The sequence below is a fragment of the Musa acuminata genome, chromosome BXJ1-5, assembly GCF_036884655.1.
Source record: "Musa acuminata AAA Group cultivar baxijiao chromosome BXJ1-5, Cavendish_Baxijiao_AAA, whole genome shotgun sequence".
In the NCBI taxonomy this organism is placed as follows: Eukaryota; Viridiplantae; Streptophyta; class Magnoliopsida; order Zingiberales; family Musaceae; genus Musa; species Musa acuminata.
The window spans coordinates 46,255,392-46,458,963 of NC_088331.1; the positions used below are offsets into that span (position 1 = coordinate 46,255,392).

At 39.3% G+C, this 203,572-nt stretch overlaps 31 protein-coding genes, 1 long non-coding RNA gene and 2 other non-coding genes across 57 annotated transcripts; 14 read left to right on the forward strand and 20 right to left on the reverse strand.

Annotated features, from left to right (window-relative positions):
• The first annotated feature begins 2,665 nt into the window (after positions 1–2,665).
• On the forward strand, positions 2,666–5,859 carry LOC135674644 (lysine-specific histone demethylase 1 homolog 2-like). 2 transcript variants are annotated; one of them, XM_065184697.1, is made up of 3 exons: positions 2,666–4,524; positions 4,824–5,383; positions 5,476–5,859. In XM_065184697.1, exons 1-3 carry the CDS (start codon positions 2,976–2,978, stop codon positions 5,488–5,490), a joined length of 2,124 nt encoding a protein of 707 aa, XP_065040769.1. In that variant the 5' UTR covers positions 2,666–2,975; the 3' UTR covers positions 5,491–5,859. The 2 variants fall into 2 exon arrangements, with proteins under 2 accessions (XP_065040769.1, XP_065040768.1); XM_065184696.1 differs by having other exon boundaries at positions 4,824–5,859.
• Positions 5,860–7,570: 1,711 nt separating this feature from the next.
• LOC135674645 (uncharacterized) lies at positions 7,571–12,630 on the reverse strand. Its single transcript, XR_010513665.1, has 3 exons — positions 12,466–12,630; positions 11,648–11,718; positions 7,571–7,973 (listed from the first exon to the last, which is right to left on the reverse strand). It is a non-coding gene; the product is annotated as an uncharacterized LOC135674645 (long non-coding RNA).
• A 612-nt stretch (positions 12,631–13,242) lies between these two features.
• On the forward strand, positions 13,243–22,440 carry LOC135674646 (ADP-ribosylation factor GTPase-activating protein AGD5-like). 2 transcript variants are annotated; one of them, XM_065184698.1, is made up of 11 exons: positions 13,243–13,401; positions 14,033–14,091; positions 16,762–16,852; positions 18,319–18,373; positions 18,516–18,606; positions 18,685–18,892; positions 19,579–19,792; positions 20,052–20,197; positions 20,616–20,873; positions 20,960–21,021; positions 22,014–22,440. In XM_065184698.1, exons 1-11 carry the CDS (start codon positions 13,351–13,353, stop codon positions 22,171–22,173), a joined length of 1,395 nt encoding a protein of 464 aa, XP_065040770.1. In that variant the 5' UTR covers positions 13,243–13,350; the 3' UTR covers positions 22,174–22,440. The 2 variants fall into 2 exon arrangements, with proteins under 2 accessions (XP_065040770.1, XP_065040771.1); XM_065184699.1 differs by having other exon boundaries at positions 20,963–21,021.
• A 2,765-nt stretch (positions 22,441–25,205) lies between these two features.
• On the forward strand, positions 25,206–29,554 carry LOC135674647 (myosin-2-like). Its single transcript, XM_065184700.1, has 5 exons — positions 25,206–25,504; positions 25,700–25,952; positions 26,049–26,108; positions 28,121–28,333; positions 28,904–29,554. Exons 2-5 carry the CDS (start codon positions 25,845–25,847, stop codon positions 29,318–29,320), a joined length of 798 nt encoding a protein of 265 aa, XP_065040772.1. The 5' UTR covers positions 25,206–25,504; positions 25,700–25,844; the 3' UTR covers positions 29,321–29,554.
• A 2,206-nt stretch (positions 29,555–31,760) lies between these two features.
• On the forward strand, positions 31,761–34,861 carry LOC135674649 (F-box/LRR-repeat protein At3g26922-like). Of its 2 annotated transcripts, XM_065184703.1 has the most exons (4): positions 31,761–32,923; positions 33,019–33,183; positions 33,263–33,665; positions 34,496–34,861. In XM_065184703.1, the coding sequence occupies exons 1-3, from the start codon at positions 31,868–31,870 to the stop codon at positions 33,638–33,640; spliced, it is 1,599 nt and encodes a 532-aa protein (XP_065040775.1). In that variant the 5' UTR covers positions 31,761–31,867; the 3' UTR covers positions 33,641–33,665; positions 34,496–34,861. The 2 variants fall into 2 exon arrangements, with proteins under 2 accessions (XP_065040775.1, XP_065040774.1); XM_065184702.1 differs by lacking the exon at positions 34,496–34,861 and having other exon boundaries at positions 33,263–33,994.
• A 138-nt stretch (positions 34,862–34,999) lies between these two features.
• Positions 35,000–39,468, forward strand: LOC135674648 (cyclic nucleotide-gated ion channel 4-like). The gene is made up of 6 exons (XM_065184701.1): positions 35,000–37,138; positions 37,649–37,864; positions 37,937–38,238; positions 38,307–38,415; positions 38,485–38,808; positions 38,871–39,468. The coding sequence occupies exons 1-6, from the start codon at positions 36,668–36,670 to the stop codon at positions 39,384–39,386; spliced, it is 1,938 nt and encodes a 645-aa protein (XP_065040773.1). The 5' UTR covers positions 35,000–36,667; the 3' UTR covers positions 39,387–39,468.
• Positions 39,469–42,599: 3,131 nt separating this feature from the next.
• Positions 42,600–49,461, reverse strand: LOC135674650 (diacylglycerol kinase 1-like). 3 transcript variants are annotated; one of them, XM_065184704.1, is made up of 13 exons: positions 49,266–49,461; positions 48,232–48,445; positions 47,997–48,119; positions 47,732–47,860; positions 47,226–47,311; positions 45,871–45,994; positions 45,526–45,574; positions 44,676–44,758; positions 44,461–44,528; positions 44,156–44,230; positions 43,490–43,577; positions 43,263–43,379; positions 42,600–43,086 (listed from the first exon to the last, which is right to left on the reverse strand). In XM_065184704.1, exons 1-13 carry the CDS (start codon positions 49,388–49,390, stop codon positions 42,757–42,759), a joined length of 1,611 nt encoding a protein of 536 aa, XP_065040776.1. In that variant the 5' UTR covers positions 49,391–49,461; the 3' UTR covers positions 42,600–42,756. The 3 variants fall into 3 exon arrangements, with proteins under 3 accessions (XP_065040776.1, XP_065040778.1, XP_065040779.1); XM_065184706.1 differs by having other exon boundaries at positions 48,232–48,434; positions 49,266–49,397; XM_065184707.1 differs by lacking the exon at positions 49,266–49,461 and adding an exon at positions 48,985–49,200.
• A 2,979-nt stretch (positions 49,462–52,440) lies between these two features.
• On the reverse strand, positions 52,441–52,522 carry TRNAS-AGA (transfer RNA serine (anticodon AGA)). The gene has a single exon. It is a non-coding gene; the product is annotated as a tRNA-Ser (tRNA).
• Positions 52,523–52,693: 171 nt separating this feature from the next.
• Positions 52,694–59,265, forward strand: LOC135674652 (universal stress protein PHOS34-like). 3 transcript variants are annotated; one of them, XM_065184709.1, is made up of 3 exons: positions 52,694–53,529; positions 57,060–57,122; positions 57,222–57,421. In XM_065184709.1, the coding sequence occupies exons 1-2, from the start codon at positions 52,830–52,832 to the stop codon at positions 57,071–57,073; spliced, it is 714 nt and encodes a 237-aa protein (XP_065040781.1). In that variant the 5' UTR covers positions 52,694–52,829; the 3' UTR covers positions 57,074–57,122; positions 57,222–57,421. The 3 variants fall into 3 exon arrangements, with proteins under 3 accessions (XP_065040781.1, XP_065040783.1, XP_065040782.1); XM_065184711.1 differs by lacking the exons at positions 57,060–57,122; positions 57,222–57,421 and adding an exon at positions 57,569–59,265; XM_065184710.1 differs by lacking the exon at positions 57,060–57,122 and having other exon boundaries at positions 52,695–53,529.
• A 424-nt stretch (positions 59,266–59,689) lies between these two features.
• On the reverse strand, positions 59,690–61,173 carry LOC135674651 (zinc finger protein CONSTANS-LIKE 4-like). Its single transcript, XM_065184708.1, has 3 exons — positions 60,609–61,173; positions 59,999–60,188; positions 59,690–59,899 (listed from the first exon to the last, which is right to left on the reverse strand). The coding sequence occupies exons 1-3, from the start codon at positions 61,128–61,130 to the stop codon at positions 59,874–59,876; spliced, it is 738 nt and encodes a 245-aa protein (XP_065040780.1). The 5' UTR covers positions 61,131–61,173; the 3' UTR covers positions 59,690–59,873.
• A 1,162-nt stretch (positions 61,174–62,335) lies between these two features.
• LOC135674653 (G-type lectin S-receptor-like serine/threonine-protein kinase B120) lies at positions 62,336–67,457 on the forward strand. The gene is made up of 8 exons (XM_065184712.1): positions 62,336–62,503; positions 62,602–64,299; positions 64,449–64,556; positions 64,630–64,823; positions 65,990–66,200; positions 66,275–66,512; positions 66,635–66,785; positions 66,885–67,457. Exons 2-8 carry the CDS (start codon positions 63,027–63,029, stop codon positions 67,188–67,190), a joined length of 2,481 nt encoding a protein of 826 aa, XP_065040784.1. The 5' UTR covers positions 62,336–62,503; positions 62,602–63,026; the 3' UTR covers positions 67,191–67,457.
• An 866-nt stretch (positions 67,458–68,323) lies between these two features.
• On the reverse strand, positions 68,324–69,056 carry LOC135674656 (calcium-binding protein KIC-like). The gene has a single exon (XM_065184717.1). It carries the CDS (start codon positions 68,904–68,906, stop codon positions 68,550–68,552), a length of 357 nt encoding a protein of 118 aa, XP_065040789.1. The 5' UTR covers positions 68,907–69,056; the 3' UTR covers positions 68,324–68,549.
• Positions 69,057–70,132: 1,076 nt separating this feature from the next.
• On the forward strand, positions 70,133–75,269 carry LOC135674654 (polycomb group protein FIE1-like). Of its 2 annotated transcripts, none has more exons than XM_065184715.1 (14): positions 70,133–70,384; positions 70,547–70,612; positions 70,920–71,042; positions 71,322–71,402; positions 71,479–71,571; positions 71,700–71,775; positions 71,857–71,936; positions 72,026–72,097; positions 73,021–73,080; positions 73,238–73,334; positions 74,402–74,465; positions 74,574–74,633; positions 74,793–74,889; positions 74,958–75,269. In XM_065184715.1, exons 1-13 carry the CDS (start codon positions 70,208–70,210, stop codon positions 74,848–74,850), a joined length of 1,107 nt encoding a protein of 368 aa, XP_065040787.1. In that variant the 5' UTR covers positions 70,133–70,207; the 3' UTR covers positions 74,851–74,889; positions 74,958–75,269. The 2 variants fall into 2 exon arrangements, with proteins under 2 accessions (XP_065040787.1, XP_065040785.1); XM_065184713.1 differs by having other exon boundaries at positions 74,984–75,269.
• A 17-nt stretch (positions 75,270–75,286) lies between these two features.
• Positions 75,287–76,083, reverse strand: LOC135674655 (thioredoxin-like protein CXXS1). The gene is made up of 3 exons (XM_065184716.1): positions 75,947–76,083; positions 75,697–75,819; positions 75,287–75,597 (listed from the first exon to the last, which is right to left on the reverse strand). The coding sequence occupies exons 1-3, from the start codon at positions 76,052–76,054 to the stop codon at positions 75,439–75,441; spliced, it is 390 nt and encodes a 129-aa protein (XP_065040788.1). The 5' UTR covers positions 76,055–76,083; the 3' UTR covers positions 75,287–75,438.
• A 342-nt stretch (positions 76,084–76,425) lies between these two features.
• On the reverse strand, positions 76,426–78,449 carry LOC135674025 (cytokinin dehydrogenase 3-like). The gene is made up of 5 exons (XM_065183434.1): positions 77,882–78,449; positions 77,685–77,812; positions 77,350–77,604; positions 77,018–77,277; positions 76,426–76,905 (listed from the first exon to the last, which is right to left on the reverse strand). Exons 1-5 carry the CDS (start codon positions 78,447–78,449, stop codon positions 76,452–76,454), a joined length of 1,665 nt encoding a protein of 554 aa, XP_065039506.1. The 3' UTR covers positions 76,426–76,451.
• Positions 78,450–80,874: 2,425 nt separating this feature from the next.
• LOC135674657 (calcium/calmodulin-regulated receptor-like kinase 1) lies at positions 80,875–85,835 on the reverse strand. Of its 3 annotated transcripts, XM_065184720.1 has the most exons (8): positions 85,530–85,825; positions 84,469–84,847; positions 83,920–84,073; positions 83,715–83,841; positions 83,012–83,097; positions 82,838–82,909; positions 81,921–82,124; positions 80,875–81,455 (listed from the first exon to the last, which is right to left on the reverse strand). In XM_065184720.1, the coding sequence occupies exons 2-8, from the start codon at positions 84,789–84,791 to the stop codon at positions 81,120–81,122; spliced, it is 1,302 nt and encodes a 433-aa protein (XP_065040792.1). In that variant the 5' UTR covers positions 84,792–84,847; positions 85,530–85,825; the 3' UTR covers positions 80,875–81,119. The 3 variants fall into 3 exon arrangements, with proteins under 3 accessions (XP_065040792.1, XP_065040790.1, XP_065040791.1); XM_065184718.1 differs by having other exon boundaries at positions 82,838–83,097; positions 85,530–85,835; XM_065184719.1 differs by lacking the exon at positions 85,530–85,825 and adding an exon at positions 85,316–85,508 and having other exon boundaries at positions 82,838–83,097.
• Positions 85,836–86,554: 719 nt separating this feature from the next.
• LOC135674659 (organelle RRM domain-containing protein 2, mitochondrial-like) lies at positions 86,555–93,224 on the reverse strand. Its single transcript, XM_065184724.1, has 4 exons — positions 93,088–93,224; positions 87,416–87,484; positions 87,212–87,318; positions 86,555–86,869 (listed from the first exon to the last, which is right to left on the reverse strand). Exons 1-4 carry the CDS (start codon positions 93,200–93,202, stop codon positions 86,762–86,764), a joined length of 399 nt encoding a protein of 132 aa, XP_065040796.1. The 5' UTR covers positions 93,203–93,224; the 3' UTR covers positions 86,555–86,761.
• A 64-nt stretch (positions 93,225–93,288) lies between these two features.
• LOC135674658 (uncharacterized) lies at positions 93,289–97,481 on the reverse strand. Of its 3 annotated transcripts, XM_065184722.1 has the most exons (5): positions 97,053–97,479; positions 96,334–96,478; positions 94,516–94,609; positions 94,120–94,444; positions 93,289–93,430 (listed from the first exon to the last, which is right to left on the reverse strand). In XM_065184722.1, exons 1-4 carry the CDS (start codon positions 97,421–97,423, stop codon positions 94,128–94,130), a joined length of 927 nt encoding a protein of 308 aa, XP_065040794.1. In that variant the 5' UTR covers positions 97,424–97,479; the 3' UTR covers positions 93,289–93,430; positions 94,120–94,127. The 3 variants fall into 3 exon arrangements, with proteins under 3 accessions (XP_065040794.1, XP_065040795.1, XP_065040793.1); XM_065184723.1 differs by lacking the exon at positions 93,289–93,430 and having other exon boundaries at positions 93,905–94,441; positions 97,053–97,481; XM_065184721.1 differs by lacking the exon at positions 93,289–93,430 and having other exon boundaries at positions 93,905–94,444; positions 97,053–97,477.
• Positions 97,482–100,273: 2,792 nt separating this feature from the next.
• On the forward strand, positions 100,274–102,310 carry LOC103986334 (transcription factor bHLH123). Its single transcript, XM_009404311.3, has 7 exons — positions 100,274–100,811; positions 100,884–101,259; positions 101,330–101,440; positions 101,519–101,584; positions 101,671–101,736; positions 101,830–101,880; positions 101,973–102,310. Exons 1-7 carry the CDS (start codon positions 100,543–100,545, stop codon positions 102,108–102,110), a joined length of 1,077 nt encoding a protein of 358 aa, XP_009402586.2. The 5' UTR covers positions 100,274–100,542; the 3' UTR covers positions 102,111–102,310.
• Positions 102,311–106,912: 4,602 nt separating this feature from the next.
• LOC135674660 (NAD(P)H dehydrogenase (quinone) FQR1-like) lies at positions 106,913–109,820 on the reverse strand. Its single transcript, XM_065184725.1, has 4 exons — positions 109,672–109,820; positions 108,580–108,673; positions 107,712–107,974; positions 106,913–107,307 (listed from the first exon to the last, which is right to left on the reverse strand). Exons 1-4 carry the CDS (start codon positions 109,692–109,694, stop codon positions 107,076–107,078), a joined length of 612 nt encoding a protein of 203 aa, XP_065040797.1. The 5' UTR covers positions 109,695–109,820; the 3' UTR covers positions 106,913–107,075.
• Positions 109,821–110,831: 1,011 nt separating this feature from the next.
• Positions 110,832–114,173, forward strand: LOC135674662 (chloroplastic lipocalin-like). The gene is made up of 5 exons (XM_065184727.1): positions 110,832–111,017; positions 112,573–112,711; positions 112,846–113,091; positions 113,177–113,467; positions 113,709–114,173. Exons 1-5 carry the CDS (start codon positions 110,941–110,943, stop codon positions 113,997–113,999), a joined length of 1,044 nt encoding a protein of 347 aa, XP_065040799.1. The 5' UTR covers positions 110,832–110,940; the 3' UTR covers positions 114,000–114,173.
• Positions 114,174–116,412: 2,239 nt separating this feature from the next.
• Positions 116,413–116,521, reverse strand: LOC135675277 (small nucleolar RNA snoR97). The gene has a single exon (XR_010513855.1). It is a non-coding gene; the product is annotated as a small nucleolar RNA snoR97 (small nucleolar RNA).
• An 804-nt stretch (positions 116,522–117,325) lies between these two features.
• Positions 117,326–119,237, reverse strand: LOC135674661 (uncharacterized). Its single transcript, XM_065184726.1, has 2 exons — positions 118,730–119,237; positions 117,326–118,096 (listed from the first exon to the last, which is right to left on the reverse strand). The coding sequence occupies exons 1-2, from the start codon at positions 119,142–119,144 to the stop codon at positions 117,402–117,404; spliced, it is 1,110 nt and encodes a 369-aa protein (XP_065040798.1). The 5' UTR covers positions 119,145–119,237; the 3' UTR covers positions 117,326–117,401.
• A 637-nt stretch (positions 119,238–119,874) lies between these two features.
• LOC135674664 (probable serine/threonine-protein kinase PBL7) lies at positions 119,875–124,063 on the reverse strand. The gene is made up of 5 exons (XM_065184732.1): positions 123,210–124,063; positions 122,476–122,657; positions 122,203–122,392; positions 121,742–122,133; positions 119,875–120,408 (listed from the first exon to the last, which is right to left on the reverse strand). Exons 1-5 carry the CDS (start codon positions 123,325–123,327, stop codon positions 120,085–120,087), a joined length of 1,206 nt encoding a protein of 401 aa, XP_065040804.1. The 5' UTR covers positions 123,328–124,063; the 3' UTR covers positions 119,875–120,084.
• Positions 124,064–125,240: 1,177 nt separating this feature from the next.
• Positions 125,241–130,471, reverse strand: LOC135674663 (2-succinylbenzoate--CoA ligase, chloroplastic/peroxisomal-like). Of its 3 annotated transcripts, none has more exons than XM_065184729.1 (10): positions 130,218–130,471; positions 130,063–130,135; positions 129,592–129,763; positions 129,116–129,214; positions 127,826–127,923; positions 127,210–127,403; positions 126,966–127,093; positions 126,198–126,601; positions 125,851–126,059; positions 125,241–125,606 (listed from the first exon to the last, which is right to left on the reverse strand). In XM_065184729.1, exons 1-10 carry the CDS (start codon positions 130,415–130,417, stop codon positions 125,480–125,482), a joined length of 1,704 nt encoding a protein of 567 aa, XP_065040801.1. In that variant the 5' UTR covers positions 130,418–130,471; the 3' UTR covers positions 125,241–125,479. The 3 variants fall into 3 exon arrangements, with proteins under 3 accessions (XP_065040801.1, XP_065040800.1, XP_065040803.1); XM_065184728.1 differs by having other exon boundaries at positions 126,966–127,096; XM_065184731.1 differs by having other exon boundaries at positions 126,966–127,096; positions 129,592–129,768; positions 130,218–130,284.
• Positions 130,472–130,882: 411 nt separating this feature from the next.
• LOC135674665 (eukaryotic translation initiation factor 3 subunit A-like) lies at positions 130,883–143,375 on the forward strand. Of its 2 annotated transcripts, XM_065184734.1 has the most exons (15): positions 130,921–131,043; positions 131,399–131,475; positions 131,670–131,769; positions 132,388–132,869; positions 133,241–133,456; positions 133,562–133,930; positions 134,022–134,051; positions 137,622–137,849; positions 137,970–138,131; positions 138,779–138,997; positions 139,086–139,292; positions 139,771–139,977; positions 140,058–140,138; positions 142,124–142,325; positions 142,576–143,375. In XM_065184734.1, the coding sequence occupies exons 3-15, from the start codon at positions 131,724–131,726 to the stop codon at positions 143,007–143,009; spliced, it is 2,883 nt and encodes a 960-aa protein (XP_065040806.1). In that variant the 5' UTR covers positions 130,921–131,043; positions 131,399–131,475; positions 131,670–131,723; the 3' UTR covers positions 143,010–143,375. The 2 variants fall into 2 exon arrangements, with proteins under 2 accessions (XP_065040805.1, XP_065040806.1); XM_065184733.1 differs by lacking the exon at positions 131,399–131,475 and having other exon boundaries at positions 130,883–131,043.
• A 382-nt stretch (positions 143,376–143,757) lies between these two features.
• LOC135674667 (mediator of RNA polymerase II transcription subunit 21-like) lies at positions 143,758–146,727 on the forward strand. Its single transcript, XM_065184738.1, has 5 exons — positions 143,758–143,918; positions 144,599–144,825; positions 145,185–145,256; positions 145,396–145,447; positions 146,505–146,727. Exons 2-5 carry the CDS (start codon positions 144,613–144,615, stop codon positions 146,579–146,581), a joined length of 414 nt encoding a protein of 137 aa, XP_065040810.1. The 5' UTR covers positions 143,758–143,918; positions 144,599–144,612; the 3' UTR covers positions 146,582–146,727.
• Positions 145,185–155,661, forward strand: LOC135674666 (uncharacterized). Of its 3 annotated transcripts, XM_065184736.1 has the most exons (10): positions 145,185–145,256; positions 145,396–145,447; positions 146,986–147,260; positions 147,546–147,670; positions 147,753–148,217; positions 149,645–149,772; positions 150,106–150,275; positions 153,514–153,591; positions 154,301–154,445; positions 154,968–155,661. In XM_065184736.1, the coding sequence occupies exons 5-10, from the start codon at positions 148,109–148,111 to the stop codon at positions 155,388–155,390; spliced, it is 1,053 nt and encodes a 350-aa protein (XP_065040808.1). In that variant the 5' UTR covers positions 145,185–145,256; positions 145,396–145,447; positions 146,986–147,260; positions 147,546–147,670; positions 147,753–148,108; the 3' UTR covers positions 155,391–155,661. The 3 variants fall into 3 exon arrangements, with proteins under 3 accessions (XP_065040808.1, XP_065040809.1, XP_065040807.1); XM_065184735.1 differs by lacking the exons at positions 145,185–145,256; positions 145,396–145,447; positions 146,986–147,260 and having other exon boundaries at positions 147,514–147,670; XM_065184737.1 differs by lacking the exons at positions 145,185–145,256; positions 145,396–145,447; positions 146,986–147,260; positions 153,514–153,591 and having other exon boundaries at positions 147,511–147,670.
• Positions 155,662–159,842: 4,181 nt separating this feature from the next.
• On the reverse strand, positions 159,843–160,520 carry LOC135674026 (agamous-like MADS-box protein AGL61). Its single transcript, XM_065183435.1, has one exon. The coding sequence runs from the start codon at positions 160,518–160,520 to the stop codon at positions 159,843–159,845; it is 678 nt and encodes a 225-aa protein (XP_065039507.1).
• A 902-nt stretch (positions 160,521–161,422) lies between these two features.
• On the reverse strand, positions 161,423–163,249 carry LOC135674027 (sugar transport protein MST3-like). Its single transcript, XM_065183438.1, has 4 exons — positions 163,117–163,249; positions 162,715–163,037; positions 161,993–162,622; positions 161,423–161,896 (listed from the first exon to the last, which is right to left on the reverse strand). The coding sequence occupies exons 1-4, from the start codon at positions 163,247–163,249 to the stop codon at positions 161,423–161,425; spliced, it is 1,560 nt and encodes a 519-aa protein (XP_065039510.1).
• Positions 163,250–165,367: 2,118 nt separating this feature from the next.
• LOC135674668 (L-ascorbate oxidase homolog) lies at positions 165,368–169,534 on the reverse strand. Of its 2 annotated transcripts, XM_065184740.1 has the most exons (8): positions 169,312–169,534; positions 169,108–169,217; positions 167,792–168,062; positions 167,430–167,532; positions 166,965–167,310; positions 166,239–166,604; positions 166,091–166,169; positions 165,368–165,760 (listed from the first exon to the last, which is right to left on the reverse strand). In XM_065184740.1, the coding sequence occupies exons 1-8, from the start codon at positions 169,459–169,461 to the stop codon at positions 165,548–165,550; spliced, it is 1,638 nt and encodes a 545-aa protein (XP_065040812.1). In that variant the 5' UTR covers positions 169,462–169,534; the 3' UTR covers positions 165,368–165,547. The 2 variants fall into 2 exon arrangements, with proteins under 2 accessions (XP_065040812.1, XP_065040811.1); XM_065184739.1 differs by lacking the exons at positions 169,108–169,217; positions 169,312–169,534 and adding an exon at positions 168,130–168,525.
• Positions 169,535–173,598: 4,064 nt separating this feature from the next.
• On the reverse strand, positions 173,599–176,374 carry LOC135674669 (pentatricopeptide repeat-containing protein At1g53600, mitochondrial-like). Its single transcript, XM_065184741.1, has one exon. It carries the CDS (start codon positions 176,367–176,369, stop codon positions 174,297–174,299), a length of 2,073 nt encoding a protein of 690 aa, XP_065040813.1. The 5' UTR covers positions 176,370–176,374; the 3' UTR covers positions 173,599–174,296.
• Positions 176,375–184,706: 8,332 nt separating this feature from the next.
• On the forward strand, positions 184,707–193,599 carry LOC135674670 (auxin response factor 6-like). 6 transcript variants are annotated; one of them, XM_065184742.1, is made up of 15 exons: positions 184,707–185,142; positions 185,903–186,025; positions 187,244–187,362; positions 187,539–187,634; positions 187,717–187,773; positions 187,862–188,017; positions 188,146–188,230; positions 189,591–189,681; positions 189,760–189,924; positions 189,994–190,116; positions 190,328–190,403; positions 190,507–190,654; positions 190,790–191,949; positions 192,557–192,747; positions 193,079–193,599. In XM_065184742.1, exons 2-15 carry the CDS (start codon positions 185,983–185,985, stop codon positions 193,275–193,277), a joined length of 2,709 nt encoding a protein of 902 aa, XP_065040814.1. In that variant the 5' UTR covers positions 184,707–185,142; positions 185,903–185,982; the 3' UTR covers positions 193,278–193,599. The 6 variants fall into 6 exon arrangements, with proteins under 6 accessions (XP_065040814.1, XP_065040817.1, XP_065040816.1 ...); XM_065184745.1 differs by having other exon boundaries at positions 187,250–187,362; XM_065184744.1 differs by having other exon boundaries at positions 185,908–186,025.
• A 543-nt stretch (positions 193,600–194,142) lies between these two features.
• Positions 194,143–198,486, reverse strand: LOC135674671 (uncharacterized). Its single transcript, XM_065184749.1, has 6 exons — positions 198,332–198,486; positions 197,426–197,585; positions 196,573–197,301; positions 195,845–196,265; positions 194,946–195,027; positions 194,143–194,572 (listed from the first exon to the last, which is right to left on the reverse strand). Exons 1-6 carry the CDS (start codon positions 198,359–198,361, stop codon positions 194,366–194,368), a joined length of 1,629 nt encoding a protein of 542 aa, XP_065040821.1. The 5' UTR covers positions 198,362–198,486; the 3' UTR covers positions 194,143–194,365.
• Between the last annotated feature and the right edge of the window lie 5,086 nt (positions 198,487–203,572).

A 203,572-nucleotide genomic window follows, 5' to 3' on the forward strand; every position in this document is an offset into this window, starting at 1 on the left:
GCATGAGCTAAACCGTGCTTGACTATATGAGCTGAGTCGTGCTTGGCCATAGGGGCTGAGTCATGCTGGACCATACCTGGTCACATGGGTTGAGTTATACGTAGCCACATAGGCCGAGTCACACCCGACCATATGGGCAGGGTCGTACCTAACCACATGGGCTAGTATAACCAATCAACTTAACTAAGGTTAAACCCTAATTTGACCCCTCTTATTAAATTATATTCTAATATTTTTAGAAGTAATTTAACATATTACAAAATAACAATTAACCTCAAATCCACTTTTTCATAAATTAACTAATTTAGATTCATAATTCTAAATTTAAAACTAATTAAACCATAAAAATTAGCACATAATTTCTTGAAACATAAATATGTCTAATTAAATAAATTAAAACTATTATTAAATTAATTAATCATTCTAACATCACATTTCAATGATAATTATTTATTAATCATAAAAATTTAAAATTAAAATATTATTATGCATTATACAAATTATAATAATTCTAATATCAAAGATTTTAAAATATAAATAAAAGTTGGTAATAAAAAATAGAGGATCTCTCTCTTTGGGGAATCCTTTCCTAGGGAAGGGAAGCCCCCTTTATATAGGAGAAAATGATTTCTCTCCAAAAGATAACCAATAATTTAATTTTTATTTTCCTTTCATTACAAAGATAGAATTATAATATTTATTTCTTATGGTTCACACACAAAAATAAAATTTAAATTATTTAATTTCTAAAAATCATATCACTCATAAAAAATAAATCAATTAATAATTTAATTAATTGATAAAATTTCTAACTTGTCCACATGATTAAGAAAATCAATTTTAATCATTTCCTTAACCATACTACACAAATAAGAAAGTTAATAATTTAGTTAAAACAACATATTATTTATGATAATTTAATTTATTTTAAGGGAGAAAAAATCATCGGTGATTACAATAGTCTAATGTAATAGCCTCACCTCTCATGCCTATGTTCCAAAGAGGTTTTAAAAAATCTGATTTATGATTCTATGTTATGTCTTCATAAATATCACTATTTATTGTATTTGGTCTAACGTTATCTAACAACGTTTGTTGTATTGCCCAAAACGGTATGACATGGGCGATACATATCGGTCCAGGTGTGGGGTGATACGTAGACCACCTCGTTTTGGCATCCAGATAAATTAATAAAAAATTAAAGAAATGATGGGGCCCTATCCAAATCAGCGTTAAAATGGAAAAAAAAAAAGTTCGTGAGCCCTCTTCTCTCATAAGATGTTGTCACCTCACTATTGTTGCTTCACCACTATTGCTTCGACGCTTCCTTGTTGCTACCGCTTTGATGATGTCGTTGTCTCATTGTTGCCTTTGTTGCTTCATAGGTACACTACTGCTTCTCTTTTCTCCTCTTCTTTCTTTGTCCTTCTTTGTTCCACCACGGCCCTTTCCACTTCTCCCTCTTTTTCTTCCTTGCCAAATCACTAGTACACACCGACATACCATGTATCAATACACCAAAACAGACCGATATGGACCGTTCCGACAAATTACTGAAACGCATCAACCTGAGGTCTAATAGGTAAGCAGCAACCTGCAGTTCCTTGGCCTGTATGACAATTCAAGTATTAAATAGCATGGCAAATGCAGAACGTACATTCCTAGTTATTGGACTCTTCAATTGAATCCTTTTTTAGGTCTGTAAGTCTTCCTTTACTTTGTCATTGTTTCCTGTATTGTCTTCATTATTGTCTATGCAAGTTATACAAACATAGCATCTTTCCTGTGCAGTACTTCATTGAATACATCATAATAATACTAGTTAAAGACAAATAGCAAATAACTTTCAAATTTTAATTGGAAATTTGTTTAGTGCCTCCAAAAGAGTTACTTGCTTGCATCATGATTTCCGTCAATATTTTTAATTCGCTGCATGGCATCCCAAGTTCATTCCTAAGGAATGAAAATTATGAGCTAACCAACCTAACACAATGGCCCAGTTAATATGACTAAATAAGATACAATTTCTTATATGATCGAGCAAGAAATAGCACATTGCATTACACAATGCACCAATCTAATACAGCTAACAATATTCAACAAAGAATCTCAAGTGACTATAGTCTTTACTTTTGGTCACAACTAAAGAGAATAAATGTTCTTGAGGAAGAAATTTGAACACATGAAAGTACACATGAAAGTGGAGTATTTAACAGGGTTTCCACAAAATATGTATAAGGAGATTTCTCCATCCAAGCCCTCCTCTTCTTCTTTTCTGTGATTACGGAACCATCAGACACCTAATTGTCATAATCACATATCAAGTGAAACGACAGCAACACAAGACTGCTTCAAACATGGTCCATGTTTTCTCTAGGTGTGAGCTTAGAGGCTAACTGGTTGAGCCCAAAAACAGATCTTGTGCGCTTAGTTCCGGCAGTGATGGTCACAGTAGATCCTCGTCTCAATCAGTAAACATACGCAAACAGGACATGAAGAGAGAATAAAAGAACAAAATACGGGCCGTACTATCGAACAAAACAAACAGAAAAGCCTTGAGCAGAAGATAAGCCAAAACCCTAGAACTTCCATATCTTTGTTTCAATGACACAAATCAACAAATGTGTAGAAGTTCGAGAAATCTTTCGAGGACAAGGAACAGAACCTGTTATAAGTTCTTCGGGCAGTTCTCCTCAGAGGAAGAAGGCGGACGCTGTAAGCGGAATCCCGCGGGTTCTTCTTCCCGGCCTTCTCTGTCCCCTAAAAGAAGACGCAAGAAAGCGGCCCTTTTTATGGAGGGGTTGTAAATGCAACCTGGTTTTGCAAGAACCGGGGGGCGCACTGCGGCCTTAGGTTAACCGCAGGTGACCGCACCCAACCTCACCCCGCCTCGTTCTTCGAATGCGCCCCTCGTGCCTCGCCGCGCATACAAAGCGTCGCCAAGATCCCGCATTTTCCGATCCAAACCCTCGCCGATGGACCACCCACCGCCGCCGCCGCCGACCGACGGGCGCCGGCCGACGCGGCGCGCGGCGAAGCGCACCAACTATGACGAGTCCGTCTTCGACGCCCTTCTCCACGACCACCTCGGCGGCTCCCGCCCCCCTCGCCGGCGCAACCGTACCGCGGAGGAGCGCCAGCGCGAGACCGAGACCGAGGCCATGATTGCCCTCTCCCTGGGCTTCCCCATCGACGCCCTCCTCGACGCCGAGGCCGCCGCGGGGGTCGTCCACCCGCCCGGAGACGCCGCCGCGCGGAACGACTACATCGTCGTCCGTAACCACATCCTCGCCCGGTGGCGCGCCAACGTGCGCTCCTACCTTTCCAAGTCCGAAATCAAAGAAACAGTCAGCAGGCAGTACGACCACTTGATCTCCAGCGCTTACGACTTCCTTTTGGAGCACGGATACATCAATTTCGGCGTGTCGCCCGCCGTCAGGGCCCAGTTCCTCGATGAGCACGACAAGGGATCCGTGATCATCGTGGGCGCTGGCCTCGCGGGGCTCGCGGCGGCGAGGCAGCTGCTTAGTTTCGGCTTCAAAGTCTTGGTTTTGGAGGGCCGCGACCGGCCGGGCGGCAGAGTCTACACCACAAAGATGGGCAAACAAGGCAATTTTGCATCTGTAGACCTCGGCGGCAGCGTCATCACCGGCATTCACGCCAACCCGCTCGGCGTCTTGGCGAGGCAGCTTGGGATACCTCTTCACAAGATTAGAGATTATTGCCCTCTTTTCAGGCCGGACGGAGGCCATGTGGACCGGAGTTTGGACGTTGAGGTGGATTTGGTGTTCAACAAGCTTCTCGAGAACGCTGCTAGAGTGAGGGAGGTGTTAGGAGAGTCCGCCGACGGTATCTCGCTGGGTTCAGCCATCGAGCGTCTTCAGTTGTTGTATGGCGTGGCGAGGAAGACCGAGGAGAGGGAGCTTCTTGATTGGCACCTCGCTAATTTGGAGTACGCCAACGCTGGTTGCCTCTCGGATCTGTCGCTTGCCCATTGGGACCAGGATGATCCATATGAGATGGGTGGTGATCACTGCTTCCTCGCTGGAGGTAACTGGAGATTGATCAATGCACTCTGTGAGGATGTGCCTGTCCTGTACAAGAAAACGGTAACAAGGATTGCTTATGGAGGAGGGTTTGTGGAGGTGGTAGTTGCCGGCGGACAAGTCTTTCAGGCTGATATGGTGCTCTGCACCGTTCCACTCGGCGTGTTGAAGAGTGGGACTATCAAATTTGACCCAGAATTGCCTGCTCAGAAATTGCAGGCAATTCAAAGATTGGGATTTGGCTTGCTAAACAAGGTTGCTATGATCTTTCCTTATGTGTTTTGGGGTGAGGAGATCGACACATTTGGATGTCTCAGCAAGGATCGATCTAAGCGTGGTGAATTTTTCCTTTTCTATGGCTATCATACTGTTTCTGGAGGTGCAGTGCTCATCGCATTGGTCGCAGGAGAAGCTGCCTTAAATTTTGAACATAGCGATCCTGTAGCTTCACTTCACAGTGTTCTTGGCATTCTTAGAGGTACTGTCTTTGTAGCATAATTTTGTTTCAGTTGTGCTGACAGTATATTTTGTTGAGCTTTCATGTAAACACTAATCACCAAGTCTAAGACCAGTCATATTGTCAATGTTTTAGTGTTTTAGCAAAGTGAATCATCTGAAACTCGCTCTGACTTGATAAATGATGCTAAACTTGTGTAAATCCAATAGTGAGTTGTAGCTTAGCAATTTACCCACACATTTTTACATGCTTGTCAATATTGTTGAAGATGCTCTCGACTTTAACACCTCAAGTCTTTAACAGGTTTTTGGAAAATGCAGGTATCTATGGTCCAAAAGGAGTTTTTGTGCCTGATCCGATTCAAACAATGTGTACAAGATGGGGTAGCGACCCCCTTTGTTGTGGTTCATACTCTCATGTCCGAGTTGGGTCATCGGGTAGTGATTACAATATCCTTGCAGAGAATGTTGGGGGTCGGCTATTTTTCGCAGGGGAAGCTACAAATAGAGAACATCCAGCAACGATGCATGGTGCCTTCCTTAGCGGTCTAAGAGAAGCTTCATGCATTCTTCAGACTTGGAGGAAAAATTTTATGGGAAAATCCGATTCTAAAAAGTTGTCTCAGAAGAACTTAAGATCATACAGTGAAGTGCTTGCAGACTTATTCAAGGAGCCTGATTTAGCATTTGGAGTCTTCTCGTTTGTATTTGATCCTTCTGAAGCTGAGGACCCAAAAGCACTAGGTCTGATGAGAGTCACCTTTGGGAACTACAGCTCGAGAAAAGAACTTGATGAGCATAGGCAATCATCAGAACCACCGCTTCAAGAATTCTATCTATATGCTCTTATATCTAGAGAGCAAGCACACCAAATGAAAATGGTGAGTGACAATGACAAGGGTAGATTAGAATTGTTGTGCAAAAAGTTCGGCATAAAATTGATGGGTTATACTGATACATGTGCTCTTGGTAGTTCCTTGATTATTAGCATTTCTGGTGCACGAAGAGGCCGGAATCGGAAACTCCAAACCATGCATCAGAAAATTTGGTCTTAGTATGCTTCATCCATGTACGACACCCATTTACTAACATAGATTCCTCGGAGCACATGCCTCATCTGCGATCGTGTTCAACCGAACACACGTGGAAACTAGGTGGAGAAACCCTATGTACTCTTCTATTTTGCAATGTACACTAATCCAAGTGTTCCATTCTTTTGAACTGATGAGAACTAGATTTTTTTGCATATATGCTGGTTCAATTGTTCAGCTAGTATATTTGTAGTTACATGAAACTATGTAAATAAATCTTCTATACTCTTTCTTGCATATATTGCAATATACACCAGTCCAAGGGATCTATCTTTCTGAATTGATGAGAACTTTTTTTTGTATGTGTGCTGGTTCAGTTATTCAATTTGGCGCTCTCATATTAAGTGCAGATTACTGTAAACTTGCTGGTCACCTTTTTTTTGGATATTGCTCATGCAACAAATACTTAGACAAGTAAAATGTGATTTAGAATTTTGGAAGGAGGTCAACTATCAATAATCAATATTGGTCCAGAAATTAAAGGATATACAGAAAAGATATATAACTTAAAGAATAATATCTTCAACTTGCAAATACATGATTTGAAGTACCATATAAGGGGATCTGTTGAGTGTCAAAGTAAAAGGTGGTCCAATAGGTTATCCCTGCAAATCGAAAAATAATTTGAATATACAAACTAGAGATAGTTTATAGAGTCTGATGCTCTAAAACTATGTATAATTTGTATATTTGAAAATACAAAATAATCTATTAGAGTATGTATAATTGTGTTATCGTTTCAATAGAGAATAAGATGAGAAAAAAATCATTTAAGATGATATAAACATATGCTAAGGAGTCCTTTGATCTATAAATAAATATTAATGTTAATGGTACGAGAAAAGGTTGAGAAAGATATAAAAATATTTTTAATTAAAACTATAAATAAAGATTTAAGTATTCTGAAATTAACTAAATATATGATTTTTTTATATATCTGACAAAAGATGCACGTAACTGATCCCAAATAGTTAAAACTTATAATCTTATTATTGTTGTATAATTATGTTATATATTGATGAAATGTCAGCAAGGCCAAAATATGAAGCAAATAACTTTGATTAGCCCTTCGATTAAAGAGTATCAGTGTTGTTTATCAATTTTGGTATTTGTGCTTATAAAGGATTTATGATGTTGGCTATCAGTAGAGAATAGTTGAGAATATTAGTTTCAGGAACTCAGAGAATTACCATTTAGAAAGATTATTACTTGCCATGAGTGTTACTTTTCTTGCAAAGCAAGCTGACTATTTTATTATATGGATGAAATTTATTGAGAAAAATTATCATTTGTGCTTGTTCTTGAAGAGGGACTTGGAAATAATAAACAAAAAATTTACTATGAAACTTCAAAAAAATGTAGTTGCTTACCTGGTTTATTCTACATGGGAAGTGGATGATGGATTATGTGGTATGCAAAATTTGATGGATCTAGCAGCAGCAATTTATGCTCAAACACTGTAATTCATGTGATCAAAGGCATGTTATACTTTGAGTTATTGGATTATACATCCATTTAATGACTCTTGCAATTGAGTCATGAGATTCAACTTGTTCTTAGTTGCTGACTTGCAATTGAGTCACACTAGGACTAAGCAAACAAGTAAAAGGACAGGAAGCTCATCGTTGAAGAAATAAGTTGTAGGGAAAAGAATTGGATGATCATCATTTAAATCACAAAAACTGTTTCAAAATAAAGATAAGGCTCTTACATTTATCTTTGCCATTAACAGAAGCCTCGGATTCACATCTCTCTCCTGATCATTTAAATATTATTTTTATTTGGGAAATATAGCCATTCCAATTTGCAAATCCACAAAGAGGATGTTATTACATAAACAAATGACTCTGGAACAGAAAACTATCTCATCTTTCCCTGGAAATATTAATCAACACGGAGGGCAATATGCAAACAATTCTTGGAAGTGAGGCACAGATTGTATAACATGCAAAATGTTCATCTCTGCTTTAAAGAATCTGCTCAAATAAACATAATTGTATCACATAATTTTTGGAAACACATGCACTGTAATATTTTTGTGATTTTTCCATTTAACAGAGACATTTAATCATGAACCAAGAAAAGAGCTTTACATCAAGTACAAACCATAAGAAGGTCGAGTGCCAAAGGCAAATAATCGTTGCAACTCAATAGGATTGTGGTTATTCCGAGGATTGCAAAATCCCTCCTACATCGGCAGCCAACAAAATTACAGATGATTTATTGCAAGCCATGTCTCTCAGATTTCCCAAAGGATGAGCCATAACTTCGGATTTCTCCAAGGAAAGCCATGTCTCTCTGATGCTTTATTGCAAGCGACTTTGAATTAATGGAAAGGCTGGGCATCCTGGCAAATCTAGTGCACCATTTTTTCACCCACCTGCCAAAGAAATTTGATTCAGCTAAAATTGTAAAAGATGTAGTGAAACTTTAACCATTCAACAAGCTGATCCCATTGATTTATGAGATTGATAGTACATGTTTTGTGTGCAAATAAGAGAATAGCTATGCTTAACTAGAATATCCTTGCTCCGAAGATAGATTTTATATGCCAGTTTTATTGGAACATGCTAGTTGTTACATATGATGCCATGGCCACTCGACAGTACAATATTGAATATGTTTGTCATGAAATCTGGAAGTTGGTTCCAAGGTATTACATTGGTCTGATACTGGAATACTAAAAGACCATATTTACTGGCTTTGGTTATCTATGGTTATCCTTTGTCAACTTTATTTTGTTGCATCAATATATATATATATATATATATATATATATGCTCACATTAGTTCAATATCAAATTAGATTCGAGATTTCAGTTAATGGCTACCCTATATTGCATCAATTTGAAAGGAAATAATCTCGTAAAGATTTGTATATCTACGCCTACTCAAATCTGCTTATGGGCCATACCCTAAATTTTGCACGAATAGTAACAACACTAAAGCTTCATTCTAGATAGAAGAGAATGAGGGGATGTAATGACCGATGATTTTTTTCTCCCTTAACATAAATCAATTTATCATAAATAATGTGTTACTTTATTTAAATTACTAATTTTCTTGTTTGTATAGTGTGGTTAAGGAAATGATTAAAATTAATTTCCTTAATCATGTGGACAAGTTAGGAATTTTGTTAATCAATTAAATAATTAAATAATTAATTTTCTAATGAGTGATATGATTTTTAGAAAATGAATAGTTCAAATTCTATTTTTGTATGTGAACTATAAAAAAATAAATATTGCATTTTCATCTTTGTGTGTGAAAGCAAAATAAAAATAATTTTTATAATTTGTATGATGCATAATAATATTTTAATTTTAAAATTTTATGATTAATAAAAATAATCATTGAATTATAATATTAGAATGATTAGTTAATTTAAAGTTAATAATAGTTATAATTCATTTAAGTAATCATATTTATGTTTCAAGGAATTATGTGTGAATTTTTATGATTTAATTAGTTTTAAATTTGGAATCATGAATTTAAATTAGTTATTTTATAAAGAAGAATATATTTGAGGTTCATTGTTATTTAGTAATTTTTAAAAATACTATTAAAAATATTAAAATCTAATTTAATAAAACGATTTAGATTTGGATTTGACTCGAGTTAAGTTGATTGACTAGACCAGCCCATGTGGCCATGTATGACCTAGCACATATGGTTAGGACCCAACTCATGTGACCAAGTATGCTTTAGCCCTTATAGCTAAGTACAGTTCAGCCTACGTGACTAAGCATGACCCAGTCTATGAAACCATGTATGACGTTACCCATGTGGCCAAGCATAACCCAACTCATGTGACCACGTATGATCCAGCTCATGTGGCCAGTCACGACCTAGCCCATATGGTCAAGTATAACGCAACCTATATGGCTAGGCATGACCAACCCACAAGCGAGGCATGACCCAATTCAGTAGTAAGGCTCAGCCTAAATCGTGAGTGAGGCTTGCTCTAGCCCACGAAATTAGGCCCGCCCAACTATAAAATTGGTGCTGAACATATCGTCGTCCCTCTATCCAACCCATTGTACCTCAGCCCAACTTGCTACTTGGTACAAGCATGTGTGGCACACGTGACCCGTCCAAGGCTCGAGTAGGTCAATTTAGTCTGGGCTAGCATTATGCGACATAGTCCAATTTTCTCTCCCTTTATTAGCTTGAGATTGTTAGTTGACTAAATTAGATAGGTTTAATCGATTAAAGATGATTCAAGGTGATTCTATACTAACTCGATCGATTCAAGCCCAGTTGACCTAATTAAAATCAATTAAATCTAAATTACACCAGTTTAGGATAATTCCAAATCGATTCTATAAGGATTTGAGGTTGGTTGCAGTAGATCCTAGTTGAATTAAGTTTGGTTCAAGCTAATTAGGCTATTCCAATTAGGGTTCTGATTAATTAAGGACTATTGAAAGATTGATGCCTCATATATTTATGATTTGATGAACTTAAAAATTTTATCTGAAGATATCATTTAAAAATAATTATTTATTAATACTTATTTTTTAGATTAAATTGATGATATTGATGTGATTGTTATCATTTAGTATATGTGACTATGCTAAGTAATCTATATTGGAAGTGTAACATGTGAAATAAGCTACAGGCCCATCACAATATAGGGCCACCAATAGACATAATCTAGCAGGTCATACATAAAACATGATCCCTTTTAATATTTTATCATATTACTTCTTGGATGTATACATGAATGAATATAAATTAATAATCATAGTTGTTTATGTATCCCTGTGAAAGACAAGTAGGGTGATTCCCTTCATAGATTAGCGGGCTATTATATGTGATGATTAAACGATTCCTTCATATGCTATTGAGAGAAATGTATCCTCACTTGGATGAGTGAGGAATAACACTCCATCTGTTGTTGGAAGTACGATATGGGTTCTCCCCATTTACTGTTAAAAGAAATCTATCTCGTAGAGTATGACTCTGTTGGAAAAGTATACTATCAAGTGTGATGTACGTCTTTGTTATCTAACTGTTATGTATGTTATCGAGATGTATTATATATGACTGATGCATGATTTTATTTACTATATAAGAATTATCATTATTTTTCTAATATATGAGTTTCATAATGAATTGATATGTTATCATTTCATATATTAAATTATTATCATTTATATATGTTTTACGAATATTAAAGATTATTTGAACATACAATCTAGATATTATGTAAAATTCTTAGAATATGATAATAAAACTTGATAAAAAATTATGACAACTTTAATTTCTAGGGTCTGTCTACATCTACGTAAGTTATATGGTGCAGAATCTTTTATTCATCCCAGTATTTCTGCTCATACGAAATGGATATGATCTTTTTCAAATTTTAAAATATAAATGAAGTTTCTTTAGGTTATCCATAATACAAATTAAAGTCTAGTCACTTTCTTTCATCTAGAACGTTCTAGAATGGAACATAAAAATATTCTTTCACTTGAATGAAACCTGGAACAGTGTCATAGTTACATATAGTTATATAAGTAAACATTAGTTTCTTATTATTTCATTTCATAGAAATTGGAGGTAGATTACCTTCAAAATAATGAAGGCAAAAAGTGATGTTGTACACTGCAAAAAGCAACCCAGTATCCAATACAGCCTTCTAAATGCAAATATACCATGTATCGATTAAATATTTAAAAGCTCTTATATGCCCCCCCCAAAATCAAATATTTATGCATCAAAATCTTCAAAAAACATCCTTTTTCTTCTTTTCTAAAATGCTTCCCAAACAAAAGATATATACAAAATCTTTATGCCCCTTTTTAATTAAAACATGACACTTAAAAGCCTCTATAAGTTATAGGTGGTGTAGTTCAACTTTATATGATAATAAAGAACAATCTAAGCAAATTCGTGTAGCGGCTTACAGGAATGACTAATAAATGTAGTTAGGATAGTTAACATTGAAAATAAATCTTCATAAAGGAAATTTAACTGTAATCAATAGCTTTTCCTTGTAACCTACCACTCAAACACCTAAGAAATATAAACTATGTATATAAAACTCACATGTTCTTCCTTCCATTTAGATGGACTGAGTGGGTCTTCCCGCATGTTAACCTTAGGTGGTCCCTGATGATCTGTAAAAGAGTAAGGAAAAAAATAAGTAATCAAATAGCATAATAAAAAATAAAAGAGACATGTTATCAAAGAAATATCTTTTTCTAAGAAAAAGGAAGCAAAGGGATGTAATCAACGCATAGAATAATTTTATCATATAAGCTATGATTGAATCCAGTGTTGTAGAAACAATGGCTTGAAAAGAAAACTGGAGAAAGACTTTCTCCAGTTAAAATACATGAAAGAGAAGTGGAGAGAAATGAAAAGATGAAAGGAACCATCTTGCTCCAAACGCCTTTTTCTTTCTCTTCAAAAGTGAGGAGAAAAGGAAGATCTTTAAGTGATCATCTCTCGTCCCCTTTGTTACCGAGCAAGCGAATGAAAGTGGTGTTCTCTTCGATATTCCCTCGTTTCCTTCTCCTTTTCTTTTCCCTTGGCTTTTTCTCTATTCTCTCTCCTTCCTTATGAATTTGCTAACGAGAGTGGAAAAACCCTAATGTACGAAATAGAAAGTAGATTAAATTAAGAAAAAAGAGATAGATTACAAGCATTTCCCTTATAAGGGATAAAAACTTGGGTTTTGTACGGAAAATAAACAAATGGCGCCCAGAGTACAAACTCGCGGAAGCCCCGACGTTCTAATCAGTCGGTACCGCATAATGGAACGATTACAAATAATAAGAAATATCGAATCACAAAGGATAGGAATCAAGAACCGACGAGCGCGCGCAAGAAAGACATGGAATCGGAGCGGAGAAGAGATGTACTTCCACCACCGGCAAGGCCCCGCCGAGGCACGAGGTTCGCCGCAGCGGCGGAGGAGCATCATGAGGAGGAATCCGACGCAAGCGCCAATTGACCCGCAATGCCTCGCTGTTGGGGTCGCGACCTCCTCCGATCTTCCGGTAAAGAGCGGGCCGGCGAATGAGCTACAAAACCAGGCCATAATAATAATAATAATAATAATATATATATATATATATATATATATATATATTCCTTCAAATATTAAGACTTTCTGCATATTGTTAATATCCAATATAAATAATAATTATAAATAGTTTTAGTATATTTCGAGTAAATATCATTATACAGCTCTAATTTGTAGTAACCGAATTAAAATTTTTATTATGCCATTTAAATTTATCATATATAATTTTATCCAACTAAAAATCTTACATACGTATGCCGTATGTTTACTGTATTCAAATCTAAAGGGGCAAATAACACTATTACCAAACTTCGAAGGGTAGATATGTAAACTCAAGTTTTCATTTAGTTTAAGCGCCTCTCTCCGTTGTTCGTTCCTTCCTCGTTATCGACTCACCCACCTGACTCGGACTCGTAAAGCCGGTTCTTCCGGGACCCACAGACGCAGCAACCTCAACCGCGAGGAAGGTAAATGAAGCGGGGACGTAATGGTTGGGTTAGGGAAGCCGTTTAGGAATCAAATACCACCTCCAAACACCATCGAGTAGAGCACGTTGGTTCGCCCCCTGCAAAAGAATACCTTTCGCTATAAATCGACAGCAAAGAGGAGATTCATCGCTTCTTCTTGCTTAGTGATCCCGCCATCTCTCTCTTTCTCTCTCCCCCTTCTTCCTCGTTTGGAACCTTGGAGAGTTCCGGGAGGGAAACGGGGGAGCGACAGGATGAACGGGAAGGCCTCCGTCTCCAAGGAACTCGATGAAAAACACGGAAAGGTTTGTCATCCTCTTCGATTCCTTAACTTCTTTGTAGTTAACCTTTGCCATTCGACCGAGCTATCAGAGATTTCCGGTGCCCGTTTGTTGCTCGGTGAATCATAAGTATAACCGGTGCCCGTTTCGGCATTTAGTACTAGCGGCAAATATTTCGATCGGCCTCAAGGAGCCATTTTGAATGGTGTGAGTTTTCATCCAATGACATTGGGATAGACGGTTCGGCAGGATATGGGAAACATCCCCATATTTCTATTTTCTTGGCCACTGCCATCTTAGAGGCCTTGTGTACATTCGTCTATTGCATGCTGACTTTATGTAAAATGGTTTCCTTTTCTTTTTTTTTTTCTTTTTTTAACCGTACATTGTTGGCCGTCAGTTGAGTTGCAATTAATTCTGAACTTGAATTGTAGAGACAAACATTAGAAACTGAAGATTTTAGGTTAGACTAATACCCTGCCAGTTCCTTTTATAAATTGAACACTCATGACTCAACCTCAAGTAAGTTCAGCTGTTGGTTTCTGTTTCCACCTTGGTTCATCATTTGGCTTCGATATAGAAAACTGTGACATTTGTATATACATTAAGGTTGTTTCTACTTTTGTTACATATTCTCTGATCTTCTTATTTGCAGATATTGGAGGGGCTTCTCAAATTGCCAGAGAACAAGGAATGTGCTGATTGCAAGTCCAAGTAAGAATTTAAGCTAAAATTGTTGTTTTTGGAGTTAGCTAGATTGATCCAATCAATTTGTGCAATATTATTTTTTATGTAACCATCCGAGAAGTCTTAATCTTATAACAAAAGACTATTATTGCTTGAAGCAGTTAATTCGGTTGACACTAGTAATATTTATGCTTGTAAGGGACCTACAAACGGTTCATGGGTTTTTTCCGTTTGGTATGTGATGCTAGGGTTGCTTAAAACTATCTGTTTTTTTATATCCAGTACCTTTGTTGATTTTGCTTTCTAATTTCTATGAATTAAGGAGTCTCATGCTTTTTGTCTTCGGTCTTCAATCGAGAGAATTAACAAGTTTAAAACCCAACATTATCCAAAGATTTTGCAAAGGTGTTATCTTAACAATTTTTCATTGGACAACAGTACTAACTTATGTTGGAACTTGAAGGCAAAAAAAATCCAAATTCTCCTTCACTATATTTAAAGACTTTAATCCTACATCGACAGTTGAGGGACTTCTCCCTCAACTCTTTTACTCTCGCTTCAGAAATTTTATTAAAAATATTAAAAAATAGGATTGGCCTAAATTCATTCATATATATTTGGGTTTGATGACTTAAATTTATGTGTAGCCTTAAGATTGTCATATATTTAATTTATTTTATAAACATATTAAATAATTATAAAATTATCCATTTACCCTTACTATAGTAATGGCTGCTGCACAAGTACCACTTACATGCCACAAGTGGGCTTACGCATAGCTGGGTGCCATGCACGAGCGTGGCGTTCACGCATGTCCACCCATGTGCCGTGCGAGTGTGTGCCACATGAAAATAAATAAATAAATAAATAAATAAATCACATTGTGTCTGCATAGTGCCACATGGTACTTATTGGTTGGGATTGGCTATAAATAAACCACTTCCTAGCCAACATTGTGCATCAAAAAACACATTAAAATTCTGCCTAAATTCTGAAAAAAAAAATGGAGAAAGAGAGGAAGAAAGAAAAAAGAGAAATTTTCTCATTTTCACTCATTTTCCTCAGTTCCTCTGTTTGTTTTTCATTACTAGTGCGGAACGTCTTCAGATTCTTCACGATCATGCTCGTAGAAGAATCATCCTGATTGTATCTTAGGCAACTCATCGACGACACTTGTACAAGGTTGAGGAATACGCTTAGGACAGTGCTTGCATACCGCTGGGTTATTTTTTTAAATTTTCACTTTAATTTTTACACATTTAACCTGTTTTTACACATTTAGTATTGCTGCTCCAACACTTTTGTCTCGATTCAAGTTGTAGTACAAGCTTTCTTCACTCTATGATATGATTAAATTATATAAAATGGCAAGACCAAACTCATGAGGCTCTTGCTAATTGGGGTCTAGGAAGGATCAAATATAATGGTATTATACCATAAGCAGAGTGGTTATTATCATGACATGGTACTTTGCTTCCCTTATACTTTTGGTATATGCATTTCTCATGGATGATGAATATGGTTGTCCATCAACTTTCCTGGAAGATCAAAGTTACATCATTGCAAGCTCAGGTTCTGATTAAGAGCATGCAGGTTTTGAGCTGCAAGAAACTGATGTAATACATATCCTAAAACATGTTGCTCTTTCAATAAGAGACAATTAACAACCTAAATTTACAAGAAATTTTCATGTCTATAGCTGAAAGTCAACTTATTTTTTCAACTCTTGTTTGATGGATTCAACTATCCTGTGTGGTAATGCTGCAATGGCAAAAATGTGGAGACAACTATTATGCAACACAGGATAATTTCTCTCTGTTCTCAGGCTTTTTGATTGAACATTGTTTAGTTGCTAGAAAGAAAATAAGGCAGCAGCTTAATTTGCATTGAACTAGATGGAAATTGTCTCTTTTAGATAGTCTTTCCAGTTTCCAGTATAGGGATGTTGAATCCTAATTTACCTAAAATATATCAGCATAATGCTGGACTTGTTAATTTAAATTGGCATAATTATCTTGAAAGAATATAGACTGCTGAACTTGTAAGGATAGTTGGGGAAAAAAAAATCTATATAGAATCTCAGATTTACATATGTTGCATGTGCATGTCTTCATTATATGCCGTTGCCACTCATGGTGTCTTTACCAAACTATAATCTTCTTTTGATATGTAACTAGAAGGAAATTCATTTGAATTCTTACCTTTTACATTTGTGATTCTTTAGATTATTGGAAAAATAACATCGTGAATTTGAATCTAAGGTATGCATCATTTTACTTCACAGTAGTCAAATTTTGGCTACATAATATCATTATCTCTGTGTTTTTAGGATAAAATAATGCCCCTGTTAATTTCAACTTGCAAGGGAGCATTTCATGTAGAGTATAAATAATTTGTATACTTGATCTTTGTCAGATTCAGAATTATTTACATTTAAAGCTTTCGAGTATGTACTAGATACAACTTATAAGGTTTTTTTCAAAAGAAAATTGCTTTCTGACTGTAAAAGTACAATACTAGAACATGTTGCTTTATTCATTGGTCCTAGTTTCCTTTTCGTATGTCAGCATGCAGTATCATACCACTGTGTGCATTGTTAGGAATGCCTCATTTTCTTATGGTACAAGAAAACTTTAATTTTCAGTCCTTTGTGTTTAGATTTTTCATTGAATCTAATGTTTATTCATTATTTTGCAGAGGTCCACGGTGGGCAAGCGTGAATCTGGGAATTTTTATATGCATGCAATGTTCTGGAATCCATAGAAGCTTGGGGGTACATATATCAAAGGTCAGATTTTATTTATAGCATGGTATGCAGTACCGAATGGTACGGGCGGTATGTATCAGTCCGACGGCATACTGGTACGCAGACCGTCCGGTACCACTACAGTGCTACAGTATTACATTGTAGTAGGGCTACAGTGCTACAGTGTTATACTGTAGCAGTGCTATAGTATGAAAAATATATAAAATTATTCGGTACACCAGGGTGTACCGCTAGGTATGTCCTGGTGTACCGCTCGGTACACCGGTATCGTACCATACCGAGCCAACCTCGAAATACCGGTACGATACGATATTACATACCTTGATTTATAGTGCCACTAATGCATTTTTTATATTTATATTTGCTTGTTCTGAAGTAGAAAAGAAATTCCAAGAAAGAGTTTTTTATTTACGGATGTAACCTGCAAAACATTGTTGTTGATGACGCAGCTAGGAACATGCAATTTCTTTTTTCTGTTTATCATGTCATTCTGAACAAATCATTTAATGCGTATTCGTATTTCAACAGTCATGAATTACTTCCTAAACTTTATCATAGTTGTAGGCTTGTAGCATATTGCTCTGTCGACTATTGCAGCAATTGCTTTGGCAAAAAAAAAAAGGATGTCACATATTTCTGCCTCTTGCATCAGTATTCTCGGCAATAAGACATCTTTTTACCTGATAGGGGTTTTTAACTCACAATGTAAGTTAATTTATATTCTGGCTGGCCTTCGTTTAATTGCATAGTATATGGTGAATTAGATGTCAGTGTTGTCAATTTCTTCTTGGTTGGATTGCCAGATTCAATTGATCAACTAATTGACACTTTAGAATTTCTTGTTGTGGTCCTGAGTAAAGTCTTTCTGTAAAAAATGTGACTAATTTCTTTTTCGTAAATGGTGGTCTTCTAATACTTTTAGTTGCCCACATTTTGGATTTCGTGGTTAATAGTGTAGTTAATTGTCTGTCATGTTTGCTCATTTCTTTATTTTTTTCGTTTAAGTTATTGTCTTTATATATGTATATGTGTGTGTGTGGACGTAGTCTTCATCCCTCTCTTGGATAATTATTCTGTTCTTACATTAACATTAACAAGTATGAGAAAAAAGTAAAGTGGTAATTTGATATTATATTATGCATAAAGATTTTTTGCTTGTGGGTTGGGGTGTATGAATGGATTAGAAGTTTAAATTAAGGTGACCTGTCTATCCAACTTGATCTGATTTTTGAATGTTAAGCATAAATTGATGAATACATGAATTTTCAATTCTGTTGTTGATCTCTCAAATCTTTTACATTGAGCATTCACAAGTTTGAATAAGATTTGATGACATCCTTCACTATCACAATCTTTTACATTGACCCTTGTGCACTGGGTATGTTCTATTTTACTATTCACTACTCTTAGTCTAGCAATAATAACATGATTGAGGATGTGAGGATACAGAGTCTGTGCATGTTATTGATAGCTATTCTCTAATACAGGTAAGGTCTGCAACATTAGACACATGGCTTCCAGAGCAGGTTGCTTTCATCCAAAGTGAGAATCTTGCCATACTTTTTTCCTTTCTACATTCATTTATATTTTTTTCATCATCATTTCTGCCAAAGATTTAAGTTCTTTTTAACTATTGTATGAAAATGATTTAAGTTCTTTTTTGTGTTGGGATCTTGTTGTAAAGCGATGGGAAATGAAAGGGCAAATAGCTACTGGGAAGCAGAACTGCTCGCAAATTATGGCAGAGTTGGGATTGAGAGTTTTATCCATGCGAAGTATTGATTTCCTCAATTATAATATTTTCTGCATTCTCCATGTTTGTTAATTGTAGACAAAACTACTTCACTTTTCAGATATAAAGAAAAAAGATGGGTGCCTCGGAATAAAGGGTTCAAACTATCTTTAATGGCCAAAGAAGAAATGGCTTCCAAGAATAAGCAAAAATCCAGTGATACAGATGGAGAGGAGAATAATATTATTGTGAAGTCCTTGGACAAACAGGATAATACACTGCAAAGAACAAGGAAAGATAATAATGTGCTTCCCAAAATACCCTCCCTGGTAACTATAACCTTCTTTTTATTTGGGTCTCAAAGCTGGATTTTATCATAGGTTTCTATTGTCAATTTTTCAATTCATTGTTTGGATACTGAAGTCTGAATGAAACATCAAGTGTGTTTTGCATGAATGTCATATTGTTCTTGAATTGGCTGTGTTTTGTAACTTTGATCCTATGAAACCATATGAGCATAATCAGGGTCTACTTTTTTTCCTCATTTCTGAAGTGAACATATATCATTGGCATCTAATTAAATATTAGTAGGTGATAAACATTAGATGACATTGGCTTCTTAAGTGTGGTTGGTACCCTTAGTGCAGTAGGTAAGATTTTCTTAATTGAGATTACCAGTTTTTGAAATGTATAGTGTTGTGATTAATTTACAAATGGCTTAGGAAGCTTCATCTGTTTTTCGAGTCTCATATTTGATTATCATACAAAAAAATGTTACATTACAACCAATCGATGATTGGTATGTCAGATTTGCAAGATTTCCTCGTTTACACTTCTAAACTTGAATGCTTAATTAAATTTATTTTAAACAAATATTCTGTGTCTTTTATTCTATTCTATTCATTAATCTTTTTTTTTGTGAACTACAATTGCTGCACCTTAGTTCCTTTTCACCCCTTTCGGGATCAGTTTATTGGTTTAATGAGGTAAGAGTAAGAAAGTTTCTCATGTCCAGGTATCATCTGAATCAGTAGTAGCAACAGGGAGAACCCTGGTAGGTTCTCCAAACTCTCCAGAGCTACCGCCTGCAATAGTTAATGCCACAACAACCATGCCTTCAAAAGTTGCCCACACTGTTGATCTGTTGAACATGCTTTCTGTGGATAGTCCAAGTGAAAATGGGTCAGATTCATCTTTTGTTGATGATAATGCATGGGTAAAATTTGAGTGTAAGTCATACTGAACTGTTGCTTTAAAAAATTGGAAAGGAACTTATATCTTCCTTTTTCTCATTCATTCATAATTATTGCATAATTAAGTCCCAATTATTATGTTTACTTTAAAAAAATTAATTACTGCTCATGCTCTTCTTTTCTACTTTATCTCAACATGCATCTTTAACGCTAATTTTGTACTCATAAGTTAGAGGTAAAACACATTTGCTGATCATAGGTTTCCTGATCTGACTTCAGTGTTCTTTACTTCCAGCTGCAGAATTAACCACCGCTTCAGAGATGAATGACACTGCAAAATTTGTCAAAAGTAAGACTGAAACTACAGTGGGGTTCAAGGAGTTATTTAATGGTTCAACATCTTTGTTGCAGCCTTCAACTCAAAAAAAACTCCAGAGATATGTAAAAACTGATATCCTGTGCCTCTTTGATAAAATCCTGTTCTTTAGCAAAAACTTATATTCAGTATAATAGTTTTGATTTAATAAGTATCAAATCAATTATTATAGATTTCCAAGGTTTTAAAGTTGTCTTTATTTTTTGAGTTTTATATAGTCCTATACCCAAGTTCTATATTTAACTTTTCATGCTTCTGTTTATCGTTATAAATCAATATTTTTTTATGAACTTTTATATCTTCACTTAGTATATACTATAAAATTATATATTAATTATATTGTGAAATCTTCATAAGGATTTTTTGAGAATCTATTCATTTTTACCTTCCTAGACTGTTCATTTGTGGCAAATATCATTCTGTATCATTGTTATTTGATCTGCAATTTTATTCTGAAAATGGCTTATACATGATGGTTCACAGTCCAGTATGATATCTCCAGTTGCACTTCATCAACAACAGCAACCATTCCTTCCCCAGAAAAATGGTTTTCCCATGGCTGCTGATAAATCTGGGGATGCACATCCAGCATTTTCTACCAGAGGAATTCACCAACGAAGTGTTAGTGACTCAAGCACAATAACAGGAAACATCTCGGCACAAAGTTGGGCAAACTTCAGTTATCAGGTTCCAGGAAATGTGCCACTAGCTAGACAGCTGTATTCCAATAATTCAAGTCAGGTGATGAACTTTAACAGACTTAAAAGGGACTGGTATTTTCCCAAGGCATTGAAATCTGACTTATTTCTCTTTCTTTTTTCTTATAGCAGATGAGAAACATGAATTGCCCCCATCCTTCTGGGAGCTATGGTCCTGTTACTGCATCTAGGTACGTAATGTCACAAGCCTTCTATTAAATTTCGATTCTACTCATGTTATGATGTTGAAGTGTAACCTCAAGAGGTCTGATACTTGAGTCCTTACAGTTTCAATAACAATATGTATGCCAACTAGTCGGCATTGATTGCAGATCCTTGTGCATCTTGTTGATCTGCTGACATATCAAAAAGTTGATGAAGCAGAGAGGACGTGAGATGGATCATCAGTATTACCAATAAAAATGGGATAATGAATGGCGACACACTAATAACAATTGAGGATAAGGAAAAATCATTTAAGGTGGATTAGTACTTTGAATATTTACAGAAGTAAAACCATAAGTTTGCTAATGAGAGAATGTTAGCCAATCTTCAGTTAAATGGTGTTAGGAGCATGCAAGGATACCATTGATCAACTCCTTGAAAGGGGTAGAAATGACCTTGATATTTGTGAGGGCTATCAAAATAAAGCGAAGAGATTGTGAAGCCGAACTTTTTACTACCCTCTTTTTCGTTGATGCTTATTGACCTTTGGCAGCATTGTCGAGAATAAATGAGATGGAAAATGAGGTAATACATGGATATGTTGATAGTGATAGATATTCATAGAAATTATTACTGATCATAGATGAGTATAAGGGGAGTAATCATACTGGGAGGGGGTTCCCTAGTGTCAACTTGTTAACACAGATTTGTTTGTGAGTGTCTTGACAGTAAAATTTTCTTTTAACCGAAAAAATAACTTATTAGGAAACTTTATGATACATTTGGAAGAATTAAATGGGTTGCAGGGTAAAAGTTGCTCTCGTGATACAATCTTGTAAATGAGTTGCCTCAACTAATGGAATACTTATATTTTCATTTAAAATAACCAGAAGAATTAGCAATCTGTGGAGACTGGAGATTAATGTGCAACACTTCCCAGTCTCCCTCTCTCTTGATTGCTTGCGTTCTTTTTCATGTTCTACATTACTTTGACGAGCCTTAAATTTTCATCTTGCAGACGACGAGCACCAGGGACCTCTGCCTCTGTAAATGGAGAAACTACTGCTGATGGAGTAAACAAGCCTCATGCGTCTTTGCCCACATCTACTTATAATAACCGTTCACTTAGTGATTATGATTTCTCATCATTGACCCAAGGCATGTTCTCCAAACATTGAGCAACAGAGTGCTGATCTCAGTTTCTTTTGGTTGTCTTCTTCCAATCATTTTCTTTATTATTTGAACAAAAAAAAATCAAATTATACACAGCTGAGTTCTTTAATTAATTTCATTTTTAAACCAGTTTGGTAGTCTTTTGATGGTTTCATTTTCATGTGTAAAGATGTTAAGTAGCAAAAAAGGTTACAACTTGCTGAGGTTCAGTGATGTATTGCGAATTTGCAGTCATAAAATTTATCGATAAGAGTGAAAATGCTTATTTTTTAGTGCTTTTGTTGCAATTGGAGTGTACATGGATGCTTGCTGGGTTGATGCTCCCCCGTCGACTTTGATTGGAAAAATTAATTATCATAAATAATATATTTTTATTTAAATTATTAAATTTATTGTTTGTGTAGTATAGTTAAAAGAAGACTGAAATTGATTTTATTAATTATGTGGATAGATTAAAAATTTTGTCAATCAATTAAATTATTCATTAATTTATTTTCTAATTAGTGGTGTGAGTTTTTTGTGTGTGAATCATAAGAAATAAATATTATAATTATATATTTATGTGTAAAAGTAAATTAAAATTAAAATTAAAATTAAATTATTACTTAACGAGAGCTTATTTTCTCTTAAATAATGGGCTCTCTCTCTCTTATTCCTCATGGAGTCTGATAGTGATAGGGTCGAGAAAATAATTTTTAATTTTTTATAATCAATTTTTATTTATATTTTAAAATCTTTAATATTAAAATTATTATAATTTATATGATATATAATAATATTTTAATTTTAAAATTTTATGATTAATAAATAATAATTATTGAATCGTGATATTAGAATTATTAGTTAATTTAATAATAGTTCTAATTCATTTAATTAGATATATTTATATTTAAAGAATTTATGTGTGAATTTATATGATTTAATTAATTTTAAAATTAAAATCATAAATTTAAATTAGTTATTTTATAAAAAAAAATAGATTTGAGATTAATTATTATTATATAATATTTTAAATTACTTTTAAGAATATTGATCACACCAACCCATGAGATTACCCATGACCAAGCTCATATGATAATAGAGGTCAAATTGGTATCTGACCTAAGTTAAGTGATGGATCAAAGTAGTTATGTGGCTAGGTACAACTTAACCTACGATCAAACAAAGTCAACCCATGTGGTTGGATATGATCCAACCCTTATAGTTAGGCATGATATAACTCATATGATTAGGTATGACCCAACATATATTACTAGGTATAATCCAACTAATATGATCATGTATGACTCAACCCATATAATCAAATACAGCATAACTCGTATGGCTAAACGTAACTTAAGTCATGTGGTCAAGCTCAACCCACCCCATGTAGTCAGATATAACCTAATCTATGTAGTCAAGTATAACCCAACTTATATAGCTAACACAACCCAACTCAGTCTATTATTCTCTCAAATATAATATTTTAAATAAATTTTAAGTACCAAAATTTTGTAGAGTCTTTCATTAATATATAAATTGAAAAGTAATTACCCTTATGATTTTTTATGTCAAATATTATTATTGAAATGGAGATAAGATTTGACATGTGTAATGATGTTTTGTATAAATGAAATTATTTCTTGGTATTAATAATATATGTACTTTTGTAATTGAATAAATTTGATCATTGATATTTTGATTATACGTGTAACTAGTTTGAATGAAGTTTTGATTTAATAAGTGTCAAATCAATTATTATATACCATTTGTCTAATGAAATGATAAGATCTAACAAGGATTAAATATAATGTTAATTCTAAGTTGTTTAAATTATAAAAGAGTATATATTGAATAGTTGGATAAATATTCATCCTTTCAATTATTTTTATTTATTGAGTTGCATATGTAGCCTAAACTTATATTTTAAATCAACAATAACTAACATTTAAAATTTAAAATTTTTAACGATTTATTGGATATAGAATTTGATATGTTTGTTGTGGGCAATCTAAAATAAAATTTATTGGATGAGTTTCCTCAATTTCTTATAAAGTTTATGTTAAAAATAAACATATAAAAAAAAACCACATCTAAATATTTTTCAAGTTGATTTATATTTATGTTTTGATTTAGTATTTCAAGTGCAACTATATTGATTAATATCTCTTTTCATGTGGTTAAACTCGTGAGTGAGGCTCAGCCTAACTTGTTGTATCACTATTGCGATTAGCACTAGACACATCATCGTCCCTCTATCCAGCTTGTTATATCTCAACCCAATCTATAACCTAAGATATGTATGTGTAATGCACGTGACTCGTCTAAGACTCAAGTGGGTCAGTTCGGTATGAGCTACCACTATGTGACAGTCTAATTCCCTCTCTTTATCGGTTTGAGTTCGTTAATTAACTGAATCATGTATGTTTGATCAGTTCAAACTGATTTAGGGTGGTTTTATATCAAGTTGACTGATTCTAGATTGGTTTTATAAGGATTTGAGATTAATTTTGTTAGATTCTAATTGAATTACGTTTCGTTCTAGTCAATTAGATTATTTCAATTAGGGTTTTGATTAATTGACGACTATTAAGATATCTATGTTGCATGTCTTTATAATTAATTAATTTATTTATTTATTTATCTAAAAAAATTATTTAAAAATAATTATTTTTATTTTTTATTTTTATATTAAATTAATAATATTAATATGATTGTTATCATATAATATTTATGACTACGCTAAGTGTTCCATATTAGAACTATAGATCTATCCTAGTATAGTATAGTACGGAGCTACCAATAGATATATTCTAGCATATCATACATCAAATACGATTTCTCATAATATTTTACCTACTCTTTTTTAGATGCGAATGAATAGACAAATGAACGAGGTAAAACGATTTTATTTGAATGTAACAAGTACGTCTATAATATTTTTAAACCTCTTAGTCTCATTGGAAGAATATTTGAATTAATATTATTTTTTATTCCTATTATTTTATCGCTTTAAATAGACCATCAGTTATTAGTTTGGCCCCGAGGTTGCCGCCTCATTCCTCGAGTCGCACCAGAAGGGAGGACCGGATGATGGAGTCCGTCTCTGTTCTATTTGAGGGACGATCTCCATATTCCATCGTTGCTTCTTGTTGGGGAAGCGGTCGTGTGCTGCTTCCCGAAATTAGGTTCTTTTTCTTTGGTCTTTCTAAATCACGTGAGGTGCGCAGGATCAGGAACCCTAAGCTCCGGCAATTTCTTGGTGGGATGACGAAAATCTGCGATCTTGGTGGGGTTTTGGTGGTTTTTCTCTGAAACAATTCATCAAAGTTTCGATTTTGATGAATGTTCCTTGAGGTAAGGACAGAATCATGTTTCTGATTTGAGAAAACATGGCGCTTGTTTAAGTGACTGGGGTTCTCCGTGGAGAACGCGTTGGGATTTATAAGCTGTTGCTTGCTTTGATATGTTCTTTTGAGGTTATTTGGGGGTTGATTTGAAGGAAATGGTGCTCTGATTACGGAAATACTGTGTTTCGATTTGCTACTCCAGATTGGCGTTATGTTCCTCGTAGCATGCTAGTGGAAAGCTTGATGTGATCAAGCCGAGGGAGGAGAAATTGAGGGACATCCCACCAGCATTTCCCATCCGACTCCCATTGAGACCGTGTCTTCCTTCTTTGAGAGGCTCCCCGTCCATGAACTTTGAGATGGGGAGCAATGAGGCAGGATTTTCGTCAAAGGATTCTGATGTGATGAAAGAGAAGGCAAGGTCAGAGTCGAGGGAATTCGGTCATGGAATCAAGGTAAAAAAATAGGTTGGAAGAAGGCTTGATTTTTCTGATGCTGAAAAGTTAAAAGTGTGTATTGAAGAAGTGCCTGAAAGTTCCTTTGCTTCACAGTCATCCTTGGGAGGTCCAGTAGATGAGAAGGGTGGCCACAATGATTATGTCAAGAGGGAGGTAACGTAATGTTGATGTTCGTCGATTTATTGCTTGAAAAACCAATGTTGGTAAAAATAAACTTTACCTTGCACGAGCATTATTCGTTTTCTATTTCCAAAGTGCATAAACTTCTCCTCGATCAGTGAAGTACATTGTAATTTTTAGATGCTATGGATGTAAACATGAACCTCGTGGCTCTATACCAAGGTACTTTTATTTTTTGCATTATAGTACAGAGAGAGTCGATATGCTTCTATGTTATTTTTTGGTAGTTTGTTGCAAATTGTAGTAACAATACAAGTGTGTGTGCATTATCTCTTGCATATTCATTAGAGAATAATTTGGAAAATGCTGAGATTGATTAACTATTTTAAGGGTTGGAAATTATGTAATGAAAAATTGTTAAATGCATGACTAATAGGAGAATCTAGAACATGTTTGGCCTTTTAGTCTAGAGTAACCATGACAAGGATGTGCTCACGAAGCATGGATATCAGCATGGGAAACAATCATGACATGATTAGTGTAGGATATAAAATGTTCAAGTTACGTAAAATGTATACAACAAAACTTTCTCTAGCTTATCTATTTGGTGAGATATCATATAATGACATTGCACTGAAAACACATTTTAGAAAAATGACAATGGTAATATTGAGTTCATTGACCATCGTCTAATGATCTATAAAGAGACAATATAACATAATTGAAGTCATAGAAATTTCGATATTTGCAGATAAAGTTCTTTTAAATAAGTATGCATACAGCAAGATTCAAAATACTAGTCAAATTGATACATACCTATGGTATTTACTGGTCCGACCAATTCTTAGTATTGAAATGTATAGCATGTAACTGGTACATATATAGTTTTTTTTTTTTTATCATTTTACTAGATGATATTGGGTTAGACAAGTCGATTTATTGGTCTGGTATACCTTTTTTCTATCGGCCAAAGAGGTTACGGCAAATGGTATTGGACTGTGATGTAATCTTTAATTATTTGAAGTGTATCTTCTTTTAAAAATGTAAAAAAATGGACAGTAGTAAAGTGTCTGACATGTATTTAAGGATTACTTTATGATTACAAATATCAACATGTGCCCAATATGATATGGCAAGCATTTTGGAATATTTATGTTTTTAATGAGGTAACAGGGTTTAGCCTATGTAAGGCCTAAACACATTTGTCAATTCCATGAAAGCTTCAAATTAGTTTTAGATTTACTAATTTCGTTGAAAATGCTCTTTAATATTTCAGATGCAGTAGTAAAAATTAATGTGGATATGCTTACAAAAAATGATTCAACTCTAGCACAAAAGGAAGTAATGTCAATTTGTTTTATGTTTCGGCTATAGCTTTTATCATTTTCTACAGCTATGATGCAGTGTTTCATGGACATGAACTCAAGACATTTATAGAAGTGTCAAACTCTAGAGAGAGTGACCGCTTGAATGAGCAAGTAGAGGGGGAGAGATGAGATGATGATGTATACAAACTCAAAAAACCTTAATTCAAATAAATTGTGCCACAATAGAGAGTTCTAGATGAGAAGGAATTTGAAATTTAGAACAAAAGAAAAAAAGAAACTATCAAGGTGCTTAGTTCTTGATGAAAATGATATTAGTTATTTAACTTAAACAATAAAGTATCTGGCATGTGTCATTCTTAAGTTAAGTATCTACTTATGGGCACTGGACATGGATTCTTGGAGTTGAATGCTCAGTCAACACAGTGCTGCTTCATTGGTTATGTGATATTCTTTTCCTGTAAATTTAGGGCATTTTGATCCACATAACCATAGATGTCAACAGGTGTAACATTTCTTTATGAAACACATGCAATTTGTCTTTCAACTATTCTGAGCACAAGGCTAAACAATTTAATCTTTGTTTTGTTAACACATACATGTACATATTTCATTCTAATTAAACTTGGTGAGCTACACAGAACATATTACAAGGTCTCTTTTGTCTAAAAGAAGTAACACCATGCTAGTGCTGCACAAGTTTCATGATTATGAACGCAGGCCTTGAACAAGGACCAACATCAGGTGCATTCTTCCAGTCTGGAAGAGCTTGAGAAGCTGGTTTTAGAGATAAAAGCAGAAGTGAAACAAAAAGAGGAGGAGAATGTTGCATTGTCACAGCAAATTCAGCAGTATGAGAAAAAGTGGTCACTGTGCGAGGAGAAAATGAAGTCCATGGAGGAGATGTATAAGAAACAGATAGAGACTTTGACGGTGAGACCAATTACTCAGTTATCAAAAAGTAAAGACTTTTCTGATACAATGACACCCTTGATGACTGAATTTCTGTGTGCTGAAGTGACAACTGATTGAATATTACTATACATTAGGCCGAGGAGTTCTTTTCTCCTTTCTAAGTGATCTAAAATATGCTTCCTACTTTCATGCTTTCAACGTGCAACTAATTGTGTTAACATATTATGCAAATATAAGATCATTATTTAGAATATGTACCACAATGTAATCTTATTATGAACTCATTGGTAATTTTGGTGACTTTTTTTTGGTAACTGTCATGTTTGTTGAGGCTGTATCATTTCCTCCGAGCTTAGGAAATTAGACCAATCTTCTGTTTTGTGATTAAATGCACATCATTCTCTCTACTCCCTAAACAAGGCTGTTATAGTGGGAATATTTAGTGGAAAAAATTTTGAAGTAGTAATACCTCATTGAATCTTATCTATCCGGTGATTGCACTTTTGGATTTTCTGTAGTTTGCACATGATTCTGGATTTCAAATGGAACATTCATGTTTTATTGATCATATTTGTAATGCACAAACAGATGAACATAGCTGCAGTAGAGAAGAGCCTCGCTACTAATGGCACAAATAAGCAGCCTGGAAATTTTGATACTTCTTCATATACTCATGGTCATGACTCCAAAGGTGCTATCCCTGCCAATGCACGAACACCTGATGGAACACCACCTAAACACTTAACAAAAGAGTTTGAGCAGCAGAAACAGGTATTTCCGGAGGATGCACATGTTCCTACTGAGGTGAAATCTGGGCAATCAGGGTCTGTTGCAAAACCTATTGAAGAACTGCATAAGTTGAAGGTTGCTTATGCTGCTTGGAAGAAGGACTACAAGGCCCGTCTGCATGATACAAAAGCAGCACTTCGGAAACTTAAGAAATTGGAAGGTGAGAAGCCACGTAGAAGATGGTGGGGCAAGAAAAGAAAGAAGCATGATAAATAGAACTTTACTATGATGCCAGCTCTTTGCTTGATTGTTCACTAGATCATGGTGGTTCTCTGCATGGCCAACCCGACACATTTATTGTTATAAAGACAGAGATGCTGCTGCTACGATTGAAGTGTGCTCTTTCTTTTGTGTATCCTGTCATTGGCTTTTCCTGCTTGGGGTTCCCAAGGACATGTGTACTTCTGACATTTTGGTTACATGAGAATAACATAATAATCATATGGTTTATATGTAGGTTTATGCTTCAAATTGAGATGAATATAATGTTATTTCACTCTTACTATGGCTTTATTAGAAGCATAAACAAGCATGTTTTTTTCATCATTTCTTATATGCTAGTATACTATTTTTCAGTGAACATTATATTCTGGAATCAGGTTGTGATACCTTCAAGATCATAAGAACCAAAGTATATGTAAGCAAGTTTCTCGGACAGCCAGCCACTCAAGGCAGGTGAACCCTGATGTTTGAATGATTGTACCAGCCAGAGATGGGGAAAAACACAAAACAAAACCTAGAAGTTTGGATCTAGAATGCATTATTGGCTTAGTTTGCTGCACATCCAATTCCTTCATTTTACTGTTAATCAAACAGTGTCACTGTTTGTCATTGTGCCATATGATGTCTTGTAAGCAGCCAACAAGATATTTCCACTTTGCAATAAGGAAACTTTGTACCATCTATGTTTGCATGTGTTGATTGGTAGGTCAATTTGTTTGGTAAAACTGCAAAAGGTGCTCAAGCACTACAATAAAGCACTCAGAATCACCAGTTCTCTTTGCATATGTTGTTGCACTTTTCTTGTTTTCAGTTTGGTCTCTAATAAACTCATAGTCATAATTTTATTGACTCAGTTCTCACTCATCAGTCACTTTGTAATCATCCACTGCTGAGCTGATCATAGAAGTTATCATGCTGGATTCTTTGTTGTAATCTGCTTAGGATTTCTACACAGTTGTGTAGAACTGTCTTGCATTGACTCTTTAATTCATAAACAGAGTTCATTTTTTTGACCCACAGGTGAAACTGGATCTGAAATTGTGAACACTATATTTCTATTGCATTTTGAGTATTTTAATATCCAGACAAGGATGAAACATAGTTCCACTTCATACCCATATCTAAAAAAGGTCCAAACAATCAAATCCAGAGATGGATATTAATGTAGGTTGATAGAGACATGGACTTGGAGAGACAAAACTCCTCTCTTTCCAACTACAAGATTTTTTCTCAAAAGAAAAATAAAGGAAAGCCAGATGTTATGTTTTGTCTGTTCCAATTAATCACATCCATCCAAGTTGGTTCCAAGAACAGAATTTGGACACATCAACATTCAAGAATCTATGTTTCCACAAAAATAATAAAGCAATATGAAACATGTCCACCCATTATGGCAGTGGGAAACATCTCATTCTCATGCTTTATGTGGCTGGAGTCTGTGCCAGTAGTATAACTTGTATCTGTTATCAAAATCAATTTATCAAGAACATATATTCATCAACAGAATGTTGGATTATATTAAAATAGATAAAGACCAAAATACTTGAGCAGAAAAAGATCACTCTCAACTTTTCTCATATCTGTTGATTTTAATGTGTTAATTCTAAAAATATGGCAGCTTGAGTTCATTTCCCATTCCAAGATCACTATGTGTTCTTCATGAGCAGAAGTAGTCTAATATCTTCTATGGAAAAGGCAATAATATATTGTTCTAATCTTTTTTTGTCTGTTTAGTTTTTATTGGACTACAAGAGATTGAAGTATAAACTGAATCTTGCAATCATATGCCACTTTTGTTGGAAAAGAAGAGAAAAAAAATTAAAAGAAAAAACTCATAACATCAATAACCAAATAATATATATCAGACAATCCACCTACGTAAAATTCAACATAATTTGATAACTTTCGCTTATACAATAAATTAATTTTTTTTATCATATGAGATGAATTATGATCGTAAATTCAAACACGATTTTTCTTGTATATCCTCTCATAAATTTTAAAAAATTATTTATTTTTTTATTTTTTTAGAAATTCAAGAGTTCACACCCTGTAAATACCAAAAATGAGAAATATTTAAAATATATTACCAAAAAATTTTATAATTTTTCATGTTAGGATTCTTCCCAAAAAAAATGAAATTAAAATTTATTTGTTATTCAACGTAATATTTAAAATAAAAATGAAATTAAAAATAGGATGAAGTTCCACGTCAGTATTTTTTTGAATAGACTCGATGCGGGATACGTGTTACGCAGGCGTGGGTCCCACGTGTCAGGTTCAGCCACATCAGCCCTGGGGCGATTCGGTCATCTGGCGGTGCTTCCGGGGGAGTAAAACCCGTGAAGTGAAACCCCTGCCTACAAATCTTTACCGATTCGTTGCGGCCATTTGGTTCCCACTGCGCCTATTATATTACTTGATGGGTGGAAGCCGCGGCTCTCCTCCCATCTCCTGTCCTTACTAGAAGACCAAAGGGAGGCGAGAGAGAGACAGAGAGAGAGAGAGAGAGAGAGAGAGAGAGAGAGGCAGCGAGAGATCATGAGGCAGAGGAAGAAGTCCCGGTGGGCTGCCGACCTGTCCCTGTCCCTCCCCCCCTCCCCCTCCGCATCGGCATCCCGCTCCTCCTCCTCATCCTCATCGACATCATCATCCGCCGGCCACCAGGGGGGCGATGATCGGTTCACCGAGCTCCCCGACATCATCCGCCTCCACATCCTGTCCCTCCTCCCCCTCAAGTACGCCATCCGCACCGATGCCCTCTCGTCCCGGTGGCGCGGCCTGTGGCGCCTCCGCTGGCCCCCTCCCGCCGCCCTCGAATTCTCCCCGCCCACCGACCTAGGCGACGCCGCCGGCGATGAATTCGTCGCTGGCGTCGACCGATGCCTCTCCGCTCGCGGCCGCGGCCGCCGGATCGATTCCCTCTCCTTGGCCCTCCCCCCGAGCCGCCGCTACGACTTCGACATTAAGCGCTGGCTCGAGTACGCCGCCTCGTGCGGCGTCGAGGACCTCCGCCTCGTCGTATCGCATCCGTCGCCTGCTGCCACCTCCGCGCGCCCTGGGCGGCGCGCCCGGAGGCATGACCGCGCCGCGGTCCCCTCCGCCTTCTTCTTCTCCATCTGTGAGTGCTCTAATCTGGCCCGGATGACACTCTCGGGGCTCCACCTCTCGAGTCCTAGCTCTAACATCAAGCAGCTCTCCTCCCTCGAGGTCCTCAGCATCCACGCGGCGCATGTCACTGACGCCGCCCTGAGGCGGATTGTCGCCGCCTGCCCTTTCCTACGGTCGCTCGATCTCTCTCTCTGCCGTAAGCTCCGGCGGATTGTGATCTCGGCTGCCAGCAGTCGGCTCACCAGCCTTACCATCATCGACTGTGTAAGAGCGTTGGAGGTCACGATCTCAGCTACGAGCCTGCGGCGCTTCCGATTCAGTGGAAATTACCTCACAACCTACTCGTTCGATAGCCCCAACAGACTGGAGGATGTGTACATTAGCTCGGGCAGCCCTGTGTCAAGCCGTCCTTGGAGCAATTGGGTGAAGGCACTCACCGAGCTCTCCAACGTCAAGGTCTTGACCCTTTGCAATCTTTCACTTCAGGTAACAGTTTCCCTTCTCTTGGCAAATCAGCATTTATTTCAATTTATAGCTTCATTTTTGTAGTAAAATTTGAATCTTTGTCCCTTTTTTTCTAGTACGTCATGGCTGAAGGTACAAAAGCAATTGGGGAATTCAGGAACTTTAGAAACTTGAGAGAGTTGCAACTGCTAATGGGTATGATGACCGATGACAATCTAATGGACGTATTTGGCTTCTTTAGGCTATGTGAATGCCCAAGATTGGAGAAACTGTTCATAGAGGTTGGTTATCAATTTGAGCTGGAATAATGGGATAAACTTCTTTCTTTAATTTCCTAATTCATCGATATAATTCTTACAGCTTCCAACCAACATGCGTGATCCTTTCATTGAGAAATATTTGGTGGTATCAGAGGAGGTGCCTCCGGATGTTGATTTTGAGTACCTTAAGATAATAAAGCTCAATAGCTTCAAGGGTCACAGCAATGAGATGCGGTTGGTGAGATTTTTACTGGAGAAGGCTGGTTCTCTAGAGTCTTTAGTGGTGGTTGCTCCCAATGAGCTTATGGGAGAGGAATACAATAAAAATATAATGGATGGTTGTCCTAGTTTTCTGCACTTCTTCCAATTGCAGTTGTCAAGATTTACAAAGGCATCCGGTAGTGCACAGATAACTTTGAGTGAGCATGATGATCACAAGTTTCGCCCTACTCACTGGGAAGTCTATTCTAAAGTCTAACTCACCACAAGGAGAGTTATAATAGGTTGGTTCTGGAAATTGCTTGGTTAGTTTATCTAAATACACTGATTATACTTACTCAAGCAATACATTGTCATAGTTCTGAAATTAATGATAGTGAAATTATCCAATGCCCTGTTTAGTTGTCCTCAAAGTTGAAGTTAATATTGTTCGCAATATATAGTTATATTGTAACACTTTTTGGATTGGTTTTTTGCAAACTCCACACCATAGATCTTGGATGTATTATGGGGATGACAAAAGCATTATTGCACATATTTTTCTGTATAATTAAATTGCTAACTGATGTTTTGTAGTAGTTAAATGAAATATCATTTGTGTGCCTGCTTGATATGATGCTACTTTGCTAATAAACAAGTTTCATTAAAGAGAAAATTGCTTATTATATAAAAAAAAATCTGTCATCTGTTGTTGGAGATAGTTTCGGATGGCAATATAAAATATGTGATGGCTTTGAACTTAAGCATGATAAATATCAAGGGATAAAGCTTCAACCTGAAAAGGGTGAATCCTTTGACATTTCTGATATCACACTGTTACTTTGAAGATAAAAAGAAATTTCTACAGAAATATTAAAGATCAATTCAGCATAATCGCTAAAAGAGAATTAACTGGAGAATTATTAAAACAATTTAATAAATTAGATATAAATATTTCAGATCAAACACCTAAGTTGCTTTTGGCATGCTAGAACATCGAAACCCTATTTCTGTTCTGTAGAAGCAACTACTTCTTACTTCCACTGTTGGTTTAAGAATACATCCGTAGAAAGCTTTTGACACTAGAATATAAATGATGGTTCCCTTACTTTCTTATAAATCTCTATACTTGCAGGTAAAACTCGACACAGTGATGACATCCATGAATTGCACTCTAGATGTGTACTCCATTATCTTTCTTCTATATGCTCTTTTCTTCCTATACATCATTTTAACAAATTCATCTGATCTGGATGCATAATGTGTTGTTCGACTGACTGCTATGGGTTTCAAGCATTCTGTGAACCGTTACATATTTTTTGATGTGCTATAGAATGTTTTCCTTTTCAACATTTCCCCTCAAAGCAGGTCATCTGTTTCTTTTTTTGTTATTAGTCTTGTACAACTTGGAAAACCAATTCATCGAGTCCAAATTTGATTAGTATCGTATTCTGTTATTTATTAACTGCCATATATATGAATGTGACACCAAATTAATGTCTCAGAACTCTCATCATATTACTCTTTATTTATTTTTCACTGTGAAGAAGACAATTATGCTTAAAATATTACCTTCTCTTTGCTCACAGTCTTGACAAACTTGGTACTAGTGCTTTGATCAGCATTACTGCTGTATTGACCGCTATACCATATATATTGTTTTCATATTTGACTATCCCTGTCTCTCTGGTTTCTTCGACTCTTTTTATGCCTCTGTCCTTTTTGCTGCATCAAATTTGAGATGTATTCATCTGTAAATGCAAACCATATTTTTGTCTTACCTTGCAACAATTTTCCTATCTTGTGCTGCAACATTTTCCATTTATTTTCTTGTTTTATGTTCACACTGAAATAGGCAGTTGCGGTCTTATCGTATCTGGACTAGCTTGTCTTGGAGTTCATTTTTTCTTGCTTCACAACAGTTGTACATTTATGTTTCATTCAGAATTGTCTTGCATGAATTGCTTTTCTTAATTAGGAATCATTCATGTCAACCAATTTATCAAACAGGCACCTTAGTTTTGACTATTCCCTCATATTTCTGGGTGATAACTATTGAATAATTGGCATCAACAGTTATCACATCTGGACTAGGTTTTCTTGGAGTTCATTTCTTTCTTGCTTCACAGCAGTCCTACATTTATGTTTCATTCAGAATTGCGTTGCATGAATTACTTGTCTTAATGAGGAATCATTCATGTCAACCAATTGATCAAACAGGCACCTTAGTTTTGACTATTCCCTCATATTTCTGGGTGATAACTGTTGAATAATTGGCATCAACATTTTCTGTTGATTGGTGTGTGATATTCTTTATTACATTGTCCCTTGGCATAAGTTGGAAATTTTGCTTGCCTTGTTATGGTTGCTTGGTCCTTTACAAACAAAAGCTTTAGCTCAAACTTCATCTTCCTTGCATTATTTTTACTGGGAATAATTTCTTTTTTTTACTGACATGGTCAAACAAAATAATCAAAACTCACTCAAGAGTTGATATATAATGACCCACCTTTGTGTGTGGCCTAAAGCCATAGCTTTAGGTTTGAATAGTTCTTCTTAAAAGGTGTTGGAATCTGATTCATTAAAGAAATGTGACATTGTTACTTCCACACACACATGAAATGCTCGAGGCATTTGATGCATACATGTTGTGTATCTACATGCATGAATGTTTTTATTATGTTAAGCATTCTTATCTTATTCTTGGTCTAACTATTTCATGGTGTTGTTTCTTTCACCTCCCTACATAGTTGATTTGACATGTTCACTTGCATTTGTCTTGTACTTATGCTACAACTATATAAGATGACCCCATGACTATGACATCAATGACATTAGAGAGAACTATATAAGATGACCCCATGACTATGACATTAGAGAGAGAGAGAGAGAGAGAGAGGATGCACGGGGATAAAAGATGTAGTGTGTGGATGACAGCATGAGTGGGTTCACATGCAACACAAGGGGAGAGGAAGCTGCTGCGAACATGCCCAGTACACACTGCTAGTTCATGATGACTGTATTATGATCATGTAATGGTGATTATATACCAAGTTATCATTTAATTAAATAAAGCCTTTATTGTTAATGAAATATAAGGCCATCTTTTGAATATGTATATATATATATATATAATTATAATCGTATAATACTTGGACACTAGAAGCCATTTGTATGTACATTTTAAGGGTACAGCACGTACACAGAACAAGCACCTGTTTTGTGTTTATATCGCCCATGTCAAGGGCGTGAGCAGTCGCCTCCGGCTTGGTTCACTTCATCCACCTCTTCTTCCTCTCCTGCCACAATGATGGCCACAGCACACTGTTCAGGCTGCTCCAGCGCCGGCGAAGAAGCACTACATGCCGAGGAGGCGTCCAGCGCCCACGTCGCGAGCAACTCTGGCTGCGGCAAGCCACCCTGGTCGTCGTCGGAATCCAAAGCCAAGCTGTTCCAGGAATGGAACCGCGCGTTCCTCCTCGTGTGCGCCGGCGGTCTCTTCGTCGACCCCCTCTTCTTCTACGCCCTCTCGATCAGCCGCACGTGCATGTGCGTCTTCATCGACGGGTGGTTCGCCGTCACGGTCACCGTGCTGCGCTGCACCAACGACGCGGTCCACCTACTGAACTTGTGGTTGCAGGTGCGGACGGCGGCCTACGACGCAGGGCGCAGAGCAAGCGCGGACGAGGAGGGGTGCAAGGCCATCGCCAAGGTTCGCCGGCTCAGCTTCTTGAAGTCGGTTCTCTTCGACCTCTTCGTCATCCTCCCGGTGCCTCAGGTTACGTCTTCTTGTTGCCTCCTCTTGCACTGCTTCATCTCTTAGAACTACGGTTATGAGCATCAAACAGTGCTATAAACACGATCGTTTGGGTACTCTGAATGAGTGAAACAAATGCTCTCCAGAAATTGGAGCCTAGCAGACCATTCTTACGGCCATTACGAGGAAGAAGACAATCGTCCTCTACTGCCTTGAAAGCCTGTCGTCATTACCTTCTAAAGCTAACGTGCACGTCCTTCGTCCCACATCACACACGAGAGAGAGAGAGAGAGAGAGAGAGAGAGAGAGTCACACTGCAAACGACAGTGAGATGTGTTCATGTGCACAACCTCGTGACAGTTTTAGCCAAACGGAAGCATGCATGCATTCATTCATGTAGCTTTCCTGCTCATCCAAACCATGCAATTATACTCATCTTAAGGAAGAAACTAAATGTAGCTCTGCAGACTCCATCTGAGAACCCTCCTATTGTACATCATCAGGCACTGAAATGGATCCTCTGTTCTGCAGGTTGTCATGTGGATCGTGGCTCCTGCCATGATACGCAGAGGGATGACGACCACCGTAATGACCGTCTTCTTGATCATGTTCCTTCTTCAGTACCTCCCCAAGATCTACAACGCCTTCTGCTTCCTCCGCCGGCTGCAGAACCTCCTAGGCTACATCTTCGGTAACATTTGGGGCGGCATTGTTCTCAACCTGATCGCCTATTTCGTGGCATCCCATGTGAGTCTGCGATGAATCCGGTGCCTCTCACCGTATCTGTACGCCTCTCATGATTCAGATCCTCGCCGACAGGCTGCAGGCGCTTGCTGGTACTTGCTGGGAATTCAGAGGGCCACAAAGTGCCTCAACCAACAGTGCATGGCAACGGAGGGGTGTGCACTAAGAACAGTGGCATGCACGGATCCAATGTACTACGGAGTCACAGAGAGGCAGAGACTGGCGTGGGCTGAGAACAAGAAGGTAAGATCCATGTGCCTTGACAGCAGCGATAACTTCGAGTACGGAGCTTACAAGTGGACTGTGGCCCTCGTGACGAACCCTAGCCGAGTCGAGAAGATCTTGCTGCCAATCTTCTGGGGCCTTATGACCCTAAGGTGATTCCTGATTCTTGTAGTGCTCCAATTCTGGTTCATCACTGTTTTCAGGAACATCTACTTTGCAGCACATTTGGGACGATCGAGAGCACCACCGAATGGCTCGAAATCGTCTTCAACATCATCATCGTGACGAGCGGACTGCTGCTTGTGACAGCATTGATCGGGAATATCAAGGTGAGCTTAGCAGAGTAATCCACGATTATGATGCGAACATGAGCACGTCGGTGATGGGATCCGACGCAGGTCTTCTTGCACGCAACGACGTCCAAGAAGCAAGCGTTGCACCTGAGGATGAGAAGCCTGGAGTGGTGGATGAGGCGGCGCCACCTGCCGCGCGGGTTCCGGCAGAGGGTGCGGCAGTACGAGCGGCAGCGGTGGGCGGCCATGAGAGGCGTGGACGAGTGCGAGGTGACGCGCAACCTCCCCGAGGGGCTGCGCAGGGACATCAAGTACCACCTCTGCCTCGATCTCGTTCGACAGGTGCCGCTGTTCCAACACATGGACGAGCTGGTGCTGGAGAACATCTGCGACAGGGTCAAGTCGCTCATCTTCCCCAAGGGAGAGACGGTGAGATGCCATGATCTCCAACTCGCACGTTTGCTCGTCTTCTTATGCGGCTTAGCCTATAGATCACGAGAGAAGGAGATCCGGTGCAGAGGATGCTGTTCGTGGTCCGAGGACACCTCCGGAGCAGCCAAGCCCTGCGCAACGGCGTGAAGAGCCACTGCATGCTGGGGCCGGGCAACTTCAGCGGCGACGAGCTGCTGTCGTGGTGTCTCCGGCGGCCGTTCGTGGAGCGGCTCCCTCCGTCGTCATCCACTCTGGTGACGGCGGAGACCACGGAGGCGTTCGGGCTGGGCGCCAGCGACCTCCGGTACGTGACGCAGCACTTCCGGTACACCTTCGTCAGCGAGAAGGTGCGGAGGAGCGCCCGTTACTACTCCCCCGGGTGGAGGACGTGGGCGGCGGTGGCGATACAGCTGGCTTGGAGGCGGTACAGGCACCGCCTCACCCTCACCTCCCTCTCCTTCATACGACCTCGGCGCCCTCTTTCTCGCTGCTCGTCCCTCGAAGAAGACAAGCTCAGGATCTACACCGCGCTCTTGACGTCGCCGAAGCCCAACCAAGACGTCGTTGCCGCCTAATCATCGATCAATATGTTCTGCTTTTATCTTCGGCGAAAAGAAACAGTTAATAATATACCACTATATTACAGCTTTCTCTCCATCATATAAATCTTCCTCACCTTCAGGACTCGAACATGAATCTTACAAGAAGATTGACACCTTAATCCGGACCCCAACGGCTCAAGTAGAACACCATCCTCGGTGACTCTCCGACGTAGTTTCCGCATGGGCTCTGAACTCTGCACTGAGACTGCGGATGAAGGATGGGAGGCTGGCGGAGGAGCTTCCGCTTGCCTTGGTCATCTCACTCTTGACCTGCATGACAGCCCCCAGAAGAGCAGCTAAGCATGTCTTGTTGGCGAGCTTCATCTTCCCAAAAGATGCAGATTGGAGAGAGCACGAGAGCAGCGACGGGTCTTCAGCTCGTGTGGTGCTACTGGCAGCTAATGGTTTTCCGAGTGAAACCACTGGTGCAGACCACTGGTTCCCCGAGACAGGGAAAGATTGCTGCTCTCTGGCTTGTTTGTTTCAAGAAACTAATGATCCTTTCTTGATCTTTCGGTGAATGAGCCCAATATCTTTTTGAAAAAACATAATTGTCACTTCTATAATTATCCTTATACTATCGATCGATAATCTCTTTGATCGTCATGCGGTGTCATGTCATCGTGTACAAATACATTTGTGCAAACACGATATCTCGTGGGTGCGACAAGAGTCGTCGGGAGCGCGGTTATGCCCACACTTCTGCTTGACGTAATCGTTCGCCTTCAACATTCAATTGATGCTAGTCGTAGCCAACAAATGTCATAGTAACGTTGCTATAGCCACCACATACGATAGTGTTATAGTCATCGCAACTGCCATAGGCCGCAGCGACACTGTTGCAGTCACTCGTAGTCACTACAAGTCACAATGATGCTATTGTAGCCACCATGCTATTACAATCGCCTTTGACCAAGACAAGCCAACCGTTATAAGGTTGTCGTACCTCATAGTGCTTCTACTACGTACGCAATCGTTACTTGCAATTAGGCTGGTGACCATCGAAAGTCGTCGCCCTCAATAATACTGTCGTCACAGTAAGTTGTCGATAGTGCTCCATTGATTAAATACGAGAAACCTTGTATTTCCCACAAGTATGCGACATGATGGACTAAATAGAAAGTAGATTGACAACACAAATAGATCATTCAAGCATCATAAATCAAAGCTGAATAATACCTTTTTGCAAGCCAAGGCCGATAATAAACATATCTAAATATAAAGTAGATCTAAAATATTTTTATGATCTAACGTACTTAATTTCAAAACATGGTTATGATATCAATTGTAAGCATCAAAACCATAATTATACTTCTATTATCTAAAAAATTTTAATACCAAAAATAAAAATCAAATAACGATAGATCAAATATACGATACATACTTTTCGATGTCATTCAAAAAAATCTTTATTTGATCTGCAAGCGCACTATCATCGGATTCGAAAGTTATTGATTTGTAAAGAGAACTAGACTCACATTCTCCATTCTTCCTATCCTTCATAGAACTACTATAAGCGATGGATTAGGGACAAAAAGAAGATAAGATCTATAATATCTTAATAGCTATTTTGCATCATAAGTTTGTATGAGGTTTTATTTATTTACAAGTGAGAGTAGAGGGCCTAGAATAAATAATTAGGAAAGTCCCTCTCATAACTATTTTTTTTTATCCTTAGGTACTCTACGAGGTTACGGAAATATTGATTTTTTTTGTAAATAGATACACAAAAATATCACAGAACCAAACTAAGTAAATTCGTGACATAATGCTAAGTTATCTATTATAACTCTAGCTAACAATGGAGAAAGATTGTGTCTTGGTGTGCCCCTACACGTACACATGGGTGGCTATTATCGAGCAAGCAATATAGCCTTGGGCGTTGATCTCCTCCCCAACACATGGTTGGCCATCGATGGGCTCTTGCTTCCATGTTCTCTCTCTCTCACCCCATGGGGACTTATATAACCATTCCCCTCCTGTTCTCCTTTTTCGCTCTGACACGGCCAGGAAGAGAAAGGATGGCTTCGACGGCCGGGAATTCTTTGGCGGCGGCGGCAAGCGTGGCGGCGGCGGCAAGCGTGGCGACGGTGGAGGCGCCCGAGGACCAAGCGGAGCTCTATCGGTGGAACCACGCGATGTGGTCTCTCCAACAGCAGGCGAAGGACGGCATGGGCGTGGAGCAATGGAGGACGGGAGGGGCAAGCTGCGCCGAGCGCGCCAAGCGGACGGAGGCGTCGCTGAGCAAGGTCATGTACTGGGACAGCTGGGGTCCCAAGTAGAAACGGAGACGCTCCTCTGCTTGTTGGTCGTATTGGAATACAGCAGTAGCTAAACATGAATCATTATGTATACGTATAGAGACGTATCTCTACGTATAATGCGCCTGTCCTAAGTAAAGGCCGAGGCGAGGTTAAATTTTAACCGTTAATTCTGTTATATATATATATATATATATATATATATATCAGCTTTGACAAACCAATATTGCCATTAAACTGTCTGTATATTACAATAGATTTTAGTTATACAAATATTATTTTCATTTTAATTAATATCATTTTCATAATAAAATTATAAAGAAGTAATTTGATTGGTATGATCCCTGGTTTAATCTTATATGCATCAAAAGGTAACATAAATTATAAGAAAAATCAAGGTTTTAGATTTGATATGGTAGAATAATTTTTGATTTATTCTCATCCAATCAACAAAATTTTTTTGACGAGTCTTAGTCTTAGTATTTTGATCAATTTTGGTACCAATATATATATCGGTTCAATCCTCGATATCACTATTGTTTCTAAGATAAAAATGAAGAATTTTATAATCCAAATATTTTCTATCCAGATTTTTATGGGTATCAATGACAAAGATCTCTTTACGTGTTCGTGTGTGTATAGAGGGCTATCAAGTAATCAATGAAAATAAGTGAAGTATTAATGTGCTGAAAAAGATTGCACAAAATTATCAATCATTTTTCAATCGTAAGGACATGATCAAAATTATCAATCGAACATTACAATTACTACTACACAAATATGTATATTATGATCACTCAGTTGATGCGCGTTCAAGGTGATGCCAAGTCACTGTCAATGTGACAGTGTCAGATGAGATGCTCAGTATATCAAATCTCATTTTTATCATTATTCTTAAAAAAAATCAAATTATAAATACAAAAGAGGGAAAATATCCATTCTCAGTGACAGTTTTTATTAAGGTTAAATTGATCAGCTCACAAAGCTATCGTTACAACAAATCGAGCAAAATGATACAACAGTTCGGTCCCATAGGCGAATAGGAATTGAATGCCACAAAGCAAGCAGGTGTCGGTAGAGCTCTAACTAACATGAGCAATGTCTGTGTCCTCCGGAATCTTGAATGTCTCTGCTGCACCAAATTTCCTCCTCCCTCCTTCCCACTCATCCTCGGATTCCGGACTGCTGTCCCCGTCATCATGATGGCTCGCCGATGATGGTGTCAAGGGGTCATCGATGCTCTTGGAGATGCAGTTGTGGGTTGCAAGCATTTTGACCTGACGGAGATGAGAGATCTCTACGACAACCGTGTCGTCATCCACCGGTAGAGGCTGCTTCCATGGCTCCCCATCGATTCGCATGAATGTGTGATCCGCTGCACCCTTGTGGAACTCGAACCGAATTCTTCGTGCCTGTTGAGATGACCAGGTTAATCTAGGAAATATTGCAGCTCAGAAATATGATGTTTTTGTAGTATCATATCATATTTCTGATAAGTATAAGGCTGCACGATATACTGATTGAGAGGGAAATCAGCTGACAACTTGTCATGGTTTCTTGGAATGTAAGACAGATGGGCTACTTTTACCTGTGCAAGACGGGTTCCATGCCCATTTGGGGTGAACAAAACAAGCCCATGCCATGCGTCCCGGAAACCGACAACCTCAAGAAGGCCGTCATCAACATAAGGTGGAGTAAGATCTCTCTACAGAACAGCAGAATCTAAAATTATTGTTCCAAGGATAGAAGATATCTTGTGCATGTTATGATTATTCAACTATGAGAGGAATACTAAAGTATCAGAGAGCAGCTCACATCTCGCGCTTTCTTCTGATTTGGGGTCCCCCATGGATTAAGTCCTCCAGAAAAGCTGGGTAAGTTGAGACAAACTATTGATCTAATGCTGTGGATACACAACCAGATGGTAAGTTGATGACCTGGACATGTAGATAATCACTAACACAGAATTTAAATCTTAAAAATATGATTGAAATAGAATCCACAGATTTACGTTGGAAAGAATAAATTACAGTTGCGATGCTCAATATGCGATTTTGATGTGAAAATCATCTTATGCAAAAATCACGCTTTGAAATACCGATATACACTAACATGAATTTATCAGCTGGAACTGATTTCGAACCCGTGTTTAAATCGATGAAAAGAGAAATCATGGATCTTTAGTCAAGGAAAGACTAAAAATTAATCTTAATGTCAATCTTCAAAATAAAAAAAAAAGTCATATTCATCTAAGAAAGAGATCTTTCTTTCGTCTCAAATCTCATGAATCATACATGGTAAATAAAACCATTATTTGAATATTCAATTATAGTTATATACTATATAAATTGGAAATTAAAGGAACAACCACTTCTAAATATTTGGTTGTCACTTGATATATTAGAAGTACAGGATCTAATAGGGGTTCAAGTTCGTCTGCAAAATTGGAACCATTTCAAGACACTCAAACCACTTGTGTACCTGCGAGGAATATGGAGATCCTCCCAATGCCCCAGTCTTCTCATGATTTTCACATTTGCAAGCTGTGCTATATTCCTGCATTTACAGAAGTATAGAAATGTCAAACAGTAAATATGTCAATCATTTTGCAGCGATAAAAATTTTAACCAAGTTTAAACTGATGTCATGCATGTTGATCAACATAAGGGTTGTCATCTCTCAAATATTATGATGGTTGATTTGCTTGTCATCTCCATCATGGCAGATGGTTTAACTATAATTTCATGTACTATCCAAGCTATATAAATCATTGATCTAGAGATTACCTTGAAGAAGGATGAAAAAGAGAAGCAAAAAACCACCCTTGAGTAGCTCCTAGTTTAGCATAGGTAGTCTGCTCAAGAAGATATAAGGTACATAAGCAAAAGCACAAAAAAAATTATAGTTACAAAATTGCTGTGCTTTACATGATATAAGGTACATAAGCAAATAAATTATCTGGTTAATTATACAATTATAACAAGCATGAGGAAAATAGAACCTGATTAATTATCTGGTTCTTGAACTTCTCTGGATGCAGCTTCCGCTCAGAATGAAATGCATATGATACTTGAGCATCCATTCCTAAAGTTTACATGAGGTACATCATGCATATGCATCATAAAATCATTATATTTAAATAAAAATCAAAACAATTAAAAAGTTATTGCAATAATATAAACAACATTTTTTGCATGATATACCAGAAAGCTTTTATTTGCCAGTAAGACTGATTCTACTTCTAAGCAAAATAGGTGAAGAGTGTGAGTACAGGGTGGTGTGAGAAAGAAACCAAGATAAAATAGACTACTGTTATGAACTCCTATAACGACAAGTGATTTAAGAAGGACTGCACTTTTTAAATCTGACTTGTAATATATAAACACCAGTACTTTTCAATTGCCAATAAGACTAATTCTACTTCTAGTGCAAAATAAGAGAAGAAAGTATGAATTCAGGGTCGTATGACAAAGAAACCAAAGTGGATATGTCTTCTGTTGTAACTCCTAAAAGAAATCATGATTTAAGTTGGACAGCACTCTTCTCATCTGAAGTGAAAAGTATGTATATATGCACAAACCGAATGCAAGAAGAGAGAAATTGTAACAAAATCATATAGCAATCCAGCCCAGAGCCAAGTGAGTGAACCATAACATACAAAATATAGAACATAGCATCCATGCCTAGAACACAAGCTGAGACACAATTGTTGGTAGATTCTAACTCCATAATTTGAATAACTCAACCAATTTCTCAATTACTATTGTATGAGAACCAAAATAATTTATAAACTAATCCATGCAGTTCCCAAAACTTAAGGTAAGCTGCATTTATATCAAGTAAGTTCATACCCATACTGAAGTAGTTCCAAAAACCACCACGAAAAGTGTGATAACCTTCCTGAAAAAAATTAATCAAGAAAGATAATTTATATAAACTTAAATTATAATAGAACTATGGTCAATGACTTGGTAAAAGATATAACACTTATAAACACTTACATGACAAAATGAAAAACTAAAGTATTAGAAACAGTTATAAAGAGTAAACAGGATATATATTATACCATATACTAATTTGTCTGATCAAGCCCCCGGAAAAATTTTGTTTTTATTCTGGGCATACTACAAAACTGAAAATGTAACAGTATTCTCAAGCACCTCAGGTAAGCATGCAACCGAAGATTATTGTCTTACCAAATTAAGCGAGTCTGAACGTGATACACGGTGAAATGCATGTAGAGAATGTGGTAATTCGAGTGGAGCAATTGGATCACATGTACCTTCCTTGGGATCCCTCATCCTCATGACAATATGCCAACTAAAGTAGAACAAAGAAGCAATAATTCACAAAATTGCACTCCAAAGCCCAAACATCTACAAGCATAAAGAAACATGCCTCCAGCTTTTGCAGAGATCATCACTAGGATATTCCAAGTCATAACCAATTAAATAAGGGAAATCAAATATGGGTTAAATATCTGCAATAATCAAATAAACAAAATCCATCATCTAGCTTTCTGTGGACCACCCATTGGCATGTCTAATATATTAGAATGTCACGGAAAATATGCGTAAAAACCTGATTATCTAGCTTTTGTAAACCATGTATAAATAAATCTGTATAAGAACATGGATTACCCATGGTATCCATTTTGTCCCCCATTGACCATGATCTAATGTTAATAGATTATATACATTACATATCATTGTTGTTTCTAGTGCACAAATTCCTATAATAATGTAAAATACCTACCTCTTTGTGCTGTTTGAACTAGTGATTTATATGAATGGAAGTAATCAATTAGGTTTACTCTAAACCTAGAATTCGATCACTAACCAAATTTGAGTAAGTTAAAGAAAATCATTGAGTCTCTCAATAGGGAAGAATTACAACAAGCAAACAAATTATTTGATGAGGAAGACATTTTTGCTATGAAACAAGTACTTTCTTTAATATTCTGGAATTCCAACCCTCAATATCACACTGATCATGTATTTCACCAATATCTATGACCTCTTTTGATTTGCAATCCAACAAAATTAAGGCATAAATGACATACCTACATCTTAGTCCCATAAGGTATTGAAAGTTCGAATGATTATACGTACACCTTCCATGCTAATGAATCCCACAACCATCTTCTTTGTTTGAAAATGAGCAAAAGTTGTAAGCGTATTAAAAAATTCAAAATTCAATGCTGAAAAGAGAGAGAGAGAGAGAGAGAGAGGGATATATATATATATATATAATGTGTCTGTGTGTATGGAAACACCCAAAAGAAAAGTGACTTAAATGATTATGTTATACTAAATTTATGATACTGTAAAACATCAGAACATTTGTTTGTAATATGTAGACTAAGCTAAAATGTCACTCTTACTTGAAGTTGAAAAATTGCTGTGTATCTAATGAGCATTTAACTCAATATGTGCCACGTATGAGAAGAAGTACCTAACATGACTTGTAGGAATGAATCTAAAGGTCCAGGCATCACTACACAGAATAAAACAATGCCTTACAAGTCTAAAAAATGATGACACCAAAATACCTATCGATTTGCATTTCTTTTGCTTTCTTTACTTGGTCAAGGAAATACTTCACAGACTGATGATTGGTACCAGGATTTTTCTTCCCCTGCAATGCAGTTAAATGAATGGAATTATGACTTTGTTATCAACTAAACAAATTAAAATACATCAAGAGGCAACATTTCCCAGTAAATATACAAATTTTCACTCAATTTCAGAAACTAAAACAGAACTCTCTGGTGTAGATAAATTCTTGCAGAAGAAACCTGAGTGTATATGTAGTCTGAAACACTAGGTTATTTGGCAACTATGATTAGTATCTTTGCCAAAGTTCTAAACAATACATAAAGTTGCCTCTCAGATAGAGGCATAAATGAAAAATTGGATCTTAGCATTCGCATTCAAGGGACAAAGAAACAAGTTGGACAAGGCCTGATAAAGGAACTGATACACTACAAAGCTTTATGTGCATAAGAAGTCCTGAATATAAAATATAATAGGAAAATATCTTTAGCACTTGACCTACCCAACCAAATGAAAAGGGAAGATTGTTTCCTGTTCCCAAAGGCACAGTAGCAATTGGAGGCGGCTGAGCAAGTTTAAGATCACAAACCACTCCAAGAAGCCAACCAGCTGTACCATCACCACCTGCAACCTAACGTAGTAGTTGTATGTCAAATAAGGAACACAAACAAGCTTGGAAGAGCACACGACTGAAGAAACTAAAATTAGGGGAAATTATGTAACTGGAGAAATCTCATATTAGTATTCTTTTTAAGTGTTTCACTCACTATTAATCTCAATGTCCTCTCGATTTCCACAGCTAGTTTATCACCATCGGATTTGAGCTTTTCAAAGTTGGCATAAAGCCTGTGAAGCACCTTATCAGGAGCCTCCTCTCCTAGATCAAAAACCTGAAGAAGAAATAATAATCCAAATTGTAATTAAAACTTGTGTAGAATACATTGTATTTCTGCAAACACAAGCCTTCATTTTGCATCCAACCTCTCTAAGCAATCAAAGTACCTGAACTCGATTGAGAAGCTGCCGGTATGTTTTGATCAAATCACCTCCAAGTTGGCCACCACTTTTTGAATTGACGAAAACAATCACAGGACAAGTGGGTTTTTCTGGGACATCCTCTTTTTCTGATTCTTGCGTGAATATGTAATCCGGGATATAGAAATCTCTCAGTGGCAGATCCCCCTTGGGACTATCACCTTCCATACCTGAAGACCAACTGAGATTCCCATGAATCATTACCAAGATGTCAGAGTTGTTTTATTGTTTAATATACTCAATGCAACCAAGTGTACAACCGATACAATTTCATGACGAATAACTAGTAAAGGATGAACAAGCGCCACCTAAACAAAGGATAGACCAATTTACTGAATCAAAAGAAGTGCTTTTACCAAAAAACATCGGTTCACCTACAAAATAATGTACTGAATTTTCAAGAATTAGTTTGCTGCTTATTAAGGGTCTTCATGCACCATATAAGCGCGTCAAGAATTCTTTCCCCTTTTCCTACACTTGTAGAAATAATCACTATAAAAGGAGTTCAACATCAAGATCCTGTTTTTGAAGCCTAAACTTCCACGAAAAAGAAACAAAAGATCCAAGATAGAAGCATTGCTCTTGATAATCCAAGTGAAACTTTCACAGAGGATTAGTACACCGGATATCGAATCACAGCTTCCTTATAATGTAACAGGCGCATGACGATCTAAGGCGATACCACAGTTAGATTAACACCACACAGGATTTCATACTCACAAATCCGGCTGCTCCCTCCCCTCCCCTTCGATCAAAAAGAACGCCTTAGGTTTGCCAAATTAAACTCCAATCGAAACCACAAGAACCTCAAATAGACATCAAAAATCCATCCAATAACACTCAAAACCCCTCACGATACCTAAAATGATCCAGCCCGTACCACTTCTTTTTTGCTCCCCTTTCCCCTTTTGTCCCTCGTTTCAAGAGGAGAATCCAAGATTCCAGCTGGAACCGACATCTCACAGCATCATGTCCCATAAAATTGGAACGAGGAGGCTTACCTTGAGAAGGATTTACCCGAGATCTCAAGAGTAAACGGAGGACCTCCGCTCGATTCTGCCTCCTTCCCCGGTTCGAGTCGGAGAAGGCGTGGAGGACGAGGTAGGGAAGGCGATCCGCGGACCATTTACCGACCGGCGCTTTAGCCACCCACGGTGGGGCCACAGCGGCGACGAGGCACTGGACAGCTTCGTACTGGAGGCGTCCAGTCTCGATCCGACCGTCCGTATGAGAATAAACGGATGGATAGATAACTGGCGATGAGGAAGCCCACACTCGTCCGGTTTCCATGACTGGAGAAATACCTACTTTTTTGTCGTCGCCCTCGGTCAACGAGACAGAGGGACTCACAAAGTCAACCACGCAGAGGCATCCACGTGCCGTCAGCGTCACGCCTACCTCGACCTTTGGTCAACCGAGTGTTACGATTATGAGAATTTATGAGACATTAATCCCAAACAATTTGACGACCGAGAAAGCTATTGGATTGTTATTGACAAGCCATTTAGTATCGAGGAATATGAGAACTAATGATTTTTTTATTTTATCTTTTGAAATTTATATTATCTGAAAATGATAAAAACGTATGGATATACCCATCATTAATCGATCGATCAAATGATCTCTTATCAGATTGGCGCTAGAAAGAGGACCCGATGTCTCACCTCCGTCGAGCAAACTCGCTCCCGAGCCATACGATTGAAATATCAAATAAATTAAATATAATTTTTAATTTTATTAAAAGTGTTGAATTCATCAAACCAACCTATCTGATAAACTATGATGAGACATATTTAATGATTGGATCACTATCCGAATCATCAGCAGCCACTGAGTCAACAATTTTGACTTGGACTAGCAATTATGATGCCTGTTTTAGCAAGGAAACATCCTACATTGGTTGAATCCACCAACCATTTCAATGCATTCATCCATAATTCTGTGTCTACCCTTACTGTGGATTGATCTTATCTCAAGTTTGGACTGGTGGGAGGAAGAACAATTTCCAGAGCACTCGTTAAGTGTTGGCATCTGAGGAAATTTTTTTTTTTTTTTTTTTTTATGATTGTCATGATGATTGTGATGTTCACATCATCATGTCACTTGTGATAGATAACATAAACACATGGATTCAACTAAGATCACCACCTACTTGAGCAGGAATGTGTTCTGCTTAGTGATTTGGAATTATCATGTCTAATTAGGGTGATATCAAGTAATTTGATCATAAAAATAAGTAATTTGAAGAAGATTATATTATCATATCACAAACTAATAATACATCAGATATATTTAAGAAATTTATAATACAATAGAAAAACTTACTTAATCCGAAATCTCCTCCACGACATTAGTCTGATGATATGCTAAAACAAATTTCACTCTCGTGTCTAATGATGATGAAAATATATTGGAACATACGATCGAGAGTCTTTTCTATGCGTATGTGTGAAGGAGAGATGACGATACCTTTTATATTCGCAAAGCGAATAAAAAAAAACGAAGAATAAGTTTTTTGAGAATAATTTTTTATATTTATATAAATAAGTGGATTTTATTACTTTATATGGAATATCAGGTAAAATATGTTGTAGATCCTTCATGAGCCAAATGGTTAAACATCAATTTGCATGTTGAAAACATAAAGTCATTAAAATAAAGGAAAGAAAAAAAAAAGGAAATGGAAAAAACAAAAGAAGAAATAATGGAAAGAGTAAATAGAAAATTTTAATTTTTCATTATTCAATCCTAACAATCTCCTAAAAATTTCCAAAATTTCCGAATATTATATAAATAAATAAAATAAGAGATGATGTTTGAATTTATACAATGTGGTCAGGTATTTTAGATTATTAGAATATAAACTAATATTACATCAGTCTTAATTAAGAAATCTATAGTAAACAAAAAAAGTAACTCAAAATCACATTAGATGATGATGTAGTATTAATTAGTTTATAGAAAAGATAAATCTCATCTCGATGAGAAGATGTTCCAAGATATAATCAGACATGCACAAGATGTAAATATGATAATAATGGAGAAAGAAAGGAAAAATATTTTTGATGAAAATAATGATTTGTATTATTTGATAAATATCAGAAAATGGTATTTCATTACATTTTAGAATAGTCAACCATCATTTTCCCATTTAAAACCATAAAAACCATTAACATAAAATAAAAGAAAATAAGGAAATGAAGGGAAAAAAAAAAGGTAATGAAACAGTAAATAGAAAACTTGAAATTTTCTTACTCAATATAAAAGTTCAAAAATTTTCCAAATATTATTAAAAAAATAAATAATTATGTGACCAATGAGGTATTTTATATTATTAGAATATAAGCTAATATTGCATCAAATTTAATTAAAAAAGATATACTAAATAAAAAGTTATTGAGACTGAAACTAGACATTGTGTTAGGGCAAATCTTGCTCTTATACATTATATGTCACAATCCAAGTCTGATGAGTCAACTAACCAATAACTCCATTTTGGTTCTTCAACCATGGATCAAAATGCTTAAGTAGGAGTTAATATAATATACTCATCAGGCCGATATAAGCTAATCATATATATTGCCCATTTGCGATGTAAGACTAATGAGATGTTACGTTATAAGAATAAGAAAATATTTATTTGCTAATATATAAGAATGACTAAATCTCTTTTGATCCTCGTCATAAAAAAAAAAAAAATTCATGAAAAGAATGATCTATATGATTTAGTAAGATAAATGAGAAGAGGAGATCTCATTACTTTATGAAAAATATTCAGAATTTAATATTTTACATCATTATTGATCATGGAGTTCTTTTCAAGAAATCTGAATTCATATAATGTTAGATATTACACCATAAAATATCAAGAAATAATAAATTTACTGATGCCTGTCCTAAAACATAAAAGAATAATAATAATTATTATAAGAATAATAATAATTATTATAAGAATAAAGTGACAAGAAAAGAGAAATGTAAGAAATGAGAAGGAAAAAGAAAAAGATGTCAAGTAAAACGTGGACGGCAGGATTCATATAATGTTAGATATTACACCATAAAATATCAAGAAATAATAAATTTACTGATGCCTGTCCTAAAACATAAAAGAATAAAGTGACAAGAAAAGAGAAATGTAAGAAATGAGAAGGAAAAAGAAAAAGATGTCAAGTAAAACGTGGACGGCAGGATTCGAACCTGCGCGGGCAGAGCCCACATGATTTCTAGTCATGCCCGATAACCACTCCGGCACGTCCACGTCTTTGTTTACTTTATGCTTTAGTTAATTATATTATATATAATAATCATAATCATCGTAGAATCATGCGTCAATTTGCGTGCGGACGATCACGATGGACGTTCGTCATGCACGACTGCTGTTGAGCACCGGAGAGAACACTACATCCCGCACGAATATTCTCACACCTCTCGCTCTCTCTGGTGTCTTCTAGTGACTTCGATCCCGCGTTTACACGTCGCCTCCTCCTCCTCCAGGCTCGCTCGCATTCCACTTCTGTTACAGGCGACCGCGATCGCGTCGCCCGCGAGTGATCTCACCCCCGGCCATGGACACGCATCATGCTCTACCGGATCCCGATCGTCCCGCGCGCCTCCTCCCCTCCGCCTCCGCGGGATCCCGCCGCCGGATCGCCATCGCCGTCGACCTCAGCGACGAGAGCGCCCACGCTGTGAGCTGGGCCGTACGGAACTACTTGCGCCCCGGGGACGCCGTCGTCCTCCTCCATGTCCGCCCCACCAGCGTCCTCTACGGCGCCGATTGGGGCGCAGTCGACCTCTCCCTACCGGCCGGCGACGACGACGCGGAGAACGGGCTCCCTGCCTCCGAGGAGTCGCAGCGGAAGATGGAGGAGGATTTCGACGCCTTCACCACGAGCAAGGCGCAGGACCTGGCGCAACCCCTCGTGGACGCGCAGATTCCCTTCAAGATCCACATCGTCAAGGACCACGACATGAAGGAGCGGCTGTGCCTCGAGGTGGAGAGGCTGCGTCCTAGCGCGGTTATCATGGGGAGCAGGGGATTTGGGGCTGCCAGGAGCGTCAGCAAGAGCCGTCTCGGAAGCGTCAGCGATTACTGCGTCCATCACTGCGCTTGCCCCGTGGTGGTGGTCCGTTACCCTGATGATGGGGCTGGTGCTGGATCTGGACTGGACAATGGAGAGGCCAAGAAGTTAGACGAGGGGATCGAGCTTCACCTGGCGCCAGAGGAGGAACAGGAGTATCACGATGCTGCTGAGGAACAAAAAGGTGAGTATTCTTCTTGATATCTAACTCGATTGATATTCTCTGAACAATGTCATGTAAGATATGCCCACGAACTCTATCGTAGACCTTTTATGTGGTGATTTATGGGAAATGTTGTGGAGTGGATTGGTGTTGTCCATGTACTGAGGTGAAATCCTTCCATCCTTACATTCGAAGCTTCCATGTACAGAGGTGAATTCCTTTCGGGAAGCCAGGTTTGGATAACCCGCAACCTGAGACAACCTAAGATAGGAGCTTTAAAGTATTAGAAAGAGTATTTGTATATTTCTGCTGTCTCTAGATTTTTAATGCTTCTATTCATGAAGCAAATTTTCATTACATCGGTGTGTAATAAGGGAAGAAGTCATTGATGTCTTGGTCAGCCTAACATGGTCCGGATCCGTATGCGTAGGGTTGTCAAGGTGCCTCTGTCTCCGAGGTGGAAACCTCGAGCTCCCGATGTGCCACCTGTACGAAAACCAAGGTCGAGAAAGGTTTTCCGACCCAATCCCTTTGACGTCCAAGTTAGTAACACGAGATGTATAAATGTGAATGCGAGTAGTAAAAAACGGTAAGTCGCCCTTGTTCATTGTGTTAGAGATGAGCTTTTATACTTGGTCGTAAAGGGTAGAATATTTTATAAAATATTCTGTGGGGAGGTAGCCTTTAATCGCCTCTAACAACCTCCCTCGGCCTCTTGTCTACATGGGCAGACGGATGGAGGGTGAGTTTGTCTTCTCTTTCCACCCTGGACACCACATGGTGATTATATGTCAGATAACGATTAGTTGATAACGTACTCCCTATCTTTTGTCTCCCCCCAAAGGCGTTCTTTAGGGCTTTTGCCAGAAGGGTCTAAAGTGCAACGTCTAGTTCATCCGGCATGTCGAGCTCATACCTCTTTGATTCATTGTTGACCTGGTAACCGTTTAGTTCATTCGGCACATCTAGTCCATCGTGCACCTCATATTGTCGAGCGACACACATTGGCCGAACGGGGTAGGGTTTTTCAACCTCCACGCCTCGGGCGGAGGTGGGGGTTGTACTTTCCCGACCTCCGTGCCTTGGGCGAAGGCAGAGGTCGGGTTCCCCAACCTCCATACCTCGATTGGAGGCGAGGGTCAGGCTTTTTGACTCCTATGCCTCGAGCGGAGGCAGGGTCGGACTTCCCAACCCCTGTGCCTTGGACGGAGGCGGGGTTGGGCTTCCCCGAGCATTGATCATCCTTACAGAAACTACCAAGGCATCGTCGTGGTTCGGGTCAAGGTACTCCGTCTCTTCCTTCTTTAAGGTTATCTCCAAGCCACCCTTTGTCCTCGGACGCTTTTCAATTGTAGCTTTGGCAAAAGCTTTACGACCCTAAGAGTTGACTCCCCTTGAGGTGGGTCCACCAATGATGACGTAGATTTATCTCTCTCCCGGCCCTTGAGGTCAAGGTGAGGGTTCCCAGTGCTTTCGAACGAACCACCTGAGGTGTTCCCAACATATAAGTTCTTCAATCTACTCTTTCAAGTCGTGGAAATCCTCTGTGTCGTGGTTGTAATCCCGGTGGAATCAATAGCATTTAAACATGTCTCTGTTCGTCAACTGAGTCTTCATCGGGTGAAGGTCTTTTAAGAGTTCATTTTCTTTTATCTATAGAAAAACTTCAGTTTTAAATATATTCAGGGGGGTCAACTCGGACCTTGGTCGAGGTAACTCGGGTCATTCATTCCTCATTCACCGCGGTGACCTCAAGGTCGGGGTAGATTGCGGTTCATCAATGATCAAAAGAGACGAGAGGGTTTAAGCCCCATCATGAAGGTCTGTATTATGGGCAACGGATGGGCATCTACCACGCCTCGGATTTCATTAGTGAACTAAGCAATGAAGTCTATAAGTGTTTCCTCCTCCCCTTGCCTTTGAGAAGCATTGTTGCAATGGTCTTGGGCATATGCTCCCGAGGAAGTGAAGTTCGAACTCCCTCTTGAGTTAGTCAAAAGAACTACTGGAAAGCAATTTCACGACCATTCTTATGCTGGGCTTCTTAACGTGTTAAGGAAGGTGCAGCACATCAGGGCATTTGAAGTGTTATACAATGACATTTGGGCACGAAAAGTTACAATGTGCTCCATTAGATTGGCACTATCATCGAATGCCTCTAATAACAGGAGTTAGAAGTTTACTGGAATCTGTTCTTCCTGGATTTTTTGGGTGAATGGTGATTGACACGATGTGGCGTCAACCAGCACTTCCCCTTTGGATTGTTAGACTCTTGTCACATCTCCTCCAAACGTCGATCCATCTGTCGTAGTTGGATTCACAGGGAATCCTCGGTCGAATCCGTCGACTAGGTCTTAGATTCAGACAGGGTAGAGTGGTGGTATGGTCCGTTGAATTCCACGGTTAGGGAGCGAAGTGCTCTCTCGGTAGGTGGTTCGACAAGTCTCGGGTGCTCTTGGGATGTCGGCACCACGTTTGGTGGGGGAACCTTGATACGTGCCATTGCTACTGGCAGTTGAGTTGATGGTGTTGCCTATTGGGCAACGACCAATATCATGCTCGTTAGCATCTGTCCTTACTGGTGAGATTCAAGAACACCTCGTTGGGGACGAGAAGGTGGCTCGGGGTCATCCCTGAGGGTGAGAGGCTCGAGTCATCGAATAGATACCAATATCATATTAGCGTTTGCGCCGAGGTGGATGCGTCCATATGTGGAAAGGGTGGCTGTTGTCCCCCTTGAGTGAAAGTACTATGGGTCGAGGGCAAAGCTTCCTTGCTCAAGTGTTCATTGAGAGGGTCGGCGAGCGGGAGTTCCTATGACATCGGGCCCTCCTTTTAGCACCAAAATGAGGAGGGAAGAAGTCGTTGACGTCTTAGTCAGCCCAACGTGATCTGGATCCGTATGCGCAGGGTTGTCAAGGTACTTTCGAGGTGGAAACGTCGAACTCCGGAGGTATTACCTACATGAAGACCGAGGTCGAGAGAGGTTTCCCGACTCGGTCCCTCCGATGCCCAAGTTAGTTACCCAAGGTGTATAAATGCGGACGGGAGTAGTCAAAAAAAGGTAAGTCGCCTCCGCTCATTGTGTTGAAAACGAGCTTTTATACCTAGTCGTAAGGGGCAAAATATTCCATGGAACAGCCTCCTCTTGGCCTCTTGTCCACTACCGATGATCAAGGGTGAAAATTTTGGCTTTTTACATTTAGAATGGCTTAACATAGAATGTACTATTATATGTTCTTTGAAGTGGTTCAGTATATATGTGCTGTTAAAGGACATTCTGACTAGTGGCAGATGTGGTTCGTGAAATATCAAGCATATTTTCAAGTTGAGCTTATTGTTCTCCACGTTTGCGAGTCGAAACATGAGCAAGATGTTGTTCCATAAAATGCAAGCTATGTCTGCCCTTATAGTCAAATCATTGTGGTTCTCAATCCTATGTCTAGGCATTGCATTATTGTCTTCTAATACATTACTTGGAGTTTGATCTTTTGGTCTTTACACTGAGTTCCTGGAATAATGATATGTTGCTTTCTGCCATAAATTTTTAGGGAGCATGCTGTGATTAACAAGTCAAAACTTCAACATGCAACATGATGTGAAGGGACATAACAGTATTCATTTCTAAACATCAAATAACAAGCTAGTGTTGCTTATATTTTCTGTTGCATCTTTCATCATTTTCAGTTAACTGATTGGTAATTCTTTTGCAGATGCCTGAGAAATGCCTATGCATCTTGCACTTGAGATAATCTATTGTGACCTTCTTTGAGTATCCCCATGTTTTCTTTTCTATTATAGGAGATGGGCCAATTACTTTAACTATGGCATATTTTTAACTGTAATAAATGATCCTGATATTTGGTTACAATGACTTTATCTAGCGCATTATAATGTCCTGCATTATGCTGTACTCACTCTGTCTCTCTACTCTCTCATCAGTTCTGCTGAGCCTGCTCGAACTTTAAAAGTGTAGTCAACTTAACGACAATACTTTGCATTCTGAGAATAAAATGATCATGTTGATGACTATTGATTCCATATATATCATTTGGAAAAGCTATGTAGGAGAGCTGAATCACCTCTGGAAAGTTCCATAGCAGATGTCGCCCCACACATCAGGTCCGTCAAAGATGGCATAATCCCTGACAGTTTTCAGGTGTGATTCACCAGTTTTAGATGGCGTTCTCTTTTATTTGAATATTGAATGTGCTGCTAAAATATTCAGCTAACCCTCCATATTGGATGTCTGCCAAAGCTTGCTGCTAAATGTTTGCTGTAATCAAATTAGCGAGTACTAATCAATTTTGTCCCATAATTGATGATTTAATCGGTTTTAAGCCAGAAGGGATTTAATAAAACTTAAGAGATCCAGTATTATTTGCAGTTCTTTTCTTAATTCCTCGAGTTTGTTTGTTGAGTTTTTCAGTTCTGTCACTGTAATCATGTGTCAAGACTGTTTACATTACTGCTTGCTTATGTTTAGGCCATAAAAACACACCCAAATATCTGGAGTTCTTTTTTGCCAACCTTATGTTTCATAATTTTCTGTCTATTCATTTTTAGTATGTTTATGAACATAAGTACAGCCTGTTGTTTCCTTTGTAAGATTATATTTGGTTCTAAATATTTTAACTTGCCATTTAGCTTTGAAGCTCATATTAGCTGTTAGGTTCATTTTCATTTTGCATTGGTTGTTACTTTCTCAAGTTATGGAACACTGCTTCATCTTCCTGTCTGTCTACTTGGGTTTCTTCTGCAGATTTGATCCTAACATCTTAAAATGACCCGACACAGTTTTACTACCTAAACTAGTTGACATTTTTCATTGGTTATATAATTCGTTCTCTAGCATAATCTTTGTTTTTCTTGTTTGGTTATCTCCATTTGAAGCCAGATCTTGCAGTGGAGTGTGAATATCGTTTATTAGGGGCATTTTGTTGTTGCATGTGCAATTGCACTCTACATGGTAAATCCATCATCTGTAACATGAAAAAGCTTGGTTGCATGTCTGCATGTTGCAAGTGGTTTGTCTGTGGGCAAACAAACGCTTGCAAGTCGATTTCTTGGCGCGAGACGATCGACATGGATGATCGAACATCATTTTCATTATTAAAGATGATAATAATTGGTTTCTTGCTATACGGGGGAGGCGATTTGGATTCGGTAAGGCTACTACCGTAGCTGGGACCCGAAAACCAAATCCATTGCCATGTATTCTTCACCAGTACATTTTTGATAGGGGAGATGTTGGGGAAAGATTCGCTATATGTGGCTAAAACGGCATTGAAGCAACTAAGTCAGTACCTGCTTTTGCAAGCAACCCGGTCATCCATCTCTGTCCAAAGGACGCCACGGTAATCCTGAAACCATGTCATGCAGCTAACAGAGCCTACCACTGTTGGTGGTCGGTGGTAGGTGGCAGAGGCTGCTCGGCCATCCTTGTTTACTGTGGGACACTCAAATTGTAGTAATAATAATAAGATCATAAGATCTTAATTATTTTAGATCGATTATATGATTTTTTTATTATTTAAAATTTTATTTATAGTCTTTTTTTTTTTTTCTAATCTTCTTCTCATAAGTTATTTGTAGGTCTTTGAGCATGTCCTTGTTATTTATTAATTCATCAAGATGAATATTACTGGTACTTGAAACCATAGAATAAAAAGACTATAGTCTATTGGGATGTAACTATTTATTTTTTATCTTAATTTGTTGATGCTAATTATTCCTGAAATGGAGAGATTATTTGCATGTCTCACTCTTCCCTTGCACCGATGACTTGTTTGTGCAGTTTATCTCTTGTTTCCATTGGTTCAATTTTTTTATAGAAATTTCTTGATAAATAAAATGTCAATCATCTCAGTACAGTAATATTTTTTATTGTTGGAAATGTTTTCACCTTTTGGATCTGTTTTTCCCCATGTAAACGGCAAATCCAATCCGACCCGATAACGTAAGGTTATCCTTCGAGAATGGTGCATGTGCCGAGTCTGCTGACCACAAGGGCCCTAAGCCACGCTCTGTTTGGGGCCAGCAGCTACTTCGGATGGTGGGACGAGGTGGAGCGTGGAACCACCGACGCCACATGAATTCAGATTGCATGCAGTACGAAGACGCATCACAAGAATAAATTATATATATATATATATATATATATGTATATAATGAAATGATGTGAGTTCGACAAACCTTCGATTAGCCCATGAAACAAGTCAACAGTCAAGAACAGAGGAACACTCGAGCCATTCATTCGTTCATTGAGATGGAAATACCTACAGATGCTCGAAACTAAACAAAATGAATCCATCCATCGGCATGCACGTCTCATCGCTCCCTCTGTAGTCAGCAGTGCACACCATTCAACCTTGGAGATTCTTGTATCGATCTGCAATGACCCACCACACGAAAACCAACCCTTTGAATGCATCGAACGATAACAAGCTTGATCGCTAAGAGAAGAGGCATCGATTGAAGGTAAACTCACTTGGATCGGAGGAAGACAGGAACGGGGTCATGAGACCGACGGCGGGGCGGAGAAGGGCGGGCCTCTTGCGATCCATGGTGGGACGGACGGCGGGGGCGAAGGAGCTGGCCTCGTCTTCCGCAGCTGCTGGAGATGGAGCGGGCGCCGACGCAAGGTATCTCGGGCGGGACGAGGAACAGGCGAGATCGTCCTGCGAACGATTCGTCGCAGTAAGAATCGAAAGCCATAGAGATCCCGCATAGAAGGGCTCGAAATCAGCAGGGAATTTAGGCTTCAAGCTTCTTTTGCTCCTCAAAGATGGGAGCTTTGTCGAAAGTTTCAGCTTCGAAAACTTTTTGTTTTGTGATCTCTTTCACGATTATAGGGAAAACACTAGTCTTTTTTACGCTTTGTCTGAATCGGAAGAAAAGAAAAAGCAGGAAGAGATCCCAAAGGGACGAAAGTCCCAAATTCCTTGTTTTTTCTTTGGTCTTTTACCATACAAAAATTGCAGCGACGAGGGAAAAGAATCGATTTTTGTAGGTAAATCATGAGATTGGATTCGAATAATTTTGATCACGAATGCTTTTGATTCATAACGGAATGCAAAGAAGAGCGGCAACAGATTTACCTGCGAGACAGCGAGATCGGCGTCCTCCCGCATCCGCTTCAAGCCACCGCCATTCCCCATGCGGCCCGACTCCTCCTCGCCTTCGCTGCTCGACGAGCTCGTCACCGGCGGCGGCGTCAGAGACCACGGCACCACCTGGTTATCCCCTTCGTCCTCCTCCTCCCCTTCGTCGTCGTCATCTTCCTCCTCCTCTTCGTCCTCCTCATCCTCCTCCCTTCCTCCCCCTTCCCCTTGTTCCACCTCCTCCTCCTCGCCGCCGCCGCCACCCTCCTTCCTGCCTCGGGCCGAGGCAGTGGCGGCGCACCGCTCGCAGACGGAGACGGTGAGGCCCAGCCTGGCGCCCTCCGCCCGCCACTGCGTCGGCGACTGGCAGCTCCGGCAGAGCAGGCACCTGGAGTGTCGCGCCACCAGGAAGTTGGCTCCGTGCACCTTGGCGTCGCACTCCCAGCACAGGCTCGCCTGATCCGACTCGCAGTGGATCCTCGCCGCCCGATCGCACAACTCGCATTGCCTCACCCCCATTCCTCCTCCTCCCCCTCTCGAAATCGATCTCCTACCCCTCCCCCTTCTCTTCCTTCTCCTCCCTCCTCTCCCCCTTCCTCTTATTTGACGAAATAAAAGAAAAAAGAAATATACATATAAATATATATAGTGATAAATAGCGCTTCATTTATGCCTCTCCCTCTTTATTTTCCCTTCTAAAGTTCCGCTCACCTCCCTGTACGCTTACCTTAGTGACTCACCCTGGTTCATAGTTTTCTGATTCCAATCAGTTTCTTCGCATAGAAATCGCTAGGAAACCTCTCCTTTCAGGATAACTCATAGCCATCGTTAACTCACAGCCAAAACGTACTCTCTCCGTTACTTCGCATTTAATGCCTTCATACATACATACACATATACACATATATATATATATATATATATATATATATATATATATATATATATATATATATATATATATATAATTCCCAATTATTCATCATCTGTTTCACCAATAGAAACAGCGGTAACATCACCGGGAAGCACCTTCTAGGGAGACGCACGGGGGTAATATGGTCATTACGGTCTTGCCCTCCACCAGTAGCCGCCTCGGAGCTCTTCGTGTTCCCCGCCGACGCGGCCAATCACGTCGTTCCGTACTCCCACGTCGGCACCCCACCCGTTTAATGTAGATATTTTCCCCCCCGCACGAATCCCTGCGCTCCTCCACGTGGCGTCGATGCGATGGGCGAGATTCCTGGACTCCTACGTGGCTCCGCTTCCACCACCACCGCCGCATCGGTCCACGTGACGCTCACCTGAGCCTCACACCCCACCCTGCGACCGGGCCCCACTCCATCCTCCATTCGCATTTCACATTGTCACGCTCAATGCCCACGTGATCTGTCCACGTGGACGCCCCGAGATTTTTGTGCGGGGTGGGGTGCGCTCACCGGCTTATCTTTTGTAATTACTTGTGGCGGTGGTTGGTCGACGGAAACGCACGGTGGGCGTTTGTCGTGGAGGCGGAGAGGCATCGCCAGCCACGAACCGGAGGGCGGGTCGAAGATCCGCACCCTCCGGATCCGATCCTGCCACACGTGTCGTCCTGCGGCCGTCCCTCCTCTCGACATGGCTGTGGGGCAAGGGATGGGCCGCTGCTCCCGAACGTGAAGATATGCTTGGCCTTAAAGTAAAGGTCATCATGTCTTCGGACAAGTTGGGAAGAACAAGAGGGAACACCTGGTGGTGGATTGCAGGGAATAAGATGTGTGCATGGCTCTGTTTCGTTGCATCTCTTTCTGCTGTTCCCGCCGCCAGCGCCGGCCGGTGTTCCATCCTCACCTGCATCCGTCAACCTAACCTTACCCAAGTCAGCTCGAGTTGTCGGTAAACTTTCTACAGTGCCGGTTGGTGGTCAAACCTTTCTTGAGACCGATAACGTGAACTACGGAATGTCAACGTATCTTGTCGAATCACTGTTGACTGTAATGGCTTGATCATGCAGTGAATACATATCCCCAAACCCGAAGTGGAACGGCAGAGCTCTAAGCCAGGAGCTGACTTTGAGATCTAAAATCTTCGGGAAGATTTGTTGTCGTACGTCACCCATGTGGTAGAAGCTATGACCTCCAAACCTCTAAGCCATATCGATGTAGGTCTTCGCTCTCCTTCTTCAAACTCGTCGGCTGCCGTGCCGGACCGCTTTGACCACCGCCACCGTGTGGCATCCGGAGTAAATGAAGTCGGGCTACAGTTGATGTTCAAGCTGCAGACTTGGTGGACCCTTGACACTTTCTCTCACTGTGAAATAGTCAACAGCTCCACCTATTAGTATTTAGTAGTATGAAACCAAATCCTTGGACGTCGGAGAAGTGCCTGATGGTGGCATAGAACAGACAGCACTTCACAGGTTCATGTTGAGTCCCTGAGATGGCTTATCAGTTCATGGGTTTTGTTTTCCTCCTCTCTCTGCTCATTGCAATGGCTTCTCTCTCTCATGCTAAGGACTGCCTCGAAGTAGGTCAGTCCATTAACGACGGTGAGAGGCTGATCTCTGCCGGTGAGATCTTCGAGCTCGGCTTCTTCAGCCCCGGAAGTTCCAAGAACCGGTACGTCGGAATATGGTACCACAGCTTCTCCACCGACACCGTCCTCTGGGTCGCCAACCGCGACGCGCCGGTCGCCGACGCCTCTGGCCGCCTCGCCATCGGAAGCGACGGCAACCTCGTGGTCCTGCAGGATGGCTGTACCATCGTGTGGTCGTCGAACGTGTCCTTGAAGTCGAACCAATCGACGGTGCAGTTGCTGGACACCGGCAACCTCGTGCTCAACAACTCCGGCGACGTTGCGTGGCAGAGCTTCGACAACCCTACCGACACGTACCTGCCCGGCATGAAGGTCGGCCTCGACCTCGACACCAACGTGAACCAGGTCTTCCGGTCGTGGAAGAGCAAAGACGACCCCGGGGTGGGGAGCTACTCCATGGGCATGGACCCCAAGAGGTCGACCCAGATCTTCGTGTGGGAGGGCACCAAACCGCGGTGGAGGTCCGGGCGGTGGAACGGGCAGGTCTTCATCGGAATCCAGAACATGGTGCCCACGTACATATACGGGTTCAAGCTGAGCAACCTCGAGGACGAGCAGAAGATGTACTACTACTTCACCGTCTCCAACAACTCCCAGCGGTGGGTGCTTACCTGGGACGGCATCGAGGAGCACACGATATGGAAGGGCGACACCAAGTTCTGGCACAGCGACTGGGCGCAGCCGAGCACGGCCTGCGAGCTCTACAACAGGTGCGGGAGCTACGGGAGCTGCACCGACGAGAACACCCCGACATGCTCCTGTTTGAAGGGGTACGTGCCGGCCGTGGAGGACGAGTGGAACCGCAGCAACTGGACTCGTGGGTGCGTGAGGAGAACGCGACTGCAGTGCGAGAGAAACAGCAGCGACGGAGGGAGCGTGGAGGCCGACGGGTTCTGGAAGATGGAGCGGGTGAAGCTGCCGGACTTGTCGGACTGGTACTCGGACATCGGGGACGAAGACGGATGCCGAGCCACCTGTTCGATGAATTGCTCCTGCAAGGCCTATGCGTTCGTGGGCGGGATCGGATGCTTGGTGTGGGGTGTGGATCTGGTGGACATACATGTCTTCTCCAGCGACGGCAATGACATGTACCTCCGGCTTGCCGGATCAGAGCTGGGTGAGTGATTGCTCTTTCTTGATCATTTGTTCTCGTTCATGGATCAGAAGTACATATTTCTTTCTCGGTGCAGATCTATGGCTTCAGCTGCATACAACCATAGAATCCATCTCATGTTACATATCGTAATTGCCTAATGTTCTTTGCAGAGACCGAGACGAAGACATCAGGTCATGTGATAGCCATACTCGTTTCGGCATTGGTCCTGGCATTTGGATGCATCTACCTGGCCTGGAAGTGCAAGAAAAGATTGCGAGGTAGAAGGTTTGCATTCTGCAAGAGCTTTCTTCTGCTAATTCTCCACTAATTATAGCCTTTCAAACCTCGCAGTGTTCATCATAGGACGAAGAGGCCAAAGAATTTTGCCGGTGAATCCGAACAGAGATGAAGATCTATTTGAAGGTGCAGAGGATCAACAATGCCAAGAACTGCCGTCGATCAGTTTCGAATCGATTACTGCTTCAACATTCGGCTTCTCTAATGAAAACCTGATTGGTGAAGGTGGATTCGGTCCTGTTTACAAGGTAAACACTCGATCATCTTCCATTAGCTTTTGCGAATTAGCTCATTGAATGTCACTAAGAATCAAGAAAGGTAAAGAACAGTCAAAAGCTAGAGTTAGAGGGACAAGCAGGAGGTATTTAATCCAGACAGACATGGGTAAATATGCCTGACTTCTCTGCATGGATCACATAAAACACTCCTTAAAGAGAAGAGTAACAACAATCACCTGATTCTATTTACAATAAGGAAACAAAATGAAAGAGAATTCAAAAGAAAATGCTTGACAAAATGAGCACAAGAACAGATTGTATCTCGCTTTGTACAGTAAGGAATAGAAAATTAAGAACAGATGGTTCAACAGAACAAATGCCATCATAGAGAAATATCACTACAAGAGCATCCTAACATTAAAGAAACAAACAAGAAAATTCAGCCTTAGAACTCCATTATCGGTTGCCCTGTTGATGCTGATCGGATTTGCAGCGTTGCCATCATGAAACAAAAAAGATCAGCTTCAGCTTTCTCTCTGGAATCGCAGCTGCTGTCCGTGATGAGCAATTATACTTTGATAATCTCCTGCAGCATAGGAATAGAAAGATGTTTTTCAGCAAAATTTCTTGAAAATTTTTCTCTTTCCACATAATCCACATGAAGACTGCAGGCCATAAATCCCAAGCATCTTGAAGACTCTTTCAGATCACGCAATTCCTTCTTTCAGCCACCAAGATTCATTCTCCCAGATTTACCTGAAAACAGAGATAAAAAAGCCCACCTTGATGATTGAGGTACCACAGAATACCAGATATACAAATATGTTCAAACAAACAGGATTTAAGCAATCTTGTCTTCAGCAAATTTCTTAATCTTAGTTACTAATGATCTTTCTACCCTCTGAAACATAAGAGGCCTGAACAAGAGCACATTACTAATAATCTTTCAGCAAATACCATTTCAAAATATATCATGAAATTAGGATGCCATATTATCTGATCATTTGATTATTCTTCTTTCTGGTTTTGTTTCATTGAGTGGTATAGCTCTCTTGACTTTCAGATGGTGAATTATCTGAATATGAACTAAACCAAGCATTACTTGTCTGCCTATTTTCTCGTTTTGTTTAGTAGCTAAAACTTCATGTTAGAGAAAATTGAACATAATGCCAATTTGATTGATCTGGTTACTACAGGGTACATTACCTGGAGGCCAAGAAGTTGCCGTAAAAAGACTATCGAGGGGCTCAGGGCAAGGCCACACCGAATTCAAGAATGAACTTATCCTAATAGCAAGATTACAACATAGGAACCTGGTTAGACTCTTGGGTTGCTGCATTCATGGAGAGGAGAAGATACTTGTCTATGAATACATGCCTAATAGAAGCTTGAACACGTTCCTATTCGGTAATACTACTGCTGGATTTTCCCTTGATAATTGATCTTGCGACTTGACTCTGATCTTATAATGATTCGGACAGATCCACAGAAAAAAGGGCTGCTAGACTGGAAGACTAGGTATAACATCATAGAAGGAATTGCTCGAGGCCTTCTCTACCTTCACAGGGATTCAAGATTACGAATTATACACCGTGATCTGAAGGCTGCCAACATACTGTTGGACAAGGACATGAATCCAAAGATATCAGATTTTGGCATGGCACGGATTTTTGGAAGTGATGACAATGAGTCCAACACTAAAAGAGTGGTGGGAACATAGTAAGTACTACATTCTTCATTAGCTTGGAAGGAACTAAGAAAATTACTCTGCATTAGAAGAGGTCAACACAAAAACTCCAAACTTTTCACACCTTTTGTTCGTTTTTTTTGGTGAAACACAGTGGTTACATGTCTCCAGAATATGCAATGCAAGGAATCTTCTCCATAAAATCTGATGTTTATAGTTTCGGTGTGCTACTCCTAGAGATCGTTAGTGGAAGAAAAAACAGCATTTTCACACACCAAGAATCTTCTGTTAGCCTCTTAGGATATGTAAGTAAAGCAATCGCTAACCTTTGCTATTTAACTTGTGAAAGTATAGAGAATATTTTTTCTGTAATTACATTTGCTTATACCTAGAAATTTTTGCAGGCTTGGAGGTTGTGGAATGCGGACAATGTGATGGAGTTTGTGGATCCAGCCATAAGAGATTCATGCTCACAGAAACAAGCATCAACATGCGTGAATGTGGGTCTCTTGTGTGTGCAGAATCACGCAAAAGATAGACCATCAATGTCATCAGTAATTATAATGTTGGAGAGTGGAACCGATGCTAATTCACAGCCAAGGCAGCCCACTTTTACAGCAGAAAGAAGTCCTCATGATACTGAATCATCACCATATGATCTCAGACTTCTTTCTGCTAATAATTCCATCACTTTGGTTACGGGACGATAGAACCTTTAACCTATCATTCAAATTTCCAGAACTTGCCTACATTGAAGGAATTACAAGCACTTGGAAATGATGGATATATACTGGCAGATGAGATGGTTCGGATTAGCCTATCATCCCATAGCAGAGTGTTTGTACATTAATAGGGTTTTAGACTTGTGATTTGTTGCTCTGTTGACTCTGCCTTTTATTCTTTCCATCATAACAACCACTTCAAGACAATTCCTGGTGTCATTACTTGGAAATTAATAATTTCTTTTTCCTCTCTTAGTCTCTTTTTTCTCACAACAAGTGAAGTGGTGATGGTCCAGACTCCAGAGTACAAGTTATATGATTCAATGAAGTGTAGAGAACAGAAATTAACCGGATGACAAAACATGAAGATGCTAATATGGAAGTCTTCAAATGAAACACTATGATCTGACAACATTATTTTTCCAAACTTTACTTTCTGATTGACATGTATTATCTATCACAAGATTTTCTTTATTAACAAAATCTTCCGATCCCAACTGATGACGAGTACCATAGAGTAAAAGAAAATTACCTAGGCGTGAAGAAAGAAATGTACAATAACAATATGCTCATTACATCTACAAAAGGAATTAAATTCAACATTAAAGAAGAAATAAGATAAGGAACATTTACATCTTTTAGCTACCAAATTGAATATTTAGCTATTAACCATATTGAAGTGATTCCAAATCTCCAATTTTGTGAGTCATTCATTTGTGCATCCTAATCAAGTTGAGTTCTATTGAAAAAGCTATCTAAGGATCAACTAAGCCATTCTTCTAAAGCTGTTAGAACTAATGGAGAGAAACCACAAATTAGAAATCAAATTAATTTGCAGTTCTCAGAGATAAAGTTTCCATCAAGTAAACAATATGAACTAGTAGCAGTCAGTGAAAGAATTTGTGGTTCAATGTCAGATTCTTCCTGAGACAAAGAACTCCTGATAAGGTTTCCCTTAATCCTATGGCTTAATCTATGGAAATCATTCCCAAATCCAAGCACACACTAGTACTGATATCAATAACAGTCATCAAACTCACATCTTCCCTGTCAAGAAAGAGATCCAGAAAACAGATGACCAGATATGCCAAAAATCAAATCTTTAGCAAGAAGAAGAGCAATTTGTTATCCAAGAAGCTTCATTTACTGTTGAAATTTCAAGTTTCAATTACATTAGCACATGAACATCGAAATCCAATCAATTCGTATCAGCCCATCAAACACTGGCTAATCCCACCACTGCCCAAATGATGGCTCGGTTCTGGAGAAGAAGAACAGAGAATCTGAAACGAGAGGAGCAAAATATCTGAGGAGGCGAAGGCGGCAGAGGAGGAAGAGGAATCGGGCTTAGCTCATGAATCCAGGGCCGAAGGCCTCTCGGGATGTCTGGTCCATCCACCGGCGGGGCGCCTCCATCAGCTGGGGGCTGAGGCGGACCATGAGGACGCAGAACTCCCACTGGTTGAGCGCGCCGTCGCCGTCGGTGTCGCCCTCCCGGAGCATCGCCCGGAGCTCGTCGTCCCGGAGGCCATCGAGACCCAGCAGGCCGGCGTTGCGCTTGAGGCTGTCGAAGGTGATGAGCCGGCGGCGAGGGTCCATGAGGAGGCGAAAGCCATTACAGAGCTCCTCCATGAGGCCATCCTCGCCGAGCTTGTCCGCCATGAGGGGGAGGAAGTCCTCGAACTCCACCGGCCGCCGCGCCATGACTATCCGACGTCGTAGCAAACCAACTAGGAAGAGGTCAGTCGATGGCAGATAGAGATGGAATGGAAAGACGGGGGTTCAAATAAAGGCAGGGCATCGGCTGGAACCGGCGCAGTTCCTTCGAGGAAATCGAGTGGGATCACGCAGAAAGGAAGAGAGGGTTCGACGAAGGTGGCGATGTGCCGACCAAGGCGCACGTACAATGATGTTGACCGTCGCTATTACGGGGTCGGATCTTATACATTAATTTGATCCGATAAGATCAAACGTACATCCGAATCCGGATCTTGATGTCTCTGCAGTCTTGAATTCGGATCCGGCCACGTATCGGAGCATCCAATCCCAGTAAGAAAAGCAGGGTGTGGGTATCGACAAAACGAAGCTTCAAAGATGCTGTCGCATTTACGAGGTCAGATCGTTTTGTCACAGGAAGAGACCGAGAAGGAGGGAGGAAGAAGGTAACAGTACAGGCTTGGCTTTGGGGAAGGGTCACGCACCGGTTGTTTACATGCAGGGATCAGGCGGAGCTCCGGCAGTCGACCTGTGCTTGGAATGAAGGATCGACGTTGTGATGGAACTCAAAGGTTGACTTTTTTGGTTTTTGGCTCCGGATTTGGTTAGAGATGAATGAACAAGAAGATGTGCAGAGATGCAACTAATACATAATTATTTTAACATCGATTTCACTTGGATGTCCAAAGGATGATGATTCGAGTGAGTTAACTATTTTGATTATCTATTTGGATTCAATTTAAGTCAGGTTTTTGAGCTTGACATAAGTCTTGTGAGAGATTCGACTTACGATCTTATAGACATACTCGATGTTTAAATTAATAAAGATTCAAAAATAAAAATATTATAATTTTTTTATAAATATTTTGAGAATATATTATTTGAATTATTGAGTGATTGCTCATGCGATATCGAATTAATATTATCAGAAAAAATAATTATTGATTTAATCTTTGTCAAGGTTAGAACAGTATATGCAATAAATATTTTTTTAAAAAATATATTAAAAAATATTTTAAAAGAAAATATATATAATATCTCATCAAAGTATTTTAAATTTTAAGAAATATCAAATTTAATAAAAGTAATAGTTTTGAATAAAAGAAGAAATGATGATATATAAAAAAAATATATATATATATTAAATCAGTCTAATATAAAATAATTCAATAAAAAGATAATTTGTCTACCTATTAGTCTGGTCAACGGGCGGGCCGTGTTAGGGTTCGCGTTAGTACTGGCCCAACCCGCCCATCGGAGAGAGAGAGAGAGAGAGAGCGAAGGCAGGGATGGCGAAGAGCGGGCTGGGGTGCGAGCCGGCGGTGGGGTCGCTGACGGCGGCGAGGAAGAGGGAGTACAAGGTCAGCAACCGCGTGCACGAGGGGAAGCGGCCCCTCTATGCCATCGCCTTCAACTTCATCGACGCTCGCTACTACGACGTCTTCGCCACCGTCGGCGGCAATCGAGTCAGTTCCTGTCCTACCCTGCCCCTTTCTTTTCATCGCCTTTACCTTCGCTGCCTATCTATTCTTTGATTTGCACTGGAGTGTGTAATGACAGTTTGTTGTGTGGTTGATATTGGGAACGTGAAAAAGCGGCGATACTAAAGATTGCATTGTTCTTCACAGGTGACCGTGTATCGATGCCTTGAAGGAGGTCTCGTTGCGGTCTTGCAAGCATACGTTGATGAAGATGTATGTTTCTCTGAATCTTTTGCTGGGGTGATAAACGTCCGTTATTCTAACTGTCAAAAGCAATTTTGACGCGGTTAAATGCAGCATAAAACGGAGGGACTCTTTGCTTGTTTAAGATATCCACCTGTTGCCATCGTAAAAATCATATTTAGAGTAACAAATTGATGCTTTTTTTTTCTTTAATCAAGTTGATGGGTTATAGAGAGCAACATACATTGTAAACATGCCAAATTTTGGATTTGTCTGACAATAGGAAGCTCTGATAATTGATTATATTCTGAGGACATGAATGTCTGTTGTCATTCAGAAGGACGAGTCTTTCTATACTTTGAGTTGGGCATGTGATACTGATGGGACTCCTTTTTTGGTTGCTGGTGGAAGCAACGGAATCATTCGTGTCATCAATGCTGGCACCGAGAAGATACACAAGGTGGGTGTAATATCTTTTATCCCAATAATTTGCATAAAAGATGCCAATTGAGGGAAAATGTCACCCTACTTTTTTTTCTTTCTTATTGTAAACCGTACATGATCCAAGAATTTCTCCATGTTTGGGTCTTTTTGGGAAAGAAAATTTTGCTCAAACTCATTGAAGATCAGATTCACATTCCTTCTGATATTCCATGTCATAAGTGTGAAACTTAGTATTACTTGGGTATATCCTTAGTATTAGATGCATTAATGTTTCTGTGATGTGAGAATCCCACAGAGTTTTGTTGGCCATGGAGATTCGGTTAATGAAGTAAGGACTCAAGCACTGAAACCTTCTCTTGTGGTTTCTGCCAGCAAGGTAGATATATGATGTTTTTATCTCTTTAATTGCATTATGTCGATCACACTGATGATAAATGAATATTCATAAACAGGACGAATCAGTTCGGTTGTGGAATTTACATACAGGAATTTGTATATTGATATTTGCCGGAGCAGGTGGCCACAGGAATGAAGTGTTGAGTGTTGTAAGTGCAGTGAAGTGCCAATTTCTTCTTTCCTGCCTTTTAGTCTTCTTTCGTAAATTATGATTAGGCCTGTAAAATAGATAAAAAATTATACTCATCAAAATATGTTAGGAACCTTGTATCTGTAGGACTTCCATCCATCCGATATCTACCGGATAGCAAGTTGTGGTATGGATAATACTGTCAAGATCTGGTCCATGAAAGGTGTGGAAGTTACCATGGTTGAACTTTCTTTGTTTTGCTACCGGGAGTAATTTTTATTCCAAAATCAGCAATCTTTTGCAGAGTTTTGGACATATGTCGAGAAATCATTCACATGGACAGATTTACCATCAAAATTTCCTACAAAATATGTGCAGTTTCCTGTGAGTATCAAGATCTTCAGTACATTTATCACCAACTAAAAGAATGACTGTAGGTACTTTTGTTATTTCTATGACTTTTACCATTTCAGGTGTTTATAGCCTCAGTCCACTCTAACTACGTCGACTGTACTAGGTGGCTTGGTGATTTTGTCTTGTCGAAGGTGATTTATTGCATCTCTCATCTTCTTGGCAACTATTGTCTCCCATATGCCTCAACCTTGGACTTGGTGGGATTTGGTCATTCTTCCCTAGGTTCCACAGAAAGGCTAGTAATAGCTTAATAATCAACTGTAGTAACTCCAGCACCCTGATTATTGTTTTATATGAAAATATTTCTTTTATTCCATACCTTTTGGTTTACTACATTATATATGGAGTACAGGTTCAGGATCATGTAGTTTACATATGCTTTGGTTGTAGAAGCAAATTCTATAAATATATTTACATGTAAAGATGACTTGTTGGAACATCCAACCAAGGGTTTAGATAATGAATGCTCTGGTACTAGCTTCAGTAATCTATTGGACTACAACAGTATCAATATACTAATATTTATGGCTCGGTATCCTTGAATAAAATAAATAAAATTTAAAATAAACTCTATATGTTTCAATATTGGTACTTGATCAGATTGATAAACAATGGTCCATACATACCGGTCACTATTTAAAATCTTGCATTAAACTGGCATAATTGATTCTAATGAGCTTCCCTGACATTTACTCTTTTCACCAAGGAGATCTATTGTTATATTGCATGCTGTAAAAGATTTATTATACTGATTCTACTTTAACATAATTTACTTATGGAAACTTTGATGTGCATTAGGTAAAAAACAAGCTATACATAATTATTTAACATGCACAATACTTTGTAATTTTTCGTATAATTTTTGTTACATGTTGCTTGGACATCTTCCAGAAACTAAGCATTTTTTGCAATTTGACTTCCATTTAGAGCCGAACTTGTTGCTGCCACCATGATTCGTCACTGGTGGCACAATATGATTTCTGCTGAACCGGCAAGCAGAAAATGATGTAAGCTGCTTTGATGTCCACTAATGCTTGCTACTCAAATGTTGCAGAGTGTTGACAATGAGATTGTCTTGTGGGAGCCAAAAACCAAGGAACAAAATCCTGGAGAGGTAAGATTTTGTGTGTTTTGCTGTTATACATAGGCACTTGCTTTTCTACAATACTTATGCACCATATACCTGTCCTTCTAAACTGAGAACTGGACATACTTTCACTTCCACTATTGTTATACACATCTAATTTTTCTTTACTAAATATACTGCTCAGGGTGCTGTTGACATTCTTCAAAAATATCCAGTTCCTGAATGTGATATCTGGTTCATCAAATTTTCATGTGATTTTCACTACAATGCTGCAGCAATTGGTAATCCCTTTCATCTTACATCATACATGTCATAAGAGTTTAAATTCAACATAGTGTAAGTGACAACTTCATGCACTGTATCTTGTGTCTTAGCTCATGGGGGCAACCTATGCACTCATACACCTATGCTTGGTTTCAAATTTCTCAGAATTGAAAAACCTTTTCTGATGAACATTTAGGTTAATGTCAATCACTGATATTGTTCAAGTGCACTAAGTTTTTGCTTACCTGTATAATGAGATTGAGTTCTCCAAATTCATTCTTTTTTATGTGAATGAAGTACATAATATTGGAGGAGATTGTACATTGTTCATTCCATCAACTGCCATACTGTGCTCGTATCAGTCCATGGGCGAACCGGCACATACTGGTCGGTACCGGCATACCATATGTTACCCATTTCCAGAAAAAGAAAAAAATTTCCCTTATTTAATGTAAATTTGTATTTAAATAAGAATAGAATGTATACGGGGCATAAATGAACATGATTTCTAGGTTATAAAGATGAGAGAGTGAGAGGCTAAGTGAGAGTGAGTGAAAGAGGGGATGGAGGAGGATTTAAAGCAAATGAGGCCCCAATAGTCAATTTGCCCATTAGGGTCAATTTAACCAGCAAAGAGCCACTTGCTCCCAAAGAACCTGAGACTTGGTCGCCCTCCATCTAACAAGTTCCAATCAAAATCCTAGACACCAAGGAAATCTGAAACTTAATGATCTTCCAAAGTTTCCATGCGATATTCAAATGTGACCATGGTTGCAGGTTAAGACTTATGCTACCAAAGATTAGCCCAACCCTTGAGTATTCCTTGAGATTCGTAAGATTTTAGACTGAGAGGTTGGTACTGTTTTGCTGGAGGGATCTATGCTCAACTCTAAGGGCACTACTAAGGCATAAAGAAACAAATATAAAATTGTTCTATGTATGGATTGACTAAATTGTGTGTGTTACAAATGATATTTCTGGCTATCGGAAGCTCATGTATCTTACCAATGACTTTTGGGCTTTAATTAAGGTTGAGCCCCAGGTTTTTTTTTCTGATCTATCTAATTCCAGCTGCTTCTAATAGGGAATAGGGAAGGGAAGATTTTTATTTGGGAGCTTCAGTCCAGCCCACCTGTTCTCATTGCAAGGTTACCATAGTCAATAATTCTTTTTGTGATGTTATTTGTTATGTCGTTATTGGCATATATCATGTTTGTAACATATAGTGGCTTTTCTGACCGAGTTTCCTGACGTAGGCTATCTCATGCTCAATGCAAGTCTCCAATAAGACAGACAGCGATGTCCTTTGATGGAAGGTAGGAAGCTCAAACTCACATTGTGTAATCATGTTTGCAAAAATTCTCTAAACAATATTATAGAGAATCTCATCCAACTTCTGTAGGTTCTCTCATCTTTGCTCCAGAGCTTGTTTAGACCATAAAATTTTCATCTTTTTCTTTTTTCCCGGCGTGCAGCACCATACTTACCTGTTGTGAGGATGGCTCGATATGGCGCTGGGACACAGTCTCATAAAGATACAAAGTGCTTACGGCTCCTCAACCGTAATTTAAGGTATGTGTTTTTCGCGTGAGTTGTGCGTAGCTATATATTTGTCACGATAAATATAATAAAGAGTACAGTCCTCCTCTCTTTGTTTTCTTTTCAGTCTTACTCGTCGATCGTGAAGTTTGTTTGTAGCCTTGCTAGCACGGATGAGTGGACAAGCTCCCCTTGCATCTACCCCGGATGTATCTAACAATGTAGAAGTATATTATGGATTCCACATCTTGATTCTTCTGCATTATAGTGTAGTTTCCAATGTATTATATTTGCAGTCTTTTGGGCTCCTCCCATTTTGTGTTGCAAAAGAATTAGTATATGGAATGCTCAATGAGACTCATGAAAGATTTTAGATGGTTCCTCTAAATCTATATCAATGGATGTTGAATGTATCCACATATATGTAGGATTGATAATATCTTCTTTTTATTTGTTCAAATATTTTTTATGGGCTTTTGATGATCAAGCCAGATTAACATTATAGTTTAGAACAAGAATATAGATAAACATGATGATCCACACTTGATTTATTCTTCTTCGCTGTGTTTGACTGCTGCCAAATTATTCACTGGTGGTTGCAGGACAAATGAATTGCACGTAACATTGTACCATCTTCCTCATCTCCTCCGGATTTGCCCCAACCATCTTACTCAACACCGTGCCATGTTTCATCAGGACGAAAGTAGGCATTGCCTTCACCTCCATCCTCGAAGCAACTCCCTGTCTCATATCATCATCATCATCTCACTGAGAGAGAGAGAGAGAGAGAGAGAGAGAGAGAGAGAGAGGATTAAGAATCCAAGAAGGAAGAAAGACTACCTTGACTTCATCAACATCGACCAAGAGGAACAGGATGTCCTGATGAGAATTCGCCAGTTCCTCGAAACAAGTGTTCATGGCAAGGGATGGGACACACCATGAAGCACCAAAGTGGACGAACACCTGCGGAAGTTTCACCCAGTGAAAACTAGAAGACCTTGATCATGTTCTGTATGAATATGGATCGAAGTCAAAGCCTAGAGATGCACTCGATCAAGTGATTCAAGGAGGGAGGATGGGAGATGCTCACTGGGCACCCTCGGTCGTCGGCTTGGGTGGTGAAGAGATCCCATGACTCCTCTGAATCCACCTTCGCCACCTTCGACTTCACCTCCTGTGGTTGCTCTGCAGCCGCCATGGCCTCGACCTTACCAGCAAGAACTAGATTTTCTCTTGGATGCTGTTGGGCAAAGAGATGCGATTTGGAAGGATTATATTCTAAGAGAAGGGATCCCACGGTAGACTTCGTGGCTGTCGCATTCCTACCTATCTTTCTTTATTCGATCGTCAAATCTCGGAATGCTTACATCTATTTGATCGAGATTTCTTTAGTGGTTTGTGATTGTGATGGCTGCGAGGTCTTATCATTCGTGCATGCCTGCTTCTGATGCGGGAGAGATGTTTGCGATCGAATTGGAGGGGTTGTGGGCGAAGCGAAGAAGTCTCGAAATTAAGATCGTGGAGTCGACATGGCAGGATCTTTCTCCTGCTACAAGGTCAACCCATCCATCGATCGCAAGTCAACTTTCATTCAATTATTCGCGTCCAAATAAGAACAACAACAACACGGTCAGATCGGATGGTTGCTTGGACGGTAGAAATGGTGACTTCAGCTCTCCTGCTTCAGCAGAAGCTTTCAGCGGCTTCCTCCTCTTAAAGATCCTCTGTCCGGGCGCCAACACGTTCAAAGGATCGAACTTGGACTTCAACTCCTCGAACCTCTTCCACTTCTGGCCAAAATGCTCCCTCCACTCCTCCTCACATTGCAGGTACGGCATGTACTGCTTCGCTCCCATCCCCCCACCCCCATGGGAGCTCCCTCTCGCGGTGGCCATGCGTATCATCTGTTCATTTTGCTGCATGAGACCGTCGAGGCACGAAGATCCAACGGTGCATGTCGGCGGCGCCGCTCGGAGCACACTAACCACGTAGAACACATCCTCTCCTGCCTCATCTTGCGGTACGACGATCGACGTGTTGAGATTCCATCTGAAACATATCATCCTTTAGAGAGAGACAGAGATAGAGAGAGAGAGAGAGAGAGAGAGAGAGAGAGAGAGAGAGAGAGAGAGAGAGAGAGAGAGAGAGAGAGAGAGAGTACTGGTGTCTCAGTGTGGGATACATGATGATGGGGCCATTAACACAGGAGTCTGACATGGTTCGAAGGAAGAGATCGTGGAACCTCCGGATCTGAGACCTCGGCACGAACAGGTTCATCCATGGGTGAGGCACATCCCACAGCCCCATTCTCCTTAGGCTTAGCTCCTCTTCCCTAACGCGGTTCAGGAAGTCCAAGTACGAGACCTCGAGGATCTCGACGGACGTCATGGAGCTTACTCGGGCCAACACCTTCGCCCGTTTCTGATGCAGTCACCAACAGAGTTAGATCTTGTGGTTGATGCAATCCAATGTGAGGCAAAGCAGAGTACGTACCTTCGCGGCGTCGCTAACATCATCATCATCATAGTAAATGGCCATCTCGAGCAGGTAGTACGCTGTCGGCTGTCTCGGTTTGACGCATCTCTCCGCACCGAAGCGCGAGAAGGCGTTTTTGGGCTGGTGAGATTGAGGTGCGTCACCGAACTTGATGAACCCCTCGAGGTAGTCCACCTCCCCCGAGTTGACGACGAGTTCTCCGTGCCTCGTGAACTGGTCGAAGTCGTGGTGCTTTACTCTGATCCATGCCACCTTCACAGTCATGGTGGCGGAGACCGGAGACTCAGCTCTGTGCAGCAAGTAGTAGTAAGAGGAGGCGGACCGGGGTGTACCATTGGAGGAGCAGGCCGTAACTTGATCCTGGCTCTTGTTATGATGCCCAGCTGCCCAAGCCCGCCCAGAACTCCATGGAAGAGGTCTGAGTTCTCCTGCTCAGAGCACTGGACAATCTCGCCTTTACCTGGAAACATACAACAGAGATGGAGACGAGTCTTCTCGAGTGCACGACGTGAAACACAAGCTGGCTAACCTGTGACGACGTCCATTTCCACGACATTGGATATCTGAGGCCCTTGCTTGAATGTTTGGCCACTGATACCGCCGACCGAGAGAGTTCCGCCCACGGTGAGGTACAAGTAATCCGTCCACGATCTCGGTGAAAGGCCATGCCTCAAGGTCTCGTTCAGCACATCAATCCACAAGGCTCCCCCTCCGGCATCGACGTAGGAGGTGCCATCGCCGTCGACGATCGTGATGGAGAGTGGCAGGCTCCGCATGTCGATGACAAAACCGCCGGGGGCCAGCGCTTGGCCGTGCGTCGAGTGGCCGGTGCCTCTGGCAGCTACTGTTACGTCGTTGTGGAGTGGAGAGGAGTAGATGGACTTAAGGAGAAGGGAGATGTCATCTGGGCTGCTTGGCTTGAGGACCGCAGCTGGGGAGCCATGGATTATCCTGCCGTAGTCTGAAGTGAGGTTGACAGGCACTTGAAAGCTCAGATTGGCAGGCAGTTTGAAGAAGATGTTGGACGAACGGAAGAAGAAGACGAGGAGAATGGACAGTAGGGCAGTACTGAGCTCAAGGATGAGAGGCAGATGCATGGTGGTGAGGAGATGATGCGTTCAGAACAATTCATATATATATAGAAAGAGATAGATAGATACATAGATAGAGAGAGAGAGAGAGAGAAGACGGCATAGTTGCTCTAAGCGGAATGAACTTAATGGAATGATATGTGGAAAATGCATGAAATGACACAAAAGATTACTGACTTCATCTTCGAAGGTCTTAAGGACTTAATTGTAGTCACTGCAATACTCCTATATTATGGATTAATATAATTCATGCTCAACTTTTTTTCAAGCTCACTCCATTATCTCCCGATGATGATAAGGTAATCTTTGATACTTAGTCCGAAAAAAAAAATCAAAATATTTTTTGTTGATATTGTTGGAACCCTCCCCCAATACTAGAGTCAATAGTGGAGTGTTTTAGTTGGTAGAGATTCTATCTTCTTCCTTAGCTATCGAATGCATAGTTTGACGATGGCTCATCGAAGCTAGTACGAGCTAAGCTCCTCAGGGTATACCCCTATAGTTTACATTACCGAGTAAGTCGGTATAGTCCATACACATTTTTCATTTTCTATTAGGCTAGTTAACTAATACAACATTTATCGGCCAACATACATATTACGCTTGCAAAGATATTCCAATTCCTCGAATATCTTTTGGACACTTAAGCATTGGTTTTCATGCAATAAACACCAAATCTAGATCTTACTGCATTGAACACTCTTGAGAACAGACCAGTGATCACATGGTATGTTATACTCTCTTTTGTGCAGTAGTACCCACCTACCATGTCGGATTAGGTAGTTTAAGCCAAGAGAAGTTGAAGCTCCACCTCTTCCCAACTGTGGTAGGTTGAACTTCTCTAAATGTACTCAGGCCTGAGGTGAAAGTTCCAATGTTGTTTGACACTTTTTGAGTTGGGAACCATATGAGGAACAACTTCAAAGAATGGATTTCTGCATTTTAAGTAAAGATAAAGCATTTTGCCACCCAATCTTGTTCACTGAATTGGAAGAGTTTTGACATTTACACTCCAGTCATGCTCCACTTGTCTTGCATGACACCAAGCCAGTCTGTGTTAGGTTGGGCTTGTTTTGACATGCTGACAACTTGAGAGGAGATTCTTTCTTCTACTTTTTCTTGGGCAAATGGCATATTTAAGTTACAAATTGCAGAAGAAAGGCCAAGATAGGCTTCCAGGGGCAAAAGAGGACTCCTCAATTCAACTACTCTTTCAGAATGACCATGCAACTCATAACAAAGATCAGATGAATTATTCCTTGGACAATACTGTTGTGCTAATCAGAGTCTCTCTTCATCCTTCACAACCAACTGAAATGCAACTCATAACAAAGAGCTGCTTGGCTTGTTGCATGAAATGACCATCAAGTCAATTGTTAGTGCTGAAAGCTGGTGAGGACCAAACACATCAGTATCAGACCTTGAGGAAGCTTTAACTTGAAGAACTTGGAAACTAGAAGTCATTAAGTTTGATGAATGACTCAAAAAGTCTGCTTTTGAAGCATCAATCTTGATTCATTGTCAGCTTGACTTCCAACCATCTGCTTGCTCTTCTTGTGAACATCAATCCACAACAGTTTGTGCATTTAAAAGAGCCACAACAAGGATTGTTAGTGTAGGAAAAGCAGAAGCCAAAACATGTTCCTGAAAGAGAATTTGCTTCCATCATATGCTGATAGGATACTCTGCCTTGTGTCTAGATGAGACATGTTTCTTGACTTTGGTTCTCTGTAGCAACAAACAATTTCTTCTTTTTGTTCAAAGACTTTGGGCTGGATAAATTTTGTGAAGACAAGTCAAAGCATTAGAAGTCTTGTTGGAGAAAAGGGCTACTAATGCTGATCAGACTAACCAGCTATCATAAGTTGAATGAAATCTAGTGGATGCTGAGCTAATTTTTCTAAGATCATAATACTTTCAAAGGCCACATGGATTATGAAATGGTATTTCAATGATTATTACCATCATCTCAATTCAAGGCTGTTTTTCCATTGACATGAGATCAATAATAGAGCATGACTAAACTTGATGAAAATTGCAACAAACCACTACCAGATCTTCAAGCCAAAATGAAGACAAAGATCTGCTTAAAAAGCAAAAGCATGAATCAAACTACAAGTATATATCATATATGTCTTATAGCACCCGTTACACCAACATGCTATTGGCATCTTAAATAGGTGTTTACCACATCCCATGCTGATATGTAGAAACAGCACAAACCTTCATCTCTTTGATTAGATACAGTGAAGAAACACAATGAAAAAAAATCTCCTTGATTAGCTACTCCAAAAATGTGATTTCCAAAGAACAAGCTCCTGAGAATTCAAAAGTTGAACATGTTAAGCATTATGAACTCATAGTTGATCAAAGCTACCAAAGATATGATATACCTGATAACGAAAGTTGTGTATCGCCATCTGATGAGATATTTTGATAGCCATCATCACTGTTACCGCGTTAATTTTTATTTCACCATGTTGACAACCAATGCAGAAAAAGGCCCACATTACAAAGGAATTAGAAGTGATGGGGCACTAAGCCCTAAGCCATGATTCTTGAAATTACAACTTTTCCATGTTTTCTTTGACCTAACATGTATATTTCACAAAACTATCAATACAAACAAATTAGCAAACAAAAGGGAAAGGGAATGAAATAAATGTATGAAGCGTATCAAACATCAGGCAGATCAGACACACTGTCAATGGACTCCTCTCTCTGATGTCCGGACACTGAACTCTGATGTTCAGATAGTTCTATGTCCAAGGACTCTTCCTCCACTGTGATGGGCAACCATCTCCTACTATGGTGCTTTCTGTGACTGGTTTTTAGAATCTGGGATAGTGCTTGGACTACTACTCTCATGGATGGTCGTTTTTTAGAGAGCCGATTGATGCATTTATATGCAAGTGCTGCAACATCATTAAGTTCGGATATGTCGAATACCCCGTCTAGCCGGGGATCTGCAATTTCTTCCCATCCCACTCGTCCTTCCGCATTTATTGTAGCCTATATCATAAGCACATGGTAAACATCAATGTGCAAAATATCTATTAAGAAACAAGAGAAGACAAGATCATACGTAACTAGTCATAGCATAAAAGCATATCAGATCGGTAAAAATGTGTGTGCAGTGTGAAGATTATTTGTTGAATTTGCATTTGTTAGTTAGATATGCCATTTTTTTTTCCCTTTTCAAAATGCACATGTTGCCTGTTTCTAAGTCATGTATAATCATTTACCCTCATTGAACATTGCCTAATTTAGTCTTGAAGTGCTCCTCCAACAAGTACTTCAAATTAAGAAGCTTTTGTAAACATATTTACTTAAAAAGCAGGCTCTATATGCTAATTGGTCCTTGCTTGTGATAACAATAATACACACATTCCAACAAATTACTTTTAACATTTATCTGCAGATAAGTGGGGCGTGTCATGCAATACTCGATTACAGAAACAAGGATAGAGATCTCACAAGCTCAACATATTCCATAAGACCCTGCTGTGGATTCCGTGCTGCAATCAACTCAAAAAGCAGAACTCCAAAGCTATAAACATCACTTTTCTTTGTAAATGACCTTGATGAAACATACTCAGGATCGAGGTACCCCAAAGTTCCTCTGATATTGGATGCCTGGTGGCTGACCATTTCTTCTCTTGAGAGCCCAAAGTCAGCAACCTGATCAACAAAGTATATCTTTCCATTTTGAATTTAAACTTCACAGAATATGTTGTACAAAAAAAAAAACAGCAACAAATCATTGAACTTCCAACGTTGAATAACTCAATATTCAATGAAAAGCATCTTCAACCTCATCGTTAGATGGATGCTTAGATAATTGCAGAAGATTTGACATCACAAGAGACAACATCTTCATGTCTTAACATTGTCACTTCTCTCATCATAAGTTCCCAGTCAGGAACAATTCAGTCTTATTCTATCATCAAAATCCTCTTGCTAATATATTAGATTATTTTCTATAGAAAAGTTAGATCTGAGTATGTCAACCTAGGAAATAAGGACCTAAGATGTTGGCCCACCCTAAAGAATGCACCTTAAACAGACTGGATAGGATTACCATTTACACAGCTAAGTGTTACATAAAATGTAATGCAATACAAATTTCTCGTTTTTTTTAAAGAATTTAAGTTCCCAAACAAATTAAATATCCAAATGTAACATAAAGTTCATAAATATATTTTTTTTTTAAAAGTGATTATGTAACACAGGATTTATGGCATAAAGATCTTACAAACAAAAGCATCAAGATTAAACCAACAATGAAGTTTCCATGTAAATGGCATCAGCTACAAAGCTAGTAAGAAGACTTGTTCTATAAATTTTTCCCTTGTTCTAACATATATGTCCTCCAACAGTTATTTTTTACATACCCTAGCTCTCATGGAATGGTCTAACAATATGTTTGCAGACTTGATATCGCGATGCACTACAGGTGGGACAGCCTGCAAGATCAATGACCACAAGTTGTCTGTTAATTTTACAAAATAAAAAAGAAGCATAAACATGTTCATCATTTCACTAAAAAATCCTATATGTTCTCTTACACCATCATGTAAATATTCCAAGCCTCTTGCAACATCTAAAGCTATATTAACCCTCAAATCCCATCTCAATGCTTCATGCTCTTCACCTGCAGTTAATAAAAAAAAAAAAAATTTAATAACAATTTTCTAGAAGTGAAAAAATAGAATATGAAAGCTATTAACTTTAATTTGATGCTGAATGATCAGGAACACCCAATTTTAGAAAATTCTCATTTTAGTTTTAGAAATTCTCACATGGTTTTAGAAAATTCCAAACTTATATTTGGCAAATCTGGTAAATGTTGCATTAGAGAATGATACAAAAGTCTCATTTTAGTTTAAGTGACATAAACAACTCAAGCTAGATTAAACTCCGAATTTACAGGATTAGAGCTCGTGAAAGAGGTTGATACAGAAAGACTTTGCGCTTGCATATATATCACACAAAACAATCACTAAAGAGATGAAAGACGCGCTTGATATACATATAGCTAACTCAAGATGTCATTTGCCTTCTGTACTCTTACATTATACCATACATGAACATGATCACATGGGATTTCAGGAATTTTCAGGAGAAGCAAGACAAAAATGAAAGACATGGTTTTGACAAAAAACAAAGCATCAGTTGGCATGAAATTCATGAAAACTATGCACTGCTCTTCATTGTACTCTAGAAAAAATAATACAAGTAACATGCATCTGAGTGGAGATGAAAACATACTGTACAAATGGGAAGCAAGGCTCCCATTAGTCATATAGACATATATCAATATATGCTGCCCTTTCTCAGCACAATATCCAACCAAATTAACCAGATTTCTGTGATGCAATCTCCCAAGTAGTAGAACCTGAAAAAAAAAACCTTTCGATCATATTATGTGAAATTCCCATCGAAGAAGGATAGGGATAGTAATAATGGAAATTACCTCAGTCTGAAATTCCTTCTCCCCTTGCTTAGAATTAGTAGCAAGAACCTTAACAGCGACTGTCTCACCAGTGGGCATCTGAGCTTTATAAACAGGACCAAATGCCCCCTGACCAATCAATGTTGTAAAGTTACGAGTTGCCTTTTGCAAATCCCTGTCAGAAGGAATAAGGAGCTATTTCACATTACAAGTAAAAAAGAAACAAAAGAGGAATCTAGATACTACAGGAACCCCATCTCATACTGTGTAGTAAAGTAAGAAAAACAGAAAATGGGAGCGCAAACAAAATGGCCTTATGCCATATGAGTGAATCTCCAATGTGTTGTGGGAAAAATATTTGATTTTTACTTCGGATCTTCTAGGGAGATTGAAGGCAGCAACCAAAATTTGGAATATAGCATGATAGGCTCTAGCAACAAAATCATATACTATGTGTCATACCTTATGTGAATATAAATACTAGTGAAGCATGGAAAATCAAGATATGCAAATTTACACATCAACTGGGTTAAAGCATTGAAGAAGCTAAAGTTGCGTTCTTGGCCATACTTGTAAAAATATTTGGGAATCCCAGAAACTGACACAAGATTTTTCCTCTTAGTTCCCTCAATCCAAAAGGATGAGCCATCTGCTTCAGTTTCAGGATGCTTGGGGGACTCCTGATCCATGGTAGAGTCCGAGAGCACTGAAGAAGAATCAACACCATTGACACGCATGGGAATTGTCGATGCCCTCCTTGAGCTGCTGAACCGTATCTGAGCATGCTTCTTCCGGAATCTGATGCAGAACAGAGCACCTACAGCCAGAAGCACCCCAATCACCACACCTATTGTCACCCCTATAATCAAACCCCACGATGATAGATCCTTCATCTCCTCAGTACACCTCCAATTCTAGCAGTACGGTTTTGTCCACTCCATACAATGGCCTGCAAGGTAAATCGTGCCTTAATCTCATGAACTAGAATAGGGAAACAACATCCTGCTCTTCCCCATCCATACAGATTGAATGATGGATGGCGACGAAATCATTCTAGAATGGATCACTCACTACCTTGTCATGGCAACTTCGAGAAGCTTAAGACAAGCAATCATAAGATTTTATTATGACATTAAGGTCAAGTAGATGATTAGAAAATAGCAACCACAGCTACCACAGAATCTCGGGTCGATGTGTTCCAGCAGCATTATCTCTACGGAAATGGAGGGGCAGAAACAATGCCCACTTCGAGATCGTCACTCAATCATCAAAAGATCGAAAGGTTTGCGATCTTGACAAACTTGATACAAAAGATCAAAGGCAACCAAAAGAACTGTGTTTTTTGGCTTTTCTCTAGCTAGAAGTAAATAAAGAACACAAACTATTATCACGCGAAGAAGAAGAAAATGAGTCTTACTTTAGACGAGAAAGAAATCAAGCACGACCAATAGAACCAAAAAAGAAAAAACGAGAGAACAGTCCATTCGATCTTCCTTCCATCCATTCCTGATTTCCCTCAAAGAAACCCTCGATTCCTTCGAAAGATTGAGGCAGAAGGAACCGCAAAAGGTACGCAATGATAAGAAGCTAAGGATCAAAGAAAGGGATGTCGCAGCAGGAGCAGATCTGACCTCTTCGCGGGATCGGAAGCGGAGTAGTCCGAGACGCTTGCCGCAGATCTAAGATGGCGCGTTCCATGGAGACGAAAAGTAGCAGCGAAGACCAAATTAAGAACGATGAATTCGAGAGTTGATGGGATCGGATCTGACTCGCGCCGTCACCATGTCCGGCGACACAGGAAGAAGTGGATACTTGGAAACCGCGCGACCCTAACCTTCCGCCCACAAAACGACTCACCAATAGCGCAGTTGTGTGCTTTCTATTGGAGCGGCAGCGGTGGGGGTTACGATACGCGTGAACGAAACGGGTGCGTTTAGTAAAGCAAGATACGGATTTCCCTGCGAGACGACTACTTATCTCTTACGCGTCGAGCTGTTATTGATGGAAAATGGATGAGCGAGACGTTTGGATGCGGATTGGCGTCCAGATTACCGCTTTGGGCTGTGATCTCGCGGACCCCTCTGCGAGGAGTAGATTTCCGCGGCTCGGCGCGTGTCAGAGTCGTCGCATGATCCAGTCATTGACGAAAATGCCACTACAAAATTACTAAAGTGCCCTGCACGGATCGTTGACTTCCTTATAGTGATGGTTGGTGGGATTTGACGAGCGGCACAAAAATGACGGAGACGGATGAGGTAGATGTGAAACGCGATTCCCTTTACTTCTGTCATTAATAATCTCACTTCAGGGTTTTTAATCACAAAATATTTGTGTTTTTTCCCTCAGATATCAAAAAATATCAATCATTCCCGATTAGACCATTTGGAATAATTAAGAAGAGAAGCATTGGGCAGTAAAATGTCAAATATTCTATTTTACTTTTCACAATATATATAATATTATGCACGTAAAGTCTTTGCTAGCCCTTCCTATTGTATACCTACCTTAGTCTCTTCCTCCACTTTTTCAAAGACAAATATACCCCAACCTTAGATGTGAAAAGATCATAGATTTTGACTACTTTTTATTGTTTCTTTCATCCTAAGTTGTCATATTCACCAAGTCAAAATCCATCATTTTTACCAAGTCACACCAGTCAGCACAAAAATGCAGGTCCATGATATACTAAAATTTATAAATAACATGTTTTTCAAGTTTTAATTCCTTCTCCAACACTGTAGTTATAAAACTTAATAATCACTGCATACTAGGAAGAGAGCAAATGACCAAAATTTGTCACAAGTATCTGCTTCGCTGAATTCTAGATTCCCATGAATACCCAAGCAATGAAAGACTTTCAGCTCTACTGATAACCATATGGTGGTTCGGATGGTGGCGGAGGCGGTGTCTGTCCCGGTGGGGGCGGTCTCGGTCTTGCATACTCGGCAAAAATAACCCAACCATCAAGAAACTGCACCCAAAGAAAAATGCATGAGAAAGAGAGAGAGAGAGAGAGCAGGATAAACATTCTAGTGATGGGGTGTGAACTTCCTAAAACATTGACTACATAGCTGAAATTAAACCTTTGCAAATGGGAGTTTCAGATAAAAGCATATTCAAATACAAGTTGCAGCAAAGTAGATTTGTCCACAAGTTGAAGTTTGTGGTGGTGGAAAAGTTGTTCGATTTGCAATTGATGAATACTAACAGCTTATCTTGCACAAGTCATGAGATCTGATATTGTTTGGGTCTTAAGATGTACTGCACTTACATAGTTATATAAATGGACAAGTAATTTGAAGTGCCAACTAACCTTGCCATCCATGCCCTTTATGCCTTCTGCTGCTTCTGCTAGTGTTGCATACCTTACAAACCCAAACCCCTTAGAATACCCTGAAACACGGTCGGTCACAACCCTAGCTGTGCAAAGTAAAAACAAGCGAAAAATTAGCATTTTGCAGGTATAATCTCATTTAAAATAAAAAGGTGAACAGGAAGAACAAGATGATCGATATACCATGAATTATTTGCCCAAACTTTGAAAATGCTTCCATAAGTCCTTCTGACGTAGTTCGCTTGCTAAGCCCTGAGATCAGATTTTTGTTACCATATAGAGAGTATAGTATTTGCAAAGGATGTCATTACACAAATGGAAATTAGATTACTCAAAAGAATGAAGGAAAAATACTAAATACCACCAAGACAATGAAAAATTACTCTGTATAAAGAGCTTATAAAAACAGAAAAATGCCTTCTTAAGAAACTAAGAAAAACGGTTAGCCTACATAGATGCCAAATCATCCAAGCATGACTTCTTGTACGAAGATAAGAAAGTCACTCTGCATAGACATCAAATTATCCAAGCAGACTTCTTGTACGAAGTTAAAAAAGCCAGTCAGTGATATGGATCTCAAATGTCCAAGCATGACTTATTGTATGAAGATATACAGAAATATGACACAACTCGATGCCTTTCAGTATGCTCAATCATCCAAAACTGCTTGCTGACACATCACCTGTTAATCAAAGAATTGACTTATTACCCTATGTCACCTTTCATCTGTTCAATGAATTGAACCTTTTCCATTTTGATATGTTACCTAGGGAATGCAATTCAAGAACTACAGCATCTACCTATGTTCAAACTTTCCATCTTTATCTAAATGAGACCTAACCTTTAGGTGGTACTAAACAAGGTAGACACAAAGTTCATATTACAAAGACAAAAGAATAATTCTTTTCTGCAAAACAGCCCTTTTTGTTTAAGCTTCAAGGTCCATAGACATGCCAACCATCATGTCATGTTGCCGCAAGTATAGAATTAATATCACCTGAATCAAGTATCAATAAGACATGATAACTAGCTCAAAAGTCAGTGCCCCACCCTCTCCCTGATTTTGTGTCACTGGCATATCCATGGTAATGGAATTGACAGCACTAATTTCAATTAATCTCATTTGAAATAAAATTATGCTGGACAAGGAATCAACTTTTTATTCAATGTTGAGGTTACAATTCCAGGGGCCAGGATCCCTGCACGTATTCTCTAATCAGATCATACAATTGCAATCCAACAATCATTTGTCTCAACCAGATTATAACAACATGATACACAGCATGTCTACCATATTAAATTCTAGATCACAGCAATTCATCCAGAAGTCAACTTACCAACGAGTAGACATACTGAAGTTCTTTATCAAATGTCTATAGAAAGCCCATAGTCAATATCAATGGAACCGATAACAACCTACGATTCTATGAATGCTTCAGAAAATAAAGGCTTGAAATCCTCCCTTGAAGTCTTGTCTTTTTGTTCTTGCAAGTATCACTCAACATTTTATATAGACACAACTGATGGCAAATGCATGCCAACTTTTTAAAATGATATCAAATTCATATTTGCAACAATTCCTTAGTCTCAGCAGTCATTATCTTTTAAAAGAGATCTCAATTGCGATTCATACTCGTGATAATCCTATATCTTTTGAAGAACTTCATGATAAGTTTTTTAATTATGAAGCTTATTTTAAACAAGAGTCGCCACCTTTTGATGCTACTTCTATCATTGTCAATTTTGCAAACAAAATTAATTCTAGCAATAAAGGTAAAATCCACAATCAGTAAGACGACGGTTCAAACAATCGTTTTGAAGGCAACATGCAACAATGCTACAACAAAAGTGTCAGCAAATCCGGACAATAATTCAACAACAAAGTCACCTATCAATATGTGACATGCAAAGCCATATTGCTAAGAAATGTTGTCGCTTGCAAGCTGTTATTCCATAAATATTTCAGCTTTCATACCCACCTTATTCTACATATCTGGCTGCACCACCTACTCAATTTTCATTACCATCGTCATGTGCTCACTTTGATGTTAAATCATTTCAACCTTCATCAAACTAATTTGTAGATTCTGAGGCTTCTCATCATGTCATGTCTAACTTGAATAATCTCTCTTTATTCACATTATAATGGTTCAGATGATATCATAATAGATGATGATAAAGGCCTTGAAGTAACTCATACTGATTCTACAAACCTTCCCCCTTTCTCAAAATCTTTTGTACTTTTTGTTGTTCTTTGTGTTCCTGATACAATGAACCTAAAATCCGTCTCTAAATTATGTTTTTTTAATAACGTTTCTATTGAATTATTATCCTCTTCATTTGTTGTCAAGGATTTCAATACAATGGCACATCTCATGGAGGGGTTGAATAGGGATGGAGTTTATGAGTGGCCAACTGTTGTACCATCTCCATCGCCATCCAAATCCATATTTTCTTTGGCCATCATCAAGACTCCATTTCAAGAATAACACAACCACTTGGGGCATCTGTCTTATAAGGTTCTAAATCATATTATTCATTCTTGTAGTTTACCTTTATCATCATCATTTTGTCATCCATTTTCATGTAATTCATGCAAATACAATAAAATGCATAAGCTTACATTTTCTACATCCTCTCTCACAAAGTAATTAACCTCTTGAATTTATATATTCTGAAGTTTGAGGCCCTTCACCAATACAATCTCATGATGGATTTAACTACTATCTTATTTTTGTTGATCATTTTACAAAGTATATATGGTTATTTACTACGAAGCAAGAATCTAAAGTATTCATTAATTTTTTCAAAGTTCAAATTTATTATTGAAAAGTTCTTTCAACAATCCATCATTTCATTTGTATACGATAATCGTGATGAATTTCAAAAGCTTCGTAATTTTTTGAAACCAATGGGATATCTCATTTTATCACCCCTCTACATATTCCTGAACATAATGGGACCATGGAATGTCATCATCAGCATATCATCCAAACTAGTCTCACACTCCTTGCTCAGGTTCCTTACCTCTTCAATTTTGGTCTCATAGATTTGTCACAATAACTTATCTTATTAATCACATGTTAACTCTAGTTTTCAACATTGTTTCACCATTTAAAAACTATTTTGATCCACTCTTAACTATAGTAAATTATGTGTTTTTGGGTGTCTATGTTATCTATGGTTAAAACCCTACACTCATAACAAACTAAAAGCCCGATCAAAACCATGTGTTTTTCTTAGATATTCTACTAATCAAAGTGCATTTAAATGTTTTGATCCACCAACCAAAAGATTTCACTTCTCGCCACGTTGATTTTATTAAATCTATTTTTCTTTATGAATCACTTGACTCTCTTTTACCGAGATTAACTTTTAATAACTTTGTTGATTGGATCCCCCAAATTCATGAGCCACCTAATATTATCATTCTCATTCAGGTTGAAACATCATCCCCACATATCAATCCAAACACTTTATCCACTCAGTACCCACCAAGTCCTTACTCAGTGATGCATGATAAATAACAATTTACCCCATCCATCCAGCTACCTCATGAGAGTGTCACATATCAGGAGAAATCACAGTAAGATTTGGTTTCAGTATCTCCTATTTTAAATTCTTCTTGTCCAACACATCTTAGAGATATCATTGATCCTACACCAATTCATCCGATGATTACTAGATCTAAAAATCAAAATTTTAAACCAAATAAACATTCTTTTATTTTCATAAAACAATCCCAAAAATTTATTTATAAGCCTTCTATTATTAACCAAGCCTTAAAAATTCCCAAATATGCAATAATGTTTGAAAAATATAATAGTTTATTATGAAATAATACATAGGACTTAGTCTCAACCAATCCAAGTCAAAACCTTATAGGATGCAAATGGGTTTTTTCATAATAAGTATAAAGCAAGACTTGTTGCAAAGAGATTTCATCAACGTCTAAGTCTTTAGTACCATGATGCCTTTAGCACAGTTGTGAAGCCAGCAACAATTCATATTATTTTATCTTGCCTTAATCTAACAATTGGGGACTTAGACAGTTGGACGTTAATAATGCATTTCTTCATAGTCATATTTCTGAGGATGTATTTATGAGGCAACTACCAAGCTTTATTGATCACAATCTTCCTCAACGTATCTATAAGTTGTACAAGAATCTTTATGGTCTCAAGCAAGCCCCTCGTGCTTGGTACCATGAACTTCAAACACATCTAGTCTCAATTGAATTTCATAATTCGCAATCTAATAATTCGTTATTCATTTATTCTCATGAGAGCAAAGTCATGTCTTTACTAGTATACATGGATGACTTAATTATTATTGATAATAAACCAATAATAATTAATCAATTTATTCAACAACTTGGAAATAAGTTTTCTATCAAAGATCTTGGGTCACTAGCTATTTTCTTAATGTTCAAGTCATCTACACGACAAATGATCTATTTCTTACTCAACAAAAGTATATTCATGACCTTCTTAATCGCACCAAAATGCTGGAAGCCAATACTGTTACTACGCTAATCTCTACAAGTGTTCCTCTTACCTTGTTTGATAATGCTAATCTCAGTGACACCACTGTGTATCATCAAATTGTTGGCGGTCTATAATATTTGGCATTCATTTATTCGAGCATTGCATATCCAGTGAATAAATTATCTCAATTTATGCACAAGACTACTTCCAACCATTGAACAATCATTAAACAACTCCCGTACTTAGGCACTATTGATCATGGCTTATTTCTCCGAAAGGACTCTCCTTTGTTGCTTCAAGAATTCTCGGATGTCAATTGGGCAGGTAATAAGGATGGCAGGACATCTACTAATGTTTGTATCATATATGTTAGTCACAATCCAATCTCTTGCAGTTTTAAAAACCGATGCTCTGTTACAATGTCTTCTATGGAGGCTGAATATCGAACGATTGTTTATATAACTATTGAACTTTATTGGATACAATCATTGCTATATGAACTATTTGTCACATTATCTGATCCTCCATCAATACATTATGATAATATCAGGGCAACATATCTGTGTGCTAATCCTGTATTTCGCTCTCGAATGAAGCGCAAAGCTATTGATTTTCACTTCATTCGTGGCAATGGTATGCTACATGTCTCTCATGTCTCATCTTCTGATCAATTTGTATATGCTCTTTCCATGCCTTTTATCTCACCGACAATTATTTCTACTTCGATCCAAGATCGATATCTTCGATGGGAGCACCATCTTGCAAAAACATATTAAGGATATGATTGAGAAAAATAAATTGTGATAAAATTATCATGATCCTCTCAATATTTTGATAACATGCTATCATAATTCTAAATCATAGAAATTATAATAACATATTATCATAATGCTATCAATAATGGGAATCTCAATGTGATCTCCTAAATTATGCGATGATTTAGATAAATATTTTATATCTATTATTGATTGAAAATTTCACATAATTATCATATTTTATAATCTCTCCTTGTGTATATAAATTCATACCCACTATCAATAAAATTTCAAGCTAATCATTTCTTTAATGCTTATACCCATTGTATTTTCTAACCCTAAAGATTTATAGGCACCAAAGGAATTATAACAAGTTAAGATCAGACTCGAAGAACCATTCAATAATTTTCTATTAGACTATGTTTAAGGCATTTACCTACTCTTGCTATCTGTTAAACGTAGTTCTCAGAGTCGAGGCGTAACAAGAACCATCAAAAGGTACCGCCCTTCTCCAGGAAGTAGGAGCAACGGACATATGGATAGAGAGACTCGCAAAAGAATAAAGACCGACAAGAAGAGGAGGAGAGGAAGGGAGAAAGTGAGAGCGACTTGCCTGAGATAAAGAGGTTGGTGGAGGGCTCTGCCTGCGGAGCGACGGCGGCGGGGGCCGGAGGGAAGAAGGCGGAAATGGAGAAGAACCGCCGGAATGCCGATCTCATAGCCGCCATCGCAGTTCTCTGGCTCTCGCTCTCTCCCGGTCCGAAGAGGAGTCGCGCACAGCCGTCGCGTGGCGATTACCCTAAACCCATCTTATATGAAGGGCAGCGAAGATTTTTACACCTTCTCCACATGAATTTACTAAATCGCCCCTAATCAGAGTCTTGAACCCCTCGATTTCTGACGAGGGTTTCACATCTCCACGAGAGAGTTCCCCAAGTGAAAAGACCAAAGAACCCCTGTGTTTTAAGATACATTAGGAAGCCGATGAGAATAAATAATATATATATATATATATATATATATATATATATATATATATATATATATATATATATAACTGAATTCTGTGTTAACATTTTTATTTAATATTAAGATTATTTTTTATAAATATAAACGATATGATAAAATCTTTATCAGCTAAATCAGTCAGACTAATGTGGGAGATAAAATAAAATATAAAATTTTCAAAAATAGCAAGAAAATAATTAAAGTGCTACAACTTCTTAATGATAGATATCACAGCTTGTGCTTTTCCGATTTCTAAAAGCACATAAAGAATGCATTAGCAAACAACAAAAAGTCATAATTTTTCAACTATTTAACACAATATCTCTAATTAGAAAAATATTAAGAAGCATGTCTCAAAAGAAAAAAAAAAAAAAAAAAAAGACTACCAGAGGAATGACAAAAAAAGGGCAGGACACACAGAATGAACAAATATGTCTGCTTTTGGCTTTTAACACCGAGGATTTTTGGCCTACTCAAAGTGTTGTCAGATGGGAATATCACATACAAGTAATATTAACCCATTTCAGAGCATTTAAACCAAGAACTGTTCATGAAGTTAATACATGTGGAACTATATTGACAAAATTAAAAGGTGACCAAACAAACAAGTGGAGGGAGTTTTATAGTGCATTCTTACAGCATAAATTATCCTCGCTTGAGCAAGACAACCAGAATTGTGGCAACTGCTAGGGCCACAAAGGATGCTCCCATATCAAAGTTGGCAGAGAGATCAGTGTTGTGGCTAGTCTTTGTGCTGGGCGAGCTGGAAGTTCCTGGTGAGGTCCCTAGAAGTTCTTGAAGGAAGCTGGATATATTGCTAACCATCTCTGCCAATATAACCTTGATGTTGCGCACAAAATCCTCAAATGCCGAGTTTGTGGTTGCTTCAGCAGTAGAAGATCGAGGGTTGCCATCAGCTAGAGGCACCTCTGTAGCAGCATTTGATTCAGGATGGAGAACTACTGCAGAAGAAACCAGAATAAATCACATTACTTTAGGCTTAATATAGTTAGAGAAGTGAATGTATGCTTACTTGACTGATGAGTTCTGAAGAATTCCATAACCTTCTCATTCCTCATTACAGCATCCCAAACATTCTTGTCAGAAGCAAGTGAAGCAACCACATCCTGCAAACATAATCCTCAACCAACAGATCTTTTGGCTGCTCTCGTACTTAATCTGACAGAGTCACTACTGCTCACCAATGAAGGCATGCTAAATGTATGACAATATCAAACATCCACTAGAAATGTTCAGAGCATGCTATAAATTTGCTAATGGTGATAGGCATTAGAATACAAGTTATTTAAGCCAAGGTTCACCATACCACAGCATGCCGCTCGGTACGGGTGGTAAATACTGGTCCGACAAGGGACTATATGGTTGATACATACCGGTATATCAGTACACCTCACTGTACCATGTGTCGAGATAGTCGATTGGTACAAACCAGTAAGGCGAACCATGATTTAAGCCATCTTAAAGTCATGGGCTGAAAGCCCTTTTAAGTCATTCAAGTCCCCAAATGGATGACCTCTCAAAATGGTTCAGCATAAGAACTCAAATATGTAGCAAAATTTAGTTAATAAACTTCTATGTCATCCACCTAAAAAAAGGATCATGCACATTTTGTGTTGGACTAGTGTCAACAGATGACATGTGAAATATATTAATGTACCTAGTGGCATGAATCGTGACAACTGTTCCAGATGACAATAAATTTCATCAGAGATCAAGTCACAATGGTAGCAAAAAGAAATAGACAAATAATTTTGATGCAATGAATGCTTTCTCTAATCTAGTCCATGGAAAAATATATAGCAGTATGGTACCAAGTTCTAATTGCTTCTTTCTTTGAATTAAAACAAGTAACTACTTAAAGTAAGATATAATGGTGGTGTATTAAAACCCACTTTTGCAATCACCAAGAGAAAGGAATTAAGTTCAATCTTTGATGGTTAAATCCGACCACACAAGATCTGCCTTAACTAAATGGTATACTATCTTACACAAATATATCATGAAAATCAAGTGCCAAATTAAAGCTATATTTAACTGTACATTTGACTGGCTTGAATGCCAAATACGACCCTGACTCAGCCAACTCAACCATAACAAACTTTGTTATATGTAGCACCAATAAAAGACTTCAAAAAATGTTCAAACTCTAGTTTTTGTACAAAAAATATATCTTTTGCAACTTACGGGAGGAAAACAAATTTGAGCATTAATAATTGGTATAATCAACATTGTTAAGCCATGACTTTTCCTGGTATTGCAGATGTAATTGAAGAAGGCATCCCTCAGCTAAAGTGATTTGATTGCATGTCACTTGATAGTCATAATTATTGTATTCTGCTCACGACTTAGAAGCTCATATGGTGATGAAAATATTCCAATTATAGTAACATATAATATATAAAATACCCTAACAAGTAACAAAAATACCAAATCATCATAAGCCACTGGTAGAAAACATCAAAAATTTTTATAGGGGATCATTAAGTTTAACATAGTTCTCCTACAGAAACAAAAGAAGAGGGAAATAAGTCAAAAAAGGAAAGGAAAAGAGGATAAAATGGAAAAACAAGTAACCAATAAATTATTAATGATCATTACTTCGAAATCTTTGTAATATATTGTCCATCACAATCAAGATCTAATTTAAAATATTATGTACCAGAAGAAAAAAAGACTTTAAAAATTCATGTAGGTCTCATAATCCCATTAAAATCATACTTATGGTATAACTTCAATGATAATCATACACATGCTCAAGGATAAAAAAACCAAGCCCAAATCCATGCAAAATTGCATCTTAAAATCCAAAGATTATTGCATTATTTAGAACCTGAGCTTCAGGGCTTCCTTGCAATAGTGAAAATGCCTGAACAACAAGTCTTGGCATTGATGGAATGACAGATGAAGCTTCATAGAAGGTAGACTCAGAAGGAACTTTTATGGCAGACTCATTGGTGCTTGTAAAGAAATTTACTCTGCAAAATCAAAAATTACTGGAAATAAATAAACATCAAAAATCAAATTCCCATCAAAAATGTTAATCAAAATTCCCATCTCCTTGAGCTTAGGTAGTAGGCATGCACTGTGATGGAAGATCAGTTAAGATGACAATTCATGAGAATATAATTTAAAAAGGTATTCAATTTTATGCAACTAACCAAAATGTTACTTTTGGCTTATTAACGAACCTCTTGCCTCCTGTAAACATCAGATAATTCACCAATACAGCTCAAAACAACTTCTCTACATTATGTGATAAATTAGCAATACGTATCTATGGTATACGAATTGCCTCCTACTTGTTCATCATAACCTCCCACTTGGCAATTCTTCGAGGTTTGTTATCACTTACGGAGATCTCTTGTGTAGCAAAAAAATCATTTCCAATACCCAATTGGTCCTTGGTTGTTTATATACAGAAATCATACCAGCAAAACCTTCTTATACGCATCCAACAATTACAACAAGCGGCAGAGACTCAGCCACTGGCTTTAATCCAATTAAACGTAAACTATATAAATTGGGGGAAGAACCGGAAACGAGACTTACTTCTCAAGAGCATCTTTCAGATCGGAGGTCGCCTCCTTGGCCTCCTCCAGCGACGGCACGGGCCCGCACAGGAGCCTCGGGGCCGGACGCAGCGAATCGAGGACAACCTCCTGCTCCTCTCCCCCCCACCCGGAGAACTCCCAATCGTGAACGTCCCCCGCCGGGCCGTGGATCACAGAGACCGAAGCCACCTCCCGGAGGCCCTTCTCGGAAGAACCGATGGAGTTGAAGGAACCTGCCGCGGCGGAGATGGCCGCGGAGGCGGGCTTGGGAGCCCTCCACGCCGCAGGATGGCCGGCGAACGGACCAACCGACCGGTAGCCGCCGAGGGCCGCGGCCTTCGCAGCTGCTCGCATGGCTCCTCCACCCATTCGGTCGAACTCCCTCCCTCGCTCCCTCGATCCTTTCAAGGCGAAGAGGATATGATGCGGTTCGCTCGCCACTATCTGTAACTGTGACACAAATCCGACCCGTTAATAGTATCTGGTGCGGTTCGCTCGCCACTATATATATGGGATGTTCGTTGTGACATAAAATCCGACCCGTTTAGTTCGAAAATCTAAATACTCCGGGTTTGTTTTATTCTAGAAAACCCGATCCATTTAATAGGAAATATTCGGCCCAACATGCAATTAAAGCCCATTTAGATTAGCCCAAATTGACACAGATCCCCATTTAGATTAGCCCATATGAGGGGAGCATCTTATCCTGCTTTTATTTTCTCTTCACTTCATTGATAGTAATTCTTATTTTTTATATTAAGGTTTTAGCAATTTTCTTTTAATTTTATGATCATATTACCAAAAATAAAAAAATAACACAATGGAGTTTTGATTAAAATTTAATATTTATGTTGCCTTTGTGATCTCGAAGAAGTCAGTAACATCCAATTTAGCTCGATATAATTTAGATCCACGTGCGTGCGTAAGAAGAATGATAAGGTAGCTCAAACACTTCTAGAAAGTTTAGGTGAATTTGAGTGTACATTTTATGATTGACTTATATGAACACCGAGGTCAAATAGATTTTCTAAATCAATCTTTTCGATACTTAAGTTAGTCCCGACGAGATAGAGTAAATTTAATGAAAAATAACTGATCTCAATTATCTTATTTATTGTTACATTTTATGTTTTGTAAAATATTTCTTCTCTTGTTATTTTTGAATATATTGGCTACATATATATACATATATATATACACATATACATATATATATATATATATACATATACATATATATATATACATATATATACGTATGTATATATATATATACATACATATGTATATATATATACATATATATATATATATATATATATATATATATAGAGAGAGAGAGAGAGAGAGAGAGAGTAGGAATCAATAGAATTTTGACATTCAACTCAATCCAACATAGTGAAAGGAGTTATTTGGCTTCTTCAGTGTTCAACAACTCAATTCAGTGCCATCAAATCCACTAGTAGCAGAGTCTGTAGCAGTTGCAACCTACTGTTCTTGTGTCTCGTTCTTGCTCAGATAACTTGAGCTGACCTCAGCTGGCTCTCCTCACTGAGCGACTCTGAAGACTGCTTAGGTCACACAAGAGAGGAGATTTGGTGGTCTAATCCCATGAAGAGCCTCATCCTTGATGCTGCTAATGCTTTGGTTGTACCTTCTTGCATGGGAACAATCAATTATCCATTACTCACTCAGCTCACAAGATGTTGCAGTTGATGGGTCTTAATAAGATCATAAATACTTCATGGATGTTTACATATTGCAGAATAGATTCATAATTCATAATTATTAAATTTAGATACCTTATTTCTTCTTCTCACACATTGTCTCCTGAAGCAGTACTCTCTCTCTCCATCCTATCTTAATCTCCTTCTAGTATATGAGCTGAGAAAGATTTTAAGACTGCTCTTCCAGGTGACATGTCAAGATCAAGGACTTATGCTCATCATCCACTTGCCAATACCCAGTGTTGTCACATCATGGACTTTGGTTGATCAGCAAAGGACTAACCTGAACATTGGTGGAGTTTGGCATCATCAATGAGTAAAGAAAACAAGGATTCTTCTTAGTGGGAAATTTGGCAGAATGTCTGAAGCCTGTAGGAATAGAATAGCTGAGAAAATGGAAGTCAAATCAAAGTGATGCAGATGATTCATCCCTATCAAGTGATTCTGTATGTTTTCTTCTAAATTGCTGCATTTTAGGGAGATTTAAGGACAGCCACACATGTAGTTCCCCATGTGGATCAGACTCTTCTTTCTTCCACAAGCATGCTTTCAAGTCCTCCTCCATTCTTATATCTTTATTGGCATCTGTCTTGTCCATCTCTTTGACAAACTTCACCATTATTTCATTAGAAATATATAAAAGAACCTCACAAATCTACTTTTTTTTATCAGTTACAGTGAAGAAATTAGGTGATGTACACTTAGGAATCCATCACATCTTTTCTTATACCTAATCAATGAAATAAAATACCTTTGTTCATCATATTCTTATTCCTTATATCTACAGGAGGCTTCATTTGGGTGTTGCTACTGTGTGTGTGAGAGAGAGAGAGAGAGAGAGAAGAGTCAATGAGAGCTGGGAATCAAAGTCTCCCATGGCAGAATTCTTCGAGAACACAAACAATAGCATGTGAAGTTTTGTCTGGCTGCATTTTCCATGCTTCGTCTGTCATCTTCTTGCTGTGAACCCGATCCAGATCTGAGACCTCAGCTTGTATTTCTCATGCTCCAGAAGGCATTCACACTCCTAAATCGTCAACGCCTTTGTCGTCACATGGTTTTACGGCCGCAGTGTCGGTCAACGTTCAACTCCGGCGTCACACTCTGCCTCTCAGCTTCAAGATGTAATCGAATAAGCTCAAGCAGCGCTCGGTCAACATAATGATTTGACCACTGGATAGCCACATGGCACTTTGACTTTCTTGGACTAGTAAGAATGTTCCAGAAAAATGATTGAATTAGTGCTACAAAAGAATAATAAAAACCTTCTAAATATTATGTATGCGTTTGGCACCAAACGGAGTCAAAGAGTAAAGCAGCCGCAACGAGTCAACGTGTTTTGTCGGCACGTGTGACGCGGATTTGGAACGCGTGCGTGCCACGTGGGACCCGCGTTGACCTTTGGTCTCCCCGATTTAAGTGGTGGCTTGCCATTTCATTGTTCATTAGATTTGGAGAGCGAGTAGAGGTTGCGGTCTGGGTTGGGTGGGCGCGGGATAACCGCACACCAAGCGTTTGTCCAAATGCATCGCTTAGATATCGTTGTCACATTTGGTTACTTGCTCCATAATTCCATTTGATATCTCCGATGCACCTCCTTTTTAAGTACAACAGTAACATTAGCAGCGTCGGGTTGGCTTAGGTGCCAACGATGGCTGAGTTTTGGATCAGCGACGACGGTCAAATGGGCCCGATCACCTCTCTCCACTGCTGATCTACTTATATAAAGGATGGTCCGAGACGATTGCATCACAACACACCATGGCCGAGGAGCTAATCGCGGGAGTTTGTAGCAGCAGCAGTAGCTGGTGGTGGTGCACGGCAATGTCCGGAAGCTCCGACTGGGCTGCTGCAGCCATCGACATGTTCGACGTCTTGCCTCGATCGTGTAACGAGTCGTCGCCGGCGTCGGTGTCTGACAGCTCCATTAGCTTCCAGGATGTCCACTTCTCCCCGGTTTCTGCAGCTCCCGCGGTGTTCGACTCGGTGCCTGCAGCCATGGCGACCAGTAGTTGGAGCCAACCTCTGTTGTGGGTCTCTTGTAACTGTTTTGGGTTTAGTTTGAGCTTTGGAGTCATGTGATGTGATCTACTTTGGTGCAGTGGGACTGCTGGAAGAGCCGAGAGCTGCCTCCATGAACTGTTCCAAGGGGACATGATTCATCAAGAGTCCCTGATGCAGGGGAGAAGCGAGCAGTCATTCACGGAGCAGAGCTTCTCGGTCGACATCAATGGCGCCCGACTCTACCAAGAAAGTTTGGCATTGCCCTCGGCGCTGCAGAACGAATCATCAAGATCCTCATCAGATGAGTCGATGCAGCTCATGCGGTCTTCACCTCCGAAGCAGCAGCTTCAGCTCTCGAACACCACCACCTCCCCAATCCCCTCAGCTCCATGGAGCTTTGACAATCCCATGCCTACTCATCTACCCCAACAAGCTTTCGATGAACCCTTCAACTGCAGCGATCAACGGGCAAAGGTCAGTGATACATCGTCTCCGAATTATTCGAAGTATGAGTCTAAGTCGCATCATTCACTCTCTCGTACAGTCGAATTCAAGAGCTAGAGACTCTATGTCAGCCTGGGAGAAGAGAAGTACCACCGAACCAGCACTCAAGAAGCCTAGGATCGAGACACCATCGCCATTGCCGACCTTCAAGGTACGATCAAATGGGAAAAATCAGGAAGATTTAGCCATGAAGTTGTGATGTTTATGCTCTCTGTTTCTCTCTCTTTAGGTGAGGAAAGAGAAGTTAGGCGACAGAATCACTGCTCTCCAGCAACTGGTCTCGCCCTTTGGGAAGGTGAAGCCTCCTCTGTCCATGTCTTGTTTTCGTTCTTAGAACACGATGGCCTCTGACTCATACCTCACTCGCACTACTTTCTACAGACTGATACCGCATCGGTACTGCACGAAGCCATCGATTACATCAAGTTCCTCCACGATCAAGTCCGGGTAAGCTTATCCACGAGCTCATCTTCCAGTCAAGTGCATGGACACCATCCATCTATCTCCAGCTTCTCACTGCCTCTACATATATGACCGTAGGTATTGAGTTCTCCGCACATGAAGAGTGGCCATCAAATCCAGCAAGTAAAGGTAGTGATTGTACCACTCGTTAGTGCGCTATCATTGCATCAGATACTGCGTTCTCATCCTGCTTGCCATGGCTGATGCATGCATGCATGCAGAGCTTGGACAAACCAAAGCATCGCCAAGGACCGGAGGAAGACCTCAGAAGCCGAGGGCTGTGCGTTGTTCCAGTTTCAGCCACCTTTGCGGTTGCCAGGGAGACCGCCATGGATTTCTGGACTCCTTTTCAGCTGTAGGGAGGCAAGAGGAATAAACGCAAACAGTTCCTCCACAGACATTTAGTATGTAGGGAATGAGGGTTGGTGAGAGGGATTAGGCTGATCATGATGGACTTAATTCTTGTTTGACATCTATGCACTTCTATGAAATTATAATGTTGTGGTATGGAATTATGTTTGGATAATGGGAGAAAGAAAGTATGAGCTTTTTGGATTCAGGTATTATTTAATCAGATTTGAGACATGATAAGCTTCGAGTTGAATAAATATAGTTGAATAACTATATGTAAACAGCTAAAAAATTTAACAGTATTATGTAAACAGCTAAAAAATTGCTATATAATATAGTTGAATAACTATATCTTATATGGAAGGGTTTTCTCCTTAATACCTAAAACAATTTAATCTGTTCAAAAATGTAGTTTAGAAGCATTCATTCTTTCATTCTCTCTCTTATAAGATTATAAGATCTTATTTAATTATGATAGGATTATTTAGAAGATAATCTCGATAAGAATGACTCTTTTAATTATTTATCTTAGATCCTCTATTCTTGTTTATAAAAATACAGAATCTCCTAGCGATAAAAAAAACCTAACCAATTTGTAAGAGATTATAGATCTTCTCTCCTCTCTCTTTTATTTATAATCCATCGCTCATAGTGATCCTATAAAGGATAGGAAGAGAGGAGAGGATGAGTCTAGTATTTTTTACGTATCGACGTCACCGTAACTTTTGAATTTAATGATGGTACCTTACGGATCAAATAAAAAGTTTTGTAAGTAACATCAAAATGTATATATTATATATTTGATCTATGGTTATTTGATTTCAATTTTTAACATTAAAATTTTTTTTCATAATAGTAACACATTATGGTTCTTACGTTGACAATTGGTATCAAGACTACGGTTTGAAATTAAATACTTTAGATCATAAAATTATTTCAGATTTATTTATTAACATCCTTTATTTGTGAAAATAAGTTATCCGATTTTGATTTATGATACTTGAATGATATATTTGTATTGTCAATCTACTTTCTATATAGACCGTCGTATCGTTTGCTTGCGAGCACTATGAGGTTCTTCGTATTTGATCGATGGATCATTAGTGACAATATATTGTCGACGATAGTATTGTTGAGAGTGATGACTTTCGGTGGTCACCAACCTAGTCGTGGGCAATTGGTATGTATAGAGTGGAAGCACCGTGGGGTGCAACAGCCTTGCGACGATCGACCTGTCATGGTCGTAAGCAATTATAGTATTTGTCATTGTGTGCAACGGTTGTAGCAACATCACTGCTACCTGTAACGGCTACAATGATTATAATGATGCTATTATGTGCAGCAATAGAGTCACTCCTAAGAGCAATTGTGGCGATTATAGTAGTGTCGCGACTATAGCAATATTACTATGACATTTGCTAGTCCCAATCAATGTTAACTAAACACTGAAGACCATGGTTCCCAGTGACTACGCAGTGGATCTATGGACACAATCGTGTGTCACAGCGACCGTGGAGGTCATCGGTCGGTGCATGTGCATAACTGCACAGTGGGATGATTCGTCGGTGACATTCGGTCAGCAACACACCACAGAGGTGTGCGATTGTACCACTCTCGGGCTGACCCTCTTAATGTCATAAGGAATGCCTAGCACATCAAGACATCCGACGTGCCGTATAGCGACATATAGGCCCTGAAGGTCGTGGTCTGCTCCACTGGATTAGAGTTGTCATCAAACACCTCCAATGTCAGGAGGCGAAAATTAGCTAGGAGGGGTTCCACCTGGATATCCTGGACAAATGGAGAGGTGCTTGAGGTGAAGCCGTAAACCTCCCCATTCAGAGTGCTGGAGCTCTCGTTGCATCTCATCCAAGTATTGATTCATGATCCATAGTTGAGCTTTAAGTGTATTCTCTGTTGAGTCGATGGATTGGGTTTTTAACTCAAGTGAGGTTGTTCTGTACCTTGGTGGTATGCTAAACTCCACTATTGAGGACATTGGTGCTTCAGGAGTTGCTTCAGTTTGCTAGGGGCACTCTAGGGGTGTTGGTAGGGGGCTCGCTAGGGACGCCCCTAGATGCGCGAGAGTAAACGAGGGTTGGACCGCTAGTTGTAGCGTAGGGGCCACTTGATAGACCAACTAGGATAGGAGAGGGACAATCGCTTGGATCATCCCAATGAGGGTATATACATGATGGTTGAGGCCTAGAAAGGCATCGACAGGGATGAGCATGTGCCCTACATTCAACCCCGGTGGGGAAAGGCCAGAGTCATTGAATAGGCGCCAGTAGAACTCTAGAGTTTGCACTAAGGTGGAGGCATCTACTTGTGGGAAGGGGGGTAGTTGCCCTCCTTGCTTGAAGGAGTTGTGTGTTGGGGGTGGCACTTCATCATTGGAGTGCTCGTTGAGATGGTTTCTAGACGGACGTTCTTGCAACATTCTGGCCCTTTCTCTAGCGTCAAAATATTATTACTTTAATGCTATTGATTGCAGAGTCAGTACAACCCAATTCCATCAAGGGTTCAATAAAATTGGTATCGGAAATATGTTTAACTTAGAATATGAGTAAGTGTAGTAAGCAATTAAATGAGTAAGCAATAGTAGTAAAGAGCATAAAAGGAAACGCATACCGAATTTATAGTGGTTTGGTCGTCGTGACCTACGTCCATTGCCGATTCTTCCTCCATCAAGGCCATTGGCTTTCACTAAATTCCTCCTCTATCGAAACCATCGGCTTTCACTAACGATCTTATTTTTAATTGGTGAAGATCAACTACCCTTATTACAACTCTTTGCTCCTTTTCATAGGCTTTGGAGAGAACATTTACAACTCTTTTTTAGAAGTAATCCTCATATCTCTCTTAGAATGACTTCTAGGTTTAAGGAGGATGGAACTTAACACTTTCAATAGAGTTTACACATTTATAATCACAAGTTTTTCATACTCTTTTCTTGCTATCTCAAGCAAGAATGAGAAGAGTATTTATATGCCCCAAATGACTTTAAAAATAGAGCCAAAAAATCTCATCCCCGTGTTTTCGGGGTATTAGCAGTACTACCATCAGTGTTGGACGATACCATCGCCTGCCACACTAAGTACTAACGGTACCACCACCGCTTGCTTTGGTGGTACCACCACCAATTTGAGCGGTATTACCACCTGGCGATAGTACTTGCTTGGGTAGTACTATTGCCAATCTGAGTGGTATTATCGCATGACACTAGCGATACTACTGTTGGATCTTTCAGAAATGTACACTTTGTACTTTTTAACTCACAAGCGGTTCTATCACTTAGTTAGGCGGTGCCATTGCTTGACTCAACTTTAGGTCACTGAATTGGCCTTCCAATAAGCCCAATTCAACTGTGATTTAGGCTCAATGGGCCCCTAATTAAATTGACATGATTACACTGAAAACTAACTCAATTAAAACTTAAACTACTTCGATCAAGGCAAACGATTACAATCATGAATCATATGTTATCCGGCATATCATTGGTTCATCTGACACTTCATCCAAACTTTTAGCGCATCGTCCTTTCCTTCAACGTATTGCCTGATCCATTAGCATGTTGACCTCCTGCAACATCCGATCTTGGTGCAATGCCTAATATTTGACATGATCTACTCCGGCCCAACGTCTAATTCTCCTCCTTCAATCGATTTTTCTTTTTATGATCAAAGTTAGTCCTATATCACTTTTCTCAAACACTCATTAATCATAAATTCATCAATTGATTTCATTATCAAAATCTGAGATTCAACAATGGTCACATAGGGGAGACATAAATTCATCAATTGATTTCATTATCAAAATCCGAGATTCAACAAGGGTCACAGAGGCTATCTGAGTGGGAAGTAGACTTGGCTAGCACAATCTCGATGTGCTGCTTGCTCGCTGAGATTGATTTAGTGTCGTCCCGAGATACGCCTTAGCTTTGCTGAGATCCCTATACAAGCGGCAAACCTTCAGAGATGTTCGCGACCTGGCCCCTCCAATATTTAAATTAGTAGGGAAATGGGGAAAGAGTTTAATAGTGTTTTGAGGGTTGTTTTTACACTTTGAGCGACCAGTGGTGTAAAGCTAACGATGGGTCAGGGTGCCCCTTCGTCGTCGGGGACTCATTAACGTTGATGACTGGTTAGCATGCTTCTATGAGAGTGGCATCAGGAAAGATAGTTGTGGAGGCACTGTTCGTCAGGACTAAGCAGGAAGGTGATCCCTCGCTTCAGTCATCTGAAAAGGAAAACCGAGCCACGTCGTCGGGATCGATACTTTTTGCCGTCGGGCACACGGGCCTTCCTGAGGGGAGGAGGTATCAGGTTGCCCGTAGTGGACGTTTCTGACGAATGGGAAAGAGGAGGTGGGCCTTATTGTCAACCTTCTGAGAGATCGAGATGAGCAGGAGCCCACGGGTCATGTCTCTGTCACGACTGCAGAAGGAGGGGTGTGGGCTCCTCTGCGATGTCGTGATATTTAAAGGAGAGATTCAATGTTTTGTTGCCTTCATTGCCCGTGTTGGACAAGGAATAAATCCAGAACAAGATTCCAGGGAATGCACAATTCACCCACATCCAGTAACAGTTGTGGAGAGATTTCTTCATTGTCTTGCCTCTTAATCAAGCAAGACTAATGCTCTGAATGATACCATGAATACATGTTGAATCTCATGAGAAAAAGTGCATCAATGGCTCGAGGCATCAGATGTGGAAGAAAATGAGAGATTATTACATTCCAAGTATATTTATGTAAATCATGGAGAACATGACAATTACTGTTTTAGTAAGAGAGGCAAAGAAAAGCAACATACAACACCAAGGTATGCAATCATATATATGACATGTTCATAAAAGACTGTTGCACCAGAGAATACATAAAGGAGGCTCAATGCCATAGAAAAGTCAACGAATGCCAATTCATTATTCATCAGACCAATGACAGTTATTCTATATGGAGGAGATGCAAGATGATCAGGAGGAACTCTTGAACTTCTTGGCAATGCCGGCAAAGTACTTGCCTTGGTGGAAAGCCTGCTGCATCTCAAGCTCAGATGGGAACCTTGAACCATCTCCAGCATATGTGCCTGCACCATATGGGCTACCGCCCTTCACCTTCTCCATCTCAAACATTCCTGCACCGAAGGTGTAGCCAATTGGGACAAAGATCATTCCATGATGAACCAGCTGAGTTATGGCTGTCAAACTGCAGGACAAAGGGTAGGGAAAATTTTTTTCAGTCAAATAGACTAGGAATATACCCAACGGTTCCCATCTGAGTTATATGTTATATATGTATAACAATTCATACAAAAAGAAACATATTTCCATTGTATTGCAAAATCTAAAGTATCCAGTTGCCACCCAACATAAATCTGCTGCTATCGCTAAGTCTTTCCAGACACCTTTACAGTAAAAAATGATTAGATGTGTTGTTAGAAACAGGCATGGATTGTCTTGGTGCAAAAATCTGCTAAACTCAGATGTGTCATCGGATAACTTTTAAGGATTTTATATTTTGAGACTGACGATGAAGGGTGACCACAAAATTCCCGGCTGCATAGAAGTTCTTTATGTCAATGATGTAAATATTAAAGCAAAAGAGCTTACGGAGTAGTCTCTTGACCACCACCTTGGGATCCAGTGCTATAGAAGATTCCTGCAGGTTTACCAGCTAGAGCCTGTGTCCTCCAGAGACCTCCAGTTGCATCAAGGAAAGCTTTGAACTGTGCTGCCATCATACCAAATCTTGTTGGGAAGCCAAAGAGAATCCCATCTGCCTCTGCAAGATCATCTGGTGTAATAATTGGTGCATCACTCTTGGGAGGTGCTCCCATCTTGCCAAGAACTTCTTCAGGAAGAGTCTCAGGAACCTGTTTGGCTAGAATAACTCATCATTCTGTCTTCATATTTTGATGAATTGTGACCGCAACGATATAATTTTACTTTATTTACATAGCTCAACCAACATTTAATTGATAAAAAATTAAATTATTTCAAAATAGCTCTAACAATATGGTTAAGCCTTAGCAGTTAGCAGCTACCAGAGCTTCAAGTTTCTCCCTCACAAACACGAGTATTTCCATAGAAAAAAAGTTTTTGATCAGAATAAATAGATTAGAAAGACCATATAATAGACCACAGATTAAACAAAAATAAACATATAAATATTTTGTTCAAACTTACAAGTTCAAATTGAAAAAGGATAACATTTAATAAATAATAGATCTAGAGACACAAATGGGATATCAGTATAGACAAAACAAAATAAATAAATCCAGTGACAAGTTACCAAGTCACCAAAAGGATAAAGTATAGACAAAACAAATCCAGTGGCAGACACTGTGAAGTTATTGCTTATCATATCCTAAATTTTCTAAAAGAAATCAACGAATAGTTGAAGTTACAATGAGTTTTAGTACATATTGGCTTAAAGTCAACAAGTGTTCTGGTAAGCGAAAGAACAATGGGTCTTTACCTGCCAAAGCTTCACTTCAACTCCTTCGATGGATGAGGCACCTTTTTTTATTTCTTCTGCTAGCTTTGCAACATGCCCATACATGGAATAGTACCTTTGGGGAAAAAAGACATATTTCCATTAGCTGCTGATTAAAAGTTACATGGAGTAATATAATGGAATATAGACAAACAAGAACAGAAATATTTTTATTCTGTTAACACCTTGTACTTCTGCCGAATCTAAACCATGATATAATAATAAGATTGACTGCACAAAATAGTTCCAAAGAGTAGAAAGTCACAGAACCCATCACCAATCACCTAACTCGTTAGACACCAGTGAACGAAATATACAGTTTAGATGTGATCCAAAGAACACATCTTGCACAAGAAGAGGAATACGAAAGCGAGAGTTTGTGTGTGTCAAGACTCAACACAGATAAGAAAAATGAGAGCATTTAAATGAGGAAAAACAAGTATTTCGCAAACAGATATAATTCTAGTTACCGTCTCTCCAAGTTGCTTATGCAAAAAAGAGAGGTGAGATCTTGACACAAGCAAAGAATAATATGCACCTACTACATCACACTTCATCCCATAATAATGTGTTATATTTTATTGGGGGTATTAAGCAAATTCTAAAACATATAAAAAGCAGCCAAACAGTAAAAGAATTCACATGAACCCTAATCCTATACAACCAAATCAGGAAGCTCAAAAGTTCTCAACTTTGTAACCCTGATTCTAATTTAAGCAAGGTCTTCACAACATTGAATTCCATCAAGGCTACCGCTAATGAAAGACCAAAGGAGGAATCCCTCATTGTAATGATTCACCAAGAATAAGCAACAAGATCGAAAATTAGCCACGGAAATCGCACGATTCAACAGCGATTTCCATACCCCCCCGATTGAAAATCTTCAAACGAGATCTCTACAGCGTGCACCATCAGATGAACACGCTACAACCGTTCGTAATGCGAAAAATGAACCATCGTGATTGAGATCCAAGAACAAACGTCCCCAGACACTAATTTGCAGAATATAAGACACATGACGGATTAATCAGATACGCGAACCGACAGCATCGCATCGTGAGAGCGAACACTTACACAACGTAAATCTTGGCTGCCATCGGTGGCGGGATCGGAGCTCGCAGGGGACAGGAGGCGAGAGAGGGAGAGGGGAAGCAAACAAAAGAGCGATCGTTTTTTCTTGGGCTCTTCCGCAGGGCTTGCGGAGTGGGTGAATGGGGCAGGGCGGGTATTTATAGTCAAGAGTCAACGCAGCCAGCTAAGCTCACGTGCTCCACCACGCCCCCATCGTCGCCTTGGCAACATGCACTCGCCAATTTTACCGGAGGCGCCAAAATGTCTTTTATGACGTCACCTCCCCATCATCATCATCATCAACGACGTCGGCACGCCATCACCATCCATCAGCCGAAGCTTCCAGATCGACGACCCCGCGATCTCCGCCGTCGGATTTAAACCTTTCCATTAATAATGACAATTCAATTATTTTGACCAGAAATTTCTATTTTTTTTTGTACGTATTATATTAAGTAAGTTGACCGACACCGGCGGTCAATTAAATATAATCTCATATCACGAGAATCTTGGCGGCTTATATGCGTGCGATAATTAGGCGTTCAATAATTTACCTAAACATGGCTTATTATTGTTGATGGCATTGGAGTCCCACGTAATGCCAACAAAAGCATGACGAGGTGTACTAAAAAAGGAGGCTAATTTGAGATGGTTTAGGTGTCATTGCGTTTACACGTGGAAGAAGAGGTCAGTGATGGGGAAAGCCATGGTTTGGCAATGGACGAATGGAGCCATGTAGAAGAGGCCAAGAAAGAGGTTCTCTGCACGATTCTTCGAGTACAGATGTCGACTGGATCTTGATTTCTCAGTTTGATGTGAACGGTGATGGATGTATTCATTTCGGATATTATTATTATTATTATTATTATTATTATTATTAACATCTAAAAAAAAATATCAATTATAAGTGACTATATGAAAAGTGGACTTTTATATCTAACGTATTTTTGGACAAATCGTATTACGGCCCCGTAACTATCGGAAGTCTCAATCTACTGTCCTCTCGTCGCAGGCTAACAATCATACTCCTCTATCACTACCGGCCCAGAATGATCCAGAACAGCCCATGATAGCATCTACTGTGCCCTTGTAGCAGGATAACTATCCTACTCCTCCCCGGCTGTTGGTTAGTTTCCAAGTACACGTCGTAATATTACTGGGCGTGACGGCGCCCTTAGTTGACGCTCGATTGATCAGCTGAGAGAGAGAGTGGTAGCGATCGCTCTCCGCTTATCTGAAGAAGAAGAATCTCCACGGCATCGGAGAAGGGCCATGGTTCCCTTGCAGGCGCTGCAGTTCCGCCGCCCACCACCGACGCCACATCCTCCTCCTCCTCCTCAACCCTCTCGGTATGTTGGATCGTGAAGATCCTCGATCTCTTGCTGCGCTTTTGTGAAGATTCGATGTGTTCTCTCATTTCTTGGTCGTAGTGATTCTTTGTGGATTCCGCGGCTTTTTCCGAATCATTGTGCCTCGAAATTTCGAGGACCTTCGAATCCCCCGAACTCGGAGATGCATTGCATACCGGATTGGCAGAGGATTTTGACGCGATTTCGAATTCTTCCTGGGTTTTCTACACGGGACGCAAGGTTGAGCGGAAATCGTCCGCTAGAATGCCAAAGTCCCATTCTTGTGAATAGGGTTACACAAGGATTTCTTGGTTGAAAGCAACAAAAATGTGGACTTTAGATCTGTGTCGAAGGTGAATTCAGGTTTGTTTTGTTAGGTCGGGTAATGGGATCGCCCATAGCAAATCAATTATTCTAGAGATTGATAGGGAAATCCTTCTCTACCAATAGCAGCTCGACACGCGATAGTATAAGTACACAAGGCAACACAGTCAGCCGTGAGGGGGTAAAACCCGGTCAATAATCAGGCCACGTGGACGTTGGGCCAGAAGGGCAATTAAGAAATATTTTGTACAGAAATATTACCCTTATTATTGGACTATAAAATCAATTATTTTATACTGAATTTACTCTACATTTGATGGGATTGATTTGAGATATGGGAAACACCAAATTGAAAAACTCACTTGGACCTCCATCTTGATGTAGTTGTGGAGTATGCACCTAAGTCGATCTCAAGTCGATTTAGGCATCATCGATTTCATCACCATCAAAGACCTAATGTTCCACTAGTATCAAGGCAGAAACCCCGATACCAATGTGCCAAGTTCACAAGAAATGTATAGTTTATTGTTATATTTTTTCCAAAAAGAGGGAGAATTATATTACTCCAAAGCTCTAATAATGTGTTGCTACTCTCGTATGATCTGTTTCAAGTTGATTACAGTTCATTTGTGGATATGGAAGTTGAAAAATGGGTCAAACCAACAACATGGAAATGCTTCTAATTTCTGAAGTCAAAAAGCTGGGGATGAGGAAACCCTAGAGGATGTGAATTGTTCCAATGTCTAAACTCCAGAGATGTGCTTAGCACTGTCATTGCCATTCTTCAAGCTTGATTCTAATTTTAGCCAGTAACCTCACAACTTGATGGAGAGACAGAGGAATGACTTGGGTCAGGATGATAGAAGGTTCACTCAGTGATGGCAGGGGGAGTGATCTAAGAGGACAAAATGATAAATTTTGAGATATGGATCTCTGTTCTTGCCCAAGTTAATTCTCCAAATCAGTTCTAGGTCTCACAAAACCTGGGAGCACTAAGCTTTAGCAAAATGTCATCCCAGCACTTAAGATTTGGTACTTGAGATTTAATACCTAGTTAGTTCATCATCATATTTTCTTCTATCTTGTTTTAGTTTACTACTTGTATGGAATTAATTACCAGGGGATATGTTTAACATGTTTAAGCATGCCGATTTCAGGTTTTATTGCTTATCTCATCGTTCAGAACCCTATTTGAGTTGGCTGCTTAGCACTACTGATATACTATTTGTAGGTCGGGAAGCTGTGTTCAAGGACAAAAATATATAACATGTTCATCATGGGTGACCAAATCTAGGGAGGAGGTGATTGCTAGACATGTTTTGTCATCCTTTGCTGCTGCTTCCATTATGTTCATTTCCTCTTCAACCCAGGTAACCAAGTCCCTGAAGGACATATCTATGTTAACTGACAAGCAAAAGTGGAATAGCATGAAGCAGGATTTGAGATCAAGATAACGAAGTTAAAAGAGTCCAATATGGCAGGACATAATGTTTCTTCTGACCAGGTTGTTGCTGCAGAACCATCCCATCATGGGAGTTTATGCCAGATTGCAGCTGCTATTGACAATGGTCCTGCTTCAATACTCGATGAAATGCCAGATGAGAGAAATGAGAATGTGATGATGATGATGATGAGAGGCATGACAGCCAAGAATTTTGACCCAGTGAGATATTCTGGAAGATGGTTTGAAGTGGCTTCACTTAAACGTGGATTTGCTGGCCAGGGGCAGGAAGACTGCCATTGCACACAGGTATGGAAAGTATAATGCCACAGTGCATTGTAAATTTATACTGCATTCTCGTAATATTTCATGGCAGATTGATTCATAATTTCAGGGAATATATACCTTTGATGCTCAAACCCCATCAATCCAAGTAGACACCTTTTGTGTTCATGGTGGCCCTGATGGTTACATCACTGGTATAAGGGGAAGGGTCCAATGTCTTTCTGAGGAGGGCATGGAAAAAGCTGAAACTGATTTGGAGAGACGAGAGATGATCAAAGAGAAATGTTACCTTCGTTTTCCAACACTTCCATTCATACCGAAGGAGCCTTACGATGTGATCGCAACCGACTATGATAATTTTTCTCTAGTATCTGGTGCTAAAGACAGAAGCTTCATTCAGGTATGACACGAAAACTCTGATCCGGTTGTAAGCCGTATGATAGTTCCTTTGCTTTGTAGTTTTTTTTATTTTTATTTTTAATGATGCGTAAGTTTGAATAAGACTTGACATAATTATTAAAGTTGGAGTTATTCTAAATTCCATGGATAAGCCATGATAAATAAATGCTTTGGTTGGTTCTCCTTTTTTAGACACATACCATTTTGAAGGATGCTAATACTTGATGGTGTTCTTAAACCAGATCTACTCGAGGACTCCAAATCCTGGACCAGAATTCATCGACAAGTACAAAACATACTTGGAAAGTTTTGGGTATGATCCTGCTAAGATAAAAGATACTCCGCAGGACTGTGAAGTAATGTCCAATAGCCAATTAGCTTTGATGATGTCAATGTCCGGAATGAAGGCAGCTCTGACGAATCAATTTCCAGATCTAGAGTTAAAGGCACCAGTGGCACTTGACCCCTTCACCAGTGTTTTTGAGACATTGAAAAAGCTTATCGAGCTCTACTTGAGTAACCTGAAAGCTTGATGTGTTTGTTGATTGGTGTATTGAATGATCTGTGAACATTCTTTGCACTCTCAAATTTTCTTCACTTTTTCTTGCTGTATATGTCAAGCTTGTCTTAAGATTCAAACACTTCCATGGCTTCTATTTGTATCAGGTTCGGATACATTTAAACTAGTGTTTTCTCTTTTGTGGTAATTTGGATTTATCTGATTTGAATAAACTGGATTGGGATATCCTTTAATAAAATTTGGAAAAAGCTAAGATATAATAGAAACAATTGGGATGTACCTGACACTGATAAGCCGCAGATGAAGGTTCCATGCATTCCAATAAGGCAACTGTCAAGTAGAAATGCAGATGTAAATTCCCACCACCTATATACAAACAAGAAGTGGAACAACCAATTACAACCTTGCAAAACATATTTGCTTAAGACAAGAAACAGGGAAAAGGTCACTCACGACTGATGATCCATCTTGCAAGATTGTGAATATTTTACTAACATACATACCATGGAAACTGAGAAGTTTCCTGATTGGTGACCAACCTGATCTACTTGGTAACAAAGATAGTAACCACAAAGGGTCAACAAACTTGAAAGGGAGATAGCAAACATAGCAGTTCTCATAATAAACACATCAATTCTCACAAAATTCAGTGAAACATTCCTTGGCATAATAAACAACTGCAAAATTGGAACTAAAGAAACAAAAATTGGCCAGAATTGAATGGAAATAAACAAATAGGGCCTCGTCCCAAAACCTTTAAGGAGCGTGGAGATAATGAAGAAAAAATTATTTTATTTCAGACACAACCAATCTGCTACAGAAACAAACGGTAAGCAAGCTTAAAAAAGCATGGATTTCCAGCCAGGGCACGGCATGCAGGTTGCTCAGCACCAAAAGCCATTTTATCGGTTGTGGGTGCAAGCATCACAAAGATAGTTGATGTGCCCTGTCAGGATCTGCATGAGGCAGCCCAGATTTAAGAAAACAATAATAAAAGTTTTTCCACTTCAAACATTCAGCATCATACACTTGAAACAATCACATGGATTTCATATAATGCACATGAGAAATGGAACATGAAGAGAGAGGCAAGTGGAAAAGATCTTGTGTTAATTTTCAACTACAATACCCTGTAATATAATAAGTTTTCAACTCAAAAACTTATTATATTTTGCCTAGACAATCTACAAAAATCTAGCCAATTAAATCAAAAGAAAAAAAAGGAACAATAGAGAGAGAGAAAAGTTGTGATGCCAATGATAGTCTCATCCCTGCAGATAATAAGATCTCATTCATGTTATGTTACTAAAGGTTAGACCAAATAATTCTACCAAGCAGAAGAAAAAGAAAATCCAAACTAGTAAATTATAATTAAAGGTACAATCACATTTGTGTCCTTAAGCATGTTACAAAAATATTAAATAGACAGACAATTGAAAGGAAACATGTCAGTGTTTACTTGATGCTATGAGTAGAACATAGTTGCACTAAAAATAAGTGTAAATTTTAGTGATAACATGTCCCACATGGGCATTGAATGAATATCCTGTTACAGCAAGTAGAACTATGCTTTCACTCCTTGAAAACAAAAACCACAATCATTTTCACAAGTGCTGCAGAGTAGACAAGCGACTGAAAACTAATAGGTATACAAAAGTAAGAACCAAAAAAGATTTCTAGGGATAAAGAAGTACAGGAATTTCCGATAAGATTATAACATATAGCTGCTGGGTGGCATTATGACATGTAAATTTCTGATCAGATAAATAAAAGAAAAGATATCTACAAAAACCTCAATTATACTTTCAGGAATATTGCAATCTTACAAGGCTTCAACGATCAGTACCCAATACACACTAATTAAACCTTGTACCCATTTGGCAGCAAGATGTACTCTAATAGCCACACCAGCAATCAGGAGAGGCACTAGAAGTGTTACCAGTTGCAGAAAAATTTTCTGCTCACAAGTTCCTCTGATGCCTTAGAGTGCTGAAAAATAAAGCAATAGCCAAGTCTTAAATATTTTATCCACATGCATATGAGATATCATAGAACCTGAGTTTACTGTTTGGTGTCCAACTTGGCAACAAAGAAAGTGGTTGCAAAGGGACAACAGAAATGCACAATACAAGAAGATAAACATATCAATTACAACAAAATTCAGGGAGTCTTCCTTTGCATGCTAGCCACGGGAAAAGTCAGAACTAAAGAAACAAATATTATCCAGGGTCAAATGGAAATAAACAATTATTAGGACCTTGTCCCAAAACCTTCATGAAAATAAATAGGAGCATGGAAAATACTGAAAAAAAAAATTAACTTAGCTTCAACCACAATCACTTTGATAGAGAATCAAACTGCAAGCAAGCATGGCTTTTATATAATGCACATGTGAAATGGAACTTGCAGAAAGAGGCAATTGCAAAAGATCTTGTGTTGTTTTTCAACTACAATCCCCTATAGTATAAAAGAGATGTAGGTGATGACAACACCCTTTTTATGAGTGTTTTTTAGCCTCAACTACCATGATATCTTGGCAAGAGGACAACTCAAAAACTCATAGACAGTCAAACAAAAAACTGGGGAGTTAAATTAAAAGAAAGAATAGGAACATGAGAACAAGAGGAGAGAGAGACAGAGACAGAGAGAATAAACTTATGATGCCCATGATAGTCTCATCTCTTATAATGACAATGCAAAAGCTCATAGACAGTCCAACAAAAAAATGTGTGAGTTAAATCAAAAGAAAGAAAAGGAACATATGATAGAGAGAGAGGAGAGAGAGAGCAAACTTATGATGTCCATGATAGTCTCATCTCTGCAGATAATAAGATTTCATTTACATTATGCTAGTAAAAGGTAGACCAAAAACTCTACAAAGTAGACATAAAAGAACATCCAAATTAGTGAACTATTAGTTGAAAGTACAATGACGTTAATGCCCTTAAATGTGAGAAAATATTAGATAAGACAGACATCTAAAAGGAAACATATGATTATTTGCCTGACACTGTGTAGAATAGCTGCACTAAAATTAAAACAGTATGTAAAATTTAATGATCACAGAATGTCCAACATAGATAATTGAATGATGTCCTGTTACAGCATGAGAACATGTAATTCAAATCCTGAAATACAGAAATTAGAATCATTTCAACAAAGAGCAGCAAAGCACAAGTTGCAGAAAAGAATTAGGTACCTGTGACCACTACATAAGAACTAAGATAAACAAAGATAGATTATCAGGGGTAAAGAAGTACAGGAATTTCTGATAGGATAATACCATTTAGCTGCAGGGTAGCACTAATTTCTGATCAGTTAAATAAAATAAAATAAATCTTAGATAACATCAATTTTAATTTCAGGAATATTGTAATCTTACAAAGCTCCAAAAATCAATGTCCAATACACACAATCAAGCTATCATCCATGTCAAGTGTCGATATCGGATCCATTTGGCAGCAAGATGAACTCCAATAGCCATGGCCGCAAGCAGGAGAGGCTCTGGAAGTCTTCTACCAGTAGCAGGCAATTTTCTACTCGGGAGTTCCTCTGATGTCTTAGAATGCTGAAAAATAGCAACAGCCAAGTATGAACCCATGACTAGGCCTCTGACCCATGGCTCACCAACAGCTGCTAAGACAGCAGCAGATGGCAGTAACGCTGATATATAATCTTTTTTCTTAATAAACCGTGAGTAACAAGACAACCCAAACAGGAACAACCAGAAGAGCAGCTCAGGAACAAAGTCCTTGACCACCCCAAACCCAATAAACCCTGCTAATGTAAGCAGATGTGATTGGCTGTTTACAGAGTCTGGAACTGTGGCTTCAGCAATGGCTAATACAGCTGTAGCAAACAAGATTACCCTCGTCAGCTCTGGTACAGGAGCAAATGCCACAACACTGGCATAAGCATATCTTGCAGAATTGAGGCAGAACTCAATGCATCTTATAAGCACAGTGATTAAATCACCAACATAGTGGAAAACAACAGCTAGGATCAGTTTGCCTAAATAACCAAGGAAATGCATGACCGCCAACATTGTCCTTTTCCAATTTGTGAGTTCCCATAATACAGTCCGCCAGGCATAAACAAGAAAAAGAAGTGCTGCAAGAAACAATAAGACAGCAAAAATAATATTAAAAATTACCTAGTACAAAGGTAATAATTTATCTGCATATGAAAATTAATATAAGATAAATGGTAAAATAAGCAAAGCATGTTTTTTACTGCATCGCCAACAAAACTTTATCAATTTAACAATAAGATAATGTACTCAGGAACAAGAATTTTACCAATATTTCTAAAGAAGAATGATTCACCAAGGATTCTTGGAAGATAATTATTAGTTTTAATAACTTGAATCCAAAAGCTCATGTTTGCATTCTTAATTCTTTTGATCTTTTCCAACACTCAAAACAAACCTTTGGAACTAAATTTGGCAACAAATAAAGTGCAGTTCTAAATCAATTTTACTGTTAAACCATAAGACTTTATTTCACAGTACACAAGAGGCAACCCTCCAACTTAATGTCATTAATACAATGCATAAGATAGTTATGTGACATCGTACGATAAAAACCCAAAGATACAAACACATTAGTTTGCATTATGTACTCAAAAAATCTTTAAAACTACATAAGCTCATGCAACCGACTGCCGAATATTCCTTGGCCGAACACTGCACTGTTAGACAAGTAATTAGTGCTTACAACCTTGTAAATTATTAGGTATACATACCAACAACCCATGGCCACCTCACTGGGCGATCGGGGGCTTCCTTTGTAAGGTGGCGAAACCTCTCCGGCATCGTGCTCTGCCCCCTCATCTCATCATCCTCATCGACCCGCGAAGTTTCCGAGTTCCCACTGCCCCCGATTCGGGGAGCAAACGCGAGAAATCGCCGCTCGATTCTAGAAGAAAACCCTATTCGTGCCCGAGAAAGGAAAGGTTTCGGAGAGGAAGCGCCAACAAAGGTGAAATCCTTACCATGATTAGGTCTCGAAAGATGAAGACAAGACCTGGATTTAGCGGAAAAGGGAGGAGGGGCGCCGAGACGAGGAGAGGACCCCGTGGCGAGAGAACTGAAGGCGGGGAGCGCAACAGAAGCCATGGAGAGGAGGCGAAAGGGGAGCAGAGGAAGAGAACATCTCATATAAGCCCTACAAGCCGTAATTCCACCATCGCTTGGTGCGTCTCCAAAACCCTAAACATGGAACGCCATCGGTCACTGAACCGCAGCATGAGAAGCTCGGATAAGCCCTCGCCATGGTCGATATATATAGAACCCCTAACTATACAATTACATCAATGCCCTTTGGATGTGCCAAATGAAACTGTGATCAATCTTATTCAATATTTTTTTTATAAATAAATAAATAAATATATATATAAAATATATATTAAATTAAATTATTTATTTATTTATTTAGAGAGAAATATAACTATACCAAAATGATTTATGGTGAGTTAATTATTAGTTGGGAGTTGGGATTTGCCACTTCTATTTATGAATATATATATCATCCCTAATATTCTTCTTTTTTTTAATATTCTTAATTTTGTGTAAATAAACTTAATTTCTAGATACATATTTTCCCTTTAATTACATGGGATTTACATCTTGGTCTTCATCAATGATCTTCTATATCATCTGCTATGAGGCCTGAGTTCATGACATCTAAATCTGAAACCTAAATCCTCAAAACTTGTGAGATTCATGACATGTAATACACCAGTTTCCAGATTCATCATGTATGTGCAATGTATCTTAGATTTACTTCTGTTCTATGATCAAAAGAAAAGTGTGATGATAGAATAACATTCCATGACATTTCCACAGCAAACAATGCAATGCATTCTCAAAATTTAGATAGTCCTACATCTTGTACAGTTATAATTCTCTTTATCTATAACTCTTCATCATTCCCTTGATGGATTCACTGATAATTGACAGTGTCAAGGATAGCTTAGTTCATACAAAGAGGTCTATCTCCAGCATCATTTTGGAATGGTTGAGTTTTACGTTTAAATATACAAAGAGCACAAATAGAAAAAAAAAAAAAAGAAGAAAAAAGCCACAAACATGTCTCATACTACACGCGCTCGATGTTATCTTCCTTGCATCTCAACGAATTCCGAGTTCTTTCATCTTGCGACTTCGATTTGTCTCCTTCACCGATCTCCTTAGCAGTGTATTTTTCTTTCTTTGAGTCTTGAAAATGATCATTTGATGAAGTTGCAAGATACTCCAGAGCTGTCACAATGTCACTAACCAGTGGACGGCCGCTTGCTTGCTCTTGCAGACACATTGCTGCAACTGCAATAGCTTGGTAGAGGCCTTTTAATGGGTATTTGCCTTCCAGCAATGGATCAGCCATCTCCACATACCTCTTCTTATCTTTAAACAGTGGCTTTGCCTGCAAGACACAATGTTGTGTTTCTGGGTTAACAAATTAGGCAGACAAGAGACTGTGACCATGGCAGAGATACAGCATTAAGATTAGTCTTAGATGCATAAACATCAGAGTAACTTGGTCGAAAAATTCAGTGTGATACTGTTATAGCAAGTGAAGGAAATGAGCTCTAAACAAGCCAATTATCAAATAAATGCATAGCTTAGGGGAAATGATGTCTCATTAAGCTCACCATAGCTGCTAGCACTGAGTTCAGCAATTGCATAATTTGACCTACAAACTCTTAGAGATTTGATTAAACGTGCCAAGGAAATATGTTTCGGTCAGAAAAGTAAGGGGAGAAGAAAAAGAAGATTTCTATTGTAAGGGTATCAAAACCTTTATCTTTCATGACATTGCATTCTTTCTACATTGGTAAATGGTGCAAAACTTCATCTTCCACAACCTCGGCATAGAACATATAAAGAGACATGATTTCTTGTTGTCTGTTTTCACAGATTTGTTTGTGCACTAATGATAATTGATCCTTCAGAAAGTTTAAATCACTGCAACTGTTGTGAATAAGTGTGCCAAATTTGAAATCAGTAAAATAGCATATCTGAGATTTTAGTGAAAACTTGAGAAGGCAAAGATCATACATACCACAGTGCTTTGCAGAATACAATGTTGTGTTGCTGGTTAAACAAATAAAGCTGATAAGTGGCAGAGTTGATGCCTTAAGAGTAGTATTAGATGCGTAAACTTGGATTAACTTCATTCAAACATTTAACACCATTAATGAACGAGAATTTGTAGTGTGATACTGTTATAACAAGTCAAGGAAATGAGCTCTAAACAAGTCAATTATGAAATTAAGTGCAAATTTAAGGAGAGATGATGCCTCGATAAGCTCACCATAGCTGCTAGCACTGAGTTCAGCTATTGCATACTTTAACCTACAAATTTTTAGAAATTTGATTAAGCATGCCAAATAAATATATTTCAGTTGGTTGGTTCAAAGCAAAAAGGGTTTTCCATTATTAGGGTATCACACACGTCGATCTTTCATACCATTGCATCCTTTATACAGATTTGCTTGTGTACTAATTAATGACAATGGATCTTTCAGAAAGTTCAAGTCACTGCAATCACACTAATATTATCATCTTGCTACTTCAGCACCATGTAAATAGTGGTGCCATCTAAGGTTATAGTGAAAACTTCAAAACATATAAACCATATCACAGTGGATTGCAGAAGTTCTTGAATCAGGCTAATCTCAGAGCTCTGCTTAAAGCTATGTACCAGAATTAGGCAGGAAAAATATGAAATGAACTCAATTATCATCTGAACATACCCAATGAACAAGATTCTGTTCGTTTGAAGGTCTCGATGCATCAATAGCCCTCCTTCCAGTTATGATCTCCAGTAACACGACACCGAAGCTGTATACATCAGACATTTTTGTTAATTGTCCTGTCAATGCATACTCAGGAGCACAATAGCCATAAGTCCCCATCACCCTGGTTGATACATGGCTCTTGTCTCCAATTGGTCCAACTTTGGCAAGGCCAAAGTCAGATAGCTTTGGGTTGTAGTCCTTATCGAGAAGAATATTGGATGCCTTTAAATCTCGATAGATCACAGGTGGATTTGCTGTATCGTGCAAATACTCCAGGCCTTTAGCGGCACCTTCCGCTATTCTCATTCTTGTGGTCCAGTCCAGCGGCTTCTTACTTGGGGAAAGATCTGTAGAAAATTCCAGTGGTTACTAATAATTATTAGTCAAATGGATCAGAAAAGTTCTTGATGGTTTACGGAGAAGATGATCCTCCAATGAGCCCAGCGGCATGTATTCATAGACCAGAATTCTTTGATCTCCATCAGCACAATAGCCAATTAGATTGACAAGGTTTGGGTGGTGAAGTAGACTGAGCATCAATACTTCAACAAGGAACTCTCTATTTCCCTGTGAGCCATTTCTTTGCAATTGCTTAACAGCTATATCCTGCAGAAATTGAATGAAGATGGTTACTGAAACCAAATCAACATTGATTGAGCTTATGAAGTAGAAGTGGCAATTGGCATTACTTGATTTGTATCCACAAGGTAACCTTTATAAACTTTACCAAATCCACCTTCACCAAGCAGACATTCTACTTTGAAGTTCTTTGTTGCAGTTGAAAGTTCATCAAATGCGAAAACACGAGCGGAATTGTTCCCCTGGCCTATCCGTAAGATCACTTCAGCTACAGATCTAAGCTTGAGGGTATCTGCACAAGTTTAATTTAAGGTGTTGCTGAACATCAGTTTCAATTTATGGGGTTTTAACAGTTGTAAATTTAAAGTATTGTTGTAAGATTGGTAGGCAGGAAAGAATCAAATTAAAGGAATATCGTAGAAAATTTAATTATAAGTAAGAGATGTCATCTTAAAATTGAATTTATAACTGACCAAAATAATTTCATCTGATGAACACAGACCAGCACAAATTCTATGAAAATAAGATTGCAAGAAGACATCTTTTTAGGCTCTAATCCATGGTTTTCAAGCTGGACAGTGAAAAATGCTCTTACAGAAACAATCTCAGATATCGAATGCTGAAATTGAAGGCTAAGCTAGATATACAATTCTGTAATGAGTAAGAATATCTGATTGCCATACATGATATTTTATCGCTGACATCTGATTCCTTGTAGAATAGACTGGTTCATTTAATGCTATCAAATTTGTTCTCAGTGATCAACAAGAAAAGTAGAATGAAATGGTGGAGTTTGTAGTGGAAGATAAAGCTAATTGTCATCAGGTAAATGCATCAAACATACCAGATTCAGTTGAAAGGTTATTGACTTGGGAGGAAAGCTTGTTCCCTCCTTTTTCAGCTTTCACCTCTTGAGGTTCATCTCTCACGTTATAAGATTTGAAGCAGCAACAGACACCCATCCTTCTTCAAGTTGCTTACTCGACCTCAAATGACAATAAATCCACGCAACAAAAACTATAAAATTACAGATACTATCGCCAAAAGTGAATTAAGGCCATAAGGTACTGATTCCTACCCTGTGGATCGACCGAACTGTCGGTCCACTCAGGTGAAAGATTACTGGAACGAACCAAACAAAAGAAAGAAAGAAAGAAAGAAAGAAAGAAAGAAAAAAAAAAAATAGTAGAACAAAGAAACAAAGAATTTATGAAAACTTTTCTTCCTTTGCTAATTCTGGTTTCTTTTCTTTGCGTCGGATGTTAGAATAGCAATGAAAGAATGGATGCAGTTCATTCATTGTTCCAACTTAGTTTGACAGAGTGTGAAGCTAAATTTAGCATCTCCCTGATTTGGAGTGTTATCATGATGTATGGAAGACTAACTCCAACACAAATGGAAGGGCTACCATTAATTCAGGTAATAACAGATTATAAAACCTGTTCCTCATAAGAACAGTTTTGGGTGAGGAAAGAATTTGTTTAAGATAAGGCTGAGACAACAGAAGTTGAAGAAAACATCTTGATCTTATCTTCTTTACCAAAGTTTAACTGTAAATATTACTTGTTAATTCAGCACCTACTCATAAACATTTACAGAGTAGCATTTTATCAAAAGCAGGTCTATCAAGCTCGCTTTACCCACTGCATTTTCCTTGCATGAATCCTAATTATTTTATTAGGAATTCCGATTCAGACTTTACTTTGTATGAGTTATTTAAAAATGATCAGAATTTTGTTTTTTGAGCTTTGGGCACAATATAGTTTTCAACCTTTTTTTAAAAAAATGTTTAATCAAATTTAGTAGCATAGTATAGGAAAAATTCTGGTCGTAAAAGAAAGAAAAGAAAGAAGAGTCTTAAGTCGTTAAGTTATCAGCTTTTGTAATTTTTGTCAGCATGGAATTACTATCTAATTCATCTTTATCTTCATCTAACACACATGACTATGTTGGAGATTCTCCAACATAGTCATGCTATCTCTTCCATTCCATTATATAATAAATGAAAAAAATAGCAATTATATTTACCCCTTACTTCCTATAATAATGGTCATTATGGCCAAGTAAAATAATATATTATAAATATTAAATGATACTCTTACTGGTAAATTTTTGGAAATAATGTTTTGATTGTTATTAAATTGCTTTCCTATGTGACACATGTTTTTTTCCTTACTACAACCTAATACAAAATTCCCTACAATACAAAATATTTTACTTATAAGAACTAATAGTTATGGAAGGAAGACAAATAATGATCCATCATAGTGGTTATGATCAAGGTTCTCAATTTCAATGTGTACTACCTGGTATAAGGTGGTACGTATTGGTTCGAAAGGATACTGGTACATGGATTGCTCTCTATCGGGCGGTACCAGTATTTTGACCGGTACCAAGGTGTACCGACCAGTACTAAGGCATACTAATCGGTACCAAGGCATACCGATCGGTACTAAAGCGTATCGACTGTTATCGAGGCATATCGGTTGGTATGCCTTGACGTAATAGGTGGAGGTATTTTTAAGGTTTTAGGATAAGACGTACCGACGATATATATCGATACGTACCGTACTGAGCAGAGCTCGGTACGCCGATACAGACCAGTATTCAAAACCCTAGTTATGATGAGTTGTAATTGTTTCAAGGGGTGTCATATCATTTAGAAGCTTTCAACGATCCTTAAGATACATGCTCACATGAACAAGAAGTTATAGAGAATTGTAGAATCCAAGACACAAATGAGGCTCCTTCACATCAAGAATGACCTGCTGGGATTTGATAAAACATCTAAACACCTATAATATGAGAATTCACATCTAGTAGCTGTTTCATAGATTGGAAAGTTCAAAGGATGTCGAAACTTTAGTAGCTGATATGAGAAATAGTCTGTTTCTTTGAAATATAAAAGTCAAGTATTGTAATACTGGACAATTTTTCAGATACAGATCTTCATAAGAGAGAACAGAAAAAAGAACATTCTTCGGCAGATTCAGTGATGATACAGCTTCTGCTGATCAAAATTAATTGATTTTAGCATAATTTACGAGCGAATTGCCTCTATGACCTATCACCAATCGTCGCTCAAACCATGGATTGCTCAAAACTATCTTCATATCACAGATTGCTCCTTGGTTGCATGGAAGACATTACTTCTTTTCTTATATCATCCCTTTTTAACTTCCCTGTGGTAGTCAATGGAAAAGGTCTTCTCCATAAAGAATAGATCTTTGGTATCTTGAATCTGCAATGAAGTTAGAAAGTAACACAGTTACAATTCTCATAGTCAGATTCTTCTGAAACTAAATTCGATTAGTGACATGGTTCAAAGGCCGATAACTCTAGTAACCAAAATTAATAATAAATTATAAGTATGAAGAACAGAACAGACAATATCTAAAAACAACAGATACTAATGAATTAGGAGCTAAAAAACCATATCATGTTGCTCTCAAATTGACTTCAATGAAGTAGATGGGACACTAGACCTGCTTAAATTGCTCTGCCTGCAATAATCTTGGAAGATCTCAGGCGAAACTTCTTTTGCCTCCAGTGAGTATTTAGAACTATGATCGACCCATTTCCAACCTTCCTTTATGTTTAAACAAGCAACAACTTTTTCTGTGAAGCGGATGTCAGGAACACCAACCACCACAACTCTGAAGACTCCAGGATGCTGAGAAAGCACAGCTTCAACCTAAGCCATCAATAACAAAACAATATCAGAAAAGAAAGATATCTCTATAATGCATGATGGGTAGCATCCCAGAGTGCAGCAGAAAATAATCCAAAGAGCCCCTAAAAACATTCTTGAAGAATCTAAAGTTCTCTATACCTCTTCAGGGTAAACATTTTCTCCTCCAGTCTTTATATGACTCTTTTCACGGCCAACAAGCCACAGATCACCTTTGCCATCAAGCCAGCCAATGTCACCTGTGTCAAGCCATCTGTTCTCTGCAGACTCTGCCATAATTACATCTGTGCTGTCCCAATACCCAACCATAACATGCAAACCTCTAGTTAAGATATTCCCAACAAAGGAAGTGCAACAATTGTCACTACTGCCACATATCTTCAGCTCAATATGAGGGGGAGGCTTCCCAACACACACTCCCCCTAAATGGTGATGCCGTGAGTCTGCCTCAACATTGATCTTATCATGAAAAGATACACCAAAATTTTTAAACATGGGATCAAAAAGGGTCATGAAGGTCAATGAAGAACAAGACTCTGTCATCCCTGTCAAGTCATACAAAACTATTTCTTCAGAAGCAAAAATAATTCAGGATCTCAAGGAAGTGTAACAAGTTTCTGTGCTTGAACTGAAATTATAGTTAAAAAATTTATATACCCTTGGTTCTTTATAAGATGTTTAAATAGAAGGATTTGGATATACCATATATCTGATCAGTTCTGATAAACAAACAGGGAGATATAGGACTATGTATGTATTGGATATCTATTTAAACCACTCATGTTCCTTGGAACATCAGTTTGGTCTTTGCACATGTAACACTAGCAGTGTAGTGTTCCAGAATAATTAGCTACCACAGACTGGTATAACCAAAAAAGCATAAAGAACCAACAAAGGATGTTGACATACCATAAGCAGAAAGTATTTTAGCATGAGGGAACAAGTGACTGGCACACTTTGTAAGCTCTTCTGATAGGCCACCACCACCATTGAGAATCTTGCGTACAGTTTCTCCATCACTCCACATGTTGCATTTTCTACTATCAACAAGTCAAATTCAATGCCCGAGAAGAACAGAAAAGAGATGTAGAAGAAATGGAGGAATCCAAGCTCAGCTATGTTCATATGTTGTTCCATGGAAGTAGATGTTTACCTTAAAAATGATATTAGATCAGCCATCATTGCAGGGACTGTAATAAATGATGTCACTTGGTGATTTTTTATTTCTTCAAAAGTTAACTTTGCATCAAACTTGGGTATGAAAACATGGCAACCCCCTGCTAATAGCATTGCCATGCATGAAGTTATCCCACCAATGTGGCACAAAGGAGCTGTATGGAGATAAACCTGAAGATACATAAACTACATCATTAATCATAAATCATCCAGCGAGACACCTAGTTCTTGGGTCAAATTTTATCAGATCAACTGAAAGGCTATGATATCTGTGAAACTGATCCTGCATAATGTGATTTATAACATAACAACAACAATAAAAGGGCCTAGTGTTCTAAATATTTGTGATTGGCTATATGCATCTTTCTCAGCATTTGTGCATATTGTGAATTAAGAAAAATGGAACTAAATTAATTCAATATTTATTGCATAAATGCCCCCTTCGGAAAAATGCTAATTTATTCATCGATTAAGGAGAAACAGCTCAAAACATCATCTTGTAGATTCTGGAAGAGTGAACAAGTCAAAGTGTCATGCTATAGATTTAATTACCATAAAACTAAGATCTTGACTGCATTTATAAAGGAGCATACATCATCCTCACCATAGCCAACAATAGCTATCTTTGCAAGGGATTGAACAATCAAAGCTGTGTGGCTTATCTTTACACCCTTTGGCTTTCCAGTGGTTCCTGAATAAAGTGAAACTTGCAGTTATGAAACAGTAACAAAGTCTGAAACTACCACCTGGACATGTCAAAAGATCCGGCAGTGTGTCTTTATTCATGTAAGTGGCACAATAAACAATCTACAAGAATTTGCCTATATATATATATATATATACTTACTATGTGGAAAATCATTTGAAAAGTGTACTAGTTTGCGAAAGTTTATTAAAAAAGAAAGCTCCCATTACATAATCACTTGTGATAATACTACACCTGAAAAATGAAACAAGATTTATGATTTGTCATTTTTGAAGAGGTAAGTACTTATAAAATTATTAATTATGATGTTTAAGCTCTCAGAAGCAAGGATTGAAATATTGTACCATACGGAAGTTTCGACATTCTCTAGGTACGGTATGGTACCGAGCAGTATATATATATATATATATATATATATATATATATATATATATATATATAAAGTTTTTTTTTTTTCAGTGACATCACCTCTCTTCTCCCCAAGCAGGGTGACATCGCAGAAAAATGAGACGACATAGTCTCTATATATATATATAATCTTATATATATATATATATATATATATATATATATATAAGTTTTAAAAAAAATGTGTGACGTCGCCTCTCTTCTCCCTAGGTGGGGCAATGTCGTAGAAAAACAAGGCGATGTCGCATATATATATATAATATTTTTTATTTATATATCTATTTATTTATATATATAAGTTTTTAAAAAAATATGCGACGTCGCCATCTCTTCTTCCCAAGCAGGGCGACGTTGCCTTATATATATATATATATATATATATATATATATATATATGTAAAGAAAAAATTTACGACGTCGCCTCTCTTCTCCCCCATGCAGGGCGATGTCGTAGATTTATATATATATTTATTTATAAATAAAAAATACTGTTTATACCGGACGGTATCATTCGAAACTGTATACCTTGCTCAGAATAATTATGAATTGTATCTGTTTTCCAGATTGAATAGCATAATCAATAAAAAAAAATAAAACTCTTGCTCTGAAGAGGACATGTGCATGGTTCAGATTTGCACAATTTACTACACCAAAAAACACACAGCAGAGACTAAAATCAGAAGCAAAACCACATAGTAGCCAAAGCTAGAGAAATTTAAAAGATATTGAGATATATGGTCAGCATATTCAGGGGAGGATTCTGTAGTACCTGATGTAAAGCATATTAAAGCAATGTCCTCTGGTGCACAAATCGGATCAATTATTGGCATAGGTTTGGCAAGCCTCTGAATCAGATTTAAACGCAAAGCTGCAAAGGAATGATAAGTTGAAAGATAAACAAAAGAGAAGCAGCACAGAAACTTTATAGAGCATATTTCTCTTTGAGTATAGTTGGAAAAAATGAAAAATCATATGCTTGGTATTCTTAAATGTGTGCATATCTATAAACATATTGTCAGATGACAGTCAAATCCATGAAGCAAATCTTGATCTGGACATGCAAATACATAAAGTAAAATCACAAATTCTTTCATCAAAGAACAAAAAACATTAAAGAATCAAACATCGAACTAAATCTTCCAATTGAAATAATAAACTTGCTTGAAAATAGAGAAGCTCTGTTAGTTCCATATGCGTTAAGCATTCTATGAGCAGAGGGACAACATTTCAGTGGAAAGAGCATACAACTATGATTGCAGTTGAAGCTGGATGACGACTCCCCAATAAGAAGGTAGAGCTTTATAGATGACAAACTGTCGCTCGTTTGCAGCTCGACAGCCCATGGGCTGCAGTATTCATCCACCGCTAACATCTTGGGCTTTACGAGCTCCATCGCCATCCTTGCCTCCTCAAAGCCCTACCCTTACCAAAAAGATTGCTTCGTTAATCGACTATAAGATGTGGACACTGTGCTTACTGTGTTTGAATACCACACAATCTTCAAGTAACAACAACAGCAATTAGAAGACCATTTCCAGAGTGTAATGCAACTCTCAATCATCCCCGTATGGTGCAAGAAGTGCATATCCCAATCGATCGTCATGAGAAAAATAATGCTAAGCTGCAGTCGAAGGCATTCAAAAACCTTACCTGGCGGATGCAAGCGACATAATGAACCTAAGATAGGTGGAACCCGAGAAGGATACGATGACTTACCCAGCGGTGATTGAGAGGAGCGACGATGCCACCGACATAGGAGATGGCGAGGAACAGCTCCATGTACTGATCACTGTCGCTCGGAAAGAAACAAACGCCATTGCGTATCAAAGTAATCGAATTGGAGAAGCTCGATAGAGAGTGCGGTGCTGTACCTGTTGAGGGCGGCGACGGCAACGACGTCACCCCTGGCGACGCCGGAGTCGGCCAGGCCGCGGGCGAGGGAGCGGACGCCCTTCACTAGCTCTCCGCCGGTCCTCCGCCGGAGTCCAGAGATGGCGACCGGAGAGTCTCGCCGGACGGCCTCGATGCGGCCGAGGCAGTGGCAGATGTGGCCTCTCGAGTGCGCGGCCATGCTTGCCGCTGCGGCGTAGCGTTAGGACGTGGACGACGAACGGCGGTCATTAAAACGTTATCTCGTCTCAACGAGAAAAGAACTCAAGTGGGACCCATGGAACAAGACTTCAATGCCATTCCACAAAACTTTAGGATTCGTGCGAGAATATGATTGATACTTCCGAGAAGGTAATGTCAATATTAAATGGGACATATATGCAAGGCCACGTCGCTATTTCCAACCTGGCCACGACATATATACGTAAGACCACGTCACCTTTAGAGATGATGTGGGGAGACTAATGTAGCCACGTAGTTCCACAGGTGTGCGTTTGGGCCGATCGTTATGACCGACAGCTGACGAGTAGTTCTTAAGACAAACAAACACATGTCCGATGGACCTCATAAAACTATAACGAATCCGACTCGGGTTAGAATTAGGTAATTTCGTAAATATATGCTGTCGTGGAGGGTTTATTAGGTATTGAACGAGGAAATTATAACCTAGCTGTCCTCGTCTGGTTCATCTCCCTCCCCCTCCCCAAGAGCAGTGTTCCGGCGAGAGCGGCCGCCTCACATCGCCCAGCCTTCTCGCGATCACCCTTCGCTCTCTGAGCTCTAAGCCATCGGATTCTTGGGGCCCAGGTCGGTTGAGGAAAGCCTTTTCCTAATTCACGCTGGTTTTGTCTCAAGAATTTAGTGTTTTTGGGGCATGATTCGTTGGTCTCAGCTTTGCATCTGTTCTTAGGTTTCCGGGAAGATTCCCAGGCTACCTATTTATATTGGATTATAGGTCTTTCCTATCTGGAAAATGTCACCTTCAACTTTCCTCCTTGTTTTGGCTGTTCTGTTGCTTGTTGGATGAGGTCTCCGTTTTATGGCATTATAGTATATTTACTTGAGCATTATGCAAATTTGTGTTGCATAATTTCAACCGGTTTTGCTTTTCTCTGATGATGTTTTATTCAAGAAATCAAGCTCTTGGTGATAATTGTCATAGATCTGCTGTGGAGATTTGATGAGGGCATCTTTGGTCGTTTCCGTGGGCTTTTGTTGTTTATGGACGTTGTTTATATGGTTAGTCTCTTGTAACTGATATCATGCTTTAACCAAATCTTCTGAAAATTCTGTCTGTCCTATGAGAATAGTGTTGTAATGTAATTCCTTGGTGTTTATCTGATGTTTTCAAATAAGCTTGGTGTTCTTTTTCGTAGCATTTTTCTGTTTTGGATTTGATTTGACAGCAGTCTCTTTTTCTATTTGCCATGCAGCGTTAGCCTGCTTCTTAGAAGGAAGCAGGCTTCAAATAAATTCTTCTGGTGACAATGGCGACCTTTGTTAAGCCGGAGAACGCCTTGAAGCGTGCTGAGGGTAATAATTGTTTTAATAAAACTTAAAACTTTTGCTTTTATGCATAATATACTATGTTCGAAAACCTTGTGTGGTATGCTAGTAATGTTGATTTATATTGCTTTTAGAAATTAACGAATACAAGCAAATCAATATGCTGCAATCTCATGTTTGCCGTGGCACAAAAGTTTGTGAGATGTATATCTTTCACAAGCTTGGAAAGGAACTAGTAAATTAAGATTTTCTTTTTCAGTCAAATGAAATCCTACGTGTTATCCATACTTTTTCATTATCCTTAACTTATTATCGGTACCTTTTTTGTTCCTCAATTCTTTTGTATGCTTGTTGATTTGAATGGAGTAAACAAACTGAAGAAGAGTATTTGATAGTGCACCTTATAAGATATAATGGATTAACCTAGCATACTACCACTTCTTTGCTAGTTCCCTTGCTGTGAATGTGAAAATGAACTTTCATTTCTTGGAAGAACACATGTTTGGTGCTTAATTTCTTGCATTAGAACATGTCCATAATCAAACTCCCTGTTGTTTTTCATAAATGGCTTTGGACAGTCCACTCAAGCTGTCATGCAATGATTTGCTAACAGGGTTCATGCTTTTCTTGTATCTTGTGCTTCAGAATTGGTTAATGTTGGACAAAAGCAAGCTGCCTTACAAGCACTACATGATCTCATCACCTCAAAAAGGTACAAGGCATGGCAGAAGACCCTGGAAAGAATCATGTTTAAGTATGTAGAACTCTGTGTGGACATGAGGAAAGGCAGATTTGCAAAGGATGGACTTATCCAGTACCGCATTACATGCCAACAAGTAAATGTAAGCTCTTTAGAAGAGGTGATAAAATATTTCATGCAGCTTTCCACAGAGAAGGCTGAACAAGCTAGGACACAAGCACAAGCCTTGGAAGATGCACTGGACGTGGAGGATCTAGAGGTCGATAAGAGACCTGAGGACTTAATGCTAAGCTATGTTAGTGGGGAGAAGGGAAAGGACAGATCCGACAGAGAGCTTGTGACTCCATGGTTCAAATTCCTGTGGGAGACCTACAGGACAGTGCTTGAGATTCTACGAAACAACTCCAAGTTGGAATCACTATACGCAGTAAGTCATCTAGAATTTCCATTAACACATGATACAGGGAGCTTTTGTTGTCACACATGGATTCTCTTAAAGGGAAACCAGAGACACTGTGTATATGTCATCGCTGAGGTTATCAGTTTCCTTTTTCTGCCTCACTTGACAAAACTGTGCAACTATTTGTTATAATTATCACTGCTTTTCTGTTAAGTTATAGCTAGCGAATCTCAATACTGCTTATTTAGCCTCCAAACTACTTGTATATATATCACTGCTTTGTTGTTAAGTTGTAGTTAGTAAGTCCTGCTACTAGCAGCAACATTATTTATTATATGCATTGCATGAGTATTGTTTTCACAGGAGTGTTGAGTTTAATTTTTTCTTTGGATATTTAGATGACAGCACATCGGGCCTTCCAATTTTGCAAACAATATAAGAGGACCACTGAATTTCGAAGACTCTGTGAGATTATACGAAATCATCTTGCTAATTTAAACAAGTACAAAGACCAAAGAGATAGGCCTGATCTTACAGCTCCTGAGAGTTTACAGCTTTACTTGGACACGAGAATTGAGCAGCTGAAGATAGCAACTGATCTGGAACTATGGCAGGTTTGTTTGTTTGCTTTTTTTTGTGAACTTGCCTTCTACACTTTCCTGTACTTGTTCTTGGTTTTTCTGCTCTTTGTTATGTTATTGTATGATTTTCTCATACAGGAAGCATTTCGCTCAGTGGAAGATATCCATGGTTTAATGAATTTGGTAAAGAAGAGCCCAAAGACACCACTCATGGTTGTATACTATGCAAAGTTAACAGACGTATTTTGGGTTTCGCATAGTCATCTTTACCATGCATATGCATGGTTTAAGCTTTTCACATTGCAGAAAAGCTACAATAAGAATTTATCACAAAAGGATTTGCAGTTAATTGCATCATCTGTTTTATTAGCTGCGCTTTCAGTCACTCCGTATGACCAAAAGCATGGTGCATCACATCTGGAACTTGAAAATGAAAAAGAGCGCAATTTACGAATGGCTAGCCTTATCAACTTTACTCTTGATCCTAAAGGGGAGAGCAGAGAAATGGTATATTATCGTGTTGATTTCTTTTAGTAATGCTCTTGTAATTGTTGTACTTATGTCCAAATTGTTTGTGCTGACGACTTACATTTTGCAGCTTTCACGATCATCACTGCTCTCAGAATTGGTATGACATGCACTACAACTTAATCATCTTTTCATCTTCTAAATGCTATGGTTTTTTATTTCTGTAATTATCTTTAATCTTTGTTAAAGATGTTAAAGTTAGTTTTAATATATTCCATCTGTTGTCCACTGCACATTTATTTACTCATCAGTATCCACCTTTGTGTTGAGCTCTGGGACAAATTGTTGTATGGTACATGGTCAGAAGTTAATACATAGGATGGTTGTCTGATAAAAGATTCCTCCTGGTGATCAGGCTAGAAATCTTAGAAGATGATTTTAATTTCTAGAGATTTTGCTGAATAGGCTTATTTAGTGAATTGTTTATCGCATATAGCACCTTTAATGGGCTTATACAATATCCTACAGATGTAGTTGTTAGACGAGGTGAAATGATTAACGGTAGTGGTACGAGGAAATGTACAAGAAAACCTAAAAAGACTTTAATAGAAACTATAAATAAAGATTTAAATACTCTAAGCTTAATTAAATATGTGATTTTTTATATATTTTAGTGTTGGCAAAAGATCCATGTAGTTGATCCTAAATAGTTGGGATTTGCAGCTTTGTTGTTGTTGTTGTATATAACGCTTTTAAATATGTAAACATATGGAAAAAGGACTAGGTTTCATTTAGGTGTGCTAAAATCTATTTATCCTTTTATGTGCATTTTTATGGGCATCTTATCTATAATTAAAGAGCCTTTTAGGATGGCAGTTCTTACAGTTTAACTACAATGTTAGGCCAATTTGCAAGCGAGCATGGTTGGTGCTTATTACGATATGAAAAGTGACAGAATTTGCTAGACCAAAACAATATGAAATATTCACAAGATGAGTAAATTTCATCAATTAACATATAATGTAGGGTAAGTGCTTCGATATCAAATCTAATATAGGACGAGTGCTTTGTTACCAACATGAAATAGGAGAAAGCATAGATGGTCAAAGATAATATATTTTCTTTCTAGGAGTTGTTTGTTGTGGAATAAAACAGAAAATTTTAGTGGGATAAAAGAGTAAAAAAACAGTATCACCCAACTTATTCCAACTCAAGGATTAACTCTGAGAATTAAAGGCCTCACACCTCTGTAATATCACATGTGAATAGTGGAATCATACCATTGGGATTAAGAATGTGGTCTCACATCACTCATACATATTGTGGGGGAAAGAATTCTATTTATTCAATCATTTTCTGATGATCCAAGTTGCAGACTCTTCTCTTTTTTTGGGAGATTCCCTATGTACAAGAAGTAAGAAAGGAAATTACAAGAAGTAGGGAAAGAATACAATCAAGAAATTTATAATTTAAAATGTATAAATAATTTCTTCTTTCCTTGTGGAAGATATATTTTTATATTTGTTTTGGCAAATAGTCTTCATTCTTGACAATACATTTGATTGATAAGCTTCCTTTTTGTGGAATCTTCAATCATGATAAAGCTTCTTGTACAGATGGAATCTTCAATCAACTCTTGATATATTTTCTCGAGCCTGAGATTTGTTTCCTCCCTTTTCTTGTTTGACATTATTTTCTTCTCTTTTTGGGCAGTTTTTATAGGTGGCATTGAATTACCTGAGATGCTGCTACTTGGCAACTTATTATGTTTTTAAACTTCCCCTGCAATACTTGAATTATTTGAGTCATGAACATGTATCTTTTTATATGACCACAAACAAAAGAAAATTTATTTTTCAATTATCGTGTTTCACTTTCAAGTGGACTGCTAGGTGAAGATTTTATGAGATAATATGGACTGTAATATTGTTTATTGCTCTATGCTGAAGTATGTTTCTCTTACTGGATTGTGAATACATCCAATGCATCATGCATCTATTAGTCAACTTTAGATTTTACTTAGTTCTCACAATTGGTCGTTTCCAATCTAGATTGGCCGATTTGGTTTGGGGTCAGTCCTTTCCGTTTTAAGGAAGTCTTCATTTCTCTAATAATTGCTGAGATTTATCAAAAATCAGTCAGAATCAGATGGAATTCATCAGGAAATCGGTTGGTTCTAGATCCAAAACTGATTTATATTGAGAGAATAAAGTTGGGAGAAAGAAGAAGAAAGGGAGAATAGAAAGAAAATGAGGGACGGTCAGAGGAAAAACTGTGGAAGGGGAGGAGTGGAGTGGGAGAGGTGATCATATGTGGTGCTCCACTGTCTACGTCTTGTTTGCAAGCTGCAGTCATCTCCCATTCGCTGACACTAGCCACCTGGTTATTATCCAGTTGTGCGCTCTCCACTGCCTTAAATGCACAATGTGTTAGGACAGGTGTAAGAAGTTTATAAGTATTTAACTTGTATACAGTTATACCAAGGTTCGCAATACCGTACCGTACCGGTATTTCGATCTGGGCTCGGTACTGGTACGGTACGGTGTACCGAGCACTGTAGCACTGCTACAGTGCGTACCGGTACCAGGCGGTCTGCGTACCGCTGGCCTGTCGGACTGGTATGTACCGCCCGTACCGGGCGATACGATTCGGTATGACAAACACTGAGTTATACTATACACTAAACTTGTAACATTGTAGCTTTTAACTTATAAGCATAACAAATTGCAGCATATATATAATTATTTGTAGAGTTGTGTACATTTATGTAATTGTATCATATATCATGTATGTATTATTTTGTATTTTTAAAATATTATTTTTCGTTTTTATGAATTTTAAAATATAATTGAATATTAAGTTCTTTTAACTTAATTTTTTTTATGATTTGATCCCATTGGCTGATTCTGATCTTAAAATGCATCACCAATCATCCAGTCACAAAATATCTTAACATTCAAAAGAATGTCAATTATGATCAGGATCTTAATGGAAAACAAATGAGGTGTGCATGTAATCTTTGACATTCTTTTTGTCCAGTGCCATGAGGTGCAAATCATATACACTAGGTGCTTTCCCTAGGGAATCGAAGTCCCAACCTAGCAATTAGTGTCCTGGATGCTCAGCTGCTGAATGTACATATGAGTGGGAGTCTGTCCCTTTCATGTGAAGTACTGTCTCGATGCATTGTTCTTTCATTTATACTTCAAATGCTGCCAATTTATGAGATGATTAATTATATCTTCATCAGCAATCATATTAGTAATTGATCTAATTAAAGTGGATGTTGAGAACTTACATAGTGGAGCCATGTTTTATCTGTCAAGTAGCTATATGATTAAAGTGCATGAACAGCAAGCACCATGGTGCTGTTATGTCAATCCTTGGTAATCCTGTTCCTGTTCTTCCTCATCTACATTCTGTCATGATAAATGTGCTATCCTGCATATGTTTGTTTTGCTATCTGCTAGAGTAGATAAACCAGTTCACATTGTTATAGTTTTGTCTGGAAATTCCAAATTTTGTGGCTAATTTTTGTTTTCATGTTTGTAATCCTAGTTGTCTTCTGTATTCATGGTTAAGAAGTTTAAATGCTGAATTGCTCTATGCTCAAATAATGGTGCCTCTGCTGCTATCTATTTGTGACACTTGATTAGTTTTTTGTAATACATACTATATGTGGATGACAATTAGATGTAGTTGTTAATTTAATGTAATCTATATGGTACAGAGCAACAAGGGTGTAATGACATGTGTCTCACAAGAAGTAAAGGACATCTACAATATCCTAGAACATGAATTCTTTCCTTTAGACCTTGCTTCGAGAGTTCAGCCTCTGCTTGCTAAGATTGCAAAACTGGGTGGTAAGCCATCGTCAGCCTCATCAGTTCCAGAAGTGCAACTATCGAAATACGTTCCTGCTCTTGAAAAGCTTACCACTTTGAGAGTGCTTCAACAGGTGTTTAATTAGTATTTTTTTATCAATGCCCCAACAATTCTATCAGTAGCCATATGTTTCTTATCTGTTCTTGTTTTTATCTTACACATCTGTTGATTTTTCGGCCTGTTACTTTGTCAGGTTTCTCGTGTGTATCAATCCGTAACAATCGGGACTTTGTCAAAGATGATACCATTTTTTGACTTCTCACTTGTTGAGAAGTTATCAGTTGATGCAGTCAAATATAATTTCCTTTCTATGAAAGTTGATCACCTGAAGGGTGCTGTTTTATTTGGTAATGTGGTATGTTATCTTTGTCTTTATCATTTGCATGTTTCCCCTTGCTTATGTACATTCATGCACTTGCTTAGGTGTTATATAATCTTTGATTATATAGATGCTAATCCTTCATATTGATATTGTCATGTGTATGTGAACATAATTCTTTTCCCCCCCTCACATGCAAGAGAATGTGCTTTCTTGGTACCCTCTATCTCTAGTTTGCACCATGTGCAAGTCTTGTGTCATTTTCTTCATTGTGCATGTGTCCTTTTTCTTAGACTGCTATATTAGGGTTTGGTATGACTTATCAATTTGTCATAGAATATGAGCCACACTGGGAAAGCATGCATGAGTCATTATTCTATGTTTAGCATATATCTGCATACATACATATTTTTTTAAATTTTAAAATTCATCCTTGTTCTTACTCCAGATTAATGTATATGTGTAAATTTGCATTTTGTATAATTACCCATTGATGTTAAAAGTTTTCCATTTGCGTCTTAGTAAACCTAGCGATAGCTAATTGCATGAGAAAGCATTAGCTGCTTCTTAAGTTTGCTTTTAGAATAATGAACAAATTGAACATTTACACTTCCATAAATGTTGAAATTTTACAAATGTTCTGATGGCTACATACATGAATATGTCAATTATTTTGTTCACAGAACATTGAATCAGATGTGCTCACTGATCATCTGACCGTTCTTGCCGATTCTCTGAATAAAGCAAGGAATCTGATTTATCCTGCTGTCAAAAAACAATCCAAACTGGGTGAGAAACATGGTCTAGCAGAAACAGTTGATAAGGAACATAAGAGGCTTCTTGCTAGGAAATCCATCATCGAGAAACGCAAAGAAGAACATGAACGTCAGATGCTGGAAATGGTGCTTCTGATTTTTTTCTCTTTTGCCAGGAATATTTTTTTTTACTTGAGTTTTAAATGATTAATACATTGTTCTGAACTGTTTCAAGGAACGAGAAGAAGAATCTAAACGATTAAAACTCCAAAAAGTAACCGAGGAGGCTGAACAAAAGCGACTTGCTGAAGAATATACTCGAAGGCAGGAGCAGCGGATTCGCCGTGAAATAGAAGAGAGAGAACTTCAGGAAGCTCAAGCATTACTTTTCGAAACACAAAAAGGTGCCAAAAAGAAGGGAAAGAAACCTTTGCTTGATGGGGTAAGCCAATATTCCGTTTTTATATTCTTGATGGATCCTTTAAAGAATGTAGTAGCTTGATATTTGAGAGGTTGTTATTGCAAGTCGTCCTGTTTAATTAAATTAATTGGTACTCTGATAGCCAATAGTAGTTAGTTTGATACATTCAATTGTTTACTTGTTGGAAAAGCGGGCAGAGGTTCAGTTACTACAGAATGTAGCTGTTGGTTTTTCTATCAGGAGATGACTAAGACACATACCATTCTGTTGGTTTTTGTGAAGCTGACTAGTTGCCTTAACTTTTTGAAGAAGCTAGTCCAAGTCCTCATTTAATCATATTCCTATTAGAATTCCCCATACTGCAGCTTGCTTTCCTCTGCTTATTTTTCTTTCTCCATCTTTATCTGCTGAGTGAAACTTCTTTGTTATGTTTTATTGTCTGGAAAGTCTTGAGTCAATCATTATTTCAGTCATTTTAAAGATGTTTGCAATTCTTCAGGAGAAGGTCACAAAGCAGACATTGATTGAATTGGCCTTAAGTGAGCAATTGAAGGAAAGGCAAGAATTGGAGAAGAAACTGCAGAAACTTGCCAAAACGATGGACTACATGGAACGAGCAAAGAGGGAGGAAGAAGCACAACTGATTGAGCAAGCCTTCCAGCAGCACTTGGTGGAGGAGAGAATTTTTCATGAACGCGAGCAACTGGTATACTTTGTTTTTTTTTTTTTTGGTTTTTTAAAATTTCTTTTCTTTGGGAACATAGACAAACTCGTTGCTCCTAACAGAAAGCGATAGAGTTGAGCAGGCAGCACCATGCTGGTGATCTCCAAGAGAAGAAAAGACTTGCCAGAATGTTGGACAACAAGGTTCAAATTTCTCTGCTTAACCTTTACCCCTTGAAGTTATAGTAGATTTGAAAATCTTTACCATCCATTTATTTGAAGTTTTAGCTTATGGAAGCAGCTGTATTGACATCTCTGAGCAGTGACGGTTATGCAACTTTTTGTATAAGTATGGCTGCCTCATATGTCAAAACATGGATATAGTACTGATTAAGTCATCATGCTTTTGATTCATACATAAATTAATAGATTATGTTTTGATCACCCTGTTAGGTCCATTTAATCTTAAAACTTGGTTTCGGTGGGATTTATGGAGTTCCATTTTTGGCAGTTATAGGGCTTCAATACCTTAGCTTCAAGGCTGTAGTCTAGAAACAATTTTAAATGATCATGAAAGGCACAAGGAAGGAAAAGGTGATTAGTGTTACTTTTTTAAAAAATATATAAATTGTGAAAAATGTGCATAGTTTCTATGTGTTTCAGTCTTGTAGGCTGATTTTTCTGGGTATTGTCAGGGTGCAGGAGTTTGGTAGGGTTTTTCAGAAGAGATCAAGTAGAAAAGATGAAGCAACCATAGCTAGCTGGAATAGCAAAATTCATGACTTCATAATCATCTGAAAACACTACATGACTTGTAAATTAGATTCCTTTTAGTGTCTCAACTTTCTTAAACCCAAATAACTAAAAGGACATGTGGAAAAAAAATCTTGTTTTAAAACCCTCTAGAACTATCTAAACAGAAATGTTAAGAGCAGGTAGCCTTTGCTATATCATACTGTACATCCTACACAATATAAAACACCATAAAATAACCAAGGAAAACTAAGTATTATGAAAATTTGATTAAAAACCCAGAAAGATCTAGATTTAGACTTACCTAGGATTTGGCTCAATTTGTTCAGTCATATTGTGACCATTATCCAATATTCAATTTGAATTTGATTAACGGTGTCCTTGTGTCCTCACTATTTTGTTTTTGTAATGGATGAAGACATTAGATATGTAAGAAACAAGACAAAATTTCATGGTGTTTGTTGTTTCGATGACTCACCCGACAAGTAGAATAAGGATAAATTCTGAATTGGATCAATGGGACAAATTATAGAAATTAAACAAATGGGATTAGCATCAGATATATGAAATGCTGAGATATATGGATAAGAAAAATCAATGAGTTGAGGATTAAGTGTTCTTTGATTGTCGAGATGCAGCTACAGTGTCGCATGGATGTCAAGTCTCTCAGTAGGATAAAAATAATCAATGTTTTATGAACACCTAGGCTCCTAATTGGTTCGTGTGCCACAGGCAACAAGACCAATAGGAAGGAAGGCTAATGGATGATCAAAAGGAAAGGAGGCATAGCTCTTTTAACTTGATTTTAGTTTGAAAGAATGAAATCTCATTGACGTAACATGAAACCTATTAGTGCGAACAAACAAGTATTTTGGTTCATTCCAAATCGTAATCTTTGTTTAGTACTAGAGATTGGATCAGGAATCCCGTTTCGGATTTAGTATGGATAAAGGAGTGGCAAAAGGAAGGAGAAAGAATTGTTAATGAACCTGCTTCATTCGAGGGGGAGTCCCTTGGCCTTGGTTACCTATCTCAATAAAGTATATGATTGGTTTGAGGGAGGGTAAATAGTATCATTCATCATTCAGAATTTGATTAATTTCATTTTAGCATTTCATGGATGTTTATCCCCTGAACAAGTCATTTTACTATATGTGATGCAACTTGCAAACTTGATCTGTCTATCTTTTATCTTGTCATTATGTTTTTAGGCAAGCCCCTTGACCATATTTGCCAATGCTAGAAATCCATCTTCCTATGTACATGGATGCTTCTCCAGTTATGTGTTGTGTTTCATAACTAACCACATTAAGTTGACTGTTTTCAATGATGTCAATGATGTTCATCTACTCAAACATCGTCCTGCAACTGTTATTGAACTAGTGTTAGTCATGATGTGATTTTCTGATATTAATGGTTTTTCTCTTCGTCCCCAGGTCATATTTCAACAAAGAATAGTTAACCGCCGTGAAACAGAATATGATCGACTGAAGAAAGAAAAAGAGGATAAAATTAATCAGCTCATAGCATTGAGGAAACATGAAAGGGAGACTAAAAGGAAGATGCTCTTTTATCTGAAGTCTGAGGAAGAGCGGTTGACCAGGCTGCGAGAAGAGGAGGAAGCCAGGAAGCGTGAAGGTAAATATTGTGCACCAAATCATATCATGAGATATAAGCACTGTTTTTATCTCCATGCCATGATTCTGTGGAAGTTTTTAAGAATTCTGATGGACTAATAAACAGGTTAGCTTGTTGATGACAAAGTGGATTATTGTGTTAGTATCAAGCGTCTAAATAATCTTCTACTTCAGAAGGAATAACCTGATATATTGATAGAAAGCTTAGAAACATTCGGGCTAATCAGATTTACATGTCCATGATTTTGCAGAGGAGGAAAAGCGTAAAAAAGAAGAGGCAGAACGGAAGGCCAAGCTGGATGCAATTGCAGAAAGGCAGAGGCAGCGGGAGAGGGAGGCGGAAGAGAAGGAAAGACTGCGAAGAGAAGCACTCCTTAGAAGACCCACTGAAACACTGTCACGGTCAATCGACCCTGCTTCAGGTCCTCACGCTGCTGACCCTGTTCCTGTTGCCGCAGCAGCTGCAGCACCGACTTCCGGTAAGTATGTGCCTAGATTCCGCCGCGAGAGGAACGAGGGACAAATGACAGCTTCCCCTGAGCCTGATCGATGGGGAAGACAGGATGATCTCGCTCCCCAATCCGGTGATAGATGGCGAAATGATGAACGTCGACCATCATTTGGTGGCTCAAGAACATCCTCCACCTCCTCTTCTTCCTGGTCCTCATCGAGGCCACGCGGTTAATGCAGCTGATGCACAGATAGATACTGTTGGCTTTTCAACGGTGGATGGATGGAGTAGTCTTCGCTTGTCCGAGGCAGAGGTTTTGCATATTGTGATCAAGTAGTATTGTGAGTTTTGAGGGTCTTTAGTTGCTGTACTCGAATAATCATGGTTTAGGTGAGATCTTGGCGCTTTCAAGTCTACCATATCGAATCTGTGTGGTGCCAGTCATTAAGACCTCTTTTTGCCTTTCATTTCCATGAATTGGTTATTGTCATTGATGTTGTAGTTCCTATTCCCTCATAACACTAATTTATTCCCGGTTGTGGTGAACTTTGTAATCATGTATACAGTGACTTATTTGATGAACTAAAGTATTATTGTCCATTAGTTTGCTGCAATTTTAACTAATATTGCAAAGATTGAGAGTTAGTATGTCCTGTGTGAGTAAGAGTTCATAATTTTTACAACGTTATTTAATTATTTTTAGTATTTTGATCTTTATATTTTAAAAGTTATATTGAGATTTTTAAATTTATGAAAGTAAGATATTAAGATTTTTATATAAGATTTAAAAAATAATTTTACTGTATTAAAAATAAAAAAAGGAGTTTCGTTGAAGTCGATCAAAGATAGTTAGGATGGATCGATCAAAGATAGCTAATTAAATGTTTCGCAATGAGGTATTATGTGCTAATTAGATTAGGTGCACGTATCGAGCAGCGCGGTCTTCCCCGTGCGATGCGAGGGATAGGGGTCCTCGTGATTCGTGCAATCCGGGCCGGTTCATTTGGTTCCCTCGGGCATCCATCCACGGGTTCTGAGTGTAGGGTTCCTCTTCTCTTCTTTCCTAGAGGCGTCATCGCGTGTTGCTTGCTTTCGCTCTTCTTCGCGGGATTCGGCTCTCGGTCGCGCCTTCCTCCGTCGCCGGTAAAATCTCTCTCTCTCTCTCGAAATTGATGTCCCTTCCTCTCGGTTAGTAGATGTGAAGCCGATCGTGGGGGTTTTCTGCCAGCCGGGTAGCTGCCGGGTGGAGACTTAGGTCCAGCATGGGGTCTCCTAATGCTCTCTCTCTCTCTCTCTCTCTCTCTCTCTCTCTCTCTCTCTCTCTCTCTCTCTCTCTCTCTCTCTCTCTCTCTCTCTGTCTGTGTGTCTATTCTTAGGATGTTGCCCAATGCTATTTTAGTCGTTTACAAGATGATGTTGGGACTGTTGATCTTTTTGCAGAATCAACGCTGGATAAATGATCGACCGTTTGATTGAGTGAGATGCATTTGTTTTTTATTTTCTTCTACCAATATTAGATTGACTTATGAACGGAGCAAGATTGAGTTTTGAAATGGAGACATTGGGTATTAGATTCAGTACGAGGAGATTGGGGTTTCGTTAAAGAACTGTATGGTTCTTGCTTCTTATTTTTATCAGAGGCATTTAGATAAGTAACATCTTTTTTTCCCATATTATCATCGTCATATCAAATACCAACAATGAAATATTAAGGCACCTTTTTTTTTTAAGAACCTTGTTAGTGGCCATAAATTAACCTTTTTTTTTTTGCTTCTCTGTTGTTCTGGCGATTTTGTTAATCGAGAAATGTTTTGTTTGTGTAGTTCGAGTGCGTGCAATGGATATTATCTCTCAGCTGCAAGAACAAGTTAATACTATGGCTTTGCTTGCCTTGAATACCTTTGGAACCTTGCAGAGAGATGCCCCACCTGTCCGATTGTCTCCTAACTATCCTGAGCCAGCCACTAATCCCTCATCAGCAGAGGAGACCCTCGACATCGTTGAGCAGCCTAAGATGATGAGCACGGCTCTTGTTCAAGCTGCAAAGAAGGTAAATGTGTCTGATCTTTTTATTGTGTTGTGGTGAATGTCTTTGTAATATCAAGTATTCCAAACATGTTTTAGCTAGTGGATGCACAGAGAGACATTTAGGCAGGAACCCCCCTTCTTCTTCTGCTTCTTGGTTTCTCATCCTGTGCAATTAGAATTTGCTTATGCAACTAATCTAGATTTATATACGTTTCTGTTCATGCTCTTATCTAATCTTTGTTAAATGACAGTTTAATGATTCGAGTGCCTGGTCTAGGAAAGCATAATGCTCTTTGTAGCTTGGCATTGTGTTACTTCAAAATATTTGCATTATTGGTAAGAAGTGTGTTTGTCTGACAGGCATATCTGCTTATTTGACAGTTTGATACACTTGTTGCTGCATTACCATTGTCAGGAGAAGAAGCTCAGCTGAAACGAATTGCAGAACTCCAGGTCAACTGAATTATTTTGACTAGTTCTCTCTTCTATCTATTATGCAAAAGACAATTATGACACATCTCTGAGTTGCTAATGTCAGTGAGCTTAAAAGAGGTCGGGATGGATAATCTTACACTTGTCATATAATTTTCAGGCAGAGAATGAAGTTGTAGGTTTGGAGCTCCAAAAACAACTGGAAGCTGCAGGTGTGTTCTGTGTCCGCCATTCTAAACATTTAGGTTTCTTGCATGTTTTCCCATTATTGCATGTCTACTTTCAGGTATATATCTTCACTTAAAGACACTTCATTTGATCTGCACACATATTCTTTAAGATATTTCTCACATTGAAAATTGTTGAAGATCACAAAGTTTCTCTAGTCATTATTATATGCAGATGAAATAAAATAAGACCTTTATTTTTTTCTTTACTTTAATTGAAAATGGAATTTCAGTTCCTTTAGATTTAGATTACTCAGAAAATACTGGATCCCCACGTACACAAGAAAATTGTTGATAAAATTCAAAAAATAGCATTTTTAATTGACCCAATATATTTTTGTATAGGATAAAAAAGATGTTCTGGATATTTGCTATTGTTCTTTACATGAGATCTAATTTAATAATTTTGTTAATATTGTATTATAATAATTTAGTAACATTCTATAGTAAAATTTGAATAATAGGCTCTGGTATATAGTTGACAAGTTAATACAAGACAAACAGTTTATATGAAAAGATGTAAAAGAATAAAGAAAAAATGTTTTTAAAAGGCCATTTATCAACGAGCTCTCAAAGGTAGTTAAAAAGGTTATCTTATGATATTTGTTTGTACGAAAGCTGTTCTTAAATTGAAGAAGACTCAATAGGCCTCTTGATTCCCTTCCTTGGTTGCTCTATTTTTGGAGCCCGCTTGAATTCTTTTCATGTGATAAATAATGTTTATATGACTTTAATAGGGACATATATAAAATTACAATATCTTGGTCACATAGATTTTGAGGGTTTTTTTTTTGTTCCCTGTGTTCTATCTGGCTATTTGTTATTTTTGGAGGGCTTTTCTATTGGTAACAAGACTCAAATAATTCTGTACAATTTGCTTTCCATGAGTTGTTTTAACATTACAAACGTCATCTACTAGAAAGATTAATTGTGACCGACATAGCTAAGTGGCTAATATTAACAGAAACTACATTTTGCTAAGGGATTTAATGTTATTCAGTGGTGTGCCTAATGCTTCTTGAATTACCTTTTGCTGCTGCAGAACAAGAATTGAAGCAGGCTCAGGAGCTATTTAATCTAGCAGCAGATAACTGTTTGAACTTAAAAAAACCCGACTAATATCTATGGTTTGTAACTTTTTGGAACTACTTCCGAGCTGTAACTTCTGTTTATCATGTAATTTTGGTTGTCATTTTTAAAGATGCTTTCAGATGTGTTGCACTTGCCATTGCCATAATCCATCAGTCATCACATTTGCACTTCTACTGAGTATATGTGTATGTGCTACGTTAAAATTCAGAGGGCCAAATATTTTTTTGTTGGAAAGACTTTATGATTTGCTCAATTTGTTATGTTTTTTATCCATTTGCATTGCATAATGTGTATATTATGGTCTTGCGTGATGTATATAAACCCAAATCAGCAGTATTGTTTCATCCATTCTCATTTCCCCTTCATAGGATTTTATATGCTATTTCTATTCACATGCACACTAATCATCCTACAACGACTCGTATTCACAGCAAGTCCTCCGACGCCTCCGGTATGCGCTGCAGGTTCGGCCTCCACCGCCGCCGGCGTTGTGCACGGTACACGACGACGCCTGCGCTCATGATGTCGCCGAGGACGTGGTGGGCTGACAACCCTCGTGCGTCGGCGTGCGTCAGCAATCTCTGCAGCTGCTTCCTGGTGATCTTGATCTTCACCACCGTGGAAGAGAGCCCCCCTCTCTCCCCCTTCAGATTCTCCAAGGTCCTCGTCGCCTTCCCTTCCCCGCGCCGATCGGTCTTCTCCTCCGGTGAGTCCCAGTCCTCGTCATCGACCCATGTCCGGACCCGGTTACTGCTGCAATTCCCCATTCTCTTCTTCGTCGTCCTTCTCTCCTCGAAGAAAGACTGCAATGAGTAGTGGTCATAATGAGTTGCATGTCATGATATATATATGGACGGGAAGAGCAGCAAGTTTTAGGATAAGAACGAGTCAGAGTCGACAACATTCACGCAGACGTGCCATTAACTTGATGCTTTTACCAGTTATTATACACTGTGGCGGAACCATTCAGCGAACCTTTCATCCGTGTCAGGAATTGGTCCATCGTCCGATGTAGACTGGACATACAGCATCTGTGAGTTCAAATAGCGACTCTCCAAGAAAGAGGTTGAGGCCGCGACGGCAGGATTCATTGACCTGCACAAAGTAATTAGCTCGGTAAGCATTGGGGAACGTGAGAGGCAGCTTCCATTTACTTGGATTTGTTCTGTACTAACTGCGTCTGCCTTTCGGGTTGCAGTAGGCGTGGAAGGAGGTCGCCGGAGCAGCAGAGGGGCTCGAGGAGGTGGAGGAGAGGGGGCCTTAACGGGGGATTGTGAACAGAGGAGGAGTGGGCGTTGGGCCGCCCGGTCCGGGTTAATGTAACGGGCTTGGTGTAGCGGCTCGGTTTTATTATTACCCTATTTAACATGGTACACGCATGCTTTAATTCCTGTGCAAGTATCTCGAGCCAGTTGCGAGATTGGATCCGGTTCGGCCATTTTTTTGCAGATCGATTTGAGTCAACTTGAACCGGATAACTCGGTCTAATTCCAAAGAGGCGTATATATTTTCTGTTCGCCTCTCCTCTCGCGATCTCTTCCTCATTCTCCGCCGATGGAAAAGGGGAAGTCGGCGGCCAACGAGATCACCTCCTCCCTCGAGGATCTGCATCTCAAGCCGCGCCCTAAATCCACCCCTGTGGTTTCGCCGTTCGATTCTTTCGGTGAGTCGCGAGTTTCTCTGTTTATTCGATCCTTTTTTTTTTATTTAATTGGTTTCTTTCTATCTCCGTGGATTTTGGGTGTATCGGATTGTTCAATATTGATGCCTTTTTATGTTTTTTAAGCAGTCGTTCTAATGGAAATCAATTGATATAAGGCTCTGTTGTAATTGAATACATGTTTCTTATTCTTATTCAATTTTTTTCGGTGGAGCTTGTATGTTAACCTGTTCAGGTGTGTGATATTTGATGGCTGATTTAATGGGTAGCCTCTTTTAGATTTTTAGAAGAGGAAATTAGGGTTTTGACGCAAGTTTGACTTAGAAGTAACAGTCATACTAATCTTGATTTTACACATCTTGATTGTTTGTTTTTTAGCACTTAGTACTTGGTTTCATCTGATGCTAATCTAAGCTAAGTGGGATGACATGACGGAATGTTATCGTTTAGAAAATTTAGATTTTTTTTTTGTGTTACATGTTATTGCATCAGGCTGTAATTGGAAAAAGGTATCTTATAGCATAGATTTTATAGATATTTGGAAGGTACTAAATATAATTAAAGGGCCAATCCACATCATCGTGTAACATAACAGAGGAATATCATATTCAGATATATGCAACAGATTCATTTTTTTTATGATGTTTACCAATTTAACATTTCCTATACTGCTTCTTCAGCTTATTCCTATGACGAGACATGATCAAAATGGTCAAGCTGGCCATTCTTCTGATGTAATTTAACGCATTACTAGACTAATTAATTATATATAAATGATACAAAAGGCTGGATTACCCTGGAATCAAAAGTTGACCTAGTGTTGATTCTTGGAATTGCTATGCCTAGTGTTAAGTTCGACGAAGACTTGCCTTACCTCCTTATAGTCCTTCAGCAACTTGATCTTCCACTTGGACTGCATTAAACTCCAAGGTATGGCGGCTCATTGATAATGGTCGAACTCAACAGATCAATCTGATTAAGAATTTCTATGTTAACTCATTTAAGTCATTTTTTGGAGTCAAAACTTATTACCTTGGCTATTTCACTTTGTTTTGTTGTTGATTAGACAATTGATTATGATATAGCTTTTGTTGAGGTCTTTAGTCTTAGAATTAGTGACTTATTAAAGTCTAGGATTAAATTGCCTTGATCAGGGAACTTAGGTTGTAACATTTGTATTGTTGTGTTTTGAAACTTCGAGCATTGTGGTGTGGTGATCTTTGTAACTTTATGCATGTTTATTGGGGCTATGTAGTTGTGGAGTGTTCGTCAACCCCATTCTATGATAAATTTGTTTCATAAGGTTTAGTTGGCATCATCCCTTAAGATTTGTGATTAATGAATATTGGTACATGTTGTTTTATCGATCATTATCATGTTTATGTTCATTATATTGAATTTTTTTCTTCTTTCTTTGTTTCTATATTCAGCTTTTCCGTTGAAGAAAACTAAGCCTCCAAGCCTAGTGAACTTGTGCCTTGGAATTCTCGGGCGATATCTAGAGGACATCATTGCAGATATTTCAGAGATAGCAGCAGGATTTCCACCTGATATTAAGGTTGGAATAAGATTTTGGTTTCATTCTCAATGTTTAATGTCTTTACTTTCCCTTTTTAATGACTATGATGGTAAATAACTATTGTCACATTAGCTTTGGTTAGGCCATATGAAACTTATATGGTATTAATGATGATATATGAAACTAAAGAGACTTTTCAAATTTGTTAGCACAATTTGAAGAAACAGTATCATCGTACAATATATTTTGCATGAGCCTCAGGCCTCCCTAAGTTAACCAAATCCTCAATTCCAGCTATGCTACATGACTGGAGCTTTTTGATGGACTTGTTCGGTTAATATGGCAAAATCTGAGTTTGCAATAGTTTTGTAGTTGGTGCTAGTGGCAATTGCGAGGAGGCGGCAGTTACTGAACGATGATGTTCTCATTTCCCTGGCTGAAGTTTCATGGAAAATTCTAGATTTATCTGGATCAGATGTGACTGACTTTGGCCTTAGAAAAGTGGCAGAGATTTGCATCGACTTACGGGCCATTGATATTAGGTTTGGAGCTGAAACCGATGGTTGTGCTCTTTTTATACCATATGCTTGTTGTTTTACTATATTTAGTAGATATATTTTTCGTATGAATTGCTAATTTACACTCTTTAGCATCATTTAGTCATTTGGCATATCTCAATTTAGAATCATATATTTTGTTCACAAACAAACTTTATACTGAAGTCCTTGAGTAAAAGAACAGTTTCTTGATGAATGACATTGTAACAATTAGTCTAAGTTTCATAACTCTCAAGTGGGGAATATGAAGAAAATTTTTAAATTTCATTCCAAGCAGAAGCCGTCATAAAAAAATAAGATGGTCAAAATAAAAAATCATTATATAATAAAATATTATATATATGTTGTTTAACTATGACAACCTAAACTATGGTTTCCGTATTGTCACGGCCTTAGCTGGAATTGCCTAAGGCGTGAGGCACCCTTGCGGCCAAGAAGCGAACTTAGCTTGCGTTGCCTAAGTCGCGCTTCGCCCTTGCGATATTGCTCCGCAAAGATCAGCCCACTTGTAACCTCTCGTAGGTCCTGAAGGACCTGTAAAAGAGAAAGTTGATTAGTTCGAAAGAACGAGCGACGGACAAGTCCTGACGTCTCGCGAAAAGAGGGAAAGCTTTACAAGCAATTCAGCGAGCACCTTGTGTGCACAAGAGAAAAGAGGGAGAGGGGGAAAACAAGGGCTTTAGAAGGTTGAACGAACAGCTACAAGCCCACAAACAGCTGCTCACCGAGTCCCGGGCGCGACAACAAGTTCCCGTCAAGGCAACGTGCGAACTTGCGAATGAGTGTTCAACGCCCGGTACTATACCGAAGCCCCATCCAGCCCTGTGCCACCCGGGGGGTTCAAAGGGGCTGAGATGGTTGACGTTTTGGTGAGCGGAGGCAGATTCCAGAAATCAGCCCGCGACACACGAAAACAGAGCTGTTTTGGGGTTGTTTTGCTCGGTTCGGTGAGCGGTCGCTTTGTAACGCTGCAGCTTGTTCGAACTTACATTTTTACAAGCAAAATGACTTAAAACCAAGGCAAAACTGTCACGACCTGAGTCTGATGAGCTAACTGGCCAATAACTTCATTTTGGTCCTTCAACCACGGACCAAAATGCTTAAGCGGGAGTTTACGTAGCACACTCATCAGGCCCTTATAAGCTAATCATACACATTGCCCACTTCCGATGTGGGACTAATGGGATGTTACATTATCCTCAACTCAATTAGCTTGACGTCCTCGTCAAGGTCCAACATATCCCAGATCGAACCCTAGCATAGTGCATGTGAGGATTAACTCAGTGGTGGCTCCACACCGTGATGAGTTCTCTGACTCCATCCACGAGTAGCCCTTTCCTACTCGAGCCCTCTCACCCTGCCCAAATGCTAGGTCGGCTCTGATACCAAATGTCATAACCTGAGTCTGATGAGCTAACTGGCCAATAACTCCATTTTGGTCTTTCAACCACGGACCAAAATGTTTAAGCGGGAGTTTACGTAGTACACTCATCAGGCCCTTATAAGCTAATCATACACATTGCCCACTTTCGATGTGGGACTAATGGGATGTTACAAAAACAGGCTGCCAAGTAACTGTACATGTAGATGAGAGCGACGAATGGCTCGTTGAACGGAGTTGTTGCGGGTGCGCAACGACCGTTCGTGACAGTATGCTAAGGTATATCAACTGTATCAGTCCAAAACTATACCCACGAACCAGTGTACCAACGATGCTAACATGTACTGATGTATTAAACTGTTTTTAGCATTTATTTATTGGTGCACTAAGACATGCATACCATTCTGGTTGGTATACACCTATCTGATGAGATTTTGGTACTGGTATAGTACCTACAATTTCAATATCTTTTTGACTAAAATAATTTGGAATCTCTTAGGTGAAAATTTCTTTGATTGAATCATCTACTTATTTTATGTTTATTCTTTAATATTTATGTACAAAAAAACTGAATGAGGATTGTACTGTTCATCAGTATTAACCATGATTTCAGCTAGAATAGGCATGCCGACCACATTCCCACCATTAAGAAACCCAAAGAAATGGAGATCACTTTTCTATCTCTAGGATTGATTTTCAATGCCATACAACAAGTTGGTTGGAAAATGGATGAAAACAACCTTCAGTTTCATATTGCTCTTCCATATAGAGGAAATGTAAAAGCTTAAAACTTTTACCTAGTTTCTGGCGGATTATCTTTGTGTTGGATTGGGGAATGAAATGGATTATCTGACGATGGTGAATAGTCTCAATTAAGGTTGGGGTCAAACAAGAAGTAGTGGCATTATATATCTATATGGTACTGAAATAGTTGAAAAACCAAGTTATTCAGTTGACTGAATCTATTTTGGCCATTCAATTTTTGTTCAGCCGAGTTGCCAATGTGGTGTGCTACAACCTAGCACTGTAGAGATTTATGGAGGGGTCGATATTGTTCCCTTGCCCACATGGTACATGCACACATATGAGCATATGTGGAGTGAAACAGGATCCATGGTCTTCAAGTTATCTTTTCTCAATTTGCTGTCATTGTATGAGTTTATGGCCATGTGATTGTAAAATTACTTCCATTGTAGTCGATCATTGCCTTTGGGTTTTGAAGTCCTCAAAACCTTTAATGCCAAGACTAGGTTTATGATTTCTGATTCTGTAACAATATGATTAAGTTCATGTTTTTTTATTCTGTAACAATATGATTAAGTGTATGGTCAATTTAAACCATTTATTTCTGGTGCTTGGTGTATAACCCAGCTAGTTAACAGCTACGCTTTTTATGCCCAAACAATTAAGTTCAACTTAGTTCACCAAGATTCTGTAATTGAATGAGATGCTGCTGAAATAGGAACGACAACATGAATTTTCTTCAAAATTGGTTGCAAATAACAACGTGGTACTAAGTACTTATAAAAAAGTTCACTTTGTTTCAGAATTTGCATGGCAATCCTCTTGGTTAATTTTGGGCTTTATTATCGTCAAAAAGAGATTGAAAAGAGTCGATGCTTGTATTGTAATTTATTTTCTTCTTGCGTTACTTTAGCTCTTGAATTCTGTTAAACTATTCACTTCTATATCGTTAAAGAGACCCAAAAGTTCTATCTGGAAAAGAAATAAAATTAGTAGCCTTTTCACTATAATTAGGACTTAGTTACTACTTTGAGCTCTTTGATTTAATATTTTTTCTCAACTTTATACATTTTTCATGATGACTTGTCATTTCTACAGTAACTGTGGCAAGATAACCATTGCTGGTGTTTCAGAGCTTATTTATCATTGTCACTCGTTGGAAACTTTGAGATGCGGGTACAATTTTTTATTATAACTATTATTTATATCTCTCTTTTTGAATGGTTAATGTTAATTGATATTATCAATTGAATTTTTTATAAAACTGGACTTGTTTGCATGGTCATTGTTTCATGTTTTTTGTTCTCAACTTTCTTTTGACTTGTAACAGATATTATAAGTCTGTATTCCATGCTTAACCAAAGGGGCTATATGCCTCTGAACATGCGGAACAAACTTCAATTTTTTTGAAAGTATATGTTGATCTATGCTTGAACCTCATTTGTATTTGAGGGTGAGCATCAAATAGCTTAGCACATATCTCAGCCGTAAATCATGCAGATCTTGGTCATGTTACATATACATGGTATAAGATTCTTTTGGTTGGTCCAAAGAATATAATGATGCACAATTTCGTTAATGTGGTGCTTTTGATTCGTTTTACAGTATGCCATCAACTAAGAGCTTAAATGATTTAAGACTTGGTACTGATGTAGTTGCAGAATATTTAGGTGTTCTTTCTATGTAGTTGCAGACTTGGTACTGATTTAATTGTTTGCTTCTTTGTTGTGTCCCTCTTGATTTTTTTATTTAATTGTTTGCTTCTTTGTTGTTGTGTCACTCTTTCCTTTTTTATTATATCATGCTTGCTATATTAGTGATTTTCTATTTGAATAGATATCCATTATTGATAAAAGATTGTGGAAAAAGTAACATTTGATTGCAGAGGGTGCCCCAGGAGTGAAATCACTGCTCGGCAGTGTGTGAGTATCTTGAAGCCCAAATTAAACCACGTAGAGGAAGACTCATGGGAAGAGTTGGAAAATGTGGACATTGGAAGTGGTTCCCAATCGCTATGCTGGCTTGTATGGGTATGTATGCTTTTGACATTATTGAGTACTCATTGTATTTCTTTTTTATTTTCTTCTATCTTGGAACCTCACAATATGCTTTTTGGCTATTTTATAATTGGCAAGTTTGATACATAGTGAAGAATGGTCATGCCTTCAATATTTTCATATTTCCTGTCTTTAAACAGGATAAGTTTACAATTTATGCAAAACATAGCAGTACCAATGTTGCTTATGACCAAAGTAGCTGCATGATCTTTTCCTTTTCTGTTCTAAACTTCTATGATGTTTCAGAGTGAACCGTGGTATTTTCAGTTTCTGTCATCTTCTCTCTTGCTTATCAGAATTTTGCTGCTAGAAAGTTGCACTATGTTCAAGGCTTCAAAGCCTGACTTTTTGATTTTATAAGAATACTTGAATAAATCAATTTGTTATTCATTTGAAATTCACTTAATATTATTAGTGAAATTTCAGTAGTCAAAACTTGTATAGTTTTTTTTTTTTTTGCAACATGTAATATTCTTTTCTATGCATCTTCTCCAGCCAAAAATAGATGATGATTCAAAGGAATCGTTAGCTGTTGAATGTCCTCGAATTGTTGTCAATCCGCAACCTTTGCCTCGTGGCTTCCGTGGGTTACAAGTTCCCAAAGAAGCATTAGCCAATAAAGCTTTGGACCATTTCATAATTGATGGCATTGATCCCAAGACCTGGGCTGTTTCTGGTGCTACAAGGAGGCCTCCTGCACCTGCACCCACTGCCTCTGATGATACCCCTGAACTATCCATGGCCGAACGATTCAGGCTTGCTTTCTTAGAGAGGGATGCAAGGCTGGCTCCAAAGAGAGCAAAAAATGCAAGGCAACACAGGCGACGAGCAGAGAGGGAATACCTAATGAACAGCTCAAGTGCCAAATCCGTCATACTTGCCTCCCAAGCTAGCAAATTCTTGCACAACAAAAGCTGACGAACAAACTATATTTCCCCCTGTTCATACTAGTTTCGTAGATGTATTTGTAGCAACGATGGAGTTCATATGTATAATTTTTCCTCCCAGCTTGTATCCATTTACCATTTACAGGCTGACTTGTGAGTTCTTCACAAAAGGGGCACAAGAAATAAATTTACTCGTCATCTGCTCATGTAAGAGTGTTTGGTAAATTAGTTGAAAATTTTGTGTGTTCTGTGTGGGTGTTCTTTTTCGTCAAGATTCGAATGAAATGTAAAATCTTGCTACCTGTCGTCTTTCCAGCGGCTTTTGCTACACTGAATCATATTGCATCTACTGATTGTGAATTATTTATGCTTGGTGAGATCTCCATGAAATGTTCATCTTCTTTGGGTTATGATGTGTATGATTACATCTTCTTTGAGTGTTATAAAGTGTTGCCCTTTGGAATACTCGATATCACTCGAGCTATGGGTCAATTTAGCTAGGGTGAGTTTGCTTCACGATACTTGATGTGTGAACATGAACTTTTACTTTGTTGATTATATTATTTCTTATTTCATACAAAATAGAACTTGGAAACATTGCTAAAATAATGAAAATGTTCCATAGTGTTTTTTCTGAGTCAACCTTGAATAATACCGTTAACGTGAATCTGAATCCTATATGAAAAAGATGGAAGGTTTTGTTGTATCATGCAACTTAGCCTAAAACTATAAATCTTATGAATATGGATCTTAATTGATAATTAAATATATATTTATTTTTATAGATGTTAGTAATCGTAAAAAAATATATACTTGATCGTAAATAGTTAAAAATTATAATTTTATTATTATTATTGTAGTAGTAGTAGTATTGAATCTCGAACTATAATTGTTCTTATTTGATCAACTACTATGTGGTGTCCGAGATGGAAGGAGAGGATAGTGGTCACTCTCCACTCGTTTGCTCACGTGGGCAAGGGTTTAGGGCAAGTAGTTATATATTCCTCTACCTCCTTGTTGTCTACGTAGACAAGAGGCTAAAGAGAGGCTGTCGTAGGTATGTCTCCTTATAGAATATTTTATAAAATATTTTATCTCTTTACGATCAAGCGTAAAAGCTCATCTTCAACACAATGAAGAGGGGCGAGGGAGAGGTTACCTTTTTTTACCACTTGCATCCATACTCATATACCTCGGGTTACTAACTTGGGCGTCGAAAGAATCAGGTCGAGAAACCTCTCTCGACCTCGGTCTTCATGTAGGTGGCACATTGGGAGCTTAGTGTTTTCACCTCAGAGGCATCTTGGATAATTCTATGTATATGGGTCCAAACCACGTCAGGTTGACCAAGACATCAATGACTTCTCCCCTCAATATTTTTGGTACTAGAAGGAGGGTCTGATATCATAAGAACAATCACTTGTTGACCCTCTCAATAAATGTTTGAGCGAAGAGGCTTTACCCTCGACCCATAGTACTTTTACCTAAGGGAGGCAACAACCACCCTTTTTGTACATGGGTGCATCCACTTTGATGCATACGCCAATGAGATACTAGCATCTATTCAACAACCTAGGTCTATCACCCTCAGAGATGACCCTGATCCACCTGCTCATTTCCGTCGAGTTGTTTTTAAATCTCACTCAACAAGTAAGTGCAGATGCTAACAGGTATGGTATAGGTCATTACTTTGCTTTTGCCTTAGTTAACCCAATAGGCAATGCCACAAGCCAAGCTACCGTCATCGGCTCCACCCCAATCAACATCGACACCCATGGAGATTCCCCAACCTAGTGTAGTGCTGACATCCCAAGAGCGCCCGAGACTTATCGAATTGTTGGTCGAGGGGGCATTTTAGTCTCCAATCATAGAATTTGGCGGATCACACCACTACTCTACCATACTTAAATTTAAAGCCTAATCAACAGATTCGACAAAGGATTCCATATAGATTCAACTACGGTAGATGGATTGATGTTCGGAGGAGATGCAACGAGAGTTCCAATAATCAAAACAGTAAGTGTTGATTGTCCTCACCTTGGGTTGGTCATTGTTCACACAAAAGATCCAGGAAGAATCAATTATAATGAACTTTTACCTCTTGTCCTTAGAGGTATTTAACAGCAATGCCAACTTGATAGATTACATTGTATGATACTTCAAATGCTCTGATGTGCCATACTTACTCGATCACATTAAGAGGTCCAACATGAGAATGATATATCTACCTAAACTCGCTTTTCTATTAGTTCTATTGCCCAACTCATGAAAGAGCTCAAACTTCACTTCCCCAAGAATGTATACCTGTGACCATCAGTGGCAAGGCTCCTTGGACTCAGGTAGAGGGAGGAGGAAACACTCGCAGACTTCATCACTTGATTCACAAGAGAGATCCAATATATGCTAGATGCCCATCTGTCACTCATAATACAGACATTCATGATAACTCAAAGTCCTATTGCCTCTTCTTGTCGTTGATAGAGAGATCACCAGCAACTATACCAAAGACACTTCAAAGGGTCAATCAATACATCATCGAGCCAATGGTCTCAAGTAAGTATAAGGAGTCACACAAGAAGTTAAAGCATAAGTAGTCACAATTAGCCCTGACCTTAAGGTCATTGCGAAGAAGAAATGAATGACCTGAGTTACCTCACCCAGGGTTTGAGTTGCCCTACCTAATTATGACTAGAATTGAAGTTTTTCTACAGGTAAAAAGACAATAAACTCTTAAAAGACCCTTACTCGATGAAAACTCACTTGGTGAAAAGAGACAAGTATAAATACTACCACGTAAAAAGAAAACCTCACAATGGGAGGCATAAGACAAAATATGTATAAGGTGTGTGTGAGTTGAAAAAATATGACCCACGTAATAAAAAACCTACCACATCATGAGGCACCAACCCTTCCATTACTTAAGGTGGGTAGGCCACTGCCCAACGTAGCCTGTTAGCCTAGAGGCCTATAAATTAAAAAAAAAAGATATAAAGGTTAGGTAGCTCGACCCTCACATTCGCCAATGATAGGGAGGTCGAGAAACTTGACCCCTGCTTTCGCCGAGGAAAGGAGATCGGGAAACTCAACCCTCACTTCGTCGAGGTGTGGAGGTCGAGAAACCCAACCCTCGCCTTATGCCGAGGCGTGAAGGTCAAGAAGCTCAACCCTCATCTTCACCAAAGACAAGGAGGTCAGGAAACCCAATGCCCACCTTTGCAAGGCAAGGAGATTAGGAAACTCAACCCCTGCTTTGTTGAGACATGGGGATCGAGAAACCCGACCCCCACTTCGTTGAGGCGTGGAGGTCAGGAAACTTAACCCCTGCCTTATACTAGGGTATGAAGGTTGGGAAGCCTGACTCTCACCTTCACCAAAGATGGGAAGGTCAGGAAACCTGACCCCTGCTTTTGCTAGAGGCGTGAAGGTCAAAAAACTCGACTAAGTCAGGAACAGACGATGATGTTAGGAAACCTAATCCCATCTGACCAAGGTGTGTCCCTCGATAATACAAGAAGTAGGTCGGTGATGAATCCCTACTATTAGCGCTCGAGCACGATGAACTAGATGTGCTACTAAGTCAACAATGGATTGAAGAGGTATAAGCTTGACATGCTAAATGAACTAGAAGCCACACTTCAGACTCCTCTTGTGAGAACCCCAAAGCATACCATGGGGAGGGGGGAGAAATTATATGGAGTACATCATCAACAAATCTTTATCCAACATGTGATCACCACGTGGTGTCCGAGGTGAAAGGAGCAAATGGAGGGCCCCACCACCTGTGCCCATGTAAGCAATGGTCCAAGGTAGACGATTATTAGTTGCCCCACCCTCCTATCGCTCACATGAATAAGAGAACAGTGGGAGGATGTTGAAGGTGATTAAAGGCTATCTTATATATCTTGGGTTGTCAACTTGGACATCAAAAGGATCAAGTTAAAAAACCTCTCCTAACGTCGATCTTCGTATAGTTGGCATATTAAGAGCTCGATGTTTTAATCTCGAAAGTACTTCAAACAACCTTGTGCATATAGGTTTGGATCACATTATGTTGATTAGAAAGTCAATGATTTCTTTTTGCTAATTTTGCTGGTCGTAACCTATTTCTTAAAAAAAAAATTCTAAAATAATATATTTAATTTTTTAAAAACATTCAATGATATTAAAAAAAAAGAAGAAGTTATCATATACTTTTCTGTCTTCGCTCGCTGCACTTTCAGTCAGATTAGCATCACAACTCAGAAATAGAAGTTAAGAACAATAGGAGATATTGTTAATGGACAGAATTCATATATCATAAAACTGCATGATTACAAGTAAATGGCATTCATCCTTTTCTTTCAAGAGACACTTTCAGATTAACATCAGCAACTCAGAAATAGAAGCTAAAATAATGGACAGAATTCATATATCATAAAACTGCATGATTACAAGGAAATAACGTTCATTCTTTTATTTATTTCAAGAGACACCAATTCCTACCTTAGAAGATACCTCCGTATCCATAGCTAAAACCATGTTGAGGAGGAAGCGCCACCACGCTCTCCTCCGCCGCCGCAAGGAATCCCCCAACGAAGCCACCTGCAGCCGCGTCCCCCCCCATGACGACGCTCCTTGTCTGCACCTCGATCACCAGCTGATTCACTCTCATCGCCACGTCCCACCGCAGCCGCTCTAGCGCCTCCCGTAGTCTCTCGAGCTCCACCAATCCGATCTCCTCCAGGTTCGCGTCCAACAGGCCAGCCGTGGAACCCCACCGCCCCCTCAAGGCCGCCTCCAGCGCGTCCTTCCTCGCCCTCTCCGCCGCCAGCCGCTCTCCGAGCTCGAGGTACTGCCGGTCGAGCTCGTGGACCAGCGAAGCCCGCGCCGGGACCATCCGGTGGTCTACGACAGGGGTAGGAGTTGGCGCCGCACCGCCGGAGAGGAAGCGGCCGACGACGGAGTCTACGGACGGGTGGCCGAAGGAGAAGGGCTTTCCGGCGGGTGAGAAGACGACGAGGGCGATCTCGGCGCCGCACAGGACGGAGAGCTCGGTGGCCTTCTTGAATAGACCCGCCCGGCGCTTCGAGAAGCAGACCTGCCGGGCCTCCTCGTTTTCGATGCGCTTGATCTCGATCCTTTGGCGCCCCATGCTCGTCTTCTTCTTCCTCGGCGGTATCATCTTCCGAGTCCACAAGGCACAAGCAGAAGCACGCAAAGCAAAACAAGAGAGCCTCTCTCTCTCTCTCTCTCTCTCTCTGTATATATATATATATATATGGCATGATGGATAATATGAAAGCGTAACATTAGGGGAATATATCAATCGATGTTATTTGGTAATATGGTGAGTTGGCGATTGTAAGATGGAGCGAAATCATCCAATCGAATCAATTAGTAATCAATCAGTATGAAATTAGAATACTTTTAGACCTTAGAGGACATCAAATGATACGTGTTGTGGTAAACAACCTGGAGCCATGGCCTCGGGGCCGACGTGGCTCGGTCCGGGTCCGGATGACGGGGGATCTTCCCGTGACGGGTTTCGAGTCCGCCGAGATGGTCGCGTGCGGTGTCCGATCGGGACGGAGTCGCTTGTTCCTCCGAACAGAAACTCTTCGCCTGCGCGTCCGGTGGGGACCTTCGGCTTCGCACCTGTATAAAGGTCGGGCCGGGGTGCTCGGCCCGACCCCTCCGACGATCAAGTCAGATGATGTGGAGGGGGTTTCAGATGAAGAAATGTTTTTGTGTCAGTTCCCCCCTCCTCCTGATGAACAAGAGGGTATTTATAGGGAAGCTTACTATTGTTTGATGTGCCCACCTACAGGGGCGGGCTGGTAGCGTCTGACATTACTGTTGGCATGGCGTGAAGAACCGAACCTGAGTATACGTTAATACGTCTCGACCGGTGTTCTGGTCCATTTGACCGGATGCTATCGCGTCAATCGAGGCGTGAGGCGTCAGCCGAGAATTGATATGTATCGACGGGGAGAATTGAAGCCTTAATCGAGTCCGATTGCAACTGTGACTGACATACATTTACGTAGGACAAGTCGACAACGATATGTCCGCAGCTCACTTCTCTCATGCAGCTTCGATTGTGTGCTTGGCCACCTCGAGGTTTCCGACGTGGATGTCGTCGTCGGAGATGAACTTGCCCCAGAACCAGTGTTTCTTCCAGACGAGGACGATCTCCTCGATGGGCACGTTCTTGGTCTCGGGCAGGAAGAGGGCGACGAAGACTGTCATGATCACCACCCACCCGGCGAAGAAGTAGAAGAGGCCAAACTTTAGGTGGCAGAGCGCTGTGAGGAACACCTGCGCGATGATGAAGGTGAAGAGCATGTTGACGGAGACGGTGATGCTCTGCCCTGCTGACCGGATCTCCAGGGGAAAGATCTCGCTGGGCACCAGCCACCCCAGCGGCCCCCATGACCACGCAAAGGCTGCGACGTAGAAGCAGATGAAGAGCACGATGATGCTGGCGTAGTTGGTCGACATGTCCGTGGCCACCCCGCTGGTCCCGAACTTTAGCGCGATCAGAGTTCCCACCAGCAGCTGCGCCACCGATCATGTCGGGTTGCGCGTCAGTCATTCATGGTCTCTTCGATCTGAGAAGTCTTGAAGAAGAAGAAGAAGAAGAGTGAGGGTCACCTGAGACACGAGCATTTGGGTGCCTCCTTGCAGGAAGAGCTTTCGGCGGCCGAGCTTGTCGACCGTGGCGATGGAGACGAAGGTGGCGAACACGTTGACGATGCCGGAGATGACTGCGGACGCGAGGGAGGCCTCGCTGCCGAAGCCGATGGTCTTGAAGAGCACGGGAGCGTAGAACATGATGACGTTGATGCCGGTGAGCTGCTGGAAGGAGGGGATGAGGATGGCCATGCACAGCTGCGGCCGGTATCTGCGCTGCAGTATGTTGGACCAAGGGTGGTCGATGCTCTTGGCCTCCGTGCTAGCGGCGACGAGGTCGCCGTACTCCGCCTGGATGTCCTCGGTGCGGCGGATCTTGCGGAGCATGGCCTTGGCCTCCTCGTCGTAGCCGCGCTCGATGAGCGAGTTGGGAGTGTCGGGCAGGACCAGCGAGCCGACGGTGATGATGACGGCCGGGACCGCCGCGAGCCCGAGGCTGACGCGCCATCCCCAGCCACCGTCGATCGACGCCGTCCCGTAGTTGATGAGGTTGGCGGCGAAGATGCCGATGGTGATCATCAGCTGGAAGCCGATGTTGAGCATGCCCCGAAGCTTCGCGGGCGCCATCTCCGAGAGGTAGAGCGGCACAGACTGCACACCAACACCAAACCACCAAGTCAAGAAGAGTGCATGCAGCTTGCTCTCTGCTTCTCTCATGGCCTCGTCATGGAGTGAGCCCTCGCCTGATTCGCGAAGCCGATGCCGATGCCGAGGAGGACGCGGCCGAGGATGAGCATCAGGACGTTCACGGCGGCGCCATTGATGGCGGAGCCGAGCAGGAAGGTGATCCCACCAGCGAACATGGACCACTTCCTCCCGAACACCCTCGTCACCGTCGACGCAAGGAAGGACGATATCAGCGCCGCCACGTAAAGGGACGACGTGAAGAGTGTCAGCAGCTGGCTGTCGAACTTGCAGTACTGGTTAGTGCTCGAGTCCGCCATCTGTTGCCGGTAAACCGAGGGGAAGAATCTCGAGAGGAACGAGTCCATGGATGTCACTCCACCTTCAAACCTCCCGCATTAGATCACGTCCCAACCAAACCAAACCAAATCCACGTTACGTCTCGGAGCCAATCGGATCACCTGAAATCCCGATGTCGTAGCCAAAAATGAGGCCGCCGGAGGAGGCGACGAGGCAAGTGAGGAAGACGAAGAGCGTCATCTTCCCGGGGTGTTCCTTGGCGCCGCTCGTGAGCACGATCGTGCCGCTCGCCATTGTCTCTTCGCGGTTCGAGCAAGAGAAAGGAAGGAGATGACGAGGAGAAGAGAGGCTCCTCGATGGGTTTGAGTGGACCGACGGATGCATGCTTATATATAGAGGTGACGACGAGCTAAGTCAGAAGCTGTCGCCATTATCCATCGATCTGTGACATGTCCTAACAATATCGTTCCGCTTCATGGATTTGGTCGTAACTATCCGTCTCTGTCACCCTAAAACGAGATCTATCTTCTTTGCTCGTGGGATTTAGGGTTGCCCTAATTCCAGATGTACAGGTAAATATGTTGCTGCATTTAGGTTTGGATCAGTTTGACAGCTCTTTTTTTTGTACTCATGCATTAATCGATTTGATAAGATCATTTAGTCTCGTGTTGAACGTGGAATATGGGAACAAGATATATTTTAGAGTTCACATACTCCAAAAGAATAAAACCGTACGAGTATGCCCATCACCCGGATAATTCTTCGTGAGCTTATACACCAATGATCGACCGATCAAATGGTCCCTTATCAGATTAGTATTAGAAGGAGGGTCTAAACCTTTAGGATTGCACCGACAAAATCGTCCCTTATCATGATTATTATACTTTTAATTCATTTCGATTAAGGATTCAAAATCTCATCTCACACTGAAAAGATTAACATGATGAACTTTGATGTCAAACAATTCCATGGCTGCTTGTTTGTGATCATTCATCCACATATAGACATTGAATGAAGAAGTATCCAAGTTTCAAGCTTATTGAAATTACATTGGATATCAAACCTAAAAGTTCTATGTGGTATTATCACTAAGCAATTTGATTGTATTGATTCTCATATCTCATACTATTATAAACCTATGCTAAACAAATATTTTACTTAATATGATTAGGATTAGGACTAATTGTCCTAAAATTTAACATGCATTGCTTACTAAAACTGGATCAGATTTTGCATACTTCAACATCACCAGTAAAGTAATGTTCTGAATCAAAACTTCCCAGCAATGGCTTCCTCGTGGCACGGCGTTTGACATGAACGAGAGGCACTGTTTTCCGAAACGGAATTGAGTTCTGCGACAGAGCAAAATCAATAGCAGTTAAACATAGGACGAAAGCTGGAGAAAGGAGAAAGGAAGCAGCAGAGTGAGGAAGTGTGCATCCATGCACAGTGCTGCATGTTCTTCAAAATCTGGAGGAGGTGACAGGAGCCAACATCCCGTGCTTGATGCCATTAATGTGCCAATAAATCCATCCGGGAATCACATCCTGCGGCAGGAATGCACCCCCGCTGCTGCAGATTTCCATTAATTCTCCAACCTCCTCCTTGTTTGGTGGTTGCACATTCAATGCGCTTCCATCCCCTTCGTTCTATTAGAGAAGCCTTCGTCACCTTCCTCCGGCACCCCTCTCTCCGCTCCCGTCTCAAGATCTTGAGGTCGGAGGAACGAGATGTTGGCCCGGTTCAATTAGAAAGTAGTGCTTCTGTCTTACTAGAAGTTCTATTGTTTTAATTGAGCCGTGCCAATATCACGTTCGTTGCTCGGAGTGGTATCAGGTAATCTCTCTATCGCAAGCTCTCTCCTTCCATCAGCATTCTGCATCTTTTTTATCCATTGATGTGAGTGAATATGAATAGCTTGACATGTTCTTGTGCATCACACATTCTTCATGAATTTTTATGTAGAGGGACTAATCATAAGACAGCAAAATGTTTTACCTTTGTTTAATTTCAGAGAGAGATCCATCCTGACTTTTTTTTGGTCTGTTTATGCGAGATGAACACAAAAAACTTGTCGAATGCAACCTAAAGATTCAGTATATCTCTGCTAGTGTTTCCTGCAACCTTTAAGAACAGGTAGGACAAGATCATGTAAGCTGTTTTACTGTGGTTTTTGTACTTGTTTCAGGACAAAGGAAGAAGCTTCATGATGCATAATTGCTTTGCTTGGCTTGACATTATCCCAGAAAGCAAAAAAACTGGAGCCTTTTGTGTCATTTCCTTGAGCAGTATGCCACAGATTTCTTGAAGTTCTATCAACCATTGTCAACATTTTTTATTTGATGTAGCCAATGCTTGAGTTATTAGGTTGTAATTTTGGCAGCAATGCAAACGTCACAGAAGGCATGAACATTCCATAAATTCTTGGAATCAAATTAGGCTGAGAAAGATGTAAAGTTTGTCTGAATGAAACACAAAAAACAAGAAGCTGAATAGAGATGGTGAGTCAACTTCAAGTCTTTGATTTGTTTGCTTGCTTGCTTGCTGCACTTGCCTGATCTCTCAGAACTTGTGTGCTCTGCCGTAAATGCATCAGAGTGGTCTAGTTCGGCGGCCTGATGCCAGGCCGCAGAGCAGTGCGTTCTTCGGGATGGGGTACTCATCTCTCCATGAATTGGCCGGAGAATACACACGGAGGTAAAACTGCTGACCGAGATACTGCCTAACCCAATTCTCTGATCTCACATTCCACATGCCTACATTGTCCAAAGGCATGTATATTGCAGTCCATGATCTCGGATACACCTGAAAAGAGAGAAGTCAGTGCAGGAGAATGCAAATTCTGATGAGCAAATCTACATATTGCATGAAGAAATCGAGGATATGATCTCTAAAACACCAAGATTTTTTGGCTGCATGCATTTTCTTCGAGTCTTGTTCTGCTAGGGAACATGATCAGAGTAGCATTTTGCATCTCAAGTCAAAATTGTTTGCAGTGTTCTTGAATCCAACGAAAAGCTACGAGAAACTTAGGACTAACATTGTACAGAAAAATTAACCATGGTCGCAATTATTCGAGTAGCTTCACATAATGTTGACAAGGACTCGAACATTACTGATCTTCGAACTTGTTACCTGCACCGTGCAACGCGATACAGTGTCATGTAAGTTGTAAGAGTCCCTGCTTGCTGATGTCCATTGCCCTCCATCCATTCTGCACATCGCCAGGTTCAGTTTGGTCATGGCACCATAAGAGATGTCAAACACCTACTAATGTTCTTACCCAACAACAAAGAAGGAATTCCCATCAATGTGCCAAGACTGCACCAAATCTTCGTCGTTCTCAAAGATGATTTCCACATAGTCTCTGAAGTTGGCTGCCATGACTGAAGTCTGGAGATAGCCACCAGCGTAGGTTGGATTATCAGGTATACTTCCAAGCGTGAAAACTCCAGAGATATTGTAGAAGTCGGCAATCTTCAGAGGAGTATCAGCTGAAATGAAGGAGACACTGTTGACGGCATATCTTTGCTTGCCATTGATGATAGGTGCAGAGTTTGCAAGCCTAATGGTTCTGGTGATGTTCACCTGTCCATAGTGGTATGATCCTTGTGGATTAGGCCTTGGCCCACTTGCTGTCAGATTTAATCTGATTTAAGAAAATGAATATATCAGGAAACATTAACATGGAAACCATATCCAAGAATTCGAATCAGAACAAAAGTTTATATAGACTTAATACTGAGTTGACACAATTCTAGTATTGTCACGACTCGAGTCTGATGTGCTAATTGACTTATAACTCTGTTTAATCCAAACTATTGATTAAAATATTTAAGCTGAAATTATCGTAGTACATTCATCGTACCCTTATAAGCCAATCTTATTCTTTGTCTACTTCCGATATAGGACTAATATCTTATCGAGTGATCGTGTAAATGAAAGAAAGAGTTAAGGCGATACGCAGCTCAAGAGAAGAGCAACTAAGAATCAGTGTGCAGGAATGTACCGAAATGATCTGGCTTGGTTGAGAGACCAGTCAACCTCCACCGTAGGCCCTCCTGGCAACGGTGTAGCAGGGACTTCGATCGAGTTGCTATAGTGGAGAACGGCGGTGGTCGTAAGGATTGGGTCTGTGAATCGGGTCGATACCACAATGAAGTAGTCCTGTGCAGGTTGGTCGGCTGTGACAAGAACCGAGCAAGACTGGCCAAGATGAATGTCGAGAGATGAGTAAGTGTTTTGGACTGTATGCGAGCCTTCAATCTCAACCAGTTTCATTGTGTGTCCCTGAAATCTTATGTTGACTGATGTCAACAACCCGACATTAGAGATTCTGAACCTGTAAGTTTTGCCTGCAACAAGGAATTCAGTAAGTTATCCTACTGCATCATGCAGCTTACAAGTTTTTGGTTTCAGTGTATGCTTTGGATAATAAGAAGACATCATAGGAAGACAAGAACATGAGAATTACCTTGATCAACTGTGAATGCATAACCATTTGCACCTTGGCCATTGATGAGCAGCCCATCAGGGAAAGGAAGATCATTCCCATTGTCTACTATAGCTTTCAAGTCCTGCAAGCAAAATATGTTTTGCTCCGATGAAGATTAAGTTGAAGCCAACAAATCAAATGAAAACAAAATGCTCATCAAGGATTTCAAGGCAGACAGAATGGTGGAAAGCATTAGAGCAATCGAAAGACCAAGAACCAAACATTAATGAGCCAGGCAAAACAAATGATCTTGACAAAAGTTGCAACTCTAATACACACTCAAAATTCATAGTTTTTCCAGCAATCAGAGCATGGATATTCTAAGTTAGATTCAATCTTACAGTGTGATTGGTCTTGAACCAATCGCCGGTGAGTAAAGTGAAATCCCCGGCTGGTGGAGGGTACGGCACAGGGATTAGTGGACGACTCAGTACTCTGATGCCACCAAAGCCTCCAGCAGCCTTGTGGAAGTCAAGAGTGGGGAAGTAAAAGTAGCTTCCAATCTGATCCTTTACTTGCATCACATATGTATAGTTCTGTCCAGGAAGGATTGGGCAGTTTGTACCATAAACTCCATCTTCCCATGAGTTCTTCCTTTGTTGTATCCCGTTCCTGCACAAACGATCAGCAAATTTTCTCATTTGACATTTCAGAGTGAAGAATGGAAATATCAGCATACAGATATTCGATGTTCCAATGTAAGATGCCAAAGCAAGAAGCATAAGAGATTGGATCAGGTGAGCTCTCAAGAACCTTGCATCTGGAACTACCAAAAATGTCCTCAAGATATAAAGACATGGTTTTGAAGATGATGAGATAATGCATGACAAAGAATCTGACAAATATGAAAAGAAAACAGGTTGCATAAGATGAAATCCTCGAACTACTTAGTAGATTGATCAATGACCCAATTATCCAATCATCTCTTTTCCATCCATCCAACATGATTAAAGATCATCAAATGAATTTTGTCATGCAGTAACGATGACATTCTTGATATTTTCATCATCTTATTCACATGATTGTAAGCTCTAAAGCACCTCAAATAAAAGCCTACACATAAAGAACTCTTCTAAAGATCTAAAGTGTACCCCCCGAAAAGAAAAGGAAACTAAACTTAGAAGCTAAGCATAAGAATCTAAGCCAAAAGGTATCAGATTGATATCCCTCCTGAAACCTGTCATCCTATTTCCACCAGCTCACTGTACCATTCAGAGAACATTATGCCAACAGATGGTAGCCCACACTGATGACATCCGATTTAGGTGTCGTTACTTAGCGAATGCAAATTGCTGCCAGGCTCAGAGGATGACCACCTCGAGTTCCTTTTGTACTTTACCATGTGCACTGCTGCCAGTAAGAAAGAAGCGACACGAGTGGGTGAGTCTCTTTTGCTTTAAGAACTCTTAAAGACCCATCACTCTGCAAACCGACCAGATCCAAGAATTAGGCTCGTCTAAAAGTTTCTCTAGCAATTCGAGGTACATGTCTCATCGCATGGAATGGAACATTAGATCTGCTGTGTGACATCGAAGTAAGCATGAGAAGGTCATGTTCTTGGAATAAAAATCAGAGGAACAGTAGAAAGATGAAACATTTCCTTGCGAAGACAAAATCTTTTTCGATAAGAAGAGTGGGAAATGGAAACAATACAGACCAGGAGATGAGGAAGGGTTCGGTCAAGTTATTGAAGACATTTACGATAAGGTTGTCGTTGGTCACTGCCTCGATCTGTGGTCCTGGGAACTGCCCATCGATCAGTATCCCCTGCATCGACGAAGAAACAAGAAGTTAGTCCCCCAAAACCCAACAAAAGAGGCACAAAAGGGGTAAAGGAAAAGGGACAAAGGGACAAAAGAACCTGTTGCTTGACTCCAAGGGGATAGATGTCGCCATAGGTGACACTCCAAGTGAAGAACCTGTAAGGATCATCACCTGCGACCCACCAAGAATGGCAAGACAAGCAGAGACAGAGGAGAAGCCAGATGGGGAGAGAGGAGGAGGCTTCCATTGTGCTGAGCTGGTTGAATAAAGGGAGAGGGGCAAGATAGAGAGTTCTACAGCGCCATTGGAACTGTGGAACGAGGTCTGAGGAGTGGGATAAGATATAGGGAGAGGGGGCGGGAGGAGGGGTTGTGCATGAGCTGTCATAGGATCAACCACTTGGTGGGCGGCAAAAGCGGGAGGCAAGTTTAAACCTCGGAACGCGTGGCGTTGACCCGAGTTGGATGCTGCAGAACTGCCGTTGACTTCAGTCTCGTATCTTTGTGATGTGTTCCAATATCTCGCTGCTGTTGTCGTTCCCGTGAGATCGTAATCTTAAATCTAAAAATGATTATAGAAGGAAGCAAATATATATATATAATACAATTTAGTATTATATATATATATATATATAACTTAAATTAGAGAGGAAAATAGGCAAATTATTAACATAAAAAGGATGCATATATAGTCTTTGACTATAAATAAATATCTATTTGATTTCTTTGTAACTCAAACATATTATCTATAAAGAGACATTGTAGGGATTAGGGTTAAGTAACCCAAAGCACAACAGTATGATGAGAAGGTGAGATGGAGCTCATTGGATCACTTCCATTGCAAGCTTGATGCCATGGTTTCAGCAGACAAAGATGAGAAGAACTGGAGGCAAGATTTGAGGAGGAAAGCAGTCAGTCATCATCATGTGTTGTAGCTTCAAAACACGAGTCCAATGGCTGTCATAATTCACCTTGTTCTTGAGATCTGAGCTGCAACTTGGCCTATTGGACCATATACTTCTGGTGACATGAGGACACCAGAAACATGGATACAATGATCTTCCCTGTGGTTGGATGTTTCTATGGTTTCAACATCATTCAATTGTTTGTCATTCTTGTCTGAAATTATATGGATAATAAACCATTTTATCAGAGATTAAACAATAACTTTCATCATTTGAGAGAGAGAGAGAGAGAGAGAGAGAGAGAGTTAAGGGAAGAACAGAGCTGTAGCTGAATTGATGCTTGAGAGGACTTTGTACATGAGTTTGCAGGTTACATGTAGATGGCCCTCGAACACCATGCCAAAACGACGAGCAAGAGAACGCGAGAAGGAAAAGGATGTGAGCTGACGCATCGCGCTGTAAGCGCTCGAAGCCGACAAGGCAACACAAGGACCATGCGGCTCGAGGCTTCCTTCCCTCGACCCTTCGCCGGCGTGCTCTCCGACCAGTCCGACCCGTCTTCCTCGAAGATGGTGTCGAGGGTCAGCGCCCGGGCTGCTCGTCTCGCGCTGCTGCTGGTGCGCCGCCACGGCGCCACCGCGGAGAAGGGGACCTTCGGCGACCGAGGAGAGCTCGGGGCCACCTCGAAGAAGAAGGAAGCTAGTTGTACGCTGGCCATCTTTGCCTGAGCTATGGAGCTTGAGGTCTAAGGACTCGACCGACTTGTTCTTACACCACGGAGAGGGAAGGATCTTTATAGAGAAGAAGAAAGGTAAATGCACTTGAATCATTCCTTTATTACCAAAACACCTTTCCGACGAATCAGGAGGATGAAAGCTGCAGCTAAAAATGGACAGGGATTAGATTAGGAATAGGAATTCATGTTCCTCATAAGACTACAGCCAATATGCTATGTCATGTTCTTATTCTCCTAACACTATTCTTGGGAGTCAAAGGTAAAAGATCTCCTTTTGGGGGGGGGGGGGGCAATAAAGGCTTGGTTTGGAGGGATTCATGGAGTTCTCTTCCAGCTTGTGACTAAAAATGGTGAAAGGTGTGGCTGCCAAAAATGAGCAGTTCACAAAACCATTCATAAGTTGGTCATTAGGCTTTGGGCTTCTCCTCCTCATGCTGAGACTAAAGTTTTCTACACCCAATAGTCTTGGAATTTTGCTACAACATGGATTTCATCTTAATTCACATCTACAACTACAGGAAATAGAATCAGACTCATGGCATGATTCTTCAGCATTCATTACTCTATCATAGGATGAATGCCAAGGACAGTGTTATGTGCCAACTTGAAACTTACCATATGTCTTGTCAGTTGATTTAGCAGAGTTATTTTTAAGATAAAAATGAATGTATATAAGATTAAGAATCATAAGATATGTGATCCACAGTGTTAGACATGGAAACACTTTTCAGAGACATTCTAAGAGTGTCTTAATGTGGGTCATGCATCATATTGTTGCATCTGGAAGTAAGGAATCACTTTTCATGGATGAGAAGCACCATTCAGGGAGTTGGCAGCCATGGGAGGGTACTCAATACAAGCCAAATCCTCAAAGCACAAACCACACACATGTTTGGCTAGTGGAATGAAGAGATGTATGTGCATTTCTTTGCAGACCACAAACAGGGGGGAGACATTGACATATCCATCTGCCTGTGGATGGCTGCTGCTTTGCTTTCCTAGCAAATACGGCATTACCTAGAGAGAGAGAGAGAGAGAGAGAGAGAGAGAGAGAGATTCATACCACTCGCTCATGGATAATGCTGAAGACATTAGTTCACAGAGAATGTAAAATATTATCAGAACAGGGGAAAGAACTGTGCATGAAAGGCATGGGTTATCCATCCAAGAAAAATATGACTGTTTTGATACTATTGATTTTTACATGCTAAGATATTGAAGACAATTTATGATGTGCAGAAAAGAGATCCATTGGCAGATCCAGTTTTTTTTATGGCATAAATTGAAAGCTGATGAGTCTACTCTGAAAAATGAATCTATCATGACATGCTAACAAAATAATCTAGTCATTTTGTAGGATGAAGGCTGACATCATGATGACATGTTGATGACAACATGGTCTATGTAGATGTTATCAAGTAAATGATGAGTTGGGTTAACATATTATACATCAAACTTAAGCTCATAACATCCATAAGTGAGTGAATCACATATTAGGTAAAAGAAGAGGGTTGGTTTTGTGATTGAGTTGGGTTACCTATGTTTGAATCATGACATTATGACAGTGCCTAATCACACAAGTATATGTCTACTTAAAAGTTTATTTCCCTGCTTATTATGAATGCTTATCAGCATCAGTGAACACAGAAGAAGACACTATAAAACTTTTCACACAATATGTGGTGTCAAGCTGAAAGTATTTTGAACTGCAAAGTAGCATCAAGTAATATACACACACTGAACATAGAGAAAAAAGAAGCAGAACAGCGACTAGTAAGGATGTGAGATATAAATGGTTGGACTACAAGGAAAGAAAACAGATAATGTGGAATCTTATAAATGCTTATCAGCATCATTGAACACAGAAGAAGACAATATTGAACTTTTCCCACAATATGTGGTGTAAGCTGAAAGTGTCTTGAAGTGCAAAGTAGCATCAAGTAATATACACACACTGGACATAGAGAAAAAAGAAGCGGAACAGCGACTAGTCGGGATGTGAGATATAAATGGTTGGACTACGAGGAAAGAAAACAGATAATGTGGAATCTGCAACTTGGATTGGAATTGAATTAACCAATGCCAAATGAGTTGGAAAACCAAGGTTTTATAAAAGATCGTATAGAATTCATCAATGTGTTTCGTCAGATGATGTCCATCGGAACTGATAGCTCCTCAATCGCAGACACTAATGATTAGAAACTCCCGCTCATGTAAAACTCATCCAAAACAGATAATTCCTTCTAGAACCATTGGAGATGATCTAGAAATATTTCTATACCCTCTATTTTGGATTGATCATTGTGACCCTTATTCTATCATCATTTAGCTATTGCATTTATTTTATTGATTGTTTGTCATGCCTAGAACCAGCTCTGGGTTTGGACGTAATATCAAATATCCCCTAGAAACACAAAATGTAACAAGACCATGGTAGCACAGGGATGCAAATTAATGCTTTAAACCATTGAAATTGTACCAGATTAGAGGCACTAATCATGCATCTCATCTTCTCATCTAAAGTATGATTCAGGATCACACAACAGAATATGTGGCTATGGTCTCCAAAGGGATGGCACGACCTGACATATCTATCACCACAACCAATGAGAAGATATGAAACATTGATTATGAAAAAGCTTGAGTGAATGATTGACCTTGAGCTTTCAAGAACAACTTTTCAGTAACTCATCAAACTTGACAATGTTCGGAACAATATTGCAGTAAGATGGGGGAACAAACGGTTGTTCTGCACAGCCCACCAAATAAAAAAACTTTCCATGAAGAAGTTTCATTTTTGTTCATCACTATAGGTTGTCTTCTTGCTTGCAAAATGTTAATGCCATGAAACACTTGATAAAACAGACATTTTTTTCTATTAAACATCAATTGTCTAAAAAAAATAAGGAACAACTAAATTGGATTCCTGTCTATACCTGAACTAGCCATACCAAGACTCTGTTTGTTTGGCATGCCATCACCATGTCCTCTGCCGCTGCCACTGCCTCTACCATCACAAACACCACTTTTCCCTCCAAATCTACCTCCCACCTCTACCTGCGACGTCTCTTCTGCAGTTCATATTCTTGTATGGTTTTGCTTATGCCTGCAAATCATATTCATGTCTGCCTTCAAATTGAAACCACGCTATTTGCCTCCAGAATCTGAATTGGAATTGCACTCATCTGATATTGATTGCCACTTTGCAAGTGTCAGCAGTTAAGAAAAAAGATCATTTACAAGATTTGAACCATCGTTGTGATTCTCAATCAATGCTTTAGCCTGACATATTTTGTCCTTGTAACTGACAGGAAGTTCAATGCCAGGATGCCAAAGAAGTCATGTAGAAGACTGGAAACACCATCATTTTCATAGATACATGCTTCCTGCCTCAAAAATGCTGACTTGCCTTATAAACATATCTAAGCAGCATGTGTACATCTCATGCTGTGTTCTGCTGGCTTGAATAACTATCAGATATAACCCAACTATATCCTGGACTCTTCCTCACACCATTGGTCTGCTTTGTTATTCTCATTCTCTCCTCATCCTTCTTGCGCCCTGCCAAACCATACAAGTTTGACAGGACAGCATAAGTTGTTGCATTGTTTGGTTCCAAATCCAGAAGTCGCTGAGCGGCCAACTCTGCAAGTTCAAGATCAGAGTGCATCCTACTAGCATTAAGCAATGCTCCCCATATTGCAGAATGAGGAGAAAATGGCATTGATTCAATCAAATCTAATGCTTCTCTAAGAAACCCTGCACGGCCTAGGAGATCGACTGTGCAGGTATAATGATCAGGTCCTGGTTCTATGCCATATGAAGATGACATGGATTTAAAGTGCTTATAACCTTCATTAACTAAGCCTGCATGAGCACAAGCCGAAAGAATCGCTAGGAACGTAACCTGATTAGGTTTGCAGCCATATCCCTGCATGTCCTTAAACAATTGAAGAGCTTCTTCTGCCAAACCATGTTGAGCAAATGCTGTCATCATTGCATTCACTGTAATAAGGTTTGGGTCAAAGATATGCAAGAAGACATGATATGCATCAGTCACCTTCCCACACTTTGCATACATTGAGACCAGAGAGCTTTGGACAGCCACATCTGACTCTAGATCTGTTTTGATGATACGAGCATGAATCTGCATTCCCTGGTCCAGAATTGCCAAGTTAGCTGAAGCACTGAGTACGGTGCTCAGTGTGAAACCATTGGGCTTAAACCCTTCATGCACCATGCGATGGAACCACCACAATGCATTCTCATGCTCCCCATTCGCCACAAACCCTGAAATGATTGCAGTCCATGCAACTTCATCTTTCACAGGCATCTCATGAAATAGACGGACAGACTCGGAAATCCACCCTCTATTGGAAAATCCCACCATCATCGAAGTCCAAGATACAGCATCCTTCTCTGGCATGGTCTCAAATAACACATTGGCCTCCTCTAGCATGTCATACTGGATGTATCCAGCTAGCAAAGAATTCCATGAGACTACATCTCTTGTGTTCATGCAGCTGAACGTATTTTTTGCAGCTTCCATCCAACCAACTCTAGTGTACATGACAATAATTGAATCACCTAAGAAGACATCTTGGAGTCCCGTTACCAAGACAAGAGCATGAATCTGAATCCCTTCTTCTATCCTTTCCAATTCGGCAGTGGCATCGATCATGACCGAAAGCGTTGTGGAATTGATGCCCACGCCTTCTCTCCTCAACTGTAGAAACAGTCCAAACCCATCTTCATATATTCCACCCTTAAAGTATCCTCGAATCATAGCAGTCCAGGAAACCACATTCCTCTCCGGCATTGCATCGAAAATCCTTCTGGCATCAGAGAGCCTCCCACATTTGCAACACCCATCGACCATCGAGCTCCAGGAGACCACATCCTTCACCTCCATCGACTCAAACACACAGGCAGCCATATCAAGCTTGCCAACCCTCAGGTACCCACAGATCAAGGCGTTTGAAGCAACCGGGTCGCGCCACCTCCGCGGCATCTCCTGGTAGACTTCCTCGGCCTCCTTTATCATCCCGCACTTCACAAATCCTGTAATCATGGCGGAGTAGGAGACCACATCCCGGGCGGGCATACGCGTGAACAACTCGCGGGCCTCGAAGACGTGGGCGGAGCGCACGTAGCCCGAGATCATCGCGTTCCAAGTGACCATGTTTCTCGTGGGCATTTCGTCGAATATCCTCCGGGCTTCAGAGATCCGGCCGTTTTCAGCGTAGGCAGTGAGAAGCGCCGTCCACGAGACGACGTCGCGGACGGGCATGCGGTCGAAGACGGACTGGGCGCCGAGGAGATCGCCATCTCGCCCGCTCCTGGTGATCCGGGCGTTGCAGGAGACCAAGAGGCCGCGGGACGTCGGGTCAAGCGATGGCGGCTTCGGCAGGACTTGGGCGGACGCGGCGAGTGACGACACTGTCGAGAAGTTGAAGGCCGAGATGAGGAGACTCGCACGGCAACGGCTTGGCTTGGCGATGTGTCTTGGCAGCATAACTGAGCTTACGAGAAATACATGGTTGTGATATATATATATATATATATATATATATATATATATATATATATATATATATATATATATATATATATATATGTGTGTGTGTGTGTGTGTGTATATACATATATATATATATATATAATCAAATGTTTAATTGTTTTATATAAATTTCTTATTTTTATAAATTTTAGTTTTACTCTTTTAATCCAAACAAATAATATTTCAAAAACTTTTCGCCTCCGATCCCGCGCTTTCAAAAGACTTTTTTGCTCGGTCTGAAAGGAGTCTTCCGGGAACTCTCGGCCGTCGAGAAAGAAAGGAGGGGTGTGGAAGGCGGAGGAGGCCCGCATCGGAGATGTCGCGGCTGTGGCCAAGCGAGTCGCGGTCGGTACGATGTGGGTGGGTTCTGGGCGATGAAGCCCTGATGAATTATGGTCAAGAGCTAGCAGCCGGATCGCTGATCGCCTCTGCCGGAGATCCCCTGCGGCGCCACCAGGTTCGAGGTCTTCGGCTGCTCCCTCGCCGCCTTCGGTAAATTTCCACCCGTCCAACTCCGTCGGGGTGATTAGCTCGTATCAACAATTTGGTTCGCAGGGGAGTTGAAGAAGCTTCTGACGGCGGAGAAGGGGCTGCAGCCGGCCGACCAGAGACTGCTTTACAAAGGGAAGGAAAGATGGGACGGCGAGTTCGTTGAAGTTTGCAGCTTCAAGAACCGGGCCGAGGACCCGTCGAGCTTGGAGAGGAGATATGTCGAGATGCGGAAGAACGCGAGGATCCAAAGCGCACAGCGTGCTTTCTCCGCTGTATCCATGGAGATGGACAAGATGGCCGACCAGGTATGGTAGTCTTACCATATGCATTTTCCAGCATTTAATTAGTCAGAAAATAGGGTTTAGTTTTGAAGAACTGCAATCCTAGAAATGCTGTCTCTTAGATGATTGAAGATTCTGAAATCCTAGGATTTCTAGGATAGAAGATCTTGAAAAGGCAGCGTAGAAATGCTGTATGCACAATGCTTTTGTGGCACTTGTAAATTTGGTGATGATTTAGTATTCTATGTTAAAATAAGAATACAACAGGGACAGACTCCTCATAGATTAATCTGCCATTGTTTCTGCACAATGAAAGATAAACTTTTTAATAATAAATTTGAAAGTTATCGATAACATTCGACCTGTTGTTCATGTAAGTGTTTCGGTAATTGGAGAAATCTTTATCCTGCATAATGCTTCATGTATTGCCTTGTTCCACAGATGGATATTTGGTGGTCATGGTAATTTTTTTTCATTCGAGTCTAGCAAGAGTTTTACTAGCCAGCTGAACCAAAAAGTCTTTACGTTACATTGACAACATGGACCAAAACATTATTCCTCACATGAGCAGGGCATACTGCATAGTAGTTAGTTATCTTCATCTTGCCCTGTACTGGTCGATGAACTAGACTAAATAGTGAATACCCCTGCATGACATCATCTTGGTATGTTTTCTTTTGGGACCAAATTAAATCTAAGGATGGATGCTGACATACCTAAGAAACTACATTTTTGAAGCTTAGAGAGGAAATTAGTTCAGGCCAAACATTGGGATTGCATATGACTCAGGCACAGGTATAGTCCATCCATTGATGCACACTGGCCTAATTTGTTCATACGCACTCGATCGATGCTAAAGAACATAAGATGCTGTGAGGTTGATAAAAAATCATATCCAGCTGACTAAATTTCATTTAATTTGTTGGGTCAAACTTCATATGACTATCTAGGGTTTTAATGTGCACTGAGAAAAAAGACTTTAACCTCTAACAACACTTCTGAAACCGTTCAATCACACAAGGCTTTTGGTCTCTAAAAATATGTGGATTATAGTATCAACTAAAGAAATACAGTGTAACATTATTCCACACCAGCTGCTGTCTTTTATGAGTTATGCTTTAAAGGAACTTGAGCAGGAGCAAAACAGACACTTGCATGATGTGAGTGTGCTGCATGCAATTATCCATGGCTACGGACCAAGAAACCTGGGGTGAAATGAAATGTTTTAGGAGTCTTAAGAGTGTGAATTAGGATGTCTTAAATCAGTAGAATTATCAGAATGAGGTGAAACTGTATTCCTTAGTCCCTCATTTGGGATGATCTGTTCTGAAATTAGACACAGTTAAATCCTCTTAGGGTCAAGCTTTGGCCTGTCCTGCAACAGTTGGTGTTTAAAATTATTGGTTGGGCTCCTCTTGTATCAGTTAAATTAATCTCCACTGCACTTGGACCGGGTACACTCCAGGTAATGCTTGCTAGAAAAGCAGCCCAAAACATTTTGATTATAGACAATGCCAATGGAAGTCATTGTCCCAAACACTTCAGGGGCCATCTTTTCCTCTCGGCCATCACATCACTGGACTACATTCTTTAGCCAGAAGCTCCACTAAGGTTTTAAAACAATTGAACACTGATGTTACTAGGAAAATTAGTTGCACTCTTCAATTCATCAGATGAAGGTATTCAATTTCTATTCTTCCTCTGAACTTCAATTCAGTTTTAAGCGAATTTGGGGTTAGTTTACTGAAATGAATGATTGATAGACAAAGCAACATCCAATAATTATATGTATGATTTGAAGCAGTTAATTTTGTATTAGAAACAGTTATTGATGACATCTGTTTCTTGTTTAATTTCCTCCATGAAAATGACTTCAAATCTCTACAAAAGAAGACAAAGCAACATACTAAGCATTTATAGACTTCCAAGTGTCTACATTTATACATTTCTCAAGCTCCTTGTTCTGTTTAATCAATCAGTAGGATCCTTGCTCATGTAAAGCTACCTAAAAGCACAACAACATGGAAAGGGGCAAAAAAATTGGGTATTGTTCATAACAAGTTTCTCTGTGGATTATGGGGGACTCGTTGTTTCCTGCTATATGATCAGGGAAGAAAAGGCTAAAGCATTGCTTGTTCCCTCATGAAAAGGAGAGTCAAACTTAGGATGAGATTGCTTTGGCAGCATCATTTTCCATAAAAGGTTTGGAAGGACACTTATTTGTTTTTTAATTATGATCAGTGTCCTTGTGGCCTAAGCTTTAGTCATCTAATAATTATTGTCCTTGCATGGTTACCTTAATCATGGGCTCCACATGTTGTAGCAGGTGCCTTTAGGTTGTGTCCCATCAATATTTTGCAGTCACTATAATGTCCACCTTTTCAGTTAATCTATTAAGCATTAATTTCACATCGGATTAGATATATCTCACTACAATATATGTATAATGACATCCACAGCAACAGAATGAGTTTATCATGTGATTTTTTAATCTGCTTTGTCCTCTGGACATTGTGATAGCTGATCAGTCACAATGTCACAGTATATCACAATATAGCAACAATGACTAATTCTGCTCTTTGACAATGCAGGCTAGTCTAACCATCCTGATTGCATTGTCAGAAGTTGCATGGAGCAGAATTTAGTGAATCAGGTCAAATCAACCATATTCTAAGTCAAGTGGTTGTTCAGTCTTGGAACCCTAATCTTAGTTGATCAATGGGGTCAAGATTCTGGCATAGTGGTCCAGGTATCAGTTTCTATCATCACAGTACTAATTACTCATAGCACAAATAATGGTCCCGTCATCTTCTGATTTTTTAGTGTACATCAGATAATTTTGTAGGTTTGGTTTGTCTGGTAATATAAGTGGAATAGCTTGGTTCAAGTATAAAAAATTAATGATGTACCCATTTCTTCATTATCAGCAATAAAGTCACCATATCTTGATGGCAAATCATAAGTGCTAATAGTGTGATTGCCACTGTTGTTAGTGCTGCTCTTACATATCCAGCTCAAACAGCACCCGAATTATAAGAGCCGCAAGTCAACATGCACCAAACATTTCTGTTTGGTCAGCTGCTAAACCTAATTTGTAGTGAAGTGATCTCCCTAGATACAAGGAGTTACCAGATTAGGTTCATAAGATAAGAAAGCAGTTCATATAAGTCAGGGTATGGTGGCTGTTCACTAGTTAGCTGGGGATTCTTTTCTCCTGCATTTATTTTGCTCATTAGAGTACTAAAGAATCCAAAAGGAACCACGGTGAAATATTGATGTCACTGGTCTCAAAATTAATAGAATGTTTTTTACAGAAGTTCCTATTCTCTAGGTCTCCAATATGAATGGTCATATCATGCTTTGCTTACGCCACATGCATGCCCACACTTACCACACCCATTATCTTTTATGCAAGGACCTGGTAGGGCCTTTGCAGGGATTTCATTGAGATTTACTAATTGATTGTCCAAATTTGTGCTTATTCCCTCGAATCAACTAGGTCTTGAGTTGAGCCATTAGAAGAGGACTGAAGTCTTGAAGTATGAAATGTTTCAGACTTCAGCAACCATATGAGAGTTTACCATGAGCTCAAATATTTGTAGGATGATCAATAAGGAAACTGGAAGATTTCAATGTCTTACCAAAATCTTTGATGAAGAATGCATCAGATGTAGGCACATGATTTGGTAAATTTCTGAAGTCAAAGTGACATTATTTGGTGAAAAAACAAAACTTGCTTATCTTAAATTAAGTTTTCTATATCTTTTTTACTTTGCATATCTGACCCTCTTGATAGGATTCAAGATAAGCCAAGTTTTTTTAATGATTCCAATCGAACCATAAATCTTCACTTAATGAAGTAGCCAAGAAGAGAGGCCACAGGTCTAGGATATTAACATCTTTACCTACTAAAAGATTTGTATATTGTTAACTGACCTCATCATTCAAGTTTTTAAACTTTTAATGCATCAGGAGTTCAAAACAATTTTATAAATCTGTCATGCTAAACTTATTGCGTTCTGGCATTTCCATCCAATATCTGGCATGTCATTTGCTCATTCATGAGTAGGTAGAACACATTGCTGCGTTTCCTAGATCTACAGTTGACTGTCTGATGTGATGGCACAACTAAAAGATGTGGAAATTCTCATTGCTCATGCAAAATATAATGTTCTATCTCTTTAGTCTACACAAGCTAGGCAACATAACCAAATCTGCAAAATGATGCACTGATGCCACAGATAGTGCAGCTGCCACCAGCTTAACATTGCTAATGGTGTAACAGGGACTCATACCAGTTGTTAATGGACTTGCTTCTTGGCTTCCTTCGATTGAACCTATACTATATGACAGTTAATGAACTGTATGCACACAGATGTATCCTGCAACACTTCAAAGCATGTTTGTTTTAGCTGATATTTGATAATACCATGCCCACCTTGATGTTTATAGTTTATTTCATTTGGAGTCCCCACCCCCCCTGAAGCCCCTTACATTCTTGCACATCTTCCATTTATTAATTGCTACTTTTAATAAGTTGCCTTTGCCCATTTGTAGTCCATATGCATCTTCAGGACAATCCTTATACATTAATTTCTTATCTCATTCCATAAATTCACTGGCATCCCAATCCACAAGACCAGCTTTCTGGAAGAACCCTCTCCTAATCCTCGGTAGGAGAGTGCAGTGGCTCCTCCTAGTATTAGGGGGACCATTGAAGTGTTAAAAGATGTGGTCCTATCAATCACTTCTATATTAAAGGCTCAACTTGTAAATGGCAAAGATGCTAATGTTCTCTTAAAAAGTTTGTTTAGTAAATAACAATTGAAAGCCTGGAAGGTCCCATTTCTTTCTTCCTTGGGAAGAACTAATGGGAGATAGTATACTATTTTAAATGCTTTGTTAGCATCCTAACTCTTCACCCTGTGTGAACAGCTGATTCTCACAAGTGGCATCCGTTTAGGTTGATCAGAATTTTGTCATCATTTAGCAGTTGGTTCACAAGAACACTCTATCATTTGCTCTTGAACTGATGAGTTTACAAAAGTTTGCTCATCTTCACTGGTGAGGAAGAAAATTTGCTTTGTACTGACAGAACCATTGTGTGGTTGAAGCTTCATGTAAGTAGTACATTTTTTCAGTTTTGAATCATTCGACTATGTGACTGCTATAATTAGTGAATTTTGATATCTTCTTTGGAACTTTCATCAATCTTTGTTTCTCTCATCTTCCACTTCCTCATCTAATCCATGCCACAGGCTTCTGGTTGCTGATTCCTAGGAAGAGTTGCATCTCGAGAACTGCAGTCAACTGGCTGTGCATACACACATCTCTCGGTGCTCCACTCAGCAAACTTCATATAAGGTAACATAGCAAGTTGATTTTTTTGCATCCACATTCTCATGCACTAAAATAAGAGGATGTGGCATTCCATCGATCGAGGAAAGGATGGCTATTTATTTAATGAGGGGACCCTGAAAACAGGTACGAGCAAGCACTATTTGATTCCAGTGGTGTGGGGGAATTCCTAGTTGTTGGCTAGAAAATGGCCACAGATCCATGTTACGATTGGAGAGGGGATGGTAATTCCAATGGCTATCGACCAAACACTGACATGACTGCAGCTAAGTAGCACAACGACAAGGCGATCGACGGGTCACCTGAGAAGATCTCTGTGTTGCATGCATGCACAATGTGCATGTGGTGGGATCGATGACGCTCTCATCACCAGCCTGTGACAAGGAGGACCACATGAACTCTATCCGAGTCCCACGGGTGGCTCAGGCGGTGCAAGGACGAGAAAGGAGAAGGCGCAGTGCAGTGGGATGAGGGTACGTACGTATCAGGTGAGTGTTGTAGGGTGGTGATGGATTTCTTCTTCCTGAGACGGGCGGGCGATTAAGCTGCTGTATCTCACTCGAGCTAAGATTTTGTGGACCGAGACTAGATTTTGTGTCTTGGATTTCACCAAATCTATAGAAACGTTGGAGGTGTATCCTCCAACATGATCAAATCTGTTGTTGTCTGGCTATCAAAGAGAAATCAATGTGCAGATTCCATCTTATTTGTGGCCATCTTCCCATATTCAATGCAAATAATTGCATATCTGATGGCTGATCTTTTCCCACACACCATTAGGTTTACAGGAGATGATGAACATACACACAAAATTGTTCCTCGTAGTGGCTATACGATAGCCACAAAATCCATTATGCATCATTAATTTCAATCATTAAGATGAATCTATGCACAATTTCAATTAACATATCCACAAAGATACTTAATTACCAACGGGCTTTGCAACTCCACGAGATCGAGATAGGCCACAACGAGCCCTACCGATCTCAATAATATGGCATTCGATGCGAGGGAACGACGACCAATCATAAACCCTGCATTGCCGGCCAATGAAAGGCCATATGGTACAATGAGTGTCACATCAATATAAATTGAGAACATGTATGTATGTATGTGAATCTTATGTGTGCACATGCAGAAACACTATTTGGATTTTTTTTTGTATGAACAGTTGTGAAAAAGACCATGACAACTTGTTACAGTTGGAAGTTCAAATACATCACTAATATTTCAAGGAGAGTGTTTCTCTAAGAAGATAATTTTAGCATGAACAATAATAATTAATTATATTTGAAGGATGTTAGATGGTTGTGTTCAAACCAAATCATGCGAAATATATTATTTATTTATTTATTTAGGTATTTTATTGAAATTATTTTAATATTAAGTTTTTACCGCCGTTTCCTATATTCATTTTTACTTGGGTTTTCTTTTCACTTGACTAAAATACTCTCGTATTTTTTACTTGAATGATTTGAATATATATATATATATATATATTATTAAAAATATACTTAATTTTTATGATTAATTATTATAAAATTTTAAATATAGAAAATAGTATTAATCATCTTGAAATATAATTTTAAAATAATCGATATCACTTATTTCATTTTTTAAATAAAAATAATATATATGATCAAATCATTTTAGTAAAAGACTATGAATATTTTTATCCAAATAGAAAAAAAAATACTAAAATTGAATATGGGATGCCATCCAATAAAAAATAAATAATGATTTTTTTAAAAAAAATATAAAAGTAATTTTTTTAATATTTTAAAATTAGTTATTTAGAAATGAACGTAAATAAATAAATATTTTTTCTCCTACTTCTTCTTCTTCCTTAGAGGATAATATTGATAATACTGATATTATAAATAATAAATAAAATTTTATTATGTAAAAAGAAATTATTTTTTCTTTCTACTCGGAGGGATAATATGGAGGGAACGGTGACGGAGATATAAGATGACACGTCACGAAGGACGAAATAAAAGATCGTGAGAAAATAATAATAATAAAAATCATATTTATTTATTTATTTTAAATAAAAAAGATAAAATTAGTACAGAAATAAGCTTCAAATAAATAAAAAAAAGTAAACAAAAAGCGAAAAAGATAAAAAGAGGAGAAAAAAAAGAAGAAGCGTACTCTCTCTGCATCTCGCGCTTACTGTTTGTGTTATTATTGAAGCTTGAAACGAAGCGCCTCAAACGTTCTTATCGGAGCACTCGATCGAAGTGAGCGAGAGAGAGAGAGAGAGAGACAAAGCAGGGGGGCTCTCTGCCTTGGATTGCCGGAGGCGTCGCCGCGTGATGCTGGCTCTCCACCTTAAATGCACGGACCGCGCCTGAGATCCCGGAGCCCGGCGCTGGTCCGCCGCGGCGGGGAGCTGAGTTACCTAGGGTTCAAGATGAAACTCGTGAAGGGTTGGAACTCGCTCTAGGTTCTTCTGGGGAGCTCTGCGTTCGAGTTTTTCGGGAACCGAGCTGGCTCTTGCGGGTCGAGGCGGAGATCGGAGGGGGGATCGGCGTTTGTTGAAGAAAAGGAGCTGCTTTTTGGTGCTGGTTTGGCTTGGGAAGGGAGTTCCTGAGGTGAGATGTTGGGGGACTTCCTACTTCCTACTTCCTTCTTCCTCTTTGGGGATTCCTTCTCGAATTCTTGGGTTCTAGCGAGATTTTTACGGATTTCAGCTGGTTTTTGAGGTTCTGGGAGATTTCCTTCGAATTGAAGCTCGAGTTTGAGTAGGATTTTTGAGCTTTTGCGGGATCGATTTCTTCGTTGGTAGGATTTCAGATTGGTCGGTTGGGTTGAGATGGCTGCTGGATTTTTTCTCTTTTATCTGATTTGTGGCGCGTCGGCTTCATTTTTTTCGTCTTACAACTGTTGTTGTTAGTTGAACAATAAAGAAAGGTTTTTTGCTTGGAATTATGATAAGCTGACGCATATCAACATCTATGTTTTGAGAGTTTTGACCTTGCTTGCGGCTCAGATTCTTTTTCTTAAAGTTTAAAGTTATCTCTCGATCTTCAAGTTACAACAGAGTTAAATAATGGAACTGATTACGCTGGAGGAGAACATTTTCTGCAGTAGAGTTGGCTTTGGGTGAATTATATCTAATGTCTCTTTGGGTTTTATAATTTTTTTTGCACGTATTTTCCATATTACACGGATTCTACATGAATTAATGGATTAAGGTTTTGGCCGGTTTGATAATAATAATAACAAGGGAGCGTGTTATGCAGAACGAAATATAAGAAAAATAGATTTTTTTTTTTGTGTTGTCTGAAAGAGAAAGACCAATTTTTTGTTGCGAAAGCATCTTAACTCAAATTTCTTGTTTATGTTCTGAAGAGAAGGTGCTACTTTCAGTCCTAGGCTTGACTGTCTTGTGGTTTTCGGATTCTGCAAGCTTCTTCTAGTAAGTACATAAGATGAGGCTCTCATCCTCGGGTCCGGGCAATCAGCAACAAGAAGGTGAGGTCTTTGTCCTTTTTTTTTTCTTTTTTTTTTTTTCTGTTTGGCTAAGAATTTTCTGTTTTGGAAGGTATATTATTGTCGGAAACTTCATGTACTTTTGTATAGTTAAATCGTTGTTTCTGATGACTCATCTGTGGTTGGTTCTGTTTGCTTCACTTTCCCATCGTGGTGTTCTGCATCAGTTTTTTGGCCTTAAATTGTGCATCAATCACAAATTGAGTTCCTGCTGTCCAACTTTTCCTTTTTATGTCCTGCCAAATGCTTGAAACTGTGCTCATTGTTTGCTGGCTTGCACGAGCTACTACTACAGTCATATGAGGCTTGATCTTGGGCATCTTGGAAGGTGTAACATGAATCTGCAGCATTTCTAATTTCTGTTGTCAGGCTAAAAGCCACAAATCGAATGCTTCATTGATCTTGAATTTATTATAAAATTCAATGCAACATGCATAGAATATGACCTGATTCAATTGTTCTTTGGTGATTATTATTTTGGCTCCATATGGATATGTTGCCGAACATGTGGAGTTTCACAATTTATTAATTTATCACTCTGTTTTTCTCCCCAGAACATTTGTGGGACCAAGCTTTTCTAAATTCCAAATTAGAGTAATTTCTTTTAGAACATTAAATATGTATTCTGCTTACTCCTTAAACCATCTATTTAGGTAAATTCAGGCAAGACTCCAAACTACCTTGCACGTATAAAAATTGGTCTGGTTGAGAGGATTTATACAGTGGCATACATCACGCTTGCCTTCAGCCTTCCTGTGTGATAGACTACACACTCTAGGTGCTGGAACTGGATTTTGTTCTCCGTCTTCATTTCTTGGCTTTTATAATCATAGAAATGTTACTAGAATAGTTCTGCAATGGTGAGCTGTTAAGGAGGCAAGCCTATTTTATGAGTTTTCTCTAGATTATTAAACCTCAACTTTTCATGTTAGGCTTCTTTTGTAACATGCTTCATGTGTTCAATAGATAATGGATTTTGTAAGCTTGTAGTTAACAGATCTTGTGTTAGTCTTCTTATGAATCATGTTTGCAAAAGAACGAAACCAAACAAATAGATGTAAGCAGTAGTGTGCATGTCTCTTCCAAATGGCAAAGGAGTTATTCTCTAGTCACTCTGTTTGCTGCAAAGTTGACTCTCAGCATTATTTTCCACTTCTTTCTTTGCTCTCATTCTGGTAATTGTTAATTATGTGGCATTAGATACAGAAGAACAAGTTTGTCTAAATTCAGAGTTATGGCATGCTTGTGCTGGACCACTAGTTTCATTGCCTCCTGTTGGAAGCCGGGTGGTATATTTCCCACAGGGCCATAGTGAGCAGGTCAGCTATTTTACTTAATTTCTAAATTGTTGCGAGGCAGTAAGCAATACAGTAATCTTCTATTGCTCTGAATCCAACTTCTTGAGAGTTATTTGATGAGCAATTTAGTTTATAGTGCTTGGAACATGTCATATTTTATTCTTCAAGGCATGCTTTAATGAAGGTTATCTGTGCAGGTGGCTGCATCAACAAACAAGGAAATTGATTCCCTCCCCAGCTACCCAAGCTTACCTCCTCAGCTGGTTTGTCAGCTGCATAATGTTACTATGCATGTAAGTTCATCTGGATATTTGTCAGTGTTTCTTGTCTAATATGGTGATCATTTGCTTATTCATAAATGTGCATTGTCTATAGGCAGATGTAGAGACGGATGAAGTTTATGCCCTGATGACGTTGCAGCCATTAAGCCTAGTAATGAACTTTCTCTTTTCACTCATTGCCTTATTATTATGCTGACACTTGGATGTTCTGATTGCATACCTTTGCATGATGTCTGCAGCTAGAGCAGAAGGATCCTTATCTACCTGCTGAATTGGGTATGCCAAGCAAACAACCAACAAATTATTTCTGTAAGACATTAACCGCAAGTGACACCAGTACGCATGGTGGATTCTCTGTTCCTCGTCGAGCAGCAGAAAAAGTGTTCCCTCCGCTGGTAGATTTTGCTTGCTAGGACAAGTTTGAATTGGCATTCAATTTCACAGAATAAATGGCCATTCTTTTTGGATTTAGACAGAAAATATCCTGATTCTTTTATCCTTATTTGGCTGTGTTGCTCCGCAGGACTTTTCACAGCAGCCTCCTGCACAAGAGTTGACTGCAAAGGACCTCCATGGTAATGAGTGGAAGTTTCGCCACATCTTCCGAGGTATTTGTTAGCAGTATCTTTAGTATCTTACCGTGTGAATCATGATTCATAAACTGTCCCATGCTCTACAGCATTAGGCTGACATTTTGCATTGAACTAATCCTCTGCAAATGTTGTGGGTAAAGTTGCGAGATCTTAAAGTCTTTGTTACTCTCTGCTTCAGAACCTTAAGTTGGTTTACCATTGAGAAAGATTGGACTTAAGGTTTCCTTATTTTAATATTAAAAGCTTTCATCTTGTGAGAAAGTTGCTTTTATGAGAGATTTGGCACTAATATAGGGACAATACTACCGTGGGAAGTGGCTTTTAGAATAATTTTGAAGAGAGCAATTACGGCAAGTTGGAACAATAGTTGAGAAGACGCTGAGGGTAAATTATCTTGGTTGACTCAGACGTGTTGCAGATGCCATATTGTGCAGTCACAGCGAGTGAATCTACTGATGGGAGTTCCACTACAGAATAGGAAAATCAAAATTGATAAAATCAGTGCTGGAATGGAATAAAAATAATAGTCAATGTAGGATTTGGTCCTTGTTGGTATAGCCCAGTTGGTAAATGATGTTACAAGAATTGCAGCCCTAAAATATGATACTATGTTGTTTGTTTTGAAGTGGGTGTCATAAATGATATGATCTGTGGGTTTAGTTGTAATCAGCCTATTGTTGGCAGTGACCAGATCCCGACAGCCTATGTTCTGTGTTAGGAACGTCCAGATTATTTGATGCCAATTTATATTGCTTAAATATTATTTGTGCATGGTAATGGAATCAAATTCCAGCTTTTTGGCGAGCATTTGCTTAATAGCAAGGAGTGCTTGTTAATCACTTGGTGGACCTGACTTACCTTTTCTGTCATTGAACAGGACAGATGCATGATAAGTGTTAATGTGTTATTTCTTTGACTTTCTGCTAGGTTATCTAAGATAGGGCCATTATATAGACAAAGATGTGACTCCAATACCAAGCTACCCAATTTCATTTGCTGAACGGGCTTCAAGTTTAAGTTCCATTTTCTGTTGGGTTTTGTGATTATTGCTTAATAGGAATCGATGTCCAAATGCCCAAGTGGAATGAGTTGCCTCAGTCTAGCTGTGAAAAATATAATTACTTTTGTCCATGTTTAAGTCTGTCATCTCTTCATGTTTCAGTTTTGTGAGCAGATAAGTGCTAAAGTTGAATTAACAATGTTCTATTGCATAATGATGTCATTACATGTACTACATATGGTTCTAAACAAGAGCTTCCATATTCTGTGAATTCTTGTACCTCATAGACATCTTCCGACAGCCATTTTTAGACTGGGCTAGCATGACTGACATGATTGATTACTCACTAAGGATGTGATTATTCTCCTCATGCAGGTCAGCCAAAGAGGCATCTCCTTACAACAGGCTGGAGTGTTTTTGTGAGTGCAAAGAGACTTGTTGCAGGGGATTCTGTACTTTTTATATGGTACTATTACTAATAACTTTTTTGGGCATTGTTAATGGCTTCTTTTGATCTAAATACTAGAAGTTTTTGTTTCAATAGGAATGATAACAATCAGTTACTTCTGGGAATTCGGCGTGCTAACAGACCGCAAACAGTTATGCCTTCATCTGTTCTGTCTAGTGACAGCATGCACATAGGGCTTCTCGCTGCAGCTGCTCATGCTGCTGCTACAAACAGCCGATTTACTATATTTTATAACCCAAGGTAAATATGGCATCTCAGATATCTTTGTTACTTTGGTTGGCTGATTAATGTGATACCATATCCTTTCAGGGCAAGCCCTTCTGAATTTGTTATCCCACTAGCTAAGTATGTTAAGGCAGTTTATCACACCCGTGTTTCTGTGGGTATGCGTTTCCGGATGCTTTTTGAGACAGAAGAGTCAAGTGTTCGACGGTAGGTTTGTGTTTATTCCTGTCTCTTATCCATTTTGGTTGTTGAGCATTTTATTTGTAGTTGCACTTGCACACTCAAGTGTGAGACTTCTTTGTTGATAATCTTTTCCTGTTCCCTTTGTTGTTCCAACATGCAGAAGGTTTTGCTTGGTCCATCTCTTTTGGCATTTAATAAGATTCCAATTGATGATACTTTCTTCATTCATAAACAGATATATGGGCACAATTACTGGGATCAGTGATATTGACCCTGTCCATTGGCCAAATTCACATTGGCGTTCCGTGAAAGTAATTTCTTTTGCAATGTCCAATTTTACTGATCAGAAGAATTCCCCTTCTGAATTTAAAGAATATAGTTTTCCAGGCTAAAGTTCTGTTTTTTCTTTTGTAGGTTGGCTGGGATGAGTCAACAGCCGGACAGAGGCAGCCCAGGGTGTCACTTTGGGAAATTGAGCCTCTAACAACCTTTCCAATGTATCCGACATCTTTTCCTTTCAGGCTCAAGCGCCCATGGCCTACTGGATTGCCTTCCCTCCATGGTATACATTATGATTTTGAGCAAAAACAATTACAGCACTAAATTTTTTCAGCTATATTAATTATTCATGGATGAAACCTTTCTTTTTTCTAGTACACTACCATTCATCTTCTTACTAGTACTTCCAATTATTTAGGTGGAAAGGATGATGGTATCTCTCTCAATTTACCTCAGATGTTGTTCCAAAATGGTGGAAATACAGGATTTCAGTCGCTGAATTTTCAGGACATCAGTGTCACGCCTTGGATGCGGCCAAGGTTGGATAATCCGGTACTTTCTCTGCAGCCTGACATGTACCAGACAATGGCTGTAGCAGGACAGAAAATGAGGATTGTGGACACTACAAAAAATGTATCACCTGGAATGCTGCAATTCCAGCAAACTCAGAACATAACTAGCAGAACTTCTCCTATAGTACCAGGTCAGGTTCTACAGCATGGCCATTCTCAAACTCCACAAACCTTTCTTCAGAATCTTCAAGTAAACCAGGTGCAAGACCAGTCTCGATCTGAATTTCTTCAGCATCAGTTGCAGCACGGATGCTCATTTGGTGAGCAGCAGCAGGTACCACGACAGCATCAAACACAAATTCAACAGCAGAAAATTTTATCTAATCATCAGAAAGTTCCTGATGGAGTATCAGCCTTGTCTCAACTTCTTTCTGTGTCACAATCTTCATCAACCACATTGCAGAATATTTCCTCATTTTCCCAGCCACAGAACTTTCCTGACTCCAATGGTAACTCTGTCTCAACAGCTAGTGCCTCCCCCCTGCATAATATTTTGCATCAGTTGTCTCCAGAGGAAGCATCAAATCTACTTAGTTGGCCAAGAGGCAACCAAATTGTGACTTCTAGTTCCACATCCTCAAAGCGAATGGCAATTGCATCAATGATTCCATCTGAAGTTAAGTGCATGATGCCTCAGGTGGAACAACTAGGTGCATCACAACCTGCCATTTCTCAGCATTCTGTGATATTACCACCATTTCCCGGAAGACAGTATGTGGTGGATCAAGATGGCAATATGGATGGTCAGAACCATCTGTTGTTTGGTGTTAACATAGACTCATCATCACTTCTAGTGCAGAATGGCATGTCAAACCTAGGCCATCTTAGCAATGAGACTGATTCAATGAACATGCACTATGCTGCTAGCAATCTTGTGGGTTCCTCGGGAAATGATTTTGGACTGAACCAAGCATTTACTGTTTCTAATGGTTTAGAGCAACCAGGACTTTTGCAGGCTCCTGGGAACATGGATTCGTTGAACCAATCCAGTGGAACCTTTGTCAAGGTTAGTGATTTATTCCTCACTGAGCTCAAGTTGATTCCATCTCTCTGGTCTGGATCTATTTTATGATGGAACTGACTTGAAAATTTTACATTTCTGAAAGTTTAAGAACAATGCTCTAGAATTGGATTTGACATCTAATGAATACCAGATATATTGATTTTTTTTTTTCATTTTTTGTTGAAAATAATGGACAACAAACACTCCCATAGTGTTAGTTACTTGCTCGAATTGAATATCAATAATTAGTATGGTCATTTTGGGATTATCCTTGTCCCTGTATGCTTGCATGTTTTTTTGGTAGGATTCCTATTTTGTTTAGTTGCTTTTCAAAGCAATCAAGAATTGATTTGTTGCTTCATTGTTTAGTGGATTTACTTTCAATCATTTTTTTACAAGAGATTTGGTGCCTAGTTAAACATTCTTGTATAGAAGTGAATGATCGATGATTATCCACTACAGAGACTTGAAGAGTAGTATTAACAAGTTATCCAACTCTTCCATAAGTTACTTAACATGATTAGAACATGAATTGCCAATTGAACCAACATTCTCTATCTCCTTTATGTATGCTACACTGCCAGCTGATCAGTTTAGTTTGTAACCGCAGGTTTATAAATCAGGGTCTTGTGGAAGGTCACTGGACATCACCAAGTTTAGCAGTTACCATGAGCTGCGTAGTGAGCTTGGGCGTTTATTTGGCCTAGAAGGCCAGTTGGAAGACCCTTTGAGATCAGGCTGGCAGCTTGTATTTGTTGACAGGGAGAATGATATTCTTCTTGTTGGCGACGATCCCTGGCAGTAAGTCAATCCTGATCTCATTTCCTTTCATATTTTATGTTCGTAGTCAGTTTCACCAAATTCTCTCTTATCATTTTTCTCTATCTGCACGCACGCATGCGTGGATCTTGTACCACTTAATATGTGTTGCGTTTTCTCAGAATTTACGCTGCTTCATTGGTGTCTCCAACCAAGAACAGTTCATCTTTTTTTGTTTCAAATTTATCGGCTAGAAGCACATAGATTGAAGTTGAGGAACTTGATATTAACCATAAGAATTTAAGATTGTTGTTTGATTTGATATTTCATGAATGCTTCTTTGATGCTTTTACGATTGTTCTGCCTCCTCCAGGGAGTTTGTGAATAACGTATGGTGCATAAAGATACTTATGCGGCAGGAAGTGCAGCAGATGGGCAAGCCAAGTGCAGATTTCCTCAACACAGCTCACAGTAAAAGGCTTCCGAGCAATAGCTGTGATGAGTACATCACCCGGCAGGATTCAAGAAGCCTAAGCACCGTGACTGCATCTGTGGGGACATTGGAATACTGAAAACGAACCTTGAAGTCTTCACAGCTCATTACCATCTGTTTAATCCTACCTTTCGCTGCAGTTTCTCATCTTAGATGCGCAAATCAGGTGTGAGCAAGCTAAGCTTAATGTATCCATGTCTAGTACCTGTATCATATGATATCTTCTCATAATACCGGTATATGCTTCCGGTGCTTGTTTATGTAGAACTATGTAGGTTTGTTTGTAGTAATTGATTCCTGATTTGAGTGTTAGAACAAGCTTCTTGCTCTTCTAGTTTCAGATATTTCTGACCTTGAGACATATTTTTGTTGCGTAATTAATAGGTTCCAAATTCTGAGTCTGCTTATGAATGTCTTCTGCACAGTGATATAATGGATTGAAATTATTGATAGACAATTTGGTTGAGCTATAAAAACACCTGTTACATTATTACTTCATGATTTGTCATTCCTCTTTTCTCTCACATCATGTGTATATATATATATATATATATATATATATATATATATATATACACACATCCAGAAATTTCCATGTCAGTCCTTTTCATTGCGAAAGTGAATCATAGATTTGGATTCAGTTCTGGTGCTGTGTCGATCTTGACACTTTGAAATGGAGACCACCATCTTGAGTGAGGGTGATAGGGTTCTGCACATAAAGCACCACCATGTGGTCTCCATTGATTACCACTCACCATCGCCATGGCATCTTCCGTCACCTTTCATCTGTATATGGTGATTCCCCTGTCCCTTTCGTATCCATGGCTGGGGCCTCAGATCTCATCGCTGCTTTTGACCACTTTGTGCTCCAAAAGTATCTTTCCCACTCTCTTCTGCTGCATCACTGCACTTTGATGCCATGGGAAAGTAGAAACAACACAGGGTTTTGATCAGATGGGCGAGCTCTAAACTATTTGAATGGGGTGTTTGGCCAACAAGCCAATCAAACTGGAGATGAACTACAAGAAGGCAAGAATACAGTGATGGTCTTAGTGATTACCCATGTACATGAGACACTTTATCTATATAAGAACAGGGGAAATTTTCTGCGCCGTCATCACGGCAATGCTGCTTTGATAGATTAGATCTGTGAGGGTCTGATGGAATCTAAGAGAACCCACCACAGCATAAGTAATTTGGCGAAGGAATTTGTCCAGTTCGGCGTATGTGCTCAGCCTTGTGAGCTGTTCTGGATGCTTGCTTATTCATCCGGGCTTGAGCAGCTGCTTGTTTCTCGTCCACCTGCCGCCGTGTCATAGCTAGCTTTTCCGCCATCTTCTCGAGGGCGCGAGCTCTAACTCGTTCTGCTTTGGCCTGTTGCGTTTCTTGAAAGAATTCATGTCGACATATTTGTAAAGCAAGAGGACATATTTCTGCTTGCAGAGCAATAATATAAAGAGCCAAAGAACCATCTCGCTGAGTATGCATGCCAAGTTCATCAGTTTGATGTTCATTTGGTCACACTCTACTCTTTTCTAGTTGTTGGAAATTTCATGCTTCTTTAAGAACTTGAAGTTATGGGAATTAAAATGTTGTTTTTCTACTCAACAAGATTAGTTGGCATTAAACTTGTTGCACCATGTTTGTAAAATTATCAGATTTCAGATGCCACAGATGAGCAGAGTGTTGCGAAAATAATAAAAAGCATCAGCAGAAAAAAGTAAAAGAAAAGTAAAAAGAAAAGTACCTCAATACTCTTCGTTTTAGCTTCAATTTTCGCTTTCCAACGACACTCCCATGCTTGGATCTTGACTTCTTCACGTTTGTATCTGAAGAACACAGCATTACATGCAAAAAAACCAAAATAACTAGACACCATCAGGTAGCAATTCATGTGCAACAACACTTGGTTTCAGGTGAAGGCTTGGACTGAGCAATTTTCAGAGCATTCTTTACAAGGATTCTGTCATTTATTCTTCCCACACCATTGCATGAGTTTCTTAGAAGCTCAATGGGTTCTAAAGAAGCTCAATGCCAGACCTTATAAGAGACAATTCTTTAATTGGCACCTATTCATATGAAGAACTCTTTAAATTGCATTTCCAAGGATTGGCTGCATACTCCCCTTTTTTGCTGGTTTGTGCAAAGAATCATAAAATTTATTTAGGCCTTGACAAACTATGTGAATCTCAGATGACTCATCTTATGTGTTCAATATACACAGGAAAATGCAATCTGAAGTGACATATGGACCATTTTATTTACCAGCAAGTGCTTAACAGTCTAAGATGGTGTCTTGTTGAGGTGCACCTAACAAAGTGAAACTTCATAAGCAGCAGTTTAGTGAACCACATTGTATCAGAAACTATACTCTCAACACCATTCTTGCTGGCATCGATATCGGCCTACTAAAGTTTCTTTCCCACGACGTTTGTGCCAAGAAATGGCGGTGTCAGCAATCATCATATTGTTTTTTTAGTATAGATTTGTTCTTAAAGCCTAAAAGAAGCATAAATTCGTAAAAACAAATGATCAGAAATAGCAGAGTGCCAACTCCTCAGCCTCTATAATAACCGTTATTGGTTGGAAGCATCATCATCAGTTCTCTCAAAGCAGCAAATGTATAACAAGTTTCAAGCTTAGTACCTGGCCATATGCTTAGTGTTCTCAGCTTCCTCCCATGCTGCAGCACAGGCTTTGTATTCCTTCTCTGTTGGATCAGCAACAAGAGCTTTCGGTGAGGGAGAACATTGTTCTACCTCTTCTTTACTAGCCCAGGAAGCGATGTTCATCTTTCCTAGTTGTATGCCAAGGGCCGCTATTTCTCTTCTTATTTTCAGCCGCATTTCTCTCTCAGTCAATTTATCTTTGCCACCTTTAGTTTCGGAATCTTGTTCTGTGTCCTTCATCTCCTCGGTAGACAACTGTGAAGCTACTCCTTGTCTCGGAGTTGATGGCAAAGAAGAAATGGAGCTTCGAGTGGGTGTTATTGATCCAAGTGGAGTAGGTACCGGAGTCATTTCCGTACCTATGTCTCTCATTGACACAGACTGCATAGGTGGAACAACTGCAAGATAGAAGTATTCAGATGTATCTAAACCGATGGAAAAAAAGCAGAAAACAAACAACAACTGAAGATGCTGACAAGAAATTCTGCATATCTCATCAATTCTTATTTGGCAGCATGTTGACTTTTCATCCAGTTTAAGAAACTGTCTTTCACATAGTGAAGAGTCTTCTTATGAGGACACTCGTTAAAATTCAGTATTCATACTCATGACAGTGAAAGATTACATTGCAACAATCAGATATAGCAAAAGCTTCAACAATCTTAAAGGCGAAATTGTTGCATTCGACATGTCCAATGAGCATACCTGTCGGTTCGCTGGCATGCCTTTTCATTATTGAAAACTCTTGATGATTTACGTCTTCTCCGGATCTGGAACAGCTCCCAGAAGTACCACTATAAGGTGAAGAATCGACAGATTCAACAGCTTTGTTGTTCGACGCATGAGGAACAAAAGAGAACTTCTCTACCACATCCTGTGAAGCAGTTTGGTTGAATTCATTCCTCATGCTATCCAGAGCCTGGACAACTGACGCCTTATGTTCTGCAATTGTGGAATCCGTCTCAAGCCTGCACAAAGAACTTGTTTGATGGCTCCCCTGTTTCTGTGCAGGAGTCTTCTTCTTGACACTTGGGCTTGCTATTTGTCGATTTATTATCCATTTTTCCGCATCATTCCACTTTGATGGAACATGCCCAGAAAAGAGGCCTAGAGATGGCTGTTGAATTATTCTCTCGACGCGATGAAATTCAAAGCTAGAGACAGTGTCATTCCTGCTGTGGAGACAGTTGCCACCCCCTTCATCAAGAGTCCTTACTGGGTGTATGATGCTCAAGTTGCTGTTTAAATAAGCTTGATGGGGAGCACTTCTGCAGTAATCCTGCTTGATACAACTGGTGTTAATCTTTTCGTTTGACAGCGATCGATTAACGCTATCGAAACTTGAAGACTCTTTATCATGTAACCCTGTGGCAGAAGCATCTGAATTTGCAATATTCTCAGGTCTTAAATCCCCTTTAAAGTCCTTAGAGCTTTCTGTCATCAAGATCAAAAGCATCATCATCGACATTGAGACAACTTCAAGATATGTATGTGTGCATAATATACATAAGTAGCAATCATACAAAGATGAATACTGAAGGAGGTAATTTTCACTGACCTTCGTTGTCGATATCGCCTACTAGTAAGTTGTTCCTTGCAGACTTCATGTCCTCATTCTTGGATGGAGACATCTTTGCCGAATTGCTCCCTCCCTTTCTTGCGCTGTTACGATGCCCAAGTAGTTTCATCCTCAATTTAGTTGGAGAAAGCAATCCAATCTGCAGTCGTAAGAGAAGGCTACAATTCAAGCTTCTGTCTTCAGAAAACGAAGAACTAGATGCTTGACATAATGCAACAACGTAAATTTCACAGATATCCCCCACTGTAAGCAATCAGTAAGATGTAAAGGAAGCATCCCATTTTAAGATCTTGTGAGGAGATACTTCTCTTGCAGCTTGTTGCTGTTGCCGAGCATTTGTTGTCATAGCATATATGGAAAAAATAGCTCGAATTAATCAAACTTAACATGCTATTAACATTGTTGTGATGAAAATTGTAAGCAACATCATTAAGAGCAGTACACGAAGATTACAAGAAATCATAAGAGAAATAGTCTGCAAGGAAAAAAGAAAGAAAATCCTACAATCCAACAACCAAAAGCACGCAAAGCAACCAAGAACCATTCGAGATAAGATTTATATAATACTCGCCTTCGGTTCACGAACATAACTATGTATCGAAATCAAGCCCATCGGAGTTTGAACAAAATCTACATATAACCTGCCAATTGATTGCAGAAAAATATATACAAAATCCACTGCAACTGATCACGAAACTAACATTTCTCACACTGCACATTTTATGGGGAAAGAACGAATCAATCTAATAGTAACATCCACATAATGAACACAAAAACAAATCAAGACAAAGGGAAAACGCAAAAGCTGTGAACTTTGAGAAGAAGAACAACGAAAGCTTCGATCTTGAGCAATAGTTCGTATGACGCGGGCGGCAGAGTTCGTACCTGCACTTTGCGAATCCTCTCATACTCCATGGCCGTGCTGCGAGAAAGACAGAGCGAGCGAGCGGTGAGGCTGTGTTCTATGTAGGCCGGCAGGGGTGCCAAGCGAGTCCGAGAGTCGGCGATGTTTTCAAATCCTCGCGAGTTATTTCCGGGCACCTCGTGCGTTGGACCTGACACGCACGCGTCCCGCGTGTCTTGGCCGAGCGTTGAAACGCAGAACTGCCGTTGTCAAAGAAACCGGCAGGCGGGGCCCCCAGTGGGCCCGACGCAGCTGACCATTGGAATACTACGCTTTCGTGGTTGGACGCTCGGCCGAGACACACTGGCCGCTCCACTTCACCTTCTTCGTTTCTGCCTCACCTTGGTAGTTGCACGAGTCGTGTCCGTTGGGGAAAGCGGACGAGAAATGTCACGCTTTCCTCCCTCTCCATTACTTTTGCTCTGCCGGCCTCATCCTCTTCGTTGCCTCTGGTCATCACCACCGTTGATCATCCATCTTCCGTAACTCTACCATCAGCATTTAAAACATGTATCTGCCGGCCAATGAGAACACGCCTCGTTCTGCCATTCCCTTCTTCGCCGGTCGGTGACTCGGGCCCAACTCAGTGTTGTCCACACATTTGATCCAGGGCGACCGCGAGTCAAAGCCATTGAAGTCCTCCGGTCCCGCAATTGATCGCGCCGGGATCCACACTCCGTCGACGGTTTGGCGCAAACGCGGTCAAACGATTCACACCCGAGCCGACTCACCCGAACGCGAGCCGCTACCCCGATTCCTCGCCGAGTCTTACCGAGTACGACTACTCCGCTTCGGGCCTCTCAAACCTTCCCCTTTATAATGTGGTCAAACGTGTTTCCCAACACCAAAAAGCCACCCGTCCCCGTTCCTGTTTCAGAGCACGCGACAGTCCGTGTCAGGCTCCGGCACCGGCAACTCACACGGATACATGTGATAAGGTTTAGACTCATCATTGGCACGTGGCCCTTTGTTCTCGGCGTCACCAACATGGTAACATGGGTCAATCATCTCACTAATTAGACCGGGTGGGCCGAACTGGCTCACCATGGGCCGGCCCACGAGATGCCGCTCGACCCGGCTCATTAAATTTGAATTCGAAAAATAATAGAAATAATTTGAAATATTCCTAAATATATATATATATAAATTACATACCTTCTTTTTCCATCTTCCCGTCTCCCGCTTTCTTCCTTGCGGCGAGCAACACCGGCGGCGGCGGAGACGAGCGTTCGGAGCCCACAAAGAGAGCTCAATCTCTTCATCGCCTAGTATGCGTTTGCTTCCCCAACTCTTTAATGTTCTTTTCTTCACTTATGAGTTGTTGAAGTGGGACGACGCTTTAATGGTGGAGACAATTAGGTACTCCCAAGTCTCCTCTTTTCTACAAGCATTTAGCCTATTTCCTGAGGATCGATCACCAGAGAGAAGAATTCGAGGAAGTAATATGGATGGAGAGGAAGATCTGGTTTAGGATTAGGGTTTCCAGTTGGATGTGTCGCCGGGTCGGACGAACACGCCAAACCCGCCAAATTCAACAACTCCAAATTGGATTCACTTTCTTGATGTCAGTGGCAGTTCATTTCATTTCATTGTGCTAATTAAGAGCGATATATTGGATTAAATATAACACATGTCGTTCTAATTATCTATATCATAGTTAGATTAACCATTTTTAGTTATGATTATTATTTAATCAACTTTGAGAATTAATATTAAGGGGTAATTTTATGAAAATTTTCTTTTTAGTTTTTTTGAGGGTGATGCCTCCCATTTTTATTTTTCATATTTGATACACATATTATTTTTTCTAATGTCATAAATATTCTTCATCATCATTCGTTGCATTTATCTAATCGCAACATCTGACTTAAGATAGTTTTATTAAAATCGTATGGCTTGTGTCCGTTCGTAAACGATCAGTTCCTGACGAGATGGATTAGAGAAATTATTTAATTCAGAATTAAATATTTCAACAAACACTTGATAAATAATATAAATTATAAATATAAATTTCATACGATTAAAGTCCTCATAAATATGCACATGATACTATTATTAAAGAAGATATTAAACTAACTCTAAATAATACAAAGACTCATTTAAACATGTGTCACACGGGTAGTTCTAGAGTATTGTACCAGTTGACAATATGTATTACTCCATAGAGCTCGAAAGCTTCTAAAATGACTATTTATGTGATCTATTTTTGGGTAATTTTACTTTTGCATGATAATTGCACATAACCTATATTTACAGGACTAAAATGATCATAAAAGCTAACCAAAATGACATTATCAAGCTTACTATAAGTTTTCTACCTGCTATGTAAAGCATGAATAAAATTGAAAGATATAGACATACGTAAATATTACATCAAACACGTTATATATAGATTTACTCATGACATTCTCTTTCGGCTATTCCTTCAACGTCCTTGTTGAAGCTTTTGCAAATATTATATCTTCTCACATTTGTTGAATTGTTAATCTTATGCTTTAGCTACAATGCACCTCTCTCAGCTTCCACCTTATCTTTGTTATTCTTGTTGAGTAGTCAAACTTTAATCTGTTAACACTATTTCAACTCGTTAGTAACTTTAACTTTAGTGTGGGTTAGTTGAGTTGTGTTGATCTTTATTAGTTCTTGTAGATCTCTCAAACGAAGGAAAAATACCTTCCTTATTGTACGTCACTCTCTTAAACATCTCGTGTTGCTTGAACTGGGTAGATGCTCGTTAGAGATTTAACGAGCATTGCATCGTAAACTTTAAAGTTTTTGAGATATTTCTTCTGTGAAATTTGCTCATCGACTCTTCTTTTACTTAGTTGTCACTTTCAAGTAAGTTTTCATCATTTTTGCTTTCCATTTATATTTTGTTAAAAAATGAAGCTAACAATCTACTTTTGATATAATCGATCACTATTGGTGATGATTTGACAATTGTTGTTTTTCACTAAGTCTCTTTGAAGAGTCTTTGAACATGTGCAGAACTCCTCTACAAGATAAATAAAAAAATTGAGATACACGGTTTCTCTCATTCTCTTAAAAGTTGAGAAAGCAAAGGTTATTTAGTTTTATCCACCTCTTTGAGAGTTATATATACTTTATGCATTAAGCTGGTTACTAATATTCATCTGCTCTTTGCTCATACTTCTGAAGCATCTAAAAGATTTGTACTCTTTGCGTTGAGTTAGCTATTACAATTCGCCTTCTTATTGTTATCGAGCTTTTGGAATGTAAAATTTTTTGCCCAAAAAGAGTAAATTTTACCTTAACTTGGAGTAAGTCTTTGATAATTTTGATCGTCTTTGGGATTATACCATCTTTTTCATCATTTCCGTTGCTTACTCATTTGAGTAGAAAAGGTACAATACTATGTACTGCCTATTTTGGTCGAGCAATTCTACATCGACCCAAAGTCTCCCATTGTTGGCTATCTTGATGAGAAGCCCTTCAACATTGATCTTACAAAGTTTCTTAGCCTCTGCCCTTCTACCTTATTTTGATACTTAAAGTTTGCCTCTATATTTATTCTCTACCTCCTTAGCCACCTTTCACGACCATACGCTCTCCCTTCATGAGAGCAAGAGTCGATAACTCCATGAAAGTCTCGCTTCTATGGTATCACGGTGCTACCATACCCATGGCTCGACTATCTGTCGCCTTGCATTTGTGTTTGTTTCTTCATGATCGGTAGATCCACCTTTACGATATTGTGAAACTCTCCTTCAAGTTCACCTCCATCCTAATCAATGTTTGGTTTTGGATAGCCAAGTCTCTCTAGACTCATTGTTGTTTCCTCACCATTTTCGACAATATGCTTTAACACCTCTGTGTTTTTCCAACAGTTTATGTTGATCGATGAAAAGATAAACTATAACTTCTATGTATAGCTTCTATCATCATATTATAAAGCTTACATCAATTTTGTTCTCCCTTGTGTCCTTAGTAGCAACATTTGCTTATTCAACCTTGTCCTCTGATTTATCAGACTCTCTTGAGTGAATATGAGCTCAGGAGCATTCCAACTCTTTTGTCTCTTCGATCATACATTTGTATAATCAAGTCCCCACCCTCATAGGACTCATTAGTACTTGCACTCAAAAATTTTTCTCATTAATACACAACCCTCATATATTGATGACTAAGGCCTTCATTTAATGCAAAATTTAGTGTATGGACGAAATACCCTCCTTTGTGGTATTATAGTATTCACTCCATGAATTCATTGTCATTTTTATCGTTGTGTTGCTCAGAGCTCCTAGTAGCTCCCAATCATACTTCTGTATGACTAAGTCCCTCACGAGATTTATCTCATGTATGTCGCATTGTCTTGAACTATTCCATCACAATCCATTGCACCATATCACCTCCTGGTGACATATTCATTATATTCTGATCTTTGTGGGATGAACTCGGATTGTAATAACTTTATGTGTGGCCTCCATTAGTATATTGTAGGGTCTTTGCCACTTTTGATTGTGTTGGTTCCTTTGGTAATTGACCTTTGTTCATCTGGGTCACATATGGATGAAGCATGGTTTTAAGACAGTTTGTCACCCAACAGCTTTCAAAGTCTATCGACTTTGTTAAAATTGGTATGTCATTATTTGGATCCTAGGCTGTTACCCCCAACACAATCTCCGCTATGCACCGCCTCCTTTGTGACAACTCATATGACAGGATTGTGACATATTCCTTAAGAGTACCTATCTCCGTGACCTCTTGTCTCATCTCATGACCTTCTGATGCTTTCCTTAGAAACTTGTTGAGTCTCTTTAGTCCCTCTATCAATTACTTCGTCGAGATAAAGTGCATATGCCTCAAAGCTCCCTTTAACTTTGGTACCATATGAGATGAGTTCATTTTATTAGAACAAGGAACCATGAAATGACATGATTGCACTCTTGCCTTTGTAAGAGTTCATGTCCTTGACCTCTATTTAAGGAAAGCTTCATGCCTCCATTTCATGTTCTATCTTCTATGTCGAATCCCTTCATGTGGTTTAGTTATTTCATAAAATCCCACCAAAGTTGCTCCACTTCTTGGTATGCATTGAGTTAATGGTGGCTCTTGTGACCACTATTCCATAAGTTAGTGATCTGTTTAGTCTAATCTCTATATCGGTTCTAAATGTGTCTTTATTTAGTATTGTTTTAGGTCGATCTCTCACTTGATCTCATAATACGTCCATTAAAGCATTACCTCATATGAGATCATGC

Bases quoted from the DNA above. Each gene is read 5' to 3' on its own strand.
- LOC135674663 (XM_065184728.1), bottom strand. From the start codon at position 130,417: ATGGCCGCGCACTCGAGAGGCCACATCTGCCACTGCCTCGGCCGCATC. The intron at 127,404-127,825 runs GTATGCTCCTTT...ATGTATCTTCAG, and splicing joins TTGGCTATGGTGAGGATGAT to GTTTATCTCCATACAGCTCC. The intron at 126,060-126,197 runs GTATAGAGAACT...TTGATGGCTTAG, and splicing joins AAAATGTTTACCCTGAAGAG to GTTGAAGCTGTGCTTTCTCA.
- LOC135674657 (XM_065184718.1), bottom strand. From the start codon at position 84,791: ATGAAGGATCTATCATCGTGGGGTTTGATTATAGGGGTGACAATAGGT. The intron at 84,074-84,468 runs GTATGGCCAAGA...TCCTTCTGACAG, and splicing joins ATTCCCAAATATTTTTACAA to GGATTTGCAAAAGGCAACTC. The intron at 82,125-82,837 runs GTATGTAAAAAA...TTTGTTGATCAG, and splicing joins ACCATTCCATGAGAGCTAGG to GTTGCTGACTTTGGGCTCTC.
- LOC135674647 (XM_065184700.1), top strand. From the start codon at position 25,845: ATGAACTTTGAGATGGGGAGCAATGAGGCAGGATTTTCGTCAAAGGAT. The intron at 25,953-26,048 runs GTAAAAAAATAG...TTTGCTTCACAG, and splicing joins AATTCGGTCATGGAATCAAG to TCATCCTTGGGAGGTCCAGT. The intron at 28,334-28,903 runs GTGAGACCAATT...ATGCACAAACAG, and splicing joins AACAGATAGAGACTTTGACG to ATGAACATAGCTGCAGTAGA.
- LOC135674651 (XM_065184708.1), bottom strand. From the start codon at position 61,130: ATGGGGGTGAGGCAATGCGAGTTGTGCGATCGGGCGGCGAGGATCCAC. The intron at 60,189-60,608 runs GTAAATCTGTTG...AATCGTTCGCAG, and splicing joins CCGATCTCGCTGTCTCGCAG to GACGATCTCGCCTGTTCCTC. The intron at 59,900-59,998 runs GTGAGTTTACCT...GGGTCATTGCAG, and splicing joins CCTGTCTTCCTCCGATCCAA to ATCGATACAAGAATCTCCAA.
- LOC135674665 (XM_065184733.1), top strand. From the start codon at position 131,724: ATGGCGACCTTTGTTAAGCCGGAGAACGCCTTGAAGCGTGCTGAGG. The intron at 133,457-133,561 runs GTTTGTTTGTTT...TTTCTCATACAG, and splicing joins CTGATCTGGAACTATGGCAG to GAAGCATTTCGCTCAGTGGA. The intron at 139,293-139,770 runs GTAAGCCAATAT...GCAATTCTTCAG, and splicing joins AGAAACCTTTGCTTGATGGG to GAGAAGGTCACAAAGCAGAC.
- LOC135674668 (XM_065184739.1), bottom strand. From the start codon at position 168,395: ATGTTGGATGGATGGAAAAGAGATGATTGGATAATTGGGTCATTGATC. The intron at 166,170-166,238 runs GTAAGAACATTA...GGCGATGTGCAG, and splicing joins AATTCCTTCTTTGTTGTTGG to AATGGATGGAGGGCAATGGA. The intron at 165,761-166,090 runs GTAACAAGTTCG...CTCTCTTTTCAG, and splicing joins TATCGCGTTGCACGGTGCAG to GTGTATCCGAGATCATGGAC.
- LOC135674644 (XM_065184696.1), top strand. From the start codon at position 2,976: ATGGACCACCCACCGCCGCCGCCGCCGACCGACGGGCGCCGGCCGACG. The intron at 4,525-4,823 runs GTACTGTCTTTG...TGGAAAATGCAG, and splicing joins TGTTCTTGGCATTCTTAGAG to GTATCTATGGTCCAAAAGGA.
- LOC135674654 (XM_065184715.1), top strand. From the start codon at position 70,208: ATGGCGAAGAGCGGGCTGGGGTGCGAGCCGGCGGTGGGGTCGCTGACG. The intron at 70,385-70,546 runs GTCAGTTCCTGT...TGTTCTTCACAG, and splicing joins CCACCGTCGGCGGCAATCGA to GTGACCGTGTATCGATGCCT. The intron at 70,613-70,919 runs GTATGTTTCTCT...GTTGTCATTCAG, and splicing joins AAGCATACGTTGATGAAGAT to AAGGACGAGTCTTTCTATAC.
- LOC135674027 (XM_065183438.1), bottom strand. From the start codon at position 163,249: ATGGCGAGCGGCACGATCGTGCTCACGAGCGGCGCCAAGGAACACCCC. The intron at 163,038-163,116 runs GTGATCCGATTG...GGAGGTTTGAAG, and splicing joins CTACGACATCGGGATTTCAG to GTGGAGTGACATCCATGGAC. The intron at 161,897-161,992 runs GTGACCCTCACT...TCGGTGGCGCAG, and splicing joins CCCAAATGCTCGTGTCTCAG to CTGCTGGTGGGAACTCTGAT.
- LOC135674648 (XM_065184701.1), top strand. From the start codon at position 36,668: ATGATGGCCACAGCACACTGTTCAGGCTGCTCCAGCGCCGGCGAAGAA. The intron at 38,416-38,484 runs GTGAGCTTAGCA...GATCCGACGCAG, and splicing joins CATTGATCGGGAATATCAAG to GTCTTCTTGCACGCAACGAC. The intron at 38,809-38,870 runs GTGAGATGCCAT...CTTAGCCTATAG, and splicing joins TCTTCCCCAAGGGAGAGACG to ATCACGAGAGAAGGAGATCC.
- LOC135674669 (XM_065184741.1), bottom strand. From the start codon at position 176,369: ATGCTGCCAAGACACATCGCCAAGCCAAGCCGTTGCCGTGCGAGTCTC.
- LOC135674653 (XM_065184712.1), top strand. From the start codon at position 63,027: ATGGCTTATCAGTTCATGGGTTTTGTTTTCCTCCTCTCTCTGCTCATT. The intron at 64,300-64,448 runs GTGAGTGATTGC...TGTTCTTTGCAG, and splicing joins GCTTGCCGGATCAGAGCTGG to AGACCGAGACGAAGACATCA. The intron at 64,557-64,629 runs GTAGAAGGTTTG...CAAACCTCGCAG, and splicing joins GTGCAAGAAAAGATTGCGAG to TGTTCATCATAGGACGAAGA.
- LOC135674662 (XM_065184727.1), top strand. From the start codon at position 110,941: ATGGTTCCCTTGCAGGCGCTGCAGTTCCGCCGCCCACCACCGACGCCA. The intron at 112,712-112,845 runs GTAACCAAGTCC...TCTTCTGACCAG, and splicing joins TCATTTCCTCTTCAACCCAG to GTTGTTGCTGCAGAACCATC. The intron at 113,468-113,708 runs GTATGACACGAA...TTCTTAAACCAG, and splicing joins AAGACAGAAGCTTCATTCAG to ATCTACTCGAGGACTCCAAA.
- LOC135674658 (XM_065184722.1), bottom strand. From the start codon at position 97,423: ATGGGTGGAGGAGCCATGCGAGCAGCTGCGAAGGCCGCGGCCCTCGGC. The intron at 94,610-96,333 runs GTTCTAAATAAT...TTATGTTTGCAG, and splicing joins AAGGAAGCCCTGAAGCTCAG to GATGTGGTTGCTTCACTTGC. The intron at 94,445-94,515 runs GTAAGCATACAT...TTTCTTCTGCAG, and splicing joins CTTCAGAACTCATCAGTCAA to TAGTTCTCCATCCTGAATCA.
- LOC135674652 (XM_065184709.1), top strand. From the start codon at position 52,830: ATGGACACGCATCATGCTCTACCGGATCCCGATCGTCCCGCGCGCCTC.
- LOC135674666 (XM_065184736.1), top strand. From the start codon at position 148,109: ATGGAAAAGGGGAAGTCGGCGGCCAACGAGATCACCTCCTCCCTCGAG. The intron at 150,276-153,513 runs GTTTGGAGCTGA...TCATTTCTACAG, and splicing joins TTACGGGCCATTGATATTAG to TAACTGTGGCAAGATAACCA. The intron at 153,592-154,300 runs GTACAATTTTTT...ATTTGATTGCAG, and splicing joins TTGGAAACTTTGAGATGCGG to AGGGTGCCCCAGGAGTGAAA.
- LOC135674671 (XM_065184749.1), bottom strand. From the start codon at position 198,361: ATGGAGTATGAGAGGATTCGCAAAGTGCAG. The intron at 197,586-198,331 runs GTACGAACTCTG...TTACGACTGCAG, and splicing joins AGAGGATTCGCAAAGTGCAG to ATTGGATTGCTTTCTCCAAC. The intron at 194,573-194,945 runs GTACTTTTCTTT...GAAACGCAACAG, and splicing joins CTAAAACGAAGAGTATTGAG to GCCAAAGCAGAACGAGTTAG.
- LOC103986334 (XM_009404311.3), top strand. From the start codon at position 100,543: ATGGCCGAGGAGCTAATCGCGGGAGTTTGTAGCAGCAGCAGTAGCTGG. The intron at 101,260-101,329 runs GTCAGTGATACA...TCTCTCGTACAG, and splicing joins GCAGCGATCAACGGGCAAAG to TCGAATTCAAGAGCTAGAGA. The intron at 101,441-101,518 runs GTACGATCAAAT...CTCTCTCTTTAG, and splicing joins CGCCATTGCCGACCTTCAAG to GTGAGGAAAGAGAAGTTAGG.
- LOC135674650 (XM_065184704.1), bottom strand. From the start codon at position 49,390: ATGGTCCGCGGATCGCCTTCCCTACCTCGTCCTCCACGCCTTCTCCGA. The intron at 44,231-44,460 runs GTAATCTCTAGA...CTGTAAATGCAG, and splicing joins CTTTTTCATCCTTCTTCAAG to GAATATAGCACAGCTTGCAA. The intron at 43,380-43,489 runs GTGAGCTGCTCT...GCTGTTCTGTAG, and splicing joins ATCAGAAGAAAGCGCGAGAT to AGAGATCTTACTCCACCTTA.
- LOC135674655 (XM_065184716.1), bottom strand. From the start codon at position 76,054: ATGGCGGCTGCAGAGCAACCACAGGAGGTGAAGTCGAAGGTGGCGAAG. The intron at 75,820-75,946 runs GTGAGCATCTCC...AAACTTCCGCAG, and splicing joins CCGACGACCGAGGGTGCCCA to GTGTTCGTCCACTTTGGTGC. The intron at 75,598-75,696 runs GTAGTCTTTCTT...GATATGAGACAG, and splicing joins TCGATGTTGATGAAGTCAAG to GGAGTTGCTTCGAGGATGGA.
- LOC135674025 (XM_065183434.1), bottom strand. From the start codon at position 78,449: ATGCATCTGCCTCTCATCCTTGAGCTCAGTACTGCCCTACTGTCCATT. The intron at 77,813-77,881 runs GTTAGCCAGCTT...GTATGTTTCCAG, and splicing joins GGAAATGGACGTCGTCACAG to GTAAAGGCGAGATTGTCCAG. The intron at 77,605-77,684 runs GTACACCCCGGT...ATGACTGTGAAG, and splicing joins TACGGCCTGCTCCTCCAATG to GTGGCATGGATCAGAGTAAA.
- LOC135674646 (XM_065184698.1), top strand. From the start codon at position 13,351: ATGAACGGGAAGGCCTCCGTCTCCAAGGAACTCGATGAAAAACACGGA. The intron at 13,402-14,032 runs GTTTGTCATCCT...TCTTATTTGCAG, and splicing joins TCGATGAAAAACACGGAAAG to ATATTGGAGGGGCTTCTCAA. The intron at 16,853-18,318 runs GTCAGATTTTAT...TCTCTAATACAG, and splicing joins TGGGGGTACATATATCAAAG to GTAAGGTCTGCAACATTAGA.
- LOC135674664 (XM_065184732.1), bottom strand. From the start codon at position 123,327: ATGGGTGTCTGTTGCTGCTTCAAATCTTATAACGTGAGAGATGAACCT. The intron at 122,658-123,209 runs GTATGTTTGATG...AAACTTGTGCAG, and splicing joins TAACCTTTCAACTGAATCTG to ATACCCTCAAGCTTAGATCT. The intron at 122,134-122,202 runs GTAAACCATCAA...AATTTTCTACAG, and splicing joins ATTGGAGGATCATCTTCTCC to ATCTTTCCCCAAGTAAGAAG.
- LOC135674649 (XM_065184703.1), top strand. From the start codon at position 31,868: ATGAGGCAGAGGAAGAAGTCCCGGTGGGCTGCCGACCTGTCCCTGTCC. The intron at 32,924-33,018 runs GTAACAGTTTCC...CTTTTTTTCTAG, and splicing joins TTTGCAATCTTTCACTTCAG to TACGTCATGGCTGAAGGTAC. The intron at 33,184-33,262 runs GTTGGTTATCAA...TAATTCTTACAG, and splicing joins TGGAGAAACTGTTCATAGAG to CTTCCAACCAACATGCGTGA.
- LOC135674026 (XM_065183435.1), bottom strand. From the start codon at position 160,520: ATGATACCGCCGAGGAAGAAGAAGACGAGCATGGGGCGCCAAAGGATC.
- LOC135674667 (XM_065184738.1), top strand. From the start codon at position 144,613: ATGGATATTATCTCTCAGCTGCAAGAACAAGTTAATACTATGGCTTTG. The intron at 144,826-145,184 runs GTAAATGTGTCT...CTTATTTGACAG, and splicing joins TTGTTCAAGCTGCAAAGAAG to TTTGATACACTTGTTGCTGC. The intron at 145,448-146,504 runs GTGTGTTCTGTG...TTGCTGCTGCAG, and splicing joins AAAACAACTGGAAGCTGCAG to AACAAGAATTGAAGCAGGCT.
- LOC135674670 (XM_065184742.1), top strand. From the start codon at position 185,983: ATGAGGCTCTCATCCTCGGGTCCGGGCAATCAGCAACAAGAAG. The intron at 189,925-189,993 runs GTAAATATGGCA...ATATCCTTTCAG, and splicing joins ACTATATTTTATAACCCAAG to GGCAAGCCCTTCTGAATTTG. The intron at 191,950-192,556 runs GTTAGTGATTTA...TTGTAACCGCAG, and splicing joins CCAGTGGAACCTTTGTCAAG to GTTTATAAATCAGGGTCTTG.
- LOC135674659 (XM_065184724.1), bottom strand. From the start codon at position 93,202: ATGGCGGCTATGAGATCGGCATTCCGGCGGTTCTTCTCCATTTCCGCC. The intron at 87,485-93,087 runs GCAAGTCGCTCT...ATCTGATCTCAG, and splicing joins CACCAACCTCTTTATCTCAG to GGCTTAGCAAGCGAACTACG. The intron at 87,319-87,415 runs GTATATCGATCA...TACTTTGCACAG, and splicing joins GTTTGGGCAAATAATTCATG to CTAGGGTTGTGACCGACCGT.
- LOC135674656 (XM_065184717.1), bottom strand. From the start codon at position 68,906: ATGGCGCGGCGGCCGGTGGAGTTCGAGGACTTCCTCCCCCTCATGGCG.
- LOC135674661 (XM_065184726.1), bottom strand. From the start codon at position 119,144: ATGAGATGTTCTCTTCCTCTGCTCCCCTTTCGCCTCCTCTCCATGGCT. The intron at 118,097-118,729 runs GTATGTATACCT...TGTTTCTTGCAG, and splicing joins GAGGTGGCCATGGGTTGTTG to CACTTCTTTTTCTTGTTTAT.
- LOC135674660 (XM_065184725.1), bottom strand. From the start codon at position 109,694: ATGGCAGCCAAGATTTACGTTGT. The intron at 108,674-109,671 runs GTAAGTGTTCGC...TTTTCCCCAAAG, and splicing joins GCAGCCAAGATTTACGTTGT to GTACTATTCCATGTATGGGC. The intron at 107,308-107,711 runs GTAAGCTCTTTT...TTTGTCCTGCAG, and splicing joins GGTGGTCAAGAGACTACTCC to TTTGACAGCCATAACTCAGC.